Source organism: Alosa pseudoharengus, unplaced genomic scaffold (assembly GCF_046254945.1).
Source record: "Alosa pseudoharengus isolate Yale_2024_CS ecotype anadromous, Long Island Sound unplaced genomic scaffold, YU_APseudo_1.1 YU_APseudo_1.1_scf_16, whole genome shotgun sequence".
Taxonomy (NCBI): Eukaryota; Metazoa; Chordata; class Actinopteri; order Clupeiformes; family Clupeidae; genus Alosa; species Alosa pseudoharengus.
Genome location: NW_027468630.1, coordinates 8,833,861 through 9,109,725, shown reverse-complemented (window position 1 = coordinate 9,109,725; position 275,865 = coordinate 8,833,861). Strand labels below are relative to the sequence as shown.

At 42.2% G+C, this 275,865-nt stretch overlaps 12 protein-coding genes across 15 annotated transcripts; 5 read left to right on the top strand and 7 right to left on the bottom strand.

The window, feature by feature from the left end:
* Nucleotides 1-12,612: 12,612 nt before the first annotated feature.
* LOC143126162 (chymotrypsin A-like) lies at nucleotides 12,613-15,145 on the bottom strand. Its single transcript, XM_076288070.1, has 7 exons — nucleotides 15,094-15,145; nucleotides 14,727-14,830; nucleotides 13,941-14,020; nucleotides 13,632-13,710; nucleotides 13,296-13,476; nucleotides 12,955-13,088; nucleotides 12,613-12,778 (listed from the first exon to the last, which is right to left on the bottom strand). The coding sequence occupies exons 1-7, from the start codon at nucleotides 15,143-15,145 to the stop codon at nucleotides 12,617-12,619; spliced, it is 792 nt and encodes a 263-aa protein (XP_076144185.1). The 3' UTR covers nucleotides 12,613-12,616.
* Nucleotides 15,146-26,982: 11,837 nt separating this feature from the next.
* On the bottom strand, nucleotides 26,983-30,062 carry LOC143126161 (chymotrypsin A-like). The gene is made up of 7 exons (XM_076288069.1): nucleotides 30,011-30,062; nucleotides 29,129-29,232; nucleotides 28,658-28,737; nucleotides 28,430-28,508; nucleotides 28,124-28,304; nucleotides 27,442-27,575; nucleotides 26,983-27,173 (listed from the first exon to the last, which is right to left on the bottom strand). Exons 1-7 carry the CDS (start codon nucleotides 30,060-30,062, stop codon nucleotides 27,012-27,014), a joined length of 792 nt encoding a protein of 263 aa, XP_076144184.1. The 3' UTR covers nucleotides 26,983-27,011.
* A 2,897-nt stretch (nucleotides 30,063-32,959) lies between these two features.
* ctrb.3 (chymotrypsinogen B, tandem duplicate 3) lies at nucleotides 32,960-35,831 on the top strand. Its single transcript, XM_076288068.1, has 7 exons — nucleotides 32,960-33,011; nucleotides 33,264-33,367; nucleotides 33,495-33,574; nucleotides 34,135-34,213; nucleotides 34,577-34,757; nucleotides 35,075-35,208; nucleotides 35,500-35,831. Exons 1-7 carry the CDS (start codon nucleotides 32,960-32,962, stop codon nucleotides 35,659-35,661), a joined length of 792 nt encoding a protein of 263 aa, XP_076144183.1. The 3' UTR covers nucleotides 35,662-35,831.
* A 6,278-nt stretch (nucleotides 35,832-42,109) lies between these two features.
* Nucleotides 42,110-52,769, top strand: galr1b (galanin receptor 1b). The gene is made up of 3 exons (XM_076288067.1): nucleotides 42,110-42,760; nucleotides 43,424-43,489; nucleotides 52,452-52,769. The coding sequence occupies exons 1-3, from the start codon at nucleotides 42,110-42,112 to the stop codon at nucleotides 52,767-52,769; spliced, it is 1,035 nt and encodes a 344-aa protein (XP_076144182.1).
* A 1,746-nt stretch (nucleotides 52,770-54,515) lies between these two features.
* On the bottom strand, nucleotides 54,516-56,484 carry ddx28 (DEAD (Asp-Glu-Ala-Asp) box polypeptide 28). Its single transcript, XM_076288066.1, has one exon. It carries the CDS (start codon nucleotides 56,304-56,306, stop codon nucleotides 54,633-54,635), a length of 1,674 nt encoding a protein of 557 aa, XP_076144181.1. The 5' UTR covers nucleotides 56,307-56,484; the 3' UTR covers nucleotides 54,516-54,632.
* A 32,324-nt stretch (nucleotides 56,485-88,808) lies between these two features.
* nfatc3a (nuclear factor of activated T cells 3a) lies at nucleotides 88,809-151,050 on the top strand. Its single transcript, XM_076286967.1, has 10 exons — nucleotides 88,809-89,215; nucleotides 101,188-102,382; nucleotides 107,599-107,761; nucleotides 120,238-120,437; nucleotides 120,893-121,065; nucleotides 121,868-122,008; nucleotides 128,445-128,500; nucleotides 129,441-129,567; nucleotides 132,391-133,524; nucleotides 147,505-151,050. Exons 1-10 carry the CDS (start codon nucleotides 89,125-89,127, stop codon nucleotides 147,582-147,584), a joined length of 3,360 nt encoding a protein of 1,119 aa, XP_076143082.1. The 5' UTR covers nucleotides 88,809-89,124; the 3' UTR covers nucleotides 147,585-151,050.
* Nucleotides 151,051-151,562: 512 nt separating this feature from the next.
* esrp2 (epithelial splicing regulatory protein 2) lies at nucleotides 151,563-172,387 on the bottom strand. Of its 3 annotated transcripts, XM_076286963.1 has the most exons (17): nucleotides 172,245-172,386; nucleotides 171,927-172,079; nucleotides 171,221-171,349; nucleotides 166,153-166,266; nucleotides 165,498-165,612; nucleotides 165,272-165,367; nucleotides 164,821-164,875; nucleotides 164,528-164,638; nucleotides 164,308-164,440; nucleotides 164,153-164,195; nucleotides 162,754-163,055; nucleotides 162,190-162,420; nucleotides 161,394-161,592; nucleotides 160,174-160,381; nucleotides 155,865-156,054; nucleotides 153,946-154,046; nucleotides 153,003-153,131 (listed from the first exon to the last, which is right to left on the bottom strand). In XM_076286963.1, exons 2-16 carry the CDS (start codon nucleotides 172,056-172,058, stop codon nucleotides 153,960-153,962), a joined length of 2,145 nt encoding a protein of 714 aa, XP_076143078.1. In that variant the 5' UTR covers nucleotides 172,059-172,079; nucleotides 172,245-172,386; the 3' UTR covers nucleotides 153,003-153,131; nucleotides 153,946-153,959. The 3 variants fall into 3 exon arrangements, with proteins under 3 accessions (XP_076143081.1, XP_076143078.1, XP_076143080.1); XM_076286965.1 differs by having other exon boundaries at nucleotides 164,528-164,635; nucleotides 171,927-172,386; XM_076286966.1 differs by lacking the exon at nucleotides 153,946-154,046 and having other exon boundaries at nucleotides 151,563-153,131; nucleotides 171,927-172,387.
* A 1,640-nt stretch (nucleotides 172,388-174,027) lies between these two features.
* Nucleotides 174,028-176,051, bottom strand: LOC143125465 (leukotriene B4 receptor 1). Its single transcript, XM_076286962.1, has one exon. It carries the CDS (start codon nucleotides 175,966-175,968, stop codon nucleotides 174,895-174,897), a length of 1,074 nt encoding a protein of 357 aa, XP_076143077.1. The 5' UTR covers nucleotides 175,969-176,051; the 3' UTR covers nucleotides 174,028-174,894.
* Nucleotides 176,052-177,974: 1,923 nt separating this feature from the next.
* On the bottom strand, nucleotides 177,975-179,402 carry LOC143126157 (leukotriene B4 receptor 1). The gene has a single exon (XM_076288065.1). The coding sequence runs from the start codon at nucleotides 179,315-179,317 to the stop codon at nucleotides 178,376-178,378; it is 942 nt and encodes a 313-aa protein (XP_076144180.1). The 5' UTR covers nucleotides 179,318-179,402; the 3' UTR covers nucleotides 177,975-178,375.
* Nucleotides 179,403-180,544: 1,142 nt separating this feature from the next.
* Nucleotides 180,545-193,755, top strand: amfrb (autocrine motility factor receptor b). Its single transcript, XM_076286959.1, has 13 exons — nucleotides 180,545-181,693; nucleotides 181,799-181,891; nucleotides 182,367-182,531; nucleotides 183,556-183,708; nucleotides 184,075-184,115; nucleotides 184,709-184,841; nucleotides 185,139-185,272; nucleotides 185,672-185,782; nucleotides 186,100-186,296; nucleotides 187,691-187,794; nucleotides 189,069-189,203; nucleotides 189,698-189,894; nucleotides 191,804-193,755. Exons 1-13 carry the CDS (start codon nucleotides 181,442-181,444, stop codon nucleotides 191,979-191,981), a joined length of 1,893 nt encoding a protein of 630 aa, XP_076143074.1. The 5' UTR covers nucleotides 180,545-181,441; the 3' UTR covers nucleotides 191,982-193,755.
* Nucleotides 193,743-228,453, top strand: dpep2 (dipeptidase 2). Of its 2 annotated transcripts, none has more exons than XM_076286960.1 (11): nucleotides 193,743-193,910; nucleotides 194,645-194,775; nucleotides 206,209-206,335; nucleotides 206,423-206,552; nucleotides 207,255-207,396; nucleotides 207,571-207,640; nucleotides 223,299-223,475; nucleotides 223,583-223,667; nucleotides 223,754-223,829; nucleotides 223,983-224,118; nucleotides 227,190-228,453. In XM_076286960.1, exons 1-11 carry the CDS (start codon nucleotides 193,839-193,841, stop codon nucleotides 227,391-227,393), a joined length of 1,350 nt encoding a protein of 449 aa, XP_076143075.1. In that variant the 5' UTR covers nucleotides 193,743-193,838; the 3' UTR covers nucleotides 227,394-228,453. The 2 variants fall into 2 exon arrangements, with proteins under 2 accessions (XP_076143075.1, XP_076143076.1); XM_076286961.1 differs by lacking the exon at nucleotides 193,743-193,910 and adding an exon at nucleotides 193,920-194,005.
* Nucleotides 228,454-228,612: 159 nt separating this feature from the next.
* slc12a4 (solute carrier family 12 member 4) lies at nucleotides 228,613-254,797 on the bottom strand. Its single transcript, XM_076286958.1, has 24 exons — nucleotides 254,584-254,797; nucleotides 244,850-244,947; nucleotides 243,029-243,160; nucleotides 240,633-240,779; nucleotides 239,845-239,899; nucleotides 239,577-239,707; nucleotides 239,224-239,465; nucleotides 238,727-238,944; nucleotides 238,212-238,376; nucleotides 237,955-238,053; nucleotides 235,580-235,637; nucleotides 234,777-234,951; nucleotides 234,423-234,541; nucleotides 234,015-234,113; nucleotides 233,337-233,456; nucleotides 233,112-233,216; nucleotides 232,385-232,553; nucleotides 232,060-232,255; nucleotides 231,505-231,674; nucleotides 231,117-231,248; nucleotides 230,874-230,981; nucleotides 230,542-230,729; nucleotides 230,175-230,308; nucleotides 228,613-229,642 (listed from the first exon to the last, which is right to left on the bottom strand). Exons 1-24 carry the CDS (start codon nucleotides 254,717-254,719, stop codon nucleotides 229,551-229,553), a joined length of 3,288 nt encoding a protein of 1,095 aa, XP_076143073.1. The 5' UTR covers nucleotides 254,720-254,797; the 3' UTR covers nucleotides 228,613-229,550.
* Between the last annotated feature and the right edge of the window lie 21,068 nt (nucleotides 254,798-275,865).

Below are 275,865 nucleotides of genomic sequence, written 5' to 3'. Positions count from 1 at the left end.
TCAGGATCAGTCACACACAATAGGAGGGCAGAAGGTAAGCAATGGATCACACACACACACACACAAACACACACACACATTCACATCCGTACTTACTTTTTTTTTTACACATATTTACGTATTTACACACAAACACACACATTCATTCACATAATATTATATACATATTTACTTTTTTTACACATATTTACGTATTTACACACAAACACACACATTCATTCACATAATATTATATACATATTTACTTTTTTTACACATATTTACGTATTTACACACAAACACACACATTCATTCACATAATATTATATACATATTTACTTTTTTTACACATATTTACGCACAATCAGACAAATGGTTAGTTCAAACGAAATGTTTTTAAAACACTTAGCTTGTGTTATTTTTTAAACCTTTTATGTGGTTTGTTGACAATAACCATATGTGTATGAAAACAGTTTGTGATATTTTTTGATAATGTAGTTTTTAATTGTATATGTAGTTTGAAGACTACAAAGTCAAGTGATTTTACCTATGTAATCCTACCATTATTTTCTGTCACTTTTATCCCTCTCACAGACTTCTCACCCGTTGAGGCCTGATTGAATTGAGATGCCAAACCTTGTTAAACACTGTTGGTGGATCCTTATTTTGATTCATCAGGCAATAGGGGCAGTCCGCACCAACCGTATGGAGGACTCTAACCCCAACCTGAGGATGATGGAGGCAGCTTTTCTGTCTAATTTAGGTTAGGAGTTTTACAGAGACCCTAAATTCAATACATCCTATTTTTTCTCTCTTTTTTATTTCTCTATAATATCTATCATTTAGATTATCAAAATGTTAGGTGGTATTCATTAGTCTAAATGAAATAGTGTATCAAGCAATGTAATTTCAGAAATATGCACATATCTTTTGGCACAAAGGTAAGGATGCCTTATCCAGAGTGGATCCTATAAATCTGGACATAGACTCAGTGGAAGATCAGCTGATGGATGAACCTGGATCATATGATGACGTAAGTACCATGGAGCAGCACTATAGCTCACCTCTGAACCCATAATGAATGAATTTACCATACCTTAGAATTGAACGCAACACATTAACCTTTTATTTATGTCCACATGAAGAAAATGGTACAGGGACACACATATTATGAATGCAGTACAATACATACGCAAACCCATGGACCAGTGGCATGCACCAGGTCTTCACAATATCACTTAACAAGCACAATACTCAGTTCTTAAGGGTATAAGTAGCAATGTGTATAATGTGGCGGCTGCCAATAATAGCTGAGATGGCACAGTACTTTGCAAGCTGTTTAGCCCTCCCTTTGGCCACCCCAAGTTGTTGCAGCCCTCTTACTACCAACCTGTGTAAGGCTACCAAATATGAAAACGAGTAGTCTGCACCTATAGCCTAGCTTTGAGATGGTGTTTAGGAGTGGTTTAATTACCTTGATGTAGAAAGCCTCCTCCATGCTAGAATCAAAGGGGCAGCCTACCTCCAAAATGTACACCTCACTGGACTCCTCTGGTGATCTGGTGTATTGGCAACCAGGTGTAAGAAAGTACTAGGGTTACTATTGCAGTGCTGAGACATGGATGGTTTTACCTGGGAATGTTTGTACATTCTTACTCAGGGTGGAAAATGGTTTGATATGTCTTTCACTATGAGGTCTACTATTGTCATGACGTGCTATGTACATTCTTTTGTAGGCATGGCAGCCATTTAGGATGTGTGACAGTGTTTCAGTGATATGTTCTGAGGTGTGATGCAAGCAATGAGGTACCTGAGTTGTGGGAAACCAGATAGAGAGGTTGAGTCTAGTAGGGAGGACTTGTAATCTGGCTTTAACTGTAAATGTGAGAATGTCCTCATTGAGTGCAGTGTTCTTGAGAAACGAGTGAGACACAGAGTGATCAACAAAGGGAAGACATGCAAGTTTTCCCTGAAGTTTCAGTTCAGTCCAGTGTTGTTGTTGATGATGTTGGTGTAAGTCCATAAGAGTTCACCGGCCACCTGCAGATCTAAGTAGATGGCTGTGACCACCATATGTGGCTGTTGCCTTGACGGCAGTGAGAGGGTCAGTTATAATGTCCTCTGAGACCATCACAGTCCCAGAGTCAGATCGCACCCACTCCAGTGACACTCTTGTTCGTAAGCAAACACACACACACACACACATGAGCTTCAGTGATACACAGCCCTAATGTCAAACCGTCTGTCTATCTTGAGAGTTCTGTGTCGATGCACTCCCTCCCTGTAGTTTCGACAGGACGCTCGCCAGGCTGTGCAGCTCCAGAGCAGGTCCACCAAGGCACCACGCCGCTGCATCCCGCACCAGCAGTCCTGCCTGGGGCACCACATCCCCTGCTGTGACGCCTGCGACACGTGCTACTGCCGCTTCTTCATGGCGTACTGCTACTGCCGCAACATGGACCCCACATGCACACACAGGCGTCCGTAGCACAGCCAGAGCCATGGATAGGACTGCACACATATGCACATAGACTCAGAGACAGATGGAGGTTCCATTATCAGTATGTCTATGTGATTTTGTTGTTATGATTCAATGATTAATTGTGGTTGGTTTTGTGCATGTGTGTCATGTCAGAATAAAGCTTACCAAACTATTTTTTGGTTTATTAATCTAGAATAATTTGGTATTTTTGGAAGCAAATGCTTGATTCCAGGGTGTAAATATTTGTTTTACCTGTTCAGGAGGTTTTTCCACTAATACATATCACTTATTTTCATGTGCCAAAACTGATACGAAGAGAGTCCTAGTTTGGACCACATTTGGAAATATTTGCACTCAAATAAGTTAAACTCTGTATTGTGTATGGTGATAATAAAGATCGCTAAAGACAGTGTCATAGATAGATAGATAGATAGATACTTTATTGATCCCTAAGGGAAATTCAAGTGTCATTGTATTTCAAAGGACCTAACGCATACTCCTGAACATTACAAGACCATTCGGATTTTTAATGAAATTCTTTCTCACAAAATGGTCTCATTTCTGATATTCGTTGTTGTTTTCTCTCTGTTTCTCCCTCTCTCTCTGTCTCTCTGTCTGTGTCTCTGACTGATATTCTCTCTCTCTCTCTTTTGTCACACACACACACACATACACACACAAAATATGACCTTAATAACAAGGACACTGTTGCTGAAAAATGGTGTTATATATTAAACACTGAGAAACACATAGTAACTTTCCATGAATTCCATGTGTCTCCAGTACTCAGAAAGTCTTGGCTTTAAGTTATTAAGTTTGACAATGTTTCAAGTGTTGGCAAATGATTGCCTCTTGATAAATCAACCTGCTACTGCTTCTTCAAAGCATACTGGCGCTGTTGAAATATGGACTTCTGCAGGCACGAGCACCTGCATGCACTGGGGGGATGGAACTGCACGGGTACACTCTGAAAGTTTGTATGATAATTACTGTTATGTTAGGCCTTTACACACTGCCAAAATCGCCACGATTTTATGTATCAGAATCGCGGAACGACGGTCCCTTTCAGATAGACCGAGGCGGAACGGTGGGACAAATTTACTACCAAGCCCCTTACACATTTTGCCGAGTTTTTTCGTTCCGGCACCAGTGTGAATGGGTCAAGGCGGAAAGGGGAATCTAGGCGGGAATTTCGATGCTATGTCCAGCCCACTTTTATTGCAAATAAATCAAAAGCAGCAATAGCAGAGACAGCAATTATGTCAATCTTTAAATTCACAAAGTCTCCAGTCATTTAATGCCTGCTAGAGTTGACGGTTGCCATAATAGGCTATCCTAAAATCCAGCGATAAAACAAAGCATGAACTCATGAGCGTCTGTCTGCCCTATATGTATATCCTCCTCTGATTGTAATGCTTACAGATATCTAGGCGATATTTGTAACATTTATTTTGTATTTGGCCTGTTATAAAATCATGTAGGCCTATTGAACAGTTTAAACACATTGTGAACCCCAGAGACATGCATATAGACATTTCTGCAAATTTAAAACCGGATTACTCTGGAATGGCTAACTGTACAGGGGAATGCTTTACACCTTTGTGTTCGGTAAGGTCTGCTGTTTATTCTGATGGTTTGTCATGTGTTGAGGGAAAGTTTGCGAAGTATTCCACCAAGATGAATGGGTAGGGAGACGGGAGCAGAAAATATGATTAAAGCATTACAGCAAGACTGTACAGAGTGGGAAGAGTTTATCCAGTCATCCAGGGACATAAGTGAACTCACAGACGTCGTCAGCTCATGGGTGACTTACTGCGTGGACACTGTCATCCCCACTAAAGTTGTCAAAACCTACCCCAATAATAAGCCCTGGTTTACCAGACATCTTAAAGCCTTGCTAAACAAGAAAAAGCAGGCGTTTAAGCAAAACAACATTCTTGCGCTAAAAAATATTCAAAAGGAAATCAAACAGGAATTATGGAAGGCGAAGCGGGACTATAAACACAAAGTAGAGCTTAAATTGGGCAACAACAGCCTGGGCTCAGCATGGGACTCTGTAAGAACCATGGTTGGGCTAAATGACAAAACACAGAAAAAAGTGACTCTGAAGGGGTTCTCATCAGACTCAGCCCTAGCACAGGAGCTAAACCTGTTTTTCTCAAGATTTGATAAATACAATTTTAAAAAAGAAATTTCATCCATGAAACAAAACTTGTTAGCCTCCACCCAGTCAGCAGTGTGTTTTTCTCTACACAGTGTGATAAGAACTTTCCGACACTGTAAAGCCAAAACAAGCCCTGGACCTGATAATATCTGTGGCCGACCGAGTGCTGTCCTGCTGTGCAGAGCAACTAGGCCCAATTTTTAAACACATTTTTAATATGTCATTGCAGCTCCAAATGGTTCCTGATCTATGGAAGCAGTCTACGATAGTTCCCATAGCCAAAAACACCCACCCAAAGTTGACTATAGGCCCATAGCCTTAACCTCACTAGTCATGAAGTCCTTTGAAAAACTAGTTAAAAAGGAAATTATTTTAAAGACTGATCGTCTCCTTGACCCCTTACAATTTGCATACCGATCCAATAGGGGGGTGCAGGATGCAACGATTACCCTGCTCAACTTCATTCTTAAACATCTTGAGGGCTCCAAGACTCATGCCAGGACACTGTTTGTGGACTTCTCATCAGCCTTCAACACCATACAGCCCCACCTACTGGTGCAGAAGTTACTTGATCGCTTTCAGCTGAACACCAGCATGTCTGGCTGGATCCTAGACTTCCTCACCAAAAGATCTCAGAGAGTACGAGTAAATGGCCACCAGTCTGGACTATCCTTTACATCCACAGGCTCTCCGCAGGGCTGTGTTCTTTCTCCTCTCCTCTACATCCTCTACACAGACGACTGTCGATCAGTAATGGACAGCCGTCATATTGTAAAGTTTGCAGATGACACAGTCATTGTGAGTCTGTTGAAGGACAATGAGACAACTCATGGCCCCATCATAGACTATTTTGTGAACTGGTGTCAGGAAGCCTTTCTGGAGCTAAATGTGACCCAGACTAAGGACATGTTAATCGATTTTAGACACAAAGACTGTAACCACACAAACACAAACATCAACGGGCAGGACATTGAGATAGTCCAGCAATACAAGTATCTGGGTTCCATTATTGACAACAAGCTAACTTTTACCCATAACACAGACATGTTGTGTAAAAAAGGTCAGCAGCGTCTATACTGTCTTAGGAAGCTGGCAAGGTTTAATGTAGAGAAATCCCTGATGACTCTCTTCTATAGATCTTTCATTGAGTCAATACTTACCTTCTCAGCCATCTGTTGGTATGCCCTGCTCAATGTGAAACAGAAAAATGCCATTTCTAAAGTCATTAAGGTGTGTAGTAGAGTCACTGGTGTCCAACAGAGGAGTATGTCAATGCTGTATGAGGAACAGGCAATTAAGAAGGCTGAATCCATCCTGTTAAATTATACCTACCCTCTGCACAGCGAATTTGAGATCTTACCCTCTGGTTGCCGTCTTAAATATCCATTAGCCCGAACCAACAGATACAAACACTCCTTCATACCATCTGCTGTTCAGTTACTGAACTCTAGGACATAGAGATAACCCTCTGCCCCATACACTTCTCTTTCTATTTATTATTTTTAATTCTGTGCTTCGACTTATTTTAATTCTGTGTTTTGACTTATCTTGTGGAAGCGTGTGTGTGTGTTTATGTGTGTGTGTGTAACCTTGCATGCTACCTCTGCAAAATAAATTGCCCTTCTGGGACAAATAAAGTGTTAGCCTACTACTTACTATACTTATCGCTTCAACATGCGAACAAGAAAGGAAAGAAAAAAGAAACCAATGAGCTTATGTCGTGAATTCCGATAGGCCCAGTCCTAGAGAAAAGACAGCTATGGTAACCTAATAATTATTTGCTTTGCCTACACTGCTGTTTGGTTGTCCCAAACTTTGAGACGATCCATACTCGCATTAACTGAATCTTATCAACCCGAACTGCGATGTTCCAAACAGAGTGACAGGATGCAATGCCTACTCTCACTGCCTTAGGCATAACTGCTAACAGTGCGCCTAGGCCTACTGTTAAACACCTGAAAAATATTAACCTGCTGTTTTCTTTTCATGACGAGCACTAGGCCTACGCTTGAATGATTTATGACTGCATGGAACCTTGCGTTTTTAAGCGCCAGAACTGCTTATCACGTCGTGTGACAAAGTTTACACCAATCATCATCTTCTTATGTATCCTTATGTTGAGATGTCCATTCTCTTTGCCCTAGGCTATCATTTGTGCGCGAAGCATGTTTCAATCAAGACAGTACACAAGCTATTTTTATTGTTGTAATATTGAATGATTTCATGAATAAATTGTACGCACAGTGCGTACAGGATTACGGCTGGCGGCGCCACTGACCAAGGCCACAGCCTGTGAACATCTGATTTTCAAAGGGGAATCACGGCCAAAGCAGGGGGCAACTCTTCTCTTCAATTTCCCTTCCAAATTACTTTTTATTGTCTGAAGACATCTATCGCAAGAATCTAACATTCTAAGCAACAGCAAAGCAAATGCAGTCGGTTCTCCCGCCATGGTTTTGGAAATCACACACCTGCTGCATCTGAAGGCCCACGCATAATAAGGCCTACGACTATCACTCTACACGCCCCCTGTTGCACGTCACATTTTAATTTGTTAGCTGATCCTGCCTCCTGGCTCCCCAAAATGCCGCATCATGTGAACAGATCAGCAGGCCGGCAAATTTTCACCTCGTTTTCAGACACACGTTGCGGCAAAAAGACGTCTCCTAATCCCACACATTTAGCGTGATCTCTGTGTGAAAAGGCATCAGGGGCGATTCTAGACCTAGAGCTTTGCTGGGGCACAGGCACCCAACCCCCAATACATAAAAAAAAACATTTAAATGTGCGCGCAATATGAAATAAATGGCTTTGACGTCTAGCCCACATCATGTCCTCATCCATTTCTTGCCTGTCTCTCTCCTCCTCCTCCTCCTCCTGTCTGGTACTGGACTGCCCAGCCTGTGCTCTTTCTCCCCTCTCTTCTCCTTCTTTTCGACGTTCTCCTTCTCCTCCAGCACTCTCTCCCTCAATTGTTGTAGCAGCCACTGCAGCAACATCATAGGCATGAGTAGGCCTAATGTATACTCACTGCATGAATTTAATAGGCTTTCCTACACAAGAGAAGCTTATTTTTGGTCAAAATTGAGATATACTTCCCTCCCAGGCAAGGGTCCTTCCTGGCAATACTGCAGTTCTTTGTAGCTTAAATAGCCTACTAAAGCCTTCATACTGACTTTTGGTGATAATTTGCAAATGTAGCCTAAGAGTCTGATTCTGTGTAGATTATTATAGGCTACATTTACAAATGCAGCAAACGTATTTATGTTTGCCATTAAACCATTGATCAAATTACAGCACTGGCTATTATTAGCATAAATGTTACCTTTAAAGGACAATTCCGGCGCAAAATGAACCTAGAGGTTAATAACACATGTGTACCGAGTTCGACCGTTCGCTGGGATTTGTTTTCAAGCTAGTCGAATGTGACCAGTTTTATTGCAAACCGATTATTAGCGTTTAACGCTAGCCTTCAGGGCACACGTACAGTAGAAAGAAATCGCTATTTCTATACCACTAACAAGGCTCAAAATAGCACCACACTTACACAGTAGCATAATGAGGGTCTCTACATGTAAACCGAAGCATTGAGAACTTTGTAAGTGTACAGGCAGTTTATTAAAAAGAAACACATTACCGTTCACGTCTGGTTCACATATACAGGCAGGCGATATGAACTAAAATCAATGTAATTTGCTCAATATAGGCCTATCAGAAATAATAGCTCCGATGTAACATAACTTGTATAGTGTACTTACTTAGTGGATCCATCTGGTCCCTCTGGTATGGATCGCCGCCGCCTGTGTGGTATTGACTACAGGTAGCTTCTAGCTCTCTCTCTCATAGCCCTTTCACGGAGCTCCCGCAGCTCTTCGTTGGTATATTCCAACTCGAAAAGATAAGGACGTCCAATAAGGGTTCATCCTCGATGTCTTCAAATTCGTTCAAATAACCTGCCATCTCTTATGTCTCCTGTTGCGTTCAGTGCTTCTCTTTTGCACAGTCCTTCTGCAACAACTTTTCACCCGAGATTCACTTCACATCCCAGAGTTGTTTAACCAAGGCGCCCGTCAACGGTAATATGTTTCTTTTTAATAAACTGCCTGTACACTTACAAAGTTCTCAATGCTTCGGTTTACATGTAGAGACCCTCATTATGCTACTGTGTAAGTGTGGTGCTATTTTGAGCCTTGTTAGTGGTATAGAAATAGCGATTTCTTTCTACTGTACGTGTGCCCCAAAGGCTAGCGTTAAACACTAATAAGCGGTTTTGCAATAAAACTGGTCACATTCGACTAGCATGAAAACAAATCCCAGCGAACGGTCGAACTCGGTACACATGTGTTATTAACCCCTAGGTTCATTTTGCGCCGGAATTGTCCTTTAATGTGGGCAATTATCATACCTCCCTCGTCCTCCTCACTGTTCCTTTCCCTCTGCCTCTGTTCAGGAAGAATTGTCTGATGTCCATCTCTGAATAGTTTATCAGAAGGCTATGTTTAGTTTTACAGTAGGACAGCTTCACAAACAGTATAGGCTACTTTTACAGGACTCTCTCTCCAGTAGGCTATACGTATAAATCATTATTAATTGTCCACATGTGTGCATGCAGCCTACACATGGTGAGTGTGTGTGTGAGGGAGAGAGCACAAGCTGGTAAACTGTTGCTAAATTTAGGCTACGACGCTAAGCATTGAAAAACAGATGCTAATTATGTGGGCAACATTCTCTAACAGCGATCAACTTTTTTTTCTGTCAAACAAGTTGTGAATTTGTTGTAACATTAAAACAGGGGACGACTTACTCTGTGCTCAAAGTGATATGACGAGCTCCAGCGGACGAAATATTCGGAAGAATCATGTGAACGATTTTCATTGGTTGTTGCATTCAATCTTACCCAGCTACAGAGGTGCTATTTCCTGATTGGCTATTATGGCCCCTTTCTTTTTTCCTTGTTTTTTTTATTGGCTGGTAAGTGACAGGCTCGAGTCATGACTAAGGCTACGTTTATACGGTGACGATGAAAAGAGAAGACGCAGAAGGGGCGTCTCGTCTTCATTTTTTTATTCGCGTTTAGACGAGCATTCTCAGGGGGAAATCTTAGTTTATATGAAGACGCAAGAGTATGTGATATTCGATTGGATATGCATTCCAGACCGCTGGGTGGTGGTGTGATAGAACCCCGGTACGTCACGCGCAGACATTCTAATTTGACAGTTTAGCCAGAGAGGTAATCAAGGATCTTTGGTTTAGCCGTTTAGACGGAGACGCAACCCGGGTCGTCTTCAAAACTCTACACTCTGGAAGGAGTCTTCAGATTTTTGCGTCTTCAAGCCCCGATGGCGGGGTCGCCGTGTAAACGAAAGGCACTTATGATAAAATATTTTATCGTCTTCCTTCGCAATCGTTCTCGTATAAAAGGCCCCTAAAGCAGGCACGGAGATGCGCTCATGAATGCCATTTCCAGCGAGAGCAGCGCTAGCATTGTACTGGGGCACTGGAGACTTTTACTAAGGCACGTGCCCCAGTGAATAAGGTCTAGTGACGCCCCTGAAAGGCATATTGGTTAACTGTGGTTCTCTTTCAGTCAAGTTCACTATACATTAACTAATGGGAAGTCGTTCTCAGATGACGTCATTGATCTAAGCTAATCTCCGGTCACTCGTCTCTGGGTTTTTTCCATGGGCCATAATATCGGCTATATAAGGCTGCACCATGGTAAAATCTTCTTCTCTTCATTCTTCAGCAACCATAGAAGCTCGAACTGCAAAGAACAAAGCCTCCACATACCAGCGTGTTTTCAAGCTCAACCACCTAGGACTCAAGTAGCCTACCCCGCCCGAGCCTCACCAGCTTTCCCCGTCGACACAGCTGTTGTTCCACTGCGCTGAGATGGAGCCCTGTACGCTGTACTCCCGCACCATAGTTAGCAAGTCCTCCCCAGCTCACAGCTGTTGCCACTAAGGTGGTCTCTCCCTTCACCCTCTTTGCGTGTGCGCTTGCTTTGGGCCCGGAAGCTAAGTCGACTGGGGTCCCAGTAGATAATGTCATGTCGGCAGGAGAAGTGGTGGTCCCCCCTTCGCCAGGGTAGGAAGCTGCGGATGGCCCCAGTGCCGACGACAGCCCCTGGGCTGACTCGCACTTCCTCCTGGAGCTCCATGGGGTGTTGGACCATGCCACTGTGATGCTCCATGGCGTGTTGGACCATGCCACTGTGATGCTCCATGGCGTGTTGGACCATGCCACTGTGATGCTCCACATCCCCTGACTGGAACTACTGCAGGTGGCTGAGACCATGATGGACGGCTGCTTTTTCAGGTGACGCCCCACTAAGCATGAAAGGCCATTACCTGTATTCACAGATTTCACCTACACACACACACACACACACACACACACACACATACACACACATACTTCATGACAAGGATATTGTTGCAGCAGCAAGCATTATTAAACTGAGACATTGCATACATATACACTGCCAGTAAGTTTCATCCGAGTGGAAGTATGAAGCAAAATATGAAATGGTCATCCTGTTGCTAAATCTAAGGTTGGGTAGCCTAGAAATCTAGACGCACCCTAGCGGCAGCAAATTACATTTGCTTCCAGGGCTAGTCTAGCAACTCTCCGTTGGCTTGTGAGCTCGAAAAAATTAAACTTCTATCAGGCCAATCAAATCGTGTATAGAGTCGTTAGGTGGGCTTAACATAATGATTGATGGCAGAGTTGCAACGGTTTGGCTTGAATTCCCTGCTACTTGAAAACAAAGAAGATGGATGTTGCTGTTGGCCAACAGTATGACACGAGTTAAGCTTGTTTTAAAATGGCAAAAGTTTGAACTACCCAAATAGCTCCGCTGGTGGGAAAACGCATGGGACTCAGCGCTGTCCTATTGCGTGCAGAGGGAATTTGAAAGACGGCCCCTCGGACTAAGCACTGCGAACGGTGGTGAGCGTTCTGGCACATAATGGCTGCCACGCATCACCCAGGTGCAACACATTGGCGGTGGTGAGGTTCCCCCTTCACTGAAAAAGCGCTCCGGGTGCCTTGAAAAGTGCTATATAAATGCAATTTTTTGCTGTTGTTGTAGTTATAAAAAGTGTGTTGTGAAAGCACACTTTATAAGTAACGTTTTGTTAAGGAAAACATGAGATCAGTGTCAATTTGGTTTATAGTAATTTAATCAGTTTTATGCTATGTTAAAGCTAAATATTTTGGAGGATTTATTCTTAAGTACCAATTTAGATTTGCTGGCACTTCTCAGTTCACTTCCAGAAATACAATGAGAGTAATATTAGTTTTACTGAGTGAAAGTGTGCAAATATGTGTTTCAAATGTGTCTCTCATATGTTTGAAAGGATTAGGCACTACTGTGTACCAGTCATGGAAACTGGGTCTAATTCCAGACTCTTTTCTTCAGTGGTTCCATGTTGGTGGAATGAATTGCCCAGTGCTCTCTGTTCCTGTGGTAGTTTTGGGTCGTTTAAGAGGGGTCTAAAGACATTCCTATTCAACATATACTTAGTTGTTTAAGCGCTTATGTGTTATGGTTTGTATAATGTTGTTTTATTTTAATTGGGCTGTTCATTAATTTGACATTATTGTTTATTATTGATATTCTCCTTAATGTAGTCTTAGCATGTCATTGTTTTTATATTATTGATTGAATGGACATTATTGTTTTATTATTGCCTTTCCCCTTTTTTTCATTGCTTTTTTATTAGGCTATTGATTGAATTGATATTATTGTTTATTATAACTATTCTCCTTATTATATTTGACCAACATTCTAATCTGTTCCCTGTTCAATTTTAAATATTATTATGTTGTTTTGTATTTATGTGTCGCTTTGGACAAAGGCGTCTGCTAAATCCATAACCATAACCATAAGTATTGAGGTTAAATAACAAGACAGAGTACATGTGATCTGATATCACAAGCTCTCTTTATTGGTCATAAAGATGAAACTCGACAGAGTCATGGCAGCTTTAGTTAGCGGCGAGGGTCTGGTCCACCCAGGAGCGGAGAGCGGTGACGCGGGCGTACACTCCGGGCATGGTGGGGGTGCAGGTGCCGCTGCCCCAGGACACGATACCAACCAGGGTCCAGGAGCCAGCCTTCTCACAGACCAGGGGGCCACCAGAGTCACCCTGCAGCACACACACACAGCAGAGGGACATTAGGGAAACGCTCACAGGGATAGTGGTTACAAATCAGCTAAGGGATCAAAGTAGTGAATAATAAAGAGAAGCTGGTTGATGTTAGTAAACTGTTTATATGTATTTGAGTCATATTTATTCAGAGGAGCATGAGGAGAGGAGGCTACCATGCAAGAGGAGGCACCGGAGGCACCAGCGCAGATCATGAGGTCGGAGATTTTGCTGCCCCAGTACTGCTTGCACTGAGTGTTGGTCAGGAGGGGCAGGGAGGCCTGCTGCAGGAGAGCGGGGGTATCAGCGGCTGAAAGGCAGAATAATATGACATGTGAGTGTATTACTAGTATATTCATTATTAGTTTAGCATAATTATGTTGTTTCTATCATTCGGTATTACACAAATTCATACACATTTTAAATGGGTTTCTACAAAAAGACTACTGGTAATCAAAGATTCTATAGCGCTCCGCTCTAGAATCTTTGCTGGTAATGGTGATCTGATTCAACTTACCATTGTGCTTGGTCAGACCCCATCCAGAGGTGACACACCTCATGCCACCGGCAAAGTTGTCGCTGGTCTCAGCCATGCACACAGGAGATACGCGGAGGCCCATCTGGGCGGGAGAAGCCAGCTTGATCAGGAGGATGTCGTTGTTGATGGTGTAGCTGTTGTATTTGGGGTGCTTGAAGACCTGATGTAGAAGAGGCAAAAAGGATCATGAACAGTTTGATGCAAACCATGCGACCACCAAACGACTCACTGAGGAGGACTCACAGCCTTGGGATGTATTGCTTGTTTGATATGTCTGCTTCAGATCACAATGACTGATTGACAGTTGATACGCACCTTGCCGACACTCATGACCTGGGTGTCCTCAGCATTAGAGGCACGGTCGTGCTCACCCAAGATGACACGGTGGGAGGTCCTGAAATCAACATTTAAACCTTTAATCAACGTTCACTGTCATTTAGGAGACTTGAGATTTTTGTGACGCTTCAATTTGGTGAATCAAAACCTACTGTATGTGTGTGCAAAACCCGTGTGTGCAAAAATGGAAGCAGTAAAATAATTTATATATATAAAATAAATTTTTTTGTCTTAGTGAGCAGTAATGTGTGTTTGCCTGAAGTGGTGAGTACATTAAAGCTCTCTCACCTCACGTTGCAGTGGGCAGCAGTCACAACCCAGTTCTCGTTGATCAGAGAACCACCGCAGAAATGGAAGCCAGTGTAGTCCTGAATTGCAGACATTTTGGAAAATTACGTTTTTTTTCTTCTATTTGTCAAATAAATCATATTTTCATAGCTTAGCAAAGGTGCTGTAAATGGTCCACTGTCACAGAACAATATTACTGAAGTATGTTCTAATGTAGACCTAATGATATTTATGTTTTCTTTTTTTTTTACTTTATGTTTATTGGGTAAAATTACACATTCATATACATCAATATGACATTTTCATTTTCAAATCCAAAGTTGTTTACCACATCTGGTAACCCAATATTAAACAGATATTTATGTTATTGAGTATGTAGTAAAATGTAATGATAAAGTGTATGTAATCAAAGGCAACACACCCTGAAAGGCATATAATTGAATAAGGGGGCACTTGGAAATGTAGAGTTAAAGTCATGGGCGGATTATGAACTTTCGGGCCCAGATGTATTAAGGGCCCCACACTAATTGTTATATATGTGGGAGGGGGGTTTGGGGGTCCTCCCCTAGAAAAAAATGAATTTGTTTGATGTGATTTCCTGTATTCTGGTGCATTTTGGGGATGGCCAATACTAAATTCAATAAGATTCATAGCCTACATCCTGATTTGTTGATACTGAGGCAATGATTCATGCAAAGGCTTGGGCTTCAGGGCCCCCTGACCCCTTGGGCCCCTGGGCCCGGTAGGCCCGTGCAGTAATCCATCCCTGGTTAAAGTGTGCGTTACCTGCAGAGACACCTGCCAGGGCCAGGAGTGGGGAACAGCCTCCTCACCGTTGACAATCCTGGAGTAGCCAGTGACAACGGGCTTGATGGCAGGAATGCCACAGCCTGAAAAAAAGTTGAGGAAATCACATTATTAGTCAAGAATTCGGCACTTTAAGAAAGCTAAAGCCTCCTAGACTGAAACCTATTGTAGTAGCAGCAGTAACACGTTTCATCACATAGTAGTAGCTATAAGCATTTAAACACTGAAAAAATACAGCCAACAATGCACTTCTTCTGACTGAGATCCAGCTCTGGCTATCCGCTGATTTTTTGGGCTCTGTGTAGGTGCTCTCTGGAGCACCAACACCTCTGGTGTTTCTCCTTACCGAAGGCTGAGCTCACGAAGGCGAGGCAGGAGATGATCCACAGGAAGGCCATGTCTACAACATGCTGAACAGACCACAGCCGAGACCTTTTATACGGTCGAGGGGAGCTCACATCAGCATATTGTATACCTTATCTCATCGTGGGACAGAACACACCTTGCATAGATGGGTTGAGGCTTGCAGGACCCCCCCACCCTGTCTTTGTAGCACGTGTTAGAGAATGGCCTGATTCTTTATGGCTGACCTTGGTAGCATTGTGCTTCAGACTGTACTGTAGGCCTACTACTCAGCAATTGTGTGCTTATGGTTTAAAATTCACTTGCACCCTTTTCTATAATCTTGTCGGCTCTGATAAATAATGGGTCCTATAAATGTTTTCTTTTAAGAGCCATTAAAATTATGTATTCACTTTCAATATCGTTCTATTCCATATGGCACCATACCATTTTACCACGGCACCAGCATTGCAAACACAATGCTACAACATGTGCACATTAACTGCATGTGACTGTACATTATTATATTGTAGCAATCATACAGTACATGCTTTGTTAATGTAATCCACAAAAATGTATGCACTAGTGACCTTCAAATATGCATTCTACACAGAACTTGGGGAAAGTGTAAGTGATAACTTATGTTCAATTTCTCACGGCCTTGCCTTGAGACATCTGCACCTGTTCTCAATGTACACTTTTTTTCTAAGACATGAGGGATAGGTGAGTGTGCAACACAAGCATAAAGCATATGGGCAATGTTTTTGACAATGCATTTTTATTGTGAATATATAATATGTCACTGTCAAATATACAGTAAATGCGATAGATAGATAGATAGATAGATATATACTTTATTGATTCCTAGGGTAAATTCAAGTATATGTAAGACACAAATGTTTGCAAATGATTTCATGTGTAATGGTAACTTCAAATCACAAATCACCAACATAAACAGCACATGGACCTTTAATGTGTAGTCCTACAGATATGCTATTAACTAGTGGCAATATACTGTATCTACCTGCATTAGCCAAAATACTTGTCTATTAGCATATAGTTGACTCAGTTGCTTCTCCATCCTTTTTCAGAGTTGTTGTTAAAATGTGTATGAATGAAATCAAACATGAAATGTGATTTTTTCCCATCAAAAACACTGTTTTTAGTGTCTATTCTTGAATTGAAACCTGCAGCTTAACCATAGCCCACAACAGTTACATACAAACTAATCAATTAATCAGTAAATTAACTGAAGATGGCTGATATTATGTTATACCCCAATTCTGGGATGTATTAATGTATCTTTGTTTAGATACAGTATTATACTGACAGATGAACGACTCAAAATGGAATAATTACAATTTCAAAAAATTTGACATATTTTGGTCACACCTGAAAGAGTCATTAAATGACAAGGGGTAGTAGTAGTAGTAGTAGTAGTAGTAGTAGTAGTAGTAGTAGTACCCTTTATTGTCACATAGTCACAAGTACCAGTGAAATTAACCATCAACCTGTCCATACATTACACAAACATACATACAATATGACAAGGGGGTAGACAGGACAGGTAGACAGGGGATTGGGGAAAAAAAGGACTGATAACATTTTATATTCCCAGGGAATAGACCTAAGTGTGACACTTTTTTTGTTTTTGTGTCACACTCCTGATTGACAGCCTCTGCTGTTATATTGTTTCATGCTGGGGTTATATATGTGAGAACAGATGTCATTAGTGATGTTAGGATAGGCAAAGGGGTCTGTGTGGCAGTCAGGCCTCCACTTTGGAACTACCAGCAGGACCCCAAGCTAAAGCAAGTGGTCAATAAACCTTTCCAGAAGTGAGAAATGTCAAATAGGAATACAAGCGTCCATCTTTCTGCTCAACCTGTGCAGTGCAAAATATCTCCTGATTTCATTTAGCAGGTACACGTCACATTCTATTAGATCATATTTACAAAAAAGAGAGCAAGAGATCTGCAAATAACCCTTTAGTGTCTCTGCCCTTACCTATGCACGTTTTCCATCCACTGACATTTCAAAAATATTTCCACACACATTATTTCACAAAATAAATTGAAATTGATTAAATTATTATTGTTCTCCTCTACTTTCTCCTTTGTTTTTTTTATTTTTATCAAACCCTACTGTACCGCCCCAAGGAAAATACAGTAGCTGGCTACTTTTCATCTCACAGAAATAAATCAATATTGGGAGATTACTGAATTTCTAGCTTGTGTCTAGCCCTTAGGAAGAAACAAAGAACAAACAAAGTGTTGCTACATGCAAAATATGTCATTATTAAGCCATTTTACCAGATAGAAAGGTACATTACTTTATTCATCCCCAAAGGGAAATTATGGTGTTATCGCCGCAATTACTAATATAAGATAAGATAAGATATGCTTTATTGCCACAATGTTAGTGGTAGCCTAATTGTTGGTACAGAGAAAAGGGAGAAAATAAAAAAAAAACGAAATAAAATAACACTAAATAAATCAATAAATAGTTCAGATCAGTTTTGTGTTCAGGAGTCTGAAGGTCAGAAGCGTCTGTAGTGTCTTCCAAAAGTTAGAAGCTAGAACAAGCTGGTGGTTTGGATGAGAGGGATGTCTTATTTTGGTAACTCGGTATGGTAGCCTCATCCATATATCACACACATATACACACAAGTGAAAATAAATAGAGTTTACGATATTCAATTCAATTTCAATTTATTGTGCTTATAGAGCGCCAAAACATTACACATGTATCATGGCGCTTTACAGAATGTAGGCAATCAGAGAAAAAGGAAAGAAAGGAAGAAAATAAAAGAAAGAGAGAGGCCCATGGGTAACAGGGGCGAGGAAAAACTCCCTAGAATTGGAGATACATATAGGAAGAAACCTCAAGCAGATCCACGACTCAAGGGCCTGACCCATCTGCCTAGGGTCAATACAGGACAGTAAGGTCTGTATACATGACAAATGCATATGATAGTCAGGTGTAGAGAATAAGACATGGTGTTAAAAAGCACTTGAGCAGAAAGTTACAAGAGGTGGGGTGATTACGTATCTGGTTTGATAATTCATTAATCCTGATTTAGTGACAGAAAGTTCAAATAGTCTAGCATCGGATTTGTCCAGGGGAAGGGAGTTGTCATGGGGCATGTGGTGGGTCGGCAGACAGGCCAGGAATCCGGGAAGAATTGCCATAGGCAGGTGATGGGTCGCTAGGCTGTACGGGCCAGGAATCCAGATAGAGGGACAGTAATAGGGCAGTCGAGGATGGGACTTCATGAGATGGGTGAGAGGAGGGCCAACACATGGATGGTTGATGACTGGTGATTATATACTGTACCTCACAGGTGAGGTACAGTAAGGGGAAAAAAAGAGAGATGTAGAGTGGGTTAGTATTACTGAAAATCAAAATGGTTAATGTCAATAAGTAATTAGTGGTACTATATATTGTTACAGTATATCATAGTGAGAATATGCAAGAGAGGGAGAGTTGAGAGAGAGAGAAGGGGAGAGAGGAGGGGGGGGGGTTGTACGGCATGACACATGAAAAGTCCATGACAGCACTATGCTATAGCAGCATAACTAAGGCATGGTGAGGGGTAGTCGGCACCAGCGCAGGTATGGTCAGTGACCACCATCGCACACGCGACTGGGGTGCCAGTCACACGAGGACTCAGCAGGGTGGTCAATTCCAAAAATCCCTGAGGTGGGTGAAGTTCCACACCGCACCATACCTAACTATGGGAGGCAGTAAAGAGGTATGTTTTAAGTCTAGACTTAAAAATAGGGAGGGTGTCTGCTAGTCGAATTGAGGAAGGAAGATTATTCCAGAGGAGGGGTGCGCGGTAACTGAAATCTCTGCCTCCTACTGTAGTTTTTGAGATTCTTGGAATTACAAGAAGGCCAGTATTCTGTGATCATAGTGGTCTAGGTGGGTTATATGGGACTAGGAGATCTTTAATATATTCTGGTGCCTGGCCATTAATGGCTTTGTATATTAGAAGTAATATTTTGAAGTCAATGCGACTTTTAACAGTGTAGAGATGCCAGGATAGGGGAAATATGTTCATATTTTTTAGTTCTAGTGAGTGTGCGAGCAGCTGCATTTTGTATAAGCTGTAGGCTCTTTAGACAGGTGTTATTGCAGCCAGCGTATAGAGCATTGCAATAATCAATCCTTGAGGTGACAAAAGCATGGATTAATTTCTCAGCGTCTGGTAAGGATAAAGACTTCCTTATCTTGGAAATGTTCCTTAAGTGATAAAATGAAGTTTTGGTAATCTGTTTTATGTGATTACTTAGTGAAAGGTCTTGGTCAATTGTAACTCCTAGATTTTAACAACTTGTGGATGAGGATAGTCGAAGATCAGTAAATGTAGCCTGTGATGAGGATAGGATATCCCTTGTCTTTTTAGGACCTAAAACCATGACTTCTGTTTTATCGGAGTTCAAAAGCAGGAAATCATTTGTCATCCATGTCTTTATATCTCTTATACATGTGTCAAGTTTGGCTAACGGGGTTAATTCGTCAGGTTTTATGGAAAGGTATAGTTGTGTATCGTCTGCATAAGAATGAAATTTAATGCCATGTTTCCTAATTTCTGAGCCTAGAGGAAGCATATAGAGAGAAAATAACAGGGGCCCTAGTACTGAGCCTTGAGGCATCCCATATTTTACCATAGTCTGGGTAGACGGTTTATTGTGAACCTGTACAAATTGTCTGCGGTTAGAAAGGTATGATCTAAACCAAGCGAGTGCTGAGTCTTTAATGCCTATCGAATGTTCAAGCCTGTGGAGTAGTATATTGTGGTCTATGGTGTCAAAGGCAGCACTGAGGTCCAGGAGGACCAATATTGATATATGTCCATTATCGGCAGCAATGAGGAGGTCATTAAAAACTTTAACTAAGGCTGATTCAGTACTGTGGTGAGCTCTGAAACCAGACTGATATATAATTCTTGGATTTTATTCATATGCAATGTTTTTGACAATGCATTTTTATTGTGAATATATAATATGTCACTGTCAAATATACAGTAAATGCTATAGATATATAGATAGATAGATAGATAGATAGATAGATAGATACTTTATTGATTCCTAGGGTAAATTCAAGTATATGTAAGACACAAATGTTTGCAAATTATTTCATGTCTAATGGTAACTTCAAATCACAAATCACCAACATAAACAGCACATGGACCTTTAATGTGTAGTCCTACATATATGCTATTAACTAGTGGCAATATACTGTATCTACCTGCATTAGCCAAAATACTTGTCTATTAGCATATAGTTGACTCAGTTGCTCCTCCATCCTTTTTCAGAGTTGTTGTTAAAATGTGTATGAATGAAATCAAACATGAAATGTGATTTTTTTCCCCCATCAAAAACACTGTTTTTAGTGTCTGTTCTTGAATTGAAACCTGCAGCTTAACCATAGCCCACAACACTTACATACAAACTAATCAATTAATCAGTAAATTAACTGAAGATGGCTGATATTATGTTATACCCCAATTCTGGGATGTATTAATGTATCTTTGTTTAGATACAGTATTATACTGACAGATGAACGACTCAAAATGGAATAATTACAATTTCAAAAAATTGGACATATTTTGGTCACCCCTGAAAGAGTCATTAAATGACAAGGGGTAGTAGTAGTAGTAGTAGTAGTACCCTTTATTGTCACATAGTCACAAGTACCAGTGAAATTAGCCATCAACCTGTCCATACATTACACAAACATACATACAATATGACAAGGGGGTAGACAGGACAGGTAGACAGGGGATTGGGGAAAAAAAGGACTGATAACATTTTATATTCCCAGGGAATAGACCTAAGTGTGACAATTTTTTTGTTTTTGTGTCACACTCCTGATTGACAGCCTCTGCTGTTATATTGTTTCATGCTGGGGTTATATATGTGAGAACAGATGTCATTAGTGATGTTAGGATAGGCAAAGGGGTCTGTGTGGCATTCAGGTCTCCACTTTGGAACTACCAGCAGGACCCCAAGCTAAAGCAAGTGGTCAATAAACCTTTCCAGAAGTGAGAAATGTCAAATAGGAATACAAGTGTCCATCTTTCTGCTCAACCTGTACAGTGCAAAATATCTCCTGATTTCATTTAGCAGGTACACGTCACATTCTATTAGATCATATTTACAAAAAAGAGAGCAAGAGATCTGCAAATAACCTTTCAGTGTCTCTGCCCTTACCTATGCACGTTTTCCATCCACTGACATTTCAAAAATATTTCCACACACATTATTTCACAAAATAAATTGAAATTGATTAAATTATTATTGTTCTCCTCTACTTTCTCCTTTGTTTTTTTTATTTTTATCAAACCCTATTGTACCACCCCAAGGAAAATACAGTAGCTGGCTACTTTTCATCTCACAGAAATAAATCAATATTGGGAGATTACTGAATTTCTAGCTTTTGTCTAGCCCTTAGGAAGAAACAAAGAACAAACAAAGAAAAGAGTGTTGCTACATGCAAAATATGTCATTATTAAGCCATTTTACCAGATAGAAAGGTACATTACTTTATTCATCCCCAAAGGGAAATTATGGTGTTATCGCCGCAATTACTAATATAAGATAAGATAAGATATGCTTTATTGCCACAATGTTAGTGGTAGCCTAATTGTTGGTACAGAGAAAAGGGAGAAAATAAAAAAATAACTAAACTAAATAAAATAACACTAAATAAATCAATAAATAGTTCAGATCAGTTTTGTGTTCAGGAGTCTGAAGGTCAGAAGCGTCTGTAATGTCTTCCAAAAGTTAGAAGCTAGAACAAGCTGGTGGTTTGGATGAGAGGGATGTCTTATTTTGGTAACTCGGTATGGTAGCCTCATCCATATATCACACACATATACACACAAGTGAAAATAAATAGAGTTTAGAGTTTCAATTTTAATTTATTGTGCTTATAGAGCGCCAAAACATTACACATGTATCATGGCGCTTTACAGAATGTAGGCAATCAGAGAAAAAGGAAAGAAAGGAAGAAAATAAAAGAAAGAGAGAGGCCCATGGGTAACAGGGGCGAGGAAAAACTCCCTAGAATTGGAGATACATATAGGAAGAAACCTCAAGCAGATCCACGACTCATGGGCCTGACCCATCTGCCTAGGGTCAATACAGGACAGTAAGGTCTGTCTACATGACAAATGCATATGATAGTCAGGTGTAGAGAATAAGACATGGTGTTAAAAAGCACTTGAGCAGAAAGTTACAAGAGGTGGGGTGATTACGTATCTGGTTTGATAATTCATTAATCCTGATTTAGTGACAGAAAGTTCAAATAGTCTAGCATTGGATTTGTCCAGGGGAAGGGAGTTGTCATGGGGCATGTGGTGGGTCGGCAGACAGGCCAGGAATCCGGGCAGAATTGCCATAGGCAGGTGATGGGTCGCTAGGCAGTACGGGCCAGGAATCCAGATAGAGGGACAGTAATAGGGCAGTCGAGGATGGGACTTCATGAGATGGGTGAGAGGAGGGCCAACACATGGATGGTTGATGACTGGTGATGATATACCTCATAAGTGAGGTACAGTAAGGGGAAAAAAAGAGAGATGTAGAGTGGGTTAGTATTACTGAAAATCAAAATGGTTAAGTGATAAAATTAAGTTTTGGTAATCTGTTTTATGTGATTACTTAGTGATAGGTCTTGGTCAATTGTAACTCCTAGATTTTTAACACTTGTGGATGAGGATAGTCGAAGATCAGTAAATGTAGCCTGTGATGAGGATAGGATATCCCTCGTCTTTTTAGGACCTAAAACCATGACTTCTGTTTTATCGGAGTTCAAAAGCAGGAAATTATTTGTCATCCATGTCTTTATGTCTCTTATACATGTGTCAAGTTTGGCTAACGGAGTTAATTCGTCAGGTTTTATGGCAAGGTATAGTTGTGTATCGTCTGCATAAGAATGACATTTAATGCCATGTTTCCTAATTTCTGATCCTAGAGGAAGCATATAGAGAGAAAATAACAGGGGCCCTAGTACTGAGCCTTGAGGCACCCCATATTTTACCATAGTCTGGGTAGACGGTTTATTGTGAACCTGTACAAATTGTCTGCGGTTAGAAAGGTATGATCTAAACCAAGCGAGTGCTGAGTCTTTAATGCCTATCGAATGTTCAAGCCTGTGGAGTAGTATATTGTGGTCTATGGTGTCAAAGGCAGCACTGAGGTCCAGGAGGACCAATATTGATATGTCCATTATCGGCAGCAATGAGGAGGTCATTAAAAACTTTAACTAAGGCTGATTCAGTACTGTGGTGAGCTCTGAAACCAGACTGATATAATTCTTGGATTTTATTCATATGCAAGAAGGTACCAATTTGTTTCGACACTATTTTTTCTAGTATTTTTGACAAAAAAGGGAGATTAGATATAGGCCTATAGTTGGCCAGGTTGTTAGGGTCAAGGGTAGGCTTTTTGAGGGATGGCTTAATAACAGATAACTTAAACGACTGTGGTACATGGCCTGATAGTAGTGAGTTATTTATAATCTGGAGCAGAGCATTGTCCAAGAAAGGGAGAGCAGTCTTCAGAAGATGGGTAGGAATAGGATCTAGTAAACTAGTTGTAGATTTTGATGAAGAGATTGTGGAAGTGAGGTCTAATATGTCGATAGGTGTAAATGAATTCAACGTTGTTCGTCTCATCTGTGATTCAATTATATTTTCGCTACCGTTCAGCAATGGAGTATGAATATTTGGTGAGACTGATTGATTATTAATCTTATCTCTAATTGTTTCAATTTTGTCATTGAAAAAGTTTATGAAGTCATTACTGTTTAGGCAAACAGGGATAGATTCGGTTACTTCGGTGTGGCTCATCGTCAGGCGGGAGATTGTGGTAAAGAGAAATTTTGTATTGTTTTTGTTTTCTTCGATCAGTGAGGAATAGTAGGTTGACTTAGCTTCGTTGAGTGCTTTTTTGTAGGTGATAAGGCTATCTTTCCATGCTTGGCGAAAAACTTAGTGGTACGCCATTTTTGTTCAGTTTACGCACTGTTTGTTTGAGTGTTTTTGTCTGTGTGGTATACCATGGAGCACGCCTTACTTGTTTTCTTATTCTCTTTTTGAGTGGTGCTACTGAGTCAAGGGTTGAGCGTAATGAGTTCATCACATTATCAGTTAACAAGTCGACCTCGGCTGGATTAAGGAAAGGGCCTTCTGATAGGCCTACCACATGAGTCCGGAATGGGGCAGGCGTAAGCTAATTTTTTTTTAGAAAGTCTGCATTAGTTTTTTCAGATAAGCCGCGGCTGTAGTATTCAGCTAAATTAGGTACTGCATGTTGTAATGTCATTGTAAAAGTAATTAGATGGTGGTCAGTTAAGGTCGGGTGCTCTATGCTTATGCCGTATGACAAGACTAGATCAATAGTATGGTTATCTCGGTGCGTGGGTGAATTAACATTTTGGCAGAACCCGACATGGTCAAATAGGGATTGAAATGCAATTGTGAGACAATCGTTCACATTATCCATATGAATATTAAAATCACCCAATATAAGTATTTTTCCTGTTTGGGTAGTTAAAGTAGAAAGGAAATCAGAAAATTCCTCTAAGAATTCAGTGTAGGGGCCAGGGGGTCTGTGCAATGTGACCACAGTTACAGGCTGATTAGTTTTCCAGTCTGGCGGTAAAAAATTGAGGACTAGAACTTCAAAAGATTTAAACTTGTGTGTGAGCTTGGGAGATGTGAGAAGACTAGATTGATAGATTGTAGCTACTCTACCTCCCCTGCCAGTGTGGCGTGGTACATGATAATTCAAATGGGAGGGAGGTGTAGACTCATTTAATGGAAGGTATTCATCTGGTTTAAGCCAGGTTTCAGTAAGGCACATAACATCTATATGATTGTCAGTAATAATTTCATTAACCAAGGCAGTTTTATTTGACAGTGATCAAATATTAAGTAAAGCAAGTGTAAGTTGCGTTTTTGGAGGAATTTGCTTAACCGAAGAAGTTTTAATCATAATAAGATTGCTACGAAAAATTCCTCTAGTGGGTCGAGTAAGAGTTGACAGTCTTGGTACAGACACCCTCTCTATTTGGCCTTGTATGCCCTGTATACCTGGGTGACTGTTAGGAGAGATCTGTGTAAGACATTATCTCTGCTTCCTGGATCTCTGGTTCGTCAGGAACTAGCCTCGGTTAGGTGACGGTCAATGTTCCTTGAAAGGAGGGCAGTACCCTTCCTTATGGGATGGATACCGTCTCTTTTCAACAGTCCAGGTTTCCCCCAGAAGGAGCTAAAGTTATATATAAAGTATCTGTCACGATATAAAGTATCTGTGCAATTGAATGTAAACTGTGAATTGTCTATCAGAATATGATTCTCCTCACCCAGGGGAGTCATTGTAAATTGTTAGCAGTGGACAGGAATGACTTTCTCTGACTGTCCTTATTGCAATGAAGTTGAAGCAGTCTCCAGCTGAAAGCACTCTGACCACTAGTTCACGTAGTAGATGTAACAGCTAACAGCTTTTGCAACATCCTTCTTTCAACAACCAACTCCAGTGGCTCAAGTGTACTTCCAAGCACAGAGCCAGCTCTTTTAATCAGCTTGTTTACTTTTTTGGTGTCATCGGCTCTAGTATAGTATAGTATATAGTATAGTAGTATAGTATATAGTATATAGTATAGTATAGTATAGTATAGTATAGTATAGTATATATACTCTTTTGATCCCGTTAGGGAAATTTGGTCTCTGCATTTATCCCAATCCGTGAATTAGTGAAACACACACACACACAGCACACAGTGTACACACAGTGAGGTGAAGCACACTAATCCTGGCGCAGTGAGCTGCCTGCATCAACAGCGGCACTCGGGGAGCAGTGAGGGGTTAGGTGCCTTGCTCAAGGGCACTTCAGCCGTGCCTACTGGTCGGGGTTCAAACCGGCAACCCTCCGGTTACAGGTCCGAAGTGCTAAACAGTAGGCCACGGCTGCCCCAAAAGATGCTCTGCAAAGAAAATTGCACTAGAAACAGGAGACTGGTAAAACATATTCAGCATTCTACTGCACACATTAAAAGACCTAAGCTTTCTCAAGCAGCATGTGCTCTGCCCCTTCCTGTAGACAGCCTTGGTGTTGCACTTTCAGTCCAGTTTGTTGTCCGTACACCCTGGTACCTGGAGCTTTGTACTACCTCCACCTCTTCCCAATGATGGAACAAATATTCAACTTGGTCTTATTTATTTATTTTACAATATGTATTATATTTATTTAACATATGTATTTTATTTAATGTTTAAATTGTATTTATCTTATTTAACAACTTTGGTAAATAATTAACATTATTTAAATTATTAATATTGATAATGGTTGGAGATGAACAGAAGATGCCTTGTGTACAGGTGAATTGAAAAATTCATATACAGTAATATGGTATTATTGAGTAATATTATTAATAGTATCATTACTTTAAGAGCCTGAAACATACAAATGACATACAATGGCTGTCAGAATGGAGATGGCACCCTACATAAATGAGAGCACACTAGCTAGCAACCTGCGCAGGTCAGATTGAAAATAGGCGAGACATTACATGTGACTACCCATCATATCAAGATGCGTAGGTTACATAGTGATGTAGTAGGAACCTTAAATATTTCAAATAATCAAACATTTAGAGTTATAGTCGCGGAGTAACAAGCTGAACCTTTTGATGGAATAATTTGGGATCTTTATGAATTTTTTGGCACATTTAGACAAAAAGAGTGAACAAAGATATTTTATTCAAAACCAAGGTAAAACTAGGAACAACAAGATTTCATTCAAAGTGCTGTTTTATTCAAAACCAAGGTAAAACTATGAACAACAAGATTTCATTCAAAGTGCTGTTTTATTCAAAACCAAGGTGAAACTAAAAACAATCATGGCAGCTTTAGTTAGCGGCGAGGGTCTGGTCCACCCAGGCGCGGAGAGCGGTGACGCGGGCGTACACTCCGGGCATGGTGGGGGTGCAGGTGCCGCTGCCCCAGGACACGATACCAACCAGGGTCCAGGCGCCAGCCTTCTCACAGACCAGGGGGCCACCAGAGTCACCCTGCAGCACACACACACAGCAGAGGGACATTAGGGACAGGAGAAAAACATCTGGCCAGTGTTCAGAGAGGATTTGATCATGGCTGAAACCCTTGGAAAGGTATGGATCCTTTTGTTTACGCTCATAAAGCAAATCAATACATAATGCCATTACCACCACAGTATTTAGAAGACTTCAACATACATAAACAGGAAGCTTTAAAGTAATGAACGTTCCAATGGGATTAAGTTGTAAATACAACAGTAACAGATAGCCTGAGGGCTCATACCATGCAAGAGGAGGCACCGGAGGCACCAGCGCAGATCATGAGGTCGGAGATTTTGCTGCCCCAGTACTGCTTGCACTGAGTGTTGGTCAGGAGGGGCAGGGAGGCCTGCTGCAGGAGAGCGGGGGTATCAGCGGCTGAAACAGAAAACAGAGTCTCTGTGAGCGAGGTCTGAGGAAAACCTTGAAGGAGGAGCTCCTTAAGAAAACGCCAAAATCAGAATGTGAAAACGTGATGTCAATTTGAAGTATCACATTTTAGCTCAACAACATACAGTATATCACAAAAAGATGACCTGTTATGTTGAGTGTGATCTTTTATACAGAGCAGATATATTCTATTAGTTACAAATCTATGGATCTATGAACTTCCTTATTACTGGTTTGTTCATGTTCATCTCAATCTAATGTCAGATTTATTATGAGCCTAAGTATTAATGATAGCAAGTGAATTCATTTAACATTAATTGTAGGTATTGCGCTTTATTTGATCCATAACTATAACAGAGCACCAGGAAGATTTCATTACCATTGTATTTGGTCAGACCCCATCCTGAGGTGTTTAATTATTAGTTTAGCATACTAATTATTTTGTCTCTTTCACTTTGTATTACACAAATTCATACACATTTTAAATGTGTTTCTACTCAAAGAATCCTTGGTAATGGTGATCTGATTCAACTTACCATTGTGCTTGGTCAGACCCCATCCGGAGGTGACACACCTCATGCCACCGGCGAAGTTGTCGCTGGTCTCAGCCAGACACACAGGAGACACGCGGGCACTCAGCTGGGCGGGAGTGGCCAGCTTGATCAGGAGGATGTCGTTGTTGATGGTGTAGCTGTTGTATTTGGGGTGCTTGAAGACCTGCAGCAGCACAGGAAAACATATTATCAGTGGCTTGAAGCAAACGTATGATGAGTTATATGATATGACGAGATAATATGAGTATATAATAGCATAGGTGGATAGATTTGATTTCAAAAACCCACCTTGGCGACACTCATGACCTGGATTCCCTCAGCGTTAGAGGAGCGGTCATGCTCACCCAGGATCACGCGGTGAGAGGTCCTGAAATCAACCAATACAGTATGTTTGGGGTTTGCTTTTTGAATATCGTAATGTTGGAATAAAATGGTTATGGAGAAGAAGTCTAGGACAGGTGGATGTCTTTTTTTAATTTGTTTTGTCGTGGAGTCAGCACATGAAAACACTCTCACCTCACGTTGCAGTGGGCAGCAGTCACAACCCAGTTCTCGTTGATCAGGGAACCACCGCAGAAGTGGAAGCCAGTGTAGTCCTGAATTGCAACAAAAAAATTAGTAAGTGAAACTTGGGTTAGGGAGTTGGTTCGCTGTTTGTATCTTTTACCTCTGGCAACATGCAATATCTTGTTGACTTACATGGTGCTTAAGTGTTAAGTGCACTACAACTATGAGGCTTGCTTTGTGATGTGAGGATGATATTTAATTTAAAAACACTTTTACCATCATAGGCTAGATGATATACAGATCATGACCATATAAACCTTAAAGAAACTAATTTCAAGAAGCAATCTAAATATGATCATTGCTGATACACATTGATTATTCTTCAATGGGGGGGTGGGGGTGCAGTTGAAAATCTACAGCTCATATGCACATTATACAATAAAAGGACACTTGGAAATGTAGAGTTAAAGTTTGCGTTACCTGCAGAGACACCTGCCAGGGCCAGGAGTGGGGAACAGCCTCCTCACCGTTGACAATCCTGGAGTAGCCAGTGACAACGGGCTTGATGGCAGGAACGCCACAGCCTGAAAGCACAGAGGAGATGTTACAGATGTTATCACTACTGAGTACCTCATTATTACATTGCATCCCAGAGAAGAGGAACATTCTAAATGAGATCTCTCCTTTGTCTACTTTATTTCTTAATTGAGACATGGCAGTGGGGCAGCCGTGGCCTACTGGTTAAGGCTTCGGACTTGTAACCGGAGGGTCGCCGGTTCGAACCCTGACCAGTAGGAACGGCTGAAGTGCCCTTGAGCAAGGTGCCTAACCCCTCACTACTCCCCGAGCACCACTGTAGCAGGCAGCTCACTGCGATGGGATTAGTGTGTGCTTCACCTCACTGAGTGTGTTTCACTAATTCACGGATTGGGATAAATGCAGAGACCAAATTTCCCTCACAGGATCAAAAGAGTATATATAAATAATTGAGCTCAATTTCACATCAATATGAGATGTGAAATGAGAAGAGATGGGAAATTGTAATCTTCTTGTCTGAGCTCAAGTCCACTGTTAAACTCAAGATCTCAAAATGCTTTCTTCTCAATCTATTCTTTTGCTCCTTATTTCTCCCGAGGGTGGTTTAGGAGAAACAGGTCAGATCTCAATGAGAGCTTATTTATTTCTTGTGTGTTTAGGAAATTCTCCTATGATAAACACTGCATGAGCTGCATTAAAACATCTTAAGATGTGGCACTGAAACTTAAAAAAAAAAAAAGCCAAATGGAAACAAAGTTGAAACCCACTCTGATATCACATTATGAATATGAGCAGCATTGTGAAAAATACAACTCATTGGCTTACCAAAGGCTGAGCTCACAAAAGCAAGACAGGAGAGGATCCAAAGGAAGGCCATGTTTCTAGCTTGAGACTGCCCTCTAAGGCACTGGCCCTTTTAAACACCATCCTGAGGTCTGGGCAGTCACTAGTTTTGGAAAAACTTCGCCCTCAACATCTGGTACACCTCTGATAAGACCTGTTAGATTCTCACCAGGATTCTAATTATATTGCAGCTGTTTGCATAGTAGATTTCAAGAGGAGGAATTGTGTTCAATGGAAAACAGAGACCCCCTGAGGTCATACAAATGACACAGTATCTTCAAATAGATGAAGCACACGATGCACACCTCTTCAACAGATTTGAGCAATCAAGGGGTCCCAAGTCAAATCAGTCAGGGTTCAGATTGATACAGAGGTAAATGTTTTAAGGACATAGACATGCATAGGTGTATATAGAGTACAGGACAGCTATAAGGGTAAATGTTTTAAGGACATAGACATGCATAGGTGCAAATATATAGTACATGACAGCTATAAGGGCACTTGGAGACCACTGGCCTCTATTAAGGCTTGTAATATCCTGCAACAGTAATGAAAATGAAGCTAAATTGGTTCAGTCAGAGACTTTCCACGTTTTCACTCTTCTAGTTGTATATTTCTACACAGCCCATGAGCCAGATCGGCTCAAAAATGTAATATGATTGTCTTTTGTTCATCCTACACCTTTCCATAAAGTTTACTTAACACAGTTGACAGTGACAGTTTTTCGGTAATCCTGTGCACAGACAAACCACAGTGAAAATGTTAACCTAATAATTAATGCACGTTACTTATAGTGACAGTAGCATATGAAGAGAATATAGTAGAAGGCTGTAAAGTTTCTATTTTGATGATATACAGTATGTCAACAACCTTAGATCAAGAACAACTAATTTATTAAGGATTTACCCAGATTAAGTCACCTATTCAGCAAGAATAAGAAATAGTCGAATAAATAAATATATAACGGTGCTTAACAGAGACATCATCAGAAACATGTGACATAGGCTACACACATACACACACACAGTTTGATGCAGCATCAGCATGAGGTCAACTCATCCTCCCAAGAAACTAAATAGTTACTATAAAAAAATAACAAATTAAGTCTTTATTTTCCACTTTATTCTGTTATACACTTTTTGAGTGTGTAGATTTCAATTACATCTTTACAGGACATTTTCTCCATTTTCTCAGTCCCCCCCCCCCCCCCCCCTCTCATATTTGGTGCCAGGAATTTCCACAGCAGTTGCACTTACACACACCAAACGTCCCAGTTTCATTCCTAGCTATATTCTTAAGATATTTGCAGAGGTGTATGTTCATATATCATTTATCGCCTGATATGTGTGTGTATATATATATATATATATTATGACTTAACATTATATCCCCTAAAACAAGGCAATTCTTTCTGACTAGGCCTATGTATGGAATGATGAAAAGAGATATCCATTACAATTTTTTTCAATGTTCCCATTTTTGATTTAGGAATATATGCACATTTGTATAAATTTCAGTAGATAAAGCTTCATTTACATATTTAAACATGACATTTAAAACACATTTGTGATACAAAAATATTTGTTTCTAATGTGAGTAAACAAGTGGGGAAGTTTTATGGTAATATCTATTGGTTATAAATGTTACCCTAATCGCCTGTAGTGTCTCACCTTAGAAAACCGGTTTTCTACAAGAGAATGGAACAGCTGCTCGTTTAGAAAGGTTATCATGTATTATTTTACTTCTGTTGGTCTAACAAATGAAATGACACCATTGCATTTTTGCCACCCTGACTATTACTAACATCTGGACTGGGCTATGGACTAAAATGTGTTGAGATGTTGATTCTATGATGTAGACAGACATGGTGTATTGTCAAAATTATAGACATGGGTAACATCTCACCCCAAATTAATTTTGACTACTGTTTCTAAAAGTAACAGACACATTCTCAGGCCCTTTTTCCAGAACACAGGCATTGCAAATAGGCTGAATTAAACAAATGTATAAAGACAACATTGTCATCTAATCAGCCTTGGTTTTGATAGTTCCTCAGTAATAATGCCCATTCCACTGTTCCAGATACATGTATGGTTATAAAAGTCATGATAAATACAATTTGCATGACCACTGTAGATAGAATGCAGTATAACTGCCACTCTGCAGAGGTTATTATATCAGAATATGTTCCTCATAGGGGACAACTAGACTTTGCTACCTTTTTTTTTTTTTGTCTGGGCTTATGGACTATTTTGTACTGTTTTGTTTTAGAAAAAAACATTAGAACTGTAATTGATATCATACTATCAATACATTTTCAGATTCCACAAGTACTGTAGCCATTATACAGTTTTTTTCCTGGGAGCGATTAAACCAATAAAACAGTATTTTGTTTTGAGATTCGCAATGACTGCTCTATTGATGTGTTTTTCCAAACCTTTTACCAACATGTCCCTGTCGTGTTGTGTATTTTGCACAGATGGACAGGTGGCATTTCATTTCAGGGCTTTCTTCTCATAGGAGTTTCATATTTTGGTTGCATAGGAAAACATTCACTGGATTGGTGATGATAGATCTGCGATCGATCGGAGATATGTAATAACCTCTGGGATCATATTCAGAGGAATCCTCAAGCAGGAGGTTTCCACATTTTCCAAATTTTCCAAATTTTTCAAGATTCTTTGAAGGTCAGGTTGAGATATGTCACTGCTCAAGTTCTATCCAATGAACCAGCACTGTACAACAAAAAAAAAATCCCTGAGAACTGTGCAACTGTTTTCCACTGATAACTAAATGTGGCAACTCTGAGAAATTAATCTTTTACCAGGATTGGCGATGCCTAGCTGTCCTTAAATGCTCCATTTGAGGTTTTATTGAAGTCTTACAGATATATAAGGCTACCTTGTCCACAGCTCTGTCATATCCTCAGAAATGGCTTTCCTGTGGTTGGTATCTTGCTTTGCTTTCATCAGCGCAGCCTACGGTGAGTGTGTGGGTTTTGTTTTGCTCTGAATGGCCTTTCCTGAATCACCATCGGGCATCGATCATTACCAAGCGATATTGTACCAGTGTTGCAGGACCATGAAATGTCTTTGAGTTAGATGATGTCCGAAAGAATAAGCTTTTGCATTGAGTCAATTCAATTAACAAATGTGACCTGTGTTGAATGTCAAACCATTTCTAGCCTTGTAAAAGGCACGTAAACATTTCCGCATCTCTTCCCCTTCATTTTCAGGCTGTGGCATTCCTGCCATCTCTCCCATTGTCAGCGGCTATGCCAAGATCGTCAACGGTGAGGAGGCTGTGCCCCACTCCTGGCCCTGGCAGGTGTCTCTGCAGGTTGGCGTCATGCGGCTATAGTCTCCTCTTTCTAGCATACTTCCTATCAAAAGCTTTGTATTTCTTGAATGAAACACACTTTTTTGAGTTTTATAGAGTAATACATCGCACGTTTTGAATGTTTCAGGATTGGAGTGGCTTCCACTTCTGCGGAGGCTCCCTGATTAACGAGAACTGGGTTGTTACTGCTGCCCACTGCAGCGTTAGGTAACTGTCACATCTGTTTCCAATCAGCATATCTGTGTTTAAGTTATGTTAAACACCGTAGAAATGCCGGTTAAGAACATATTTATTATATTTGCTTGGTTTATTTCACTCAGTGTCTAAGAATACAACCAATGATATACAGGGATGGAGGAGGACGATTGATTTGTGTAATTTGCTTTGGAGAAGTTAAAAAGGCTGTGAGCAACACTATCTACATCCTGCCAGCTTTGTAGGAGGCCTGCTGCATTCTATCTACAGTGGTCATGCAAACTATGTGGCAGACAGAGAGCTTTATTTTCTTTGCATGCTTTTTCAAAAGCCAAGAAGAGTCTTGGGGACATATTTTTCTTAGAGCATCTATATTTTTGTACTACCTTTCAAAAAGTAGGCCAGTAACCAGTAGAGCTGTAGAGCCATCTGACTTGAAAAGCCTGAACAAAATAGTTTACAGCACCCTCAAGATCCATGTTGTTGTACTATTTATGACATTTGTAAATGTTAACCTTGCCTCATCCTACCTGATCCAACTCCATACTGAAATGGCTCCTGTCTTGTTCCAGGACCAGCCACCGTGTGATCGTTGGAGAGCACAATAAGGGTGCCGCCGGTGAGGACATCCAGACCATGAAAGTGCAGAAGGTAGAACACCTGAGATTAAGCTCATGTTTATGTTTATGTTACAAAGGCGAGTTACAACATAGAATAGCAAGAAACATTACACTAGCATTAAAAACAGTTAAAGTAATATCAAATATGTTTATATCACGTTTAGAGATTATAGTGATTATAGATTAATGATACAATTAGATTGATGGGCAGAGGCCGAATGCATTTTCACTTCACACTGACTTACCAGCAGAGAGATATTATTCTTAATTCTCTTACCACCAAGCCAACTAAGTAAAACACATACCCTAATGCTTCTTGCACTGAAAAGAAGGTTTGATTACATTTATGGAAAAAAAAGTATAATGCCAGCCTGACGTTCACTTCCCTCTTCAGGTGTTCACCCACCCTCAGTGGAACGCCAACACCATCAACAACGACATCGCCCTCATCAAACTGGCCTCCCCAGTCAGCATGAACGCCCATGTGTCTCCTGTGTGCCTGGCTGAGACCAGCGATAACTTTGCCCCTGGAATGACCTGCGTGACCTCCGGCTGGGGTCTTCTGAGATCATCCGGTGAGATGCTTTTAGAATGTGTTATTCTGCAGGGATAACGGGACCACCCAATGTTCCAATGACTTTTAAAAGGTCTACTTTTAAAAAACTATAAAACTATATCAAGCACTCAAACACAGGTGCATCTTATAAAACTCTTACCTATTGACATTTGACTCAAACATAGAAAGCAGTCATGTTAAAAGTCCTCTGCTATTGACAACAGAGTTGATAACCTAAAATGCAGTTTGACAAAAAATATCTACTTTCACCTGAGATCTTTTGCGTGACCATCATTCTAACCCCCCCCTTCCAACCTCACCCTCTCCCTCCTCCAGCTATGTTCACCCCCAACGAGCTGCAGCAGGCTGCCTTGCCTCTGCTGTCCAGCGATCAGTGCAAACAGCACTGGGGAAGCAACATCTCCGACGTCATGATCTGCGCTGGTGCCAGCGGTGTCTCCTCCTGCATGGTGAGACATTCACTTACCATCCCATCCCTCAGCAAACATACAACGCTAGAATATCTATGGTGTCTGTTTGCATAGTCTTTTTCCTGCTGTGAACAAGCTCATGCTCAAGAGTTCATGCTCTTGCAAGATGTTTTGTTCAAATACATTTCTATGTACTATTTGCAAACTTATATCCTTACTACTACAAAATGTGAAGCAGCAAGGGGGTGTTATTCTTTCTGATGCACATGTTTTAATTAATGTTCACCTCTCACATCTTCTTCTTCTTGGTTCTCCTCTTTCCCCTTTCAGGGTGACTCTGGTGGCCCCCTGGTGTGCCAGAAGAACGACGTCTGGACCCTGGTGGGTATTGTGTCCTGGGGTAGCAGCACCTGCTCCACCTCCACCCCTGCCGTGTACGCCCGTGTCACCATGCTCCGTAGCTGGGTGGACCAGACCCTGGCTGCCAACTAAGTGGAAGTAACAGGTATAACTTAAAAGCCAACTAATGTCACACAGACGGCAATATCTCACTGCTGTATATGTGGGAAATCCCCTGTCAATAGCACAAGGAATTTAACACCTTTCCTGTGTGTGTCTGAAATGAACTCTCATTCATCACAATAAAAACAGTGACATTCCCAAAAGCATCCTATTTTGTTACGTGTTTCTTTCAAAGTGATGCTATGACATAATACTAGCACTAGAGGGTGATGATGATCCATGAAAAAAAACACATTAAAGGCAAAGTCAGCAATTTGTTTGTGTTTATAATTTAATTTATTAGCAGAGGCTTATGTCCAAAACAACATACATTATATTTCAATATAGGACTAAACAAAACACAAACAAAACACACCAGAGCGGTTGCTCACCCCTTTCTTCAGTATTCCCAGAGAAACCCCACACATTGTTTTGTTTTTGTTTAAGGGGCAGATTGCTCACAATTTCTTTGTTTCCAGTTTACGAAGCCTTGGATACCTACAGGGAACAGATTTGTTACAGTGTACTCACAAATCGTGAGGAGATGTTGGCTGAATGTGCCAATTTATATGGCGTACGGTCGCTGACTGTACCTTTAATGAGCTTTAAAGTAAATATTATTTTATGGGCTGATTGGTAGGCTATTTGAACAAACCACATCATATGCATCACTGTGACCAAATGACACATACACCTTCTTTTTCTTTTTCTTGTTTTTAAGAAGACATAACAAATATGTTAGTTTTGAGTCAATATTTCTCCAGTATTCTTGCCAGAGAATCATGATCTCAGTATGACAACTGAGTATCAGGTGTTTCCATGACAACACCATGGATGACAAAATACATCTTTAGAGAAAATCAAAGCAAAAGTCACAACAATTTCAAACTGAAGCACAAAGCTAAAAGCTGATATGCAACTCTGACTCATACTCACTTTTTTCACTGTGATTCTTTCTTTTTCCCTTTCTCCTTTTTGTGTTTGTCTTATCTTTCTTTCTTTTATTTCTCAACCTGAAGCACTCAAGACCTTGTATGAGTCCCAACAGAGCTCTAGACACAGTGCTAGTGACAAATAAGAACACTATTCCGTTTCAAGGTTTCATACTGTAAGCCATGAGTTCTGAAGACCTCAAACAGCTAGTCTCAGCGGGGACACGGACGGATGGATGGATGGATGGATGGGGGATGCTGAAAAAAAAACAAGTCAACAAAATCACAGCAATCACCCCCATCAACACACATTTCTGTGGAAAGAGAGAGTAATGCTTGTGTGTGCTCCCATACACAGCAGCAGTGCAGATTCTATTGCACTGCAGGAACAACCAAAAGAGCTAAAGAGAAACAAATTGGACGCATAATGTTCGATTTGCCCCTGTAATTTACATAGACATACAGTAGGAGACAAAGCTGTGATAAAATACATGTCAATGCAGTCACACATCTAAAACCAGACTGAAAATCTGATATTTTGATCTGCTGTGTGCTGAATTGTACCACACAGCAGTGTGCTCTAAATAGAATGTAGACGTTACCCAAAACCACACAAGTCTCAACAGAAGACTCTATTCTTAAATGCAGCTTCACTGACTGACTGCTCTGTTATTGATTGAATCTTCATCTTGAACAGTTCAAGTTCATACCTTAGAATGCAGCTATTATACCTGCACGATGCCTGAGCACATTCTGGGTGAGTCTGTTATGACAGTGGCAAAATAATTGTATCCCTTTGTATACTGCGTACACTCAGTGCTTATGTTAAATATGAGGGATGTGTTTGCGTGCCTGACATCTTTTTCCATGAGGAGAGTTGTTTCAAACACACTCAAGGTAAGTCTTTACATCAAAGGATAATATGTCCCAGTGTGATAAACAAGCAAACAACTATTCAGGCATATGTCATCCTTTTTAACAGCAACATAACATAGGATATGTCTTGTTGAAACCTCAACTCCTTATTTAGGACTTGAATGTTCAAAGCACAGTGACATCTGCATGCGTGGAAATGTATTCAAAATGACAAGAGAGATTAATCAGAAACAGAACCGGAGTCCTCAGTGCGTGACCCTGACGGGGTCGACGAGAGCTCTCCGCTGTAATCAGCACGTCTCTCCCCACACTCCTCTTTCATGAGGCCAAAGCTTGTGAGGGGGGAACATCACTCATCACATCTCTGAAGCACATCAATCTCATTTACACACAGTGGGACACAAGGGGATTATGCAGACCCGTGAGGACACAAGCAGCAGTCGCTCGCCGAAGAGACGATCCTTTAATATCACCTCACTGGGTGCTCTCAGTGAGGTCTTCGTGGGCAAGGGCTTCCTGAACTGATGTCGTGGTGAATTAGACATACTAGGACATTAGCTGTGACATTGGGTAAACATATGAAATTCAAAGCTATCAAGTGCTTTCATGCTGTCTTCATTTCTAAGTATTTTTTTTCCTTGGTCTAAAAGGAACTTTCATATTCTGGAACTATTTACATTGACATTTAAATGGTAGCTTATGTAACTGAATTGCTTTGCATGAAGATTAAACTGTATAGGTTTGTTCCATCATTCAAGCACTACCATTTCCCTCAGCGAATAAAACATCTATTCAAACCACTCCTCTGCAGATGTGCAGATTTGAATATCAGCAACTAAGCAGCTGATCACACATGACCCACCACTTGAGAATATGACATATTTAATACTTACCTTCTTGTGTGCTAAATTAAGCAGCCAGCCTTGATTATGTTTGAAGGAAACATCAGATCACTGGAGGCAGAAAGGTTCACTGCCGTCCTAGTGGAGATAACAGAACTTATATGGTAATAAGCTGTGCAGACGGTCACCCCTGCCCTCTTTACAAACACCCTGTGCCAGTGTGCCACTGTGCCCGTGTGAAGAGATCTGTTAATGTGCCGTTCACAGCAAAAACACCCAGTAAACACACTACCTCTAAGAAAAATGAACTAAATGCATATCCAAACATAATGAGCTGTCAGTGTGGCAGTGATATCTATAATTATAATCAGGTTATAATAAAATTGAAGTCATTTTCATGCCTCAGGAGATATTCACTTTAGGATATTTCTGATCTTACAATCAGCAGATGTTTCCCTCGCCCACGTCTGAGAAACTTGTTGGAGTCCCAAGACGATATCAAATGAAGAAACCTCCTTTTTCCATCAGACCTGATTTATTGTCCACCCCCTCATCTGTCATGTTCCCTGCGGTCAATGTGTGTGGTTTTTTTTCCGGACATGTATTTGCACAGCAGCACTAAATTACATTAGTTATAGCATGCTTTAGAGCTTTCATGCTAAAAGCTCTGACGAGGTGTCCTATTTATGATCCACATACATGTATTTATGATCCAAAAGTCCACACCACAAGTACTGTGATATACGGGTATCTACTTAGAAGTTTTGTGTAGGCGTATCACCCCTCAAATTCTTTATGCTTTGTCTCACATCTTCAAATTTCAAACACAGCTTGGGATTTGGATTCTTTGTTCTCTTGACTGAGCACAACCAAAGTAGTGTTGAAATTTTCAACACTCATCAACTCTCTCTCCTTCCTACTGTTCTCTCCTCTCTACAGCATCACTAATTGCCTTTATTATGGGTGAGGAGGGACTTCACTCTCAAGTGTCTATGCAGGGTGAGCCCAGGCCAGTATGAATCAGATTGTGAAATGAGAAGATGCTCTACTCAAATTAAGATGATCTGAACGGAAGATGATCTGTCAAATTGAATAGCCAAACTAAACCATTACATTGAACAGGCATCAGGCAATCCTCAGCTTTTTAACATCCTGGCTTAGAAGAGAAAATGCACCAGAGTAACCTAGTCAGGAGTGTGGAGAATATTTTTGTTTTTTCTTTCAATCAGTAATGATCCTCTGAGCATTAGGAGTCCCCAAAAGCTGCATAATTTGCAGGCATGGCTTAGAAACCTAAAGCTCTTCATGTCAGTGAGAACAAAAACAGGCTATTTTTTTATCAGACACAATTGTAGAACATCAATAGCGAGCATGCCCGATGGACACAGTACTGCTCATAAGATTAAGAGCCTGGCTGAGTCAGAAAGCCTATGCAACCCTGAACATCCTTGGGAATTTGAGCAGTGAGGTTGTTGCATTGAGAAAGGACAGGAATTTAGATTATGTTTTATGGTTTGTCAATATCTTACTACATGTTCAAACGGGCAGCTCTGAACTAATTCAACTTTTAGCAATACCTGACATGATTGCTTTTGCCAGATAACAGATTTCAATCAACAGGATTTTACTGAAACTTTAATTTTCCTATGAGCACATCATTGTGAATATATATCACCAGGATTTTACTGAAGTGACTTTTCACTTCCTATGAGCACAGCACACATTTGTAAACTGTTACTAAAGATAGGCCTTCATGTTGAAACTGTACTGCTTCTTTTGACATATGCAAGCCTCACTAGACTGATGTAAGGACCCTGAATCTAAGACGAATACATTCTTGTGTTGGAGGATGACATGGCGGTAATCATTACGCACGGCCTTCCAGAACTCAGTTCAACTTGACCTTGAGCACAGACCAGAACATTCAGACCCACAGCCATTAGTTAAATAAGCTTTAAAACCATAAACACCGGTCTCTTTTGATATAGGCAACACCCACAGGGTTCAATGTGCCTGGTTTAACTTGAACCTCAGATAAATATCAGATTAAGAAAATAAAATGCTCATGTAGGCCTATTCAATACAAGAGCAGTAGGCTACAATAAACAAGCAATCTTCAGTCCTTGGTTGCCATGGATATATACTGCTGTCTGTTTACCTATAATCCCCTGAGAAATCATGTCGAATGCAAGATATTTTTCACTCCTGTAACCATCTTTTTAGCCTTTTAGCCTATGGTGGTTTCTGCAGCTAATCTGATTTTCAGCTGTGTGTTTTGGGTAGTGAATAGTGAATAGGCCTATGTCTTGCTTCCAATCTCAGTTTTGAGTGTCTAGTCCAATCAAAGTAATTATATTAAACAATTTTGATATAATCAAGGAGGTGCCATAAAGGTTTGCATTTTTTTTACACAAATTCAGTCACAGTATCAAATGTATTGCACAAATAATGCATGAGCATCACTTATTTATCAGGCTATTAACAAGAGCAGACAGGTCAGTGCAAACCCTCATACATATAATTATTTGATCAGCAACGAGGGTGATACATAACTTGTATGAAAAACTGAAGTACATCGGACCGCACTTTTAACACCGAAAGAGATAGACAGACACACAGACATGGGCTGATTATGAACTTTCGGGCCCCTGGGCCCAGATGTATTCATCCACTAATTGTCATATATGTGGGAGGAGGGGTTTGGGGGTCCTCCCCCAGAATTTTTTTATTTGTTTGATGTGATTTCCTGTATTCTGGTGCATTTTGGGGATGGGCAATACTAAATTCAATCAGATTTATAGCCTACATCCTGATTTGTTGATATTGAGGCAATGATTCATGCAAAGGCTTGGGCTTCAGGGCCCCCTGACCCCTTGGGCCCCTGGGCCTGGGCCCGGTAGGCCCGTGCAGTAATCCATCCCTGCACACAGACCCGATTACTACCCTCCACTGGGGGTAAGGGTAGATAGCCTATACTGTAGCCTAGTCTATGTAAACTACTGGAGATCCTTAATGTGCAATCCAACACCTGCCCACTAGAGGGTACTAGTCCCATCTATGCCTGCCCTGTCTTGTTCGAATTCTTTAAGGCTATTTCCAATAGGCTGCTTTTTGCAAATTATCTTAACCGAAACGCGCCATATCAGGGTAGCCTTAGGAATATCGCTGGAGGCCCCATTAGGCTATCTTCTAAATAGATAATTATATAGCATATTAAATTATATTTTTTAGGCTTTTTTTATATTTTTTTAATACAAAATTAGTCTAAGTGATGTGGTTAGTGTTACAGTGAGTTAAATGCTGCAATTATATGCTAATTGAAGAACATTTCATTCGTTGGACGGACACGTTTAGGTCTTGCTACACTGAAGTAACAACATATAGGCTACATCTGTGAAACAGACGTAACACCGATTCCGATATTTCAAGTGAGTTTTCTTCCTTGCTCCTGTCCCTGTAAGCCATATACTATTCAATAGCCTACTGATAAGAGACGGTCTGATACCGCTCAGTTCACAGGCGACGCACGAGCTAGGTTGGTAGACTTTACAGTGCTTGACAGAAGCGGTATGGTCAGCGCGTTGTCAGCGCAGACTTTTCTTATGCTTGCAAAGGCAGACAGTAGCAGAAAACGTCTGTATTCTGGGAAGACATTCGAAATGACTCCATATGAATTATAAAACGTCCAACAATAAAATGGGCGACTGAACCCATTCTGAAGACAGAAAAGTTGGATCTATTTTCTTGGTGTTCGATGGGAACTTTGAGTTGATTAATAGAGCTGGAAAAATGTCACCTTCAAATGAGACAATTTGGACATGGGAAGAACCGGACAACCGAACGACAGGTGACTCATTCGGCCCTGAAGTGGTAATTGTGCCTGTCATATTTGGATGTATATTCCTCTTAGGCATTTTTGGCAACACATTAGTGATTATAGTCATTGGAAGAGTCAAGTCCAGGCGTTCTCGAAGTACCACGAACATTTTTATCCTAAATCTCAGCATAGCTGATTTGACTTTTTTATTAATTTGTGTCCCATTTCAAGCAACAATATACAGCCTGCCTGAGTGGATCTTCGGGGCTTTCTTGTGTAAATGTGTTCACTATTTCGTGACGGTGAGCATGCTTGTGAGCATTTTCACTCTGGTGGCTATGTCCATTGACAGATACATTGCTGTTGTCCACTCGAAGAAATCACCATGCATTCGCAATAGAAAGAATGCCCTCGTTGGAGTCTGTGTCATTTGGTTGCTTTCTTTCATCTTTGCCATACCAGTTGCTCAACATCAGATACTTACCGGCCATCCTGAGGCTCCCAACAGTTCGTTTTGTTGGGAAATATGGACCGAAATTGTGGCCAAACAGACCTACAAAGTGACTATTTTAGTAATTGGATATCTGTTACCACTGTGTTTGATCACGTGTTGTTATACCAAGGTAAGACCTAATAGCCTACACAAAAAGCTAAATGATTACACGTGTAACACTTGCCTTAAGAATTAATAGAATACATGAAACGGGCGTCAGGAAAGATATAATTCCGGTCTACGGTCTACTTTCCCCCCCCCTTTTTATTTATTTTTTTACAGTCGGTGACCTTTAGAACAAATCATAGGGGCTGGCGTGCTGCAATTGTGCTTGCGTGCAAAGTAACACGATCTATTGAAGTGTTATCAGAGGAAGTTGAAAGAATTCTTTGGTTAAAGGATTTTTCAGATAGCCTATGTTTGGACTGAAATAACTTATCATGGTTACTATAGCCTACATTGAACCAATTATTGTGGTGGCACACATTTATCATCTTATCGAAAAAACACGGCGTGATAAACGCATGATATTGCTGTATGCTCCTTGTGCAGTGAAATGTCTTATAACAGAGCAGTAAGGCGTTTGTTTTATTGCACATCATAATAAACTTTGTTCGAGCGGAAAGATTGGGCTTTCCTCTATCATAAAGGCATCTACAGATAACCTACCTTTTCAGAGTGCCAAGCAAGCTGCTTCACCTGTTGCCCCTATTTATTGCAGGCGTTTTAGTCATATGTAGGCTACATTGTTTTGTTTTCTTTTGAATTATGAACTTTAGTCACTCTGTTGTAGGTCCTGTATCATTTACACAAAAAGATGAAGAACATGACCAAGAAATCTGAGCGTTCAAAGAGAAAGGTAAGATACTCGACTTCTTATTCAGGAGCAGTGCCAGTTATAGGCTATGCTATATATCATAAATCCTGATATTGGAAAACAAATTGACACAAAGTAAATTACAATGTCACTATAAGAAAACAGTAGCCTATGTGAACTTGTGCTTTCAATGTCAAAATGAGTGAACAATGGAAAAAATAAGCATGACAGTGTCCTGTCTCAGGACGTGCCACAAACACGACAAGACAGATGCAGCGTTTCTAATCAGTGGGAAAGGTACTATGTGCAAATAACTTGGAAGAGAAAGTAATTATTATGATGAGGCAAAATTGGCTTCTAATGTGCCTGAGAGAGGATGCTTTTAGAGCATAATGATAACACTGACGCTGGTATCTATAGCAACAAATAACTGTCCCTGGTTGGGTTGGTGCCTCTCAGCATATAAAAGCAAGACCTATACAAAAAATACAGCCAGCCCACCACCATAAATGGGTGTAAAGATGTTACATCATAATATTGTTTTCTGTTTTGCATTTTCTGGTATTCACATAGATCAGAGGTGTCAAACTCATACAGGCAGTGGGCCGAATTTGTTGGAATGAGACCTCACGGGGGCCGTCATTGTCGTGGTCATTTTCATTTCTCTGCATTGGTATCAAGCAAACAAGTACAAATCATTTACTCGTCATATCCTGCTCTTTCTCTCTTGAAACACCCAATTTCCATGTCAGTTTTTTGGCCTCTTGCTTCCTGAGGATGATTTGTAGTGCTAGGTTTAATCAATTTATCACAGAAATTGCTTATTACAAATTGTGGATGTGAATATCTTTTCTTTCTAATTTTCCCTTCCCACCCAAAACTTCTTGGGGGCCGTATGAAACCTGCTGGCGGGCCTGATCTGGCCCCCGGGCCTTATGTTTGATACCCCTGGCATAGATCAAAGATCACAGTGTTTCCCACAGACATAAATTCTATTTGTGGTGGTAGTTTTGCAGAATTAACTTGAATGCAACAGTTTTTAACAAATTAGCGCAGTGTGGTTATGATGCTAACCAGATTTAAGCACAATGTAGTACAACCTAGAAAATCATTTTGTGGTGGTCAATGTTGATATTGTGGTGGGCCGCCACAAATAAGTCAATGTATGGGAAACACTGGATCAACAGGCCTAAATTACATGTCAGTTTGTTTAGTAAAATGTTGTTGTACAGGCCAATAGGTAAACAAGATTGAGGTCACAAAAGCAGATGCAGACCTTGGTAGGCCTTTGCTATATTTTTCTGTTATTGCAATAAGAATGGGACAGTTTTTTTCATACAGTGCCTGGAAGTGCATTATGAAATCAGAAATGAAAATAATTTATGTGTTTTAGGAATATATAGCTTCAATGATCTTACAGTATTCAGTTTGCAACAATTCTGTGCATAAAAGTCACACACCAGTTGTTGTTTTTCTTGAGGTGCTGATCAGCTGTTTTGAAAAACAGTTAACCAGCCAATGTTAGAGACTTACCACAATGATGATTTACAGGATATCAGTAACAAACTGCAAAGATAGCAGAAATAGCGTGTCTATGTATAACACGTTATACTCAGTCAAGACAATGACTAAGACCTAAATGTTGTTAAATGTAGACCTAAACTGATCCACATTAAGAGTAGAATGAATGCTCAAAATGTATTCTTGACATTAAGCTATGAAGTAGACGTGTGTTCAATGTGAGAAACTGTGCATTACATCAATTTGCAATGGCCAGTAATTATTTTAGGTCAGGACATGTGAGGAATGAGAGGAAAAGAGTGGTGTGCCTTTTGATCTTGAGCTAATGGTACACTTTCTGTAGATGCCACAGAAAAAACTACTCCAAATAAACCATTTTGTAATTTTGTATTTCAAAGGGTTTTTTTCACTGGTGCAATAACTCTCAACTTGGAATAGACAACAATGAATTAGTATGGAAATTGGTAAGAGATGATTAATAGAAGTGGCTGTCATTAAGCGATAAGAGTTTATGAAAGTGTCTTATTAATTAAGGATGCATTGTGCTCAATAGTGGGGCTTTCAAAGTGAAATAGAACAGCTTTTTAAATAAACAACAGTGCCAGTATGCATGAGTTGTGTCTATCTGCTCAGATCTATAGGCACTTCAGTTATTTGCTATTTCTTCAAATTACACAAAATTTTACACGCTGCTTGCAAAAGAGTCCTCCTTAATTGAATTATTCTATTGTATGTAGTTGGATCTGTCCTGTGTAACAGTACAGACACACATGTGTACAGTGTGTTTAACCCTTGAGTTGGGCCTATACCCAGGTTAACCATTTTTTGTTTAGCTTTCACTTATCAGCATTTTTTTAGCAGAAGAAAAAAACAGTCATATGGCAACATGTCCTTGTGAGTGGTAGCTGGGATGATCTCTTTCAGGTAAATATTTAGATTGTGTGGGCTATAAATAACATTCAGTGGAAGCATTCCTCTTCATCCCCAGGAAATGTTCAGTGTGATTCCTGGCTCTAAGTTGGGGCTGCAAAGAGGCAAGCTACAATGTAAACTATGATAGCATGGTCATAGCCTTAATTAGGTAAGTACATTATATTGCCATGCAAGGCTGAGATGGTGAGCACAGACACAGAGTTTCTCAGCATTATATTGGTGCCAATTACAGGGAGAAAGAGAGATAGCCAGATGTGCTTGTACATTTATGGCAACCAACATGTCCGTGTCCATGCACGGTATAATATCAAGGAGTAGCAGTAGTCTATCATTTAACTGAATTCAATTGTATTTGATATTTTTATTGTCTCCCGGCACTGTACAGAGCCCAGAGCCTGAACAGAGTCTTGATCTCAAACTCTTGGTCTGAAGACCCATAAAGCATTTGGAGCTCTGTAAATAGCTGTCTGCAAGTAGAAATTATGTTGATCAAGGAGGGCAAAAAAAAACATTACTGTAGTAATCAAATTGTTGCCAGATGGATAAGCTATCCAGCCATCACTTAATTTAATTGATCTGGCCTGGGTATGACCTGGGTGTGGGGGTTGAGTGATCTAGTTTGGGTCTTAGTTTTTGCCCTTTACTGATTCTCCTCCAAAGGACATATTTAACACCAGTAAAGAATCTAAGTAAAGTAAAAGTCTTCTGTGCAACCTTGTTAAATCGATTGAAAGTATCAGTCGCTATGTGCCTCATTATGGACAGGACAGTGCAGAAAGCCTGAAATGCATCTGCTCAAACAACATCTATATAATGAAAACAGATTGCGACACAAGCTGGCCCTGTATTTTTACTACCATCCCAGCCTCTCACCATCTGATGCCCAGAAATGGCTGGTGCCATGGTATTTTGACAGTGCCCATGCTGCCTGCCTTGACAGGCAGAACACAAGTTGGCTGAGATGCTGAAAAGGAACAGCTGTAAAGCACAGGAACAGGCTGTGGGCCCCTCACCAGATACATATGAGAGATTCCTAGTGTAAACAAGTGCTGTATCTGACAAGTATACGGCCCCCTCGGTGCTAATATCTATTTAGAGACCAGGGAAGGTCATAACTTCAGAGAGCTGCAATACAACCCAACTGATTTTTTGGGAGGCAACATAGTGCTTTCTAAAGGCTTTGAGACCTCTGTTTATTAGTGTCTGCTGGTTTTCTATTGCCTGTGTCTATGGCCCCTTGAAATATCACCCTGTGCTCCTCACGTACTTCCTTTGTTGAAGGAACAGTCACTGTTTAATCAATAGTGCCGAACTCCTGCAGAGGCTAAGGGAGAGGTGATGAAGTCCAGAGGCCGCACATTTTCATATTTTAAACATCTCACATCTGGTAACGATGGATCAGGTCACCACAGTTTTTGCAGGGAAATTATAATATGGCTATGTAACAGTAGCCAGAGGGTACTGCTGTGCAGTGTAGTGAGAAAATCTAAACACTCTAACACCTTAAAGGTGTCATGTGTGGGATTTATACTTTTAAATGTCAAAAATAGCTAGAAAAAGCAACAGTGTGTGAAGAAATAACCATTTTGACGTAATGTCAAAAAGGCCTCTGTGTTGTCCAGATTTCCACTAAAGTTAGCAGGTAATGTTAACTGCTAACTATCTTGTAGCACCTCGTACTGTACCTCAAGAGGCACTCTATTAAAAGGCATTCGAAGAGTGGTGTTGTGTACAGTGATTCTTTCAAGATAACCTTAATCCTACACATAGTCCTTTAAGAGACATGCTAGTGGTGACAGATACCACGCATGGGATTTTAGCCACTTTGCAAGTGCGCTCATCTTGTCTTGGTTTGAGGTCCAGTACCTGTTCTAGGCCTCTTATGTAATTTTTTTATGCCAATGGAAGTTTTGATTTCAGATTTTGAAATAAATGGCGGAGGCTTCTAGGTCAGACACTTCTTTGGTCTGCTTCATTCCGGTGACATCTAAGGTGACACAGAACTATTCATTTCTCCTTATTACTCCTCAGACTTAAGACATAATGCCTCCCTGGACCATCTGCTCAATTGTCTAGAAAATGATCAGGAAACAGTTTGAACACATCTTTGAGCAGATGTGTTCAAACTGTTTCCTGATCATTTCTAGATAATTGGTTTGGAAATATGTGTAAAAGCTCAGTAGTCATAGAGAGGTTGTTACTGATGTGTGATGAACAAATGTTTTCCAGTAAGGGATAACAGTATGATAATAGACTGCTGTCGTCCAGTTAACATTTAGTGCATTCTGGGAAGCACAAAGAGCTGTTTTCTCTGTCAACTGATGCAGGACGTAAGCCCAGACAAATCTGTTTCATTTGTTCGATTTGTTCTTCAAGAAACACTTATCACACACCACAACACTTATCACTGAGCAATCTTTTATTTAGCCATTTTTGTCTTTTAGCTTTAGAGTCATTCAACATTGAGTCTATATGAACATTCAAACAATGTTGATTTAAAATGCACTTATAATTAATCGTGTTAACACTGTGAGCACAGTGTGCGTCTCCCCTTCCTGGAAATCAGGTAGGAAACCTAATCAAAATATCGACCTACACAGCCATCACTGTGTAAGGGCCCAAGAGATGCCATGTCATCTGCATGCTTAAATGACATGACATTTGGCAGGAATATTCAGCTTTTGTGTTATCCGAGGAGATAATAATAACATTCATAACTTGGGAAGCTCCTGTTAATATTAGCTCTCCAGAGATTTTGACGTCACGAGCAAAGCTAATTTGCATTCAAGCCCAAGAAATATGTGCAAACAATCATTGTAACAACTGAACTAAAATCAGTAGGAAGGCTACAGGCATAGGTTATAGTTTGTTTAGTTATGTTGACCAATTGTGATCAATGTAATATGTGGCCAGTGTCAACAGCAGGGAAAAAAGATAAATCTGTCTGGTATGAGTGACACATTCCAAATCTATCAGTCACGTGACCTGAGCAGAACAATGCATGTGCTTTTTATCCGTCACAGAGATGTTAGGGCTCAGTGACCTTAATAATCATGTCATTTTTCATTAGCTGCAGCCTATCAAGCTAAAAGCTTAAAGAAAAAAAAGGCGTCACATCAGGGCCTGCTTGCTGCCCTCATCACCATTGATGGAAATGGAAGGGTGAGCCATGGGGGTCAGGAATAAAAGACCAAGAGCCAAGTCATTTCACCAGCCATACAAAGACATCATATTCATAATGAAATTGTGGGACAGAGTCAGTGTTTCCCTTTGTTCTGGTCTGAGTGGGGCAGAATGGAGTTGCAGTGCTGCACAGGAGGGTTTTTTTTTGTCTGTTTCAATTATGGTTGAAACAGTCTGAGAGCTACGTCGGCAGGGCAGCATTTTCTTGCTCAGTAATTGCCTAACATTGAGGGCCCCCTTCCAGGTTTGCTTCAATTTAGCGACTCGGGATTTGGACAAATTCATTTTTTGAAAGCATACTTAAATATCCATCATGCAAAATAGATTGACTAAAATATTGCACATTCATTATAATGTGTCTAGAGAGGCAGAAAAAAAATTGCTATGCAATAAATGTATAAGATGATTTGTAACTAGAGTATGTTCGATCTACTTGACTCAGTATTCTGCACACATTTTTACAAAAGGGACAACTGGATAAATTCAGGAATATTAACAATACATTAAGCAATACTCTAAAACAAATCCACAGTAAATTCTGTGATGATTGTTAATATAACACACTTTTTTTTCTTCTTACATGGGACTCATGTGTTATGTACCATATACTGTCTTTCATCTGAATGAATGTGATTCATCACTCTCATCAGCATTTTTCTCACAGATACATCACTCAGCTCTGGCTGATTTGTAATATCATAGGGACTATGGCGAGACTGTATCATACAATTGCTATTTGGGTATCAACATCTTAAATTACATCACATGCTAATTACATGAACTGGGGGAGCCACTGAAGCACATCTTCAATTTGAGTCTACGCCTTGGACAAGTTCCAACACTGGTGTAGACATCATGTCTCACCCCTGTCCCTGAGAAGTTACACCCTAGTGAGCTTAATGACTACAGACCTGTCGCTCTAACATCACATGTGATGAAGACAATGAAGCGACTGGTCTTAGGTATGCTCAGACCCCAGGTACGCCATGCACTAGATCCGTTACAGTTTGCATACCAGGAGAAAGTGGGCGTGGACGATGCCATCACTTATCTTCTACACAGGACACATTCTCACCTAGACAAGGGAAAAAGTGCTGTGAGAATCATGTTCTTTGATTTCTCAAGTGCTTTTAACACCATCCAACCCCTCAGACTGGGAGACAAGCTCTTGCAGATGGGTGTGGACGCTCACCTGGTAACCTGGATTACAGATTACCTGACCGAGCGACCACAGTTCGTCAGACTGAAGAACTGTCTCTCTGACACTGTGATCAGCAGCACCGGAGCGCCACAGGGAACTGTGCTCTCTCCAGTCCTGTTCACCCTGTACACATCTGACTTCTGCTACAACACCGAGTCATGCCACATGCAAAAGTTTTCTGACGATACTGCAATTGTGGGGTGTATCAGGAACGGGCAGGAGGAGGAGTACAGGAGCCTGGTGGAGGACTTTGTGCAATGGTGCAAACTCAATCATCTTTAACTCAACACTTCAAAGACCAAGGAGATGGTGGTGGATTTCCGCAGGTCTAAGCCCACTCTGCTACCAGTCCCCATTGATGGGGTCAATGTGGAGGTGGTAAGCACCTACAAGTATCTGGGTCTCCACCTGGACAATAAACTGGACTGGTCAGCCAATACTGACGCACTCTACAAGAAAGGGCAGAGCAGGCTGTACTTCCTGAGGAGGCTGCGGTCCTTCAATGTGTGCAGCAAGCTCCTCAGGATGTTCTACCAGTCTGTTGTTGCCAGCGTCCTCTTCTATGCAGTGATATGCTGGGGAGGAAGCACAAAGAAGAAGGATGCGGGGCGAATTGACAGGCTGGTAAGGAAAGCTGGCTCTGTAGTGGGAGCTGAACTGGAGTGCATCACTTCAATATCTGACAAAAGAACCCTGAACAAACTGATCAACATCTTGGACAATGAGGGTCCCCCACTCAGCAGCACTATTGTTAAGCAGAAGAGCCTGATCAGCTGGAGACTTCGCTTACTGCCTTGGACAACAGACAGACTGAGGAAGTCATTTGTCCTCAGGGCCATTGAACTGTTCAATGCTTCACTTAAGGGAAGAGGAGAGATAGACTTCTCTGCATAGTCTGTCTGCCTCTTCACCCCCTCCATGTTTGGATACTGCCTGTCCACTAGCCACTTTTTACCACTGTCTTTCTGCCTCACTGTTTGCGTGCTATATTAGCACATATGCATAACCCCTCCCTCCATGCCACAGCCGAACTGTAGCCACACTTATACCCTTTCTTAATATAGTTATATATATATATATATATAGATATATAGACTTTATTCTTGCACTGTTGCACTGTTGGACTTACTCATTTGCACTATCACCACGACACTCACTCACACAGAGCACCTTACCTTACCTTACTATGCACAGAAAATCACAGGCTCAGTCCCTGCCTCAGTCATTGCAAGCGCCTCTTGATTGATTAATCACCCACTATGTGGATACTGTTTTTAGAATTGATTTAGATTAAAGGTGCCATGTGTAATGTCCGCCAAAAAATCAACTCATACTCCACATTCCATAAAAGATGGGGGCAGTATACCTCCAGAAAGTGAGTTGGTCTTCCCTAGAGTAACAACCGAGAAACGTGTATTGCAGTTTGGCTGGCGGTTATGTTGCCCGCATACCGCTAACCATGGCCGAAACTGGTATTATGACACCTGTCGGGCTGTGGCTAGTAACTTAGCATGCTAATTCAGGTTGATATCTCTGCAAAACTATACCTTGTCATTTTTTTTATGACATCATCGCCCTTATTTCTTCTCATTCTTTTGATGCGTGTAGCTCATTTTTTGGATATTTTTACCTCAATTCTTACACATGGCACCTTTAAGTGTTAGTTAGTATAATGTGTATTTTAGTATTGCTTAGTTGTGTTTTTTATATTAAATACTTTTAATTACTTTTTCTGCTGTTAGTGAATGTGTGTGTGATGTCTGTATTCTACTGAGACCTTGAATTTCCCCTGGGGATCAATAAAGTATCTATCTATCTATCTATGTGCTTAGTCACCCTTTCGGTTGAGAGTTCATTCACAACATTTGAGAAACTAAGATGAAAGAAATGCATTGTTCTTGGAACACCGAACTGAGTTGGTTACGAAATGGAGATCCAGCTCTACCTGCTACTCAATGATGGGAGTGCATTTTTAATATAAAAGTATTTACGTTTGTACATGCAAAACACATACATGGTACAAGAATAATGCTGTTGTGGTGTGCTCCAGTCCTACAACAATGACCTGAGTTGGTAATTAAATGGAGATCAGTACCTGAGATGTAAACTACACTTGGTATGGTGCATCAATAACACTGTTGTGGTGTGTTCCTGTCTCTCCTCTAGACAGCCCAAACGGTACTTTTGGTGGTGGCCGCCTTCCTCATCTGCTGGATGCCTCACCACATCATTGCCATGTGGGTGGAGTTTGGCAGCTTCCCTCTGAACGACGCATCCTTCGCCTTCCGCATCATCTCCCACTGCCTGGCTTATGGCAACTCCTGCGTAAACCCCATCCTCTACGCGTTCCTCTCAGAGAACTTCCGCAAGGCCTGCCAACAGGTCTTCACCTGTTACTTATTCTACCCGCCGCCACCGGTGGAGAAGGTGGTACGCATCCGGATGGACACCTTCTCCAACACGCACTCCACAACCAACATATGAGGTGGCAAGACCGATATGTACTGTGTGTGAAAAAGTCACAGAGCCTTCTGTGTTAAATCCAGCTGTATACCATCTGTTATGAAGCTGAGGCAGAGAAATGGTACTCCAAGACGTTCAACTTTCTCTAAGTGGAAAGGGCCATAATTAGATGGAGGAAGTGGCATTTCAGTGCTGATTTTCCTGGTGCAGTTCATTTGATTATTGAAATCAATTTAACTTGGAGCAGAGTGCAGATTGAGCCGCTAATGTTTTCAGAAGCTTAAAGTATTCATTGTTTAAATAATTCATTTATTCATTATGGCGAAGTCTGGATTTTGGAAGGAGCTCTCTTGGAAAACACATAGAAAGGAGTATGACAACGAGAAATAAAAAGTAGATGCTGTCTTGTAAGACACAAACAATTGATATAGATGCCATGGTTTTCCATTATCTTTACTAACATGTGTTTATATTGAATTCAAACCATGAGAACAGTCGTTCTGTAAGTCTAAATGGATGCATCTGTGAATGTATAGTCTGTATGTCTGGACAATTTAAAGGTTGTTCATTATGATCAGAAGACATAATTACTCAATTCTGTAAAAACATGTGCAGGCCACAGGGAAGCTAAGCTGCATGTGCAGCATCCTGACTAAGTAACGACACAGAATTGATTCTGACCCGAGGTTTTTTCTTGACATGTATAAGTATAAGTATATATACTCTTTTGATCCCGTGAGGGAAATTTGGTCTCTGCATTTATCCCAATCCGTGAATTATTGAAACACACTCAGCACACAGTGAGGTGAAGCACACACTAATCCCGGCGCAGTGAGCTGCCTGCAACAACAGCGGCGCTTGGGGAGCAGTGAGGGGTTAGGTGCCTTGCTTAAGGTCACTTCAGCCGTGCCTACTGGTCGGGGTTCGAACCGGCAACCCTCCGGTTACAAGTCCAAAGCGCTAACCACAGTAGGCCACAGCTGCCCCACAAAATGTACTGTACATAAACACAATTAGGCCTACTACACCACCAAAACAGGCGAAAAACCTACTGAAATTATTTTGGAAGTTTTGAATTAAAGTGTAATGTGAGGTTTTAAGAGTTTACTGCTGAAATTGTTTAACTATACATTAGAAATGCCTATGATGTAAAAACTCTGTTCATTACATTGTGATGTGTTTGAAATAGTTACTACTGTGCTTGCAGTCTGTAATGTTTTGTAAATGTAAAATGAAAGCTTGTGTATTGTTTATTATGTTTTCTATGAGTAGGCATGCTGTACTGTAGGCTGTGTGCAGATTAGGATACTTTGATTGTTACACTAGTTTTGTGGTGCCTTCTGTCAATCATAAACATTACAGCAGAGGAAGTGTTCAAATAAGAAAAGAGGTTTCAGTATTAATCCGATCAGTAAAATATATATTATAATTGTACAAAAGAACCATGCAGAACACTGTGAAGTATTTTTAGAGCTGCCAAAACTCCTGTAAGAACATACCTTGAGAAAAATCTCTCAGGAAATATGACTGTCATAAAAAAAAATACTGTCACAAAAAAAAAATTGTACGAAGTAACTCCTCCAATCATTATAACCCCCTGGCTAGTTCAGTGTTTCCCACCATTAATTTCCTTAAAACGCAATGCACAGGTGCTAGATTTACATATAACTTATTAGAGCTGGTTCAGCATATTGTGCATAATGTTCAGTAACTGTTTCAGCTTCACTCAGATTTGTGCCAAGGTGAATCATATGACATACAACAAAGCATTTATACTTGTTTTTATATGATTATTTATCAATAATTCAGTTTACAATATCATGTCATGTGTTAAGACAACATATACACTGGAGATGCAATGAAATGGATGACATCACATGAAGGTCACAAGTTTTGATCTTCTTTGGGGCTAGGCTGGTGTATTTCAGATTCCATCCCAGGCAGACAGGTTCTTCTCCGGGCAGCTGTCTCAATCTTCTGCACCAGCTCCACATCCCACTTATGGGTGACGAAGCTCAGCACCTCTCCTTCAGCCTGGCCACCCGCTCGGCCCACCCGCCCTGCCCGGTGAATGTAGTCTGTGTGGCTCACAGGGAAGTCGTAGTTCACGATCAGTTTCACCCTCTGCGTGTCAAGGCCTCGGGAAGCAATGTCTGTGCAAACCAGCACGTCAACCAGGCCTTTCTGGAAGTTCCGGAAAATTCCCTCCCTCATGGCGGCTGGCATTGCACCTTGTAGACGCACGTGTCGGACACCCAAGTCATCCAAGGCAAATCCCAGCCAATTCACAGTGGATGCAGAGTTACAGAAGACCAGTACACCAGCCCCATCCTGCTCCACCTTCTTCAGTGCGTGATTCAGCTCCAGCAGTTTGTCAGCACCTATCATTTTCACAAAAGTCTGCTTTACATGAGGCATTAGGTGGTGGAGCCTTTGGCTTTTGATGGTCAAGATGCTCCCAAGGTCTGTCACCTTGCTGACCACCTCTCCCACACCCTCCGGAAACGTGGCCCCCACTAAAACCAATTGAGCTTTTGGTTGCAGGCCGCGGGTCTCAGACACTGTGGAGGCCACATTCGTGTTTAGCAAGATTTTCTCGAGCATGTCTGAGAAGCTGGGATCAAACATGGTGTCAGCCTCATCCACGACAATAAATCTAAGTTGGTTCAAGTCCACATAATTCCTCCACGTGGCTTTAAGAAGAGCACCAGGAGTGGTCACTAAAACATCTGATTGACCATGGGTGAAGGCTGCTTTGATGTTGCCAATACCCCTGCCGCCTCCAAGCACCTTTACCTTCAAGTTCAACTCCTGGCTAAGCATTCGCGTCACAACCGCTACTTGCTCGGCCAGCTCTCGCGAAGGCACCAGAACAACAGCATGAGTATTTGTGTCAGTATTTCTTTCTTTTTTCTCCAGCAGGTCATGAATAATTGGCAGCAAGTAAGTAAGCGTTTTGCCGCTACCGGTCTCAGCTGCGCACAGGACGTTATGACCACGCAGCAGCTTCGGAATTACCTTCCTCTGCACTGATGTGGGATGGATTATATTCTGGCGACGCAAAATCTCCACCAATTCCTGACGAATATGAAATGTATTAAACGTAGTAGACTTGTCTGGGTCCAAGTCGCTCTGTTCACATTCAGTGATAAATGGTGGCACAGTCTGGATGCTGTTTATGGTAAAATAGTCACCACATGATTTATGATGTTTCCACCCTTTGGAGCATAAGCGTGTCTCCTCGAATTTACCGAATGTATATCCTGCTGACTGGTTTAGTTGTGGATTCTTGCTTTTAATTAACAGTCTGCCAGGTTTGATGAGAGGAACCTTCTCCGTTCTCCGTTTGATCTGTCTCGTTTTTTCAATACGATCCAGCGTAGGTTTGGGGATACGAATGACCACTGGTTCCGTAGACGTCGTGGACATAGATCCACTGCCTGAAGATGTCACAAGCGTACAGTCACTGATGTACATAGGCAACGCGGAATGCTTGGTTTCCGAAAGTCGTTTGCATGTATAGAAAACAGTTCGTCCGACCCTGACAGCGGCCAGCATTTTCGGCTTTTGTATTGGTCAAATAAATATATATTTATATAAAAACTATCACCCACCACGATGGATAGAGTCACATACGTCCAACCTGTCCATACACGTTTTTTTCTGGAACAGAAAAGTGAATATGAACGAAATGATTAAACTGTCATGTTTAGGTAGTCACGTTTCGGCTTGTTATCGTGAACGTCTCATAATAATGACGTAATAGAATGCTGTCGCATGAGAAATTACGAGGGTCTTCTTAAAGGAACCGCATACTTAATAGTGTTGAACAGTTTCTGACATTCAACCCGAGTCTGTCTTAATGCATTTAATCTCAACATCAGTCCTTAAGTACAACATAACCTATATTTAATTAACTGAGACTTGAGGACTGTTCTCCACTGATATTATAATAGTTATAATATCAGTGGAGAACAGTCCTCAAGTCTCAGTTAATTAAATATGGGTTATGTTGTCTGCACTGAGGTGTCTTAGTTAGATCAGATGGGGTGTTTGCATGCCATAGCAACAGGATCAAGAGTGCATGCAATATCATGTTAGTTATACATATCCATGTAGCCTAACTGTGGCTGTGCAACGATCAGGAAATAAGGGGAGTGTTTACTTAGCAGAAACTAGAGGTTTTCAGTGTAATAGGGCCAAAGAGCCAACAGTGATGATGGGTATAAAACAGTTTACCCTGGTGCCGTGAACCAAGTTGTGCGGGGATGAGTGTCACTGAAAACAGTGGGTATGTGAGATATGAGTTATGTGCAGTGCAAACTCCCACTCAGACACTATTTGAAGATGACTGTACTATAGCTGTCATGCTGGGGAACACCATTAGCAAAATACTTAAATGTGTTCAGCGCTATTCGCTTTTCTTGGTCCTTAGCAGTGGTCATAGCCTGTGGGTGAATTCTCTCTCAGAGAGCTCTGTCTCTGATAGGTTTGCTCCTGAAAAACAAGAACAGCACGTTCCTCTGCGTCTGTAACAACTTAACATGCTAGTGAGTGAGTATACACTAGGCCTACCCAAAACTGAACTGCCAATATTTTAAGTAAAACATAAAAAGTAAAGTAAAACATGAAGGCATAAAGTAATACATCTGCATTTTGATTAATAGGTGCACAAGGACAGTGTGTTTCTTTAGATTTAGTACTGCAGAGCAATCTCTTTTCAAAATTATGTTGTGTTGTTAAGCCTCCTCTACCCCTTTCACCACTGTGTGATAGGCCTAAAAAATTGAAAAAAATTCAATTTCCAACAACACAAGCTCATGCTGGATGTTGCCATAAATAAATATTTTCCCATGAAGTCCCTGTTGAGAAGAATCACATTTGGCAAAATGCAAAGATGCTGATACTCCATTTTCATTCAAAGTTTCCATTTAAGTTGTTCGAATAGGATTTTGTGTGACAGAACATATAATATTATTCTCCAGAGCAATTCATTGTGAGAAGAATGTGCTACATCTCTGGGGTGTTCTGAGAGCCCCTGGAACTATTCATTAGCATTAATTATTAAGTGCCTGTTGTGCTTTGTTCTTGGCACAAAGCAATTTTGGATACAATTTTCTGGAGAACTATGTTTTGATATGGAAAGAAAATAGCTGACAGTTGCAAGGGACTGGTTCTTTGGCATTTTCAATGATTCTGCAGTGCTTGCATAATGTTGATGTTTTGGTAATTTTCAGTGATATCTTCAACTTTGTATTGATTTTCATAAACAGGGGGTGGGGGGCTGTAGGGGGCAAGACAGCTATGAAATATACAAGCATACACATGACCATATAAAGATGAGAGGAAACTAATAATAAAAAAAGAACAAAAGGGGAAAAAAAACACTCAACAGCAAGTACTGTAGCACAAATATTTGACAAAACAAAACAACTCATTGCACAGGGGGTATATTTTCAAGGATATATTCTGACTGACATGTATGTGGACCCTTCACAATGTAAAATGTCAGAATTCATCCTTGACCTTCAACCCCATGTCTTTGAGTACCAATCATGTTATGTAACGCTTATGATGAGTAAAAAAGTCAATGTAAGATTGTCATTGAGAAACCATGAATATATGTAGGAGATATATGCAGGATGGCAGGATGTGTTTGAGAAATATGTCATGTGACCTGTTACGGCCAGCTCGTTCACAGACCGGAACATAAAGGGAGATGACGACAAATGTTTAATCAAAAAGATAATTTATTGAAAATATAACAAAATTATAAGCAACGAATGTCTAGGGGAATAAAATGTGGTATGTAATGCTGTGCCTGCGTGGATGCAATGAATGCGTCAGTATGTTAAAAAATTGAGAGAACAAGAGAGAAAGAGAGTTAGTGAGATAAGGGGGAGAGAAAAGGGAGAAATGAAGCAATGTGCCTGTGTCGAAAGGAAATCAAGAAAAGAGCCAAAGAGTGCCTACAGAGAGAGAGAGAGAAACCCTTTTGTAGCCCCACCTCCAAATACAGGTGCACCTAATAATGCAATTAGCCTAACCAGGCCCAGCCCTGCCCGTGCACTGACAGGCCAGGACCTGAAGGGGGCACAAGGGGTCGTAACACACCTCATGTGACCTTTACCTTTAATCCTACAATCTTACTCCCAGCACATTGTGGAGCCAAGCACCAAGTTTTGTTTCCATCTTACACCCAACGCAGTGATGATATTTTCACCAAGCACTCGAGTTCACAAGTTTTCAAATGAACATTGCGCACCCACGGGTGTGTCACTGAAAAAAAATAGGTGTGGCAGGCGCATAATCAAAAATCGCTATTTTAACATCACTAAAAGTGATAACACCACTGACCAAGAAAAACCTGGTATAAAGTGAAAGGTGCACTGTCACGAAATGTAACAATTGGTGAGACAGCAACGAGTCTCAGGCAACACGACTGGTCTGCTTTAATGAATGTGCTTAAGATTTTTATTCAGTCATTCGAATATTAATATACAGTAAGTGTTGCTTTTTTTAGGCTATGTTTTCGATTGTAACCCCTTGTCAGTCAATAGTGAAAGTAAATAACTAAGTGGAAGACTTTGTTTTGTTATTGCCTAGTTCAACTAGGCGAGTGTGGATGCATGTAGGCTATACTCTGCTTGTCACACACACACACATATGTTTTATCAAAGCAAGCTTTAGTGTAATCCTTCTGGTGCATACACTTGTCTCGCATGGTATCAGAAATGCGCTCACTCGTCGTCAAAATACCAACACAGTGCTTGATTTTGCGCTCCTTACTCTTACAGGGAATGGCAGATGTCACTCTCAAAGGCCTAAAACACACCCATGACTAATTAAGAAACATAAGAACAACCCTTTTGAACTATATGCCTGGCACAGAGACAATTTTCACCTTCGTCAAGATAGCATTTTTATATTCAGACATGCTTTCCATGATCATGTACATCACGCTTCAGACTGTGCTTAGACTGTTAAAATAGAGCCCTTACTGGTAGTTTGAATAATCTATGGTCTTTTGGGCCCCCACCGCCGACTTCAAGGCAGTGCTGCCTGGAAGGCAGTTAGTCAAGAGTTAGGGTTAGGGTTTGAGTTAAGGTTAGGGCTAAGTGCCTTGAAGTCGACGATTGGGGCCCAAAAGACCATTAAGCAGTTTGACAGCTTGATCGCAAATATGGGCGGAAAGTTTGGTCGTCGGAACTACAGGTTGAGAGAAGTAGTTGTTGCATCGTTCATGCATATTTTGTGGTTGTGAACCAATTGCACTAGTTTGACTAAATTAACCATTCATTTGACTAAATTAACATTCATTCATCTTGAGTGCAGGGGTGAAACGATGGAGGTATGGTGTTCAGACATAGCTGGGTCCACAACATCCACTCATTCACACCTGCGTGTGAGCAGAGGCTGACATTAAGAAATACTGGGACATGACAGTAACATTTTCTTCCATTGATTATTAATTGGTTGTGCATTCTCTTGCATTTCTATGTATAATGTAGCTCTGTCAATGCTGTAGTATATGTGCAGGACTAATCATCTTATACAGTAGCCTGACGTCATTAACTGCAGTGTTTGAACTACAGAACAATCACCAAAGTGAACTTGCGTCATACCATGGTGGTTTGGCAACCACGCAGCTAACTAAGGATGAGTTTTACTTTGGGCACTATCACACTAAATCTGTGTGTGTGTGTGTGTGTGTGTGTGTGAACCCAGGTTATCAGGCTACATTTAGACTGCAGGCAAAAGTGGTCCAAATCTAATTTTTGGGGGGTCAAGTGACCAGGTCAGACTTCTTCAGAAGTAGCATGAACACTCAAATCTTGACCAGATCTGCTTTTTTCAGATTTAGACCACTTCCATATGTGGTCCCGAAGGTCTGTGGACCCAGGTCTGATTTTTTTTCAATGCGCCTGCAGTGTGAACAACCAAGGCGGATTTGATTCGACTTTTATGTCAATCTACATCGACATTTGTCACAATTATGTGCCGGCGGGAGTTAGCTGATGTCATTGTTATTGTTCTTTTGCGCATGCGGGTCAGTTTGGAACCGCACACAGTTCACACTGGAATCTGATATAGGCCACATTTTAAAAGGTAATGTGAACAGCCAAACAAAAAATGGGATCTGAGCAACAAATCCGAATTGAGCATTAAGACTTGCAAGGTGAACGTAGCTTTCAACAAGTTCTGTGTAAAATGCATATTATATGCATTTGCAAGTCACTACAGAATAAAGTTGAAATTTAAAGTGAAAGGCATGAGCATAACATGTATTAATATTGAAATATACATTATAACCATGACATGCATTAATACTATGAGATAGACAGTGCAGTTAATGTATGTGTTGAATTATTCCATTTGCTGACCAGTGTAAATTGCAATCATAGTCCTATATGGTATAACATAATATTGACCGTAAAAACACGTAATTTGAATGACTCTTAGGGCAACTGCTATTTCATGATGACAACTACATTGATGGTGGATATCATTAATGTAACATGGGGAAATAGCACAGGACTTTAACAGTTTCACACAGGCTATAGAATGTTTACGTAGCCTATTTATGTGCATATGTCCTGTATTAATGTATGTATTTGTGAATGCATGCAAGTACTAAGTATAAGTATATATACTCTTTTGATCCTGTGAGGGATCCATGTTATGTGGGCTCAGCTGTGCACATATTGTCCTTCTTTTGAGTTTTTTTTTTTAAAGTAATCTCAAGGGGAACATGACAAATGAGTATTTTGTGTCAGACATAAATTCCCATTATGACTGTTACTGGCAGCCCAGAGAGTTTGCCCTAATTATTGAGTCATCTCTTTCCCTGTCAAACTCTAATCTCTGTTATTTATGGCTTGTTTGCTTTAGCCATGGAAAGAAATCCTGTGTAGATGACCACGAATTAAGCTGACCTACTGTTATTGATGGCACCACTGGAGTAGTAATAAAACAAAACACGCTCAGCTGTCAGCAACAGGTATCCTTGAGAGACACCTGCACTGCAAATGTGAATTTGAAATGAGGACCATATTATGGCACTAGAAATATTTTATATTTACTGTAATATTTATGATAACCCAGGGAAATGTTTTGGCATTAATACATTAAGATCATTAAAACATTAAGGTTAATTTATTGTGTAAGTGGCTAATCTATTTGCATTATGTTGCATTTAATTAAATTGATCTCATAACTAAAGAAAACATTTAGCTTACATATATCAGTATTATAGCCATTGTCATAGTAAAATTATTGGATCCTAATTAATTGGTATGTGACCTAGTCTTTCTTAGCTACTTTTGACATTGATTACATGAGTTTACCTTTTTCCTACAGCTTTGCTAGTAAAGCTAGTGATAAATTACTAACTATAGGTAAATGTGCCTCATACTTTATTTCTCATTTACTTTTGCCAGTAAATACTCTGGTAATCCATTTAACGATTTTTCAGATGGGTTCTGTTAATTTCATTAACAACCGTGCTTACCGTTTCATTCACAACCGTGCAGTGTCTTGCTCTGTTTCACCAACCCTGTAAGTTATTTTTCTCATGATGACATTACAAACATCCATTACATGAATCATGGTTCATTAATTTGATGCTTATTTCAGTTCGGAAAAAATTTAAACAGATTAGTCCTTCAGAATTCATTTTTTTTCAGCATTAAAGCATTCACCTGGTTTCATGTAGTACATACTGTAAGGCCTGTAGTAGTGTGCAATTAAGAGTAGGTCGGTGATGCACTTTAAATTCTATTGAGGGTTATAAAAGCTTTTTAATAGGCTAATGTGCAGCTAATCAGGCACTTGCTTTTAACACTTTTTGTTTTGACCAAAAGCAATTATGGCCTAAATGTTATGTCCCCTGTGAGAGGCTGAGCCAGATGGCTCTCATAGCTCCCTCTGTAAAAATGTTGGCTGTTGTCGAGAAGATCTCCACTCAAACAGTTCCCGATCCCCCGGCAGTCTGAGAGAGAGGCTGAGATAAGAATCGAAGGTTTGCCTGGCTGCCCCTTAAAATTGACTGCCATTTCTTTCCTTGCCTGTGTTGTGCAAATGGCCAAATCAGCTTTTCTCCTGCAGACATGCTTTTGTATCCATTGAGGATTTGGCTTATCCGTGGTTCTTTTCTGTGTTTCTGGAAAACCCTTTCAACGCTACCTTTTTGAAAATAGCTCTCAAGGATATTGGAATCACCAGATTTTATGTGTAATTGAATAAGCTGGTGAACTCATCCACCCTCATTCCTCTGTCTTTTGTATCACTTGCCCCAGTTTTTGAGTTAGTAGGCCTATACAGCACCAACAGTGATGAAAAAAATCACCATCTGCTGGCTCCCTATAGTGTGCATCATCAGTTTTGGACTCACATTGAGGCAGTGTGACCTGTGTAAGTTTAGCTGGCACATGTACCCTGGTCCTCTGCCTTACCTGCACTCAGATGCAGGGTTCTCTGAGTAAGACACTCCAGAGCCCGGAGGTCAAACTCTTCCCAGCATGCACTAATGAGGCGGCGGCAGCGGCGAGGGTCTGAGTAGGTGTGTGTGAGGGGATGGGTGTGTGCTTGTTATTTCTGCGCTAGGTGACTGTGTGTCAGGGGACTTGCGGGGGTGTGCTTGTTATTTCTGCGCTAGCTGTACTCCTGGCTCCCACAGTGGAAGGGTGAGGGCAATAATACTCTGTCCAAACAAAAGACGAAGTGAGCGAGAGAGAAACAAATGCTCTCCGTCCAAACACTCGGTTAACCAAACCAAATTCCACAATTCTAAAGCTATGAGAGGACATAGAGGCTTTCTGTGGTATTTGTAGCTAAATTGTATTGATCTACATTTGCATTTACTTTGATTTATTCAGTGCTTTTTTGCAAATAGACTTGCAAAATTAGGTTTAACATTTATATTTCATTTATTAATTTAGCAGATGGTTTTATACTTTTAAAGTGACTTCTTCTTGCTCCTTTAGACTCCTAAGTGGAGCATAGGGCAGCAACCACACGCCTCCAACGGATTTGGTTTTGAGCAGTTTTCTTCAGCTGGGCCCACGTCTGCTCGGTTTTCTTGGCTTCGCTCTCAACTGATCTTCTCCAGGTCTGTTTTGGCCTCCCCACTTTCCTCCTCGCCTGTGGATTCCAGTCCAGTGCCTGCCTTGTGATGTTGTCTGCTGCTTTTCGTAAAATGTGTCCAATCCACATCCACTTTCTCTCCATCACATGGCTGTAGGATTCGGGTTTGTTATCTCCCACAGGTCCCACATCTTGTCAGGACACCTGATGTTCAAGATGTGTCTTAGGAACCTGTTGGTGAAGGTCTGGAGTGGTGTTGGTGATGGTGTCGGTCACTCTCAGGTCTCGGATCCATATAGGAGGACTGTCTTGATGCTGGTATTGAATATCCTGAATATCCTGATCTTGTTTTGGAGGGACAAAGCCTTGAAGTTCCAAATGGGTCGCAGTGTGTTATGTCTTGCCTTGTTTATTCGGCTCTTGATGTCCTGGGGTCCGTTGCACAAAAGCAGAATTAAGACATCCGGGATAAGTTACTGAGCTGCGCTCAATGAATCCAAAACAAGAGCGTACAGGCTTAATTGGTTGCACAACGAGCAAGCCAGGATGAGCAGACACGGATTCACCAAGCCAGGTGAAACCTATCCTGGATAAGTGCGCGCTCACAGCTCCCTCAAATAGACCCCGCCACCGATCACAGATTCACTGATTCACCATGGCAACTAGAGGGGCTTCATTGCTTCTTCTACGGTGTGAAGTAGGTAGCGATAGCCTTTTCACCACAGCAACAAACAGCAACACCTCTGTTTAGGAGAATATTGCAACTAGTGCCACGACCACCACGCGCAAAATGGTTAGGCACTCCCGTGACGTCACATTGTCGCATGACAGGTCGGGAATGGCGAGTATGTAAAAGTTATTTAATGATCACAAACGTTTAAATAATGACAGTGGGTCTAGGTATATGTGATAACAATGTGTAGTGGGCAGTGGAATAACTATTGGTTTCCGTTTGTGGTGACTGCTGACTGAGATAAGGGATGAGATTAAATAGATCCTGGAACTTAGCCTGGTCTGGAGCAGGCTAGCTCCACAGAATAAATCGCCATAGTAACTTATACCATAACATATCCTGCTGCCCCCTATCCCGCTTTTGTGCAACTGGATCGCGGATAAATTGAGCCAGGATAACCAAGATATCCCTTCTTAATCCCTTATCCTAGTTTTGTGCAATAGGCCCCTGGTCTGATCTGCCATTTTTACTGACTGTGCTTCCCAGATAGTATGTGAAGCAACTTACATAAGTCAATTATATCACAAGGGTCATTGTCTCCAGAGCTCAGGATTAAGTGCCTTGCTCAAGGGCTCAACAGTGGAAACCGGCTCTAGCCACTACGCTACCACCGAATAACATGCAAAGGAGATCTTTGATTATGATTATTGTGGACTAAATCAGGAAGTGAAATTTGCTTAGCCGAAGAACAACACTGCCTCAGTTGCACTGTGCATGAGGGCACTGCACATCTTTAATACCGTCTATGAAATTACCTTTTAACTATTACAGTATGTTTTTGTACGGGGGGGGAAATCATTTTTGAATTTTAGTTCCTAGCGCAGCTAATATAAACTCACCTGCACCACCAACCCCCTCTTCTAAATGTCTGAATTTACATCTGGCAATAAATCTTTTTCTGTTTCCCTTCCTGTCAGTGATGTTTATCGTGCTTGAGCACAAGAATTAATGAGGATTCCTGCAGGGAAAGCATCTGCTATAGGGAGACTCACAGGTGGAGATGTCAGTCAAGCTTTGCAGGAGACCCAGTGTTGAGACAGTTTACAGTGGGAGGAGTAGCATCCTAATTATATGTGAGCATCCTCAAACCAACGTATATGATGAAAAAGATGATCTTTGTTGACATGGTTCTATCTTCTCCCTGAACTACAAACACACACACACACAGTTTCGAAAAATGATTGCCTTAAATGTCAAGAACTGCATGGCATTTCCCCTAAGATTATATAATTCATTCTGCTCTCAAACCAGTTCTGTTCAGATGTAGTTTAATGTTTCAGGAAAAAGAACCCTCTCATTATAATAATAAAAAAAAAAACACTTACATTTTAGCCAAGCAGTGAATTCAACTTAAGCTGAGCTAGACAGGCATGCTGTATTTCACATTTATTTGGACTTATGTGGCAGATATTTGTTATCATTCGGCAGAAACGTACCGTATTCGGCGTTGAAAGTGTTGTGAATCAGCCTCATTTCTGTAAATGTACATACTGCGTACTTCTTATGGTCATCTGTGATTTTTGTACCCATGTGTACCCTGTGTGTGTCTTTGGTCTGTATGCAAGCATCCTTTGTTTTGCCTATCACCAGGTGTGAAATGTTAATGTTTGTAGAACAGCATGTGTCCAGGCCTCTGATGAACTTCCCAGGAAAGGGGGTAGTTTTAATTAAAAGACAATAGAAGCTGACCAGACCTGATGAAGCAGGGCTGCCAACTTTTCGAAAAACCTTGGAGTGAGATTTGGTGGGGCCAACCAAAATGTTGCTGCGGAAATTTTTGTTTGGCTCATTCAGCATTATACCGTACAGTAAAAAAAACGTACATCAGTGGTTCTCAGGTGTAGGGACCAGGCATGGACGGATTATGAACTTTCGGGCCCCTGGGCCCACATGTATTAAGGGCTCCCCACTAATTGTCGCATATGTGGAAGGGGGGTTTGGGGGTCCTCCCCCAGAATTTTTTTCATTTGTTTGATGTGATTTCCTGTATTCTGGTGCATTTTGGTAGCTTAGAAATCTAGACATACCCTAGCGGCAGCAAATTACATTTCCTTCCAGGGCTAGTCTAGCAACTCTCCGTTGGCTTGTGAGCTCGAGATGGCAAAAGTTTGAACTAGCCAACTAGCTCCGCTGGTGGGAAAACGCATGGGACTCAGTGCTGTCCTATTGCGTGCAGAGGGAATTTGAAAGACAACCGATTATCCCGCCCCTCGGACTGAGCACTGCGAACGGTGAGTGCCCAGACCTTACATTTTAATGTGGGTCTGGCTCGTCAGGTTAGCATTTTGGGGATGGCCAATACTAAATTCAATCAGATTCATAGCCTACATCCTGATGTGTTGATATTGAGGCAATGATTCCATGCAAAGGCTTGGGCTTCAGGGCCCCCTGACACCTTGGGCCCCTAGGTCTGGGCCCGGAAGGCCCGTGCAGTAATCCATCCCTGGGACCAGGGTCCCAGAGTTAAATGAACATTGATATCAAAGGGATCTAGCCTACTACTAGGACCATGGGCGTCGGAGGCATTGTGAAAGTGGGTGGGACATTTCAGAGGGGGGGGTATGGGGGTCCTCCCCCAGAAATTTCTTTTTGGACTAGATGCAATTTCCTGAATTCTGGTACATTTTAACAGGTTATTTAGATACTTCTATATAACAAAATAAAGCCAGCCTACGAAATTAATAAAAAGTAAATCATGCATAATTTACATAATTTAAATAACTCAATAGGCTACTTGGCTACGCAATAAGGTTTCCATTACAGCACCGCAGACGTTCAATGAATAAAAAACGCATAAAAGCGGATGGTTTGTTTGAAATCCCGACACTCTTTCAACTACATGGAACGTAATAGTGATCATCAAATACCTCCCCAGATTTCAGTGCCCATCCCCAACATTTAACAATTTAATCAAACAGTCCAAAAGTAAATTAAATATCAAACTAAACCGAAAATGTCATGCTTTTGAAGGCCTACCAGTATGCCGCTCCAAGAAATGCATGTCTCAAAATAAAACTCGCATAAGAAATAAAGGGCTGTCTCGAATACAATCCTGCCCCTAAAGGCCTGTACTTTGTCTTAAGACCCCGGCCATAATTTGAGGATTTACAGTATCTAAGTAGACAAACTGCCTTCAGATATCCAACAGAGTGAATAGAGATTGTGCAGTCTTAGCTGTGGTTAGTGACGTGATGCTGTTAATGGGGAGTTTTACATAGCCTAGCGTAAACCTATAGGTTATTATTTATTTGGCGTACCTATAAGGCTTTTTACCTTATCAAAAGTGAGGGGGATGACTGATCTCTTCAACACTGCGGGGGATTTGGCGCTTGTCACTGTGTGTGTGACATAAGAGGAATGGGAGAATGCGTGTAACAAAAAAAAAAAGTTTATGAGCGATTTACGCGCAAATAGGAGAATCCAATGAAAATGACAACGAAGCACTAAACAGATGCTGAAAACAGCACTGGTATTTCGCACGGCAAAAGTGTGTGTGTGGGGGTGGGGGGGGGGGGGGTGGGGGGGGTCCCAAACTAACAATTTTAAAAAGTGGGTGGGTGTTTTGTAAGAATTTAAGAAATGTTTGTATATTTTAACTTTTAAATGCATCAATCAGGTGCACTTTCAAAATAAATTCAGAGGTCAGACTTGCTTATTTTTATGGAAATATTTGTGCTGTAGCCTAAGCTATTTTGCACTTCAGAATTATAACCATGCACACACAGGTGGAATAGTTATGGTGATATTGCAATAAGTTCACAACCACAAAAACATATGCTACATTTCACAGTTCAGAAATGTTCAAAAATGTGTGTACATTTCAGCACTCCATGAAATTATGCAGAAGTGGTCACCTGTGTTATTCAGCTAGTTTATTTAAGATAATATATTGGTCATTGTAATGGCCATAGCCTATAGACTACATGCTATTACTTTTTCAGGATGTACCCATATCTGCATGATGTGAATATTTGCATATGGCTTATGTCAGGCTTTATATCAATATTTGTGTCTCGTTATTTGATTTTCTTCATATTTTTGCATTAATGTCACTAGGAAGCATGCCAATATAAATATATTCATTTATCTGTAATGGGATTGGCTGGAACCTGACAATATAAGAACCATGATAGTGGGATAATCGGCTGAGCAATTTACAAAAATGTATGTAGGCCTACTGACAAATAGTTTACATTAGAATACATTATAATTTCGCCCCAATGAGGCTATGTAGAAATGTGTTGCAATTTCAAAACCGGATTACTCAGGAACCACTTATTGCACAGAGGCATGCTTTATATCCTCGTATTCGGTAGGCTACGTTTTGCTGTTTATTGTGAAATTGCTTGCCACGTGTTAAGGGTTAGTGAAATATTAAACCGAGAGTAATGGGTGTGCACTGTGTGCAAAATGCAAATATGATTAGCCTAAAGTGCACCAAGTGCATCAATGTTAATTTTCTCGCGAACCATTTATCACAGCAACTTGGCGCTAATATCATTGGAAAGCTTAGATTCCACACGTTCACCTGATGTGTGATATCATATGTATAGGTTTAGTTTAGTTTAACCTCATCTGCCAGGTATTTCACCTACCAGGTTGACACTTCAGCGTGAAAAATACTCAATAATACTCAAAGCATACCTGCAGCCGGGGAAATGCGGGGGGAATGCGCCTGGGATGGCTTCTGAAGTAGCATCGCAAATGAGAAAATTTAGAAAATTCCACGGACAGGGGGTGCTCTTGTCATGTTTGATATTGTCGTAACGGCAAAACTAGAAAAGGACTGACTCCGACTGACTTAAAACCGCTAAGATTGGCACCCTACACTTAACATCTAGTTGACGGGAGTGTGCCACGATTCCAATCGATTCCACGATTCCCATGATTTCTGTCCGACTTTGGAAATTTAGTCGCCGACTGTGAAAACAGACCAAAATCGTACAATGTAAGGCCGAAGAATTTGCAGACTTCTTCAAAAACAAAGTAATTTCTATAAGGGAGGCTATTGGTAACATAGGTAATATGTTTGATAGTACACCCAAAAACAGCCCCCCAAAATTAAGGTTCTTTAGCACTATTACTCAATCTGAGCTTAGTAAAATTATAACTCAAACCGGCTCCTCAACATGTGCCTTGGATCCAATCCCTACTAGATTCCTCAAAAATGTATATGATAGCTTAGCTCCCTTTATTCTCAAGATAATAAATACCTCATTAGAAACAGGTATATTTCCAACTGCTTTTAAAACCGCTGTTGTGAAACCTTTACTTAAAAAGTCGAATCTTGACCATACTAATCTGAGCAACTACAGGCCTATATCAAACCTACTGTTCCTGAGCAAAGTACTTGAAAAAGTTGTTTGTAATCAGTTAAATACCTTCCTCAACGAAAACAGTATCCTTGAAAAATTCCAATCAGGTTTTAGATCAAATCACAGCACAGAAACAGCTCTAGTAAAAATAGTCAATGATCTTAGACTGGGTACTGACTTAAACAAAGTCTCAATCCTTATTCTTCTAGATTTGAGTGTGGCATTTGACACCATTGATCATAGCATCCTAATTCACCGCCTTGCGAAGTGAGTGGGTCTCTCTGATAATGTTCTAAACTGGTTTCAAACCTACATTACTGGCAGAGATTTTTATATCAGTCTAGGAGATCATGTGTCTGTAAAACATGACTTGCCTTTTGGTGTGGCCCAGGGGAGCTGCCTCGGTCCCCTGCTCTTTTCCCTACATATGCTTCCGTTGGGAAACATCATAAGTCAGCATAATGTAAACTTCCACAGCTACGCAGATGATACCCAATTGTATATTTCTGACCCAGATGGCCTTTGCTACCTCACTGCATGCATAACCTCCATTAATCAGTGGATGAGCAAAAATGTTCTGAAACTAAATGATGACAAAACAGAGGTACAGAGGTTGGACCAAAATCAAAGCGAGACATTGTTCTTAGTAATCTGGGGAACTTGGCGCACCAGGTCAAACCAAAAGTAACAAGCCTCGGTGTCATCTTAGATGCAGAGTTAAGTTTTAAAGAAGCCCTATGCAGGTCTGGTTATTCCTTCGCTGTTTCTGGGTTTTCACCTGATTTGAGCTTGCATTTTTCACGACATAGCTCCCCCTGCAGCTTCGGTAGCAAGACTGCTACGCTAAACCCCCACTAGCTAGCGAGCTAGCCATCAAGAAACCAAGATAAACACATACAGGGTAGAGATGCGCGGATGGGTTATTATTTCAACCGTAACCGCATAGCAAAACGTATCATCCATCCGCCATCCATCCGCACCAACGTTTTTTGACCAATTTTCAAAACCGCACCCGCCCGCCATCCGCTGGTTGTTTTAATGTATATGGGTGATGCGTTTGATTGGTTCAACCGCCACCCGCCCGAATTTAATTAAAATATTATATTTCTTCACGTCATCCGCCCGATCTGCGGTTTACCCGCGGAGTCCGCGGCTGTAACCGCGAACCGCGCATCTCTAATACAGGGCTCACAATAAAACAGTCGAGCAAACACATTGTTCAAGAGACTATCAAACCACATTACAAAAACGAAGTTCACCCAAGGGTAGACTACTTACAATTTCAACAGCAAGTCGGGGTCCGTTTTGCAGTCTTCTTAGAAACTACAATCTGACTACATTTTCGAGGCGAGAATGAATACTTCCGCTGAGTTACATCCGTATGTATTCGGACCGCGACCAGAAAGTTGCATATTCGTTTTTTCTGCGGAGAAGCACTAGGGGGAGACGAAGCACCCACCAAACGACCCAAAAAGTGTTGTATAACCATCAGAACGACTCTCAACCTGCATAATTAAGGTCATTTTTGCTAAAATTGTTGCATAGGGCTTCTTTAAGCCACATATCAGTGAAGTTACTCAGACAGCCTATTTCCACCTGAGAAACATTGCCAAAGTGCGGCCCTTTTTAACTCAACAAGATGCAGAAAAACAAATTAATGCCTTTATCACTAGCAGGTTGGACTACTGCAATGCACTTTTCACTGGTCTTCCCAAAAAACATCTAAAGAAATTGGCACTCATACAGAACTCTGCGGCTAGACTTTTAACTAAGACCAAGAAGAGAGAACACATCACCCCTGTGTTGGCTGAACTGCACTGGCTCCCTGTTTTCTATAGAATTGATTTTAAGGTTATGTTAATTACTTACAAAGCTCTGAATGGCATAGCACCTTCATATATCTCTGAGCTTTTAATATCTTATCAACCACAAAGGAAACTTAGATCATCCAATTCTAATCTTTTAATTGTACCCAAAGTGCTCCACAAGCAAAGTGGAGAAGCTGCTTTTATCCATTATGCCCCAAAACTATGGAACACCCTGCCTCTGTACATCAAGCAGGCGAGTTCAGTAAATATATATAAAAAAAAAAGATCTGACATACCTGTATAAGAAAGCCTTTAGTTAACTCATCTTATCCTGTAGACTACTTTTTCAGATTATTCTACATCTGCTGCCATTAGAGGGCGTAGCCAGCCAGAAGCAGATGGGCTCCCCCTATTAAAGGAGAATTCCGGTGTGATATTGACCTAAAGTGTGTTGAAACATGATACCGAGTGTGAACGTATGTCTCATAGCTCACCTCGGCTTGTCCCCTGCACTCATGTCTGTGTATAAAGTCAAATAATTGCGACGTATGCTAAGAACAAGCTAAGGCTGGTTGCTTGGAGTCCGCATCAACAGGGCCTATTTGTTAGCCTAGGCATTTGTCAGCAAAACCTTTATATATCCATAGTAGTATAATAGTATTTCTGATATGTTGCTGATTGGATCATAAACGGCCACAGCAACAAAGGGGAATGACTGACTCTTTATAACTCTAATAACTGTGTTACATGTTATTTTCTATATTTCTGATTGTCTGATTTCTCATAGACAATCCACGCCCGGAAGTTGGATGGATACGGAAGTTACGGAGGCGGGACTTATTCTGGAGAGGTCAATTAGGCCTTTATGACATCACAGCAATTAGAATCTTGTGCCAGGTGGCCAGGCCACCTGCATCAACTGTCAGTTTCTCAGGCTTTAAGCATACAGTCTCATTCTCTTAATATAAGACTACACATCCTGTTCAACTGTTTCAACTGTTCAGTCATTCCAACTATGTTAAACCTCATCTTCCTAGCAAATAATTTTACCATTTAAACTATCCACCTATATTAAACCTCATACCTAGCAAATAATTTAACCATTTAAACTATCCACCTATTTAACTGTTCAGTCATTCCAACTATATTAAACCTCATACCTAGCAAATAATTTAACCATTTAAACTATCCACCTATTTAACTGTTCAGTCATTCCAACTATATTAAACCTCATCTACCTACACTGTAAAAAATAACATTACATCTTACTGCAGTAACACAAGTATACTTTACTTACTATAGGCTGACCTAGTGTTCTTACTAGAGTAACATTAGTAATGTGCCGAACTTGCATCAATGGGGTCTAAAACTTGAGATACACGAGTAAGCTTCACAACTCAGACCTGAGTAAACTGGACTCACGCAGTGCACACGCGCACAGTCAGCAGAGGGAACATTCTGGATTCCACAGCCAACGGTCGGCAGTGTTAACGTTACGGTGTGGCTGACTTTTGGGATGGGAGTGTAACGCAGCTTCACCAGTGACTTGCTCTGTCCGGTAAGTTTACAGTATGTATTAATGTGTCAAATGTTTACAGTATAGGTTGAACTAACAGCATGTGTGCAAAACTGTACATTCGGTTTCATTAACAGCTGGGGTAATGTTAAGTTCAACTTGCTAAGTGGCCGATATATGCGCTAACGTTAGTTGCTAACAGTTTGCAGCTAACTGATAGCAGCTATGCGAGTTAACATTGCCTCAGACCATGCAGAGCAGAAAACAAATATTCTAGGTATTCAAGCCCTTTGATATTTTTTGTTATCGAAGTTATGAGGAAGTGGTGGCGCCTGGGGTCTAGAACTAGCAGCTAGGCTGTATAAATTTGCCAATAGCAGTTGTCTTCATGAGCTCTTAATGAAGTTTAGTTCTAACGTTTCTCATGAGAAACGCTTGCTAGCATGCTAAGTTGATTCAAAACATGTAAAGATTAAACTGTGTATGGTTTACGTCGATATTCCTACTGTATTGATAAAACAATTAGGATAATTGAACTCATAACCTTACTGACCGAGAAAGCCATGGTCTTTTATCTAAAATCTTTCGTTGTGATTTAGCAAGAGGACTTCGGTTGCAGTGTGTGGAATTTAAATGAAGGTGCAAAATGGCGTCATATAATTCCAACGTATGATTGACATTTTAAATTCTATTGTGATAAATGTACTAGGCCTGAAGCAATAGAGAAAATTCAGTTGCCAAATCATAATATTTTTAGCTTAACAGTATTAATTAGGTCTCTGGAGAAATAATTTAAATGAACATTTAAAGTGATACATTTAATCAGCTGTTTTAGTTAAACATGGCCAATAGATGCATATTGATAATAATTTTGCCCTCTTTTTCTTTTTGCAGTTGGAAAACTGAAAATGCAGAGCAATGAACTGGACATGTAAGTTGTGCTTGTTTGGATGTGAAGTCAGAGGTCAGTTGCTCAAACACTACAGATTGAAACATGGAGGTTACACCAGAATACGACCGAAAAAAACTGCAGAGGGTGGTGAAAACTGGCCAACGCATCACCGGTTCCTCACTCCCCTCCATCAAGGCCATCCAGGGCAAGTGATGCTTGCGTAAGGCGCGCAGCATCATCAAAGACTGTTCTCACCTCAACCACAGACTGTTCACCCCACTCCCCTCTGGGAGGCGTTACAGGTCTCTCTGCACCCGAACCAGCAGGTTCAGAGGAAGCTTCTTCCCTGCGGCTGTCACCCTACTGAACTCTAGCTCTGCATCCTGGTGACAACCAACCAACTAAGCCCCCGCCCGATGCCTCCTTGCTTGTGCCTGTTGAGGTGTCCACCATGACCATGGAAACCTTGACTGGGGAAACCCACCCCCGCAGACAATTGCACTACTCTATCCCACCCATAGTGTTCTATTTATTTACAAATGTACATACTGTAATTACACTTATACATGGCATTTTCTACTGCTCTTCATACTATTTATCCTGCACATACACATATTTTTACTACTGTTATGTTACTGTTTCTGCACTACAGTACTGTTACCACACTGCACATAGCTGTATACTGTACATATATGTCTATATGGTTCATACCGAATATCCATATTTATTCTGCTAATTCACTGCACATATTTATACCTAATTTATATTACTCTAAACCACCTTCTGTAAACCAACTGTATACTACTGTTTACACCGCATATTTCTTATCCTGTCTATGCACCACCTGTCTTTGTAAATCACATTGCATTTTTCTGCTTTTTTTGCACTTCTATTTAGACGCAAACTGCATTTTGTTGTCTTTGTACTTGTACTCTGCAAAAAGACAATAAAGTTATCTAATCTAATAGTGCCAACTATTTGTGTACATTCTGCAAGTAAACTTTACTATCCAACATAAAGTACCCTTTACAACTCAAAGTAAGGGTAACTCATTTAACAGTAGTAAATACAACTTTGTTTTTAAGTAAGCTTTACTCGAGGGCATGAAGTAAACTTTACTAGTTGGAAGTAAGTAACCAGAACTTTAAAGTCTTAAGTAAGGATAACTTCTTCTAAGTAAGCATTACTTGTAGACATCAAGTAAACATAACTTGGAAGAGAAAAGTTTTGTTTACTTAACTTATTTAAGGCAACGAGTTTCCACCCTTTTTTCAAGTAACCATTACTTATTATTTTTTACAGTGTAGCAAATAATTTAACCATTTAAGCTATCCACCTATTTAACTGTTCAGTCTTTCTAACTATATTAAACCTCATCTACCTAGCAACCAATATAGTTTGTTTTTACTCTATGATATTTTACATAATATTTTTTGCATTTTCATGCACTGTATTTCCTTCAGGAAATGCTTTTCTAGTTATTATTACAGTGAATGAAAATGCACTGTACTGTTCTTTCTAGGCTTCTTCTTCTTCTTCTTCTAACGCAATTAATGCAGCTTCAACCGTTTAACGTAGAAACTTCATTCAAACTATGTTACGTAGGTCTGACTTAGGACATCTGGCCTTTGTATTTTTCATCTTTGTAACTTTTATACTTTTTAAACTATTAATTTAAAACTACTCAAAATTTCCCCATAGACTTAACATTGGGCTGATGACATCACAATGGGCTAATTAACTTGATTTGCACCTGTATCAACTTCCAGCTGCTCAACTACAGTAGGCCCCATCAAAGAGCCAGTTAAACTGATTGCACCTGAATCAACTGTTTTCTGATGAACCAGGCCAACTCTCTCTGTGTCTCTCCATTCTACAAGGATATAAGACACATTCCATCCAACTTTCTATCCATTCATCCTCTTCAAACCATTCACTCATCCACCCATTAAACTATCCATCAACATCCATTAAACAATCTGCCTATCTACGTCCATTCAACTTTCTGTCTATCAACATCCATTACACTATCTACATTTAACTTTTAAACTATATACTCTGTCTCAGGCTTTAAGCATACAAACTGGCTCTCTTAAGACTATATATCCTGTTCAACTGTTTCTTCTGCCCACAACTGTTTGTCATTCCAATTATATTAAACCTCATCTAGCTCGCAAATAATTTAACCATTTAAACTATCCACCTATTTAACTGTTCAGTCATTCCAACTGCATTAAACCTCATCTACCTAGCAAATAATTTAACCATTTAAACTATCCACCTATTTAACTGTTCAGTCAGTCCAACTATATTAAACCTCATCTACCTAGTTCAGTCATTCCAACTATATTAAACCTCATCTACCTAGCAAATAAGTTAACCATTTAAACTATCCACCTATTTAACTGTTCAGTCATTCCAACTATATTAAACCTCATCTACCTAGCAAATAATGTAACTAGGGCTGTCAAAATAACTGATTAATTTAGATTAATTAATTTGAGAAAAAATAACTGATTAAAAAAATTAGTGCAGATTAATCGATTCCGTATGACCTTTGACCCCGAGCCATTCTAGTCAGTAAAAATTAGACTGTAAAATGAAGGAGAGAGAAGAAAACGTGCTGCCTGGATCATTGATTGGAACATTTACTTTTAAAAAATGGCCTGATGGTGTTGATAAAAAAATAAAGTGTTGAAAATAAAGTCCTCTGCAATGTCTGCAACAAGGAATTTGCATATCACCGGAGTTCATCAACTCTATAGTCGCACATCAATGCAAAGAAATAAGTGTTGACATTGAGGGGAGTGTTAATTAATTTTCATTGTGTCCCCTAGGTTATATCTGTGGCCTGAAATGCCTTGTATGTGAAAAAAAAAACTTCTTCCCGAAGCACATTTGAATTTATTTCCTCAGCATATTAGGTCATATCATAGATTATTATGGCAATTATTTGAACAGTGAAAATAATAATAAAAGAGTTTTTGAACTTTAATGTCACTAATGCTGATTATTCAATGATTCATTTGAATTTAAATATTTTAAATACTTTCACAGCAAAAATTATATATGTGATTAATTTAGATTAATTAATCACAGAGTATGTAATTAATTAGATACATTTTTTTAATCGATTGACAGCCCTAAATTTAACCTTTTAAACTATCCACCTATTTATCTGTTCAGTCATTTCAACTATATTAAACCTCATCTACCTAGTTCAGTCATTCCAACTATATTACTGTAAACCTCATCTACCTAGTTCAGTCATTCCAACTATATTAAACCTCATCATGTTGGTTGCCAATTAGCACATATTATTATTATTATTACAGTTTTTCTCAGTCGCTTTGGTGCTTTTTTCAGATCAGAATGAAAATTCTCATAACTATTAGTTCTACCTCCACAACATTTAGTCATTTTACTGTAGTTTTCAAATGGCTGTACAAGTACTGTATAGTGCTGTCTTGAGCATGTTCAGGTAGTGTCACCGAGTTCTGACCTTTTTTTGCATTGGAAAACACTGAGAGAACTGTCATAATGAAAACATGACAAAGCCATTTGACTATCTTGTTCATAAACGATGGTGTCAAGACTTCTCATTTTGATGACACTGACAGTTTCATTGACATGAATACCTGCTTTTGAGGAATGGACTATCCATTTTGAGCAAGTGACGTGCTTTTGCAAGTCATCCACTAGGTTTTGCAGTTTGCACTAATTGTTTTGAGAATTGCACTAACTGCTGTGCAAATGTTAATAGTGATGTGAGAAAAGCACCAAAGTGACTGAGAAAAACTGTATTATTATTATTACATTTGATGACAGAGTGACTGCTGCTGCTGTGGTGTAGGTGTATGTGTATTTAGGCCAAGGTGGAGAAAGAAGTACAGTTTCAAATTCTACTTCCCACTCTGTGCTAAGACACTAAGACTTCCAACTTATACCTGTTCCCATTAAATTTCAAGGGTGGCATCTACACCTTATTTCCAGGTCTGTGTACAGAGGCATTTCACATGGTGCATAGAATCCAAAGATATAGGTCAAGTAGGCAGGCAGATAAAAACAGGAAACTGCACTCAGAGGCTAAAGCCTAATGTATTAAAACAAGCCGAAACTCGACAGAGTGCACACTGGCCCTATACACTGCTTTATTTGAATACATTACTTAAGCATCAGTGTCTGTTTGCAGTTTCCTTTTTGTCACCTGCCTACTGTACTTGCCATGAGGTTTGCCATGATTCTTGTATTGGTTAGGGATAGATGAGAGGATGAGGCGACCTGGAGAGATGTATTTCTTTAGCATCATTCAGTGAATGTTGTATTGTATTAAAATAAGCAGAAGCCGTTTCCAACAGAGAAAGATCCTGAAAGCGATAGTGTTTTGCAAAATATAACTTGAGAATCTCAAGGGGCTCGCTTGTGTCCTGTTGACAGAGAGCTTCCAGAAAATGTCTTCTATATATATATATATATATATAAAAAAAACAATCTAAATTATAGGCTGTAAGGGGAAAGCTTCCCATCAATGCAGACAATAGGTTTAAAAGCACAGTACATGTCAGCTTGGTAGTAAAGGTGGATATTCACCTTGTCTTTTTGCAACCTCTTCTAGCCATAATAACATGCAATTTTAATTTAATATCACTTATAGCGCCAAACATTACACTTGTCTCATGGCTTTACAGAGTGTTAAATGACATGCAGATTGGCAGTCTTTTTGGTGTCTCTTTATCTTGTCGACTTGTTTTGGTTTGTTACAGCTTGTATGGCTTAATGTAGAAACATCTCTGGGAGGTATTGTCTGTCTGTGCCTGTTAGGCATTTAGGATGACAGCTCCACAATTCTGTATACTCTGTAAAAGTCTCAGAACTATGGGTTTTGGTTAAATAATGTTCTGTGATAACTTTTTAAATATTCTTAAGAGTAAAGAATATAATAAAATAGAATGGCTTTATTGTCACTGCACAGTTGTACAATACAATAGAGCATCTCCATTCAGAGTAAGAGTAAAAAAACAACAAACACACACAAATTTAAAAGAGCAATGGATGTACTGTAGGTTACACGCTAACTGTGCACCTAGATACGCACCAATACCCACACATAGACATATATCAAGAAGAATACAAAATAAATAGCAATAAATAGCAGGGTTCTGATAAGACAGTATATTGCACTGTCCCCATATATGCACAGGGTGCACTGAAATGCAGAAATCATTAAAGTAGGGGGAGTTGTGCCAAGCAGCAGTGCTTACTTATGAGACAGAGTTCAGTGTGTTCATTGCAGAGGTAAAAGCTTTTCATGAGTTTGGAAGTTCGAGCCTTGACAGGCCTATAGCGCCTTCCAGAGGGCATCAGAGGGAACAGGGTGAAATGAGGCCTTGATGAGAATGGCATAGCAGCTGCAGCAAACACTCCCCACACTGATACACCTTTGCTAAATCCTTTATTATATGATCATTTTACTGACGTGTTCAGTTACATTAACCTACAGTAACATTCTTGCTACCTAAATTAGCCTATCCACCTTGGAGGCTAAAATATCCATGCTGGTTTTAAACATCAATATTTTTGCACCAGTTAGCCTATTTTAAGCAAATACCTTCAAATGGAGTGAACTGAAGTCAATAGATATCATAGGCTACCTGAATAACTGCTCTAAATTAAAGGGATATTCCACCATTTGGGGAATTACACTAATTTTTCACCTCCCCTCGAGTTAAACAATTGATTTATACCTTTCTCCAGTTCATCCAGTCGTTCTCTGAGTCTGGCGATACCACTTTTAGCTCCAGCCTAGCATAGATCATTGAATCGGATTAGACCATTAGTAACTCGCCTGCTAGCATTACGCTTAAAAGTGACTAAGATTTCCAGTAATTTTCCTATTTAAAACTTGTCTCTTCTCAAGTTAGAAAGTGTAATTAGACTTACGGAAAATGAAACATGCCGATTTTCTAGGCTGATTTGAATATCATTCCGGCATAATAATCAAGGAACGTTGCGAATGTACCATGGGCACAGCAGCACAATGACAGCATCTGAAAAAAGTCCCCATAGGCTACTACCAGCAACAAGTTTGAGCTGCAGCAGATTATTATGCCCGAATGAGAGTATTGTTCCATGTCAAATCAGCCTAGAAAATCGCCATGTTTCATTTTCCATTATAGTCTTACACTTTCTAACTTGAGAAGAGACAAGTTTTAAATTGGAAAATTACCGGAAATCTAGTCACTTTTAAGCGTGATGCTAGCGGGCACTCTGTCTCCTGAAGCAGATATTTTGGAGAATAATATCCCAAGTCCATTAAAAAATGTTCCACACAGTAAGATATATGAGGTTTGTACAAGTAAACATACACAAGTCATACTTTAAAGGGTAATATGACACTGCAAGAAACTCACATACAGAAAGAGAAAAAGTGCACCACAACAAAATATAAGCCTAAGCCTTTTGCTTATTCCTGTCCTATAACTGCATGATTGTAATTGACAGTAACTGAGCCATCCTGTTAGAGTTTCTAATGGGTTTTATGTAAGAGTTGGACCGTTAATTTCTGCATAAAAATGTTCAATGTACTATGGAACTTGCATTTCTTTATTGGTCTCTAGTCTTCTTTATTATTTCAATGCTTTACTGATATTGTATGTCAACTCTCCCTTTAACTCTAATTCTGTATATTGGTGACAATTATTTTGCCCCATCGGTTTTCTGCCATATTGAAAGCCTGGATATGCAGATGCAGGCTTCTCTTTGTTGGATTGGGTGTATATCTCCCTTCTGATCTCTAATTTGGTGTGCTTTGTGGTGCGTGGCTGTGGTCGGACGGCTCTATTTCCTGCTGATTACCTGTCTCCCAATTACTCTGGGTGAGATTAGACGGCAACTCTCTGCCCGAGTGTCTCCACGCAGGGTTGCTTAGGTGATGGGAGTGGGGTCATTGTGACACGGCCATCACACACACACACACACACACACACACATACACACACACACACACACACACACACACACACAAACACACAGACAAACACAGACACACACACACACACACACACACACACACACACACACACACAGACTCTCTAACACTCAGAAATGGTTTATAGAATTAAAATTCAGTGTAGCATACAAGGTTCTAATCATGAATAGTTCTTGACTGTTATCTAATAATTAATAAATTGATAACAAATCGAATTAATCTAGAAATTCTTGACTGATTTGCTGAAGTTGTACAATTGTGGCACAGCTATTCTAATGGTATTCTGGGTCTTGCATTAGTTTATTAATTTCCTTTTTTCTGAATAGCAATGTAGGTAGGCAATAATTCATTAATATTGTATAATGTTGATGTATTGTCAAAATGAAATTTGGTTCCATCTTAGCTACTCTGTTGCTTAGCAGGAATCTTACAAACTGGGAACTAATTTAAATGATCTTCTTTATGCAGTCAGAATACTTTTCAAAGATCACTCCTGGGGCATCCCAGAATATTTTATTTACTTCCCTTTACACTGTGGTGGCAGGATTTATTTCTGATGAAATCATAAACCATTTATACATGAATAATTTCACACCCTACGGAGCGCTTTGGGTTGCACTCTGTGCACGTTAAATGCGCTATACAAATAAAACTGACTTGACTTGACCCTATAACTGGTTTGGAGAAAGAAGCTAGAGGAAGCACATTTTAAAGATGTGTGTGTGTGTGTGTGTGATTGAAAAAGACAAAGAAATCTTTCATTTGGATGTACAAAACAATCTGTAATTATTTGTATATAATGTGTGAAAAATGCATTTAAATAGAAGTTTCTGCATTTGAAAGAGGATGACACAATAGGGAGCCTGGGTAGCGTCAGCACTTGTGTGTTTGGTGCCTGACTGAGAGTATGCAGTGGGGACGTGAGGTGAAGACTGAAGTGCATGCCACACTAGGTTGCCAGGCTCCACTGTCAGGACTCTGATTATCTGGGGGAGGATGGTCACAACAGGGTGATATCCTCCCCCAGCGTGCAGACTGACAACCTGCTGGCACTGCTGCTCACATGTGCCTCGAGAGCAGACCAGCCGAGCTACTTCACAAATTCATAAATGTGAAATGGGGGCAGCAATGGCAAGAGCTATCCCACCACAGCTTGTTTGTCTATTGTGCATTGGCACACCTCACAAAGTGTGTGTGTGTGTAGGCTATGTGTGTGTATGTGTGTGTGTGTGTCTGTGTGGTGTGTGTGTGTTTCTCTGTATGTGTGTGTGTGTGTGGGGGAGTGAGGAGACATGATCTATAAACCATGTTTATCTATATAAACCAGTGTTTATTCCACTACAGTCTGGACTCAATTGTGTTTTGCGGTCAGTGGTTTGTGTTTGATGATAATGGGCACATAATAACGAAAGCATGTTGCATGTTGTCACGTGACCACACCAGACATGTGATCAGAGGGGTAGTGTCATCGATCCCTGAACAGCACTACAGAGCCACAGGCAACGGGCTAATGAGTCGGAGCCTGGGATCAATGCAGTCGCACACACAAAACAGGCACGCACACAGAGAGAGAGGCAGAGCCAGAAACTGAGTCAACTAGACAAAGAGGAAAATACCAGCTAAAAGTGGCTACAGCTACATACAAATGAAAATAATATGCCTCTTAAAGGTGGGAATATATTTTAATGTTGCATTCATCTGCTGGTCCATACTTTTCAACCCACCATTAAAGCAAAAAGGTAAATTAAAATTCCTTATGTGTGAACATTGGCCATTACTGTAAAGCTGATTCTGATTTGATTCTGACCAAAAAAACCCACCATGAGAACAGATGGAACTGATGAATATTAAAGCTACCAGCTTCTGGCATCTCTCCTCAATGATCCTCCAGTTAATGAGAGATTATTTGTATTGATCCCTTGGTAGCTGAGACCCATGCACTAAAAGATCCTCCAACTGATTTGATAAATGAGGTCTAAGAGGAGTGCTCTGCACACACTTACCACTTGTGCAGAAAAAGGGGCTCATTAGGGAGTGTAGGAGCATGGCTTTGTCTACAACACAGTCCCCTTACTATAGCTGTGGGCTATTTTGTAAAACTTTGCATGAGTTTCGAGTTATAGTTAATTGTTGCCTGTTGGCTTTGCAGCAGAGATAATTGGGATTTCAATATTTTCAATTGGTTAATTAAGGCCGGTTGTATGCTACCCAAGGGCATAACCTATGAGATCTTAAAGCGGTGAGCATATTGAGGAAGCCTACACTGCCCTGGAACTTTGCTTCCCCATTATGACATTGTCCTGTCTTGCTTTACTTGTGGGACCACACACACACACACACACACACACACACACACACACACACACACAAACACGTTGTGGTTCAGAAAGCCACTGTTTGATGCTGAATAGCTATCTAAATAGATATCTTTCTTTCTTGTGTGTCAGTGTTTAGGTCTACTTAAGTCTGCCATCTGCTGGCCATATTGCATCAACTGGAAACACAGATCACAATCCCAAACTGTATGTCCAATAACATCTGAGGTGTGGTGGTAATGGTCATTTAATATAAGGAATATGGACACTGAAAGTGTGGTTGTATATAGATTATCCTTACCAGTGCAGCAGATAATTAAAGAAAATAAGTCCTTTCCTGTCTGAGGCTGTTAGGCGGTGTTGAGACAGGATGGAATCATGTCAGTCTTATCAATGTAGAGTTTTGAGCCAAATTAGGCCATGCAATAAAGTTAAATCCATGAGTCAGGTCAATAAAGAATTGTGCCCAGATCTCAGATGCCGACTTCTTTCATGTTCAATCATTGCTATGCCAGCTTGCTATTTCAGATTGGAAAAGGTCATCAACCCGAATTAAACTGTTGCTTTTTCAATCATTTAGCTGTCAGGTGAGTGACCTTGCTCACCCTCTTTTATTCCTTTCGTTTGTGATACCTTTTTATTCTCATTCTCTGTCAAAGTGAACTTGAAATATCTAAATCAATCACTTTGTTTGTTTATTTGTTTGTTTATTTATTTAGCACACATTAACATCAAATGGTGCAAGGAGGGAACGAAGCCCAATGGGCTTGTACAGAGCTCCACCCCTTTAACTTCCGTAACTCCAGACATTAATCAAATTTATGACAGTGATACATACCTAATTCAGCTAAATGTGAGTTAGGCAAGTCTACAGGTAATGCTGTCAGCCCAGATTGTCTCTTCATTATCTTCTACATCCAGAATTGTTTCACCCTTCACATGACATGACAGTATCATGAGAGAGTACATGAATTATAAAAACAAACAAACAAACAAATCACTTAATGCTCTTAGAAGGAGCAGTCCCATCACTGGTCTAGAGGGGGCACCATCACCCTCAAAGTAAAATAAAAAAAAGTTTGATTCAATATCAGCACACTTACACTAATACCCAGGGGATTATGTGGAGGTTACTGTATGTGAAAAGCAAGTTCAAAACAGGGTTAAATGTGTGTGCCATACGGTACTCACCGAGTAGCCTGGTTAAAACCAGGCTCATTCAGGGGACTCACGATTAAGAAATATGTTTCCAACACTAGCATGGTGACGGACATAGACTTTAGGCTAGCCTACGTTATCTTTAGTGTTCCAGACTGACTAATCACATTTATCGGGGACTCCTTCCTACTTCGCCTAAACTTTACAAACTGACAATAAATAGCATCAGCAGTCAGGAAACAATGTAGCCTTGCTGTAAATAAAATGTACACATTCTACCGACTGCAATTTTTGACGTTTGCAGGCATTGCTGCTACCGTTTACCACAGCCACTCTAACTATAGCGTCATCCCCTCTCATCACTGATTGGCCGGCCCTTTTTTGAGGTCTGATAGAAACATAAGTGAATTATGATATTCCAGAATAATATCTTACTGAAAGGAAATCTAGCATGGCCAGGCTACAAGAAAGCACTTCTGCAGAAATTCACAAAGGTTTTTTATCCTCCACTTTTTCTACTTTTTTTGTCTCTTGATCAGTAACTTTGTCATCTGCCTCATCAAAACTTTCTTTTGTGATGGACAGGCATTGCATAGTGCATGCAGTTGATTTTTGTTTTAATTCACTTTAATCAGTTGAAAAAAAGGATAGGCCTATTGTGTTAGTGTTTTTACTGTTTTCACAATACCCTGGAAAACATTTTTACCATTGCCCAACTATCTGTGTGCACATTGCCTCCCTTCTCTCAGGAAGTAATTTTCCAGCAGTGGCTCGCATGCAAAATCTGATGAATTTTTCGGTAATTTAATGTAATTACAGATTTATCCCTTGATGTGCTTTGATTATAGTTTCAGTATCAAATTTAGAGATGATGTCAGTGAATGCTTGCATGTGGATGGATATTCATCCTTGCTTTCAGCCAAGTTAAATAAGGTTCCTGAAAAAAACATACAGTAGGCTAAGGATAAAATTATTCCCTGGCAAATATTGATTTAATGTTGATTTCCTCTTGACCAATATGTTTGTTCTGACTGAAGACACTGCCACATGCCAAAAGATTGTAAGATAATGTGGTAGAATCATGAAATCAAAACAAGAAGCGTTTTCATCTTTTTAATTTTTTTTAATGAAAAATGGCATGTTCAAATGTTTTCCCTTTTTGAATAATCAATGGAAACATCTTTATGTGCATTCACAGCTCTCAAAATACCTCTTATAATACCTACCAAGTCTCTCCATTTCTCCACTGATTCTAGACCGCACCTTTTTAACAGCAATCCGGGTTTTGAAGCAGGAACAATTATTTGCCATCACTCTGGCATTGAGGTCTGGACTCTGGCTGGACCACTCTAAAATGTTGATATTGTTCTCTGTTAACAATTTCTTGCCTTGTTGGGCTGTATGTTTTGGATCATTGTGGGGTTTAATGGTACAATGCTGTCTATTGGGATAGGTCTCCTGGCACACAGCCTGATCTTTTCAGTTTTTAAGTGTTACCACTTACTTTGAGAAGGCCACCAGGTCCCTTTGTCTAAAAAACACCCAGAACTAATACATTTCTATAGATATTCTCACTGTGGGGATGGTGTTTTGGTGGTTGACATTTTTACCCCATCCCAAAATGGACCACTTGGTCATCATGGATGCTGATTATGGATCACTCTTCTCCAAACATGCACAACTAAGCTTAACCTTTGTAAGGGCACATCTGGACAAAGAATTTAGATTTTTTGACCCATGGACATGGCCTGAGTTTGGCATAAAAAAGAAGCATTCAACCCCAATGACGCCATGTCCATTTCAAGTGTGGGGGTGAGAAATCTATTCTTTTGATAAGCAAACAAGATAAGACACAAAGAAAACGGAGGCAATTGAAGGCATTGAATCCCAGCCAAAAGTTTTGAGAATTGAATTGAAATAATAATTGAAAGCAAACATAATCTGGGAACAGTTTCGCTGCTTGGACCCCTAACCACAAGTCGTAGTTTCTCCACTAGAGACCAGCATTGTACAAGCTGATATATACAGGCATATTTCAAAGACTTACTCACACAACTTTTTCCTTTCTTATCACAAAATATTAGAACAAATAATGTGTTTTACATTTTTTTGAAATTTATATTAAAGGACATCATTAATTATCCACCTCTCATTGTAATCTATAATTCATATAATTATTTTACAATGTGGTACTTTACGGTAGTGATACTTTCTTCCACTGTAAGGGGATTTTTATCTGATTTTATCATGATCTGCATACTGTAAGCAAATGTACCCTACATCTGCAAATGAACCCTAGCAATGTAATTGTTTCAATATTTCATAAACATCAAAGAGTATGAAGTCAAATAGTATGAACATATGGAAATATGTGAACATGATTGACATATAAAACATGCAAATGAAAATGGAAAACATAATTACTGTGACGGTCTAAAACATATGACCAACTTCTTAACACAAAAAACACACAATCCTTGAAAGAACATTTTGTTTTGAGCAGGATAAACACAGAGGTTCATCTTTTTTCTTTCCCTCACAACTTCTTTACGAGAAGTAAATATCACAAACCACATCAATGCCCTCCCACACAATTCACAGATACTGTGTTCTTTATCTTCCCCTTCAAAGGTCATCAGTGCAGATAAGACACTCAGGTAATCTAAATGGTAAGCAACGAGCCTCAATACTTTACATTATACTACAGCAGTTGCATGGACAGCATAATGGAGGTTTGTGGTGTTTTTCTAACATTATAAATGAGAAAGACGCCGCTCCACTCTCGTGCACCCCTGGTCTGTGCAACACAGCAGTACATTTTGGCAGTACTCAAATGGCTGTAATAAAAACTGTAAATACTTTTTTGTTTGCTTGTTTTAAATTACACAACTTAAGTCTTTGTGACTTCCAGCAAGTCTGTGAACACTTAAATCAGGTTCTTGTTTTTATGGATATTACATATAGATAAGGTCCATTTGTTATGCAAATTAAATAACTGTATGTAGTGAGAGCTGATAATTGGTACACATTTATGTTCTTTTGACGTTCCTCACCTGACCAGTTATCATGGAGGTTAAGAAAGGTTTACAGATTAGATGATGATGATCCCAAGATGATAAAGCTTCTATTATTATTGTTATTATTATTATTATTATTATTATTATTATTATTATTATTATTATTAGTAGTAGTAGTAGTAGTAGTAGCAGCAGCAGCAGCAGCAATACACTTGAATATTGTGATGCAGTATTTTTAATCCTATCTTCCACATGTAACAACAATGTTATGCCAACAATTTCTAATAAATAACATGCACAGTCTCTTTATTTCTATTACATAGGGTTGTCTTCTGGGCCAGAGAGCAAAAGGTCAAACAAGTTTATTCTTGGCAACACCTCTTTGGCTCATAGCGTTAACCTAAATGTTCAAGCTTCCTGGACTTCATGATCTAAACAATTATAATCATAGGAACATAATACCTGCTTCTATCTTTCACACATAAGCTTCTTGGACAGGCACCCCAAGCAGCGCAACACAGCACAAAGCACACACACACACACACACACACACACACACACACACACACACACACACACACAAACACACACACACACACACACAATCAATGATAGCCTAATGCATGACCTAATCCAATGACAGATTGTGCATTTGTCATTCATGGACTTTCTTTTGAGTTTATTTGTCTACGATACTCTACAATATCATATGTGGGGACATGGAATCAACATTGTGTCAACTTTGTTCTGCAGATACAGCCACCCTACCTGCCTGTTATAATAATCTCAGGTGTGGCAAGAGGTTGCCACCATGATTAAATGGAGAATTAAAGATATTCATTAAATCTATACTATTTTCTATACATTATGGGCCTAAAAAACATATATAAGCATGCATAAAAGGAAAATCAATAGAAATCCTGAACGTGTAAAAAAGTAGAAATCAGTAAACATGAACACCTGGCTATCTCAAGATAGGGAAATAACCTGTGGGCATTTTGCAGATGTGAAAATACATAAATGTAGACTGAACATGTTCTACAGTTTGTGGTTAATGGTGAATGTTCCCTCCTAAAACTACAGCTCCCACAAGCCCTTTCCGCCTGTCTAACATGTGTGCGTTTTCTGTTGTCTACCGACTTTGCTGACGTCACCATTGGAACTGCCCTGTCACGCGCTGTTAGTAAAAGTTGGGATAGAGGCTCGAGTCAGAGACAGGCAAATTTACGGCAAGCCTATCGCCGTCGTGTTGACACTAAACATCGCCAACTCACCTCGGTACCTCGCCACGGGCGCTCAAGAGGTCATTTTGAAATCGGAAAGATATCAAGGACCCAAAACTCTGGAGACGTGGACAGTCTGGATTATTATAGTAACGTTAGCTGGCTAGGAAACGAAGACATTCATGAAAACTGACTCTGACCGGTAGAAAATTAACGTTACTGGCAAAACGTAAAGTTTTCTGTTTGTGTTAGTAAATGTTGTGACATAAAAAGTACTTCGTAAGAGTTGGTGTAGAAAGACGGGTGAACCCGAGTTGTCATACCCGATGACTACTGCAAACTGCACCGGGAATGAGGAGCTGGACTTCAGACTGATCTTCGGTGAGGACGGGCAACAGCAACCGCTAGGCCCCGCAGGTTAGTATTTTTTTCTGGATCCCGGCTCGGTCTTCTATCTAAAGTTTGTTAGCTAAACTTGTTTTCGTGAAAGCTCAGTATCCTACGCTCGCCGAACTTCTGACTTTACTCAAACATGCGTCCCCAGAATCCACTTCAGCCAACCCGTGCCTACACTAGTAGTTAACAGTTTGTAACAGTTGTAGGCACAAAATTAAATTTCATTGTACAAAGCGTGAGCTAGAACAGCGCCTGCTAGCACAATAGCGAATTTGGCTAATGTCAACGGCACAACGGGCTCGAATTTGACAGCTGTAGCCCTGTGCAATGGAGTAAGCGGTAGTTGATAACACAAAAGCAAAATTAGTGCTCCCTTGTCTCAGATAAACGTAAGGACGTTGTAGTACTAGTAACATCATAAACATTTAAGATTTGCAAAAACATAGCTTCTAGTAGGGCATATAGACTACAAACTGAGCTATAGGGACTTTATATTAAATACCGAAAACTGCATTCAGATGTTGGGTGGCTTGGTCGACGTTGTTGTTAATGTAACATTTTCAGTAACACAAGCCCTGGAGTGAACAACGATAACAGATTTAGTTAACTTCTAGCGTCTGCATTAAATTCGTCTAGTCACACACATTTAGCGGTTTAGGCCCCGTCTAAGGGTTTCTGAAGTGTTGACATTTTCCCAAGTTCTGTAGCCTACAAAGAAACATGTGCGAGGTGTGGGCTGTGTGGCTATTGTGCTCATTGCCTGTTAGACTACTCAAAAGTAGGATATTAATAGCCTACGACTTTTCCTGTAAAATTCTTGAGGTTTAGGCTAATTCATTTAATATTCATTCACCATAAATACATTTTCACACGTCTTCATGGTTAGGTTATGTGTTACAACCCCCGTAATGTACGTAATAACGTAAATGTTAGGCTATCTTTAAGCTATGTATCCCATGTCTTAATAATTGTATAAAATAGCCTAGCTTATGTGAGACACAGACCAGAACGTGTCAGCAAACTAAAACAGGAACCCATAAAAACGGCTATTCATTTTGGCGCATTTTTGTTTTCATGAATGTTTGTTGATTTTCTGCACTCTATATTTTTTGTTCCTCCTGTTGACTGGTTTCTCTAATGTAGCGTGTTTGGATCATTTCATGATTGTACCCACACCGCAATCAGCGGTAAATGTAAGAATCTTCTGTTGCAGAGATGGTAGGCTATACTGCAGATGTGACTGTGAGAAAAAATGTGCTTATCACCATCTGTCAGTGTAGCAAAGTGTATTGACTGAAAGGCAAGTTCAGAGGAAGGTTTGTTTTGCGAATATGCCACAATATTTATCTGTACTTGGTCCTCCAATATGCACCGCATCTGCCATTCTTTTCTTTGCACCTCTTTGTTTTAGGGAATGCCACTATTTTCTCTCTACACTGCCTTTATCTTCTCTCTGTCAGATGACCAATGTAGCCTAAATGTAAATAGTGTTTTATTGTATTTAGGACAAAAGCTTAATTTGCAGTTTGTGTCTGATGGGAGAATAAATAAAGGTTGGAGGTCAATTCTCGGGGATCATTTTCAGTATGTCTCACTGTAGCATCATTAGCCTACAGGGTGACATGCACTCTGTAGTCATTTCTTTTTTGTTGTTGATAGTTTCTCAAAGAATCATTTGGGAGTAAGATCTACATTATTGTCCCGGGTTGCCTATGAGCTATGACGTTAGTTTGGGTTAGTTTCATCAACAGAAATACCACAAATTAAAAATTAATTAATACAAGTACTAATTTGCTGCTACTGCTGCTACTCATCATAATAACATGATAATATAACTCCAATAACACCACATTTGATCAAAATCTTAACAGTTGTATTATATAGACAGATATAAGGATAAGTGTATGCATACGTAAGCCCCACTATACCAATTTAATTGTACTGAAGCAGAAAAGAATTTTGCAAGAGAGCATGAGAAAAAACTTTGAAAATAGTTTAGCCACTGAATCATGATTGACTTCACCAAGAAACATCAGGATTGTCTGTTGTGGTTTGTTGTGTGAGATATCAAGTGCAGCATATAAAAATGGCATTTCTTCATGCTACAGAAGAGGAGTTTACAAAACTTTGTTGTGTCAAGAAATGATTGTGATAAAATGGCTGCAAGTCTACAGGGCAGTGTGTCCGGACTTCTTAGAGCTCCAAGATCCACCTGTAGTGTGAGCAACGCTGAATGCTACTGTGTAGGGAAGGATACACAAACGCCACAGCTTTGGGGAAAACCTTATTTTGCATGCAGTGATTCAAAACACATTGCGTATTCTACAGTAGGCATGTGTGTGCATGCGCACCTGCTATGCGGTGTATTGACTGGAATTGCATAAACCTATTTAGTAGTTGCATTAGGGGAAAAATAGGGTGGTGTTTTGTTATTATTGTTTTGTGATGCATCTATTGTAATGAGAGCTTCTCTACACAACTCTGAATTGGTGTGGCCAGATTTCAGGATTTCACATACTAAGCAAAAGTTTTAGAAAATAGAATCTTGTGTTTGTCCTGTTCAGCTCACAGCAAGGTGCTGACCACACAGTTTACTTACACGTATTGTATAGCCTACACGTGTACACATGTACTTTACTTGCTTAAAATGTAAAAAATGCCATGAAGTGCCCAGAAATTGTAACATGGACATGCAACTTCTGTAGGCTTATTGCCTGAAAGTCCTTTATATCTTCCGTAAGTAACTTGAAATAGCGTAATTGTGGTAAATAAACTGAACATGACTATGCAAATTCACTTTTTCAGTTTGATAACTTTTCAGAAATCAGTAAAATGTGACCGTGTCTGCTTTTCGTCTACATAATGTTAGTTGTAAGTATGCTGTTGAAATCGTCTTGAAAGCTCTGCTTCCTTTTGACTAATACTGATAGGCATGCAAAGTAATTTACACAAGTTTACATTTAAGTAATTTGTGGAAAAATTAAGAAATGTCATTGTCAATTTCATCCAATGGGACAAGTTTTCTTGTACGATACACAAGTTGAAGGTTGAAGGTCACAGGGAAGAACAGGGCAGAAGAGCATGAGTAAGACTCTATTTTGAATAGAGTTTTGCCTGTTCGATGGCTTCATTCAGCCTTGAAATCACACATGTAAGAAAGCTAAAAGTGCGTCCTTTTGGCCTGTGCAGTAGGTGTGTGATGTGTCCTCCTTTGGCTTGAGCTGTGGCGTTAGAGAAAAGATGTGCCCTCTCTGGGCCAGTGAGAAGATATTGTAGAGGTGGCTGGCTGTTAGCCCAGGCATGCCATGTGGAGCTCAGATGGCAGTGGAATTTAAGGAGAGGGGAGTGGACTCTCCCTCTCTCTCTCTCTCTCTCTCTCTCTCTCTCTCTCTCTCTCTGTCTGTCTCTCTTTCCCTGCCATGAAGGGGACAAGAAAGAAAGTGTTCCCTCCCCCTATCTCTCTTGCTCTTTCGTTCGGTGCCACCTTCCCTTTCTTTTTCACTGGTCCTCTCTTTCACCTTTGTCAGAAGCCAGCCTGTTAAATTCATTTTTAATCGCTGTACTTCAAAGAGCTGTACCTCTTTTTTGTTGTTGCTGTCATTGTGTATTTTTGAGACAGAGGATTGCAGCAATTAGGGACGTCACACTGCTTTAATGACACACCCATATGTGAATGACTTTTGCGAGTGAGAAAAAAAAAATCTCAGCTGACCTTGTCTTCCAGGCCGTTCCGGGTAATTCTAAACATGCTTGTGATTTAACATATGCTTTAAGTGATACTACGGCTCTTCTGATAGGCTTCCAAGTGCTGTTTGAAAGTGTCCAAGTGTGTTGGGGGGGATGTGGAGAACTGAGGCAGGAGCACGAGCCGTGAAGTGGCAGACTGTTTACTGAAAAGCCCCCACTCTTCGAACGTTTTTGTCGAGCTGCATCTGGTCAACTGGCTGTCTGTCTCAGTCGTGGGAAAGACTGAAATTACATCGCTCTCATGGTGGACTATTTTGAGCTCCTGGAGAGAGTGGCAGAGGGCAGGCGACAGGTTCTAGAGTTTTGTTAGACCAGGAGTTCCCCCACGAAACACGTCTGAAGCTGTCCAGTCGAGCACCGTTTGAACGGAACGGGAGAGGAGAGGAACAATGCTGTGTGCTACTTCACCAGGTGAGCTCAAAGTCTGTCAGAAGCGCACACGATCCCTTCTTGATGAACGCCAAGACATGCTGCTATCTTTGGTAGATATATTTATATGGCCCTACAGTGGGGGTTTATGATCTGGAAAATGAAAAAAATAACAAGCTTGACTGTTTACCAGCAGGTTCAGACAAACAGAAAAAACATTGACAATGACAAAGTGTTTGTGGTAGGAATCCTTTGAAGATCGAGGTGAAATTGTGGTGTTTTAAAGCAGCTTTACCTCTCTTTGCATACGCACTCGTCCCGAACTCTCTACTTGAGTCAGACACGGTGAGAGTACGCCTGTAGTGCTTCGGTCTGCTCAGTGTTTCCTCCCAGGGACGTTCATTTTGGAGACTTGCTTTCGCTTGCCCTCATTTTTGCCAACATTTCACCCAAATGTGCGAACTGTCAAGACGTGTAAGTGCTTGACCACTGGGAACGTGGAAAGCCTGAAAGGCTAAGTGTGTCGCTGCCATTGGATCCACATGTGGGGCAGGGCAGCATGTGTCGACATACCCCCCCAATACACCATACACCTTAGCCTAGACTGTGTCTGAAGGGGCCTCAATGCAGTGGAGTGTTGAGAGAGACGTTTGTTTCCCGGGGAGAGGCACGAGCAGCTATGTGTGGCATTTGTCTAGTTTAAATATAGTGTAACTGAAGCTACTGCTGGCTGCACTATATCAACATGTTGGGGGTGTGTTACACCAGGGAGAAAGTCAGTGAACGTTTGCATTTAGGTCAGTTTTTTAGGTTTATTTAAGTATTGGGAAGGGCTAGGGGTGTGATGATCGAATGCATTTTTAATCATAGGGTTATTTAAAGAACCTTGCAAAGCTATCTGAAAAGATGGTATTCTGATATTCATTCTGGAATTAATTTGTGGCGTTAGTTGGCATTATACACAATCCTTGCTTTCCATTTACCCATTTAGCCGTCTAGCCATACCCCGGCAGGTAACAGAATAACCGTTTGTGGACTATAATTGGATATTCAAGTATCAAAGATGGTTTATATTCACTCCCCTAGAAGGGGCATGATGAGGAGGGGGTTGAATAGAAATGGTGCTCAAAGTTCAAATGAGATGTCATGCAAGGGTTCATACTGACTTTAACGCAGCCTTTTATAGAGAGCAGAGGAAGCAGAAAATGCTAAATCATGCTAAAACGTAATAGTGTTAGCAGATGGCTTCATAGGAAAAATGTCATGATCGATGTTACATATAGAGCATAGCTGATTACTTTGACAGGTGATCATTAATGTGGGTTTTCGATGCCTTCAGGAATGCATACGAACATTCTAAAATAAATGGGTATCGTGTTTATGGACCATGCAGATATAAAGCCTCTACTGTGAAGGTTCCAATGTTTTTTTGTCCCAAAGGAACTTTAATGGTCATATTTCGCTTTTTTGCTTTTTTGTGAGGGGAAACAAAATTCTGCTATTTTTTACAAGGGCGCTCCTAAATGTGGAAGTCTGTACAGGCGTTGACATGAAACAAGCTCGTCAGAGATCTTCCACCTGCTAGGCCGAGGCCGATGTCTCTGTAAGTGAAACGTTGCATCATGTCTCTTATTTTTGCGGTTAGGGACACAGGACTTCCTTCCTTCGTCACTGTGCCCGAGCCATGGTTGCAAAATTTACCCAGGGAAGGGTTGCGTAATACAGTGTATTAACACATGAATGAATGACTGAAGAGTTTGAGAGGTTGCTTCTGTGGCCCTTGTGGGATGCCACTCAACACAGTTAAAAAGAGATTAAAACAAAACATTTAGCACTCTTATCTGGCGAAAATCTCAGCGAAGGTAACCTGACCCGATCTAACAGAGGCTGCATGTTCTATTGTCAAACTGAGTTTCATCGTAGGAACACATTCACCACAGACAAACAAACATGATGACAATGACAGTGCTGTCGATGAAGATGATGTTCTTTCACTTTCATCCCAGACTGATGGCAGAGCAGTGATGAGAGTACAGTTCAATTCATGACCTGCGTCACACAAGCTGCTTTAACGAGTACACTATGGTACACTGTAAGTTGCAGACATTTGGTAGTCATTGTGTTTTTCCAAAGTAGTTTTGAGTAATGACCCACTGATGAGGTCATACAAGTGAACCAATGAAGGAGCAACATGCATCCTCCAAAGTGTCCCAGAATCCTTTGTAAAATGTTACTTGCTACATCCACAGGTTTGTAATTTTTTTTTCATGTGTCAATAAATAAATGTATTCTGCAACATACATTTGGCTAAATAAATGAATGAGAGATGAAAGCAGCAGGTTTGTGTTTTGGGGGGTCAGAGGAAACATTGCCACTAGCATGCTTTGGACTGCGAAAATGCTCTGCCTAAATATTTGTGACAAACCAGGGCTTTTGTGGGCAATTTATTTTGATACACAGGATAAAAAAAGTCTTATCACTCCACACATGACACTCTCTCTTTCTCCCCCTTCTCATTCACTGACAGCCTTGACAGATTGTTTAAATGTCATCCAGTGTGTGTGTGCAATAGCCACTGATGTTATCTGCAGCTCTAGGTTATTGCAGGCAGTTGGATTGGGTTCACATTGCTCTACAGCTTAGAGGACAGTCATTTAGTGTGCCGTGGGCTGGCTGCAGTCAGCATATTAACCTGTTAGCTAGTTGTCTAGCTAACTGCAATAAACCCATAGAGGAATGTCCATTAGTAGATCTTAATTGTACTTTTAATTATAACTTTTTATACTCTGTTTATACTGTTGTCACAATTAAATTGAGATTGGAAAGAATATGTGTTTGTTGTTAGTTTAATAACAGTAGTTTACTTTTGTTTTACAGTATTGGCTAAATATCGTTTTTTGTCTGCATTTTAGGAGACAGTGGGGCTTAGAGGATGCATCTGTGTACTCTGTCTGTTTATCCTCTAATGTTATCACGGCATGTGATTGTTAATCATGGGTCTTTATTTAGCAGCCAAACATACGTTAATATAGGCTTAGGCAGTGATTGCACCCTGGGTGTTCGTAGGTTGCCTGTGATGTAACAGGCTGCAGTGGCCGGGGATATTTTATTCCCCACTAATTACATAATGCTCTGTAACGCACAGAGGAGCAAGGAGATTCCTTCCCTGTCTTGTGTTGTTTGGAATGCTCTCATTCATGAAGGGACCACATTTGGCATTATTCAGATTTACACATTAACCAAAAGGCAATATCTGAGTCTTGCTGGGAGAATGTACTACATGTATTGCCTTAGATATTTAAAGTATAGTAACACATGGTATTTGTGAACACTAATTTGTACTGATAACATTTCCCTTATAAGGGTGAGCACATTCTCTCTCTTTTTCTATTTTCTGTATTTCTCCACCCCCCAGCATTATCACCTTGCTGAAAGAGATGGAAGAGAATAACACTTATAGCACAAAATAAAGACCATTAATTGTAGCTATTTTAAAACCATAGATATGTAACACAATAAATATCTGTGAAGGATATGATTAATGTATTTGGATAGATAAAAGATTTTGATGATTTAGAATCCTAAAATGGTAGCCTTAGTTGCAAACGTCTTTTCCTCGGTTTGAGTGAGCGTCAGTGTCAGAGTGAGGTCAGAGTGAGGTCAGAGTGTCCTGCGATGTAGGCTGCAGACTTGACCGGAGCCGTCTCCGCCTACTGTAACTGCCGTGGCCCCAGCAGAGAATCCCCGTGTGACGTCATACCAGCGTCCGCATGGGCCTGTGATGTGGGGCCGGTGCCGAAGTCACGCTGGCGGACCGGGCAGGGGGCACTGAACACCGTTGAACACCACGCAGCGATTTCCAGTTATTATTAGCTTAGGAACAGCAAAGCCTCTTAGAGCTCTTTATTTAACTGGATCGGCAGTCTGATGTGTGGGTCCTTGGGTTGGGAATAATGCATTCTGCCTCGGAACGCATAGCTGGACCTTTGCATTTGAATGATTTTGCAGAGCAGTGGCCTCTATTGAGCGCTTACAGATCATATCCGAAGTCTCTCTCTCACTGATTGAACTACAGACTGAGCACCAGGCATCAGATTAGACCTCAGATGCATCCATCCCAATCTAAGAGTAGTTGGTAGTGGTAAATAAAAATGAAACCAAGCATCCATTCCTGGTTCGATAACTGCAGCTTTTTTTGATATAAAGTAGAAAATACATTTCTCTCTAACTGGCTTTTTCAAATGATCTCAATAATAAGGAAAGTATCTCCATTTAGGCAGGGTGAAGTGGAGAGCAGGTTGTGAATATGTTCCCTTTACCATAGTTGCAGTATCTTTTGGTGATGATTCCTCCGTTGGGCTCCATTATTAATTCGCACCATATGCAGAATTTATCCCCAGAACCTTTTAATGACACGATCACACGTTTAAAGAATTGGGTTAATTCCCAACCAGCTATGCCTGGGGGCAACTGCACTGTGTCTCTTCTGACGGAGTACAGTGGGGCAAATCCTCACTGGTGCAGTAACACACCCACAATGTAGTTCAGCAGCTCCTCTAGGCTTGTCTGCCTCAAATGTGGCATGCACGGCCCCTGTAGCGCCCTGTTGTCATCCCTCTTGGCCTGTTTTTTGGAGCAGGTGGTCCTGATCTGGCTCTGACAGGGTTCTTTCCCGCTTGGCTGCGAGCTGAGACCACGCACCCTGCTGCCGCTATCGGGTGGCAGGCACATGAGGGGCCTTCTGGAGGGGACAGGGGGGAGCAGGGTGGAGAGGGTGGGGGATGGTGGGGATGGGGAAGGCAAGAGCGATGTGGCTAGGGGATGATGGTCCTTCCTGCGGCTTGCTCAGACTACAGCAGATCCTTTTCGCAAAAGAGCCTTGGGATTAGTGTCGGCCGAGTTATTTCAGATGTGCCAGCTGAGGAGCTGGCGTTCTTGCCGTCCTTAGTGTGTCACAGACGGTAGACTAGACACCATAGACGATAATACTCAAAGCTTTACAGAATACCACATACATTAGCATTTGTTATGAGTTTTTTGAATGATATACTGTAAATGTAAAGAGAGTGGAGGTAAAATGGAAATATTGATGAATGAATTAATATTTGTTTCTTTATGAAATGTTCCTTTTTCTCAGAATGCTTCCTTTCAAGGTTGGATTTTTCCTCATTGTTTTCAATAATCCAAAAGATTATTTTTACACCTGTTTTTAGTCACTTTAACAAAGGTGCCAATAATTCTGGAGGGCACTGTACCTTCCTTGGCATGTTTGCTAACATGTCCTTGAGATGAAGACCTTCACGATGCCTCTTGTCCCTCACTCTTGCTATTTTCATTTGCTCGGCGGCCCAAATGAATTGGCAGCAATGGTGGGGTAATTAATTGACCTCTTGTCTGCCTCACAAATGAGAAATATACTGTATTGAGGCTTTCTCAAAATGGAGGGATTGTATTCTGTATGAAATTTGATGGCTACTGCACCTGCCTCCATAGAATCCCTCTGTGTGAGCTCTCTGTAATTAAAAGGTGGACATTTACCGGTAAACAAATGTTGCAGTTACAAATCTATTGCCATTGTAACATGAGAAAGACAAGGCAAGCTCTGAACAGTTCCATCTAACAAGAGGTTCAGGACATACTATACCCAGGTAAATCTTAATCTCCTCTGACATCACCTGGTAATTCAAGTCCTGTGGTTTGAATGTTGGGATTAATTATTTGAAAACATGTTTTTTGTTTTTGTTTTGAGAATTGTTATATATAACATACATTGGTGCTAAGCCCAGTGCGTCGAAAACTGACGAAAAAGGGTCAGGGTCCTCTATGGAACAGCATAGACATAGTGCAGGACCAGGCAACGGCAGCACTGTGGGTATTGAAGATACTGTTTTGCTCTCGAAAAGACAACGACATGTGCTATAAAGGTGTTATACTCAAAGGAGATACCTGTTGTCATTGCAGTGTACTACATCTGTAGGCTCTCTGTTCACAACGCTGCCCTTAATAAGCGTACAGTATTCTTTCTACACAGTGAGAGGGACACTTTTTTGTTTGAACCGTTGCATGGCCGAGACAAAGGAACAGGGAAAAGGCTTTGCTGTGTGTGTGTGTGTGTGTGTGTGTGTGTGTGTGTGTGTGTGTGTGTGTGTGTGTGTGTGTGTGTGTGTGTGTGTGTGTGTGTGTGTGTGTGTGTGTGTGTGTGTGTGTTGCGTGTGTTGCGTGTGTGCGCGTGTGCGAGCGAGTGCCTGCCCTGTGTCTCCTTCCCCTGTCTCAAACAGAGGGGTAGGGTGACAGGTCGCGCGCAGCGCGGCGGAGTCCTGTGACGTGCACTCCACTTGTCCTTTTCCCTCCTGTCACTCAAGTCCTGTCGTCAGAGGATGCGCGTGTCTTGTGACAGCCCAGGCCCTGTGTGGCCCATCTATAAATAAAGCCCCGAGCTGCCTCTGTCTCTGCCTCTGTCTTTGCTGCTGCTGTTATTGTTGCTGCTTGATGCCTGTTGTTACTGGAATCCAGAGAGCCCCCCCCCCCCCCTCTCTCCTTTGAGCTTTTCAGCCAAGTGTTAAGGGCATTAATTCAGATAAGACAGGGAGATGCTTTAAGTGCATCTGCTCTGCTCGCCTTTTGAAAATCATATCCCTGTGCTCAGGGTGATCTGCGTTGGTGCGCTAGATAATTGCCAGCCGATTGATCACGGCAGAGCATGGCAGGGGCCGCTGAACCTGGGTGCGTGTGCCATCTCATCTCATCTCCTCTCATCCCACTCTCATCGCCCGCAGTGTCATGTTCGTGCATCGGGCAGACACGTGACGGCCTGGCATGCCGCCCGGGTGCTGTGCCATGTTTTTTGCCTGCTGCGGTCGACCAGCGCGAGGCCGAGAGACTGATGCTAGGCCGCCTGGCCTTGTCTGCCCCCACTCTGCGCAATCACTGGGAGTTCATCAATAACCCCTAATAGAGCAGCATAGGACAATAGTGCGCTTGTATGCGAGCGAGCAGGCCAGGTCCCTGCCTCTGGAGTGTGTGTGTGTGTGTGTGTGTGTGTGTGTGTGTGTGTGTGTGTGTGTGTGTGTGTGTGTGTGTGTGTGTGTGTGTGTGTGTGTGTGTGTGTGTGTGTGTGTGTGTGTGTGTGTGTGTGTGTGTGTGTGTGTGTGTGTGTGTGTGTGTGTGTGGGCAGACTGCGGCTCCATAGCCCGGGTATATTAATAGGGTGCTGGGGCCCTGGTGCTGACAGCTCGGAGCACACGCCGCTGTGTGTGAATTTGTTTCCTGAGTAGCGATGTTGGGTCGGTTATTCCCCTGCTGGATTGGATCCTGTCGGCTGCCTCCCTGTCTAACCCCCAACCCCCGCTCCCACCAACCAACTAGCTTCATCATCCACTTGGCCTCTCCTCTCTCCCTATCTATCTCTTCTCTCTGTCTTTTTGTCACTTTTCCCTCTCTCTGCCCTGTACTCCTGTCGCTCATCTCTCGTTCGCAGCCCCTTCTCTCTTATTTAAGTTTCCGTTTGTCTGGTACTGTAACATCACCTCTTTGGACCCCATAGTGTTGTCATAGTGACACAGTCTTTGGTCTGTGACTCCCTTGTGATTTGATTGTTAGGTGATAACGCTCATTCCTTTGTAGACAGGGCAAACTGAGAAGTGTACCAAAAACAGGCACTAGATAACTTACCCTAGATTGTTTTGCAACCTCTTATCTCTCCTCCTGGCTCAAGGGACCTTGAAAGGAGAGAAGCGAATAAGCTGAAAAGGTTTCTCTTTTTTTTTTAAAGATGCCAATTGAGATCTGTCACTCCAGTGGCTACTCTCATTCATCAGTGAACCAAACTCTCACCATCCTGACCCTGTTTTCTTTCCTTCTTCCTCCTCTCTCTGTAGACCTGGAACCTGATGACAACACGTCGTTCTACATCCTCAACGTGGGCCAGCCCCAGTCGGTGGTCAATCAGTCCATCGGCATCCCCCGACATGGCATGCAGTCACACTCACACTCACACTCACACTCACACTCGCAGGTCATCTCGACCTCGCCGCGGCTTCAGTCGCACAAAGTGTTCGACCCCGGGTACGAGCTGCAGCAGGACTCCAACAAGTGCAGCCAGCCACCTGGCAGCGGTCAGCCGCCCAAGGCCTTCGAGTGCCCGAGCATCCAGATCACCTCCATCTCGCCCAGCTGCCCACAGGAGATGGACGCCAACGACGACGACAAGGGGCACGACAGGGACTACCACCACGACCGGCCCATGTCGCGGGACCACCTGTACCTCCCCCTAGACCACTCCTACAGGGATTCCTCGCTCAGTCCAAGCCCCTGCAGCAGCCTGTCGTCCAGGAGCTGGTTCTCAGACGCGTCATCTTGCGAGTCCTTCTCGCACGTGTACGACGACGTGGACTCGGAGCTGAACGAGGCGGCGGCGCGCTTCACACTGGGCTCGCCGCTCACGTCGCCCGGCTGCTCGCCCCAGGCTGGCGGCCTGGACGAACCCTGGCAGCACCAGCAGCAGCAGCAGCAGCAGCAGCAGCAGCAGCACCACCACTCGGCCTTCGCCCACTCGCACTCGCTCTCGCCGCGCCAGTCGCCCTGCCACTCGCCGCGTACCAGCGTCACCGACGAGAACTGGCTGAGCCCGCGGCCGCCCTCCAGGCCCTCGTCCCGGCCCACCTCGCCCTGCGGCAAGCGCCGCCACTCCAGCGCCGACATCTGCTACCCGGGCTCCGTGTCCCCGCACCACTCCCCGTCGCCCACGCCGGGGCCCTCCCCGAGGGGAAGCGTGACGGAGGACACCTGGATCGGAAGCCCTTCAATGGGGATGTCCCCGTTCCAGTGCTGTCCGTCCGAGGCCGACATCCCCTCTAAGACCCGCAAGACCTCGCAGGACCGCACGCCGCCGCACCAGCCCGGCAAGGGTGACCTGGGGCTGGACGATTCAGGAAACGTGTCTCCGCTGTTGGACTCCCCTGCCGAGGAGGCCCTGCTCGGTCTGAAGAAGGACGGTCCGGGAGAGCAGTTTCTCTCCGTGCCCTCCCACTTCACCTGGAACAAGCCCAAGCCGGGACACACGCCCATTTTCAGGTACGTCAACGCTGCCTTTCTGCCTTTGCCAGCTGCCGCCCTCTTTGTAGATACCCTTATCAGTGACCAAAGTTAATAACTATACTGCTTGTGTTATACTTGTATTATTGGGGCGAGGTAAGGAAAGGGTCTCATAAATTTCCAAATTAGGTGTTACTCAGTAAGTAGGGCCAGCTCATGGCCTACTAGTTAGGGCTTCGGGCTTGGAACCAAAGGGTTGCCGGTTTGATCCCTGACCAGTGGGAACGGCTGAAGTGCCCCTTGAGCAAGACACCTAACCCCTCACTGCTCCCCGAGCGCCGCTGTAGCAAGGCAGCTCACTGCTCCGGGTTAGTGTGTGCTTCACCTCACTGTGTGTTCACTGTGTGCTCTGTGTTTTCACTAATTCACGGATGGGATAAATGCAGAGACCAAATTCCTTGTATACACAAGTATACTTGGCCTAGAAACCTGATTTACATTTACATTTTACATTACTCTTGTCAAATCTTGTCAGATCTGGGTTCGTATTCTTAAGGCTAAAAGAAGGCTAGCTCCTAACAGGCGGATTTAGGAGAAAATCCTAAAAATAATGGATGTGTCAGTCGTAACTTCCTCATTTTTTTTCACAAAGCATTTTAGTGCTAAAAGTAGAAGTTAAAAGCAGTCGAGAGGACTGCTGAACTCACTAAGACCTATTCAGAAATAATCGTTAGCAACTGTTTGCAGCATTCCACTTCACAATGTTTTGAAATACACATCACTTACAGGAGATCTCAATCGCGAGGGAATAATTGTGCATTGTAAGGGATGCAATAACACCACCAATAACCAAAACCATTCAATGTCAAGATTTAACACCAAATTTAACGTTTCATTGTAATGAAATTAAATTGCTTATCGTCTATGCAAATGTGTATTCATACAGATTCATTTTTTTTTTTTTTTAAGTATATTTTTTGGGCTTTTTATGCCTTTAATCAGATAGGACAGTGGAGAACGACAGGAAGTGAGTGGGAGAGAGAGTCGGGGTGGGATCCGGAAAGGACCACGGGGCGGGAATCGAACCCGGGTCGCCGGCGTACGGTGCAGGTGCCCCAGCTAGTTGCGCCACAGCTGGGGCCCATACAGATTCATTTAAAAAATGTTGTGAAGACATTGCATCAATCTGTAGTACTGTATATTCCATTACAAGTCTATTTGCTTTGTAGCCTGTCGTCTTTATTTATTTATCTATCTATTTATTTATTTGTTTATCTCTTGTCCTTTGCGGTACTCGTGGACCCATGCCTTCTCACTAGCATAGACCTGTCACTCATCAATCATCAGCCAATCACGGTGGTCACTCCCATCAAGCTTGTGCATGAGAAATGACATCAACCATAGCAACAGAGCTCTTATCTTATCTTAGGAGATTTCATTTTTCCTTATTAAAAGTTTTATGAATAGGTTTTAAGAGAAAACTCGTATGATATAGTGCGATTTAAGAGTACTCTTAGCGGTAAGATAAAATATGAATACGGGCCCTGGTTGAGATTGTCAGAGTTCAGTCATAAAATGGATTATTACCTGTAATTCTCTCTTAAGTTTTGACTGATAACCACACAAAGGGCAGACAAGGTTATGTGTCAAGCTAATCAACACCTGCTTCGCTGTAAAGGATAACAAGCACAGCTGCATATTCACAGGTAGTTGGGCATATACTGTAGTATCATTAGTGAATATTAGTAGGGCAGGGAGTGTTTTTTTGGTTGTTCCAATGTGCAAAGCAGATGAAGTCACGGCCTTGTTTATGTTCTCTGGCCCCTGGCACCATAAATCAGGCAGGAGTGAATGTAGCTATGTGATCAACACATGGTCCCTGTGCTTCGCTTGTTCTACCTTTGACCCCAGGATGGTCAGAGCCCCACAGAGACACACACACACAAACGCACACACACACACACACACACACACACACACACCCACATACACACACACATACACACACTACATCAACACACAGACCAAACTGCTTGCACCCAGAACTGCAATCCAGAATAAATCTGGCATCAAAGTGGCTAGGGTTAGATTGGCAAGCACATGACTCAAGACATACACTAATATCTGCCTCTGGCATTAAACTTGACACTAGCACCTGAGCGCCCTGAAGTATGAGCAGTCGTAGTTCTCTTCTGATTACCTCTAACCCTTTTCCTCTGCCCCCTAACCCAACCCAACCCCACGGGGTCTACCTTACTAGATGGTTGGGGGCTTCCTGATTGTGGAACACTCTGGAAACTCCTCAAGTGGTTTGCATGAGTATGTGTGTGTTTATGTGTTTGTGATATTTTGGTGTGCGTGTGTGTGTGTGTGAGTGTGAGTGAGAGAATGCGTGGGTTGTGTTCAGCTGTTCCATTGCACATATAGACACTCATTAATATGTCTTGTTTGTAGTTCTATGTCTGGATGCACGCCTGGAGGTGTTTATGTGCATGAACCACACAACAGTCATACTAGGATTGTATAGCACCACTTAATTTTGTTAACACTTTTTTGAACAGTGTAACTGTGTGTGTGTGTGTGTGTGTGTGTGTGTGTGTGTGTGTGTGTGTGTGTGTGTGTGTGTGTGTGTGAGAGAGCATGGGCAGCCTACAGCTAGCATGTTTAAATATGTAGGCTAATGGCTATAAGACTGTGTGACTGGAGTAGCAGTCAGCCTCAGACACCGAGGGAAGGTTACGGCTTTTCAGGCCACGGGCAGCAGCCGCCAACTATCCCATTGGCCTCAGGTTTCCAGCATCTCCTCTTCCTGGTTGCCATGGCAGCGCTGCTCACACACTTCCTGGCTTATGTCATCCCACAGGAGAGACAGTGTGCTAAGTGTCGCTCCTATTGGGATGCCACACACACACACACACACACACACACATACACACTCACAAGCAAGCACAAGCAAGCACAAACAAAAACAACACAGACACTGTCCATAAAAAAAGGCTCCTTTTCCAGGAAAGAAATAAGTCAAATGCCTCCTCAGTCAGAGCTGCAGCAGTGTGCCTGAATTGAAACATGAGTGGTAAACTCTGGTCACAGTGAATAGGTGGCAGCACAATGCCCTCTTTGACCAAAATGCCAGAAACATATGGCCCACCCCACCCACTTACAGCCAGCCTCTCTCTTACCTCTCCCACTCCTCCACCCCCCCCAACCATTCCAAATGTCAGCCTCCTTTTCTTTCCTTTTCATCTGGCCCCTCTTAGAAGCGCCGTGTGTTTCGAGGGCGCAGTCCAACAAAAGCCGAGCCGCTAATTTCCGACCGGGGCACTGACTGATCCTGTCCGCGCACTGCTGCAGTTCGGCTCGCAGGTTTTCGGAAACTTGGAGAGTTAACGGATGCGTGACTCACTTTGCTTGTCAGGTCCTATCGAGTGCCTCTCTTGGTGGTGAACATGTGTGTGTGTGTGTGTGTGTGTGTGTGTGTGTTTTTTTTCCTTTTTTTTCTTTCCAGTGTCAAGCCTAGTCCAGCCGCTCAGGGATAGTGTGTTTGCACAGCGCTGTTGTTTTGGTGGAACAGTGGGTCCTGTGTGCTAGGTTCTATTCCTGTGTGCTAGGTTCTCTTCCTAGCGTGTTCTTCGAGCGCCGTTGATCTGAGACGGATGGCACAAAGGCACTCTTATGGGCCAACAGCGTAATGGCAGAGCCGCATTCACAGTCACAGTCCTGTCTGGCTACAGTGCAGGCAGCAAGGATGTGGCCAGCTCCTACTCATTTAGCCAGAATTAACCATAATGCGTGCGTGCCAACACAAACACACACACACACACCACATATGTATACACACACACACACACACCACATATGTATACACACACACACACACACACACAGACACAGACACACACACACACACACACACACACACACACACTCCCTAGTTATGGCATCCACCCACCTTCCTCCAGCACGTGTCCATATATACTAGCCATAGCGCTGGTGTTTTCACAGGGCTGTGGCGCACTGTGTTTACCTTTCTGTTCAGCGCTCTACATTACTCAGCCATCCCACCTGCTCTCTGCTACCCCACACACCTCTCCCCCACTGTGTGTGTGTGTGTGTGTGTGTGTTTGTGTGTTTGGGTGTGTGTGTGAGAGTGTGTGTGTGTGTGTCTACATGCTGGTAAAGAGAGAGAGAGAGAGAGAGTTTAGGAGGAGGAGGAGGAGGAGGAAGCCCTTTCACGCTCTAACTGTGAACAGATAGCGGCAAGACCGACCTCCAACACGTGGAGCGCAGACAAAGAGAGTGGCAGAGTGGAAGGAAAGGAGGAAGAGAAAAAAAACTGCTTTTTCTCACTGGAAACTGCCATAAAGAAAGAGGGGGGATAATTGCAGTGGCTGCATTTTATAGGGCAATGGGGGTGTGTATGTGTGTGTGTGTGTGTGTGTGTGTGGGGGGGGGGGGGTGTGTAGCTGTTCGTAGCACAAGAGTGGATGGGTGGCAGCCCAGGAAGAGAGAGGGACCGGGTGGCAGGCAGGGTGGGCACGAGAGAGGGGTGTTTATTTTCTGACAGCAGCTGTTCAAATAGGACTGTAGCTTGCATAGATTCCAAAAAAACATAACACACATCCACCATCAGTGAGTGTGTGTGTGTGTGTGTGTGTGTGTGTGTGTGTGTGTGTGTGTTTGTGTGTTTGTGTGTGTGTGTCTGTGTGTGTCTGTGTGTGTGTGTGTGTGTGTGTGTGTGTTTGTGTGTGTGTGTCTGTGTGTGTGTGTGTGTGTGTGTGTGTGTGTGTGTGTGTGTGTGTGTGTGTGTGTGTGTGTGTGTGTGTGTGTGCGCGCGCGCTGAAATATGACTGTAACTGTGAGTGTGTTTCTCTATTTAAAGCTAGATTTGTCCCAACAAGCAGAGGGACACTGTCTTGGCACCATCCATCTACCACTGACATTAACTTTCTGAATTCCCCCCAAGTGAATCACTTCTAGTTTGTCTCAACTTGACCTATGACAGTGTTGTTGTTCCGGCAACATAGTTGCAGTTACGGCTCAGAGGGGCCTACGGGCAGTATGATTCATGGTTAGTTTCTTCGCCCCTCAATCATCTACGCTTATGGGGAGTTTGAGAATAGTTCTCGGCAGTTGGCAGTCCTTAACTCTATTTTTGACAAAGCATCTGACTCTGCTTGGTTACTGCTGTCAACTTACTGTCATGTTCTTGTGTGTGTGTGTGTGTGTGTGTGTGTGTGTGTGTGTGGCAACAGAACATCATCACTGCCTCCGCTGGACTGGCCCTTACCGAACCAGTTCGGACAGTACGAGCTGAAGATCGAGGTCCATCCCAAGGCTCACCACCGGGCGCACTACGAGACTGAGGGCAGCAGAGGTGCGGTGAAGGCAGCGTCTGGGGGACACCCTGTGGTGAAGGTGAGTCAGACGATCAGCGCTGACCCAGGTCAGTGGCCTCTCCTCCGGTCCCTCTCCTGTCTCCTCTGCTGTAATACTGACACCTAATCAGCTCAGAGATGGAAGGACTCTGATTATGCCTGCTGGCCACAACCGGCGTGTTGTGGTTGGTGCTGTGTGTCCTTTTGGGTGTTGTGCTTTCCCCAGTTGGGTGCTGCTGTGTTGGGACACATGGGCGGTTTTATGGGTGTACATGTAACATTAGCAGCACGCTACGTCCATCACATATCCACAGGGCCGTAGAGGCAGCTCAGACTCAGGAAGTAGAACTTGAGATGTTTGACCACTAGAGAAGAGAGAGAGAAAGAGAGAGACAGAGAGAGAGAGAAAGAGAGAAAGAGAAAGCTAGTCAAACAAGTATATCCTGTCCCCCTGACCTCATTCGCTGTGAGAATCTTACGAAAGAGGGGTCAGCCTACAATCTGACCCCTCTTCCTCCTTAATACATCAAAACCAACAATAAACGTTGACAACTAGTACGCGCACCAACACAACAGACACTTTTCTGTGCTGCGGCTGTCCGCATTGCTACGTGTTGCCAGGGCTACGTGTTGAAGCGGGCGCTGGGCGTATAAAGTGGAGCCCAATTAGTTTTTTGTTGTCATCTGATCCATCAGATTGGCCGACTAATCTTTCAGCCATTCTCTCCGTAGCGCACTACTCCGGCGGGCCGTGCGGTGCGGCCCCTGCCAGGGCTGCCCGGGACGCTGAATATTTTATGGCCGAGGGGAAGGCAGCCTATTGTGCTTGTGATGGTATCAGGACATGAATGCAGGGCCCTGGCCACGCTTGTGTAACCGGCCAGCGGCGTGGCCAATGAAGGCCGCCGGGGGAGGGCGGGGGTGCGGGGGCATCTCAAGTGTACACCTGTGGTTTTCAATGGTCCACTGAGTTACTATAGTATATAGGATCCTGCTGGATTTCTGTTAGTAAGGGGTGAACTTAGAGTACTTTTGCAATCGCACTCTGCAGAGCAGGTTCTTCTTTTACAATCTTGGTTGTTTTGAAAGGCGTTCTAGCTATAATGTATAAGTTATTTGCTTAATGTTTTTGACTACATGGGATTTTACAAAACATATTGGTTACGTGTGTTTTCAGTAAAACCTAAGTCACCCAAAAGCGTAGTATAGAGTTGCAGAGTCCTTAGCAGGTCTCATGGTCAGTATGAATGGTTGAGTAGAAGCAGTTTCCCCCTCTCGGCAGAGTAATTTTTAACCATTTAAACTGTTGGCCCAGACAACAACTCGCCATGTGTGAGGATGCATAATTAAGGTGTCAGAAGGCGCATCTAACGAACGCAACTTCCTCTCCTGCTTTCCCTCATTTCACTCTCCGCAAACACACACACACACACACCTACACACACACACACACACACACACACACACACACACACACACACACACATATGCATACACACACACACGCGCACACACACACACATACACACACACATAGGCTCGCAAGCACACACACACACAGACACACACACACATGCATACGCACACACACATATGCATGCACACACACATGCACACACACATGCATACACACACGTATACACACACGCACACGCACAAACACACACACACACACACACACACACACACACACACACACACACACACACACACACACACACACACACACACTTGTCCAGTTTTATTTGCACCCCTATCTTCACCATCTCCAAGATCCCTTTTGAAATTTCATATAAGGTGGAGGCAGGCATTTTTGCAGCCTTCGCCTAAATAGGGCGTCTCTGTTTACTCAACTGGTCTGTTTACTGTCTCTGGAAGTGAACGTTGCATTTTGATGACTAGATCATATTGTATATAGCCACAAGCAATTCACAGAAAAACAGAGGTGACGTTACCAAATGGACCACTTGTTTCTGGAAACAATTTTGCTCAAATATATTTGTGATCATAAATCTGATTCCCGTTTATATACTGGTTTTACGGGTAAGAATTTTTTTTTTTTTTTTCCGTTCTTCCGTCGACCCCAGTTTGTGGTGCACTGCACACACAGAGTCTCTCGCCGTGCTATACATGCGCAGGCTCAGCGCTGTGGGTAACATTGCCATGTCATTGCCGCTTGGGCCCTGTCCATGTCTGCCCCCGTGGGCGTGCGGTGTGTGTGTGTGTGTGGGGGGGGGGGGTGGGAGAGCAGCAGCCTGGTTAGAAACGTGCGGCCGTCCCTCCACGCGGCTCTCGGCCCCAGCAGGCGCCCGAGGCGTCGGCCTCAGCGGGCCGTGATGTCATCGCGTGACGCCACAGCTGCCATCTGGCCCTGGTGTGGGCTTCCTTTGTGACTGGCACCCAGATGAAGGCACCACACACACAGCCGCTCTGTCAACAGGAAACCGGTGCCATGAGACCAGGAAGGGAGCCATTGGCTCTGTGTTATAGGTGTAAGATAACAGTATAATACAGTGTGTGTTTGCGCACGTGTGTAAGTGTAAGTGTGTGTGTGTGTGTGTGTGTGTGTGTGTGTGTGTGTGTGTGTGTGTGTGTGTGTGTGTGTGTACAGTATTGTGCGCAGGGTGTGTGTGTGTGTGTGTGTGTGTGTGTGTGTGTGTGTGTGTGTGTGTGTTTGTGTGTGTGTGTGTGTACAGTATTGTGCGCAGGGTGTGTGTGTGTGTGTGTGTGTGTGTGTGTGTGTGTGTGTGTGTGTACAGTATTGTGCGCAGGGTGTGGACACATTTGACACAGATCCATCTCTCCCCCACTGTCTGCCGCCTGCTTTATCAGTAGGCTTTTGCTATTTTCTGACGAAGGTGCATTTTCCTTGTCTAGTCTGCGAAACGTGGGATGGAGTGTAAATAATCCGTTGAAAGGGCCGCTCCACCAGACAGTTGGCTGAGTTCTGAGAAGTCTGGCCGGTTTGTGTCCCCGTCACCACCGTCAAGTTTTCACATTCTTCTTCCACCTTGTTCTGACATGTTTTTTGACAATAGAGCATTGCTGCTGTTACAACAGCGGTTACAGAATCCTCTCCTCTCTCTTGGTCTTTGCCTGAAAGGAATCTGTTAAAACTCAGAGTTCAGGACTAAAGTTTGTTGAATACTGATTATTTATTTTTCTGTTCATGGCTGAAGGCTGGTTAAAGCTACAGTATGTGCAGCCTAACGGCTGTGTTAGAAATGAGTGCTTGGACACTCGCCTCACTCGTTAGCATTATCTCGTGTGAGATGTCATTTACTTAAGCCAGTGACCATTTGGTTAGCTGTCAGTCTGCCAGTTAGTCACGTTCGAGGTTGTCAGCGAAAGGGAATCTGGCTCAAGACCTGCGACAAAACAGCGAGCAGACGTATGCAGGCTCTGTGCAGGGGTAGCAAGCAGATGCTAGTAATCTAAGAATACTTAACCTTTCTAACACCTTTTTCTAGGAAGCCCTTTGTAGGATTGTGAGGTGGCCTTTTTCTACGAAGGCTTTTGAAGGTAAAGGAGAGGTTGATATTAGAGACTGTGTATGAAAAGGTCCTTAAAGCGATGGTTAAAGCAATTAAAGAGTTGTACTACTGTAGAAGTTTCGTACCATTCAGGGCATTATTAGTGGGGTAATTTACGAGATAAAAGTTGGTTCCATTACGACTGCAGAACGTCATTCGTTTCTGACAGCGCTACTCGTCCAGGGTTCGACCAAGGGAAAAAAGGTTCTGGGAAGGTGTTTGGCTCGGGGTCATGGTGCAAAGGACCCTAGGGTGAAATTACTCCGAACCATCGCTTTAAGAAATGTTTGAGAAAGTACACACACTAACCCAATATGTTTAACATCATTATATGGACAAAGCTGAAAAAAAAGAAAAAATAGGCAGAGAAAAAGGTAGGGAGTGTAGCTGGATCAAAAAGCGATATGTCAAAATGCCATAACAGTAATCCCCTAACTATAACCTACAGTAGCCAGACAAACAAAAGGAAAACAATGTGACACTGTTTACATCTTGTGTTTGGACTGTGCTGATTCATGGGTGCAGGATCTGGGTGGAATGCTTCATATTACAATACAAACCTGGTCAGAGGCATGAGCTGTACGCCTCCTCTCCTTTTATACTTCTCTCTCTCTCTCTCTCTCTATTTTTCTCTCTCTCCCTTTCTCTCACTCTCACTCTCTCTCAATTGCTCACTCTCTCTTAGCCACTCTCAGTCTCTCTCCTCACGGTTCTCTCATAGACTTATGCTTACATTGTGTTGGGGCTGTAGCGGGACGTGGGGTGGGGGTGGAGTGCAGACCATAATCATCACACCTGTTGCTAGGAGACGTGTAAGTCCAGAGCCCATCTGGCTGAGGCTTCCTTGTGTGTATTTAACCGGCTTAATTGTGTGTACTGTCACAAAGGGAGCATGGCGAGCAAGGCCAGAGGAGGACCATGTGTCCTCGTCACGCCTGTCCAGCGCAGCCCGCGTCAGCTGGAGCGTCATCCAGAAAAACGCTACTTTCCGAAAAAGATTCGGTGCGCTGAGTTGAGTTTGGGATGCGTGTTTTCGACTGTGCTGCGCTGCTCGCTGAGCCTCCCTGTAGCACGTCACTGGTGTTGGTGTGAAAGAGGCTGCGGGTGTCCGGTGACAGGGATATGAAACAGAAGACGGCCGCCATGGATGAGCGCCGCATTGGATCACCAGCGTTGCATGCGTTTCACCCTGAAACCCTCATCAGTGATACATCGATGAAACCGCAGACCCCATGCAGCGTAGCCAAACACTCAGTTTTACAGTAATGTACCGTCATCAGGTATGGCACCCAAACCTATTCAGATCATCAACAATTAATGGTTTTCTCTGACTTTCACCCCAGAGTTCCTGACCCTTGTACTGTAAAACAGCACGTCAGCCTGAGGGCTTGTTTGATGTGCAGATAATGCTTTAAAGCTATAGAGTGTGCTGAGGGCAGATAATGCTTTAAAGCTATAGAGTGTGCTGGGGGCAGATAATGCTTTAAAGCTATAGAGTGTGCTGAGGGCTTGTGTGATGTGCAGATAATGCTTTAAAGCTATAGAGTGTGCTGAGGGCTTGTTTGATGTGCAGATAATGCTTTAAAGCTATAGAGTGTGCTGAGGGCTTGTTTGATGTGCAGATAATGCTTTAAAGCTATAGAGTGTGCTGATGTGCAGATAATGCTTTAAAGCTATAGAGTGTGCTGAGGGCTTGTTTGATGTGCAGATAATGCTTTAAAGCTATAGAGTGTGCTGAGGGCAGATAATGCTTTAAAGCTATAGAGTGTGCTGAGGGCTTGTTTGATGTGCAGATAATGCTTTAAAGCTATAGAGTGTGCTGAGGGCAGATAATGCTTTAAAGCTATAGAGTGTGCTGAGGGCAGATAATGCTTTAAAGCTATAGAGTGTGCTGAGGGCAGATAATGCTTTAAAGCTATAGAGTGTGCTGGGGGCAGAGGCACCACGGACAGAAGCCTCTGCTAACCAGAAACAGACAGACAGGTCCATATACAGACACGGCATACAGTACAGTAAACGTGTGTGTGTGTGTGTGTGTGTGTGTGTGTGTGTGTGTGTGTGGGCGCGTGTGTGTCTGTGTTTGTGTATGTGTGTGTTTGGGTCTGTGTGTGTGTGTGTGTGTGTGTGTGTGTGGGGGGGGGGGGGCGCATGTGTGTCTGTGTGTGTGTGTGTGTGTGTGTGTGCGTGTGTGCGTGTGTGCGTGTGTGCGTGTGTGCGTGCGTGTGTGTGTGTGTGTGTGTGTGTGTGTGTGCGTGTGTGTGATCGCGCGTGTGTGTATTGACCTTGTTTAAACAAACGGCTGCCCAGCCCCCCCTGGGCTGTGTGTGCCCTCGCATGCTGGATAAACACTGGGCCAAAAGTGAACAGCGCTCCCAGTGTGTGTGCAGGGACCCAGGGGCCGTGTCAGTGCAGGGCCACTCACCCGGCTCACCAGGGGCCAGGGAGGACCAAGGGCCAGTGGCTGACCTTGAGCCTCACTGCCCTCCGCACTGCACCCACACAAATATACACAGACGCAGGCTGCATTACACACACACACACACACACACACACACACACACACACACACACGTACACACGAGCACACATACACACACTGACACACCGGCTGGTTCTCGCCATGGCAACAGCAGAGAAACACAGGGAAACAAGTTGGCAGCGATGGGTGCCTGTGTGAGAAAGTGTCATGTTACTAGAGAGAGAGAGGGAGGGAGAGAGGGAGGGAGGGAGAGTGAGAGAGAGAAAGAGAGGGGAGGGGAAGAGGGTGGGGGAGCATGCGGGGATGGAGGTGGGTTCAGGCATGATGAAACATGCCGCTCACACACTGAAGTGTGGCTCCAGCTCAGTCCTATCAAAACACAGGGCTACGCTACGCTACACTGCATTACTTTACCTTGCACCAAAGCCACACCACGTCACCCTCCCATTGGCCACCAGCTCTGAGTTATTCACTGACCTACCCATTCACCTCTCTTCATGTCCTGATGCTTTGTTATGTTTTTTTGTAAATCATTCATATGTGTTTCTGTGTTTGTGTTTGAGTGTATGGGGTGAGATGGTATTGGTGGTGTGGGCTGCTTCGTCTTGTGCATGTCACTCATGGGTTCCAGAGCCAGGGCTTGTTTTCTCCCTTCTATTACTGGATCAGTGGAACAGATGCACACTGAAATAAGATGGCTTAATTTAGCCCCTGCACCTCAATATGTAATGCTATCCAGCGGTTTTATTTAGGGGGCAAGTTTGCCATGTCCAGAATTGTCGTGTGTGTGTGTGTGTGTGTGTGTGTGTGTGTGTGTGTGTGTGTGTGTGTGTGTGTGTGTGTGTGTGTGTGTGTGTAAAAGGGGGAGAAAACATGTGACTGGTATTAATGTCACCAGTTTAATATAACCTCCGATCCAGCAGGCCCCATTGACCAGCTGGTGGGGGCGGATTTGCAGAGGTTACGAAAGTGCAGTGACCACCTCACTGCGGTATTTCACACCGGACTCGTGTTTTGGTTGAAGGCTGTTGCCTTGGAATGTCAAGTAATAAGCTGCTGAAAATGGACTTGTTGCCTCTTTGCATTTTTGTGTTTGGGTGTGTGCATGTGTACATGTATGGTTGAATTATGTGCTTGTGTGGATGTGGGTGTGTGTGTGTGTACATGTTTGTGTACGTGTGTGTGTGCATGTATGGTTGAATGTAGTTGTGTGCTTGTGTGTGTATAGGGGTGCGTGGGTGTGTACATGTGTGTACATGTGTGTACGTGTGTGTGTGCATGTGTGCATGTATGGTTGAATGTAGTTGTGTGCTTTTGTGGGTCTGGGGGCGTATGGGTGTGTAGTGTACATGTGTGGTTGAATGTGCTTGTGTGGATATGGGGATGCGTGGGTGTGTGGTTGAGTGGAGGTGTGTATAGGGGTGTGAGTGTACAATTTGTGTCTGTGGGTATAGATTGGGTTTAACTCTGTGTAGTTAGATAAATGCATAATGGGACAATTACTGCCTTCAGTTTGTTCCTTCTTGGTGCGCTGACAGTGTTTAACTGCTTGTCGACCTGAAAACACTTTTATGCTTGGTCACTGGCCATTGTCAACTCGCATTCATAATGTTGCACTTTTTTCATAGGCAGAAATTGCATTCATGTGAATGTTGAACTGATTGAATATCAGAAAGCACAGTGTTAGCTTTTATTTGGTAAACCTACTGTAGGTCTGTGAAGAGTGCTGTCTGGAGATGGGTTTTAATCTGAGGGGTATTAAAGTTCTCGTGATTTCATTCTCTTTTACCCTGGCTCTTGTCCAAATGTTCAGCTGACGTAACATTGACACAAACATAGACAGGTGCAGCTGCAGTGAAAGTTTTATTTTTATTTTTATGTAAAATCGCACAAAACTATTTCTGTGTAATAGTCAGTACAAATGATGGAAGGCTTACCTTTCAAGGTACATGCGGTCAAGGGATACTCTAAGGATCATAATTGAGCATTTGAATGAATTGAATGATTTGTTCATATGTGTATGTTTGTTTATGTGGTGTCTGTTTAGGGTTTACCCTAATGCACGCACACTATGGAGCCATGCTGAAAGCCACCACACAACCCCCAGTTAGCTCTCATAGCAATCTGTAAACATTGCCCAACCGGCACCTGCCAATTTTAGCATATATATATATATATATACACAGTATATATATTTGCAATATTTGCAAGCACATCTTATATGTTATGGCAATCATTGTGTGATAGGAGATGCTCCTAATGCTGCTACCATTTGCTTTCTTACTCTTCTAAGCTAACAACAGGGATGTGCTCCCACTGTTTGGGTCATATAGCTCAATGCAAGGGTCACCCAGTCATTTCAGGTGTTTCACAGAGATAATGTAGGTGACATTAAATGCGAGGCAGGGGACGAGTGAGGATGGACCTACGGCCGTAATGAGTCTCCGCAGGTTTCTCTTTTTCAGCGCTGAGAAGTGAGCGGCTATTAGCCGTCCCCTGCTCCAGATCCCTGAAGAGCCCTAATCCCCTGGCCAGCGTGTTTGTGGACTCTAGCAGCTTAGCGTGACACAGCGGCAGCAGTGGGGGCGAGAGTGTGGACTTGTCAGACTTCCTCTTTTCATGCCCAACAATGAGGCACAACGGCAACCAGACAGAGACAAAGTGGTAATTTGGCCGGAAGGGCAATAAGTGACAAATAGCACTATGAAGTGTCTGTGTGTGTGTGTGTGTGTGTGTGTGTGTGTTGTCTGTGGGTCTCTGGTGGAGTCCTCGGCCAGACTAAGAAAGCCTATTTGCCTGTGCTCTGGGTCACGGAGGGGTCAGAGACAGCGGAGCCAGTAGCGGCAGGCTTTACGCAGAGCAGAGGCAAAACAGACTTTCGCTTCTGGGAAACGCTGCCGCTTTCTCCCAAAAGCACCTGTTAAACAACAATGGATTCGAGGGCTCTAGTGTGGATGGTTCTTGTGCGCATTTGACCAAGCCTGTGTTTTGGAAGACATAGACATGCTAATAGACTTGCTTGTGGCCAGCAGTTAGTACCATTTTTACAATGGCAGCACCTCATACATTTGTAGTGATTCTCTTGAAAAACACAGAGAGCAGCTGTCTTGACATTTTTGTGGTTGACTTGCTTTGAACAATGTTTGCAATGGTACTGGTGCTGTCACTTTGTGGTCTTTTGAGTGAAGAAGTCTTCTGTAATAGGCAAACCATAAGACGCACATTACATTGAGTCTCACTCACCCTGCTACCAAAAAGCCCTGAGTTGGGCCCAAGTCAAACAGAACCGGATCCGCTCTGAGCCGCCAGGTTTGGATCCAGTCAGTGTTCATTCGTCATACCTCTAGAAAAATAAACATTGCTTGCGGCTGACCTCTTTGAACCTTCCGGTGCACTTGGCCACGCGGGCAAGCTTGTTTATTTTTCCCCCGTACACACCCATAGGATTAATTGGTGCAGGAGCGGCCGGCACTGTTACCAGGGGTCCCATCTCCGAAATAAATCACCCTGTCGACCTCCAAACATGACCTGCTATCCCCCCAACCCCCTCCACTCCAACAAGGGCTGCCAGCAGGGAGGTGGTGGGGTGGGGGGGATGGGGGGGTCGGAGGTCAGCTTTTGGACCGAGAAGAGCTCTGAGTGTAAACAAGCTGTGTGAGATTGGGCACCTTGCTAACCAGCTGCCCCTTCCACACCTCACCTCGCCTGGCCTTGCCCGTGCTGCTAAAACTGGCCGTCGGCTAACAGGCTTTGCACAGGCATTGGAGTGGTCACCTCTACCCCCACCAGAGGTTTTGATTACAGTGTGTGTGTGTGTGTGTGTGTGTTGTCGTGACCCCTCTCTCTCTCTCTCTCTCTCTCTCTCTCTCTCTCTCTCTCTCTCTCTCTCTCTCTCACTCCCTGGCTGAGGTGGATGTCAACTAGCTTGTATTTGCTATGTGCTTGAGACTGAAAACAAGCTCTCTCTCTGGACCGAAGATGAATGAATCTGTCAAACCTTTGCTCTTACAAGACCATGGAGTCAAGAAAACTCTTCTACTCTACCTCAGTTTCTCTCTCTCTCTCTCGCTCTCTCTCTCTCTTTCTCTCACTCACACACACACACACACGTACACTCTGTTGGTTTGAGAAATGAAAAGCAGCCTTTAGGGTAATTGCTCTGAAAGAGTCAATATTTTGAATCCAAGCATGCCTTTTTTCCTCAGCTACACGTGTTTCCAGTGGTAATTAGACCAAACTGACTGCCGTAACGCACGGAACCAGCGCTTGCCCCGCCCCCTCGTCCCTGCAGTCCTCTTCCTCGCCTCCGTCTCTTCCGTCTCCTCCGTCTCTTCCGTCTCCTCCGTCTTCGTCTTGTTGGTGAAATATACCAAAGTGAGACACGATATCCAGTCACAATAGAAGTACAATCAAGATGCGAGTTTCATTTGGCTGTATACAGGAGAGAGGTACACACAAAGCAGGCTTGTGCAAAATTCCAGAATTGAATTGAAATTGGCTCTTGAATTCCAATTCAATTCTTGAATTTCACTTGCATTTCAATTGAGGTAGCAAACAGGAAGCAGAATTGCAATTCGAATTGTGCACAACCCTGAAACAAAGCACAAGGCACTCCAGAATATGCATCTCTGACTTGACACAGAATTATCCAGGGTTTAAGTACACAGCAGCAAAGGATAGATAATCATACAGTAATCAGACAGTAAACAGTGGCAGAGTCAGGAGACATCCAGACTACCCTAATCAATGATGCCAATGGCATTTGACGCAAAACAAACAACAAGAAGTCATATCAACCCTGAAGTGATATCAACCCTGGCGCCTTAACATTATCCAAGGTTGGGACCGATATCATGCAGGGTCATGAAGTAGGAACATACTTTTAGTGTCATAGTGACCTACTAATGAGAAATGCAGAACATTAAACCACATATTGGAATATTGGGCATAATGCTCTATTCCACTTTCTGTTAGTGTCCATCTCCATCCCTCCTCTCACATCTGGAGAGGCCAACTGTCAACATCTTCAACATTTCTGACTATAAGTAAATGTGTGAGAAAGCCAGAAAAAAAGTGCTCTCTCTCTCTCTTTCTCTCTCTCTGTCACTCTCTCTTGCTAACTCTTTTCCCTCCCCCCCTCTTAAATTCACACACACACACACACACACACACACACACACACACACACACACACACACTTGTTCACTCACTCTACCTCTCTTTCCTCTCCTCCTTTCTCAATCTCTCCACCCGTCTCCCTCGCTTTTGGACTGGGATTGGGGGTTTACCACCCTGCAACAGCAGTGGCAGCAGCAACAGCAGCCGTGGCAGTGGCTCCCTGTGCCAACCATAACATTCCAACAGTGGCAGGATTGTGTGCCGTGTGGAAAAGCGCTCCTCCGTCCTCCCCTCCCAACTCCTCCCCTCTCCTCTCCACTCCTCCCTGGGCGAGTACCTCACCTGTCTGGCAGGCATTGGGCAGGCCAGTAAATGCCCACGGCCTCAGAGAGAGCACAGACGCAGCCAGGGCACTGGCCAGGCTGGTGAGCTGGCTAAGCTAAAGGGAGCTGGCATTTACGCTGGCAGCAAATGTTACAGGCCTGCACTGTAGCGGCCGAAGCTGGCGATGGAAAGAAAGGTGCTTTTTATAAGGTGATGGTGCGGACCTCACAGAATGGTGGTTTATGATCACTGCCGAAACGTATTTATCGTTTCCCTCAGTGTAGTTGGCATGGGAGGATCGCGTGGGCTTTTTTTTTTTTCACCTTTACAGTAGCAGACTGAGGAAAGCTCCACTGCGATTTTGAATTTTCCCAACCCCTCCTTTTCCCTCTTTTCCCTTCTTTTCCTCTCTCTCTCTCTCTCTCTCTCTCTCTCCCTCTCTCTCTCTCTCTCTCTCTCTCTCTCTCTCTCTCTCTCTCTCTCCCTCTCTCTCTCTCTCTCTCTCTCTCTCCCTCTCTCTCTCTCTCTCTCTCTCTTTGTCCTTCTTTGTTTCCATGTTTCTTTCGCTCGTGTTTGAAAACGTGCCTTTTCCTCTTGGCTGCAGCTATTTGGTAGCTACGAATTGTTTTGGATTTGTCTAGGAAAGAGCTGGGTAATGTCTGAGATTATGGCTCACAGAAAGGCTTTAGGGAGATAATTGCCTACATGCAGGAGTCGTGCTAAGGAACATGTGGGGGAAAATATGATAGCGATATTAAGGGGGAACATCAGCGATGACCTGGTCAAGGGCCAGCCGGCCAGATGACTCTCCGTTAATCCTGCCAGAAATAGCTGGTGTTTCGAACATCAGCAGTTCAGCTTGACATTCAGATTAACGTAAAACTGAGAGTGGAAAGAACAGTAAAACAATGTATTTCAAATGCAATGGAAATGTACAGAATGTATGTGTATGTATGCACATAATATGCACATCTCTAGATCTCTATCTCTTTCTCTCTCTCACTTTCACACCCTCCTGTCTCTCTCTCTCTCTCTGTCTGTCTCTCTCTCTCTGGTTTCCAGCTCCTGGGCTACAGTGAGAAGCCTGTCAATCTGCAGATGTTCATTGGGACGGCGGACGACCGCTACCTGAGGCCGCATGCCTTCTACCAGGTGCACCGGATCACGGGGAAAACGGTCGCCACTGCAAGCCAGGAAATCATAATCACCAGCACAAAGGTTCTCGAAATACCTCTCCTTCCCGAAAACAATATGTCTGCCAGGTACTTGTCATAACCATTTCGCTTTTACATTACTCACCCCCTCCACTTCATGCCACTGTGTGTGTGCTTTGCATGAGTTGAAGAAAGACCCAGATTTATGATTATAGGGAATTGTAATGCCTTCCAATTTGGAGCAGGTTTATAGGTTTCAAACACTAACCACTAGCAGATGTAGTTGAAAATGTGAGGCCTTTTCGACAAGAGATTAGCATTGACCTTTGTCGCTCATTCCGCACAGAACGTCTGTTTAATGATATTTTAAAAGTGCAGGTTTATTGTTTCTGAAACACATCTCAACGTGCTTTTTGCCATGTCCGTCTACAGTTTTCTTTTTGGGGAGGGCCATTATAAACAGACGGCTAGTCCCTTATTTGCTGCTATCACTCCATTATGAGCCCTTTGTGCGATTCCCACATTCCCACATTCTCACAACAAGTTCTTTCCATGTGTGGCAGCATTGACTGTGCAGGGATCCTGAAGCTAAGGAACTCGGACATCGAGCTGAGAAAAGGCGAAACAGACATCGGGCGGAAGAACACGCGTGTGCGGGTGGTGTTTCGAGTGCACATCCCACAACCCAACGGGAAGGTGCTGTCTCTGCAAGCGGCGTCCATCCCTATAGAGTGCTGTGAGTTTCATCTCCTTTTCATTTAGTGCACATGCTCACACACACACACACACACACACACACACACACACACACACACACACACACACACACACACACACACACACCCCCACACGTACAGAAGCACACATGACCTCTGCATAGCTTAATATCCACTCAAAGTGATTACTTTCATAGAACATGTTACATGGATCAGAACCAGAATGAAATTCGAGTTTGGCTGGCCAGACTGACACATACAATTTGGCTCCAGTTGTTGGTGGCCCTGAAGACAATATGAAAGCTATGCACAGACAATGTATGACATGGCAGTGTATATTAATGCATTTAACACAGATATTGATAGGACAGACAAAATACACTCAGTTTGGAAAGATAATCTTTATTGGACAGTTAATCAGATTTTCTTATTATCTGTCTCTTTGTAGTGAATTGTTGTTTTACTTTTATGTCTTCTATGTCTATTTTTATGTCCTCTTATATGTTAATTCCACAATTCTGTTAAACATATATATATATATTTTTTTTTTTTCCCTCTTTACCTCTTATGTGTACATGTAATTGAGCTTTGGCAATAATGTTCATGCAACGTTCATGCCAATAAAGCTTTCTTGAATTGAATTGAATTTAATTGAACTATCTGCGTGTGTGGACCTGTGTGTGTGTGTGTGTGTGTGTGTGTGTGTGTGTATGGTCCAGAGCGGGTGCGTGTGTGTGTACGCACAGACACTGTCACATTTTATAACCATTTCTGGTCTCTCTCCCATCTCCCCCACTCCACCCCACCTGTCTCTGTTCACAGCCCAGCGCTCGGCTCAGGAGCTCCCGCAGGTGGAGAAGTGCAGCCTGTCCAGCTGCGTGGTCAGTGGGGGGGAGGAGATGGTCATCAGCGGCTCCAACTTCTTCCCGGAGTCCAAGGTCATCTTCCTGGAAAAGGGCCCCGGTAAGATCTGCTGCCCGTCAGCGTTTCGCTTGCCGTTTGCCGCTCGCATGGGGAGCCGAACAGACTGCCCACCTGGCCCTCCCGAAACCAACACAGCACACTCAGCTGCTAGGCACGCAGAGAGAGAGAGAGAGAGAGAGAGGGAGGGGAGGGGAGGGGAGGGGAGGGGGGAGAGATGGTGGGATGGAAAGAGTGAGAGAAAGAGAGACCGAGGGAGGGAGGAGGCTGTGTTTACAGAGTTTTATTGTAGAACCCCTACTGCCTCAGGTGGAGTGAGTGTGGAACACCTGACTGTCAGGGCTCTTAGCAAACCACCTCTGAAACAGCGGTGGGGCCTGTCCATGTGAAAAGAGCGTAACCTGGAAATTGTTTCAGCTAATTCATAACCAATGTCTGTCAGCTTATGGTATCTTCCAGAAATGTGTCATGTCTGTCATCACAGACCCCGATATCTGAAACAGGTTAGGAGTGAAGAGGAATGGATGTCAATGTAATGTCAGTTTGAATGGAATCGGGCTGGAGTGCGAGGAGTGTTATTGCTGAAGCCAGATCTTCTAGCTAACACCCTTATTTTGGACCTATTTAGAGAGAAGCATGCTGTCTTCGCCTGCACCTCTTACCTGTAGCTTTTTCCCTCGCTGAACCCAAACAGGTTGTGACTTGGGATTTGGTGAGGGCCACGTCAGGGCAAACCCTGCCTCTCTCCCCGAGGCACTGGAGGAGCACCTGGGATATGAGTAATCGCTGGCCCACCTAACATTACACGTCTCCTCTACCCCATGGACCTGCGCTCCTCGCCGCCAAACCTCCCTCCCATTCGCCGCCCCCGACAGCTGTGCGGTGCTGTGCTTATTAACGCCCCGTCGTCCTCCTCCCCCACTGACCTGCTATCGGTGTGAAACACGGGGAGTTAAGGCCTGTTTATGTGCCTTCGTTTGTCACCCGTGGTTGGAATTTCATGATGTCTCGAGAAAGGGGGCAGCGCGTATTAACCCCCGCCTAGCAGATCTGTTTCACAACCGTCCTCAACACCCGACGGACTCCACCAGGGCCCCCCTTGCGCACGGCTCGCGAATGCTCTCTAACAAGTTCGCTGGCCACGGGAGATTTATGGCAAACGCAGTGTCGCTTCCTGCTCGGCGCGACGAGGGAGCGTTTCACGAGGGACCTACGCAACCGTGTGTGTGTGATCCACACTACCACTGCTGCTAGGGGATGCCTCAGGAGGACTGACTTGCGATGTGTCTGCAGCAGCCTCCGCTCAGGTCCCAGGTTTCACACTGTTCTCTCACTGAGGAGAAGTAACTCTACAAATCCCACTGAAGAGGCCCCCTTCTGTGTTTATGTCATATCTCCTCAACACCAAAACCTCAGATCTTATTTTCGTTTGGTTTTATTTTAGTGAACATCTGTTTCTTTTCTGGCCCCATTCACCATTGAGTTATACACCAGTGCTGTTAAATGTTAAATTCACTGTCTGTGTGTAACCTAGTGCACCCCCCCCCCCCCACACACACACCAACACGCCTTTCTTGTGTCTATTTCTGTCAGTGTTATTTGGATAGGAGGACCGGAGGCAGCATCTCTTCCCTTTGAAATGGCTTTGGACTGTCATAGCTCGCTGGCTACTTTCTCTACTGTGTTGGAAAAATGTTGTTCGGTCTCAAAGCCATGTCGAGCTCCAGTGGTAACAGCATTCTGGGTGGCGAAGACTGAGCATTTTATGAATGACTCACAGTGAATAATGCCAGTCTGCTGTTGTTGTTGTTGCGTGTTTTTTTTCTTCCCAGTAATTGTTCAGCCGTGCCATGAAGGCACCTTCTGTCTCTGTGTCTTTCCTCTGTACTCTCCCACTTCTGGCTTTTCCATCTCCCTGAGGGAGCCACGCACTATGCAACAGTGAAACACAAGTATAGACGAGCCTCAGGTGGAAACACTGAATCGGTGGCATTTGGGGAGCCAGTCTGTGCCTGCCTGAGGTGCTCACTTAAAAAAAAAAAAAAAAAAAAAAAAAAAAAAAACCAAAAGCATTGAGGCTGAAGTGTACAGAGGAGCTCTGCTCGTGGCTTTTGTAGTCGTGATGGCGGTGGTGAGGCCTCTCCAGAGTCTTGAAGAATGCACGTTCTATTTAAAAAAAAAAAAAAAAAAGCTAGACGATCTGCTTGATGTTATGCATAAAGGAAACAAAGGAGACAAAGACCGTCGAGCAAAACTGGAAATATCTGAGGGGTTAGCAGAGGCGTGGTGGAAATTTTGCCACTAATTAACATGTGGTCTCGTTTGATGTGGGGAAGCTAATGAGTTTTTTGCCCATTGCTTCTCTGGGCAATGTAACAGGAGCTGCTAGGATTTGAGTAGATTGTAGACTGAAGCAAGGCCCGTTAGGGCAATGACCATTGGCTCGATTATTAGACTTTTTCCAATATCCCAGTACAAGGGCTTAACTCTTTTTTTTGTTGTAGTGGGAGAGCAAGTGATTGACTGTGTTGTGGATTAAAGGCCAGATGGGAACTGATATGATATTTACAATCCCCCTTTCTGAGCACATGTGACTTGGCCTTGGCCCTTGGAGGGAGGGATGGAGGACTTCAGAATTTCCTCTGTCAAAAATTTTCCTGTGTCAAAACGGAGGGAAAAATTAAACAGGCTTGGATCAGAAAGGCCCCCGTGCGAACCGCTTAGGAGCATGTGCGTCTGACAACAGCTAATCACCTCAAGATGTGCTGCTGAGCCCGACACACCGCACCGCTCTGCTCTTGTCCAGGCGGTGCGTCGACACGTGCGCCTGTGGTCGGAGGCTTGCCCGCCACCGGCGGCCACGTGGCACGGTCGGCGATGGGCGCCAGGGGAGTTTGTGAGTAATGGGGCTCTTGGACTCATTGAGACGGGGCGAGACCCGATCGCTGGCCTGTTTCAGATCCAGCAGTTAAGACTGTTTGGTTAACTTATCAGAGACGCTACTGTTCCAGAGCCAGGCCGACTCCCGAAGGCTAGAAGGCAGCGCTCCCTCCACTAGTTTGCGTCGGTTCTTTTATAGTGTAAATGAGAGCAAATGGGCCTGTTAGGGGGAAAATACCCCTAAATTACTGATTTGATAGATTTCATTTGTCTTTGAGTTAATTTCTCTACCACGTGCACACAGAGGGAGAGAGAGAGAATGAGATGGAGAGAGAATGAGAGAGAGGGAATGAGATGGAGAGAGAATGAGAGAGAGAAGGAATGAGAGAGAGAGGGGAAAACTGGCCTCCGTGTGCAGGGACGGAGCTGGCCAACAGTAGTTGGCCGTAATGACCGAGGAAGTTTTCACAAGGGGAGTGTGTGGTGTGGAGAGCCCTGTGGTGAGAGCTTTAGCATTATTCAGTTGTTCTCAGCCCAATCAGCAGCAGCACCGAGTGTTGCTGCTAATTATAGGCCAATTGCTGTTTTGTCAGGTCTCTAGGTATTTTATTTTTCCTTTTTCTTGTTTTTTTTTCCCCTCACACACACACACACACACACACACACACACACACACACACACACACACACACACACACACACACACATACACACACACACACACACATACACACACACACACACACACACACACACACACACACACACACACATACACACACACACACACACACACACACACACACATACACACACACACATACACACACACATACACACACACACACACACACACACACACACACATACACACACACACACACACACACACACACACACACACACACACACACACACACACACACACACACACACACACACACACACACACGACGTGCAGAGTAGGTTTGGGATGGTGTGCCTGCCTGTCACTGAGGCAGGGTGTAGGATTCCTGTTTGAACTTGCTCTCGCTCAGCACATGTGGGCCCCCCTCTCCCTGGTGTGTTAAATGTCAACATGTGCTACAGAAATGCATTGTGCTGAAGTCAGAGGCGTCCAAGGTCGTTCGGCCCGTGCTAAAAGCTCCTGCTTCGCTCTTTCTCCGACAGCGCGGCGACACACGGCTCCTAAACAAAGGATCCTCTGGAACAAAAAAAAAGAACTGAAAAAGAACTGTTTGTTGAATCGTCATGGATCAAGAGATTAATGAAACCATTCACCAAAGTATTTGCTCATAATGAAAATGTCTGGGAAGGTATTTTGAAAATGCCTCTGGGCACTAATAACAGCCTCGAGAGGTTTTTAAAAAACTTGCAGTGATAATGGCAGCTGTAATGACTCAGAGGTGTCTTTTGGGGGAAAACAGACTTTCTGACCTCTTTCTGCACAGCCTGAGTGCTACACACTGAAGGGGGGGGGGGGGTTAACTTGTTGGGACGGGGGAGGGGATTACTGAGGTGTTTTGGGGAAACTCTCTAGGCAGTAAAGTTGAGCAGGTGCAGATTTACATCAGAGCATCACCGGAGTCCTCTTTGTGGTGCACACACACCTGTGTGTTTGTTGCAGCTGAGGAGAATGACGAGAAAAGGAAACCAAGGCAGGAGGGTAATGCCTTTGAGAAGTGAGCAGTCTTGGCAGTTTGCGTGTTTGTCTTTGTGTATGTGCGTGTGTGTGTGTGTGTGTGTATGTGTGTTTGTGTCTGTATATGCGTGTACTGTGTGTGTGTGTGTATGTGTGTTTGTGTCTGTGTATGCGTGTATGTGTGTGTGTATGTGTGTTTGTGTCTGTGTATGCGTGTGTGTGTGTGTGTGTGTGTGTTTGCTTGTGTGTGTGTGTGTTTGTGTTTGTGTCTGTGTATGCGTGTGTGTTTGTGTTTGTGTGTGTGTGTTTGCTTGTGTGTGTGTGTGTGTGTGTGTGTGTGTGTGTGTGTGTGTTTGTGTCTGTGTATGCGTGTATGTGTGTTTGTGTCTGTGTATGCGTGTATGTGTGTTTGTGTGTGTACAGTATGTGTGTTTGTGTGTGTGTGTTTGTGTCTGTGTATGCGTGTATGTGTGTTTGTTTGTGTGTGTTTGCTTGTGTGTGTGTATGCGTGTATGTGTGTTTGTGTGTTTGCTTCTGTGTGTGTCTGCTTGTGTGTGTGTGTGTGTGTTTGTGTCTGTGTATGTGTGTACAGTATGTGTGTTTGTGTCTGTGTATGTGTGTGTTTGTGTGTGTGTGTTTGCTTGTGTTTGTGTGTGTGTGTTTGCTTGTGTGTGTGTGTGTTTGTGTCTGTGTATGCGTGTATGTGTGTTTGTGTCTGTGTATGCGTGTACTGTATGTGTGTTTGTGTGTATGCGTGTATGTGTGCTTGTGTGTGTGTGTTTGCTTGTGTGTGTGTGTGTGTTTGTGTCTGTGTATGCGTGTATGTGTTGTTGTGTGTGTGTTTGCTTGTGTGTGTGTGGCTGATACGAGTGGCAAGGGTTGAAGGTCCTCCCTTCACAGGAGCCCAGAAGTGTTTCCCCAGCACCAGCCCCCTCCGCCTGAAGTGCCATCCCTGATTGGCTGCGCTGGCCGTCTGGCCAGTTAATTAGAACTGTACTAGGAAAACTGGAAACGACTGGAGGTTTCCTGGCCAGCACTCTCTTGCACACACGCAGGCATTTTAAAACAAATAGAGTTATTCCACCCGTCTCTCCATAATTTCAACCAGGCAAGGCAAACAGCAGGATATTTGGACTTTGATGACTTTTTAATGGTTGTGAAAATATTCTCTGCAGGCCGTGGAGCGCCTATAAAAATGACATCATTAGATGTTTCAGATCCCCGAGAACAAATTGAAATCCCTTGCTTTCGGAAGCCTTTGTGGCTTCCCAAGTTCCTGGCCCATTGAGTTAAATAGAATGACTGACATAACTATGAAGTAAATAGACCCCAGAGAAATGCAGCGTCGTTGTAGGAAATGACTTCCATAAGTTTGCCCCCCACCCCTCGCTGTAGTTCCATTGTTATTCCACTTTGCATTGTGCAAGTAACATCTCAGGGTGTGGAGATCTAGCCCTTCGCACTCTCTGAATCTTCAGAATTTCATGATTGCATCTCTTGTGTCCCTCACGTCTCTGGACACACGAATGTCTTTACTGATCATCTCCGTTGGCTCCACACGCCTCCACAAATATGCGCTGCCTTGTGGTCACGCTCAGTTTAGGGTCACAGGAGTGGGATTCCCTCACTGTTTGAACCGTCTCCAGGCGCGGAATTGTAACGTCGTAACTCCTCAAAGAGTTCGACCGGATTAGTGACAGATGTTGCTGGACGATGGAGCTGTCGGGGCTGATGTGAAAGGCAGCTGGTGAGCGTGCTTCTCTGTCCTCTCAGGATCTCAACGATCGAGTGTCCCCCCATCTCTAGTCTACACACACACACACACACAAACACACACACACACACACACACACACACACACACACACACACACACACTGTCAGTTGAGGGCTAACAGGTTTTTGTTTCTCTCTGTGAAAGCAAAGCCTCATGTGATCTCCCCTCTTCCTTTTTCAGATGGACGACCCCAGTGGGAAGTGGAGGGGAAAATTGTCCGTGAAAAGAGTCAGGGGGTGAGTTTTTAATTTCTAATCCGTCCTAACGCAACACTGTGCTGTGCGCTGTTGCTCTGCTCCTCTGCCTCGCCTCGCTGCCGTTCTCCAGGGGCGGCAGACTGAAGTAACAACAAGTCAGCTGTCTCGTGTCATCTGTAATTGCTCCTTGGAAACCACTATTCACAGAATAAATAAAGCAACTTCTGTCATTCAGTCCATAGACTTGCTCTGTGATTGGATTTTGATTGAAAAGGGATGTTTGAGTGTGTTCACAGTATACGTTACTTAGAAAGAGCTTCAAATGATTAAACAATACTCTTTATAACTTTATAAGCTATTGTAAACTACCTTACTTTCTCAACTCATAAAGGATATTTGAAATGAAATAAAAAAAACATGAGTTCTATAGTAGTTAGTTGTAGTCAACTTTTAAGACATACTTAAAGAGGAGGAAACCTATTTTTAACACTTCATGCAGTTTTTACATTTTAGTTTTAATCTTTTTATTTATTGTACATTTTAATTATAATTTTAATATTCATTTTGACCTCAAAATATGGCATTTTTAATGGCCTTATAACATTTGTACAATTACAGTTTGAGTAAAATATTATTTGAAATTCTGATTATTTGACATTCTGCAGTAAAAAAAACATTGCTCATTCCACCAGACCATTAGTGTTGTTAGTGTGTAAATACTTTGTATTTTATCTGTTTTATTTTATCAATTCCTTTTACAGTATCTAGCAAGGTTATGTTTTGGTGCAATACAATGGAGATGCTGTGTGATTGCTGTCATATTAATGTTTTAAATATAATCCATTTAGTTATTTATAATGCATTACATTAGTGGTGTTATTGTGCAAATTAATTTCTCATTATTGCTAAAGAGCTATTATTTTGTGTACCCCTGTTCTGTGATGAGACTTGACTTGCGTACATTCTCTGCTCGGTGCAGTCGAGTCTGGTGGTGGAGGTTCCCCCATACCACAGCAAGACGGTGACCTCCACAGTCCAGGTGCAGTTCTACGTGTGCAATGGGAAGAGGAAACGGAGCCAATCCCAACGTTTCACTTACCTGTCAGGTACTGCATTTGCTTAACAGTTCTGAACGATCCTGCCTCTCTGAAACATCACACACACACACACACACACACACAAACACACACACACACACACACACACACATACACACACACACACACACACACACACACACACACACACACACACAGATGTTTTTCTCAAGTCATGCACTTTCCTCAGTCGTTGTTTTCGTTGTGTTGTATTATGTTAAGTAGGCTAAGTTGTTGATCAGCCGCAGTGGGAAGTCCCCAACCAATAGCACAAGGAAGGAATCTTTTCCTGTGTATTGTAACACTCACTGATCTATAAAGAACACTTTATAGATCAGTGGTAACACTCAACTACTCATTGCGTCTTATTCTCAGGGATGTTCAGTAAATGTGAAAACTTTTGAAGAGAGTTTCATACAGCATAATGATAACAATGGGAATAGACATCTGTAATTATAAAAGTATTGTAATATTACATAATGATACTACATATAATGAATAATACATTTGCAATTTTTAGAAATAATTTACAAAGAGTGTGCATCTTGCTCTAATATAACACCATGACAAGAATGCATTTGTGCTGTATGCTCCTGACTTGTGTGAAGGTTTTGCTCAGTGCCTTTTGGAGAACTTTCCCCCTTTGCAGTTTGCACTGGTGTGGTTTAGGAGGAGCCACCTGACAGTTAGATATGCACCTGTTAACCGTTCATGTAAAATAATCTTAAGCCCTGTTGCAGACTGTTTCTGTCGTGTATTTGCATACAGAAGGCCTAGGTATGCAAATATCCCATTGTCCAGGAATCACTGTCATTGTGTTCCCAAAATATGCATGAGGCGTATGCATATCTAAATAAAAAGATTTTACATGTTGTCATATCAGAGATGACAGATAGCGTTCCAATATGTTATTACACACTTTGTGTTTGTATTTACTTTCTCGAGATTAGTCAAACCGAGAAACGCGTTGGCGGAATGCGATGTGTGTGTGTGTGTTCTTCCTCTCTTCCACTGAACACACGAGTGAGAGAGAGAAGAGAGTGAATGCGGCTGAGCTCGGCCCGGCCCCTCCGCCCACCCTCTCTCTCTCTCTCTCTCTCTCTCTTTCTCTTTCTCTCTCTCTCTCTCTCTCTCTCTCTCTCTTTCTCTGCTCCGCGCCGGGCGGCGCCCACTCAACCAGGGTTTCCTGTTTATCCCACGAACCCCACAGGGGGGCCCAGCCAATCAGACACGTGCTCAGGAAGCGCAAAAAGCCTCACCGCTACCAGTGTAGCGAGGAGGTCACGGTTGCTCCGGTTGCCATGGGAGCCGCCGGCCTGCGAAGCACCACGACCGGGGTCACCGGGGAGACTTGCTCGCGCGCTCGCTCGCTCGTGCGGCTGGGGCTTCTGCGAGTAGTGGTGGAGAGGATTTTTATAACGTGTGTGGGCACTGTGTCACAAGTTGCCAGCGACTATTATAGAGTGCCGTCTCTGTTTTATGGTCTCGTCTCATCTCTCTCTTTCTCTCTCTCTCATTTCCTTGTTTTCTCTTTTTCTCTTACTCAATCGCACTCTATGTTTATCAGTTTGTCGCGCCCTGTACTTTTCTGCCTTTCTCACCACTTTTTTCATCATCGGGTAGGAGGTGTGTGTGCGTGTGTGTGTGTGTGTGTGTGTGTGTGTGTGTGTTACTCTCGTATCAACCTGTGTCGTTTCATTTATGAAAGCCCCATTACTGCTCAACCATTGCGACAACTAAAAAAGCACCTTTTGTCAATGCCTGACCCTTATATATTCCTCTCTCACCACCACCAACCCCCCATGCAGTCTGTGTGGGCTCTTTGGTGTGGTTGAGTGTATGAGGAGCAGGATAGGGTCTGTGAACTGGTTTCTCTTCCCCCGGCTTTGGAACAGCGCTGCGGGCCATTCTGCCTCTCCCATAAAACTCTTTACATGGCACCAAAAACAGGCAGCATATGCTGCCTCGGATTCAAAGCTGGATAAAAATATCTCCCATCAACGTGTGTTTGGGAAGTGCCAGATTGGGAAATGGGTTACAGTTTGATGCATTGTACAGCATCCTATCTTTGTGCCCCCCATAGCAGCTATGTCCTACTTCAGTTAAAGGACAGATTCTTATTTTCTGATAGTACATCAGAAGTATAAAGACCCCCTTATCCTTAAACGACACTTCTCCTTAAGTGATTTATGTTCAGCTCTTACTGTGTTTTTATTGCGACCAAGGAACGATTTATAGGTGACACAAGTTCATTAGTTCTATAATGGTAGGTCGTGTTTTTTAAAAGCATTGCAAAGCAAGTAATGTCTGCCATTCAGCATTTTTTCTACACATAGACCCATTAGCAGCTGCTCGTATCATCTCTAAAGCAGAAAAAATGTGTGGCCCTAAAGTGGCACAGTAAGATGAATCGACAAAATCTCTGACATGAATAGCTTTTCAGGTGGCCTGCCCTGGGATTTACAGTATGTGGTTGTCTTTGCATTCCGGTTGTGTTGAGTCATTCGGTGTGTGCAGTGAGCGTTTTTTTATCCCATAGCCTGGTCAGTGGAGCCTGTTGTATTGCACTGTGGGCTGCTACGCATACCTGAGCGCCTTCACGCTAGTCTTTGTAGGTTTTGGGTGTTATGTGTCTTACTCAAAGGACTGTGTGGTTTCATCATTCAGTTTGCATTTTATATGTGCTTGCTGTATTTTGTTTCCTTTTGAAGGCAAGTGAAATGAAAAGTGACATCTCTGTTTACTGCGTGTGTGACTGCGTGTGTGACTGCGTGTGTGACTGCATGTGTGTTTGTTGATTTTTCTTCCGCCTCTGCTTTGTCTCTCCTCCAGTGTTGGTGAAGCAGGAGCACAGAGACGATCTGGACGCGTCCGCTGTGGCGTCCATGCCCCTGCCCCTCGCTCACGCTGGCGGCGGCCTGGTCCGGACCCAGATGCCCTCCCCCGAGCCAGGCCACCCGCAGGACGGCCTTCTGTCCAGCTCCCCCCGCGGCCTGGCCCCGGGCCTGCACCCCCTGCAGCCCCCCTGCGGCCCCCCCATGGGCTCCCCCACCTTCCCCCACCTGCCTCACCTGCAGGGCCACGGGCTCCACGCGGGCCCCGATTGTCAGATGGCGTTCCACGCGGGGCCCCATCCGCACCCCCACCCACACCCACACCCACACCCCTCCCGGCCTCCCTACCAGCCTATGCAGCACGGGCACGGCCTGCCCTTCAATGGCCAGCCCAGTCTTCCCATGAGCACCGGCGTGGCGGGCTCCCCGCAGGCCTTTGAGCGGATGCCGTACCAGAGCGAGCCTGCGGCGTGCCACTCCCATGCCCTGGGCCTGGGCATGGTGTACCACTCGGCCTCCTCAGTCCCCAACTCAGGGCACTCCCCCACCAGCCCCCTACCGATAGTCACCGCCGCCTCTGGCACCCCCGGTGGCCAGCCTATGGCCCACTCCTCCCCACACCTGCACTCGCTGGGGTACCACTGCCCCAACCCTGCCCAGGTGTCTTCGCCCACCCACTCCATGGGGCAGCAGCAGCAGCAGCAGCAGCAGCAGTCTGCGCCTCCGATGCAGCGGCCCATGGGGGGCTACCACCCCGCCGGCCAGCGCTCCGCCTCCTGCCCGTCGCCCTCCAGCATCCCCCAGCAGCAGCAGCAGCAGCAGCGCATGGTGCCCTCCCCCCATTCAGGGCCCTCGTCCCCCCAGCTCCACTCCCTGCCCTACCAGTCCCCCACCTCGCCATCCCCGACCGCGGGCAGCCCGCTGGGGCCGATGTCCCACTCCAGCCAGCCTTCCCCCCAAGCCAGCAGCCCGGTGCTGGGCAGCCTGCCCTCGGCCGCGCCCATGGTGCACCCGCTGGGTCCCCAGGCGCCCTTTTCAGCAGACGGGGAGCGGCTGAACATCAAGCAGGAGCCGGAGGAGCGGGAGCCCACCTTCAGATCCATCGGCCTGCAGGACATCACGTTGGATGATGGTGAGCCCTGTCCAGCAGCCTCCCTATTATCATTGTTTCTTTTTTTTTTTTTCTTTCATTGTCTGCAAGTAACAGCACAATGCAGTATAAAGTATATATAATATTTTGGTCTCTGCATTTATCCCAATCCGTGAATTAGTGAAACACACACAGCACACAGTGAACACACAGTGAGGTGAAGCACACACTAATCCCGACGCAGTGAGCTGCCTGCTACAGCGGCGTTTGGGGAGCAGTGAGGGGTTAGGTGCCTTGCTCAAGGGCACTTCAGCCATTCCTACTGGTCGGGGTTCGAACCGGCAACCCTCCGGTCGAAGCGCTAACCAGTAGGCCACGGCTGCCCCATAAATGCAACCCTTTATGCCCCAGTGTTTGTACTGTACTGTAGATACTGTACTGATATGTTGTCGACATAAATTACATAACACTTTTTACTCAGCGCTTTCACAACCCACTTTCAAAATAGAATCACATAGCAAAATATTGCGCCATTGGTACTGTAAGCACTGTATGAATACAATTCATTTTTTCTTGTTGGTGTAATCGAGGAGGCGGTGGAGTGTTTGGGCTGTGCGTGACCCACAGTGTCTGCACTCCAGACACGTTTGTGCAAAGGAGTGAGCTTAGTGTCATTATCAGCCACTATCAGATTAATCACATTTAACATTCAGCTCCTCAGCACCGGAAGGCTTACTGCAGGGAGGTACGTCAGGGAGAATATGCAGACTGAACACTTAAAGTCACACCTTATCAGAACTGACCAATGCCTTCTCACAGATTTATTTAATTTGTGAGTGTGTATCTGTACACGTGTATGTGTTAGTTTTGTTTATTTTGTATGTGTGTCTAAGTGTGTGTGTGTGTGTGTGTGTGTTTATATGTATTCAACTCCTTATGCCTGCTGGAGTAGACTGTTTTGTGGGTATTTACACAAAATGCGAACACACATACATACACACAAACACTCATTTAAACTCTGCCCAGAGGCTAAAACACTGCTTCCCCTTCAGGGACTCCTGCTTTCTGAGCGAGCCCGCCGTGTGTTTACACGGGCTGTCAAATAGCCTCGGATTAATAAGCAGCCAGAATGGCCGCGGCATTAGGGCCTTCTGTATTCTGAGTAAGCAGCAACAGGCCAACCTAATTAAAACAGACCATTCTCGGCCAAGCCATGTGTGAAAAGCTACCTCAAACGTCATGTGTCGACAACCCTAATTACACACACTCATACTCACACACACACACACACACAGACACACACACACACACACACACACACACACACACACACACACACACACACACACACCCTCATGTTCTCTCTTTCTCTCTCTCTCTCTCTCTTTCTCTCTCTTGCTTGCTCGATCATAATAATACACGCACACACAACCATAGTCACACATAGACAGTTTACACACATGCTGTGCAATCAATGCTTTATATATAAGTAACTGGTGTAGCATATGGCTATATATCCTGGTTGTCGGGGAGACATGCTCAGTATTCCTGACGCGATGCGTAGGGGAGAGACAGGGGAGGGGTTTGGGGAGTTTGAAGAGAGAAATTTTGGGTTAATGTATTCCCCCCGGAATTGTAAACTCCCCAAAGCCGAGGCTATAAATAGCTTCCGTAAGAGTCTAATGGCGAGTTGCGTCCCATGAAGCTGTTCGGCGTGCTAAGTTTTTAAAGAGGTCAGCCCTGTAAATAGACCACAACTCAGTTCACATGCCCCAGAGTACAGCTCTCCCTATCTGCCTCTTGAATCCGGGCTTGCATCCACACATTCAGTACACACACGCACGCACGCACAAAGCCACAATCTCGTATGGTAATCACATATAGCGTGAGCACCCTATATCCTTTGCATTTGTATGACCCACAAAGCTAATTTTAAGATTTTAACTGTGTCATTATTTTGATGTTGTGACAAGTCGGTGGTCGTCATTTTCAGTAGCAGTAAGGTTCTTATTTAGAAACTCACAGAGACAATAACAGCATGAACACACACACACACACACACACACACACACACACACACACACACACACACACACACACACACACACACACACACACACACACACACACACAGTTGGCAGAGTGGGCTTGAAACGTGAGCGTATGCGGGTAGGGAGAGTGGCGCGTCACAGGCCGCAGCGTGAGGAGAGCGGAGCGGAGAAGGAAAGTGCTGCCATAAGACGGCAGATGGTGCAGGTGACGTCAGGGCGAGGGCCCGGGCGGAGGTGGCCAGGGAAGGGCCACAGACTGACTGACAGATGGACAGACGGGTCCAGAGCTCCCACTGCCTGACCCTCCCATGCCAACCCCCCGCAGGAGCTGGCCCCTGTGCAGCAATAAAACACTCAATACCAAACACCCAATACTCACGTGCAGTACGTGTCTCATTAGACTTTTTCTCTTTTGATAAATAAAAGAATTTAATCTTATAAATAATTTAATATCATAGCTACATTATGAACCTTGGCTTTTGACTTAAAAAAAAAAAAACACATGAATAATTAATACAGTATTATGTCGGCAAAGCATGTTTCCTGTAATGGATATGAAGTGCTCTGGGTTGTTGTAGGCAGCTGGGTGGAGCAGTAGCGTTACAGTGTAATGCCCTGGTTTTGGTGAGCTGTAAAGGGTGCTGTATGAGAGCATATGTCACATGCAGTGTGTGACAGCCAGAAGGTCTGCACCGTGCAGTCTGTCCATATTTGCAGAAATGAGTTGGACTCGAGCCCCTATACAGCTAGCAGAAGGAGTTCATGTTGTGTATCCTCTTCTCTTCTCTTCTCTTCTCTTCTCTTCTCTTCTCTTCTCTTCCCTGCCCTTCTATTCCCTGCTCTTCTGTTCTCTTCCCTGCTCTTCTGTTCTCTTTTTTTTCTTCTCTTCTCTTCTCTCTCCTGCTCTGTTCTTCTCTTCTCTTCTGTGCTCTGCTCCTCTCTTCTCTTTTCTTCTCTTTTCCTATCTCCCTTCTTTTCCCTCCCTCCCTTTTCTTTTCTTCTGTTCTTTTCACTTCTGGTTGTATCTGTTCTTCTCGTCATGTCTCTTGTCAGCTGTACTCTTTCCTCTCCTCTTCCTTTCTTTCCTCTCCTCCTCTCCCTCCTCAGTGTCCTCTCTCCCTTTCTCTCTCTCCATCATTCTCTGGTGGTTCCCATTCTATTCTTTTGCCTCTTGTCCTCTCACTCTGTCCATACCTGTCATTCTTCTCTATCAGTTCCTCTTCTTTTCTTCACCTCTCTCATTCCCTCTCTCTCTCTCTCTCTCTCTCTCTCTCTGTGTCGTGGTTAACTCTCCTGTGAGGCTGATTATGGCCGTCATGGCGACAGACTTTGAGGGCCCTTGTGGTGTCGACCTGTGTGTTTATCTAATTAATCACCTCACACTGGCTGCTGTTTGTGTTGCCAGCACAGATAGAGCCTCTTACGTGTGTGTGTGCGTGTGCGTACGTTTGTGTGTGTGTGTGTGTGTGTGTGTGTGTGTGTGTGTGTGTGTGTGTATGTGCGCGTGTGTGTGCGCATGTGTGCTTTTGTATTTGTCATGATGAGTCTACGTGTATGTTCTTGTGTACTCACACTTTAATGCATACATGTACAGTATGCAAGCGTTTGTGTTGTATCTGTTGTAGTGATTGTGTGTGTGTTTGTGTGTGTGTGTGTGTGTGTGTGTGTGTGTGTGTGTGTGTGTGTGTGTGTGTGTGTGTGTGTGTGTCAGCGCGTATGTGGCACTCCTGTGTCTTTGTTTGCTCTCCAGCCCGGGAGCGCAGCTGCCTCCGCCGTGAGAGTGTGGTGATCTAGGTTAATAATAGGCAGAGCCTGCTGCTCCACTGCCCTGCAAAAAATAAATAAAAATACACACAGGCACACACACACACACACACACATAGATCCACATGGGCTCTATGACCACAAATTATCTCAGCAATGTAATATCCGATGTACTCTGAAATTGCACTTAGAAGAGTAAATGAGCACCAAAGTTCCTTTAAAGATTTTTGAGTAATAACTATTTTAGAAACATGGAAGATGAAGTGCTTTGCTGTCTTCCAGGCTTGCATGGGTCTCCACCGGAAACCCATCAACCCAGTGTTTAACTTTGAGCAGTCAGGAGTAAATAAACAAAAGGCCAGCAGTAAACTTACTAATCTCCATGGTGGGTCTTGAAGCCGAACTAGGATGGATGGCACCTTAGGCTACATTGACGTTGTGCTATTTTTAGCTATACATTTTCAACCATAATCTGAACCATACCAGTTACAGGGGGATGACAAAGAAATCAATATGATGTAACTGACATAACCGCTGACGAATGGTTATAATGTTGGCTGCATTGTAGCAAGTGGTTATAAGGTTTCTATCTTGATTGCTAAGATATTGTCAAAATGACAGTTAGTCTCAGTCTCAGCAGGCAGGAGATACAGTGTCTTCGACTGCGAGGAGACTGATCCAACCACACCGACGGTACATGATTTATGTTGGTTTGGCTTAGGGTATTTCTAGTATTGTGCTGTGTGTTTGTCATGTGCTACATTACATGCAGATCTTGTGGTTTCCAGAATTCACGTAGCTTACACCACATTCAAGAGTACGAGTGTATCCAACACACAAATTTATCTGAAAGTTCAGTTAAATTAATTTTCGGAAGTGAGCATAAGATTTTTTCAGCAGTGCACGGAATTTGCCGACGAAAAGCATTTTAATTAAAATCTACCGAAACATTGCACAGCAATGTGTACTACAGTAATACATCCCAGTTTTTTTTTTTTGTATTGACTATTCATGATGATTGCTTCCCTGTGGCCTCCAGATTGCTTTTGGCTGGTCTCTACTCATTACTGACTGGCTGGTGTGGTCTGTGGAGGGAGATGCAGAGAGGTTTGCAGCAGCCTGTGCCTTTGGGCATGAGCAGTTTAGTGGTCCATCTACTCAGAACAGGAGTAGAAATGAGGACAGAGGCATCTCACTGCAAATTAATATGACTGTATTCTGTTAGACCATACTGGATGGCTGCTTAGTTTCCCATTTATAATATGATCGACTAGTCTGTTAATGTTATAGATTTAGAAAGGTTATGTCCATTAATGATGAGCCATATAGATGAAGGCATATATAGCTATAGAAAGATAGTGCATTATTGATTTACAAGGTGTAACACTAAATTGATTTTGGTTCTGTGGTTGCAGATTTCATTAGTTTTCAAAGGAATGATTTGGTTTTGGCTATATTAACCCAAATTTAACCTTGCACCAAAACAGTCAGAATTGACTGCCAAGAGTTCTCGATGACACACAATGAGTTGCTTTAACTGTTGGAGTGGGGAAAACCCCTATTTGAATTTGAGGGAAGGAGCGAAGCATTTTTGTTTTGAGATGTCTTTTAACACAGGCGTGATTCATTTCCCTGGTCCCTGGCCCTGACTGCCTTTCAACTTTTAATAAAAAATTAAGATCATGTTAGTTTAGTTAGCAATTTATTTTTTTACTTGACATCATAAAACAGGAGTATGTATTTGAAACATACCAAATATATCATCAAATTCCATTCTCATCACTTCTGGCAGTAAATGGAAGATATAAATTGGTAGTGATAAACGCTTTAGTCAAATTAGTTAAAAAATGACTAAATCAAATTCAATTGGCAAAAATGTTACACTGTTACTATGTTTTCTATATATATGAAAAAAGCATTTCAATATTTAAAATATACACTCAAGTGATCAAAAGTGATTATATTGTTTGACCTATGATTTTGCTATACCTATATTTTTGTTTTGTAACTTTAATTTGATACTACAGTCTCATACATGTGTATGAAGGAAGAGAGAAGTCGCAAATGAATAGCAAACACCCCAGCAGGAGTCTCATCAGAAAAGCACTCAGGGCATATGGGTATAATGCACTCCCAGCATTACTGATAGCAGTTTTGCATGCATATGGACACACACTTACGCACACACACACACACACACACACACACACACACACACACACACACACACACACACACACACACACACACACACACACACACACACACATATGCGCGCACACACACACACACACACACACACACACACACACACACACACACACACACACACACACACACACACACACGTATGCACACACACACATATGCACGCACACACACACACACATACAGTATACACACACACACACACACACATATGCGCACACACACACACACACACACACACATACAGTACACACACACACACACACATGTACACACATGCACACACACGTGTGTATTTGTCATGTTTTTACATATTGTGAGTTGAGTAGACACATGCAAAACTCTCAGGGCAACCGCCCACACGTGTTCTTGCTCATGCTCTTACCGTATGCGCCCTCTCACCAAGAAACTCACTGCAGCCAAATAATGACACAGGCATCACTCGTGACTGCCACGCTTGGTGAGAAACCTGTTCGTCTACAAGGCATCACCACAGCTGTCACTCAGTAGAGACCTACTTTCACTGATGGCATTTTACAACCATCAAGTTAATTGTAAATACTACATGTTAAGAGGAAAATTATGGTCATTCTAATCTGACTTGGTTCTTGTTCTTGCCCCTGTCTGGCATATTTTGAAACCGTGACGATTCAGATTCTTTGGTTCTATAGAGATCAGTACGTGCAATTTAATTTTCCACACTTCTGGCATAAGTCTGTTTCAACAAACAATAAAACCAATTCTCTTTTGATTTGTATACAGGAAAGCAGTGGGACAAACTTAGTGTTTTTATGCATTTTGGATTTGTACATGAACATTGGCGATTGAGTGCGCATGTGTAACTGTGTGTGTAACTGTGTGTGTGTGTGTGTGTGTGTGTGCGTGTGCGTGCGTGTGCGTGTGTGTATATGCATGCCCTTGTGTGTGTGTGTGTGTGTGTGTGTGTGTGTGCTCTCGTGTGTGTATGTGTGTGTGTGTGTGTGTGTGTATGCATACCCTTGTGTGTGTGTGCGCTCGTGCGCGTGTGTGTGTGCGTGCTATGGACGTATCCCACTCCTTGGCTGGAGATTGTTCCTGGGGCTGGCGTTTGTTGTGGAGCCTCGCTGGTCTGCAGACAGAGATGGAAACTCCTTCTCGTAGCCCCCAGTCCTGCCTACGGTCTGCGGCCGAGGGCCGAGAGCGGCCGTGTCAAATTAATAACACAACTCCATATTCATCCCAGGGAAAAATCAACAGCGGTAGGAAAATGCAGCCCTGGACCAAAGGCAGCTCATTAAGTCGAATCACAAACATGCGGCGGGGCCCTTGGAACCAGTGGAAACGGACTCGATGTGTCACCTTTCCATACAGTTAAGGGCCTGAGCAACACAATGCAGAGATGGTGGTCAGCCCGAGTTTGCATTTCTGCAGCGACTTTGCAGATGACGGGCCGGAGTGATCGGCCAAGAGAGGTCCCTGGAAGCTGACATGACACATGCCAGTCATATGCCAAAAACGTGAAGAGGTTTTCCTTTTTTTTTTCTCATTGAAACCTTAGAGCTGTTTTCGGTGAAGATGAAATCTGTTTTTTTTTCCCTCCACACTGGAAAATGCCTGAACGTTTAACCTGTTATTTGACATGTCTTTTTTTCCCCTTGGAAAAATGTGCGGTTGGCTGGGTCAACGACAATGACAATGCCTGGCTCATTTATGAGAATGAAAAACCATGTGATTAATAAAATCATGCTGTTCATATAACAGTCTACGCAGGTAGCTACAGTTAAAAATATCTGTGATTACTCATATCACCTAATGGTAATTGAAATATTCTGTAAATGAACACTGCTCACACATACACCTCACAATACCCCCTTTAACATTACGTCAAGCATCGGAAATGTCTCCCTGGTCATTTCATATTAGTGAGACAGAAATTAAAAAAGTGCAATGCTAGGGTTTGGCTTTGCATGGATTTCTGGTTTTACAGTTAAGTTCTTGAAGTCCTCAGGAGCGGTCGTTCAGGTCACAGGGTTTTTATTGGGCTCGAAGCGATGCAGTGTGGTCATTTAGCCGCTTTCCACACGAAGCAGACATTTTGTGGCACGGATCAAAGACAGAGGCTCCTCTGAATCACTGCCGGTGACTTGAGCTGGGAAATCCACCGATGATTCACAGAGATGACTGACTGCGCCGTTAAAACTACACCACCTCGGCCTATCCAAAGCAGTCCTTAATTGACTCCGTAGGCGGCCTTATCGGCCAGTGTTAATGGTGCTGAAATGGCAATGGCCATAACACTCATGTATTCAAACACCCATAAAACAGAAAACTTTTTTGCGGGTGGAACTTTTTTTATGCTGAAAAGAGTTAGTTTCAGGCCATTTATTTCCAGTAATGTGACTCGAGGGATTTATGGCTGCAACTTCTCAGTCATTGTTTCACATTTTAAGGCTCTTTCTCTTGTGTGTGTGTCTGTGTGTGTGTGTGTGTGTGTGTGTGTGTGTGTGTGTGTGTGTGTGTGTGTGTGTGTGTGTGTGTGTGTGTGTGTGTGTGTGTGTGTGTGTGTGTGTGTGTGTGTGTGTGTGTGTGTGTGTGAAGGATGTGTGCATGTCGTCGTGTGGACTGTAAATGGAAACAAATGTTCCTCCTCGTGCCTTTGCCTCTGCAGAAAAGCTGAACCTTGCATCTGCTATGCACTAGAGTTTTCCACTCGAGTTGTCTTTTCTTTTTTCTTTGATACTTTAGGACATGAATGCCATTTTTCATACTGTTTTAGACAAGTATTTCTCTTGCACCATTACGGTACATATTTTTTTGAAAATTAAGCTTTTAGAAGGTGAAAATATGAAATATGCTTCTAATATTCTCCTTAATGTAGTCTTAGCATGTCATTGTTTTTATATTATTGATTGAATGGACATTATTGTTCTATTATTGCCTTTCCCCTTTTTTTCCATTGCTTTTTATTAGGCTATTGATTGAATTGATATTATTGTGTATTATAACTATTCTCCTTATTATATTTGACCTACATTCTAATCTGTTCCCTGTTCAATTTTTAAATATTATTATGTTGTTTTGTATTTATGTGTCGCTTTGGACAAAGGCGTCTGCTAAATCCATAACCATAACCATAACCATAATAGCCATCCTGTTTGAATGTTTTGTTTTGTCTTTCAAATATATCAACAGTTTTAAACGAAATATAGTCATCAATTTTATTATTATTATTATTATTATTATTATTATTATTATTATTATTATTGTTATTATTATTCCTGGCCTGCTTTCATGCTGTGTTAGTCAGGAATTTCTCTTGCACGGTTACCGTAGTCTTTTTGAAACTTATGTCATTAGCAGGTAAAAAAATTCACCAGGCATATTTGGGGACATTTTTTTAAATAGACCATCAGCTTTTCAGCTCAACACGAGTTAATCAGTAACGGTATGATGCTTTGTGATTTGTATAAAGTAATGCAGTAGTTCAAAATGTGAACAGACAGACACACCTTGTTTAGTACAGTGGGAGTGAGGCACTAACAAAATTCCCCTCTGTGTTAGTAAATTATGTGTCACTGTCTAAACCCCTCGCCCCACTGCCCCCTCTGAGCGCACATTTTCAACCTTTTACACCCCTATGGACTTTACATACTCGATTGTAGAGTCTCCCCTCACCAACACACACACACACACACACACACACACACACACACACTTCAAATTAATTTCTCTTGAATATTCTTTTGCATGCATTCCCACACACACGCACTTGTATGACACATCCACCCACCCAAATGCTATGGACTCTCACTACTGTCCCTACACTACTGAGCGCTAGTTCCCACGAACGCTAAGCTAAGTGTGTGGGAGGAAGTAAGGTCAGTGTCCAGACGTACTTAAGCATGGCGGCACACTCGTGGGCTAAGTGTCCAGACGGACAGAGAGACTAAGACAGAGATTTTGAACATCGAGGGGTTGTCCCTGTCTAGTCATGTAGTCAGGATCCCCTTCAAGCGACTGAGTGAAAACCAGAAAGCAACACAATCACATCAAGTGAATCATATGTTTTCTGAAGACGAGGTTGAAGCATTGGAGTTTATGTCAGATCAGTGAGACCTGAAGAGCATCGAAACCTAACGACTTCCCGCCTTTGTTCTTTACGCGTAGCATCGGCGTTGTCTATTCCAACAACAAAGAGTTTTTATCAGCTATTTCTGTGTGTGTGTGTGTGTTTGTGTTTGTGTGTGTGTGTACAGACTTGCCTCATGCTTGAATACGTATAATTAACCACAATTTGCAGACAAATTCTGAAATTGAGATTGCTCTGCAAAGCGTCCCGGGAGTCTAACTTGTATGTGTTCTAATATTCTTTGGGAACGTGTGTGTGTGTGTGTGTGTGTGTGTGTGTGTGTGTGTGTGTGTGTGTGTGTGTGTGTGTGTGTGTGTGTGTGTGTGTGTGTGTGTGTGTGTGTGTGTGTGTGTGTGTGTGTGAGAGAGTGATGGAGAGTGTGCGTGAGGACGAGGCCCTGTGAGAGGGGCTGTGACAGACAAAGATGGTGCATTTCTGATGGCATGCAATGCAAACCTCGCCCAAAATAAAATCAAATGCCACGGGGTCCAAATTTACCCTGTACCCTGTCCAACTGTAGCACTTCACTCACACAGCAATAACAATTGCAGCTCAACCCTGCAATTTATTAACTAGAAACTCAAATAAACACAAGTTGATGTGCCTGCTGGGCAGAGCAAGTGAATCCACCTACAGTTAGTGGAAAGTTTATATTATGAATTTTGCCCTCAAAAAACTGAGTTGATGCTTGGAGAAACATTTATGTGTATTTAGTTGAGGCCAGTTCCACCTCTTATACCAGTATGATTGCTACCAGCATTTTCAAGTATGTTATTTTTAAACTCTTGTTTTTAGGCTTTTACATAATAAGTCAATGAAGGTACTGGGTTATATTTAAAGTTCTTCTTCTTCTAAAAGCTTTTAGTTGCCAAGGTCTAAATCAGTAAGGCCAAATGGCACTAGGAGGGTGAACTGAGAATGGTCAAGGTCTCTGACATTGACACACCATAAGGCATGGAACTGTCAATGGGCTCGCTCTCTTTGGTTTTGCTCACAGCAGCATTGCATGAGCAATCGGTACAATTACAGATAGGCCAATCTGAAACCTTCAGTAATTGTGTTGTGAGCTTCAATAAGACATAAAGGAAGAGCAATCTGTTCATGGTACATTGAGTCTCTTTGGGTATAAGAATGCAAAGATGCCAACTTGCCAAGTTAGTAAAATTGTGTGAAGAATTATGTGCTTCCGACTTATAAAGGGCACCTATTGCGAGTGTCTCAGCTCAGTCTCAGCCAGAGAGGCAGAGAGCCTCTCTCTCTCTCTCTCTCTCTTTCTCTCTCTCTCTCTCTCTCTCTCTCTTTCTCTTTCTATTTCTCTGGCAGAGTTGTACGTGTGAAGTGTGCTGATACGAGAGGAAGAGCCTCCCACACGAACAGGATGATCTGTGACAGGTGGCCAGACTCGCAAAAAACAACAACCAACACAAAAAAAAGTGCTGATCACTTTAAAAAACCTCTGTTTATATGTACACAATGAGTGGAATTGGGAGGGTTTTCATTTCTAGATATCTACACACCTCGTGGTAACTTTTACTTCTCAAAGGCCATTTGGTGTATACATTCAAAATGATCAAACTACCACGACCAAAAAAACATTTACAGTTTGAGTGATAATATTCAAAATATGAGCTTATGTGCTAACATCCTTAGCTCTGTCATATCTATCTAAAACAAACAGTCTTGTCCGGTGATTGTCAATATGGGCTCATTGATAAAATATTGATCTTTATTAACTATTTAGGTCACTGAGCTTTGATCGGCCATGCTGAGTGCTCACAGAAAAAAAAAAAATGTAACCTCTCCCCTCTTCGAGAGTGGAGAATTTCACCTATTTCAGTCATGCCCTCTTTCATCAGATGAAGTTGCACAACAGGACGGCTACAGCCCTGAGAGAGAGAGAGAGAGGAATGCAGTAAGCAGAACTACTGTTGCCGTCATGTAGAGACAGGCCTCCATCGTTCCTCATAGTAGACTTTTCCAGGAGTTGGTTTTATGCCCTCCTGTCGTGTACCTGAGGGATGTGGGTAGTCAGCCCTCCTCCCCACCCTGGCCCTCCCATCGCGTTACAGACGCGCTTTTTAGCCGTTGCTGTACTTGTTGTTAGGAAACCGTGGCAACTGCACACACTTTGTGATTGAGAGCTGATTTGACTGTTGGGAAAACTTCTGATCACTTTTTCCACAAATACCAGGAAACAAGTGTGCGTCCTGTCTTTCTTCCTTTCTTTCTTTCTTTCTTTCTTTCTTTCTTTCTTTCTCTCTCCCTCGCTCTTTCACTCTTTCTGTCGGCCTCCCTCTCTCTCTCCTTCCATCTGCCTGCTCATCAAGTCCCATTGCGTGTTTTTTTTTATGTAATAAAGTCAAAGAGTCACTGCTCATCTGTCAAGGTGCAGGGTTGGTAGGTAACTTATAAAGGATAGAAGAAAAATCCGCACACTCCAGTGTGGGCAAAAAAAAGTAAAAAAAAAAAAAAAGATTTAATGATGTGGAAGTACTTTACAGCCGCAGTTTTATTCTTTCTTTGTAACGGGGCGCCCCGTGGGGCTGTGCTGTGAGCTGACCAGTGGGAGACCGGTGCAGACCCAACGGCCTCGTCACCGCAGCAACAATCGGCTCTCTGTTGGAGGCCCTCTCTCACCCCAACTGACGGGGGCCTTGGCTGCGCTGCGGAGCTCCGACGCCACAGAGCTGCGGCGCTGCCCCTCAGCCCTATTTATTTAACCCTTAAAGGAGTACCGTCACACTGGTGTGACGGGAATGTTGGGAAATTAACATTCTAAAGAATATCTGGGTTCATTGAATTCAACCTATTTTTTACAGTCTATGAATTCAACATAGAATTTTAGAACCTTCAATTGTTGCGGAACTTAGAATGTTCAAAAACCTACACCTTTAAGGGTTAATAAGAGACTTCCAGGCAGCCAGAGCGGGTAATTACGGCCCTCGCCTCAGCGCCTCTCCGCCACGGAGGAACATGTGTTTTAACAATGCATTACTTTTTCTGTGCTCTCTCTCGCCCCGCGCGCTTACTCACTAAACCCTGGGCAGAGGCTGGGGGAAATATTTATTTATATGTTTATTTGTGAAGAAGCGACGGACAGCGTGCATGGCGGCTGGAGCCATCAAATGAAGGTGGAGGTGTTTCATTGAGGGGTTATGTGTTGTGGTAACCCTCAATAAGACAAGACACTGTGTGCAGAGTTTACGCCTTCACACACCCTTTCAATCTCTTTGACTCTCTCGAACTCTCTCTCAAACCCACACACACACACACACACACACACACACACACACACACACACGCAAACACACACACACACACACACACAGTATGTGAGAGAGAGAGAAAAATAGTCTGTTCCCGGATGACATGCCACACCACTGATGCCACTGAGTGGAAGAGTTTTTCTTTTCTTTCCACTTGTCGTATGTGCGTTTCATACCAAGTCTTTTTTTTTTTTCATTTTCCACGAGCTCTTCACCATCCGTCACTGGTATTGTTGAGCTGCGCTTCGCCGACAGCTGGGCAACACTGCCACCTACTGGTATTCTGCAGAACCTCTCCTGAATGAGGACCGGACCAAATATTGGCATATCCATATTAGATATAACATTAATTTGCTGTTTAAAAGTGTATGTTTCACTTATGCTCCTCAAATTGATATGAAACATAAAAATATGCTTAGGTCTGACGTATAACACACGTATAACCCACCCATGGAATTCTATTGTTAACAATAGATGGACATTAAACGGGTGACTTAAAAATGCTTCAAATAGTTTAGGTGTGAATTGTCCCCTTGTGGACTGTTGACAATATTGGATGATAGTAGATTGCTATATACCAATACCAATTGTGTGTTTGTGTTTGTGTTTGTGTCCTCTAATGCAGTAAACGAGATCATCGGCAGAGACATGTCCCAGTCTCCAGGGTCTCACCACGCGGCCCCCCCACCCCACAGCCAGTCCTAGCGCAGCCAGCGCAGCGCCACAGCAGCAGCAGCAGCAGGCCAGCCCCATGGTCATGCCCAGTAGCCCTCGGCCCTAACGGCTGCAGCAGCGGCCCCTCTGCAGCCACACTCTGCCTTTCTCCTCTTCATCATCATCGTCATCATCATCATCGTCATCGCCATCACTCATCCTCAGATCTACTGCGCCCTGCCCTTTCGCACACACAAACACACACATATGCACATGCACAAGCACGTAATACTCTCCCATTTACACCATTACTCACCTATAACATCTGCGTCTGCAATAGCACAGAAAAAAAAATAGCTTACATGTGCTTGCTCAAACATACACACACATGCTCACATACAGACACTCACACACCTCAGATTTGTGATTTTAACAAAGAGGTATGCTTCACAGAACATTAGACTCACTAATCCAGCTGCCAGCTAGCAAAGCAGTAAAATCAGATAAATCTATGCAATATGAGGCCACTGCAGTGCCCATCTGTCTGCGCTAACGAAGAGAGCCATGCTTAATCTGCTTACCCTGGGTTTTTCTAATGGCCAACCTGTGTGTTAGGGAATCTTTGGGAGATAGCTGGAAAACAAGGGTCTACCACATTCATACAGGTGCAGTATCCACTCACACAAACACACACACACACACAGAGTGATGCTTGTCTGACCAGCAATCCCCACCCCTCCCCCGTCTGTTTCGGTACAGGAGTACTAGAAATGCGTCCGATGCTCTCCTGGGTTCGGCAATATGCAACATTCCACACTTCTAGTGACCTTTCAGCATTGTAGATAGTCTGTTTTATTGTACTCCTCTCCCCCACCTTTTCTTCAGGTTTAACAAATGCCTTATTAAAGTCTAGCAGCTTTGAATGACAGAAGATGCTTTAAAATATATAAAGTTACTTTTTCTTGCACAGTTGACCTTTGTGCTGATGACGTGGTTGAAGCCTAAAAAAACGTATTATTTTAGAATTAGCTGTAGTGTTAGATAGCATTAGAGTTGCAATTTTTTGGATTGCTAGTGTGTTGGTCAAGTGTTACTTTGTTTCAATACAGTGGTTTCTTGCAATGAGTGATTGTGGACAAATATTTAATTTTTTGTTTGTCAAAAGTCAAAGACTGAAATGAGCAGATACGAACTGTGTGTTTATGCTAGAGTAGGAAGCGCATGTCAACCCTACTGTATTAGGAATATAGAAGGGAAGGGACAATCGAGACGGAATTTGGTTGATAGCTGGGGGTTCAGCCTCGGTCATGATATACTATGAGATGAGGAGGGAATTATATGTGCCTTTGACTTTCCACTTTTCTAAGCAGCCGTGTGTAGATGAAACCTAGCTACCGTTCAGAATAAACCCCAACCTGTTTATGCTGAATTTGACGTCAGTAGACAGACCACAATTAAGTGGTTGTATTTTAATTTTATTTATTTTTGTGTGTGTGTGTGTATGTGTGTGTGTGTATGTGAGTTTGTGTCACACAAACACACACACACACACACACACATAATTTCCAAATCAACCCTGTCCCAGAGCGGATATGGTTTTTATTCACAGAAATGTTGCATCCTGACAATCAAAGACTAGTTCAAATTGCAGTGTGGTCACAAAATTGCACTATTTGGACATAGCAGAGACACACAAAAATATCCCATTGGCAAAAAGAAACTGTAGAGCACTGTCCATTTTCACAAGCATAGTTTGTATGTTAATCAGGATGGTAGTCCCAACATTGCAACAGGAGGGCATTTCAAGGGTTGGTTTGGCAAATGTACAAAAACCAAACAAATAAACAAACAAACAAATACAGTGACCGCTTATAGCATGTAGCTTTGAAATGAAATGGTTCTTATTCGCAACTTCTCTGAGCAAGTGTTCTGTCGGATAGTGGGCAGGGAATTCCAACTTTGGGAAATACCCCTGTGATTCATGAAGACAATAACACAAATTTACAACAATCTGTGGGACAAGGGACAATTTTCAAATAGAATTTGAGAGCAGACTTGCATGAAGACTGACTTTATGATGAATGGTGTTGAGAGCTCAATAATGTAGTCACGAGGTGCAGTTCATCTTTAAAACTACAGATTTTTTGGCGAACGAGGTTAGAAGTTTCATACAAACAAATCTATGAAGAATTGTAACAGCTCCTTGCCTTAATTTTTTTTTCTAAATTGACAGTGATGTTGCATGTATATTTTTGTATTCTGAGGGAAAAAAAAGGTACAGTCACTTCATAGTTTTTTTTTAAGTTTGTAAAACTATAGCTATATTGACAACTGTTAATTTTTGTCCAAGAGAAAATGAAAAAAGAGACAAATCTGCTATGCACTAAGAACCTGCCTGATGCCTTTTGAGAAAAGAAAATCATAACAAAAAAAAAGACAACCTTGATGCCTCTAGGTGTAGCAGCTCCTGAGATGCTTTCTGTTAGACTAGCATGCCACATGTCCTATTCCCACAAGAGAGGTTTGGAGGGGTTTGCTTTACTGCCTTGGTTTAAAAAAAAAGAATGAAAATGACAAAAAACAGTGCAAGCGTCTTAACAGATTGTGTGTGTGTGTGTGTTTGTGTGTATGCGTGTTTGCATGTGTGTGTGTGTTTGCGTGAGTGTGTGTGTGTGTGTGTATGTGTGAGTGTGTGTGACGGTGTGTAAATTGTGTTCTTGAGTGTTTCTATTCAGTAGACTGTAGATATGATTTTTTTTTCCACTTTTTTGGATTTCAATATTGAGAAAGCACACAAATCCATGAGGCTATGCAAAATGAAAATCTGCAACTTGATTTTGGTGATATCCAGCATCAGGTAAAAATGGGACAGTAAATTATGATTTTCCTCTGCATTTAACCGGTTGTATGTAAACCATTACATATAGCAATTGAGGATCATGATGCCACTCTTTGAGTTATTTAATTTAATCTATCAAACATAATGTAGGAAAGCCTTAACTTGTGTTTGAAGTACAGATTACTGATTTGGGTGTGAACCTTTGGGATTAATTTAGGACTGGGTTTGATCTGTTGAGGCAGGATGTCACTGGGGCTGGTTCCAAGGGTCCTTACTAGTAAGCCCTCAATGTCTAAGACAAGACCAGTCCTCACAGTAACTCCTTTTCTATAGGAAACCAAAGACCGAACATGTTCCCATTTTACATGCAGGTAACAACAGACTTTAGAACTCTATTTTTGATACTTTAAAGTGGATGTCATTCCTAAAGGTTGGTGATATATACATATATATGCATATATATTATATATCTATATATAAAATGTTTTGTAAATTAAAAGGGAAATACAGGTTAGCAAATGTTTACGGAGCCTTGTATTGTCATTTCATGTACATTTTGTATTTTAACATTTTGTAATTTTTAAGACTGCAGTGCTTTTTGAAATTATTCAAAGGGAATACCTTGCATTGTAGGCTCTTCTATGGTAATGTATCAATAAAAAGGAAAACCCCCAGTTATTACTTTTTGTCTTTTTTTGTCAGATCAAATGTCACATTTACAAATGATTGAGTTACACATGATACTTCCCCACTGGTCTCCAAAGGATTTGTTTTTTTTTATGTTTTAGGATAACTCTCTCATCATACTGTCCATTTCATTCTAAAGATGCATAATTATTTGCTACACTGTTAAAAACAGTCAGTTTAAATATTCTTTTGCATAATGCATCTAATGGACTAAAGCTAGGTCACATTGTAGGCCACAGCACCATCTTGAGGATTTCAGAGGAATTGCACACTGGGAAATGTCACATGCCCAGATACACATGTATTGTTTTATTATATTGTATTTTCTCTTAAATAACAAGTATTGGAAATATTTCTATTTGAGTAGAACCTCAAGCTCTCTTTGAAATGATCGGTACCAGAAAGCCTCTCCACTAATTAATAAGACCCACATAAAGGGATGCACCATGCGTCAAGGACCAAGGAAATATGTACTGGCATAGCAAGGAATAATTGAATCAGGGTCAAGGAGCATTTTTGATTTATTGTCAACATACAGGAGTCACAAGAGAGAGCATTTCTAAACTCAAACAAGTTTCAAACTTGTTTACAGGGGAGGAAAAAAAACAAACATGCACTGCTGTTGCAGGCCCACTCATCCCTTAACACTGCCCCCTGAATGATGCTGGCATGGCAAAATCAAGAAAGAGAAACTGTCCCAGTTGCCTCGTCACAGTCTTGAAGGAACAGGACGTAGCAGGACGTTGCTGGTTTAAAAAAACAAACCTAAGGTAAGGGAGTGGATTGGGGACTGGGGAGGGCACTTTAAGTGTTTTTGACAAATTACATCCTCGAAGAATCAACTCAACAAAAGAAAAGCCTCTTTGATAATCTACTGATGACAATGAAAAGCATGCAAAACAGACAAAAAATATTCAGCTCCTGCTTCAATAAAATAACGGGGTTTTTTTTAAGGGGATTGGATGGATTAAACTATTAAATCACATTTACGAGACATGCAAGTCTAAAGAGTACACAGTTAGAGGCACATTTGGTCTATACTTGATTATAGCATCTGATACAAAGTATAAAAAGCTTTTCGAGTTCTACAGTGCTTTGACACTTTCTATAGAATAACATAACATCTTTTTCTTCTTACTGCAACAAAAAAGCACAGACACATTTGGCTTTGATTTTTTTTTTTTTTTTTTCGCTTCTGCACACAGTGGCTTGGACTAGACTGACCATCTAGTCAAGACAGTCATCAGTAGTGCTTTGGCTTTCCCTTTGCCCTCCAGTGTGCACTGCAAGGCTAAGTGATCAACAGCATATGGCTTTAATATTATATTGCAACAGCCTTGGCATGTCAGTTTTACAGTTACGGGGGAAAATCAAACATCATCCAAGGGACAAGCAAAGACATGAGTTTTAAATAGGAAGAGCTTTCCTTGTCGTAATGCAGCACTTTGTTCGGCAAAATAAACATCCCGTCAAACTTTGAGGGACTTCAATGCCTTTATGAATATTTTTTTTTCTTTTTTTATCGTCTCCACCACTAGAGAATGGTGTTAGTACAGTGTAGGGCCAGAAGAATCCATGCTCACAAGTCCACACACGCACTCTCTCATGCACACACTGACGCACACAGCACAGGCACTTTGAGCGAGACTTCTAGAGACACGTTTGTATATATAAATACAATATGTACATAAGAGTTTATACATGTAGCATGTTGGCTGTCCTCCAGTGGGAGTAGAAGAGGAGAGGAGAGGAGAGAAGGAAGGGAGGGAGGGAGGTGCTGGTCTGGTTCTCACAGAAAAACAAAGCAGTCGGTGTCAGGAGTGAAGTGGTGAAGTGCAGTCCTCTCTTTTGCATTTTTTTTTGTTTTCTTTTTTCCCCCCCCCTTCCCCCTTTCCATCCTCCCATCCTGGTCACTTGCAGCAAAGCAGGCGCACGGAGTGACCGTAGAGGTTCTGGTTGGAGCGCTCGGCCACGGCCCGCCTGGCCGCCTCCTCGCTGGGAAAGGTCACCAAGGCCTCGCCACTGCGCTGGCCACTCAGGTTGTACAGCACCAGGATGGCGTCGGCACTCAGCTGTAGCAGGAACCGGTCGGACACACACACACACACACACACAAACAAACACACAAACACACACACACACGCACAAACACACAAGGAGAAACAGAAAAATCTAAATTAGATATGCAAACGTTTGAATATTCTTATGCAGCTAAAACTGATCCCTTCTCAAATCCAAACTTCAGGGGAACCATTATACAAAAAGGAGAATGGACAGACAAACATAACATGCCAAGGTTGAGTCCGCAATTTCAGTAACACCCCAATACAAACATCTTATTACACCTTGCACAGATGATTAAGGTAAATGGGCATTATAAGAACAGATAACAGCTAGATGTCTTACTAAGAGCCCAAATAATAAATCAGTTTGCTATGCCATCACCTACGCCTCCAAACAAACACCCCAGGCAATGCTGCTTTTTTTTTTTTAAGGAATCCCACAAGCGAGAAAGTTCGCTCAAGAAAGAGTTCCATGTTAAACAAAACAGAGAACCAAGTAGCAGAAAAACTACTAAGAACAAAATTTTCACCACCCAAGAGAGATGGATATGGGAGAGGGAGTAGGGAGAGAGATGTTGAAAGGGAGGGAGTAGGAGAGAAAGAAAGGGAGGGAGTAGGAGAGAAAGAAACAAACACAGAGAGAGAGAGAGAGAGAGAGAGAGAGAGAGAGAGAGAGAGAGAGAGAGAGAGAGAGAGAGAGACATGTTAGAGGAGTGTTAGCGAGACGGGTGAAGAGGGTCATCGGAGCACGTTTCTGATTAGAGGTTAGGAGCTTGAGACCAGAGGTCTAAGGTGGTTGTTAGCAGCCATGCCGGGTCCTTACCTTGTGGGTCTCCCTTACAGGCAGAGCCACTCTTTTGGCTGGATCAGACTCCGTGCCTGATCGCTCATCTGAACCATGCTGCTGTACTCATCGGGAGCGTACTACAGTCACAAGTGGGTTTACAGTCAGCACTAGGGCCTTAGGATTCATTCATGCACACATACTGCTCATTCATTCGCTCATACTATACATTCATACATTCTCTTGTTCATACATTCATACACCAACAAGTTTCTAATGGTATCTACAGTATAACACTCAAAATTCACACAAATGCCTACAACTACAAGACCCATGAGACCCTAATTGTGACCCACAGACCAAACACACAAACATTGGTGACAAGAAAATAATAATAATAAAAAAACAAAAACATGGTCTACACACACGCGCACACACACACACGACACACTTCCACCCCCTACAAAGAATCACCTGCAAACAGCACATAGAATCCAAGAGGATGGAATCCACTAGCAAGACCTAAAGCAGTACAGGTACATCTAGACTAGATGAGCCAAAAGTCAAACTTACATTTTACAGTCTCATTCAAATACACACTGACTCTCTCATGTTGCTCTGCAACAAAAGGAGTTTGGCTGTTGAGTGTCAACAACAGCATAACCCACCTTTCCCTCAGGACACACACACACACACACACACACACACACACACACACACACACACACACACACACACACACACACACACATTAAATGACTTTTGGCCATTCTGAATGAGAGTGAGGACAAACAAAGGACCCAAGCCCAGTTCAACACAATAGAATGCACAGCACCCATCCCCCCTTCTGAAAACCCCTCAGCACTGCTTGTTAGAGCTCATACCGTCCTCTGAAGACTCCGCCTACTCAGGTGTCAGCCCACAAGGGAGAAAAAAGGTGGAGGAGGAGGTGGAGTGGAGAGGGGAGGGGAGGAGGTGGAGTGGAGAGGGGAGGGGAGGGGAGGGAAGGGAAGGGAAGGGAAGAGGAGAAAAAAGGTGGAGTGGAGAGGGGAGGGGAGGGAAGGGAAGGGAAGGGGAGAGGAGAAAAAATGCACAAGGGAGGTTCAACAACGTACAGGCAGGCTGAACCCTGTTGCTTTGGTTACATGGGAAGAGAACTTGGGCAGCCGCATAAGCGGTGTGGGGTGGAATTTCTGTCATGACACAATCAGCTCTGAAAACTGAAGCGCTTGTACTTATGGTAGCTTGCCAGATTCTTTACATTCAGTGCCAACAAGAGGCATCTTCACAAAAGAAACACCAGATATACTGTATCTATATACAGATATATAGTACATTCTAAAGTACTCTGGGGAAAAAGCTCCTTCAGTGTGAGACATGGCCAGACGTGTGTGTGTATGTGTGTGTGTGTGTGTGTGTGTGTGTGTGTGTGTGTGTTGGCCGTAAGTGGAGAGGGGAATTACGTGCCTGTGAGCGGTCTTTAATGTGGTCACTGTGGTGTCTGCTTTTCAACCAGACGACAGCAGGAACAATACAGAATGCTCATGTTGCTACTCCCTAGCTCAGGCTGCTGTCCATCTCCTTCACTGGAGGGAGGCGGGGGGGGGGGGGGGGGGGGGGCTGTACACGATGGGGACTGGGGCAAAAGGAAGAGTAGGGAAATGAAAGCTCTGTGGCCTAACGCTTGAGTCACCCTGACTGACACACAGCTACTGTGTATTATAATGAGTCAGCGCCGGGTCGGCTTTGACACCAGTCACTAAATGCAGGGTGGACCAAATCCCATTCACAACAAGAGCTGGATAACAGCACTGGGGGGAATGCAGGAAAAAAAAAAAAGTGATCTATTTCAATGACCGGTCACCTGGAAGTCTTGCTAAAACAAGGCTAAAGCTGAACGCAGACTTCAGAGATGCTTACGATTCTTATAAAGCGCAGTAAAGAGATCAAAAGCTCACCTGGTAGCCCTGGAAGAAGCTGAGGATGTCCTTGACGCCGGCGTTGTAAGGCAGGCCCTGCATGCGCACCAGCGCCCCGTGCTGCGCTCCGTGTTGGAGCATGGCAGGGCTGGGCTGGGCAGCGACGGCCGCCGCCACAGAGCCCGGGGGGGCCGCGAAGTAGCTCACCGTGGAAGGGGACACGGGCGGACTGAGGGGCCAGGGGGGAGGACACACACACCAAAGATTAGTGTGAAACTGAGGAAATGGTGGACAGTGGATAATCACGTCGATACTAGATTCCTTCCTCTATCTGAAACTAAGAGGACTCCTTTCTTTCCTCCCTGAAACTAGCTAATGGCTAGACAAGTTTACGTTCATTTTTTTTTTTTTTTATTACATATTACGGCTATAGATTTGCTCACTCGTTTCATAGGTCAAAACATAACTTGCAAAATATTTTTTTCTTCATTTGGAATAAACAATAGACTTTGCTGACTCTGAACAGTGACATTTATTTGATCTCCTATGAATAATAGAGGGAGAGCAGATAGCTAACAAACGTTCAGAAAAAGTCCTGTTGGCAAATTTGAGGAAAAGTCGGTAAAGGGGCTATTTCACACAATTATTTGTTATGTTGTAGGACAGGACAGGAATTACCCCAATGACTCAAGTAGCAAATGAAAATAAGCTAAAATTAAAATATAAATTGAAATAATAGCTAAAATTCAGTATGACGGTTAGAAGCAAAATAGATTCCTTGATAATAAATTGATAGAATAGTAGGTGACTGCTCATTTTTCTGTAGAAAGTACTTTGTCACTAACTATTATGAAGAGTTGTCAGTTCTACAGAGGATTTACACTGTATTTTATTTTACTGTAAGGGTGACTGTGCTTGCCTAGTTAAAACATCTCACTGGTGCTCTTTCCTATCATTCAAATTCCAGCCATGCAAAAAAATGGAAGAGTGTGCATATTTGAGGGTTGCTGAAGAGTGCTATGGAGATTGCATTATTTGCAAAGAAATTAGACAAAATATCCTTTATAGTGCAACAAAAAGAAACATTCTCCAGTGCATCATTACTGCATATGACTCTGAAAGGGAAGTGGACCTAGGACAAATCCTCAGCTATGAACTGATTAATGTCCCTGTACTGTAGCTATTGCAGATAGCGATGGTTATTTGTGAAGTGGAAATAAGTCTATCCTCACTCAAGTGCTGTCTAGCAATGTGGAATGTCCAGTAGTGATCACTGCAAAAACTGCTCATTCAACACTGGTAATAGATGCTCAAGATCTAGTTATGTCTTTAGCAGGGCCCTAGTCACCATAGACATTGAGGGGGACGTGTCCCCCCCCCAATATTCAAATATGACCAAAATGTCCCCCCCAATATATGGACATAGAAAAATAAATAAATAAAATCTACAGGAAACCAACAACCACCATCATCTGAAATGTAATCAAACATAAATAACGCACAAATTAGTGACCTAGTGATGGTTCCAGAGTAGCCTACACCCCTGAGTGGTTTGACCTGGTGGTTTTCCGTTTTTCTAGGGTGACTCTCTCTCTCTTTTCAGTTTGTGAAAAAGAGGACATAAGAGAAAACACTGCCTCAAAAGGCTATTTTGAACTTATTTGTGAACGACAGAGGAAAAACGCAATGCAATTTCGCTGTAAACACGTTTGAGGCTCTAGAATAACAAAATTCTGGACGATTTGTAAGGTCTCAAAGAGGACATGTCCTGGAAAAATCTGGTCACCCTAGTTTTTCGTTAGTGGCGTGCGCTATCAAAAGCTTCCATTTGCTGCACCCTACCAAAGATCCTTGATTACTGTACTAGCTCCGCTTTAACCCTCTCTGATCCTACTGCGGTGAGGTAGGGCTGGCAACGATATCGCAAAAGCTCACAATTCTCACAAAACTTGTTGGAAAGGTGTAGCACAGGGTAAGGAAATCCCATACATTTTTGGAGCCGATCAGACTCAAAGGGAACTTTGAAACATTTTCCATATTGTAACCTATTCTCGCAATGATAGCGAAAGTGAAAAGTTTTATTTTAAATGAATGAATGAATTTGTGAAAGCCTGTGTGATTCATTTCTTTCACATGTCTTACACCATAAATAATGCATTCATATGCTAGTACTAATGCCAGGAATTACCCTGTTTATAGGCCTCTTAGAAATGGTTGTTGGATCTTGCATATTATTTAGATGCGCACTCGATCGCGCATCCATGCAGGCAAAACGTAGGAATCAAATGTGGCGACGGCACACAAGTTGGAAAAAATGTCGTAACAACTTGTTTGTGATTTTTAATAATATTTTGTGCATGGCCCTCAGACCCCACCACAGATTTGGTCCCCCCCCCCAATGTTGACATCATGACTACGGCCTTGGTCTTTAGGACACCCATCTGACTGCAGCACATGTATGCAGTATGTATGCAAAGTATGCAGGAAAGGTTGTAAGAAACATTTGTATTGTTAATTGGTATTTGTTATGTGGTAGCAAATAATGTTGACTATCAAAGAAATAGACCTAATGTAGGAATGCACACAGATATTGCAACAGATACACTCAGGCCAATCCAAACTTTTCTCATCTGTTGTTCCTCATTGGTGGAACACACTGCCAGTTCCTACAAGGGCAGGGTCATCCCTCTCCATTTTCAAAAAACTCCTCAAGACCCATAGAAAACATCTCCTTTCATAGCACCACTTACAACAAGTCTTGCTGATGCTAGCACTTACCAGCCGTCTTGAACTGACACTCAACCGTTTAAAAACAGCACTCACTGATGCACTTATTCGTACTCTATCGTTTTTAAATTGTCCTAAAATTGTTGAGAGAATTGCTTTAAAACTTAACTGTTACCATGTTGTTAGTCGCTTTGGTTAAAAATGCGTCAGCCAAATGTAATGTAATGTAATGTAATGTAATAATGGTGTAGGCCTATCTGATTAAGACCCAAAGAGTGGTTGAAAAGTACTTATTAAATAACACTGGGAGCACAGAACTACAGAAAAGACTATCTTTACTTTTTTCCCTTTGCAACTGTCAAAGAAATCCCATAAACACAGGAAGGCCTAGGGTATCCTACATCAGATGACCTAAAGATTAAGCTCTTCTGCATAGCATTAAGTGATTGGTATGCAGTAATTTGAACACTGACCTTGATCTAGCCTACTTTGTCTATTTAAAGGTAATTTATTGCCAAAACATCACACAATATAAATGAGCTATAACGAACAATAAAGGACTTAATCACACACAAACTACTATTTTACTGACTACAAAAATAATAATTATGTAGGAAGTTTAGAACTCCTCTCCTTTGGTCAACCCAGAATTGACCAAAAGTGCACCAAATTCAACACCAATGACTCAATAATTCACTTGGAGGAGGCCTGCTTCCTTTCTTTTTCCAGATATTTTAGGATTTGGATATCGTTTCAGTATTGAGTATCAAGATATTTATGGCAGGTATTGTATCGAAGTCATAATTTTGGTATCGTGACAACACTATGACAGAGCCACTCTGTTTTCTAGATGTCGAGGATCGGAGGCTCTACCACCAACAAGTGATGCTGCTCAATGGCATATTAGAAGAGCACATTATCAAGCTCTAGTATGGAGGCAAGCACACATACCAAATCCAGTGTTACTAGAAGTAAAATGTTTTTTACTTGCCGGTTGTTGCTGATGGTAGATGCAGTTCTGCATTAGGCTTATTCCCGCTATATAAGTTCATATGTACTGTAGGATATATTCTGAGTTGAAGGTTATCTGTGCAATTTGTTATTGTGATGAAATGCATTAAACACCACGAGTGACTCACTATGTTAGCAATAAAAATATGGTTGTGTTTTGATTAGAATTTCCGAGTTTATCACATGTTAACTGTAATCATGTTCCCATTAAATATGTTAATAAACTATAGTATGGCTTCTTTAATGCTCAAACATGTATTTAGAGAACACTTTTATTTGGTTTTAGTGATTTACTTTTGAAATCAACCCAATTTAGGGAAAAATAAGCAAAAATAATCGCTATTGTATGTTAAAATGCTGATTATGCGGCTTAGAACTCAGAATTGAGCTTGGTAAAGACAATATTCAGAATCAGCACCCTCAAATTAGGTAAGAAGGGTGGTTTACCGACTTTTCCTCAAATTTGCCGTCAGAAGTTCTCTTCTGTGAAGCTGCTCTCCCTCTATAAATGACTACTGGCATTTGAAAACGGTTTGACTTCATTCACAGTGAATAAGACCTTGATGACACACACCACACACACAGACACACAGCAAATTTGGATAGTTACCTGGGGTAGTAGGCTGTGTAGTTCATGTTCATATTCATGTAGAGCTGGGCGTGTGGCTGCGGGGGATAGTAGGCCAGGGTTGGGGCGGCCGTATGCGTTGGCTGGGGAGTTCTCGGCGTGGCCAGCAGGGGGGTTTGGTAGAGGGCCGCCTCAGTGGGGAGGAGGCCTGCAGGGCTGGTGAAGGCAGCGTACGTCGGGGGAGAGAGACCTGTGCACAGGACGTGGAGACGTCATCAACACCAGAGCACGGTTATTCAGTCACAAAGCAAGGCTCAACTGTATGCAGAGAACAGACAGCCTACATGAAGTGAGCAGGGCCTTCATTAAGCCTTTAAGAAATGGCCAGGTAATGTAAACATCCAACACTATGTGCAGGAGAGGACTGGGCAAAGCACTCATGTTCTGGTGGCAAGGACACAGGGAGGGAAAGAGACTAAACGTCCTTGGGGAGATTTGGGTTAAGTGCAAACACACACACACCCCCACAGAGAGAGCGAAAGCGAGAAGGAGCAAGAGAGAGAACAAATCGCACCTCCCCAGATATTTACACACAAACAGGCTGAGCAGGGCTATGCGGGAGCCTATGCATTCTCCCTCATCAACACTCTGGCTGCAAAGACAAAGGACTCTCCTCCCCTCACCCACTGACCCTGCATACGACTGACCCCAGGTTGTACTGCCCCTACAAAGCCCACTGTAGACCCAGTAACTCTTGCTAATCATTACACACTAATGATTACAGCAAGGTCACTAAGCCAAAAGGAGATCTCTCTGGCCAGTACATGGTCTGGCCCGACCGCTGCTGACACAGGATGTTTGACATTGTGTGGTTTCATAAAGGGTGACTGCAGTTGCACCAGGCCGGGCCATTTCTTCCTTGAAGATAAATTGGAATCTTATCTCCAAACGGCTATACTGATATGAATGGCAAATACACCGGCAGGGCACTGGGCACAACCCTGCTTCACTCAGTCAGCAGTCTGCTACTGTCCTAGCTACTCTGGACCATCAAACCCCAAGTGCCACAGCACATGACAATCTATAGGTTATTGTTCCATTGGGGGAACTAGGTGAGGGTAAGAGATAATTAGCATTCAAAGGCCTTAGCATTTCAGTCAAATTGACGTATATTAATCGACTGAATAGAAGCCGGGTCGATTGCCAAGCGGCAATGCCAACCACTACACCAGGTCTACCGATGTGTGAACAGGAGGACTTACAGGGTAGTTTGCAGGGTGGAGGGGAGAGGCCACTGCGGTTGAGGGTACCCCCCATCAGCACGTAGCTCATTTCCTCGGTGGAGCACTGGAACACCTCGACGTATCGGTCCTTCATCATCTTCTTGTGGCACTTCTGCGCCACCATGAAGGCCCGGTCAGCAGACTTCATCTGTATGAAGGCATCGCCAGATGGGCGCCCCTATTGGGTGGCAAGATGGATTGAGAAGAGTTTTACTTGGACTCCTACCTGGAAAATCTCATCAGTAAAAAGCCTGGCAAGTGTTTGAACACTCCGGCACAGCAGGATGATGAGTCTACACAGAAAAAATGGACTTAGTCTGCAATTGGCTTTCAGTCTGGAAAAAGTCTGCAGAAAACTACACTGCTGTTGCACACTGCGATTGTGCTGCATAGTATTACTCGTAAAGTCAGGCAAAGATGAACTGTACTGCAGTTCATGTACAGTTTATGTCAATTGTCTACTCTAAGATCTCTAAGAAGTACTTTAAGCTTGTACAAGCCATTCATGCCAATAGTTGGAGTTTTTTTTATGCATTCCACGTGTTAATATGTATTAGATTGATGTTATTGTTCCTTGAATTTCCCCTTGGGGATCAATAAAGTATCCATCTATCTATCCATCCATCCATCTAATGAAGTGTGCGTACTTGTACAAGAGTCAGATGCTTGCTGAGTCACAGCAAATTTATTTGTTCTGAAGAAGCTTATGAAATGGACAAGCTTGTACAAGAGGAGTCACATTAATTCGGTTGAGCGAGCTGGCAGAGTCAGTCACCTGCTGGTTGAGCACCATGTGAACCCCGTGGGGCTTGATGTCGATGGTGTGCTCTCCCATGAACTCCAGGATGTCTTCGATGGCGGCGGTGTAGGGCAAGCCCCGGAGCCTGACACAATCCCGCGTGGTGCCTGTTGCCAGGAAGGGCGGGGTGGCCAGTACAGGAACCGGCACCATGGGAGGAGGTGGCAGGGTGGAGATTAGAGGAGTGGACATGTAGCGGTTCAGCACCTGAGAATACAGGGAAGTGAGAATGCCAATGTTGAACAACGGAATTGTTAGCTGATTAAAAACAATGCAGCGTGAACATTATGCTTCCAGAGTGCAGCGTTTTCACACATAGCTAGCTATGTGTGAATACAACGACTGAAGAGAAAAGTGACAGTAGAGCTATATAACGTCCTTAAAAGCTGTTTACTAGTCTGCTACAATTTGTACTTCACCAGCATATAATCAACGGCAACATATTGAAAACAGAAAAGTTATTCTAGCTTAGTAGATTTGACCACATGAAAGTTGGAATTCTTTAGGAGAAAGTAGTATTCGTTTTGCGGACCAACATACCTGCTGCACCTCAGCGGCCGTGCTGCGGAACAGCTCGATGTATCTCTTGCCGAGGATCTGCTTGTGCTTCTTCAGGGCGTTCTGGGCGTACTCCTCGCAGGCAAACAGCACAAAGGCGTCGCCCGTCGGCCGCCCGTCTGGGTACTTGACAAACAGGAGCCCGTCGGTGCCGTCAGTCACTGGGCTCTCGGGGCCCAGGAAGCCCAGTGCATCCTGGGGGGTGGAGGTGAAGGGCAGGCCACGCATCCGGATGATCACCTGGTTCTCTTTGGACAGGAACTGAGCCACCTCGTTGGATGTGCCTACGGTAAACAGTTTGGAGAGGTGAACGTCAATATCTCGTAGGACACACTGAAATGCCAAGCAACAAACACTTGCACATCAACTTAAGACATTTCTGGCCAAAATCCCTGAACATGAAAATGTATGATGTGAGCACAATCAAAGTTGGCTTGTGCAGACTCGCAATGTACGCAATGAAGTTCCAAATAAAATGTACTGCAGGTATTTTCTTGTACTCTATATTACGTGAATGATTGTCACACGTATTAAGGTTTTGTTTTCTGGGGGGGAAATGTCTGGCTACACAATTATGGTGGGAGATACTAGTCAAACATTATTGATCTGTTGGTGTCTGAGCAAAGTCCTGCAGCGTATGTGTACGTTTATCAGGGTTTATCTGCCGAGTGAATCTGCCTTTGCTCCTTCCTCCCCCAAACACACTAATATCGGCCCGCCCTTTGTGTCTTTACACCCCCTTTGTGTGGTGTCAGAGCCGGGCTTTTCACCGGCCGCCTGCCCCCCTCTCTCCCCTGGGTATCGGCGCTCTCTGCGCGGCCCTGGCAGGGGGCTGCCGCACACAGGTGAGCACAGGTGAGCCGCTGTTGGACGGGAGTAGAGTTTCCAGCAGCTGGCCACAGAGAGGCAGGTCCAGGAGCGTGCTCACAAAGGCCCTTTCATTCCCACAGGATAAGCCTCTGAGAATGAGCCCTGGGGAAGAGCGTGTGTGTGTGTGCGCATGTACATAGTGTGTGTGAGTCCGCATGTACGTAGTGTGTGTGTAGTGTGTGTGTGTGGATGTACATAGTGTGTATGTAGTGTGTGTGTGTGTGAGTGTGTGCGTGCATGCATGTACGTAGTGTGTGTGTAGTGTGTGTGTGTGTGGATGTACGTAGTGTGTATGTAGTGTGTATGTGAGTGGGTGGATGTACATAGTGTGTATGTAGTGTGTGTGTCGCTGGTGTCACAGGACGAGCCTGACTGCACAAGCTCTCACTATAGAGTAGCCTGTCTGTGGATGCGTGGCATTAAGGTCCTGCACGCATGCAGCAGGTAGGGGGGGGGGGGAAGGAAATCTGGGCAGATTGAATTTAATGTGAGCTGGCACACAAAGTCTCACCTCCAGCAATCTTCAGGAACTCCTCACCACTGGCCTTGTAGACCTGCAAAGATAAAAGACAGACTGGATCAACAAAGGAACAGCAACAACCAACCAGACAGAACCTCAAAATGTTCCCTACTCACAAGACCTTAGGTGTGCAGTGCGAGTCTCACCTCTATGTAGCGGCTGCCCATGTGGTGTTTGTGACGCTCCAGTGCCATGTCTCTGTGCTCAGAGTTGATGAAACGCACCAGGGCCTCGCCATTCCTCCTTCCCTGAGCATTCAGACACAGAGCAACACCACCCCTGCCACACACACACGTTAGACATCTTTTTTCATACACCAAAAAAAATGAATGGTCAAAATGACATAAAAGATGTTGCATTACTTACTTTGCAATGTTGAGGCCCTTGAAAAAGCGTGCAATGTCCTGGTCGGAGGACTGCCATGGCAACCCCCTGGCCCGGATGACCGTCTCACTGTCCACTGCTTCAGTTTTGCTGCTGTGCCACAAGCAGTCATTTACTACAAATGCTATTTGGATTGGTCTAAGCACATAAGCACATTCCCACATACAGTACACACACGCAGGTCCATATTCAGGCACTGAATTAACAATTATGTGGATAATTGGTAATATGACAAGCTGTGAAATGCAAGCTGGAAAATCCAATTTTGCACTTACCATGCTCCTGATTCAAACTTGTACTTGACAGCTTCAAAACCTGTGAACTTGTGACCTGCAAATGGTATGACAATTTTGGTTATTTGTGAAGCAAAGGCTCCCTGATATGATCATAAATGACCTACATCTAAATTTCTAAACTTTCAGGCCAGTTTTCTGGTCTGTTTTTTGTTTTGTTTTTACAGCCAACATGCTCTTGCTTTTCACAAAAAGGGCAGGGAGACCCCATTGTCAGTAGCTGAATTCTTGACTTCTGCCAGTGCGTTCAAACATGAATCATCTGCATGTCTCGGACAAGCAACAATTTGAACCCAGTCACTCGGGCTGCACTTGGTACAGGTCCACACAGGCTGGCAAACTGCCTCATCTTATCCCAGCATTCCAAGCCACAATTAATACACGTGGAGACTGGTGGTCTGAGTGGGTGGATGGGTGGCTGTGGTTTACTCACTGTAAGGCTCAGCCAGGATGTGTAGTGTGACCTGGACCATGTTCTCCACCTCTGTTGCCCCCGCCATTTGATCCGTAACGGGAGGTATACATACATCTGCATTCATACGGTTAAAGGAAATGCGGACAAAGGCTTGAACAACTTTGAACAGTTCAAATAAATATGCTCTTCAGCACAAACAGTCATGGAGGCGTTAGCACTCCTATTGTGGGAGATGAAAGGATACAGTCCAGCATGGATGGCAGGGTGAGGTCTTTGGCGGGGCCTGCGTTGGGACAGCATTTGTAAAACTCTTTCTTCAAGTCCACAAAGGAGTAAAAACACTCGGGCAGGACCAAATTCTGGAAAACAGCCGACAGTCAAGTGTCACCTCAAAACAGCACGAGTAGAATTTCTTTACTTTGAACACAACAACTCTATGGGAACTTCAAAATGGTATTGAATACAAAGATTGAGGACAAGTCAGAATCGGTCAAGACTGGCAGGTGTCTAGCATATGCTACAAAATCTCAGACTCTGACAAATAAACCTACACGTGTGGGCCGATTATGAAATGTGAGCATTACACAAAATACTGCCAAGAATGGCCACATCACAGTCACAGAGGAGCACATGATTTCAACATCATGCGCTAGTCACTAGCATGTGCAAGGCCAATAAAGACATTGGGGTTGCAACATCCCACTGACAAATATCTGGACACCTCATTGTCTGTAGGACCGTATTTCCATTATCAGTTACATTTACATTACATTTAAATTCACAGGATGCAAACTACACATTGTGCAGCGTGCAGTGCATTCAAATCCATCAGGGGACAACGTCAGTGGTTTACATGTGGCGTGTGCAGTGCTGGCGTGTGGTGGAGCCACCAGCTTTACCTTTTTGGAAGCTTCTGGGTGGAGAACCTGTCGAATTATCAAAGGGCCATCAACGCACAGCGTGTAAGAACTTCTGCCAAGGGCTTTCACTTCTGCAGACACCGACTGCTGGAACTACAGAGTGGGGAGTGTGGATAGGAAGGAGGAAAAAGAAAAGAAAATAACCAAAAAAAAAAAGAGGTTACTTGGAGATAATATGGCTGACACATAGGCCTTTTAGCCTAAGCCATGTGCATGCTTGCTTAGGTTTCCATGACAAAAACGATTCAACAACATTATAGAAGTATTGTTTTAACAACACCAGAGAGACCAATTGTCACAGAATAGATGTTTGTAAAGCATCTAAAAAGCACCTTGGGGCTTTTGTTGTAGTTTTCAGCAAACAAAAACAGTGTTTATATTGGAGTTTGACTCATTTCTCAAGTCATTAAATCTGCTGTAAAGACATCTTAGGCAATACATTGTGTACAGGCTGTTCTCTGCTTGGTAGGTGTGGGCTTTACTGTGCAGGTGTGGGCTGGTTGGACAGGTTTCACATTTGGCACACAGAGGTTGCCATCTAGCTATCACTAGAAGATCAAGGATTTCAATGAACAAGTGAAACGATAACTTGGGCTCCTCAGAAACAACAGCCAGCACAGTTCTTGCCATTATACACACAATACCTTTGTTTAGTCACAAACACCACCTTTATTTGAGTCAAATGCACTTGTTTTGTAAACTTCTTCCTGATTGCTGTGTTAGGTCACCAACAACCCCCATCACCCAATTGAGAACAAAACGAAAAGGGAAAGCCCTCCAACTCTGATCCAAAACAAACATTTTTCTAAGTGCATAAAAATGATTTCTTGTCAGGTATATAAGCACAGGCTGCTTGCTTAATTAATGTTAAACCATCATGAAGACATACCAACAAGACACCTGGGGTAAAAAAAAAAAAAAAAATATATATATATATATATATATAATAATAATAATAATAATAATAATAATAATAAAAAATATATATATAAAAAAAAAAAACACTGCAGACATCTTTTGTGTTGGTGTAAGCAAAATAATTAATTTATGAGCAGAATTCTTTCCCTTTTAGTGTTGTCAGTACCGGCATGTACTTAATCACCCCACCCAAGTGAAAACAAAACAAAGCACCTTCAAAATTTGACCCAGAAAACAATCATTTGCCTTTCATAGGAAGCTACTAATGTGGAACCGCCCCACTCTGCCTCTCTTTCAAGCTCACGTAAGAGCAGCCAATCAAATTTCTACTTTTTGGACACAGCCTTTGGCTATTAACGACAGGTCTCAGACTGAGTGATTTGAAGCACTGTCGTGCCTCAGCATGCTGTTCTATGAGAGAGCAAGGGAGGGAGAGAGAGAGCAAGCAAGAGAGAGAAGATAAGTCTGACTCTGGCGGTTAGCTGTGGTCATTCAGTTACAGAAACTGCTGCTTCTGAACAGAGGTCATCAACCTGGTTTACGTTATTCTCTTTGATCATATTTAGGGGCTTAACTGTGTTTCACCAAATTTAGTAGACCTGAACATGACCTAGCAGAGCATGTGCGTTTCTGTGAGTGTGAATATTAGTAACGTCATTCATTTAATGTCCCAATCGTTTCCAACCAAAGTCCAATAGTGGCTGACAATTAAGACAAAGTGAAAGAATGTTTGTGACCCTTCCCAATGCCATATGTGCTATGACGTTGGATAATGGCACTTGTGAGAAGGTTGTAGCATTCTGACTGCCAACAAGAGTTAGATCACAGGTTACTGATTGATGAGCCATCCCAGCATGCACGGAGGAAGACAGCCACTCCTATTGTGGCCTACTCCACATTTCATAATGGCTAGTGATAACATCTGGCTCAAGCCTGATACACCAGCCACACAACCAGTGACTTCAGATACCAGAGGACAGCTAGGAAATATAAACCCCAGTAGCAACCATAAAAAAAGGCATCCACATAATCATCTCAACCACATTCAAGTTGTATCAGGCACTACTACTACACCACCCTATGTCAAGCTGAGGGTCCATCATAGCTGCATAAAGCAATTAAGTCATTAAATCTTGTAAACATAGATTAAGCAGGTAGTTAGAGCTTTTAACAACAGACAGACAGAGGCATGATTAGAGAGGGTGGGGTGAGTGCGGGTTCAGATTGTCAGGGCGTAATAATCTCATTCAGCCACATTCTTCAAGGTTCTTCTGTAGACACACCCGACGCTGTTCCATCTAGTCAAACAGGACTAAGAGACCAAGCTCACCAAAACCGATGCCAAGGCTGATTACCACAGTGCAGCACAAAATGGCAGCCATGTCTGGAGACCAACCCATGTATCAACACAATAAGTAAATACCAGCGCTGTAATCCTGACCCGCGTCCTGTTCTGCAATGCAGGGACATAAGGGGTTGGCACAATAACACCCCCGCATGACACCCAGTCACACTGTTTACTCACGGCTGTTTTCACAGCTATGCGGTCCCACCTTGCGCAAATCAGCCCTGGGGATTAGCAAGTGCAACACAAATGGTTTAAGGTATAATTGACACACCTCAGGCCTCACCCTTTCTGCCATTAGAGCTAAGTCTCAAATGAGAGCAGAGACGGGTGCAGGTAAACGTGTTTTAGGTGCTCTTCTTTCTGCCTGGGGGCAAACAACAGCCTACATAATGGGTCAGAGTGGAGCGAAAATGCAAAAAAACAACTTCCTGCTGTAATAACAGCAGTAAAGAAAATGACTCAAAAAGCCAACTATAAAAGATGGGATGGAATTCAAAAGGGATCAGGCACCAGTTTCATTTTCTCATCTGAAATGATAGCTGGACATTGTGGCGGTGCAGTCAGTGAAAGTGACACAGTTGATCTTTAGCACCCATGCTATTGATCAACTCTTCTCGGACGAGGGATGTTTGCTCTGTGGCAAGGCTGACGTGTTTGTACACTGTGGCCCAGGCCAACACACAGAAACACAGAAGGGGGGGGGGGTTGCAAGATAAGGCACCAGGAAGTGCCAGGACAGCTGGGGCATTAAAGGCACAGTAACCTGGAGACTTCACAAACTAGACCGACAAAATCTGAACTCCCATTCACTCCCATTGAGTCGAATCTGACATTTACCATCAAATGCCACTACAAGATATTTTGATGTTCACACACGTTGCCCAATGTCTGAGCATGTACACGATTTATCCACACAAATCGTTCAACTACAGTAACGTACAGCACAGGAAAGACACACTTATGTCAGTGCGTGAACTCCTTAATGAAATTCATGACCTTGATGCTACTAGCACCTGGCTCTACCGGTTCAGCCACATGAACGTAACATGGATGGATTTGCATTTTAGATCTGCTGTCCATCCCTGCTAGTCTAAAAAGCCTGGGAGCCTCGTGCTTCCTGTAGTGAGGCGAGGCGAGGAGAGGAGAGGAGAGGCGAGGCGAGGCAGGTCTCACAGGCTCTGGCTTGCTCCCTGCCAGGCTCTAGCTAGGGCTTGCCGGATCAGCTCTGGCTAATTCGCACAGGTGAAGCAACGTCACTCCTTTCCCACAGATAGTGTTCTTCAGCAGGTGCAGAGAGCAAGATACACAAGATAAGGTGCCAGGGGCCGTAAAACTACCTCTAGCTCTATCCCTCCTCTCCAAACGAGTGTCTTCCCCTCACTCACATATTAAATCTTTCAAGTGCTGGTGAAAAAGCCAAAACTCAAGTGAAGCAAGTTATGGCTATGTGTGGACCTGTGACAAATTGGCTACTATCAAATTATGCAAATGATTTACAGTGGGTGAATAAAAGTTTTAATGAAAACATAAATAAATGAAAACACACATCTATCTATAAATCACTATGATTATGTGTAGCTCAATAGTTAGTTAGTGGGGGGCAAATCAAGCAAAAGTGGGAAGTTAGAATTACATGTGCTTAAAAGCGGTCATTTATAATAACAAAATAACCCTTCTCCTTATTTACTTTTCCTAAAGACTTGCCACTGCAGCCGAACTGTTCAAATCAATATGGCAACATAAATAATCTTGATCACTTGAAAGAACACATTTCACAATTAAGTGAATGAGTGCAATTGATTTTACTGGTTAATATTTACGTACAAGAAAACACTGCAGCTACATTTGCGAAAAGGGGCCAATCAGTGGGAGCCTCATCTTAAATAAAAACATCAACTTCATTACACTGAGCTCTAGTATCAACGATTGCTGGGAGGCAACACAGGCTAATCTCTAACCGTATAGAGACCGTAACCTTTTGAAGGGAGGACAAAACAATTAGGGGTTAGTATACGAAATAATGGAGGGCAGGGATGAGTTTTCAAACTGCAAACACATTCTCTCAGCACAGAGGTGGAGAAACACGTTTGGCAACATGCGCTTTTGACAAAACATACCGGCACAGGTTATGAGGAACCTAAAACTCATTCACATCCTGGTCATGAAAGACCCACCTGAGTCTTAACAGGGCCAAAAGAAAACACCTCATCCACACCGTCAGTGGACCAACAGGTTGTGTTGGTTTCTACCCTCACTCTCTATACCCCCCACTCTCTCTCCAAAAACAAATCACCCCAATTTCTCATTCCCACCCTTGGCCAGCTTCTCATGCCTCCGTCTCGTTCCTACCTGTGAGAGGGCTGACATTTAGAGGAGGGTGGTGCACTCCCAGGTAAACATTCCGCCTTCCAGATGTCTGTGGAGTGCCTCAGCCTTAAAACAAGACCGGACCTGCTGCGCTCTCTCCCCCTTCCAAGCCTCTGGCACTGCCCTGCCCATCTTCCCACAGCAACTTCTAGACCTACCAGCAGTGGAGATAGTGACTTTCTAAAGCTTACTAAATATGATTTGGCACTCAAGGATAGGCCTACCTTCAGACATAGGCAACATGCTATAGGCTATTATGCTAGGACCTGATTATATTTAATTCGGTATGAAATATATGTGATAATACATTCTTTTAAAAAAATCTTGAACCACAAAGCACTAAGGAAGCGCCACACCACCTGAAGTCTATTTCTACATCGAGCACAGCAGGTCATCAGTTGAAATTCAGCTCACCTGTTGAAGAACGCTGTCCAGTGGTTCGGCCTTCAAAAGTTCGTCCACGGTCAGGCCGGTCTCCTCTTTACATTGTTCTGTTAAATCCAATGAGTCCGGCTTTACTAGACGTCTCTGAAGTTTCCCCACCTGTTAATGAGACCCAGGAGTTCACAGCATGTTGCTTTTTTGCAACATTGAGGTTCATACACCACGCACCGAAGGCCTACCACAGAAATACTAGTTATGCCTGATCAAAGCTTACGGTCTCCCTCTCAAACACACCAAGAGAAGCCATGTGCAAAACACTGCAATATAACCGCAAGATATTTTTATTATTATTAACAATGTAGTGGCAAAGCAGTTAGAACTAATTCGTCACCGGTAGCCTATACGCTAATAACAGGCTATGGCTCTGACATATTCTTAAAAAGGTACGTTTCTCTCACCCTTATTTTCAGTCTGGGTTAACTTAGTGTTAGATTTCTATAAAACACCATGCAAGCCAATTTACATCCAAGGCCGACACAAAGAGTGTTGTGAAACTTTGTGATGGTCGCCCGTTTGTTTGTCAAACAATTTAACCCCGCTTTACAAAACGTCTATAAACGTACCTCGTTAACAAATATGTCAGCTGTCAAGGTAGTATTTTAATTATGGGCTACTTGTATGGCATTAAATAGTGAACCACGTTTAGACACCTTTCAACGGGTCAGAAGGTCCGTACCTTTTTCTCATGTAGATCCACAATTTGCCACACCAAGAGAATTAATTCCCTCTCATCCGAACCCAGTTTACCCCCATTTGCACCAGCTGTTGCCCCAAAGAACACCACCAGAGTATCACTGTGCGAAGCCATCAGGGACCACAAGGGTAAAAACTACAATTAAAAGCAAAGACCAAAAAAAATAACACGAGGGTTCACCTTCCTCCAAGTGATAAGAGAAGCAAACAAAAGAGCTGGAAATTCAATTGCAGTAAACGAAGAAGAAAAGGAGATTATTTTCGAAGAGAGGACGAAAGAGTTTGCGACCACAGACTCTACCTGATCCGGTACTTGTGTGCTCTATCCAGAGTTACTGGTTTAACTGGTAAAGAAGGTTGGAAAAAAATCGTGGTTTCTTTCACTCTAACCCCATAACAAGCCCTAAGGGTTTTTTCTCCTCCTCGCTATTTTTTTCTTAGTTACCTGCGCTTGGTTCTGCCTCTCTTCTTGTAGTCAATCTCCCAAGGGAGCTGGTCTATTGGCTGTTTCCAAAAGGTGAGGGAGGGACGCGATAGCACCAATACTATGTAACCCAACCTGATTGGTCTATTATGTTGAAAGGAAGTTACCACATTCGAGAATCCATTTTTCCCTTCGCGCTCACCTTTGCAATTATAGGTGCGCCTCTGTCTCGGTGACATTGTGCGCCACCTATATGCAGCCCTATTAGCCTACTAAAATGTTCTTTCAGACCAGTTCTACTTTTGGCATAGTTATATTTTGTTTGTTATGGTTGTCATACTTCACAATGGCTAATGATAGATGTGCTAACGCCAAGGTAGATGGTAGAACGTTTGGACATGTAGCCTACCATTGCTCAGTGTATTTTTTGGCTATGTGTTGCTATGCAGGCAATATGTAAAATAATGATACAATTGCTAAAAATCCATGATTGTTAACCCTTAAAGGAGTACCGTCACACCGGTGTGACGGGAATGTTGGGAAATGAACGTTCTAACGAATATCTGAGTTCATTGAATTCAACATAGAATGTTAGAACCTTCAATTGTTGCGGAACTTAGAATGTTCAAAAACCTACACCTTTAGACAATATGACAGTTTCTCTCATATTGTCCCGCCACCCTGCTTGATTACAGCACTTTGCTTCACTGACATCAGTAACTAAAATACTTTTGCCCATTTGCCCTGCAGTGAAACCAAAAGCTGGGTATCATCAAATCATTGAGATCAGAAAGGTACAGTAGTGTTCCCTAACATTCATTTGTAGATTGAGGTCATAATGTGCTCATCAACCATACATCCCAGCCACCCCTTCTATCTAAACAAGATCATGAGTCAGTATAGTTTTCAATGTCACATAGACTTATATTTCATTATATGTGATGTCTTTGTCTTTCTTATCATGACATTTTGGATTTGCAAATAACTTTGAATGAATCCAAATGAAAGAGTATATGACTTTGTATCTGAGGAATACTCATATTGTTACCTTTCTCTCTCTTGAAAATTAACATGAACAGCCAGGCAGGACACACTCTCTCTCTCTCTCTCTCTCTCTCTCTCTCTCTCTCTCTCTCTCTTTCTCTCTCGCTCTTTCTCTCTTACACACACACACTGTCTTCCCTCTCTCTCTCTTTCTCTCTCTCTCTGTCTCTCTGTATTATAGCTGTCACCTCTCTCTCTTTAAGTGAAACTAATACAGGCGGGGCTTATGTATGGCCAGACGGAGCACTCTTGAGCCTCTTTAGGTCACCTCTCTCTCTCTCTCTCTCTCTCTGTCTCTATTTCTCTCTCTCTCTCCCTCTCTCTCTCTGTCTCTCTCTCTCTCCCCCCTCTCTCTCTCTCTCTCTCTCTCTCTCTCTCTCTCTGCCTCATGTCTGTTTGTTTTTTCACTCTCTCTCTTCAAATGATCAACTGAAACCTAGCTGGAGCAGATTGATAGCAAGTGTGGCCAGACAGTAGCCTAGAAATCTAGCCAGACAGGGCACTCTCAAGTCTCTTTGGGATTTATGTGTGTGTGTTGACAGACTATGTATATGCTGAAAATATATTGAAAATGCATACTTGCAAATATACATTCAAGGAAAACAAGAGAAAAACATAGTAGAAAAAATATTTAATGCATTTGTTTTAAGGCTTTCTCATTTTTACCTTGCAGGATAACAGTATACTATAGTAACAACACATGGATGTTGTAAAATTATTATAAAAACAAAAATAAAAGGTAGCTTAAATTACACAATATTCCTAATGAACTCTCATTTGTTTTAGCAACTCTTAACAAAAACAGTGCGTCTGGAGGAGCCATTTCCTCTTTTCACACACATGTGCACGCAACAGTAGTTGTGAAATCCACAGAACTTCAGAACAGAACACGCAAGTAGCGTGCATAAAAAGCTTGCACCACTGCACATTTAAAAACCCTGTGTCAGCTGTTCATGGTATCAACCATGGTTGAATCTTCAGTGTTCTCACAACTATTTCTACTACCTGTTGTTGTTGAAATTACTCAAAAGGACCATATGCCTTTCTAAAAAAGACTAAATCGTCAGATTCAAAATCACGAACATTCAAAAAGATCTCAATTTTAAGTGCTTAATTTGTTGATACAGTATAATTTGGTGATTTAATAGTCCTAACATTTCAAATGTAAGTGTTATAATTTTAGGATGATTTATAATATGAATATGAAGGTTTAAGGTAATTTATACACCTGTGTACTTCTGTTTTTCTTGTAATGAGTTATTATGACTTATGGATTCATTATATGTTGGTTTGTAAAAATACAAAACAGTAAGCTAAAAAAAAGTAAAAATAAAAAAAATACAAAAATACAATACATTATTTTCCAAATTTGCATTAAAATGCATTATAATCAATTCCATAACAGCACATAAATGATACTTTCCTATGCGTAAATGTTATAAATTCTCAATAAAAACTTTTACAAATGCACAACAGTAAAATCTCATAAAGTTGAGGCCTGGTGACAGATGTCCGGGAGGTCTATTTGAGTTTTTGATTCTGTACAACACTGTGAAGACTGGGTGTGAGAGCTCTGCCTCTTGGATGTGAAACATAAGTCTTTATTCCCCTCACCAGTAGCTGTACTGGAGATATGGCGGAAAAGCTTCTGTATCCCCGTGTCGCGCAGTGAACTTCGAAATGACCGCGCAGCAAAGACATACAGCACTGGGTTAATAGTGCTGCTGACAAATGCCAAGGCCGCCGCAAAAAACATCATGGTCTGTCTAACCTCCTCCAAACGTTCGGCCGCCTCTTCATGAGATTCTTGGATCCCAATGTAAATCAGGGAGAGGATGTTGCCAATGTGATGAGGGGTCCAACAGATGACAAACGTGACAACCACCGCTGCAATGAGACCTGTTGACTTTCGCTTGGATTTGAAGTTCATCTGCGCAATGCGGCTATACAGACAGCCATAACAAACCACCAAAACGGTAAGTGGAGCGACGAAGCCCACAATGGTCTCCAGCAGCACATATATAATTTCTTCAGTGTCGGAAGTGTACTCCCTAAATGTACAAAGCTGTTGGCCTGTTTGCTCACCCAGCGCTTGCGTGGGAATCACCGGAATGCTGAAGAGAAAGGCCGCCACCCAGACACCAAACAGTAGCTTATGAAGCGCTTGTTTTCTTCTCCAGCCAGCTGAGGCAAAGGGGTAACGAACAGCCACAAAGCGCTCCACACTCATAATAGTAATGAAAAACACACTGCTGTACATGCAAGCATAGACAAGATAGACCACGGCCTTACATGTGACCAGCCCAAAGATCCAGGAGTGGGCGAAGGAGTAGATCCACAGGGGCAGGGTGATGAGCACCATGAGATCCGCAACGGCCAGATGGAGGATGAGAATGACCGTGTGAGAGCGCTGCTTGATGTGCTTCAGGATGGTCCAGATCACAAACAGATTCCCAGGAGCGCCGACCAGAAAAGAAAGACCTAAGATAACAGAAGCCACCACCAGCCCAGTCTCTGGACTGGACTGAGGCTGACTATCCATACCCACACTCGCCATGGTCACAGCAAGGTTTGTCGAGACTGTGCACCCTTGGAAAATGCTGTGGCAGAAGACACAGTTTTAAAGACAGCCTTCACTTCCTTCTTTTGAAAAACAGAAAGTAAGAAATTATGAACAGGGAAGATGCTAAAAAACAGCTTTGGTCAATGCTGTGACAAAAAAAGCAGACATTCATGTTGAGAAATTATATATGATTTCATCATTCCATGGGTTTCTCATAGTTTCCCCAGACAAACAGATATAAAGAGTATCTAATTAATAACAAAAAAATAACAATGCTTTACCAACAAATATTTAACTTGATTTGTTGAGTTAGAAGCATGCATTTAATTTGACACACAATGTAACAATTTACATAAGAAATAAAAAAAAAACTTTTAAGACATAATTAAACACACTTCTACAGCTTCAGTCAACCAAATTAATTTATGGTTTCTTGTTGTGTTTGGCTGGACGTGAGAACATATCTGTGTGCACATGATACGGGAGAGCTTATGTCACTCAACTACGTTGAAAATGGCTTAAGTCTATACTCATGGACAAAAAGTGTGATTTGTTGTTTTTTTGGCTTTTACAAAATGTACTGGTTCTTATATTCTTATTCTTATATTTGTATGGAAATATATAATTAGATCATATTACTGGTTACCTACATATAAGAATTTCAGTGAATTAAATATATTTTATAAGTACCCATGAACAATTACTGTGACTGAAAACAAACCAGCATATGCCTTAAAATCTTCTGTTACTTTGTTTTCAAAGGTCCGCTATTATTTAACTGACTTTGCACAAAAGGCCACCAGGTAAACTTTTTTATGCCAGAGGTAACATTAATACTCTGTCTTTGCATCTGCAATAAGATAAGATTTTACTGCACAGAAACAGTGAATAGTGAAAGCAATACTGATGCACTAACGGCACTCTTTGTGGTAACATTCTGGGCCTGGTTTCGTCCTTTCTCACGATGGTGTATTGAGCCAAGGCAAAAATAATATGAACCACAATATTGCAGTTTAGGTTATCATGGTTAAAATGTTTGGTTAATTTGCTCAACAGAATGTACAAAGTGATACAACATCATGTCCACTTCCTGAGTTTGGTTCCAAAACTCTGTATCCGCCATTTTAATGAATTTTCATAAATATTTATTTACATTTCGCAAGTAAGTTCAGTAGAACTGCTATTGGGTATTGTTATTTGATTTACCTTTACTCAATCAAAACAACAAAACAGCCATTTGATTGCTAATACCTGAAATACACAATTAAATAACATGACTTTTTAATGTTTTTTAAAAATGGAGATATAGCGTTTTGGAACCAAATCTTCACATATTCACATATTCCTCTACACTACTCTGGAAAAGCATTAAATGCAAGCATTACATATCATTTTCAACACAGGCCTACAAGATCAACACTAGAGTGGTTCTGAACCTTCTAAACATCTGTAGCTTTGTCTTTGTCTGATTAACTTGAATACTGTAGATTCATTTCTCATTCTAATAAAGTATTTTTTTTTTTTCAATTTCAAAAATTTAGAACAATCTCAATGTTTCTTTATTTTTTGGTCAAATCATCTCAGTCATTGATGCATTAACATTATGTGTTGCATGTATTTTCCTAACATTACAGTGCATGAGTATGATAAGTATGATGAGCCTTTGAGTATAATGAGTCTGTGCGTGGAACCATAATGTGACACTTACTGGTAGGAATCACTAGGAAATTGCTTTTCTACAGACCTGCAAGATCAACAGTACAAGTGGTTCTGAACCTTTTTTAAATGCACATTTGTAGCTTTGTCTTTGTCTGATTGACTTGAATAGATTATGTTTACTCTTAAATGCTCATTCTAATGAAGCTTGTCTACATTCAATTTCAAAAAGAGCTTAGCAAAACCACACAGCGCCTTCCTCATTCTGATGAAATGATCTGATAAAATGGAACAGTCAGTAATGGACTAATGAGAACAATGTTAATGTTTGTTTATTTTTGGTCAAATCAGCTCAGTCATTGATTCAGTCATTAACATTCCCACTAAACATTATACATCATTAGACGTCTGGACATGCAGATCATGTCTTTATTGTGTCCGTCTGTCCAAGACCAATTCTGGAAGACTGCAGGATGTGCAAACTATAGGTCTATTTTGATGTCTAACCATGACCCCATGCATTTGGACTTCAATAGGACTATGTAACCTATTTTGGACCTTATACAGAGGTTCTGTGGATGTCAATACTGGACGTCGGGAAAAAAGACGTCATCTGGCGTTACAATCTGCACCTGAAGTTGGACGTCCAAAATAGGTATTTTTGCACAGTGGGAAACATCAGGAAGTATGTGTGGGGAAGGCAGAGGAGGGAGGGACCTATCCCTCCTGTAACCTGTTATATATCTTATACTTCAGTTTGTGCTGTGCAATCTTGAACCTTTGAATTCTCTTTGGCTTTTAAAGAATTGGAGGCTATGTCAAGGAACAGTTTCACAAAGCCAGACCTCCTAAGTCCACCCTGGAAATTTCGTGCCGCAAAAGCATACAGCACAGGGTTCACAGAACTGCTGATAAAGGCCAGGGCGCCTGCAATGAGCACAAAATTATCTCTGTAGTCTGGTGTAGAGTCAGAGTTCTCCGTGGACAGGATGATAACGTCGATGACATTGAGGATGTGATGAGGAAGCCAGAGAAGGGCAAAGGCCACCACCACACTGCTGATCAGAACAGTTGACCTCTGTTTGGTGGCGGAGTGTAGCTGCTTTAGCTGTGTGGCCACCTGACAATAGCTGATGGCCAAAATGGAAAATGGAATCACAAAGCCAACAGAGGATTCTAGGCAGAGGCAAAACAGCTCTTGTTTCACAGAGGTATAATTTTTGAAAATGCACTGAAGAGTACCATCATCAGACTCATCCACGTAATGGATCAGGATCACTGGAATTCCCAATAGAAAAGACACAAACCACATGACTCCCAAACATTTGTACAGCATATCCAAACCTTTCCAGCCACGCATTTTGAAAGGGTAGTGGATGGCCACGTAGCGCTCTATACTCATAATGCTGATGAGAAACACACTGCTGTACATGCAAGCGTTAATGATGTAGGTTATGGCTTTGCAAGTAGCGTTCCCAAAGATCCAGGAGTTTGCCAGGGAGTAGATCCACAGGGGCAGGGTGAACAGCACCAGAAGATCCGCGACAGCCAGATGGAGGATGAGCACCACTGTGTGGGAACGCAGCTTGATGTGCTTCAGGATGGTCCAAATCACCAGTAGATTCCCGGGAGCCCCTACCAGGAAGGACAGACTCAGAATCATGCAAGCCACAGATGTACTTGCCATAGACCACTCATCCAATGCTGTGCTATTGAGGTTGGAAGGTCCGGAGGCATTCGTGTTGCGTGCTCTAAATCAAATCAATGTTCACTGGTCACACAAACCATTGTCTACATTAGTTCCTTTTGAATTGTTCTTACTCAGCAACCCTTACTTGTGATTCACTTCTGCAAAACAGGGTGTGTGTCTACTTATGTCACAGCAGTGTCAGGAAATACCCTACTTATTAGATGCATATTCTGTTCTTGACATAATTTATTATCAAGTTATTTTTGTTCATATAATGTGGTCTGTCTCTTAACCAGCAAATGCAAGTTATGTCTGGAATCTGGATGGTGTCAAAATAGGCTTATACAACTTCATTTAATTACCAGGGATATCCAAACAAGGGCAATAGCCTAGATCAGAGGTTGCCAAACTGCAGGGACCCCTTTTGTGGGAGAACATTCCCCTTCCCCTTTTTTTTACAGTGTACTCAAGGAATGGGCAGCTAGCAGTCATGAGATGACTGCTGAATGTGACAACTATTTTGGATGGCATAATTTGATGATGTGAACTGACACGCATTTCTAAGCAGCTAGAGATGGTTTATTCATTGAAGTGAAGTGAGTAATTCAAGTGATTCATGAAACATTGATGTGATCTGTCACAAACATATGAGTTATTGTTAATATGGGTGGGAACAATGGACACCGTTTGCTAGTTTTATTGGTGCAAATGGTCATCATCTATAGATATGCATTTTTGAAATTATAAAGCAAAACTTTAACTTAGTCTTGAACATTATTTCACTGACCCCCTGTCTATGGGTTAAAGATTTATTTTAAATTGAGCTCAGACATTCAAAAAAATAAAGTGTTAATTTAATTAAATTCAGTTAGATCAAATCGAAGTTCAATTAAATCAATTAAATTAATTATATTCAGTAGTGAAGTATGCATATAATAGGCCTATAGGGGCTTATGTGGCTAACAGCTTGGTCTGATGAGAGTGATGCATGTAGCCTAACAAGAAAGTTGTAGTGTGCTCATCAACTTTGGTCAATGTGAACACACACAGTATAATATTAAATAAAATTACCAAGACTAATTTGTGGCTTGACTGTCATTATGAATGAAGTTAGGTTTGATTTCTATTAGTTTGATACATATTAGTCTTGGTGGCATTATGTACTCAATCCAGTAGGTGGCAGCATAGATACCACTTTCCACTTTGGAATTGTGTCTAGTCTTCTCGCACGAAGCACTCTCTAGGTCTGTGGTATAGTCGTCGGAGAAGAATAATGTTTTTGGGACTATGCTGGGATAAGCCACCTGAGTCAAACATATCGGACAGTGAGATTGACATACTCAAGGAACGCATTTGGTAGATGCAACCCTAAAGCTAGATTCTTGTAATGCGCCGTTTCAAACTCTGACGTACATATCTACGCGTATCTGTCATGGTATCCTGGAACCGAAGCTGCTAAGTTTGCTAGCCAGGTCAGGTGAGCCTTAGGTTGATCATTCATGTGATAGCTGGTAACGCAAATATATGTTTTTCATATATTCAACTGCTGTCCATAGTCGTGATACATCTGTCGCGGTGGTTAATCTTGTTCAAAATCTAACGAGAAATAGTTGTCCCATAGGAGAGCTAGAAACAGCTAAACGCGGAGGTTAGCTGAAAAGTGATAGTTTGTGGAAAGCTAGCTTAGGGTTACCTAACGTTAGCGATACATTTGCCAATTGTGGTTTGCTGGCGCTGCCCATCTCATAACATAATTTTGTGAGGCCAATTTCCTGAATTTAGAGATCTAGGCAGGCCCTAGCAAAAACATTTCATTACAGCCTTAGTATATTAGTCTAACCTTAACTCATTTTATTGTGTTGGAACTTTCAGCGATGATTAGCCTCGAATTAACCTAGTTAATAGCTAGCTAGCTCGCCCGCTAGCTTAATATTAGTTATCCAGCTGTCTGGTCCACGCAGCTGACTGTCTGACTGAACGTGTTGACAAGTAAAGTTTTTCCGCGCAGTTGGCTAACTTATTTACATTGGCAGACGAACTTGTTTGGAGCTTCAAGGATCTAAACTCTGTAAGACTGTGAGGATTTGGACATTATTTATTCCCCACACGCTTTAAGTTGCAATGCCACTGATGTTTTTGGAGAGATTGCCATGGCCCAGTTTGCAAACCTACATAGCGCTCAGCGTAGTCCTGTTGACAGGAAGTATCTACAGCGCTTACAGCACCCTGACAGATTTTAGGCTGAAGTCGTCATCTTTGGATGAAGCCCCTGGCTCTGTTGACACTCTCCAGCACCCTGATCAAGATGTGGACAGTGAAGTTGTGTTGTCCACAGTCCTGTGGTACCTTGTTAATGACAGTGTTTATGTTTGGGTAAGCTTCATATGAACAGTATTTTGTCCGTAAATGCACATTCAAATAAGATGGATATGCTGTCGTGGCTCATTTATACAAACTTAATTTTGATTTTACCCTAAGGTGCTTGTCAACACCGCTTGTTGCACTCTTATGGTCATTGCCAAAATGATCCAATGGATGATTTTTGGAGCCCTCAGAGTCAGTGAAAAGCAGGTATGATTATTAATTCAATTCATGCTCCAGTCAGCCATAATACATCAAAAAAGAGGCATTTAATAAGGGAATGATTTAAATACACATGAGTAGAAAAACTGCTGCTCTATGATGCTGAGTAACTATGAGAATGCAGGCTTCTTGCATGGGACTGGTAGGCTACTACTTTTCTAGTGTGAGGTCAGCTATATTAGGAGCGAGCCCCTTCTGTAAAGTTTACTAGGTGTAGAAGTGTTAAAGTTGTGGTGGTTACCTCTCCCTCTAGTCTCGAGACCAAAAAATGAAGACTCGTGTGTACCAAGTTATGAACTTGTGTTGTTAGTATTACTTGTTGTGCCTTCCACCTCAGGTGGTCTTTAGATGCCATACTGCTGTCCACTGTTTTATCTCAGACCAGGGCGACATCTGTTCGCTTGGATAACCTTTGCCATAAGTTTCTAGTTTTCTGACTCTGTTCTTGTCCTGATCTGTCTAGCACTTGAAAGACAAGTTTTGGAACTTCATCTTCTACAAGTTCATCTTTATTTTTGGAGTCCTGAACGTGCAGACCGTGGAAGAGGTGGTCATGTGGTGCCTCTGGTTCGCTGCTCTCATCTTCCTCCACCTCATGGTTCAGTTATGCAAGGACCGCTTTGAATATGTGAGTTAAATTGGGCACTTGTTGCTCTCTAGTGTAAACACAAAAGGGAGTTTGCATTCTAATGTACTAACAGGTGTGGTGAAACCGAAGGGAGTTTTGGGGGCTTGGGGATGCCATGAGTCGTGTAAATGTAGGAAGAACATCTGCTCATCTGCTCTTTCTTAGTCTTGCTCCGAGCCTGTCTTTACACTTTCTTACTTGCATAGCCACAACACAACACAACACATTGCATTTGTATAGTGCTTTTCAAGGCACCCAAAACACTTCACAGTGAAGGGGCTAACGCTGAAACACTACAATAATACAGTATAAACTGTTACAAATTGCTGTGCTATGAGACAGTAAATCTTTTTAAATGAGTGACAACGGTAGGCCATATCTTTTTCAGGTCTGCCTCTATTAATAGTATCTGGCTAAAGCATGTGAGGCCTAGAGTGTTGGTCATGCAAGGGGCTGCTCATGTTGTGCATCTGAGAAGCTAGGTCTCCAGGGACTTGTTTTTATTTGTTGTCAGGTTATGATTGCAGGTTATGGACATGTTACATGTAGGTCAATGTTAAAATGGCATATTCTTTGCTTTTAGATTTTAGGTCGTACCAGACATTGTCCTACCTACTGCCGTTAAGCATTAGGCTATAGTTGGCTGAAGTGATCTATCCTCCTAATATAGGCTCGTTTCCATACAGGTGTTCGGGGTAAAACCTAAGGAGGTGGGAACTTGTCCAGGAACCTGCTCTCACTAGGTCCTCTCAGTCCTTGTGTTTCCATTAAAATTGAAGGACTTTGGTCAAACTCGCCAGCCTCTGGAAGCTTGTTACAGGACATGCCCATATGCGGCTTTTGTTGCACGATCGCGACACTAATTAGATTAACTAAAATTGCATAGCAGATCACACAATCTGACATAACAGGCCGATCTGTGTTTGAGAAGGGGTCTGTTGGGTTCCCGTGTTTTAACTTGTGTGTTTGTGTTTGTGTGTGTGTGTGTGTGTGTGTGTGTGTGTGTGTGTGTTTTGTCCCAAAGCTCTCCTTCTCCCCGACCACCCCTCTGAGCAGTCACATGCGGGTGATGTCCCTGCTGACGGGTCTGCTCCTCTCCTGCTGTGGCCTAGGAGTGCTGTGTGGCCTGTGGGGGCCGGCCCATGGCATGCACACGCTGGCCTTCATGGCTGCTGAGGTGAAATATGTAACATGGCAATCACCCATGAGCTCACCCATGTATTTTTCTCTTTTGCGTAAATACATAGGCCTAGGTGTTCTATTCAAAAGCCTTTGCAAATGTTTGTCAGCAATATGTTGCTCTAAAATTAGCCTGGTTTCAAATGACCCGATGGATGACAGGATGTGTATTTTGGATAGGTGTTATTAATTATAAATTTGGTCTAGCCATCCTACAGTTGATGTGTTCAGCAGTGTTTTGTTTCCTGCGACACATGTGCTCCACAAATACATTCCCTTGTGACAATACAAGGATGTTGTCTAGTTGCAGTGTACAGCTTCTGAATATTTGTTTCAATGTATTTTTTTTCTCTTCTCTCTGTAGTGTATGTTGGTGACCGTGCGCACTGGCCATGTCATTATGCGGTAAGCCTCAGAACACCCAAAGATAATGATCTAATTTCTTGCTTTGGCACCTGGACTTAGTCGCCTCCTGCTTGTTTGAGAGAAATTCCTTTCTCCTTGTTCACCCAGAGCTCGCGTCAGCTGAAATGGCAGCTTTGTGTGGCAAAGGGAAAGGGAGATTAGGGCAAGCTTTATTTAGTTAGCAGACTCATTAATTAAAGGATTATATTTCAGCTTACAAACTGTAGGCTAGTCAAATTAGCATTCTAGTGTCTAAATGAACCTTAGGGCTATGTTTATTAAAGACTGATGTGCACAGAGATGTAAAATCATTCAGCTGTGTTGCTTTTCAGTGTATGTTGACTTTTCAGCAGACCAGTTTAAAATCCTCATGAATGGAAGAAGCACATGTTTTACCGCTAGTGCATGACCTATCATCTCATTTGTCAGTATCCTGGACAGCACACCTGTAGAAATAAACACTGCATGTCCACATTAGGCCGCATTCTCTCAAAGTTCAACAAGTTTAAGCTTTAAAACATAACATTTCACCAGAGGCACACTACAGGTGTGTGGTTGTGGTCACTGAATCACTATCCCCCTCATTCTTTTAGCTACTCCATTCACCTGTGGGATCTGAACCACGAGGGCACCTGGGAGGGCAAAGGTAGCCACATCTACTACACTGACTTTGTTATGGAGATGGTCATGCTGTCGTTGGACCTAATGCATCACATCCACATGTTGGTGAGTGGGGGAGTGGGGCTGGTTTCTGTTCTAACTCACAACGAGGCTTATAGTACTCCAGTCATGGTTGCATGTGTGATGCTAAATTACTAGGGAGAACTATCAAAAGTGTTCACCTGACTATGTATGTAGGCATAGAGATAAAGGATCTTGAATGCCACTCAAATGAGCTATGAAGAGAAATATCCCAGTAGTAGTGATAAATACATGATCACCCTTTCTTCGATCTGTCTCTGTTCCTACCTCTCTCTCCCTCACGGCATCTCACATTATCTCTCTCTCTCACACACTCTCCAGCTCTTTGGGAACATCTGGTTGTCCATGGCCAGCCTGGTGATCTTCATGCAGCTGCGCTACTTGTTCCACGAGGTGCAGCGTCGCCTGCGTCGCCACAAGAACTACCTCCGCGTCATCGACAACATGGAGGCCAGGTCTGCTGCCTTTAGTTGTAGTTAGTTGCTCATGACACCGGCCCCTACTCCTCTGTCATGGCTAGGGATTTACTGCTGGCCTGGTTGTGTAATGTCCAAGCCTTAGGCACAGATTTAGTGCGCCGGTAATCCTTGGCCAGGTTTTGAGTAAATGAGAGGTCTTGAGAATCACCTGGGAGAGTGGGGTGGACTGTGGTCGTAATGCTGATAATCTTTGGTTGGTTGGGGTGTGTGTCTGTGTGTGTGTGTCTGTCTGTCTGTGTGTCTCTGTGTGTGTCTCTGTGTGTGTCTCTGTGTGTGTGTCTGTGTCTGTGTCTGTGTCTGTGTCTGTGTCTGTGTGTGTGTGTGTGAGTGAGTGAAAGAGTTGGTTTTGGCTTACTCCACTGTCTGTTTTCATAGATTTGCAGTGGCCACTGCAGAGGAGTTAGAAGCCAACAACGATGACTGTGCTATCTGCTGGGATACCATGCATACTGCACGCAAGCTGCCCTGTGGGCACCTCTTCCACAAGTGAGTTGTATATTGCTCTGCTGCAGAACCACTATGAGCAAGAGGATTGCTAACATTTGTTTCCTTTTTTCTGGCTTCAAAACATGTTTTTTTTTTTTTATTCCCTCAGAATGCCATGTATAGGTCATATCCTTAGTGACCAGCATAGGCCATATCATTTGTGATCTGACACACCGTGATATGCAACACTGAGTATACCTAGGGAGTTGGCCACTGTTGCCGCTGTTATTTGATCTGTGCTTGCGTGTGCCAGTGTGTTGTGCACATGCATGAATAGGCTTCGGCTTTGTAATGTTTACTGTGTCGTTTCCTCTCAGCTCCTGTTTGCGCTCCTGGCTGGAGCAGGACACCTCGTGCCCGACCTGCCGGCTGCCCCTGAACATCAGCGGCGAGGGGGGCCATGCCCGGGATCCCCCGCAGAGGGGGGCCCTGGAGGGCAACCTGGCCCCTGGGGGCCCCGCCGCAGACGCCCGACCCCACATCAACCAGCACAATCACTTTTTCCACTTTGATGGTAAAAGCCCATGCAGGATCTCAGATGTGACCTTAGATAACTGCAGGCTTTTATTATGCCAGATGAACTGTGCATTGTTTGCTTTACTTGGCCCCACCTCAACCTGCGTGTTGCAGCCTCTTTGAAGTGAAGAGTAGTGTTTTGTGTATTCACCAATACTAGGGCTGGGATAAACGATTATTTTTTAAACGATTAATCTAGCGATTATTTTTTCGATGCATCGATTAATCTAACGATTCATTTTTTCAGTCCGATTCAATTTCGATTCGATTATCGATTATCTCCTCATTAATTGGCTAATAGCAACTTATACATGTTTAATTACATATCTGAATGAATTAAACATGAATTCTTTAACATTGCAATATATGTTTATTGCTCTTAAGATTCCAAAATAAAAGACTATACAAGTGCAAAGTAATGCATTCTTAGTCAGAGGTAGCATTCAATAAAGTTCAGTAGTGTATAGGTCTAATTGAGTGCCTGTCACTTTAAGACGTCTTGCAATTAACATTAACACAGTTAAAAGGCTGCTGATGTGTTTATGCAATTCATAACGTAGTTAGTTCAAATAAGATTCGTACTTCCTTGGGACAAGCACTTTTGAGTCTTGGAGAACACCTTTCCATTTACATCCGGATTTTGCAAACATTCAGAGTCAATAAAATGAGCCCTGCATGAGTAACGAAATACAAGCAGCTGTAAGTAAGCATGCTAAACTTGACATCCAAACAGTATTCTAACATTAGCTTTGAGATACTGCTTGATTGCATACTGTAACTTAACTTAGTTTAGTCTCCTCAATGTACTATGTTGTGATAAGACCTTAGCAGAGTTTACTTTAACTTTAATGCAGCAGTTTTGAACAAATTTGCGCTGCATGGTCACGATGCTAAGCGAATTTAATAGCAATTTAGCCCACTGTGTTCTATGCAGTGCTTCTATGTGGCAACAACAATCATTCAACAATCGTGAATATTTTGTTAAATGCACATGCAGAGGAGGAGCAGCGGGCTCGTTACGAGAGAAAGCGGGCGGGGCGAGGAAAGGCTGTGTGAGTAAAAAGTGCAGCTCAATGAAATTATTTTATCTTATCTTTAATTTAAATAGTACAACATCAATGTGTGCTGGCCGGTTTTGATAAAAATATTAAGCAGCACACGTTATGCTTGACGAATCGACGCGCATATTTTGCGTCGACGTCATCGATTACGTCGACGCGTTGTCCCAGCCCTAACCAATACTGCTGGTGTTTGGATTATGTAGTTGGATCTTTATTTTTTGCAATATCTAGAATAAGTTTGAATCTTGTGTGAAATGATAATGATAGTATTCACATTGTGGGCATTGCTAATGGGTACATGTTTGACTTCCCACGGTGTTGTGGTTTGCAGGATCTCGCATTGCCAGCTGGCTGCCCAGCTTCTCAGTGGAAGTCATGCACACCACCAACATGCTGAGTATTGCACAGGCTAACAACTCCCAGCTCAATGCTATGGTGAGACACTTAATGATTTTTTGTTGTTTTGGGAAGTGAGAGCAAAATATTAAAGGGACACCAGACAAGCTTGATGCTTTTTCTCTACGAAACTCCCCCTCGCTCGGTCTGAAGCTTTTTTTCCTTTTCTTTGCATCTTCCGTCAAGGGTTTTCGCTGCTTCTTCACTGGCTCTGCCATTATACACACGTTTGCAACAATCGCTAGAGTTTCGTTAGCCTGCCTCTGTGCTGTATGCAGGATGTAAACTGATCCTGCTTCGGTCGGCGGGTAGGATACACCGAACTTGCAAGTGGGATATTCTTCTTACAGGCAGTAGGGGCGGGCGAGAGAGTCTTCATTCGCCCTGTAATGAGTCATTTAACCATATACCAACTTACGAAGATGATTAATTAACACGAAAACGTTGCCTGGTGTCCCTTTAAAGTATAAAATGAATACACGTTACTTTATCACTACGAGTTGGAGATTCAGGAAGAAGTTGCTGGAGCCTATTGTGAATGGAGCTAATCAGTGTAAAGCTCACTCAATTATTCCTAATAACGCCTTGAGGGGGCGCTATATATCTGCTTAAACGGGCCATTTTATTCCCCAGCCTACCCTAATTACAGGGTTGTAAATGGGCTTGTAAAATAGCATCTGAACATTGTTTTTTAAAAGACCATAGTTGCATACAGTACCTTTAATGTTAGCACCAGAAAACATAAATATCTTCATCATTCTATGTCATCTTATTTTGCATATATCAATCTTTTTAGCACAGAAGCGTTTTGGCACAGTGCTACCTTCAATGTGCTCTGCACACGGCCTTTTCTCCTTTTTTGGTTACTTATAAGTTTGGCCCAGCACTCTTAAAGACAAAAAAAGAGAATGAGTGAAGCCAGATCCTACCGTTGTATTCTCAAACTCAGCAGAGAGTTGGTTTCACTCTACTTTTCTAGAGAACTTGCCTGAAGGGTTTCACTTTAGAGTTTCACTCTACTTTTCTAGAGAACTTGCCTGAAGGGTTTCACTTTAGAGTTTCACTCTACTTTCCTAGAGAACTTGCCTGAAGGGTTTCACTTTAGAGTTTCACTCCAACCCTACAGGCAAGTTCTCTAGAAAGCCAGTGCATCATTTGGTAGACAGGCCCAACCTTAGTATGATAAACACCAATAATTCCAGTAGTATGATAAACACACCAATAATTCCAGTCAGTCTCTGTTCCTTAGTTTGCCGTTTCGCAGACAGACTGCAGCCAGATGGGTGGTAACACCTTGTCCCCTTCTCTCTCAGGCCCATCAGATCCAGGAGATGTTCCCTCAGGTGCCTTACAACCTCCTGCTCCAGGACTTGCAGCTCACACGCTCAGTGGAGGTCACCACCGATAACATCCTGGAGGGACGCATCCAGGTGCCTTTCCCTACTCAGGTGATTTCTGCTTCCCTGACCTTTCTGTTGGGAGTCATTAGTAGGCAGCCAGTAGGCCATTTGACTCTTTCAGTTCTAAACACATGGAAGACCATATCACTACAGTAATTTCCAGTGTATTAGCCGCATTGTGTATAAACCGCAGGACAGTGTTGTATGCAAGTTAAAAGAAACAAAACCATATTAATACCATATTAACTGCCCCCCTTGTATTAACCTCATAGCTGAAGAAATTTTGCAAAATCAATATATAGGCCGCTGCTAATAGTTGGGAAATTACGGGTATACCAAGCGTGGTATTCAAAATCCAGAATAAGAGGACAAAATAAGGGACATAAAAGCTACTAGATTAGAGAAAGAGGTAAGATTCGTTGACAGCCTGAGAGTCTTGTAGATGATGCAGTGGCAATGATAAAGCAGCAATGTACAATGTACACAGCATCAGGCAGAGTTACTCTTAACCCCTGTTATACATGGTGTGTGTGTGATGGCAGACGGTGGAGCGGGTCCCTCTCCAGATGGGCGCGCCCCCTGAGGATCTGGCGGCGGGGAGCAGCGCCTCGGGCGGGGACGCCGCGTCTGCGGAGCCAGAGAGTGTGGAGGTGCGGGGCAGCCGCTTCTCCAAGTCGGCTGAGGAGCGCCAGAAGATGCTTCTGCAGAGGAAGGAGGAACTACTCCAGCAAGCGCGCAGGTACACAACAGCACTGCAGGGCCGAGCATATTTTTCATTGTTGGTTGTATGGTTAGTTTTGTTTCGTTTGTGATTTTGTAGTGTATTGAGACCATGTTACATGGTGATACTGCACTATGAACAATAAATGTATTGATTGATTGGTTAACAATTTTAAACAGAAATGTTGCCATTTGTTACATGGCACCAGAGTTAGCATTGGACTAATTCACATCTGTCCTGAGATATGCTTTTGATTGTGTTTTAAAGGAACTTGAAAGATCGCAGGTAATATCTCATATGTGATCTCATTACCATAGCATATGCACTTTTTGATATTTTTCTTTATCATAAAGGCTAAATTGTTGTGGAGTGTCATGTAAGATTAGGCATAGGTTGTGAAAAAATATTTAATGTCCTCTGTGATTATCAGATTTTAAGTTCCATATATCAAAGAAACTTTGTGAAAGCTTTAAATGATGTTTAAAAAGACAGATAAGAAGACAGATAGTCCTGGTGTATGAGTTTAGATTAGATCTCAGCATAGAGTTTAGTTTCTGAGCTTAGATTAGATTAGATCTAAACTGTGTAGGCATTATAATGATCACGTGAAAACATTCTCACACTTAAAAGACCTTATATAGGACTGTACTGGTTGTCCTGAAGAAAACACAATGTCAAAACTCCAATGTGTCTCCAATGTGCCAAAACTCCAGTCGCCTCAGTTGCCTCAGTGTTTTCTCTAGTGCAGTGGTCTCAAACTCCCAGCCCACAGGCCACATCCGGCCGACAGGACAGTTTCTCGAGGTCCCTTGGTAATGAGATTCAACCCTGCAAATCAATTTTGTGTTTCATTTTCCTTCTTTCGTTTTGTTTCTTCTTTGTTGCTTCTTGAGAATAGACCCTTTCAAGAGAGTTCCATTATCAGCATCATAGTTGGCCCCACAAGGCTTCCGTTTTAACATTCCATATATTATCTTAATGTAGAGGAAGTAGATTGAGAACCAAATAGAACTTTCAAGCATTGTTTTTGTTTTTATTGTTGAAAGGGTCTATATTTAACTGTCTTATGTAGGCCTGCTCGACTAACGTTAGCTTTGGGACCGCAGTTTCATAGACTAACATCATAGACTCACCACAAGGGAACCAGCAAAACTATTCCCTGAAAATAACAAAAGGTATTTCTGAAAAAAAGGAAATGTTGACCAGAAGCATTGGCAGTTTCAAGAAAAGTAGCCTAGACAATATGACTAATTATTATGAAGCAACAATCTGTCTTTTGCCCTAGGACAAAAAGAACCTTGGAAATGAGTAGCCTATGAGAGGAAAAATGACTAGCATAACTTCGGAGAAACGTCTTTTCGTAGAACCAAGGGCCAGAAAGGACATTGATGCAGCCAAAGGCAAAGTTATTTAATAAGTACTGTTTCTGAAGTTAACGGTTATGCTGCATTTTGTGAATATCGTCTGCCCAGATAATGATATTTAGAAAGTAAATACAAATACAGTCTCATATGCAATGGCAGAACGTTAAAACATGATGTACAGGTGTGCACTAAACCAAGAGGTGCGAATATCCACTCACTTGATAAAAACACAGACATGTGCTAATGTCAAATGACAATGCTCAACTAGCTATTTATCAGGGGTTGGAATGACTGTTTTTATATGACAGAGGATTTTCCCCTAATTCCCTATTGCACTAACCCACCCCCCAGCACCTCCAGACTATTTCAATGGTTATTGGCACTGTACAAATGGTTGTATTGAAATTGAAAACACTCTCACACACGCACACAACCAGACGGAAATGAAATCTACCCCGCACAGCCCGTGAAATCACACTGCATAGAGGAGTCTGCTGTCTGAGGTTAGTGTATTGTGTACAGGCTATTAATATCTGTGTATGTTCCTTCCTTCCTTCTCATAGGAGGTTCATGAATAGAAGCCCGGGAGAGGAAGAGGAGTATGAAGACGAGGATGAGGACGAAGATCTGCCGTCTCTGGAGGAAGCTGAGCCCAGCTCAAACCCAGCACTGAGGAAGCGACACACTTTGGCAGCCGCTGCCGAGCGCCGCATGCACAGGCAGCCATACCCTACGGAGTGAGCCAGGACACTGAGGACCCTTGAGCAACACACATACACACACACACACACACACACACACACACACACACACACACACAGATACACTCACCAGTAAACAAAGCAGAACCAGTTCAAGCAGCCTACGCTCTCTCTCACACACAGCCTTCTCTTAAAACAGTAGTTAAAAGTACCTACAGAGAACCAGACGAGACAAAGCGGAGAACTGCTGCTTCGAGGGTTGCCTTAGCCAGATCTGATCGGTCGGAGGAGTCTGTCTTCCTACTCCAGATAGCTACTAGGAGCTTTCTTGAAGAGCGTTGGCATGGCGTTGAAGCTTTCAGTGTTGCAAAGGACGATAGACGATGGCTGGTGGTAGCATGCAAGTTTGAGATGGCTGCTGCATGGTGTGTGTTCAGAAATTGTGTGTTGCAGAGTCACAACAAGCAACAGAGTTGGTTGCTACTCTTTTTTTTCCCCCTTATTTTTGTCGGGTCCGAAGAAGACGTTTATAGCTGTGGTTTAACCTGGGATGTCAGTGTTGTTTGTGTACGGGATACTCATGTTGCATCTCTCTCTCTTTTTCTTTCTTTTTTTCTTTCTTTCTTTCGCTCTGTCTCTCTCTTTCTTTCTTTCTTTCTTTCTTTCTATCTTTTCCTTGTATTGCTCTTGAGCCAGAATCTACCACCGGAGTGTTCTAATTGGATCTAGCAGTCGAGCGGAGACAAACTGTACTACATAGATAGACTTTGCTCCCACATCACCCTTATTACTACTGCTTAAGGCTACATATCAGACATCCATATCATTGTCTTCCTGATGAGACTGTCAGTTTGTCATTTTATCCAGCCTCATTGTTGATTACAGCATGGAACTTTTGTCTATGTGTTACTAACCCATGCCCCCATTTTATTTTTCTAATGTAGGTGGATGGCAACATAGCCACTTGTTATTCTACTCCACACAATCTGCCCAACTTTTAAAAAAGCACTACTTACTTTTTAAAGTTAGCCTTTTGTTAGTATCAAAGACTGCTAAGGACATTTTTACCTTTAAATGATCAATATATTCAGAATGTATGGGTTACTTTCTTACAGTCTTAAAGGGACACATATCCCCTGTTGCACATGGTGTTCAAACAAAAGCAGAAAAGGCTGTGATGTAAAACATTGACACACACATTGACACATAGATAAGAAGTTGTTTTTTTGTCTACTGTATGGGGGCTCATGTAGAGGTTACATAAAATGTTCCTGTTTGCGTTTCTTTGCCTACTTGAGTGAGGTGGGCTAATATCTCCCATTAACAGTAACCGTTTACATTTAGCTAACAACCGGAGAGGTGCTGTTGCAGTGCCTGGCCATAAAGCTACCATGTGTTATCTGTCGAGTAACACTCCGGCGAAGGTATTACATTTGATTTTCTTTATGTCCTTGACCACCAGCAGAGAGAAACTAACATGCCCGGTTATGCCACCATGTGAGATGTGCAATGGGAGATTTTATTTTATTTTAGGTTGCTGGACATTCAGCTGTTTGCCCTATGCACACATTTTTTTGTCAAGTATATTTTATTTCTGAAGTCTATTTTGTTTCTCAATATTTTTCCCCAACATTTTAGATGATGGTCTGAAATGTTTTCTCAATGAGAGATTGGCTTTAGGGCCTACTGATAGAGCTTTATTAAATTATTGTGCCTAAATTGGAGAGTAGTGTCAGTGCTGAATGAATTAGTTTTTATATGTATTATAATTGTACCATTATGAATATATCTGCTAATTAAAGTTTTTAAATTAAGCTTTAATCTACTGTTCTTTGTTTATATGAACATCCGTAATTTAGTCAGTAGAGGGCGATGATGAGACTAAAATCTCCGACAAATGTATGATTTAGTCTGGTTCATAAAGTTCAACATTACAGCGTCATGGGTGGGGTGTACCGACATGGACATGGTATGTAGCCGAACGCATATTTCTCTCTGACAACTACGACAGTGTTAGAACAGTAAGTTATGCGTCTTAGCCAGAGGTACTCTGGAAAATTAACAGTAAGTTTGCCATTGGCAGTTTGTATTCTATATAGTTCCATTTAACTATAGCGTAGCCTATAGCAATTAAATAAATGCATTTTAAATAGACAATACGATTAATACTTTGATGAAACATATCAGTTCATCTTACGGGAATGTATCTTTAAAGACCACGTAAACAAACAAATAAACGCCTGTGTGGCAGTTCGTTTTTTATCACGCTGACATGCACCGAAATGTTCTAACTAAGCCGTGCATAGGCTATTTATTGTTTAGCCCATATTTGTATGCGACCTTTCTTCCAAATGTACTTATAGCATCTTTCTGCGAATGTCAGTCACATTCACGCCACATGCTCTTTAAAGTTTTACATTTCTGTGAGTGATTTTTATGTATGTAAGAGATGTGTGTGTGTGTGTTTGTTGTGTTATGGCTGTATTGTATAAGCTACTGGATGCCTAAAATTTCTCTCGGGATGAATAAAGTATCTAACTATCCATCCATCATTAGGCTACACGCTTAGCTACTGAACAAAATGCTCCAATGTCAATGTATCAGTTGCATTTTAACCGGAACGTTAAGTCGGTTTTGGCTACTGACATGTATTTCTTGACTCGCGAATGTTTGCGCGCACAAACATATGTTGATGTATCACAGGAAATGCTGCCGCACACTGTCTGGATATTCTTAGCATGGTGTGTCCTCTTGGTCCAGTGTGATGTTAACTCTGGGTCAAGCTTGGGAAAACAAACGGTGGACCTTATGTTAAAATATCCATTAATAGACGGGTAAGTCTTTATATGGTTGAGTTTTTGTTGTTGATGGAGTTTAGTTTTTCCTCAAGTGTGTTAGTTTGTTGGCTTTTGATCTAACCCGGGGGATATTCCATCAACCTCGCTAATGAAGTCGGCGCTTAAAAGAAATAGCCTGGCTTGAACTAGCGTAGACTTTCACTTGGGGCTGAAGCCGTTCCATTAACTCAAGTTAGCGGCGTCTTGGCCTCGTTTATTCAAGCGAGGTTTAGTTCAGCTTCATCTCTGCTCGTGCACGAGGTAGAAAAGTAGACCAAAACAGTAGATTGCAGTGTTGCCAACTCTCGCGAGACAAATAAGCAACTCTCACCTCAAAAAGAAGCCCAATGCCGCTTTAACCTGTCACAGCCTTAACAGCGCCTATTTGTATAATGAGTGAAACAATTACTTTCCAAAGCCAAAACTATCATTTATTTCACTTTGTATTAAAACATTTGCCCCCAAAAAATGAGGCTAAATTAAACTCATTGCAAATTAAACTCATTGCAAACAACATAGGCTACACATACGCACACGTGTGTGTGTGTGAGAGAGGTGTGTATTCCTTCCTGTGTGGTTTATTACGAATATGAATCAAACCGTAATAAAAAAAAAATCAACAATAAAAAAGTGGACCAATAGGCCTAGCCCACATGGCAATTATTACCCTGGCCTTTATTTGTTCGAATAAACGATGCCCCTGGCTATTATCAGAGGCCTGGCTATAGAGAATATAATCTCGGCCATAATTTGAGGATTTACTGTATGGCCATAGGATCTGCTGAGTATTCAGGGTATAACCTACATTGAAGACAGGTATTTTCTACTCCTGCATTTGTGAAAATAATTCCGTTCACACTGATGATGAAAATAGCCATAGACCTGAACTCATTGATCAGACAGGTGACCAAATTCCAAACCAACAAGGGAACAGCGTGAAGCAATGCAAAACGCCGCAAAAGCCTTGGACAGCTGTAGCGATAGTCTGGAAAAAGAATAATAGTTTTAGATGTGCAAACTGTTACACGGGAAGTATATAGGCCTACGCAAATTTTCATTCAGCTTTGCGCAAGAAAGGCTGGTGAAACACGGAGTCGCATTCTCAGGTCTCGCCTGTTTTCTCGCATTGTCCTGACCCTTGTTCTGACTTAGACCTACCCTTAAAGGGAAACTTGGCAGGATTTCCCCCTCTGCTGGAGAAATTGTGCTTTATGCTATTTCAAACTGTGGGAAAAGGTAATGATAAAGCACATGGATTTGTTTACAAGCTAGCGAACGGTTAGCATAAGTTTGGCAGAACTATGTGGATGTTACAAGGTAAGAAACACAATTTAAAACTAGTTTCTTGTTTCTCACTTCTCTTTCCGGGACGGTAGTCTCAATGTTGCAAGGTTGGTTTTCCGCCTGAGGACGCTAGGCGCAGCGGGGAAAGTCACCATTTTCACCGGAACAGGTCATTTAACCATCCAAATGATTTCTAAACGGGTTTATTACGTTGAAATAGTTGCCAAGTTCTCCTTTAAATTGATTATTGTGACTTAATTTGAGCAAAGTAAGAGTCTGCAAATGGCACCCTCAAATATCATGCTAGAAAAGTTCCATCAGCGCTGGCGCTCGTTTGGCATGGTTGATGCGCGCAAAGGTTTGGCCCGACCGGCATTTCAGAATGTCATTTCAAGACAGCTCGTTTACCTGGAAAAGTCGGAATACTATGACGTCTTTTGCCGGGATGGAGAACAACTCCAGTCCACGCAGAGCAGAACAAGGATGTGCCTACATATATGTTTTATAAGAACTCTTATTAGCCCGCGCTGCCATTCTTAGACTGACCGGCTGTGCGCAATGTACAGCCAATTGCATGGGCAGCCCCTTTGACAGCACGTCAGTCCATAATTCTTTGAATTCGCCTTACTGTCGCTTAATGTCACGATGTAGGCAAACGACCATGCATGGAAATAAATAGGTTAGACAGTCCAACAGGTTGTTCAAATGAAATGTTTAGGCTATGGTATATGGGCGATTGATTAGGATAGGCCTATGCGCAAATCGGAATAGCTGTTAATTTAACCTATGAAGCGTTTTACCAATAAAAAATAAAACATCCAGAAACAGATTTTCTATTAACTCTGCGCTCATGATGAGTATGATAGAAATTTCATACAAACTAAATTGGAGTCGTTTAAGCAAAGTTATTGCAGAGTTAAGGACATCATTGGCAGTGAAGCACAACACGATGATGAAACGTCTCGAAAATCGCCTCTGATTATCACACACATCACAGTCTACCCTGATAGCATAGGCCATATAGGCAAAATCTTAGGTGAATGAGGGATATAGGCTAGTCGGCGCAGCAGGCTGCATTGTCTCACTGGATTCGCTCACACAGGCTCAGACGAAACATGCGTCGTCCTCTCCCGACCCATCAGTTCGCGCGTTGTAGGCCTATGTGCAATCTGGAAGTCAGGGAGAGGACCAAGCAAACAGCTTCGAAAACCTCACAAACAATGCCTGGAATTAATGTTCCAGTCAAGTGAAATGTAAAAAAACCGAGTCGCGTATTATTTTTTATTTTTAAGCAACCACGTTTTCAAAAGCAAGCCCAAAAAACCGCAACCCGCGACTCCACATTTTTCCAAGCGACTTTCTGTAAAAACAAGCCCAAAGTCGCGTATTATAAGCGGACTTGGCAACTATTGTAGATTGACGAAAAGATGATAGGCTATATGGGCCCGTCCCAATACCTCCCCTACCCCTAGATTTTTGCCCTAACCCTCGTTTTTGCGCGTGCATGTGTAGGGCTAGGGTGTCCCATTACTTTAGGGAGCAAGGGGAAGTGCTATTTTCCCCTTAAAATCAACCCTTAAAATTAGAGATGTCCGATAATATCGGCCCACCGATATTATCGGCCCGATATTAGCATAAAAATGTAATATCTGTTAATATCGTTATCGGATTTTTTTGCCTTAAAACCGATAAAATAATGCTTGCGTTACACCCAAATAGTGCCTATGCGCTCCTGAAGCGTTTACCGGTGCACAGATGATGACCTCATCAAGCTGCGTCTTGAAGCATACAAACAAGCGTGGATGGCTCATAGACAGTAAAAGAAAGGGATGGCTGCAGTAACAAACTTGCTCGCTCTGATTCAACATTATGTCTGTGGTTTGGAATTGGCCATGGCCGTCGTAGCCCCTTAAGTTGGCCGTGACGCCCCTTTGAAAATCAGAGGTTTTACAGGCCACGGTGGCCTTGGTGCCCCCTTCTTTAAATATTCTGCTTTGCGTCCTACTAATAGCAATATATATTAAGCCTATGGTCAAATTACGCAGTGGAGAAAGTGACAGCGCAAGAAAGTGCGTCCAAATTAACCCATTCTTCTCAGTTGAACTACTCGCGAAGTAGCCTACTCATCACACAGACATCACAAGTATCACATGAAAGAGCTTTTTCTCAGCTTTTAAACGATGTTAGCCGCTAATTGCTGTGGTGAACGGTTCGCGAGAAAAGTAAATAATATTCAATCATAAATTCTACTGAAGGTTTTGCGTCCATCTCCCTACCCATTCATCTCGGTGGAATACTTCAGAACCCTTCGATTAACATATGACAAACCATATATCAGAATAAACAGCAGACCTTACCGAACAGAAAGGTGTAAATCAGTCCCCTGTACAGTTAGCCGTTCCAGACTAATCCCGTTTTGAATTTGCAGTACATTTCAACATACATGGATGTTTCCAAATTTGGGATTTAAGTTTTACACTGTGTTTACACTGTGAAATATAGCCTTAATGATCACAAAATGCTAAGCATGCATCTAGGCTATTTGAGTTTCTTAAAGCTGAGCTGTGCTTAAATTGTTCAATACATGATTTCATAACAGGCCAAATATAAAATAAATTTAAATATAGCCTAGATATCTGAAAATATTAGATGATCAGATGATTTGGTTATATGTAATATGTCATGTTTTATGTTTTTGTATACAGTGATGCAGGTCTACTGCAGTGAATACAACTTTGATAATTTTTATAGCCTACTACTGTATAGTTAACTTTGGCCTTGGTGCCCTGACATGTGGCCTTTGTGCCCCCCACCAAATATGCCCAACTGAAGGCCAAGTGGCCTTGGCCCTAAAATGGTGAAATTCCAAGCCTGATTGTGGGTATGGCCCGTTATGTACTTCACCTCAAGCCTGAAGTATTTTTTGTAGCTCAAACAAATGTTTTCAAAATTGTGCAGTATAGTTGCTTGCCACATTGTAATTGACTCATATCTATGCATTCATTCAATTAAGGTGATTGAGTTTTAGTTAAAGAAACAGTTCATGAAGCATCCTACAAATGCAGGCTCATTTAACACAGAAAAAGGGTAGCCTGTCATACACTATGCCTGTTATTTTAGTTGGCTTTACATTCTGCTATGTTGCACATAGTTGTTCAGGTACAATGTTTTATCATTTGTGAAGAAGTCAAATTTGCCCTATTTGTTGTGGGCATTGTCAAGATTATCTCAGGGAGAGTGTAATCCAAACTGTTGTTTGAGACAATTAAAAAATAAAAAATAAACATGGCACTTTTTCCCTAAATTAAGTTGAAGTATTTTTCTTATTTTGCACAGACAATGTTAACATTTGGAAAGCCTTGTTGCATTCAAGAATGCATCCAGTGGGGCATCACAATAACATTAAGCATGTTGTGTTAATTCCACAACAGGAGATATGTGATGTTACCTAAATTAGTTTTGAGGAAAAATAACCCACATATCGACATCGGTATCGGCTGATATCGGAATCGAAATTTGAGAGTTGGACAATATCGGCATATCGGATATCGGCAAAAAAGCCAATATCGGACATCCCTACTTAAAATATAGCCAGGACGGATGCAGGCTTAAAACGAAGGGGGAGATGAAATTACCCAGGATACCGTGCAAGCTCAGCGAGCCGGCCAAAATTGTCATATATTTTCGCAAATAAGCATATTAAAATTTCAAAATATGTTGGAATATGGACATCTGATGGACTGTTGAGTTTTTAACACTAATGTTAGAAAATATCTCACGAAGCTATCTGACGATGTTCATGATATCTGCTGAGTGCTTTGAGAGAGTCAGTCTGCCCATCAAATAACGTTATATATCTGATCTGAGTAGTTTCGTCAATATTTAGGATCTGTGTTCTGGCGTTCACATGAACAGGAATATCTTTGTTGATTAACCAGACGTAGATAAACCAGCACAGCCAACAGAACAACGACCACTGGAACGGGCATGTTCCTGAATGAAAATTAGGGGTTTGCACCAAAGATTCTAGAGCGCTCCGCTCTAGAATCTTTGGTTTGCACGGACGTCACGTTCTGGCCGTTAACTATGGTAACCCAGCACGCGCGGCCATATTGGCGGTACTCAGTGAATGAAGTACAATGAAGTATTATGCACTTTGGATATCTTACGTGATTGTAGCCGTGTCTAAACAACAGAAAAGCTCATCAAAATGCGTGTAAGATGCAAAGGCATATAGGGCAGGACTTGGACCACAAGAAAAGGCGCGATATTTCGAGAAATTACGGTTTATTGGCAGCGCAGATCCATATGAGTTGGGTGAGGGAGACGAAGTACCAAGTTCAACCACAAGCGCCCCCCTTCCTCTGATAACTTCTGTCATTATTCTCCTTTCTCCCTGGTTTTATAATAACTTGTGGGAGTCGATACCTACACCAGATGTTTTTCTCAGTCTGACCTATTGGTACAACCTAAAACACGGCAATAATTAACCATTTTTCTTGACGATCTTAGGGATTTACTTCAGTGCCTAATGCTTTCTAATGAGGCGAGTATCTCCAATATGGCGACGTCCAGATCTGATGACACGCCGTGCAAACCCCTAATAGTAGCAGGCTACTACCGGTAGACACGTTGGCGCTGCGCGTGACGTAGGTGAGCATGTTCGCTACGCTAATTTGCATATAGTTGTAAGATCTTCACCCCCACTTCCTTTGTCGAGGGGGCTTTAATGTTGAGGGTAATCAAAACCAAGTGGAAGTTTTAAGGGGGGAGAAATGGGACGGACCCTATATGTCGTAAAATTAAGACAATACTAGACTATTTATGTTCGATAGGCAAGCGCCATCTACAGGATTTTCATCGAAAGTCATCAAATTTAAAGGAGAATTCCGGTGTGATATTGACCTAAAGTGTGTTGAAACATGATACCGAGTGTGAACGTATGTCTCATAGCCCATCTCGGCTTGTCCCCTGCAATCCAAAATCTGGCACTAGTTAGCCGATGCTACCAACAGCTTTTTCAATGGTGGTGCTTCGGCATAGGGCTAGCCATGCAAATAAATCACTGTTTTACACCATTTACGACGCTCAATGTATCTCCACACTTCATTGGTAGACTTCCGAGGGCCCTGACATTTAAAACGAGACATTGAGAACTTTGAAAAAGCACTGGTCATTTACTTACAAGACGATTTATACAGACAGTATCTTCGCGAAGTTTAGCGTTTGCAGCCATCTTGAATTTAGTCACGATAAGTCGAGCGACGAGTAAGAATGAACAGGTATGATAAGGGATCAGATTCCAAAAATAATTCTGTGGAAATGCATGAATTCCAGTTGCTGCTACTGGAAGAAACTGGAATCCATGCATTTCCACTGAATTATACAGAAATTGGAGAATAATGAAAGCATACATTTAAAATAACAATGCTAATGGTTTGAAATCAATTGCGAGTTTGATTGGCTTCACTCTTGAACACATAGACTACAGTCTATGCTTGAACAAAACGAGTGAATGAATACATAGTATAAAGTCAAAAACAACTTTGGCATACAGCGGGGAAAATAAGTATTGGACACGTCAACATTTTTTTCAGTAAGTATACTTCCAATGAGGCTATTTGCATGAAATTTTCACCAGACATTAGTATTAACTCAGATAACCCACTCATATAAAAAAATCCAAACATTAAAGTCCATAGGTAGAGTTATGTGTAATAAAGTGGAATGACACAGGAAAAAAGTATTGAACACGCCTGCTGAAATTTCTTAAATACTTTGTGGAAAAGCCTTTATTCGTAATGACAGCTTCAAGGCATTTCCTGTATGACGAAACTAATCAGTCACACAGTATTCTGGTGTGAGTTTGGCCCATTCTTTTAAACAGATAGTCCTTTAATATTGAAGATTTCAGGGATCCCTCTCGTGATTCCTGATCTTTAGTTAACTTCCAAAACTGTTCAATTGAATTGAAGTCAGGGCCTTGATTTCCTTTCTCTAAAACCAATTGAGAGCTTCCTTTGCTGAATGGTTTGGATCATTGTCCTGCTGCAAGGTCTAGCCATGTCTCATCCTCATCATCCTGGTTGATGTAAAGATTCTCCCAGAACAAAATGACTCCATTCATCATTCCTTCAACTGTATGAAGTCTGCTAGTAGCCTACCATGAGATGCAAAACAGCCCACACCATGATGCCACCACCTCCAAACCTGTTGGTATGGTATTTTTAGGGTGATGCACAGTGCCATTTCTCCTCCAAATATGGTGTGTAGTATGACATCAGAAAAGTTAAATTTTGCTCTTGCCTGACCAGAAAACATTCTCTCAGTATTTCATGGGATTGTTCAAATGTTGTGTAGCAAACTTTCAACGAGCTTTGACATGTTTTTCTTCAGCAATAGAGTCATGCGGGATGAGCGTGCATAGAGCCATGGCGGTGGAGTGCATTACCTATGATTTTCTCTGTAACAATTGTACCTGCTGCCTCCAAATCTTTCTGGAGCTTTCTCAGAGTGGTCCTTGGCTCTTCTGACTATCCTTCTGACTTCCTGGTCAGAAATCTTGCAAGGAGATCCTGTGCATGGCCAGTTGATGATGCAGTGATGTTTCTTCCACTTGCAGATAATGGCTCCAATACTGCTTGCTGGATGATTCTGAAGTTTTTAAGTGCATCTGTAACCAGTTCCATTGATATGTTTTGCAACAATAAGTTTGCAAAGTTCTTGGGAGAGCTCTTTGCCTTTACCCATCATGAAATGTTTCTTGTGTGACACCTTGGTAACAAAAACCTTTTTATAGCCCACCAGTATGTACTAACCCAGCTTATATCAATTTGCACAGACAGGAGGGATAATTTCTCTAACTACTTATAGATTCCAGTTTGTTCCTTGTCATTCCTTGCCTTTGTGTACTGCTTTTTCTTAGCGTGTTCAATACTTTTCCCCTGTGCCATTCCACTTTTTTACTCATAACACTACTTTTAGACATTAATGTTTGGATTTTTATATATATGTGGATTACCTAAGTTAATACTAATGTCCGGTGAAAATTTCATCCGAATAGGCTCACTGGAAGTATACTTACTGAAAAAAATGTTGACGTGTTCAATACTTATTTTCCCCGCTGTATATTCAAAACTATCTCTACATTCTTATATTAAAAGAGTTCACTCCAAATTATTGTCTAGGTGTAGGTGGTCATAAAATAAATTATTATCAATAGCCTATTGTCTCCCATAAGTCCCAAAGTGTTTGAAATAAAATTAACTGAAATGCAATGGCTTTCAATTCAATTTATGCCTAGTATTTAATCTGTGTAGCACACAGTTGATTTGACATTCATGAACAATCGTCGACACATGAAGCAGTTTTAATTATTAGCTGCCTAGGCTACAGAATAATTATCCTTTGGCTTGCATCAGATATAATATTGCCCACTTGCAAACGTGTCACTGGACAGCCTACCAAATGTGCATGACCCTTTATCAGCAGTAGACATATGTCTTTCATCAAAGATTATAACTAAAAATGCTATTATCAAGGTGATAAACAATGTAGCCTTAATACTTCGTATGGGAAGCGAACCTGCGAACATGCCGTCTCGTTGCACGTTACACCACCACCGAACGTAATTAGAGTAGCACGATTCCTAGAACCACACGCATGTGAAGTTAAAACATTTTTAATCGTATAATCTTCATCAGGGTGTCCGCGGGGTTGTAAAAAGTATTAAAAGGTAGTAAATGAAATTAGCCAAATTTAAGGCCATTTAAAAGTATTAAAAAGTAATAAACGTCATCTGATGAGGTATTACATTTTCGAACCACTAACTATGATGTTTTCCATTTGTGTTAAGTGCAGGCCTATCTCCTTAAATTCGCGTGAATTTATTTATATTATATTAATTATATGTGCGAGTAGGACCTGAGCGATATGTCAGTGTGTGTTCGCGGTAAAAACTTTAAGCGCCCCCTCAAACTCTATGCTCAAACTGGATATACGGCTGGCTTACTGCCTAAACTTGTTGCCAAAAGTTCGCTACCATTGACGATGTCATGGGAAATTTAATTTTTTCGGACATTTGGTTAGAGGACTCGAGATTCAAAGACTGGCTTAGGCTAGTTGGCAACAGCCAAGAGGCGTATTACCACGTCTGTAAAAAGACATAAATGCCCCTGGATGGGAGTGAATGCAGTCAGGTCACATATGGAGTCTACCAGAGACGTTTTTCTACCGCTCTGGAGTCTACTAGCCAGCAAACAAGAATGGGCGGACGTAATCAGAGGTGGAAGAGTCGACTGCCTGGCTCATCGGCCACGTAGGGCTACTGTCTCCACATAAATATGCGTCATTGAAGCTATCAGTAAGTCTACGCTACCAGCTGTCATTGTCATCCAAAAAAGTAATCATTTGCGCCATCGCGTTTTCAATGACACAGGCTGTAAGAGCAGCAGACATAGCCTAAACTAGGCCTACATACAGTATCACAATAACCCATTTTCAAATTAAAAGTCCCCATAAAGGCAGAAGGTCTTTTCATTCAAACAAATATATAATTAAATGAAAGGGGAAAAAAACAAGAATATAACATGTAAACATATGCACATGTTATAAGGGGTTATTTGCAATGAGCTACCCCTACCTTGACTACAGAATAGAGGTTAAATATAGGCCTGACAGTGTTGCTTTGTTTAGGCTATAAGATAAGGTTTAGGCTATAAGATTTAACATTTTCTACCCTCAGTAAATGTCATGTTAAGGTCAGTTTAACAGGTGTTACCTTTACATTATTCAAAGCTTGCTCAGGAGCTATAGGGTTACTTCCTTGATGTAGTATGTGATGAGATCAAAGTCCCAATAGTCTTGCAATTAGTTGAATATAAGAACCTGTGTAGGTTTGTATAGGCTGTATAGTAATATGCTATCAATATATTATAATATAATATATTTTAAGTCAATTTGTCAATTAGTTTCCACAAAATTCCCCAGAAGTCACCATTTAAGGGGTTATTTTTCAAAATCTTCGTCACAGGCAGCATGCAGGCCCAAAAGTATTTTATCACATGGGGCCGGCCCACATTCTCCAGCAGCACCCAATTAATAATTAGTATTTTTGTAAAATGTGACAGCCTATTTTTGAATGTGATACCTTGACTGGCAAATGATATGAGACAGCAAGGGTGTGTGTGTGTGTGTACTGCGTATGGTCGTGGGCCTTTTTAGAAGAAAGTCCAGTATACCTTTTCTTATATTCATTTGTCATTTTGTCTTGATTGAGATAGAATGATAGTGAAAGAAAGAGTGTAGTGCTGGAGAAGTGGTGTGTGTGCTCTTCCTACACATACAGTAACAATGAAATAACTTTTTTTTATCTTGGGTTAGGATTAAATAACAAATAATTGTGTATAGGCCAGTGTTTTTATTGAAGCAAAAAAGGAACAAAGTATCCAGTAACTGTAATAATAGATACTTGATTTGAATTGTAAGCATTGCTACACTTTCTTACTCAGAAAGTTAAGTAACAAAAATTACAGTAATCTGTTACTTTATAATTAGTCACCCCCAACACTGAATTTCGAAAGGTTGCCGCTAGTTGCAGCTCGAAGTCGTGTTGGTATTAAACAATATTGTGAAGGTTTTAAAAAGGTATTAAAAGGTATTAAATTCAACTTAAGAATTTCTGTATATACCCTGTTCATACATTCTTTGGAGCTAGTGAATGTGTAAATCCATGCTTGATGCACTGTCGGAAAAAAAACATGTCTATAGGCCTACTTCTATTTTTGAAGTTGGCTACAGGTGACGAGAGCACAGGTTGAAGGAACCATCTTTTTGGACTCGTTTTCCGACAGATTGGGTTTTTTTGCAACACAGCTTAATTTAGCTTTAAAGTTAACCTGCTACGGAGCAGGTTAGTTCTGTGGCATAAATTCCCATGGTTACCAAACTGGGATTCACGTTAACCTCATTAATGGAACGGAATTCTCACTAGAAGCGAGACTTATCGAAATAAGCCAGGTTTGGCCTTTAGCGAGGTTGATGGAATACCCCCCATATCTGTTTGGTTATCCTACTCCTTTCATTGATCACAATTTACTTTGCAGGTGTGTTCAATATTTGCACTTGAAATAATTTGTCTCCCTTTAGACACAATGATCTTGCACTACAGCTGAGGATCAGGCATAAAAATAAACTAAGTCAGATTGACCCATACAAGATTCCACAAGTTGCCACAGACATAAATCGCCTTAAAACTGGTTATGTTGGAGCGCTGGTAATGTGACTCTCTACTTACAAATATTTTTACTCTCATCCAGTGATATCTTAGATGATAATTTCTGTTTGTCTTCTGTCTCTGCAGGTGTTTGCTGCGTATGTGATGTGCACTGCCCAAGACAAAGATGCTGTGCGACTGGCCCTTGAGCAAATTGATGTGATTCTCCGGCTGTGTAGTGAATGGCCAGATTTTGAGATGGTCAATTCATCCGAAGGTACTGTAAATACTAAGAGGCTTATCTGTAGAGGAAAAAAGATCTGCACACCACACATTTATCTCCCATTTATAATGTTTTTTTTTATTATTGTGTGACGTTTTCAACTCTTGGCTCTTCCTCAGACTTAGTAAGTCTGGCCACAGAAGTCACACAACAGAAAAAGATTAGAATGGGAACTAAATGGAATGCGGATAACTTTTCCTCTTGTGATACATTCATGCTGGATCCTGCATCTGTCCAATTTTTGGCCTGGGATGTGTGTGGTCTTACGTTTCTACTAAACAGACTTTGTTGTTGTAAAAATCAACCTCTTCCCTGTCATTGTCTCCCCTCAGCATTCTTTCCCCACTTCAGTTTGATTGAATGGAATATTTCTCATTGTCGTGAGAGGAAACTCATTCAGATGTAATTATGTGACGGTACTAATGTCTGTAATAGCATCAGAAAACTTAATGATGTCCTTGGGCTTTTTCCTTAATTATGTGCAATTTCTGAGGGTTGCCCAATTTGTTGTTTGTGTACGGCGACTGCCCAGTTGTCAGGGCTATTATCCAGACAAAGCATCGCTTAACATTTCCACTTTTCACATGGATATAGAAGAAGTGGAAAATCCAACTGCTTATATCCTGTGTAGCTTGTCAGTTGTAACATTTGCCATTAAATCTGGATTATGTGTTTTTGTGGGTTCTGTCACTTAAGGGCTGAGGAATACTAAGAAAATGGCATGTATACTGAGCCTTGAGGGTGGACACATTGTAGACAGCTCCCTTCCTGCGCTACGCATGTTCTACAGACTAGGAGTGCGCTCAATGGCTCTGACGCACACATGCAACACACCCTGGTAAATAACCAATGTCTTTTATTTATAGATCTCTGTGTAACTGTGTCTACACTTGTAATGGCAGAGTACAAGATGAGTATCCACCTTAAAAGACTGATGTATGCAACCACTCATGATGAATAGAGCTGCAGAAATCCTCACTCTATTAGTAACGGATACTGTTGTTCTTTTAAGGGCTGAATCATCATCAAACCTTTATACAATGTATAAAAAGAAGAACAGCAGTTTATCAGAATTTGGAAAGGTAGGATCTTGAAGGTAAACATATCAATTAAACTGATAAATGGAATGATTCATAATGGTCATATACTGTAGCTGAGTAAAGAAAGATAAAACTAAAGTCGAATGTTTTCAAATCGAATTGATTGCAAGTCTGCAATGACATGCCTGGACTGCCATGGCATGAACTGTTTCAGGAGAATAACCAAGAAATTGAGAGAAGAACATTATGTTTTGCCTATACGTGCATAAGACTGAGACGCCTGTTTATTTTGTTTTAAGTGCGTGCAGGGTGTGAGAGGGGAATCGATGTGATTTGATTTAGCTTGGTAGTTGTAGTCTGTGAAATTAAAAAGCACGTGTGTGTGAAGTATCCAAACAATGACACCTTCATTTTATTATGGCTGCTTTAGCAACACACCTTAAGCTACTGTGTAGTGGGTCCCATTTAGAAGTGGCTACTTCATTCGCGCTTTCCTTGACTCATGGAGCTGCGTGAATTTTATTACAACTTTTCGCCACGATATGGCAATTTAAGTCCGCTTGATACTGTAAGGCGTAAGCCATTCGTTTCCAAAGGAGATTTTATTTGTGTCGCCAGCATAGCCTATTGACAATTTATGTTGTAAATAGGCCTACCTTATAAGCCTACCTGTAGCTTAGGGAAGCTAACAGCTTTCTATTAGGATCTAGTTTGTTAGTTACAGTTTTGTCATAACTCCCTGATGCATTTTTGCATTTAGAATAGCCAGAGCGTGGATATCTCAATCGCAAAATTAAACAATATTGGGTGCCTATGGACTAGGCTGGGTGAACCCAGCCTGATCTGCATGCTATTTATTTTTTGATTTCTTAAAAGATTGAGCTTGGTCTGGTGAAAGCCAGACTAGCCATGGACCTCAGTTACACAATGCAAGGGAACATGAATCAGCCTATATTTGCACGAACAATAACGGACAACAGCTCTTCAACTTTGGCCCGTTAAAATGTGTATGAACAGTCTAGCGACGCATTTCATCAAGGCCCATTTGGACATATCAGTTATTTGCACCACTGGTTAGATGTAAAACAGCATTTCGTTTCAGACTACTGTTACTTAATTTGTGCATTAACAATAACGTTTCAGACTACTGTTACTTAATTTGTGCATTGACAATAAAGTATTACATGAACTAAAGATGACTAAAATCTTATGTAGAAGAAGAAACATTCACAAAAAATCCATCCATCCAAAAATGACCTTTGTTTTTGATAGCTGTTGAAAACGGCATGGAACTGACAGAGATTTTTTTGTTTATAAATAAATAAACAAATAAATAATTAAATAACATTATGCTGATACCTTTTGCTTTTCCCAAATACAATGTAGCCTACAGGTGTAAGTGACCTTTCATCAATCCAGTTGCAATGGATGAACTGTGATGAACTGCCCTACTTGTGATTGTTTAGAGATTTTAAAGGTTTTATATATATAAACTTTATTACAGGCTCAAGGCCCACAGAAGACAATACTGTACACAGATCAATAAAACATCACACATTCATATATACACATTCTATACAGCAACAACAGAAGAATAGAGCTAATGAAGGCACAGATACCAGTGTTCCCATATTTTTGACATGTACCTCACAGAGCTACGACTTGGATCTACTATCTGAACAATAAGCTCATTCATGGATCGGTCCAGCCTGTTCATAAACTTGAAAGTGAGATTTCTCACCAAAGCCATGAAAGTAGTTAAACCCAGCCTACAGAACAGCTGGCTTGCCCCGGTACTTCTTGGTTTCTTCAAGAGAATCCTGAGGTAGTCATTATAGGCTACTTTTAGCTTAAGCAGGCTCTCCTTCTTATATCTAACCCAGAGAGGAGCTGTGTAACAATGCTACATCTTCTTTGGCTATTCTACAATCTGTTCACCTTTTCAGCACCAGTAGGCTACTTTCTGTGCAGCCGCACACACACACTCAGGCATGCCAAACAAGCATACACAAAAGTTTCAAGAGTGGGGGATGGAGTAAAATATGGAGACAAATTGAAGTGTGATTTTCGCGGAACGGATGTACAGGACTGAGCGGCGGTCATATTTTGTACCGCTATGCGGTACATCTAGTTTTATTTTTGACTCTTCCCGTCACCGTTGCAAGCTCTGAGCGCTCATTCTCCAAGTTAAAGATCATTAAAAACCACCATAGAGAATGAGAGAACAAAGAAAATGGACATACACAGAGCATCGTGGACGAGTTCGCGGAGCACAAGGCTCGTCCTATGCCCTTCAAATAGTGCTGCGTATTATTGTTTTTTTATTATTAGGGGTCATGTAGCCTAATGTTTTTGTTGTTGTTCTCTTGGTTACACTTCATGTACGTTCGATGGACTTCAAAATTACATAGTTGCTCTCCGTGGCGCTGACGCTTGTAAGACCCGCTGTTGCGGGCATGTGTAGCCTATGTTGTAAAATTATGTTATGATGAGTTTAATAAAGGGCCCGGTCATGTGCCCCGCCCCCGGCCCGGCTCTGACTTGTTCCGCCACTGATTCTAACACAATGGGTGAAATCCTTAACGTCATCTTAATTAAAAGGTTTACAGTTCTTGACAAGTCTCTGCAGATATGCAGAGGCATATTTTAAAAAAGGGAAGCATTTAGTCTTCTCAGAGGGAAGGAAATGTGACCTTTTCAAAGAATCTGCTGTGTTTAGTACTATTATGCTGTTGCCATTGTTCCCTCTTAGGTGTAGTATGCACAATGCCCTGTTGCATATCAATAGCGTGCAGCAGATAATGGAGTGTTCTTAGCAATGAGGCTGCTTTGAATATGTACATTCAACCATTCCTCACAGCTCCCACACAGTTGCGTGTGTTGCAGTCACTTTACATGGGCTCTCGTCATCCGTTGCCGAACTGAATTGTGGGTCCATTGCGTCGCGTTGCTCCCGTCGCTCACGTTGAGTTCAAGTTCAACTTTTGCTGCACCGACGGACGGCACCAGCCAATCAAATTACGAACAAGCGAACAACAGACGGCACCAGCCAATCAAACAATAGACGGCAACAGCCAATCAAATTAAAGTTATACATGAAGTCATTTGCATAGCTACCGTCGGGAACACCCACACAGCAGCTGAACTTCTCAACGCGAGCGACGGGAGCAAAGCGACGCAACGGACCCACAATTCAGTTCGGCAACGGATGACGTAAGCCCATGTAAAGTGAACGGGATTGCGTCTCCAGCACTGCAACGCACGCAACTGTGTGTGGGAGCCATAACGCCGGTGATACATTAGCATGCGATGCGAACTCCGTGACGCAGTATCACTATTAATTTCTATGAGAAGCGAATTCCGCACCCGCATAGGATTCTGGGTATGCGGTGCGACGAAAGCTGTGGCTGCGATGCGTCCAAAAGTTCAGCAATCCCCAACTTTATGAAAATGAATCCATCCATCGCGAGGCGAGTATCCAATAGCAGAGCAATACGCAGGGGATCTCCATCATCACGTAGCCTAAACAAAACCTAATTTTCCGGTAGTGTGGTTACCGCCAAAACAACGTACAGAAACATGGCAGACGAAAAATTAATCATAGCAGTGTCTACATTTCCGTGTTTGTATGATGTGTCTTCATGCGAAATGAAGCGTGGAGGAAAGTTGGTGAGATTGTTAATGTAGCATTTAGGCTAATATAAGAACGGCCAATTGTTTATCAGTTACCATGGGAATGACAAGTTTGGGGGTGTTGAGGTTTCGGTGTGGAGGAGATCTCGTTGTTGTAAGTTGTGGTGAACCGCCATTAAACAGAGAGCCATTGTCTCATCCAAAGATATATACGTATCAGTGTATGTTCTTAAGTGACCTCGGACGCTACATTAATATAGATGGTGAGTGTTATGAAGTTATGAAGTTTATTGGTTGGTTGTTTACTAGGCTACCTGCTCTTGCCCTGCCGTTTCCACCCATCTACAAAAGGGAACGCCCATCAAAGCGTCTTCATGGAGGGTAGCGTCGCGATTTGGTACTGCGTTGCGGAGTTCGCATCGCATGCTACAGCGCTGATCCACTAGCACGACACGACATACGCATGGTGTCGCGCTGCCTCCCCTCGTTCAGTCGTGTGTGGGCGTTTCATTTAAAATGTCAGTTAGCAGCTCATATTCAGTTTGTTTTATTTATCTTAAGTGTTTTTCCACAAATGGACCACAATAGGCATGTACTTATAAGATAGATAGATAGATAGATAGATAGATACTTTATTGATCCCCAAGGGGAAATTCAACTTAACAGTATTCAACACATTAATAGCCTATACAAATTATGCAAGCCATTTCGAAATCTTGTTTTATTTAAACTACTCAATGCAATCTCAAATCCTCACCAGAAACACCGTCAATGTATTCCTCCAAATCCTAGTTTCGTTTGGTTTATGGACTATTAGGTGGTCGTGGAAGAGACGTTAAAACATGAATTTGTCTTATAAGTGGAACCAAAGTTTCACAGGCACTGTTGTGGTACAACCTCGTGCTTTCATTGGATAGTCGCGTCGCATTCAACGGATTCATTTGCATAAAGATGGGCATCAGCCTTTTTGACACGCTACATTTTTTCAAATGCAGTGCTGCCTTCCCGGAATGGAATGCGACACAAGTACAAAAGTAATGTAATTACTGTAATATATTGCTGATTGCGGTAACGTGGTAATGTAAGGCATTGCAAAAAAAAATTGGGTAATATTTTACTCGGTACAAACTTCAGTAACGTGCGTTACAATGCATTTAACCCGAAATTAAGTGGTTTTTTGTTTTGATACATATTTGCAAACACCACGCGAGAACAACAGAGGAGAAAAAATCCGCGCAAAATAGTAGAACGTTATCTCCTGATACTGGTTGAAGATGACTGTGGCTGCAGCAGACTCGCAGGCGGACTCGATTTGCGGGATGGACATAAGCCTACGCTCATTTTTTTCAGCTTGTCAGAGACAAGGCTATGAAGAACACTAGTGCACTACACTTAGTGCACTTTGTGTGCGAAACCGAAAGATCTTTCTATGCCTCGCGAAATAGTAAAAAGTAAATTAATGAAACATCTAAAGTAGTGCCACGCTAATCTTTTTGATTCTTGATAAAACACAAACTATGCTGTTGTGTATGTCAGCTTTGTGCTGTGAACTTGAATTAAAGAGAATAAAGGGATAGAAATGCAGAAAAAGATTGTGTAGCCTGGCAGTGCCACCGTTCCCACCGCACGCGCATCACGCACTTTGCGTTGGGCACCAAAGGACAGAGGGGGCACCCAAATGTAAGCAATGAATAGTAGCTTTACTGCAAACTGCGTTTAACTCTTCATCAATAATGTTTACAATGTCAAAATGTACTAACACGATGTAACATGCAAGTTTGATACCTGGTATGAAGCAACATATCATTGCATACCTCCATTTCCAAAGCAATGAAGGCTGCTTAAAACAACTTAACATTGTGCATATTATTGTTAATATTGTGCTATCAATGTAACTCAAACAAATAAGGCTTGTAAACAAGAGCTGGCAAAAGGGCATTATGACAACGTAAAGATCACTGCTCTTAAAGTGACAGTGCACCATTTATAAGTAAAACAGCATTTCTTCAGAAATGAATGGTCTGTAAATAATAGGCCTTTTATTTTACTTTAGGTGTTTGAGTTATCATTTAAATGTCACTCACTCAAAGCCACTCACTTAGGGCACCGAAATGGCCAGCAGGCCACCATCTTGACATGTCTTTATTAAAGGAACCGTATGTAAAAAATGTATTTCAATTAATAAAATTGCCCTGATGTCACTAGACATTAAGAAATCATGTTCATTTCAAATACTTATATCACTGACAACAGTAGTCTGGCCGGGATATTGTCATTTAAAAAGTAAAGTTGCAGCCCTCAACTGATGATTATGTTGTCATTTTGTGTTTTGGCCTAATGCGCCACCCTCCACCTATTTACTAATCACAAAGTCAGTAGTGTTTCGGCATCCAGTTGCCAACACTGCCAGTCAGAGGGGAAGGGGATACACCGCTCTACTAGCCTGACGAACCAGACCCACATTAAAATGTAGGGTCTGGGCACTCACCGTTCGCAGTGCTCAGTCCGAGGGGCGGGATAATCGGTTGTCTTTCAAATTTCCTCTGCACGCAATAGGACAGAGCTAGAACGAGTCCCATGCGTTTTCCCACCAGCGGAGCTAGTTGGCTAGTTCTAACTTTTGCCAACTTAAAAAAAGCTTAACTCGTGTCAAGCTGTTCACCAACAGCAAGATCGATCCATCTTCTTTGTTTTCAAGTAGCAGGGAATTCAAGCCAAACCGCTGCAACTCTGCCATCAATCATTATGTTAAGCCCGCCTAACGATTTGATTGGCCTGATAGAAGTTAAATTTTTGCAGCTCACAAGCCAACGGAGAGTTGCTAGACTAGCCCTGGCAGCTGCCGCTAGGGTGCGTCTAGATTTCTAGGCTACCACTCTACAGTAATTTGAAAGTGATTGTAGTACCAGTTTTAGCCACAATTTTACATACGGTTCCTTTAAGCTTTGATTTACAATATAGTAGGCTCTATTGATTTTAATGAGTAGGCCTAGGCCTTAAAGTTACAGTATTTCTATCACAATTTACCAGACTTTGACCTTTTGTCGGTTTTTAACAAAATTCTGACTATGATTGTTCCATGTATTGCATCATGAGCACTGCGCCTATTGCATTCTACTGTTGTTAGCCTTAAGCCTAGCTCAGTCATTATGCTATACCACATCTCCCTCCATTGGAAGAACAAGCTGCATTAAGCGTAATAAACTGCATTTAGAATGGCAAATCCATATTTCTAGATATTTTGGTGAAAGTAACTTAAAAGTAATGCAATAGTAGTGTAATGCCTTACAATTCAGAGACAGTAATATTATAATGTAACAAATTACTTTGAAATGACAGTAATAAGTAATACACAATACATTACGATTTTGAAGTAACTTGCCCAACACTGCTGGAGACGTAAAGCATATGTACAAAATATTCCACTTATATCCAACCCACAGTTTCTGAGCTGAATGTCTTTCTGTGTTATGTAATAGAAAGGGGTAATGTTACCCCCTTTTGATGTCCGAATGAAAAAAAATGTATATTTACAGTGCATGAAAATGCACTGTTCTGTTATCCAAAGTCGTCGTCTTATTATTACAGTGCATGAAAATGCACTGTTCTGTTATCCAAAGTCGTCGTCTTATTATTACAGTGGATGAAAATGCACTGTTGTGTTATCCAAAGTCGTCATCGTCTTCTTCTTCTTCTTCTTCTTCTTCTCCTAACCAAAATGTATGCGTCTAATTCAGCTTCAACCGTTTAATGTAGAAACTTTGTAACGTCTTGAAAAGGACACTTGAGCAATGTATTTTTCATTTACTGGATTCGGTCCTCTCCCGTCGATGCGCTAGATGTGACCCGCAGTAGCGCGGAGGTACATTTGTTTTCAATGTATTTTTCATCTTTGTAAACTTTATACTTGTTGAAATACAAGAAAGCAAGCTTATTGTTCCCCATATACGTTGCATTGGCACTATGACATCATAAAGGGCTAATTCAACTGATTTGCACCTGTATCAACTGCCAGCTGCTCATCTAGGCCCCCACAAAGACCCAATTAAACTGATTGCACCTGTATCAACTCAACTAACTAGGCCAACTCTCTGTCTCCCTCCATTCTACAACGATATAAGGCACATTTCATCTAACTTTCTATCTATCCATCTTCTTCAAACCATTCACTCAACAATCTGCCTATCAAAATCCATTCAACTTTCTATCTATCAACATCCATTACACTACATCAACTTATCTTACTTGTATCTACTTGTCTCTAGCCTGGGTGCCATTCCGAACTTAGTCCCACCCACAACATTTGAGGTCGGGAAGTTCGGTCTGGCATAGATCGGGCGGACCAATGAAATCGGGCTTTACGATGATGGACAGGTGAGCAACAGCGCCTGGTCTATCACGTCATCTGAGCATGCTTAGATTAGGCTTATGTTTGAAACAAAAACGCTGTACCAGAAGGATACATGGCTTTTAAGACCCCATATGGAAAATGCATATTATTTAATGAGGTTTTATCATTGAAAACGATTATTTCTGAAAACTTTGGCCAAAGTTGAGAAAACTCGTGGTTTCACTTTCATCAAGGGAAAGCAGCGCTGTTGTATTGCGACATGTTCCCTCGTTCGTTTGAAATCTCTGATTGACCACCTGTTCGAGGGATTTGCGACAGCCTTTCCCAGCTGTTTAACATGTTTGTAGCATATCAATGTTCAACAGAATTGGGTCATTCCACGTCAGTTCAACCAGGGCCCACGCACTTAGGTCTCAAAAAATTCTGAAAAAATTACCAGGTGTACCTATGTTACTCAGGAGACACACTGTAAAATGACTCTTATGTAAGATCAATACTTTCCAAGATACAGCCAGTTTTACAGGGGGAGGGGGGTGTCGATTTTGTTCGGCCTCTTTTTTTTGTCAAAGTTCACAAGCCCACAGCGCAAGAACTAAACCATGTAGGAGGCTCAAATTTTGCATGCTGGTACATAAATAGGAATAGTATGTAGCAAAATCGTCACGTTTGGTCTGGATAATCCTGCATGGTCATAGCTGTCCCTCAAAGTTGATAAAAATTGTATTGGAGTTTTTGGCTGGGCTCTGTTTAAGCCTTCAGAAGACATATTTGTACTCAACATAGGCTCTTGATTTATTTTCCTTACTGAGATAAGTAGAAACACTCTCACAAAAAGCAATGAACAGAAAACAAATCCCTTCAGGGTCTGAACAGCAGACCTCACAAGTCTGAAAAATCATTTTGGTTATCATTTTCAGAGCACCCAAACACCTTGTGGGAATATACAAAGATTTTTTAAATATGTTTTTATTTTTTCTCCATGATCACTTCTTTTTGAAAACACCAATTTGACTTGTCTTATGCAAATCTTTCTTTTTTATTTTCCACCCTGAACATGGGCAAAATGCCACATTGACATCAATATGTTTTATATAGTCACCACACTGCCACCTGTGGTTGTATAAAGTAACCTGTGGTAGCAGCAAGCAATTATTTTTAAAAACTGAGGGGATATAGGCTATCAGTTTTTTCCTAATAGCCTACCCTACTACGTATCTCTTAGATTTCACTAATGAGTGTTGTAGGCTAGGAGTTATTGACGGCAGTAACTTTTACAAAAGACCAGAAAACAATGTTAAGGCATTTGTGGAGAATAAGGATGGTTAGTGTGTTTTCTTCCTACAACTCACGGTAAGCTATTTTGTTGCTCTGATTGGTTAGGTCTATCCAATTGAGTGCAGAGGCATTCCCCCCCTGTATCGGTTGAAACACGCCCCATAATTATGTCCCAATGGAGCAGTATCAGACTCATATTCTGACTAGAATTGAGTATGACTACGTCAGGCTAACTTGTCTCAGGCTTTAAGCATACAATCTGGCTCTCTTAAGACTACAGATCCTATTCAACCGTTTCCTCTTCCCACCACTGTTTCAAAATAAAAGTCCTCACTACAATAATTCACTATTAAATAATTTAACTATTTAAACTATCCGACTATTTAACTGTTCAGCCATTCCAACTGATCAGTTGTCATGTGTCATGAGCAGTATCAGACTCATATTCTGACTAGAATTGAGTATGACTACGTCAGGCTAACTTGTCTCAGGCTTTAAGCATACAATCTGGCTCTCTTAAAACTACAGATCCTATTCAACCGTTTCCTCTTCCCACAACTGTTTCAAAATAAAAGTCCTCACTACAATAATTCACTATTAAATAATTTAACTATTTAAACTGTTCAGCCATTCCAACTGATCAGTTGTCATGTGTAATCGTACCAAAATAGTTGAAGACCGATCAGCATCAGCCCTTTTCCTAATATTGCGGTCTGTGTATGTTCCCATAGCAACTCACACACACATTGAGCTTGCAATGTTATGGTTGTGTTGATCAGTTACAGTTTAAACAGTTACAATTAATGGTGTTGAAGTGGTAAGTAGGCTAAGCAATAAAAAGTAGGCCTAGTTGAATTATTTGTGGTTGACCTGGAAATTTGGACTTGGTGATCAAAAAGTTAGAACTATGGATTTGATGTTGGCCGCGAATTCAGAGCATTAACGTATGTTAACGTTAGCCTATGTTGTGTCAGTGTAACATAGGCTAGTGCTACTCTTACAAATATTACAAATATTTGGCTAACAGACATCTGCTCTGTTTTGTCTTGTGACAAAGTCTCCTGGTTCGATTGTTTCCAGTTTCATAGAAACGAGGGTGTTAAATTTGCAGTAACTACAAAATCCAACCTAATAATATTAGGCCTACCAAGGCATCATGTTTCTCCACTTCTTGTTCTCTTCCGTAGCCTATCTGGCTAGCTAATCCAAGTAGTGAAAAGGGGTGGCTACCCGTTCAAAAGGATGCCTTAGGGTACGTTCAGACTTATACGGAAGCGTATTGCATTCATGACAAATAAAATAAAAATGAACCCTGTTTGTCTGAATTAATGACTTGGCACATCCTGTTTTTCTGAATTGTTAAGTTAACTATCACATCAATACAGAAAAACAGCCCTGTTTCTCTGAATTAACAAGTTATTCTGATTTTCTGAATTAACGAGAAAATTATCTCGTTAATTCAGAAAAACAGAGCTGTGACTTGCATGAGGTAAGCTTATAGATACCTGGACTAGGTGTTTTAATGTTTGTTTTAGGTGTTTGGTTTGGCTGTCAAACCCTCCACAGCAAACTGAAAAAGTCCGATTTAACTTGGGTTTTATCAAAGAATGTCTGTGTAGATGCATAAATATAGAACACTGCTAGATTCTAAATCGCATTCAGTATTTTGCGTTTTAGCTAGCAGCTAGCAGTAGCTAGTTATGGATGTTGGCTGTGATGCCTAGACTACAATGCAGCCTGCATAGGCTACCGATCATTTTGATCATCACCTCTGTTGCTGTTTGCTTGGCCGTCTTTACAACTGTTTTTCTGAATTAACGAGATAATTTTCTCGTTAATTCAGAAAATCAGAATAACTCATTAATTCAGAGAAACAGGGCTGTTTTTCTGTATTGATGAGATAGTTAACTCAACAATTCAGAAAAACAGGATGTGCTAAGTCATTAATTCAAACAAACAGGGTGCATTTTTTTTTATTGCATGAATGCAATGCGCTTCTGTAGCGTCTTTTTCTGACAAAAGAAGTTATGCAGACCGCTTTTTCAGTTTTTAAAAAAAAAAATCTGCCAGCGTTCTTGTTCCAAAAAGCAGCCGGAAGCGTCTTTTTGCGATAGACAAAGTGACTAACGTTACGTGTGGGTACCAAATGTCGTGGAAGAGAAAACTCACGTTGGCTATTGCTTTTGGTATGTTATGGTAAAGTTGTGAAGTCATGTCAAACAATTCCCTATGCTCAGACACTAAAACGAGTCTCTCGTCCGGTGTTCTGTCACCTTCTCCATTTTTTACTTGTTGTCATGGGCCATATGTCAACAAAGTCATGCTCATGACCTCCGGAAGCAGAACGACTCGAGCTTGTAAATAGCGGAGATTGCTCCCGGTTCAGTCTCCTACCTTGAGCGCCTCAGGATGGTCCGAGCGACAAGGATAGTGACGGTCATCCCTCGGTCTCACAGATCCATAGTTACATGCGTAACTCACAATCTGTTTTGACCTCACTCTGACCGTCACTACGGTCTAAAAAAGGGATGACACATACCAAAAAAGTCACGAGGAGCTCTAAGCTAACCATTAAAACCTTGCATGGTCACGGACATGAGGGCAGCGTCGCCAACCGGAGCTGGGCGAGTGACGTCCACCCTATAAAACCTGGTAAAAGTGCAAGGCGTCGCCCATGAAGCCGCTGCACAGATATCGCTCGCTGGTACCCCCTTAAGGGCAGCCCAAGACGTAACCATACTCCTGGTGGAGTGAGCCCTTGTACCCGAAGGGACTGGCATTCCCCGAGCCCGGTAGGCATGGGAAATAACCTCAACCAGCCAATGTGACAGCCGCTGTTTGGAAGCGGTAGCCCCTGCTTCGCCGCTCCATAACAGACAAAAAGTTGAGTGTGTTCCCTCCTCAACGACTGTGTACGGGCCAGATAAGCTCTCAAAGCCCTGACTGGGCACAGAGTGAGCAATTTAACGCGCTCTACCTGTGAGGCAGCAGACGGCTGGAATTGGGTCAGCTCCAGAACCTGGTTGATAGACTGCTGATTTAGAACCTCAGGCAGGAAGGCTGGATTAGGCCAAAGTGACACGCCAGTGCCCCCTGCCTGCCACCTTAGGCAGTCTTCGCTGACGGAGAGGGCGCACAGCTCCCCGACGCGCTTGGCCGAACAAAGAGCCAGGAGAAAGCAAGTTTTAAGAGACAAAGATCGCAGATCTGCATCTAAAATGGGCTCATACGGGCCTTCAGTAAGTGACATTAAAACAGTGGGCAAATCCCAGTTTGGTGCCCGCAAAGTGCGAACTGGACGCAACCAGCAGGCCCCTTTTAAAAACGGACCAATCAGTGGATGCCTACCCAAGGGTCTGTTATCCGCACCCTGGTGAAAGGCTGAAATGGCCGAGGCATAAACCTTCACAGTACTGACTGCCTTGCCTTGAACCAAATAGGACTGCAAGAAGCGCAAAACTTGTGGCACAGGGCAAACCGCTGGCTCAAGACCCAAGCTGGCACACCAATCCGAAAAGATCCTCCACCTGAGTGCATAGCAAGCTCTAGTAGAAGGAGCCCTGGCGTTGTTCAGAGTCTCCTGCACAGACTCAGCTAGCTGTTCAATGACGGACTCTGCAGGGGCCAAACCCACAGGCGCAGGGCACCTGGGTTCGGATGCCAGATCTGCCCGTCTGCTTGGGACAGAAGATCCGCCCGGCAGGGTAACTGCCATGGCTGACCCTGCAGGAGCCGGAGAAGGTCTGGGAACCAAGGCTTCGCCGGCCACCGTGGAGCAACCAGCAGAACTGTGTGTTGGCCCTCCCTGATCCTCCGCAGGACCTGAGGTACAAGAGGGGATTGAGGAAAAGCGTACATCAAGCCTGTCGGCCAGTCTTGTGACAGAGCATCCAGGCCCAAACTGCCCTCACTGAAGCCAGACGCGGCCATGCCCATGACAGCAACTCCTCCGCCACCTGGTGATTGACATGATACACCGCCAAGGTGCTGTCTGACCTCACCAGAACATGTTGGCTTCGCAACCCTGGCAGGAACCTGCAGGGCGAGATGGATGGCCTTCAGCTCGAGGACGTTGATGTGCTCTGACGTCCAGGAGGGAGGCCACACGCCCCTCGCTGACAGCCCTTCACAGACAGCTCCCCAGCCTGTCAGAGAAGCGTCTGATGAGATGGCTTGCCTCTTGTGAGGAAGGCCCCCCAGTGGAATCCCCTGGAGTAAGAACCTCCTGTCCCTCCAAGGACGCAGGGCTCGGATGCAAGCAGGAGACACCCGCAACTTCACATGCCTGTCGTCCCTCGGGTGGAGCTGAAAGGCATTGAACCAACACTGCAGGGGGCGTGCCTTCAGCAGGCCCAATGGCAGTACCGCAGCTGCCGTGGCCATTAAGCCCGACAGCCTCTGGACTTTGTGGGCGGTGACCAGTCTGCCCAGCCGAAAGCCTGTCAGAGCCTCGGTCAAGCTGTCTGCCCTCCGTGGAGTGAGAGACGCCGTCATGCTGACCGAGTCGAGGAGGACACCAAGGAAATCCGCCTGCTGGTGGGGCTGCAAGTTGCTCTTTTTCCAGTTGACCGTGAAACCCAGGGCCTGGATATGGGTCAGAACTGCGTCGGTGTCGTGCACCACCTGCACCTGAGATGGGGCACAAATTAGCCAGTCGTCCAGGTACGGTAGGATCTTTAGGCCCCGGACCTGGAGGGGGGCTAGCGCGGCTGCCACCACGCGAGTAAAAATTCTGGGGGCCAGCGAAAGGCCAAATGGGAGGACCTGAAACTGGAACACCCTGCCTTGGAAGGCGAAGCGGAGGAAGGACCTGTGTGCTGTGCAGATAGGGACGTGGAAGTACGCGTCTTTTAGATCCAGAGACGTAAACCACTCCCCTGAACGTACCCTAAAGTTGTTTTATATTTAGGATCGCTGACCGTTATGTAGAGGGCAAGAAATTATCAGGTCACTTGCTCATAATTTGCAGGTAGCAACTTACAAATGAGGTAGCCTATTGCTTGCCATAATGGTGATGAAAAATATATTACTAGTAGTAAAATATTCAAATATTTAGTGTTAACCTTACTCAGCACTGAAACCTGTCAAACTTCTTTCAAAGTCCTTCATCACATGAATTACGATTAAAATAATTTAATTTCTGAGCACCACAAAGTCCGCACCTCAGCACCTTTTTTTAATGTAAGATCGTTCTTAGGTCACATACCAATTTAAAATCACAACATTAAAACTGCAATGGTGTCTTTAAAACCATGTGTAGTAGGCCTAAGTGTAAGTGTGTGTGTCTAAAGGTATTTCTGTCCCTCACAAACTGCATTGAAATGGTATGTTTAGCAGCCAGAATTTCAGAATCTGGCTCTCTTAAGACTGTAGATCCTGTTCAACCGTTTCCTCTGCTCTCAACTGTTTCAAAATAAAAGTCATCACTACAATAATTCATTATTAAATAATTTAACAATTTAAACTATTTAACTGTTCAACTCAACTATTTAACTGTTCAGCCATTCCAACTGTCAGTTATCATCAACTATGCCTCCAGCCAACTATATTTAACCACCACCTGTAGCCACCAACATAGCACCCATTGAAATAAAGCATCTATCAGTCAGTTTTCATACCAACCAACATGATTACCCTATCAACCATCATAGAAACAGCTTTATTTAGCATTGCAACAACCATGTCTACCTAACCAAAACCATTGTAACTATCTATATATGATCTGTTTTAACACTATATATTTTACATAATATGTATAATATTGCATTTTCATGCACTGGTAATTCCTCAAAATTACATTTTCTAGTTTACATTTAAATCATATTGGCTTATACACATATAGCTGGGGAAATAACTATTGAGCGCTTTAACATTTTATTCAGTAAGTACAGTACAGTACAGCTCACCTCGCACGACTCTATTGCTGAAGAAAAACATGTCGAAGCTTCTTTAAAGTTTACTACACAACATTTGGACAAGCCTATGAAATACAGAGAGAACCCCTGGAATCTTCAAGATTATTTAGACTGTTATATAATCTGTTTAGAACAACGGGCCAAAATCACATTTGAATACTGCGTCTGATTAGTTTCGTCATACAGGAAATGTCTTGAAGCTGCCATTACAAATAAAGGCTTTTCCAAAAAAGCCTATTTAAGAGTATACTTACTTAAGAGTATTTAAGAAATTTCAGTAGGCACGTTCAACACCTTTTTTCCTGTGTCATTCCACTTTATAACTCTACTTTTGGACTTTAATGTTTGGATTATCTAAGTTAATACTAATGTCTGGTGAAAAATTCATGTAAATAGCCTCACTGGAAGTATACTTACTGAAAAAAAAAAAAGATTTGTTCAATACTTATTTCCCTCGCTGTACATGCTGAATGTGTAGTACTGTTATTGCCGATGTGACGTGTGTCTGCGCTGTTCCTCTCTCTAGGCTGTGGTGGATGAGATGAACAGACTGGGGATGATTGTGGACCTCTCGCACTCCTCCTGGGCCACTGCATGGGCAGTGCTGAACGTCTCCAAGGCCCCGGTCATCTTCAGCCACTCCTCGGCCTTTGCTATGTGCAGCCACCACCGTAACATTCCAGACAACCTGCTGGACGCGCTGGTTAGCCTCAGCACACACAAAATGTGTATCACAGGGTATCATTACCTTCTCTCAGTCTCAGGCTCACAGTGTGGAATGGCATTCTTGTGTTTTGTATCAATTTTTAGAAAGACAACAAGGGGCTCATCATGGTCAATTTTTACTCTGAGTTTGTTGGCTGCGGACCCAAAGCAAACATCTCCATTGTTGCTGGTGAGAAATCATTCATGTCAACTGCTATACTGAATGCTCTCCCTCAATCAAGTAAATGATACATTGAAGTGCTCTTCTTTTTTTAGACCATTTTGACCACATCAAGAGCCAAATTGGGGCTGACAGTATTGGGATTGGTGGGGACTTTGATGGTGCCTCTAAGTGAGTATCTCCAAATGCAATGAGTATATCTGCATGCATGGTTCCATGGCAACAGCACATGTGACAGATTCATTACTCACCCTGTTCCATGTGGTTTCCTGTACCTCAGCTGCGTCAGAGTGTTTATGATAATGCAGCATCACTGTTCCGTAGTTTCCCAGAGGGCTTGGAGGATGTGTCCAAATACCCGTCACTGATCCAGGAGCTTCTGCGTAGGAACTGGACCGAGGCCGAGTTGGCAGGAGTGCTCAGGCTCAACTTCATCAGGGTGTTCGAGGATGTCGAGAGAGTGAGTTGGGCTCAAGATGTTATCTGATATGATAGCTAATAATAATCTTATAATGGAGTATCTATCTAGTGGGTCAAACACTAATCCACAAACTATGCTATTTTTAAGATTTTTCCTTTAATGACTTATTGAGCCTATCTCTACGACGGAGTATTAGGGCCACACATGAAGAAAAAAAATATTTTTGCCATGGTCGACATGTCGACATTAAACTCAACATTTCGAGAATAAAGTTGAAATATCATATCTACTTTAATCTCGACGTGTCAACTTTAAAGTCGACATGCCGACATTAAACTCGAAATACAGTTTAAACATAGCCTACAGTTTAAGCTATGTAGCCTACACTAACACACAATATGTGACATGAATAATAGGCCTCGGCCTACTTCAAATAGGTGTTATTTCAGATAGATTGCTAGATTGCAGATATTCAGATAGATTGCGTCTTCTGTTAACTCATTGCCGTCATCGTGAAGCGCTGTATCTCGCGGTTATACCATGCACTAGTATATAGCTAGAATAATACATGTTTCCAATGATATAATGTTTTTATAGTGTTATTTCACTCTGTTTTACGTCGGTAAGGCCACCGCACATCCAAATAACTGCCCTTCATGACCCACAGGCCGTCACTCTCCATAGGTTAACATGGTAAAACTCATTTTTCTAAAACTGCTTTTCCATGTCTCATCTGCAATACATATAGGAGGCTATAAACACAGATATGTATAAGTATATAGGCCTATACTCTTTTGATCCTGTGAGGGAATATGTGTGCGTTTACTTAGAATACATGGGGTTGCCTGGTCGGGAGGACAGCTTCATTCGTCCCTCCATAGACATTCAGCAATAATACGTTTATAATAATAAGTTTATTTTATATAGCGCCTTTCTCAAACCCAAGGTCGCTTTACATAGTAGGAAGGCAGGGAAACACAATAACAAACAAACAAACAATACAACAGAGACAAAGGCAGGGAAATACAATAACAAACAAACAAAACAATACAACAAAGACAAGTTATCTGTAGGAACTATGTGTTGGGTGTGTGGAGGAGAAGTGATCATTAAACAGAAAGGTCTTGATGTGCTTTGAAGAAAGGAAGAGAAGGACAGGCACGAAGGGGTTGGGGGAGGGAGTTCCAGAGTTTGGAGGCCAAGGCACTGAAGGACCTGCCACCCAGGGTGGAGAGTCTGGAGCGGGGGATAGCCAAGAGGTTTTGGTCATAGGATCTATATCTTGATACGGTTCCAGGGAAGACGGAGGAAAAAAAGATCGGTTTGGTACGTGTGGACTAGGCCTCAGTGAGCGGGAAGGAGTGTAAGGGGGTCGCAGATGTAGGGGGGAGCAAGGTTGTGGAGGGCTTTGAAGGTGAGTAGTAGTACTTTGTATTTGATCCGGGACGGAAGTGGTAGCCAATGGAGTTGATGGAGAATGGGGGTGATGTGTGCTGATCGTCTGGTATGGGTGAGGAGCCTAGCTGCAGAATTTTGAATATATTGTAGTCTTTGAAGGGTTTTAGTGGGGAGACCAAGGAAAAGTGAGTTGCAGTAATCTAAACGGGACATAATGAAAGAGTGAACCAAAGTCTGTGATCACTAGCAGAGAGGAAGGGTCGGAGGCGTGCAATGTTATGGAGGTGAAAAAAAGCAATCTTAGTGAGTGATTTGATATGAGGATCAAAGCTAAGGGTGGAGTCAAGCTGAATGCCAAGGTTTTTAACAACAGGGGTGGAGTGGACAGAGCCATCAATGTTGAGAGTGAGATGGGGAGATTTGGTGAGGATGCTTTTAGTGCCAATCAGCAGATTTTCGGTTTTGTCTGTGTTGAGCTTGAGAAAATTGTTTTGCCTCCATAATTTTAAGTCAGAGAGGCATTCAGTGCCAGCAATAGGCTGTTTTGCATCCATTACAAACAAACATGCAATGTGAAAGTCTGGGATTGGGGAGAGCACTTAGTATACCTATTCTAGTGCATAAGCATGAAGTTGAACCTTTAGATGAAAACACTCTTTAATAATAGGCCTACAATAAATAAATAAACCCCTAATGACATTTACTTTTGACCATCGCATTTATCGCCTGTAACTCCGTGATAACAGGAAAGTATTTGGCTGAGCAACGGAGGTTAATATGTTCTATGTTTTGTCCACATGATGTAGGCCTATGTCTAATCAATGTTGCACTCGAAGAAAACTGCAATGTTTCATTCGTCCTCCCTTTCAATTGTCCCGAGCGGTCATTCTCTCTCCAAACTAACTTTATTCTCAAAATGTTGAGTTTAATGTTGACACGTCGAGATTAAAGTCGACATGATATTTCAACTTTATTCTCGAAATGTCGAGTTTAATGTCGACATGCCGACTTCAAAGTCGACATGTCGAGTTTAATCTCGCCATGGCAAAAAATATTTTGTTCTTCATGTGTGGCCCTAATATATTGTCTGCCAATCATTATCGGACACAACAGAAGTTTCGAGTGCTGCGTGGCAATTGTATTACTTTTTTGAGCACTTTGGTCAACCACAGGTTGTTTTAAATTGTGCTATATAATTAAACTTGACTATGACTATTACTTGCTGACTTTCACTTTCATTGAAGTTCCATTGCGATAAGCAAACCAACTATTCGCGGAATTGTATGACAGACGTGAATCAGAAGCACAAAACCCGTTGCCATTGACAGCGGTCATTATACAGATTTAACAGATCTCCGAACGTTGGGAAGGCCCATTCAAGTAAATGGAACTTTCTGCAGAACTCTGAAGAGCCGTATAATAAGCATTAATAAACAACCTTTAATGATATGTTTTAATTAATATAATTTGGTGATTATACATTTGCACTGTTTTTGTATTGTTCTCTCACTGTTTATTTTTTTGGTGACTAAAAAATATCCTACCCACGGACACTACATTTCTGCCAATTAGGGACTTTATTTTTAGTTTTGGATTATTTGATTCTTTTTTTATTTTGTAAAGTGCATTGAGACCGTGCTACATGGTGATTTTGTGTTCTAAATAAATCTATGGACTGATTGAATGAATCTTATTTGGGTTCACTTTCCCAGGTACGAGACACGTTGAAAGGCACCCATCCAAGCGAGATGGAGATCCCACTGAAGGAGGTTGATGGTGCTTGCCGCCTGGATCTGAGGCCTCCCACGCCAACCAAGAAATCCATCCGGCTGGCAACTGTCAAGAGTGAGAGCAATTTCCTGTCGGGTGGAGCTCTCATATGGATGCTACTCCTGATCTGTTTACTCCTTCAGTAGAACATGCAAGGACCTCTCCTCTGGGTTTAGACGGACAGCTAGAAGCTCAGATGTAGCACTTTATTTCAGGGCTGTGAAACTATGAATGATTATTTTCACAGTTGATTGTTTTATCAATTGATCAATCAGTTGTTTGGTCTATAAAATGTCAGAACATTCAAAAATGTTAATCAGCATTTCCCAAAGCTCAAGCTGACGTCCTCAAATGCCTCATTTTGTCCACGCGTCAAAGATGTTCAGGTTACTGTCAGTACTACAGTTTACATAGAGGAGTAAGTAAATTACAGGTTACTGAAGTTTAAGTAGCTTCAATCAGAGAACTTTCCTTACAAATAACTAAAATTGATTAATTGATAACCAAAATAGTTGGCAAATTGTTTAATAGTTGACAACTAATCCCTTTATCAACTAATTGTTGCATTCCTACTTCATTTATATACAGAAAGGAAATAGAGTAAAGTAACTGAGAAATGTGTCGGAAAACGTCTAAATGCTGATTACCAAACATGCCTCTTACTGTGAGTGAGTGAGCTCACAACATTATATGAAAATGTTATTCTTTTGAGTATTTCTTTTGATATTAACACTATGTGGTAGCATACTGTACTGTGTTTTGTTGCTATGCATTGGAACTGTAAAATATAGTCTAACTTGTAACTTTCAGATTACCATTTATTGGAATATTTAAGTGTCAGACGAATGTGGCATGTCTAGTAAGTTGTTGAGTATGGAAAATGTAACCTTCCAGACATATCAAACAAAGGGTTTGAATATCCTATGGCAGCAAACCTGGAGTGTTCCGGAATACTTGGAGTCTTGGAAAACTAATCACCTCAGCTGTTTTGCATCAGTGTTTTTATGTCCACGGAGTTTCTATTTTTAGCTTCATTTATCGATCATTTTACATTTACACTTGAATGTATTTGATATAAATACATATTGTGTTTAATGTAATCATAACCATATATAATGCAAGATTATATTGTGCTTTTCATTTAAAGTGGTTTATGTCATTTTTGCATGATGATATCTTATTTGTCAAATAAAATAAGTGCACTAATCAGTGTAATATATGAATTGATTTTTTAATGTACTTTATTATCTTCACTGCTGAGTGGCAGACAAAGGATCTAAGTAAAATGGTCATATGTATTTTTTTATCTTTTTTTGTCTTTATTCAGTGTTTATTATTTAAACATCAGACTTCATAGCTGAATAATGTTTTTGTTTCTACAAGCAAAATACTTTATTTTATAAATAGTATTATTTATAGTATAATATTTTGGCGCATGTCCTATTGAGTATTGTACATGAATTTACAAACTATCTCATAGGATTATCAGTACACATTTACAGACTGAAAAGCGTTCATTCAGAAATACAAAGCAAATATAATGTACAAAAGTCATAAATTACTTGCTCTTTCAAATGTTCCATTACTCTATTACAAATTCCTGCATTTACAATTTTCAACGGCAATCCAAGCAGCGAACCCCACTTCAGTTAACTATCTACAACCTAATACTTGATCCCAATGGGGGTGTTACAAAACAAAATAAATAAGAAAATAAATTATTTTTCCAAACTCGAAGACAAACCAACGTTTGGCACTTTTGTTTGCAAAGGCAGTGTAACATGCTCAACACTCGAAACCTAGAGGAATGTTAGCTGGACGTGAGCCTTCACATGGATATTGCTTCTATAGGGCCACAATCATATCAAACATTTGCTAATTTGTTGTCTAACATTTGACTAAGTGTCTTAGTCAGCAGGTTTCACGACTTTTTCATCATGCTCAATGCACCATGTTTGTTCCAAATGTTGATTCAAAAGCAACAAAAAAGACTTCCTGATAATAATAGTCCGATAACAGTCCTGACAGTTATTCCAATGACTGTTCAGTGGTGGGACGTGGGAGTATATACAGTTCTGTTATGGCACTGTCAAAGGTTTTGGCAAAGGTTTTGGAGCAGTCCCAACTTGACATGCTGCTGAAAAATGTTGCAAGATTATATAAGCATCCTATTTGGGGGAAATACATTCTGTCAAAGTGCCAAGCCCATGTTTTTCTGTGTGTTTACACAGAGCATCAGCCAAACTGAACCAGTCGCTGCGTTTATTGTGTCTGGGTGTTGGAGTAGATCCAACCATGATCCATCATGAGTAGATAGTGATGACCTCTCGACCCCCTCCTCTCACCAACAGAACTCTTTCGAGACCCTCCGTCAAGACTTCCAGGAACTCCATGTCTGAGGAGCAGTTAAGGACACATAATGCAAAACAGGAAGTCTGGCATAAGAACCATATGGTGTCTGTCCATGTGCCAATGCTATTCCCAAAAAAGTACCATATGCTAGTCACTCAGGCATATAAGCACAAGCTGAACCTCTTCTTTACTGGTTCCAACTCTGTAATGTAAATCAGGTTTCTAGGCCAAGTATACTTGCATATACAAGAATTTGCTCTCTACATTTATCCCATCTGTGAATAAGTGAACACACAGTGAGGTGAAGCACACACTAACCCGGAGCAGTGAGCTGCCTTGCTACAGTGGCGCTCGGGGAGCAGTGAGGGGTTAGGTGCCTTGCTCAAGGGCACTTCAGCCGTTCCCACTGGTCGGGGATCGAACCGGCAACCCTTCGGTTCCAAGCCCGAAGCCCTAACCAGTAGGGCACGACTGCCCTAACTACAACACTCAACCAGATTAAAGGTTTTCTGCCATTCAGATACATGTTAACTATGACAGTGATGACATATTTCTCCCATGTGAGTAAAGGATACAGTTTTCATCCCCGTCTGTGTTGCGAGGAGGACCAGGCATGTTGAGCAACACCAGCCTTGCATCATGTGATCTGTTTACGATGACTTCATTGAGCTTAACAGCTGTGTGCATTCTTCGTACATTAGACTGATCCCTAAAAAATGCAAATAAACTCAAGTCAACACAAATGCATCTAAGACACCATCGGTGTTAATTTCAGTTGTCTTCAATAAACAGCAACAGCAGCAACATGCTTGCAGGCTGACTTACAGACCGACCCACTCTCTGCTTGCACAACAGCAAAAACAGAGTGAGAGAAAGCATTAGAGCGACAAGGTTAAAAGAGATGTGTCTGAGATGCCTGAAGTTACGGCTCGTTGTACATACGGTTTGATACTGATGAGCTCTCTGAAGTTCTCTGGAGCATTGGTCCGGTTCCTCCTCTCGGCCTCACACTTCTCCATCGTCCAGGTCATCTGGATTTTATCAGGGACGGGCTCCGGCACGTCCTCCTCCTCGTCTGAGTACAGGCTGCCCATGCGGATCATGGAGTGCCGGTCCTTCACCAGCTGGGCCTGGGAGAATGTTTCACAGACATGCAGTGAGGTCTGAACATTTTCTACAAGGCTGTCATAAAATATTTTCAGAGCTGCAAATGGAAACCCTTGTTATATTCGAAAGGCCAATAGGTAATTGCGGATTATCCTGGAGGCATTTACCTCTCTCTCTCTCTCTGTGTTGGACAACCTCATCTGTCTCAACATCTGAGACCTCTGCTCCATCATCAGAGTCCGCTCATACGTGTACGCAGAGATATCACTGTCGTGCTGGGGAGGGGTGAGGAGTGGGGTTTATACATGATAATCACAAGATGTTACTTTGAAGAATTCACATTAAGGATGTTTAAGGAAATATATCTATTAGCATTAGTACACAGAGATGGGGTGGATACTGGAGCCTACCATTTCCACCACCTCTACTTCAGCCTCTATCCTTAGCTGGTAGAGGAAGGTGGCCAGGTCTTTCTTCATCTGAATGCTGTTGTCGTCCATCTGGGCCACTGTGAAGATGCGCATTTTACACTTCCGCCAAACCTTTACAGTAAGTGAGAGTAAATGAGAGGTGTTATTATTGACTTAATCAGTCTGTGTCTAGAGATTCCTTGATTTTCAAGGTTCTATGATCATTTTGATCATTTTGACACCGCACATGGATAATTGAAAATAAAAAATTTCCAAAGTTAACTGAATTTATAGGAATGACAATGGTACAAATCCTGCATATTGTCACTTTAGTTATCTTAGATGCTTTACCATAGACAGTGATTATAAGAAGACAACACCCTCTCACCTTGTGCTGTTTAAGGAGGAAGGGAAGCAACATGAGCATGCCACCGTCATGGACAATCCACCAGACGTCAATATGGCCATCAATGAAGCGCTCGTGGTTGCTGGGGTAGAAGGACACATTCTTTGGCACCATGAGGGCCAGGTGAGCCGCTGTTATGCACCTGACCGTATCTGCAATGACCACAAGCCAAACTCATCAGAGATGCAGTGTACCAAACTATAAACAGTGACTTTTGGAAGCTCTCCTTTTGTATCATTACGGCATGAATATATCAACAGACATCAAAACACAGACACACACACACACACACACACACACACACACACACACACACACACACACACACACACACACACACACACACAAAGAGCATACAGAAGGAATGGGAATAGCTTGTTTGTAATAACAAGTAATAATGTAATCCATCAATGTTTGTATAATGTAATCTATCAAATATTTTATTGTTTGTTGCTTCAGATGTTTAGGTGCTTTACTATACATGTGTCACCAATCATCATCATCATCGTTACTAATAATTTTGCAGACTGCACTCACTGATGAAGGTCTTCCAGGCCCGAGGGTCCTCACTCTGTCTCCAGCCGTATGGCCAGCCCATAACCACAGTGTTGTGCTTCATCCCGCCCAGACCACACGACTGGATGAGATGAGCAATGCCCTCTCGTACTTTTGACGTCACCACGGCCTGACAGAAACCTTTCACCCTCTCAATCTCCATCATGTTTTTAATCGCCTGAAGAAAAAAAAAACAAGTTATGTGAAATTTACAATTTCAGTTTGTAGTTAAAACTGTAGCATGTGCATTGAAGAATATAACTATGGGTCACTCTGAGACCAAAAATATGACTTCTAGTAGTGGTACCTGTTCAGCTGCTTGTGTTTCACCATAGCTGTCAAGGAAGTTGCCCTGAATGACAGACCCAACTATGGTCAAGCCTTTCCCAGCCTTCAGCTGGGAGGCGAAGGTCAGCAGTCTGGGATACTTCACGTGTAGGTCCTCATCTAACTTCAAGAGCACCAGCAGCTGAGGCCTGAGGGAATTGAACGATAAAAAAATATCTAAAATTAGAAATATTTCATGTATGCTTTGGCAGAACACTGTTGTTGCTTTCACTGCTTGAACCCTTACAGTACTATTTGATAACCCTAGTGAAATGCTCTCATAGCCTGCTCTGTTTGAGAGGTTTTTTTGGCCACAAAGGTTGCTTTTTGTTGGTGATTTTGTTTTTGACAGTAAATAGGCTTATTGATTTGCCGCTGTGTGAATTCCTTACCTCTAGCACTAGGAATTGAATCTCACATCTCTCCTGTGTATATTTGAAACTCCTGCCCACCCAAGGAGGTTATGTTTTCACTTTGCACTTTGTTCGTTGGTTTTGTGCAGGATTACTATTACAACTACAGGCCCGATTTTCAAGAAAGATAAGAACACTCTGAGCAACTCTGAAGGCTTGGCAAATTTAGTTTGACTTTTACATGACAAGATACAGCATTTGGCAGTGGTCCGTGCTTTCTGGGAGGCCTTGCTGTTTTTGTTTTGGTTTGTTTTGTTTCGTAGGTCTGTTTTCGGCAGTCTAGAGGATACCGACCTCCAGTTTTTGGTATGAGGTGGTCCTGCCTCAAGGCGTAGGAGGGCGTAGCGAGCAGCACTCAAAGATAATCCCCTTATTCCATCCCCCCACTCCTTCTCAGCTCTTAGAAAGAGAGAGAAAGAGAGAGAGAGAGAGAAAGAGAGAGGTTTTATACAACACACTCCTTTAATCAAAATAGCATAAATCATGCATGTAAACAACAAGATAAGAATCTGAACTCACCCTTGATACTCAATGTACTTGTATATCATTCCAGCTATTCCCATAGCCACAATGGCGTAGTACCAGGAAGAGATGAACATCAAAGCCAAACACATGCTCATCCCCAGAAAAGAGAGAGCCCTAAAAGCAGAACACGCTCAGAACATTACTCTTAAAAGACCATTACTCTTCCAATAATAGGGTTCATTACAGTTTGGCATAATGTCTATATCCATATATTTATTTTTTATATTATTGATTGAATTGACATTATTGTTTTATTATTGCCTTTCCCCTTTTTTACATTGCTTTTTTATTAGGCTATTGATTGAATTGATACTATTGTGTACTACAACTATTCTCCTTACTATATTTGACCTACATTTTAATCTGTTCCCTGTTCAATTTTAAATATTATTATGTTGATTTGTATTTATGTGTCGTTTTGGACAAAGGCGTCTGCTAAATCCATAACCATAACCATAACCATATCCCTATATTCTATGATGTCATAATGTTTATCTACGGTGTACTTTTCCAAGTAATTTAACAGGTAGTGTCTCTGCCTTAGATTTCCTTGGAAAGGACACTTAGGTAATAGTAGGATTGACATTAAAAAATATAAATTCGCTGACAGGACACACCTATCGCAGGCAGGGTAATTATAACTAACTAGCAGGGACTAATCTGATGACTCACCAGTGGTAATATTTGAACCTTGGCCTCCAGTTTGGAGTTCGGAGTAGTGTTTGCACTGCACAGGCTAAGTTCACAAACAGGTAACACATCAGGAAGAACCTGTTGGGAAAATTAAAACATTAACATTGTACACATGTGTACCTTTTATGGGTAAACTCACCCCTATACAATGTTACTTCTAGTTTCAGCATTTCAACATCTTGTGAAATTAGGGTGAAAGAGACTGGTTGCAAATGGAGTGTACCACCCAAAAGCTGAAATGTGTTCCAATAATTAGTCTGATTTCTGATAAATTCATTCCAGATAACTGCCATAAGCAAGATGCCAGTACCATTAAAGAACCTTCCATGAGGGAGTGTACTTAATGAGTTGTAAGCCACATATGTACGGGTTCGACTGTGGTCTCACATTGAGAGAATAGGCGCCACCATATCCAACGAGGCGATGAGAATACCCAGTTCAGCAATGAGGCCAGTCAACAGCAGGGCCCACGTGGGTTCCCCATTGGCCTTGCTGTGTCCAAACACCTAAGAGGAAACCACAAAACGTGTTGACTGAGCATTGCCATAACGTTTATTCTCAGCCAAACTTTGCATGTGGAAATGCAAATGCAACCATGCTTATCTGATGTACTGCTGTTTTTTTTTTTTTTACATTTACATTGCACGCAATTTGCTTATTGTTGACCAGTTAGGACTTTCCCAGCATGGCCAAGGCGGAATTAAAAACTAGATCTACTTGTAGCAGGTTACAGAACCCTACCCTGAGAAAAGGGATGATGTTGTCCTTAGCAATGGCCTGCAGCAGCCGAGGAGCCCCGGTCAGGGACTGCAGCCCAGCTCCCACCGTGGAGAAGAAGGATCCGACCACAATGACCCAGGGCGAGGGCCAGGAGAGGGTGCCCACCACCAGGTTCTTACTGACAGCGTCCCCAAACCTGCAGCGTTCAGTTCAACTCAGTGACTGGAACACAATCAGGAAACTGTACAACAACCACACTGACTAGGAAATAAATAGTAAATAAATAAATAAATAAATAAATAACCAATTACTGGCCAGGATCTGTCCTAGACTAAAAGCTTTTTCCATGGAGAATGAAGTTTTCTTTTAGTCTAGGATGAGGCTTAATCTGTAAGATATGCTTGAAATCCGACCCTATAGTAGCCATTCAAAGCATTTAAAAGCATTGTAATTTGAGCTAATGATCAGGGATGGATTACTGCACGGGCCTACCGGGCCCAGGCCGAGGGGCCCAAGGGGTCAGGGGGCCCTGAAGCCCAAGCCTTTGCATGGAATCATTGCCTCAATATCAACAAATCAGGATGTAGGCTATGAATCTGATTGAATTTAGTATTGGCCATCCCCAAAATGCACCAGAATACAGGAAATCACATCAAACAAATGTTAAACATTCTGGGGGAGGACCCCCAAACCCCCCCTCCCACATATACGACAATTAGTGGGGGGCCCTTAATACATCTGGGCCCAGGGGCCCGAAAGTTTATAATCCGCCCATGCTAATGATGCATTGCACTGTGCTGAGATGACATCCACGGTCTCCTTACTTGTCTCTTAGGACCGCACCCTCTATACACCCACCAAACAAGACCACCGAAGTCATATCTGTGGAACCAACAGTTAAGGGTAATATTTCAAATCAATACATTATCATTTCAACATCAAACTGGCTTTCACCAAAGTGAAACACAAAACTTCAGCTGCAGCTGTAGAGACTTGGCTTATGCTGCTTCAGGAACTAGATGTACCGTATAGCATTACATGATATGACAAACTGCTAAAATCCAAAAAAATTGAGCACTTTTCAACTTCTATCCATCCCCTGCTTCTGCAACTCCTGGTAAACCGGCACTCTTATTTAAATGCCCTCCCATTGATTGCTCAATAATTGTTGAAATCTGGTTGAATAATTGTTGAATCAGCTACTTGCTTATGTATATATGTTCATTTCACAAAATGTTCAAATTTTATACAAAAATATATGTGTTCTAAAGCCACACTCATCATTTTATTCTCTGCCAGGTCTCTGCATTTTCCTTAAAAATTGATGATAAACAATTAACAAATAAACAATTACTAAAATAGTTGCCGATTAATGTAATAGTTGAATAGATTAGATAAGATAATTGAGTCATGGGGGCGCTGTGGCGCAGCAGGCTACAGCACCCGTACCATATACGGGTCCGAGTGCCCACAGGGACCCAGGTTCAAATCCGACCTGTGGTCATTTCCCGATCCCACCCCATCTCTCCCTCCCACTTGCTTCCTGTCACTCTCTAAGGTCCTGTCCAAATAACGGCAAAAAAGCACAAATAATAATAATTAAGTCAGCCCTAGTGTGTGTGTATTTTTATAAATATATGTGTTCTAAAGCCACACTCATTGTTGTATTATCTGCCAGGTCACAAACTTGTGTCACTATACCTCACTTAAAATGTAAGTGCATTACCTCACTAAAATATCTGTTTGTGCATGCATGTGTGTGTGTGTGTGTGTGCGTGTGGGTGGAAATATCTGCCCATGATGCTGCTCTGAAATTGATTCAATGTACAGATACACATGCTCACACTCAGAAACTGCGATGATAGGGGTCTGAGCAGCTATTGAATTATGCCAGTTATAGCACCCCCTAATGGACAGTGTGTGTGTCCATTGTGCTCAAAATTTGGCATTCAAAGATTGAATGAAACGCTTCTATTCCTTATCAGCCTAGTGTGGCCCACCAAGTTTCATGTGCTCAAGGCAGGCGCGCCTGCAGGTGTACGTCCGTACGCACTGTGCGTACCATCAGGCTCAACAACGAGAGAAAATTTCCCTTGTGTGTGTGTGTAATGTGTATTCACACCAAATTGGCCCACCTTCCCAACTATGCACAGTATCACTTTAGCTGCCATCAGGCTATTTACAATTTTCTATTACGTAACTTAGCGAACACTTATCAAAATTAACGCGCACACATTTTGTTTGAGCAGGAGACACAATACGCATGCAGGCACGTAGGCTACTTGTTGTTTTCTTTTACTCGGCTATCTATCTATATATGGTTATCAGCACACAATGTTGAGCTAATTCACTAATTCAATACTCATGATGGATATCACACGTTTAAACAACAGAAAATATGGAGGCAGCAAAGCTAGAGGAGTTATTCCAGATGGGCAAGAACAAAGTAGGCAATTGGTGTGCTTGTCAGAACGTTAGACTGCACAGCTGTTTAAAGCCAGACGTCAAGAACAAAACAAGGTAACTTTAGCCTGTATAGGGCTGTATCAAGTTGTCCAAATGAATAGGTCATAGTAGACGTTGTTGTTGTATTATTGCATGTGGATGTTGTTATGCTATGTAGGCTAATTTTTTGCTGACCAATGCACGGGGCTAAAACCGGGAAACGGACAAATATTGTCCACGCGTATTTTATTATTTTTTTGAGGGGGGGGGGGGGGGGGGGCGATGGGTCGGGTGTGCGTACCATAGCCTAGCATTAATTCCTGCAGGCGCCCCTGGCTCAAGGAACCATAATAAACACTACAAATATTGTTTGCAAATATCAAACCTTATACTGATGGCAAAAAAACAAAATTTCTTAAATGCCCAATGTCCAACAAACATTGGAAGTACACATAAGAATTGTTAATGACCAGATATAATTTTTTCAATGGATGTACACTCTTAAAATGAATGTATTGAAAATAACATGACTTGTGTTGTATTTAACACATCTCGTTCAGATAGGGACAGTCCAGTTTGTGTTGTTTCTAACACATTAGTTGTAAGAGTGTAGATTAAACAAAAAAACCTTGGCCTTGTGAAACGGAATGCTTAGGCCTACCCTGATTGTGTCCACTGATGTTAACTTTGGCATTATACCAGAATTCCATAGTAGGTCACTCACTAAAAAAATAAGGGACTTATTGAAGGATACAGACAAGGGATGTGGTTGCTATTGCCAGAATGGTTCCCACTGGTATGGACCTTTGTGCATCTTTGAGATCTCCAGATCTGTTGGAGCCTGCCATAATACCTGCAGCACAAATAATGATTCATGAATGACATGGGAATGTGGAACATTTTAGCACCCCCATAATAATGTTCCACAGTAACGTCAAAATTATGCATAACAGGGCATAAACTTAATCTTGAACAGATGGACGACGTGGTTGTGGAAAGTTGTCTTTTTACCAGTGGATGATGGGAAGAATATCCCCACTAGGAGGGTGAATGAGGTGGCTATATCAGCAGACACATACAGGCCAAAGTTCTCCATGGAGCCGTGCACATCCACCGAGGCCAGACCAACTTTCTCCAGGATCTGCCCCTTATCAAGGTAGTTAGACCACATGTTGTCTATCGGAAAGGCAGAGCAAAAATACCAAACAATTATTGGAGCAATTCTATCAACACAGTATTTTGCCACATACCAGGACAGCCGTGGCCTACTGGTTAGGGCTTCAGGCTTGTACCCGAATGGTTGCCGGTTTGGTTGAGCACTGGTGAAGTGCCCTTGAGCAAGGCACCTAACCCCTCACTGCTCCCTAATTCATGGATTGGGATAAATGCAGAGACCAAACTTCCCACACGGGATCAAAAGAGTATATATACTTACATATATATATAAAAGTAACATATCACATTTTAAAAATACATGTGGCATTGCACCAATTACAGTACTCTATCCACAACTGAATGATTCTTACCGCTAATTACACCACTGGACAAGCCAGGAATTCCCTGTATTTCAGTAACGTTGTTCTGGTTGAAGTACTCATCGTCACAGTGGAGGCTAGTAGCATTTCCTGAGCCGCAGAACATTCTCCACAGTTGGCTTGGTACGGTGTTGTTGCCCTCCACAACGGTCTTCCCGCACGTGTCAAAGAGATCCCTCACCAGTGTCCGGTTTCCCAGCATACAAATCCTGCATGTTAAGTGTTAGAGTAAACAGGAAAAGGCCAATGACGACCAATGTCCTGACCACTGTCAAGCACAAGCACAAACAAGGCCAGAGAAAATACATGAATGCCATCATGAATGCCCTCTGGAATATTAATGTGAGGAAATGATATAGTGGACTGGAATCATTGTAGTGGTGTGTCGTGTCTTCCATTCTACCCATAATTAATGAATGAACCTGAAAAGAAATAAATGATGTTGTTCTTTTGTGGACTGCTGCCCTTTACTCTCTGTCTTAACTTACGAAAAGTCTGGTGGGTGGAAGCTGGACATCACAGCTCCAACATAGATGGACACGATGGAGATGAGCACGCAGGCCAGGAAGAGGGAGGCCAGCTTGTTGACGTACTTAACCCCCACAAATACGACAAGTGCCATCATACTGAGGCATATAGTGCCATAGACCCGCATGTTGTTGAGCATGGCCCCATCTGCTCCGTGCATATCGGTAGAGTGAAATATTGCTGACTGCGGTACCAGGTATTTCTATGGAACAGGAACACAATACAAGTACATTATGCGACATACATGGAAAACAAAGGGTTAAATGAAATTATTAAAAATCAGTAGCCTAGTAAAACATCACTACTGACTTACCAGAAATATTTCAATTGCTCCTAATATGTACATGGCTGCTGCAAATGTCGTTCCCAGGTAAAAACAGAGTCCCACAGCACCTCCAAACTCTGGGCCCAGAGAGCGGGAAATCATAAAATATGCCCCACCAGCTAGAAGAACAAAGCAACAGGCAGGTCTATATCATGAGAAGGGTGAAGAACCACTCCAGCTTCTCCAGACACCGAACTGTATAGTGGTCAGTACAACTGACAGATTCTTAAAAGGGAGTTTTAACCCTTAAGCTTACCTGGCACAACTCCATTAGTAGCAATTGCGCTCATAGATATAGCAGTGAGCATTGTCTGTAAGATGAAAAAACAAACAAACAAACATTAAAATAACAGGCCTGTAGCTGATAGACATGGAATAATAATAATAAAAACATTTATCATATCTTTAGCCTACTTAAATAAGTATTATAATGGCATTTTGTGTTGGGCTACAATTCAAACTTCCTGGATAGCTAAGGGAAATGGTATAGGTAAAGAGAAAGGTGAGGAAGCTGTGTCTGTCAGTTGTCACAGATCATCCCATGGGCTATTGAAGCACTGAAAAGAGTCGGCCTGTTGTGTCCACTCCTGTTCATAAGGCCTAAACCATCATTCGTCAATAAAATTGTATGCTTTTTTTTCATATGCACGACAAGTTATCTATCTGCAACTATTTTGCTGTCTGGGAAGTCAATTGCTTAAGTCTGTGCCATTTCCTGCCATCAAGTGTAGGCTAGGGGACTTGCTACTGTGAGAGAGGATGTTTTTCTCAGGCTGATGTAGATGCCAATGTAACACCCTAAAAAGAAGATATATTTTCGTAAATAGCTTAACTGCAGCTTTAATTATTTATGTCCGTCAGTATCATGTTTGTTGACAAACATAAGACATGTGTACAGAGTATTTGTGTTTTTATTCTAGAAACAGATTTACTGACGTTAATGGTCTCATGAGGACAGTGACGTGTTGAAATTGATTTAGCAACACAAATGTCCTCGGAGTTCCAGTAATAGGAGAAATCAATTCGCTACTTGAATAGACTTACACATGCACAGCACATGAGAACTATGAGGAAGGACTGTACAACTCCAGCCATGCCCACAATCCAGGTGAGTCGGAGGAAGAGGATGACACCAAAGATGTTTTGTAGACAGGGCAGGTAGACACCCATCAGCGTGCCCATATTTGGTGACTAAAGACACAGGAATAAAACAGTCATGTCACTAGGCCTATGCTAATGCACTGACACACTGTAGAGCCCAATAATACAAACCATCCAATATAGAAAACCATCCAATAATAACTGACTTGCAAAACTGAAGGGAAATGCTACATGTGAAGCACATTCACACCATGTAAGCCACTGTATTCCTCTACCAAGGCAGTGTTTCCCATACATTGACTTATTTGTGGCGGCCCACCACAATATCAACATTGACCACCACACAATGATTTTCCAGGTTGTACTAAATTGTGCTTAAATCTGGTTAGCATCATAACCACGCTGTGCTAATTTGTTAAAAACTGTTGCATTCAAGTTAATTCTGCAAACCAGCCACCACAAATGGAATTCAATTCTCTGGAAAACACTGCAAGGAGATTTGCAATTGTATTAGTCTTGTATGTAATCTTTTTTATGTAAAAAAAAACAACTTAGAGGTTGGTTGAGGCTTGCACCACAGATGGCTCCATGAGTGTGTGCCATTGATCAGGAGCATTGATTAGTGGCATCTGGGTCATTCATGCTTAGAGAGAACTGACCCCAATGGAAGCATTAGTTACTTGCAAATGTAGGGCATGATCACTTGTGTACTGATGTCTAACTAGGGTCGTAGCTAGATACATAACTCTGAATTCTTAAATGCATGCATGGAATGTGCTATACAGTATGTGATACATTTTTTAACTTCCCTTGCTCAACCCTTTACAAACCCTGACTCAAGTCAACTAGAAATCAGCCATGAATAATTTCAGACTTACTTTAGCCAGACCCACAGCAGGCCGGATAGCTTACTTGTTAATCACTTGTTAATCATCTACAGTCAGGTCTTACCTCTGTCTCATCCTTGCTTACTGCTTTCCTGTCTCTGATTCGTTCAAATAACTTTCTGATGTCTGTTCATAGGAGTTAATGTTTAAGGCAAATCAAAATTACCATTAAGTAACCACTTTTTAATATATATATATATATATATATATATACAGCGGGAAAAATAAGTATTGAACACGTCAACATTTTTTTCAGTAAGTATACTTCCAGTGTGGCTATTCACATGACATTTTCTCCAGACATAAGTATTAACTTAGATAATCCACACATATTAAAAAATCCAAACATTAATGTCCATAAGTAGAGTTATGAGCAAAAAAGTGGAATGGCACAGGGAAGAAGTATTGAACACGCTAAAAAAAAGCAGTGCACAAAGGCAAGGAATGGCCAGGAATGAGCTGGAATCTATACGCAGTTAGAGAGTAATTATCCCTCATATCTGTGCAAATTAATATAAGATGGATTAGTACATATTAATGAGCTATAAAAGGTTTTTCATTACCAAGGTGTCACACAAGAAACATTTCATAATGGGTAAAAGCAAAGAGCTCTTCCAAGACCTTTGCAACATTATTGTTGCAAAACATATCAGTGGAACTGGTTACAGATGCATTTCAAAACTTAAGAATCATCCAGTAAGCAGTATTGGAGCCATTATCTGCAAGTGGAAGGAACATCACTGCATCATCAATCGGCCATGCACAGGATCTCCTCACAAGATTTCTGACCAGGAAGTAAGAAGGATAGTCAGAAGTGTAGCCTGAAGTAGAAGAGCCAAGGACCACTTGGAGAAAGCTCCAGAAAGACTTGGAGGCAGCAGGTTCAATTGTTACAGAGAAAATCATAGGTAATGCACTCCACCGCCATGGCCTCTATGCACGCTCACCCCGCATGATTCTATTACTGAAGAAAAACATGTCGAAACTCGTTGAAAGTTTGCTACACAACAAAAAAGTATTTAAGAAATTTCAGTAGGCATGTTCAATACTTTTTACCTGTGGCATTCCACTTTTTTACTCATAACTCTACTTATGGACATTAATGTTTGGATTTTTTTATATGTGTGGATTACCTAAGTTAATACTAATGTCTGGTGAAAATTTCATGCAAATAGCCTCACTGGAAGTATACTTACTGAAAGAAATGTTGACATGTTCAATACTTATTTTCCCCGCTGTATATATATCAATAAGGATTTGATTGACCAGTTCATACATTACTTAAGTGACTATTCTACAATTTTGGTCAGAAAGGTTGTTGCTTGATGTTAATAGAGAAGAATAGATTTTTTATTATTATTATTATTATTATTATTATTATTATTATTATCATAGATTAATAAATTGTAAGGTTCTTGTGACTATGGTTCGCCTATCTCTGATGATCTTAACCTTTGGGATATTTCTTCTGGATGCATCTGCGTTTTCAGCCTCCTCATGTTCTTTGGCCCCCTGGGTCACGTTGGTGTAGTTGACCAGTCGGCTGAGGAGATGGGACACCTTGGGCCTGATGTCCAGCTCCTCCTGCAGGACACAAGAGGTACCAAGTTTTATGCAGGCTCAGATAGTTAATAATAACTAGATGTACCGCAGAGCGGTACAAAATATGACCGCCGCCCAGTCCAGCACATTTTTTCCACAAAAATAAATCACGGCCTATTTGATTCTAACTGTCTCACTAAATTGCATTATCCACACTCAATTCTCACTGGTATCTGCTAGACAACAAGTACCAAAACATGATTAGTTCATAGATTTCACATGTAAAATTCATTTTATACAACCCTACCCGCATCTTGCCTGTTCATAATTCTGAGAAATTCTTGAATTGTGTGCATGTGTGCGTGTACACGTTTATCTTTATGTGTGTGGGTGTGTGTGTGTGTGTGTGTGCGTGCTTGTGTGTTTGCCTGCGTATGTGTGTTTGTGCATGTGCATGCATGCGTACATATGTCTACTGTGTGAGTATGTGTCATACATACGTATGATTACTGTGAATGTATGTGTGTGCGTGTGTATCTGTTTATGCACATATATGCACATGGAATGGGTTAACATGACCCCTGGAGGCAAACATACGGAAAAAATTGGTCATCCTAGGCCCTACAGTTCTCAAGATATTCACAGAAAACTGTGTCTGCCCTACCCTCCTTTCGGTGGGTCCAGTACAGCCGGGGGGCTACAGATCAAAATGAAAAACGATGGTTCCATGCTATCCATGTGGGGTTACATGCCCACCAAGTTTCGTGTACCCCGGTCTTTCAGTGTCCCGGGAATCCTTGTTGATGTACGGTCACTAAATGTACACATAAATTATTTTATTGTAAGGCCCCCCATGAACAAAAGTTCACAAAACTTGGCATGCATTCGGAGGGTGTCATAATGATCCTACACTTTCAATTTCGTGCAGTTTTGACCATGTCAGCGAGAGATATTGTGATGAAAACACCAAATGTTTTGCTTTTTAATTTTTAACTAGGTGGCGCTATACATGAAATAAGTGGTAATGGGATGGGTTGACATGCCCCCTTAAGACCAACATACAAAAAAAAGGTGGACCTCCTAGGCCCTACGGTTCTCAAGATATTCACAGAAAACTGTCTCCAGCCACCTACAGGCCAGTTGGTGTATAGTAACATAAATTAATTTATTGTGTGGCCCCCCATGAACGGAATTCCACGAAACTTGGCGTGCATTCAGAGGGTGTCATAATGATCCTACACTTCCAATTTCGTGTCCCTTGAGATCAACATACAAAAAAAAATGGTCCTCCTAAACCTTACGGTTCTCGAGATATTCACAGAAAACTGTGTCTGCCCTACCCTCCTTTCGGGGGGTTCAGTCCAGCGGGGGGGCTACAGATCAAAACGAAAAACGATGGTTCCATGCTATCCATATAGGGTTACATGCCCACCAAGTTTTGTCTACCCCGGTCTTTCAGTGTCCCGGGAATCCTTGACGGAAATTTGGACATGCGAAAAAAAAAAAAAAAAAAAAATCTGACTAAACCTATATGACCGCTGCTTCTCTGCGCGGCGGTCATAATAATAAACAGGCTATTCACATGAGTACACCACTTTGATGCCACTGCTTTTTCAGTAAATACTAAGTGAGAAGGGTATAATGTTAGAGACAAATAGTCAAGAAGCTGCCAGAAGTGGTTATTTGCTTGAAAGGACACAGAGTAGAATGGTGGCTTAAAGGTGCTCTCACCTCAAACAAAGCCAGATTTTTGTCATAGTAATCATTCTTCTTTGATGTTGACTCATTGCTGCTGAGAAAGGGGCTGTCCTCTTTATGATTTCCATGGCCTGGAATAGAGCAGAGGAAACACAGTGAGTTAAACACAGTATGGATGCAACAGATGCTTCAGAACTTATTTTTGTTCAGGGTGAATCACGCAATCCATGCTGTTTGTCCTTTTTTGGGGATGGGCCGCTTTCAAAACCTAGTAGGGCCTTTTTGCATTTGCACTGAGGCAGTCTCATGGTTAGCTACATGATATGTTTGGAAACACTGAACAGAGTTAGTAGCCTATATCAACAGAGTGCTCTTTACAACTGCATTACCTACACCACAGCAATGACCAAAGCATTTAATTATTTCCTGTGAAAGTGTGAGTCTACATACAATGTTCCACGTGTTTCATAGTGAACTGATGTTATTGCGTAAACAGACCATTTTCATTGGAATCATAAGTGCACACCACCGCATTCTTTTCATTGGAATCGTAACTATACCACAAGAAGTGCAACACCCACCAAAGCTTTATGGCAGACAATAGCACAAACAAAACCACCAAAAAAAACAGGCTGCTTATGCTGCGCAGAATATAATGTCATCTTCTGCTGGGTGGTGTTTAATTGTGTAATTGGCTTTTGTAAGGTTTCAGCAGTCCCTTGCAATTCAGCATTAATAATAGATTGGGCTGATAACAATCTAGCTCTTGGATGAAAACTACCATTGATTTTCCTCCACTTTGTGCCTCAGCATGAGTAGTACAGTACAATCTCTGTGAGATGAATATTGGTGTCTCGTCTTGTTTAGTTCACACAGAAACAACCAAATTCATGTCTGTTTTGTGTACTATTTCCAGTGCCCTTAAATGACTAAAGTAATGATTATTATGAAGAATATGGGGAGGCTGTGTCCTCACAATCAGGGAGCTAATTCCCCATCCCTGTAAATGTCCCAGTGTAGTGTGGAAGAGACTAACTGTCATGTGGCCTTGGGTCCTCTCCGCTACCCTGAGCCAATCAGAGTGAATCAATTTTTTTCTGTCTCTGCCGTCCTGTGTGTGCAATTGGTGTGCGAGAGTGTGTGTGCATGTGCACACACACACACACACACACACACACACACACACACACACTCTCACTGTAACTACAATCTTATCCCAGGTCACTGAGTCTGAAGACCTGTAATTGTTTTCTTATTCTGACATTCTCATTGACCACTGAAGCGTTAAAATGAAACACCAAGGACAAAGGCTTCTACGCAAGAACAAATAAGAGCAAATGAACTCTTTCAGATTGGACTTCAGCTGTGGCATCAACAATTAGTCTAGTGTTTATACTGGCCTGATTGTTTGCCATGCTTCCAAGCAAAATCCAAATTGTTTTTTATCAACAACACTTTCATCAATACAGATGTTAGTGTGTATGCAGTGTAGTTGTGACCGTGGCATTGCTTAAATTCTTCCTCTCATTTTTCTTGTAACTGTATGCATCCCATATTATACTTTAGTTACATACACTGAAGTACAGCCAGAGGTGGACAGAGTACACAGCTTCATTACTTGAGTAAAAGTACAGATACCCCTTGCTAAATTTTACTCAAGTACAAGTAAAAGTACAACAGTCAAGAGTACAAGAGTACATTTTCTAAATATTGCATTACTACTGCCACAGTGCTTACATTTATGTACAGAAACGTCCTACATGGAGTTATGAAAAATGTTAATGTTAATACCTTGGAGAATGTAAAAGGAATTGAAAGTAAAATCAAGTCATTTCCATCTTTTTACCATGTTTCCAGGGATGGGCAGTATTTCTAATACATGTATTTAAAATACGTATTTCAAATACAAAATACTATTTTGTAATTGAAACACTTGAAGCGAAACCTATCATTGTAACTTGTTCAGCAAATTGAAATAGTCTGGTGAGGTGGGGCCACGGGTTGGCACATTCCCGGCATCCAGAAACCTGCTGTGTCTTCATCCATTGTTTCGTCCATGGTTTCGTCTCTTATCTAAATCTGACCATGGAGTTGACTTTGGCGGAAAGCTGAAGGTGATTGCTAATAGGCTGTCCCAATCAGTGGCATCTGCACAATCCAATCACATTTGAGAGGGAAACAACAAATTGAGGGTTTCCTACATTTCTCTTTTTTTTAGAAGAAGTAAAGGGTACTCACGGTTAAGGATAGAAATGTAGTGGAGTAAAGAGTACAATATTTGCCTCTCAAATGTTCTTGAGTAAAGTCATGAGTACCTACTCCCCAAAAATGATACTCGAGTAAAGTACAGATCCCTCAAAATTGTACTCGAGTACTGTACTCAAGTAAATGTACTCCGTTACTGTCCGGCTCTGAGTACAGCATTAAAACTTTAGGTCTGGTCAAGTGTATGGATCAGTCAATACACTAATTAGTACAACTAAAAAGAAGTTAACATGCATGTCTTCAGACTTTACTCAAGAACTGCAACAAACCTCAATGGTTTAGCATGACGTCCTTAGTCCCTTTCACCAGCAAATGCATGCTCTGACATCCTGACATAACCTTTGGTCCATCACACAACATACCAGTTTGCAATGCTGAATCCTCCTCAAACAAATCATGTCATGGCAAATACCTTTAGCTCTGTGCCCTTTTGAAACGCGTCTGCACGGTGACTAATAATTCCTCATGGCGAGAAAAAAAAAACAGCTGGGCAGGTTAAAAAAAGTGAAAGGTGTGCGACCAGGTGAGTTACCCCACACAATCAGCCCTCTTCTGCCCAAGCTGGGCAGCTGGAGGTGCCTCACTCACCTGTGTCTACCATTGCACTGCCATTGCTGCTGGTGTGGTGGGTCGGCATGCTTCCTCTGTGGAATGCAGTGGTTTGTGCTCAGAGCATAGCAGCCCCACAACAAGCAAGGCAAAATCCAGGGCACACTATCACTCAGTCAGCTGTAGCAGGGTAGGGGTGGGGGGTATACTGATCCTGCACACCAGGGGACACAGCACAAACTAGATACACACACACACACACAGATACACACACACAGTGGAGGCTGTGGTGTGTGAATAATCTCCCATCATCCACATGCATTAGGATAAAGAGAGTACAACTCAACCAGTTATAATGATTTTAGCGTGGGTGAAGTCAAAACATGACAGTAAGCTTCAGTAAAAAAATGATTCAGAGGGTATTTCACATACCCATTAGCTGTTTTTTTTTTAAAAATACTATGGCACCTTAGTCAGATGAACAGAAGCCACAAGGACTTGTCTCTATGTGTGGGAGGATGAAAGAATGGTCTGTGATTGTGCCTATCAGGCGAATATTTTGTGGAAAATGTAGAAAGGCTGAAGTCAGGCCAGTATTGACGTCAGCACACCGGATGGATAACAACTTAGATTGTTGTGTATGCTGCTCTCTAGTGTTTGCCAATGGTATTTCTCCTGTTCTAATTTTGAGCCATTACCATATCTTCCTTTGGTTTGTGTTTTTTTAAGTGTGCGTCAGTGTACTGTCAATATTGATCTCAGCAATTTTCACTTGTCCTTAGAGAGAATGAAGGTCTGTAGAGTATGAGAGTGAAATGATGGGACATTATGAGAAGAAATGTCAGATTATGCTTTGGTTTGACAGTCTCATTTTAACTCTGCTGGCTCCCGTCTTATTAAAGAAATGCTGGCTGTTTCCCTTTGACCACATGCTGGACATCTCATTAAAGAGATTACAGGTTTCACGGAAATATCAAGCACACTCTAATGCCCTGCTGGGCTGAGCTTATAAAGAAAAGTTCTGACTTTATGATGGCAAGCCTGGACAAGTCAACAGAGCCTCTAGAAGAATGCCTCACAGTTCATGACATCGAGGAATGGCAACAAAGCAAAACTCACAATCTCCAAAAAAAAAGAAAAGATGGAGAAGCATTTGCTTTGTTGAGCTTTTACTACACTCCTGAGAGTACTAGTAGTTTGCGTGCAGTTTTCAGGTTTGCTGTTGTTACTCAATCTGTAGTATGTCCATAGTTTACACCATGTGATGTTGGCTACTTGTAAATAACTAAACTGAGGGCATTTGAGGGTTTACGTCTAAGCATACTGGCTTATTTAATGAATTGCTCTGTCGGTGCTCCTGTGATAAAATGTTCATAGGGTGCTTGAAGAGCCAGTCATTTATGGGCATGTGGACAGGATGTGACATAAACATTTTTCTCTGGCCATAGACTTGTGGTTTCTGCTGTTGTTGATGAACAATGGTTGGAAGGAAACTGATGAGTTGTACTGTAGCAGACATGATAAGTCTTACAGTACTTGCTGTGCCAGCATTAGTATAAGATCTTGTCCACAGACTGACTCTGTGTGTGTCTGTTTGTGTGTCTCTGTGTGTCCATTTGTGTATGTGTGTATGTGTGTGAGAGAGAGAGAGTGAGAGAGAAAACAATGTGCGCGTGTATTTGTTTCACTTTTAGCAGTGAATGTTTTCCTATCACTAGGGGGAGGCCAGGCTGTGCTCTGTGAAATGCGTGCTCTAAATCCGATTAGCCATCCAAAACAATTTACCACCTTATTAGCCTCTTAGGCATGAAGGCTTATCACTGAAAATTCTCATTTAATGCACATTTATGGAGTTCATTAAGACAAAAGCCACATGGCTTAGGCCGCTTTGCTTCGTGTTGTGCCTTGGCAAAGTGTTGTGTTATGGTGGCATACCTGACGGTTTCATTCATGTCCTGGCTCAAAGAGTGCTTTTGAGCCACATGAGTTTGTGTGGGTCTGATGTGTGTGTACTTCAAAGGGGTGTGTTTAGGAGTGGTCATTAGATGGCAAGGAGCCCAAACATTTATATAAGGTCTGTTTTTGACTTGCATCAGGTGTTGATCCCAAGGAGTTGCTGCCATCACATCAGTCTCCTAACCCTCTCTGACTCTTAACCTCCACACAGGAAAGCAGCAGAAGCTCTGGGTATCAGTCATCCAGACCCAGTACAGGTGCGATAGAACACATTTATCTGTATAGCAGATTGAGATCGATATAGATAGATACCTGGTTCATTCCAGGAGACATTTTGGATATTTGAATGTTGTTCATGTGTCATTTTACAGCTTATTTAAGTCTGGGTCTTATGTAGGGGAAAGGGCTGTTTTATTTGTTTATATATGACATGTTGAGGAATATTGAACTTCTGCAGTCTTTGTATTTACTGTAAGCTTTGTTATGGTAGTCACAAGAGAAGGATGAAATTCATCACTCTGTTGGGTTTCTGTTACCTTCGAAGATGTTGAGAACTTCAAAAAGTAAAACATTTGTGTTCTATAATAGAGCACAAACAAATTTGCATGACTCAAATTTGATTAAGAGTGTACTGGTTTCAGATCAGTCGAAGCAGAATATGATTAGAAGATCACATGCAAGTGATTTGCCTAAACTGTAGTGATGTACACAGGAACTAATCAAATTGGCTGTAGAGGCTCTTGTGACGTTGTTTTATTGATGTGCATAACCAAATGTAGTTCTTTCTTACACTTAGGGACTGCCTCTAACTACAGTCCTTTCCTTTCCCAACTGTAACTCACAAGCCAGGTATGGATGCAAATTATATGCCTTTTTTAGTTTTTATCTATGAAACCACGCCATGTTCTAATCTGCTTAGTGTGACGTCTTGTACATTCATTTGATTTCATTTGTGGAAGTGGGAGGTCAATCTGATTACCTACAGTAGGTGTTCTTGTTTTGTGATGATAATTTCCCCCTCAAATAGATGGAGCAGATTATGAAGATGGTGCTGTTATTAACATAATTCATTATTCATTATTATAACATTATTCCCACCATTGTTTTTCAGCAGGGAAAAAAAGCAAATTTTTCTGAAGCAGCCGCCTGTCAATCATTATTCATAATAGGCCTGTCATAAAAGTAGAAAGGAGAGCAACTGTAGTGGAATAAAGAGGAGGAATGCTAAGCGCCTGCATCTGGCCTTTGTGCTAGGGCTTTGATGTGTGCTAACGATGAGGAATGAATGAGGAGGCGGTGGTGGAGGTGGGTGATGTGCTGAGATGAGGAGAACTTGCCTGTACCACACTCTTTTCTTGAGCCTGCTTTTCTCTGGGACAGACATGTTAATCCACAGACAAATCTGTTCCTTGAGTTTCTTAGAATGTGCTTTGTCATGGATGATATACATTACTGCTGCATTACACTCTTGAAATTGATTTGTTCAGCAAAACATGTGCTGCTCTGTTGGGCTCTGTGGCATTGAAAGAGCTCTTTTATGCCGGCCACCTGGTCTGGTGCCAGTTCGCAATGCCAGTCAGGGCAAGTTAATTCGGCAGACGGGTTGGTCACCAACTGCTGTGTGTGTTGGTCTCTTTGAGCTCGGACTAATACCCCACTTAGGGAGACACATTGTAGTCAGAGCAGGAGGATGTAGAGAGCTCAGCTATTCTCTGTTGCACAGGATTGCAGGCCCTCGGGTCAAAAATAGAACTGAGTTGTTTTCATATGTTTCGAATAACTTCTCCCTCAGGGTTAACAACTGCTGTTTGTGTGTGTGTGTGTGTGTGTGTGTGTGTGGTGAAAGAGTCTGTGTTACAGAACTGAAAGTAGGAGTCTGTTTGAGATATTTTTTCTAAATTTCAGCAGATAGAGATGAAGTCTGTCTTGTTAAAAGGACTAGAACTAGAACACTCTGATAACAAACTTGATAAACAGATAGGTGTTGATACCACCTCAGACCCAGAGCCGTGTATATATACCTTTATATGCCTCTGCTCAGGCCAACATAATTGTTGTACTCATACCCCCCAACTCTGTCTACCCTCGTCTGATCTCCTGCGTGTGGGTTTACAGCAGTAGCCCAGCTGTCAGTGGGCCACCTCACCTCCCCCCAGACACACCCCAGACTCAGCTGTCTGTGAGGCCCTGTGTCTGCTGCTCCCACTGCGTAACCCCTCCGTGTTTATCTTCCACCAGCTAATGTCATCTCAGATATGCGGGCCACCGAAAAACTAGGACTAGGACTAGTAATAGTGTTCACCCATACAAGGCCACAGGAAGTGAACGCATGAGCGGCACATTGTTGAGGATAGTGTTTGTCTGACTCTGCTGCGTCATGGCGATATGCTGAAGATGCGTGACATGCTCATTCACAAACGCGCTCCTTGAGTCGCACACAAGACGTGGCCTTGTTGCCACGGCGTTAATGGAATTATGGGGTGGACCACTTGAGCCTGCTTTCTGTCTCTCTCTCTCTTTTTCTGTGCGGCTCAGCTGGAGTGCTGGTCCTGGGCACAATGGTCACAGTGTGCAGTCCAGTGCTGAAACGGAGCAGAGTTCACCAGCTGGAACAAAGTTAGCTCTGTGGCCGTCTTCACTCTGCTCTGGTTCCAGCAGCCCCCCCCCCCCCCCCTCCTCTGGTTGCTCAGTGCTGCCGGTACCCCCCCCCCCTCCTCCAAAGTGTCCCTCCTCCCCCCTCTCCTCCTCCAAAGCGCCCCCCCCCCTCTCCTCCTCCAAAGCGTCCCTCCCCAGAGTAAGAAGTAGGTCTCCTCTGCCTGGCTGGCCTCCCTCTCTCTCCAGCTACACAGGGGCCTCTGAGGAGAGGGGGCTCATGCCAGGTCGCTGCTCACACTCTCACTCTCTTCTCTTCTCACTCTCTTCTCTTCTCACTTCTTTATGTCTCCATTTCTCTCACAGTCCCCTGGGTTGGTCATTATTTTTCTCACAGTCCACTCTTACGCTTTACTATTTCTCTCAAGGCTGTCTCTCTCTTGTCTCAGTATTTCTCTCACAGCTCCTTGTCTTGTCTTGGTATTTGTCTCACAGCTCCTTGTCTCTCTCTCTCTAGTCTCTCTATCAACCTCAGCTCCTTTTTAGACCCTCTTAATTAGGATAACAGACAGTGAGGTTCAAGATGAGCTCTGGTGTTGATGTCATTGCCAGACTGACCTCTGCTAAGACAATATATATGAGAGGAAATGTGTGTGGGAGCATTTGAGGTCAGATCCTTCTACAACTGTTGAAGTAGGGTTATACACAAGTATCAAAAGGACAAAATGAGGACACAAATAGGAATTGCTTACAACAAAGAGTGATAGTAGGATAATAAATAATGTGGAACACCAAAAGGTAGCAGATGAATCGAATGAGACGAGCGGAATTCAGCGCACACTTTGAAGTGGAGTTTGAATCAGCATTTTCCATCTATCCCTCTTTCAAAGCTCCTCCCCTCTCTGCTTCAGTCTCCAGTAGTTTTGAATTCAGATCCAAATTTAAAGGAACCATATGTAAGAAATGTACTTCAATTAATCATAAAATGGCCCTGATATGTCACTAGACATTAAGAAATCATGTTCATTTCAAATACTTATATCACTGACAACAGTAGTCTGGCCAGGATATTGTCATTTAAAAAGTTAAAAACTGATGTTGATGTTGTGTTTTGTCATGTCATGTTGTGTTTTGGCCTGATGCGCCACCCTCCACCTATCTACTAATCACAAAGTCAGTAGTGTAAGGGCATCGGGTTGGCAACCTCGAGTCAGGGGGGAGGGGGAGGGGATACACCGTTCTACAGTAATTTGAAAGTGATTGCAGTACCAGTTTTGGCCACAATCTTACATATGGTTCCTTACAAAACAGTTTCGATGCACAAAGCAAGATGGAAATGCTTATTAAAAAAGAGCAACTATCCTTCAACTCAGCAATGGTGCCATGCTGGCGAGGTGTTTATGTAGGTCATAGTATCTCATTCTCTCTTTGCCGAGTTTGCTACATTAACTGAACTCCTGCGCACAGCCTGTTTGGAGAGGTTGGGTAGAAGGCCCAGACCATAATAAACCCAGGGCAGGGCAGTTGTGTGGTTTCTACGGTTACTTCCTTTTTGGAAAGTCTGCCGTCATGTTCGAATGAGAAGCTAGCTCAAAACTGCGCACCACTGCTCCTCGCCTCTCCTCTCTTCTGCTCGCATTAGATCCCGTCCCCCCACAGCTAGCAACTCCGTCATTTGTTTTGCCTTTCTTTGCCACCCTTGTTCTCGCGCCTCTCTCCATTCAGGTCGAGGAGTGGCCCTCTTTTTATTGGCTCCCGGGGGGGAAGTGGGAGCGAGGGAAAGCTCAGCACACCAGCTGCTCTCTGGGGGGGAAAGAAAGAGAAGCAGCCCAGGCCACCGAGGCCCATCTTTTGTGTGGTGGGAAGAACACTCCAGGCCTGTCTTATTAGAGAGAAACCCAACTATCCCCCCTCCCCTCCTCTTCTACTCTTCAGCCTGCCCCACGCCTCTCCTTGTCTATCCAATTGTTTTTCTTCCCTTTTGTCACCACCACAGTCTATGCCAGGCCCTTGGAGTGGGTTTGCAAGAATGTTTTGTCTCAGTTCGGGACTCCAATCCTCTGCGGATCCCCCCAAAATCCCCCAAAGTGCACACACTAATGGCTGACGAGTCCTTTTCAGAAGCCCCGGGAAAAGAAAAAAAAACTGAACTGTCAGAGAGGCCGCAACTGCTGGTTGGAGAATTGCCATGGTTACCGGACCGCTGTAGGGTGGAACACACAGCTGAGCGGAGTAGGCTGAGTTTTCATCAGAGTCACAGACTTGTAACTTTGAAAAGAAATTAGAAGCAAACCAAAAAACAACCAAAAGACACATTTTTCTTCCCTCCTACCATGCTTTTTGTTCACACATACACGAGAGCAAGAAAGTCTGTTGCGCAGAACTTTGTCTGGTCCTAAACTTACCATCAGAGCTGACAGTGTCCCCATGCCCAGGGTATCCTTGTCCCGTGTCCTGGTAATCCACCCAGTTTATCCCCTCTAGGCTGTCATAAGCTGACGGAGCGCTGTCTTCCACGGGCACCACTGTGAAATGGGGCATGTTTTCCTCCGTTCACAGCACTTTAAAGTCCCCTCAGTCAAAATGCCGCTCAGTCAGCCCGCGTCTGTCTCCCCTCAGCCTGACTCGACTCCCACTAATCTCGACGCATTCCAGTACCCTTCGGTCACTTCCTCCTCTCACAATTACCATACTCTCCTCCCACCAGCCGGCCTCCTGGGCTCTGGGGGGGAAAGGGGCTGCTTTGACACTGTCATGCCTCAGTGTGTTCTTGCGAGGACACCTCGGATGAATCAGGGAAAGGGATGGGATTTGGGAACAATGAGAGAGAGGATGCCTTTTCTCTGCGCTCACTGGGTCCATACACAGTAACATGGGGAAGACTTGTCACCCACCCATCACCTATAGACTTTCCCCTCACAATATGAGGATGATATTTTTGGCATAGTTTGCTGTTATTAATGAATCAAACAACTCTTCCCTTTTCTAAACCATACTTAACATAACTATTTCTAACAGAGGGGGAGGTTTCTATGTAGTCCAAACAGGCTATTCTGAGCAGTGCAAATACGCCCAGATACAGACTGACATGGGCAATTTTCTGCCAAGCTTTAAAGACAGTTTTTAGTTTTTGTCTCTTAACTTTGTTTAAACAAGTCTCTTACTCAGAGGGATTACTCTATGCTGCCGATGGTGGAACTGTCATGTTCTGTCATGTTAGAAGTGTTATATAAATGTGCCATTAAAACAAGCCCAGTAAGAGTAAGCCATCCCAAAGTATTCAGTGTATCCAGTAGTACGTTTTGTGAAGAGTAAAGTGAAGTTTTTCAACAAGGAATACGGTCCTGTAATTTCTGGGAGTCTACAACAGCTTTCAAAACTACAAAGACAGCCTTAAGTAAACCAAAAGAGTGTTTTTGTTAGACGTTTCCCTTTGCCTCAAGACAGTCATATATCTTCCTCTTGGGCAAATGGATGCTTACTCTACGTGATACAGATGGGAAACCCTTTGAAAAGTCCTGTAATTACTCTGAACTGGTCTGGAACTCTCTGCTCCTACTCTGAACCTGGAAGTCATTCCAGGTCATGTCTACATCTGTCTATGTGTGTTCGTATCTGTGAGGGACGGTGAGATAGGGGGAGTGAGAGTGAGTGGAGAGAGGGAGACACAGTAACCTGGTGAGGGCTAAAGTCTACTCTAATATTGGTTCACTGTGAGAGAGGTGGAAAGAAGCACCAGCTTGATTTCTTGCTTTTGTCATTAGCACGGTTTGCGTGCTGGCTTTAGTAATATTCCCTCTGATTCATTTTGGTAGCTGACGTCAGAGTGACTGATGCACTCCAAGAATTGCCTAAGCTTCTCCGTCATCTTGTTTTTTGGCTCTTCTTTGTTTTCATGGATACAGTAACTACAGACCCTTCTTGTACTGTATAAAAGAAAACACCTTCAGTGCTAAGTTGTGTGCAGACACTCTTCACCAACAATGACACACAACACAGACACTCATTCCAGACACTCCTCCTCATGGTTTTTCGTGTTGTACACCATTTATGTTTTCTACTTCTCTGAGTGGTTTGAAAAGCTACAAAGTGTAGAAGCCCCATAGTTTAAAGCAGCAAAAGCAAAACAAACAGAGCAAGACACTCCTGCAACTGCGACCAGACAGCATTTGGGGCTGTGAATGTCTTGCCCTAAAGCAGTTTATAGTGCTGTCATTGGGCAGTAATTATCACACAGACGTCATTGCGCACCCAAGGAAAGTTCCCACCCTGGTGCTGTTTGTGGTCAGTGCGGGTCAGTAAGCAGCTGGCCCCTGTGCTTCGCTCTGCCCTGTTCAGTCTCTGCTCCCACTTGCAGTGACTCAGTCATGAGGAACAAAAGTAAGGACAGGGGGCGGCTTCCTGGAAAGGCTGGGAGGCCCCGTGAGGCCAGGTTGTTTTGTACCAGCACATGGACTCAGGAAACTTCCAGACAAGCTGGCAAGCGCATTTCTAAGACCACTAGGTATCACCCGCCTTTGTGTGTGGGTCGGTCGGCATTTTCTTTAGGGGTTAGCCATTCCTGAGCATTTGAAAGATTTTTGTTCAGTTTGTGTATTATGTTGTGGCTCATTGGATACTTCAATATTTCAGTGTGTATGAATATTTCATAATGTTGTATGCAGTAATGTTTCTGTTTTTTTATTATGATGTACGAATGTACAGTTAAAGCTGCAGTTGGCAAGATTTGTTTTATCATACAGTATTCACTGAAACCGACACTATGCTCCGACAGAACAACATAAATCAGCCGGTTTTAGAAAAAAAACTTGCACTTCTACCTCCACCTAGAGCCTGTTATGTGTTTTGCAAAAAATCCACAGCTCCTGGTTCTTCTGGTCCAATCAGAGCAGGGCTGTGTGAGATCTGACTGTCAATCACAGTCCGGTGCAGTTTGGTGTCCACTGACGAGCACAAACTTGATGAGAGGGTACTCGATAGTAGTGGGGGAGGGGCATGAGAGTTGTAAACATTAAACATTTTGGCTAAGTCCCCTTAATCTGTCAGACTTGCCAACTGCAGCTTTAAGAACAAAATTATTCATACCCAGGGCCGGAGTGGGGCCACTTTTCAGTCCGGGAGTTTCAGGCCCAAGACCGGCCCACGTTTTCCATAGTGGTGGAAATTGGATAAATGAAGCAACATTTCAGCTCTTACTATCCTGTAGTTTTTATTATGACCGCCGCGCAGCGAAGCGGCGGTCATATAGGTTTAGTCAGATTTTTTTTTTTTTTTTCTTTTTCGCATGCCCAAATTTCTGTCAATGAGTCCCGGGACACTGAAAGACTGGGGTAGACGAAACTTGGTGGGCATGTAACCCCATATGGATAGCATGGAACCATCGTTTTTCGTTTTGATCTGTAGCCCCCCCGCTGGACTGCACCCCCCGAAAGGAGGGTAGGGCAGACACAGTTTTCTGTGAATATCTCGAGAACCGTAAGGTTTAGGAGGACCATTTTTTTTTGGTAAGTTGATCTCAAGTGGCCATGTCAACCCATTCCATAACCACTCATTTCATGTATAGCGCCACCTAGTTAAACCCAAAAAAGTAAAAATGAGGTGTTGTAATCGCAGGTATCTGTGACCTAACATAGTCAAAACTGCACGAAATTGGAACTGTAGGATCATTATGACACCCTCTGAATGCACGCCAAGTTTCGTGGAATTCCGTTCATGGAGGGCCACACAATAAATTAATTTATGTTACTATACACCAACTGGCCTGTAGGTGGCCGGAGACAGTTTTCTGTGAATATCTTGAGAACCGTAGGGCCTAGGAGGTCCACCTTTTTTTTGTATGTTGATCTCAAGGGGCCATGTCAACCCATCCCATTACCACTTATTTCATGTATAGCGCCACCTAGTTAAAAATTAAAAAGCAAAAATGTAGGTGTTTTCATCACAATATCTCTGGCTGACATGGTCAAAACTGCACGAAATTGAAAGTGTAAGATCATTATGACACCCTCCGAATGCATGCCAAGTTTTGTGTACTTTCGTTCATGGGGGGCCTTACAATAAAATAATTTATGTGTACATTTAGTGACGTACACCAACAAGGATTCCCGGGACACTGAAAGACCGGGGTACACAAAACTTGGTGGGCATGTACCCCCACATGGATAGCATGGAACCGTCATTTTTCGCTTTGATCTGTAGCCCCCCCGCTGGACTGGACCCCCCGAAAGGAGGGTAGGCCAGACACAGTTCTCTGTGAATATCTTGAGAACTGTAGGGCCTAGGATGACCATTTTTTTTCCGTATATTTGCCTCCAGGGGTCATGTTAACCCATTTCATGTGCACACATGTGCACAAACAGATACACACGCACACACACACATTCACAGTAATCATACGTATGACATATACTCACACAGTAGACATATGTACGCTTCCATGCACAGGCACATACGCAGGCACACACACAAGCACGCACACACACACACACACACACTCACACACACACACACCCACACACATAACATAAACATAACACAAACAATCAAGAATTTCTCAGAATTATGAACAGGCAAGATGGAGGTGGGGTTGTATAAAATGAATTTTACATGTGAAATCTATGAACTAATCATGTTTTGGGACTTGTTGTCTAGCAGATACCAGTGAGAATTGAGTGTGGATAATGCAATTTAGTGAGACAGTTAGAATCATATAGGCCTTTCAGCGTGATTTCTTTTTGTGGAAAAAATGTGCTGGACTGGGCGGCGGTCATATTTTGTACCGCTCTGCGGTACATCTAGTTAGTACAATGGTTCAACAAATGTGTAAAGGTTATATAATAATTCACTTCAACTGAGAAGTTAACAAAAACAGAAAGAAAGAAAGAAAGAAAGAAAGAAAGAAAGAAAGCCTTTGAAATATAGCCTATATCCCACGTTTCCACAAAGAGGCATATTGAACTAATGTTTAGGCTACATGTTTTTTGCATGGGTAGGCTATATTGTTGTTTGGTGATTTAGGCTACTCCTTTACTACACCCACTTCTGAGCAAAGTTTTGTTATCAATATTTGCATACTATAGTCTATGAATGAAAGTCTACAAAAGGCTAATTATGACTGCCGCGCAGCGAAGCGGCGGTCATATAGGTTTAGTCAGATTTTTTTAAAAATTTTTTTCAATTGTCCAAATTTCCGTCAATGATTCCCGGGACACTGAAAGACCGGGGTAGACGAAACTTGGTGGGCATGTAACCCCACATGGATAGCATGGAACCATCGTTTTTCGTTTTGATCTGTAGCCCCCCCGCTGGACTGGACCCCCCGAAAGGAGGGTAGGCCAGACACAGTTCTCTGTGAATATCTTGAGAACTGTAGGGCCTAGGATGACCATTTTTTTTCCGTATATTTGCCTCCAGGGGTCATGTTAACCCATTTCATGTGCACACATGTGCACAAACAGATACACACGCACACACACACATTCACAGTAATCATACGTATGACATATACTCACACAGTAGACATATGTACGCTTCCATGCACAGGCACATACGCAGGCACACACACAAGCACGCACACACACACACACACACACTCACACACACACACACCCACACACATAACATAAACATAACACAAACAATCAAGAATTTCTCAGAATTATGAACAGGCAAGATGGAGGTGGGGTTGTATAAAATGAATTTTACATGTGAAATCTATGAACTAATCATGTTTTGGGACTTGTTGTCTAGCAGATACCAGTGAGAATTGAGTGTGGATAATGCAATTTAGTGAGACAGTTAGAATCATATAGGCCTTTCAGCGTGATTTCTTTTTGTGGAAAAAATGTGCTGGACTGGGCGGCGGTCATATTTTGTACCGCTCTGCGGTACATCTAGTTAGTACAATGGTTCAACAAATGTGTAAAGGTTATATAATAATTCACTTCAACTGAGAAGTTAACAAAAACAGAAAGAAAGAAAGAAAGAAAGAAAGAAAGAAAGCCTTTGAAATATAGCCTATATCCCACGTTTCCACAAAGAGGCATATTGAACTAATGTTTAGGCTACATGTTTTTTGCATGGGTAGGCTATATTGTTGTTTGGTGATTTAGGCTACTCCTTTACTACACCCACTTCTGAGCAAAGTTTTGTTATCAATATTTGCATACTATAGTCTATGAATGAAAGTCTACAAAAGGCTAATTATGACTGCCGCGCAGCGACGCTGGACTGCACCCCCCGAAAGGAGGGTAGGGCAGACACAGTTTTCTGTGAATATCAAAGTCAAAGTCAAAGTCAGCTTTATTGTCAATTTCTTCACATGTTCCAGACATACAAACACCAAACACCAAATTTTGGTTCTCGAGAACCGTAAGGTTTAGGAGGACCATTTTTTTTTTGTATGTTGATCTCAAGGGGCCATGTCAACCCATTCCATAACCACTCATTTCATGTATAGCGCCACCTAGTTAAACACAAAAAAGTAAAAATGAGGTGTTGTAATCGCAGGTATCTGTGACCTAACATAGTCAAAACTGCACAAAATTGGAAGTGTAGGATCATTATGACACCCTCTGAATGCACGCCTAGTTTCGTGGAATTCCGTTCATGGGGGGCCACACAATAAATTAATTTATGTTACTATACACCAACTGGCCTGTAGGTGGCCGGAGACAGTTTTCTGTGAATATCTCGAGAACCGTAGGGCCTAGGAGGACCACCTTTTTTTTGTATGTTGATCTCAAGGGGCCATGTCAACCCATCCCATTACCACTTATTTCATGTATAGCGCCACCTAGTTAAAAATTAAAAAGCAAAAAATTTGGTGTTTTCATCAGAATATCTCTGGCTGACATGGTCAAAACTGCACGAAATTGAAAGTGTAGGATCATTCTGACACCCTCCGAATGCATGCCAAGTTTTGTGTACTTTCGTTCATGGGGGGCTTTACAATAAAACAATTTATGTGTACATTTAGTGACGTACACCAACAAGGATTCCCGGGACACTGAAAGACCGGGGTACACAAAACTTGGTGGGCACGTACCCCCAGATGGATAGCATGGAACTGTGATTTTTCGTTTTGATCTGTAGCCCCCCCGCTGGACTGGACCCCCCGAAAGGAGGGTAGGCCAGACACAGTTCTCTGTGAATATCTTGAGAACTGTAGGGCCTAGGATGACCATTTTTTTTCCGTATATTTGCCTCCAGGGGTCATGTTAACCCAGTTCATGTGCACACATGTGCACAAACAGATACACACACACACACACACATTCACAGTAATCATGACACATACTCACACAGTAGACATATGTACGCTTCCATGCACAGGCACATACGCAGGCACACACACAAGCACGCACACACACACACACACTCACACACACACACACCCACACAGCCACACACATAACATAAACATAACACAAACAATCAAGAATTTCTCATAATTATGAACAGGCAAGATGGAGGTGGGGTTGTATAAAATGAATTTTACATGTGAAATCTATGAACTAATCATGTTTTGGTACTTGTTGTCTAGCAGATACCAGTGAGAATTGAGTGTGGATAATGCAATTTAGTGAGACAGTTAGAATCATATAGGCCTTTCAGCGTGATTTCTTTTTGTGGAAAAAATGTGCTGGACTGGGCGGCGGTCATATTTTGTACCGCTCTGCGGTACATCTAGTATTTTAAGTAATTTAATATGTTGCTTGTGAATAGCTTGACAACGCTACAACATCCAATATTAGCCCAATAATGACATTGCTAGTAATCATTGCCTATAGGCTATCTCTCTTTAACAGTTTCCTTTTGTCTGTCCTCTTAAAAAAAAAAAAAAAATCTGGAAGCTTGGCACATTTGGCAGCATTTTACCTGGCCGTTTCAGTCCCTCCTTGCCTCTTTCTACCATCCATCCTTCCTGAGGCTTATGGCTAGTAGGGCCGGCCCGGCTATCCGTATCTGAGAAAACTTTTTGGAAAAGACGGGCTATATGGACCCAACCAACTCTTTTTGGGAGGAGAGAACTCCCTCACATGGTAGGCTACAACCCATGCAGAGGCAACGGTGTCATGCACAGAATGCGGAACGTGTAGCCTAAGGTAGACTAACGTGACAAATGTCAATATTTTCTGCCTCGACCGCCCCAAAAGTGAAGCGGCCCATCGGGAATTCTCCCGATTCTCCCAATTACCCATGGCCTGTTCATACCCCTGACAAATAATGATTTAATGTTGATTTTCTCTTGACCAATATGTTAGTTCTGACCGAAAATGACACTGCCACATGCCAAAAGGTTTAGACCTCACCTTTTTAGCAGCAATCTGGGTTTTGAGGCAGGAACGATTATTTGCCATCACTCTGGTCTTGTGCTCACTTTTTGACGGATTGAGGTCTGGACTCTGGCTGGGCCACTCTAAAATGATATTGTTCTCTGTTAACCATTTCTTGCCTTCTTTGGCTGTTTAGGATCACTGGCGTGTGGCAGTTGCTGGAAGTTAGCCTACAGGGACTATTTTCAGGTGCTGCATGATATCATTGTGCTGCTGTGCCCATGGTGTTCCTTGATTATTACGCTAATCCAAATGGTGGAATATCCCTTTAAATCAATATTTGCCAGGGGTATGAATAATTTTTTTACTGTATATTATTAATACATATACATATATTGTAGCCTACTCTAAAGTACATCCACTCTAATAGACTAGACTATGTCAAATTCCACGGGTAACTGTATTACACTGCAGAAAAATTGGTAGGCTACCATGAAATATTACCAATGGAAGAGTACAATAACTATGTAATTTCATTAGATCTTCCACACATGTCATGATTTTCCCAATCTGGATTTTGTCAGTGTCATGAATAGGGCTGGAAAATAGAATTTTAAAGTTCCATGACTTGTTTGTGGAAAGTGGGAACCTTTCGATCTTGAGTGTTGTGTGAAAAGAGTACATGTATTATGCCTGCAGTTTGTCTGAAAACTTCCTCAAACTATGCACAGAGAGCATGCTGTGGTCTTAATGGAAGAAGCATGCCCTGGCATACTGTCACACACAGAGGCCATATATAACACAAAGAAGATAAGAGAATTGGTGGCATAAAGAGAAATGTTGGTGCAAGGTAGATATGGCGCACCATGACATTTTAAACTAAACCTGATAGTAAAGCCTCAAGCACTGAAAGGCACGATAGTTTTGGGTTTCTTTTGTTTCCAGTAAAAACAAACTAATCTATCTAATCCTGTTGTTGAAGTTGTGGTGTGAGTTTGTCTTTCACACTTAAGCTGGGTGGTGTCAGGGGAAAACTGCAATGTCCAATGTAACCAGCTACTGCATTGTTTGACATGATGTGATCCAGCCGCAGATTCTTTCCACCATGGAATTTGGCAGATTTGTTTGTATTCAGAAATAGACTGTCGGTATTCAGTATTAGAGTTAGACTGTATTAAACACATAGATTGTCGGTATTCTGTAGTACATTGCAATAAATGTGTTTCACAATAACTTCTTTCCATGTCAATATTTTCACCAACAAATTATTGTAGCAAATGCAATATTACACTACTGAAATTATTTGGCAGTGTGTAAAATGGGCATGCTCTCAAATATGCAGGAAGTTGCTTTCGGAAGCTTGACTTGATCTCGGCAACCTTTACTGTACAGATTAAAATCTCCATATCCACAACTTTTGTAGTATTTTATCATTGAGAGCTATGTAATATTTATCTTTATTAATACACAAATGAATTTCATGCTGACTACTGGCTGATTACTTCAGTGTAGTGCAGCAGAACAGTATGGGACTGCAAACTCAAGAAGAAATCCAGTACTCAAGGAATCACATTGATTATTGCCATTATATTAATATTTGTACTCAGCTGTCAGAAAATAAAATATGCCACCTGACCTTTGTTTTTCTCTTGTATGACTTAGTGAAGGTGTATATTAACTAACCCGGAAGGGGGGGGGGGTTGTAGTTACAAATGAAGGAGGTCATTAACGATCGTTAACATGATTGATGAGATGTTCGGATGATTAACATTTAAAGCAAGTGCATTTTTACATTTATGGTATATGGTAAGATGCAGTCCACAGAAAATATATAGACTAATTTTCATGTTATTATTAAATGCACTATGTGTAAGAAAGGACCACTAGCCTAGTGTTTAAAAAGGGTATTGCTGTCCAAAATTAAAACATTTGAGAGCATTAAAGCAACACCAAAGCACTCTTCCTCTGATGCACGCACGCTATCTGTTTATCCAGCACTGGCTTTGGAAATAACAATGTCCACTGGCAAGGTAGAGTATGTTGCATGATTTTATGAAAGTATGATGTATTGCGACATTAGAAGCAAGTCAAATTTGTCTTATGTCTCATTCCATCGAACTACAGATCCGCTACCGATCTGGCAAACTTGCATAGTGCGGTTATAGCCGATAGAGGGCCGCGAAGTGAATGTGAAGTTGATGTTACGAGTTGATGAACCACTGAAACGATTTTGGAAACATTATTTTAAGGTACAAAAAACTCTTTGGAGTTGTTTTAAAGTGATACTCCTGAGTAAAAACAACCTGGGGTCTATTTATGGTTGATAAGGTGAAGGAGAAATTTTGGATTACTAACATTTTTTTATATTCTGTATATGCTTTCTATACATTCAATACTGTGCATCAACTTTGCTTTGTCTGTCATTTGCTCTCTCCATGTCATGATATTCTAATAAAGGTCATGCGACCCCCTTTGTCACAAGGATATTCTGCCTGAGGCAGTAATATTAGGAATATCCCGACAGGAACTAGACTATGGCAAGAGAATGCTGAAGGATGTATATGTATTGTATTGACCAATTATCTACTTACTTGGAATAGCCCCATGACTTGCGTATGGTGCATGGATCACATGCTATTTCCAAGAAGTGTATATGTATTGTTGTATTTCTGCATGTATGAAAAAAGTAACTTTTGTAAAAAAGTATATATACTATATATATTTTTGGAAAAGACCATTGTACTCATGTGATTTGTATTACGAATGTAATTAACATGTATAAGATGGGGCTTCGCCCTAGAGAACTTTGAGTAGTGTTACTGGAACATGCTGTTGCTAGTGACCTGCTCCCGGAATCGTGAATAAACCTGCAGTGGTTCCTCACACCTGAGTGTTGCCTGGATATTTTTGACCACAAAGGGTTTTGTTAAGACTTTTGTTTACGTCAAACGAGCAAATTTACGTCAAACTTCGTTCAAATTTTGTAACGTAGGTCTTGAAAAGGACACTTGAGGAATGTATTTTTCACTTTCGTAAACTTTATACTTTTTGAGATATTAACAAAAAACAAGCTTATTTATCCCCATAGGCTTTACATTAGCACTATGACATCACAATAATTAACTTGATTTGCACCTGTATCAACTTCCAGCTGCTCAACTAGGACCCATTAAAGGGCCAGTTAAACTGATTGCACCTGTATCAACTGCTTTCTGCTTAACTAGGCCAACTCTCTGTGTCTCTCCATTCTACAAGGATATAAGGCACATTCCATCCAACTTTCTATCCATTCATCCTCTTCAAACCATTCACTCATCCACCCATTAAGCTATCTATCAACATCCATTAAACAATCTGCCTATCAACATCCATTCAACTTTCTGTCTATCAACATCCATTACACTATCTACATTCAACTTTTAAACTATATACTCTGTCTCAGGCTTTAAGCATACAATCTGGCTCTCTTAAGACTACTATTTCCTCTGCCCACAACTGTTTCAAAATAAATGTCCTCACTACAATAATTCACTATTAAATAATTTAACTATTTAAACTACTCAACTATTTAACTGTTCAGCCATTTCAACTGTCAGTTGTTATCAACTATGACTCCTGCCAACTGTTTCCAAATAAAAGTTTGTTTCGCATTTTATGTTAATATACAGTATGTTTATATTTTCATGCACTGGTAATTTCCTCGAAATTACATTTTCTAGTTAGGTATTAACAGTGCATAATAAGCAGTTAACAATTTGTTACTAACAGTTAATAACATTAATTAACGGTTAACATGCAGCTTTTTAAGTTACAAGCATACTTGTTAACAGTTAACATGCAGCTTGTTAATGCTTTTTAATGGTGTATAAGACAAAGAGGTGATAACTAATACGCTTATAAGACCTTTCTTACCTATTTGTAGTAAATTTTGCAGCCCCCCAAAGCGAGGACTATGAAGCCTATAGTTCTACCAGCCTAACCTTCTATCTCTATATATCTACTGTATCTATCTATCTAGCTCGGTTAAAGGAGAATTCCGGTGTGATATTGACCTGAAGTGTGTTGAAACATGATGCCGAGTGTGAACGTATGTCTCATAGCTCATCTTGGCTTTGCACTCAGAAATTTGGCGCTAGTTAGCCGACTACCGCTACCAACAGTTTTTCAATGGGGGTGACTCGGGCATCGGCCAAATAAATCACCATTTTACACCATTTACAAGGCTCAAAGTAGCTCTATACTTCATTGGTAGACTTCCGAGGGCCTTGCCATTTAAAACAAGACATTGAGAACTTTGAAAAAGCACTGGTAGTTTATTTACAAAACGATTTATAGCCTACAGACAGTACCTTCATAAAGTTTCTTCTTGAATTTAGTCACGATAAGTCGAGCGACGAGTACGAATGAACAGGTATGATAAGGGACCAGATTCCAAAAATAATTTGGAAATGCATGGATTCCAGTTGCTGCTACTGGAAGCAACCGGAATCCATGCATTTCCACTGAATTATTTTTGCGGTTCTCTGGCGGACATAGCCAGGGGCGGACCTGCCATTAGGCATGGTCAGGCAATTGCCTGGGGCCTCGGCCACCAGGGGGCCTCGTCATCCCCGTATCGTATTTCATTTTTTTTTTTTTTTAATAGATGATCACCGCATCCAAACAATATATTCTAATCCATAATAAAGATTGAAAAAATATTTTGATTGCTCATAAACTCATCATAAAATCAAATGACTGCAGGTCCGCTTTCTGTCACCATAGCAGCAACTAGCTATGAACGAGGTCTTGGTGAGGAGTGGAGTTGAGCGATTGACAGCAGCCATGAAACGTTTCCAGAGTGGAAGTGATTAAAGAAAAAGAAAAAGCGAGGAGGATGATTATGATGTTGATCTAAGTGAAACAGTCGTGAGGGATCACTGTCACTGCCGAAGTCCGCACTGGTGCTGTTGGTGCTGCTACGGACACCATTTCAGTAGCAGAAGCTTTGGGTGCAAACGAAACCAGTAGGCCTACGTGAGTAGCCCTACTAACACAATACTTACCACTAGGCTACAGTTATCAGTGACGACCCTGCGTTATGGCCAGACACCGTAGCCTAAGAAATGCAGAGCGAGTTGAAATCGTTAAAAAAAAGGCCCTGTGCAAATGCAGATAAACCACCCTGAAGATTCACGGTTGAACATTATTACATAACCATGAAAAATTGAGAAAAAATAAACAGAAAATGGCTAGTTTATTCGGTCAGTGCAGACGCTGTTTATTGTTTTGGATGTCGGCTTTTTGCAAGATCGAACACCTCAGTTTGCACGCACACACTCACTCTCACTCTCTCCCTCTCTTTTACACATGGGGGGGGGGGGGGGGGGGGGGGGGGGGGTTATCAGGCTATTTTTTGCCTTGGGCCTCAAAGTGTCCAGGTCCGCCACTGGACATAGCTTGCTGGTATTTTTCGGTTCTCTGGCGGTCAGCTGGCGGGTTGCAGACAAATTGCCCATATTTTGCCACTATTGGTCTAAAAGCTTTTTCATTTGTTCAGTTATACTCCATATATCATTTTATTAACTTGTCTTAATATTCATGACAAGTTAAATTCAAAGAGATGGTATTTCAACAGCGGACCACAAGTGGCCTACCACCAGTGGTCAGCTATCTGCCAATCTGATTTTGCTATCTGGGCCTCTCTGTTCACTTTAAAAGTTTTCAATATTTCGGTTTATCTATAGGATACCCATGGACACTTCCACTGAAGTGTAAGGCTATTTTGAGCATTATCAGTGGATTTAAATTAGTGATTTATTTTGATTTTGGCTGTATGTTTATTTTTACTCCGGAGTATCCCTTTAAGTAGGCTAATGCAATCCAAGGGTCGAAATGCTTCTAGCTATGTGATTGGTAAATTGGCGTAGGCTGGGCGCAGCAGGCCAAAATGCAAACTTAAAGGGACACCAGGCAACGTTTTCGTGTTAATTACTCATCTTCGTAAGTCGGTATATGGTTAAATGACTCATTACAGGGCGAATGAAGACTCTCTTGCCCGCCCCTACTGCCTGTAGGAAGAATATCCTGCTTGAGTTCAGTGTGTCGTACCCGCCGACCGAAGCAGGATCAGTTTACATCCTGCATCCACAGCACAGAGGCAGGCTAACGAAACGCCAAACGTGTGTATAATGGCAGAGCTGGCGAAGAAGCAGCAAAAACCCTTGACAAAAGAGCTTCAGACTAAGCGAGGGGGAGTTTCGTAGAGAAAAAGCATCAGGCTTGCCTGGTGTCCCTTTAAAACAGTGGTTCTCAACCTTTTTTGAGCAAACGCCCCCCTGACCTTACTTTGATCCTCTGGCGCCCCCCCCCCCCCACACACAAAAAAAAAAAAAAAAACTACACCCCCCCGGGTAGGCTATAGGTCACACTCATGCTATATTGCTTAAATAAAAAAAATGAGCCCATTTCTGCACTGTTTTGGTTTCTTCTGGAATTATAAGAAAATGTCCCTATGAGCCTATTTTATCATTAAGCAGATTTAGCCCACTGTTAGAAGCAATAGGAGACTGGTTGGGTAAAAAAAAAAAACACTACCACATCAGCATTGGTTGTAATTATTTTATTTTTTTTTAATCAATAGGAACATTAAATCTAGGCAACAAGACGTGTCATTTTATCATGGACAAAAATCAAGTGCACATCACGTGAACAACATATGCACAATCGCAACAATCCAACCAATCACAAAACAGAATCCGCGCGTGAGGCCTGTTTAGGCCTATACATATTTCGTACACGTTAGACCGGCACATCCGGGAACTTGACTCGTGACAAACGTTCCCGCCCCTTTCGGGGGGAAAACAAACAACCCCTCTCATTAACTCCAACGCAAATTAGGGTCAATAAACGTAATTCGTACAGAAATCGCAGGAGTAAATAATAACAAAAAATACCACAAATCAATATGACCACTCAATACATAACCACTTTGCCGGTCGTTGACCGTGAAAGATACCTACAAAAGCTTAATTCAATTAATATAAAAAACATGTCCCTTTAGTCTCCCGAGTAGGCTACGAAGTGGTGCAACAACCCCACTCAGTCATACCCGGACATTTACTCGTAGCCTATCTCATCGAGTCTCCAGGTAAGTAAGCTGGGACTAAATTGTTTTCCTGTATTTTTGCCTTCATATTTGAATTTTAATGTAGTTTAGTTAACTCACAGGCTCAGATGTAAAGTATGTTAGTTAGATAATTCCGAGATATGATAATTTCTGTCATAGCCGTTAAGTGTTAGCCTAGATTTCTGTTTCTTTGGTCTGATTCATTTTTGGTGTAACGTTAGTTGTTTGTCTTTTGAAGACTAACGAGCGATATTATAATTTCATAAAGATTTAATAACTAGGCTAATATTTATTTGCCAGCAAAGCTGTAGCCTAACCCACCTGCAACTTTTCGGCATGTCTACCGGTTCACTTTGGCTTGTTCTGAGGGAATGTTTTCCCCTCAAAAGGGGCATGGCGCAAACAACCTGCTCTGTGTGACGCGGGTCCGGTTGTAAGTATTTGATTAGCAACGGTCTTTTCGTAGAGACTACGCTCAGAGCAGCTGCAGAACAACAGCGAGCGGGGCTGGGGGATGTGAGTCCGGGCGTGTGCAGGCCCGAACTGCACTGTATGACCACTGAGCATAGATAAACAGTAAAATGTAGCTGGTACGGTAGAGGGGTTAGAAACCCATGAATGAAAATAGCCTATTTGTTTCAGGTAGCCTATTTTTGCACCAAAAATATGTGGAAACCATGAAAGTTTAAAATGTAAAAAAAAAAAAAAAAAAAAAAACCTCTCACGTTCCCAGCGCCCCCCTAGGTTGTACGAACGCCCCCCAGGGGGCGGTACCGCCCCCGTTGAGAAACCCTACTTTAAAACATAAACAGTATTTGCAGGCTGCAAATTTGAATTGTGAAATTTGACCATTGTTGTCAGTGAAGCCAGTATTTGAAAATAACATGTTTCTTTAATCTTTCATGGCATATCATTTTTTAATTTATTACAATACATGTCTCATTGCACCTTTAAAGGAACACGCCAACTTTTTGGGAATTGGCTTATTTGCCATCTACGAGTTAGAGAAGAGGATACATACCCTTCTCCTCTCTGCTCGTGCAATAACCCAGTTTGACACCATTAACCCAGTTTAGCATAATCATTGGACGTGGTTTAAACCAGTTAGCCTAATGCAAAAAGGAAGCTAGGCCTATAGGCTAACTGGTGTAACCCACTTCCAATGAATTATGCCAACAGGATATACGACTCTAATAACTGTGTTACATGTTATTTTCTATATTTCTGATATGTTGCTGATTGGATCATAAACGGCCACAGCAATGAAGAAGTCAAGTCAAGTCAAGCCACGTTTAAAGCACTTTATAAAGCAGATGACAAAATTGTCCCCACCAATATTGTAGCGAACTTATTTGTGCTGCTGATCATTCCGACAGCCAGCACAACAGTAGGCTACAAGAACGTCGTCATATAATTTGCTGAAAAACAGAGGGGGAGGGGGAAGGGTTATCTGACATGCACGCTACAGTAGGCCTACACGCACGGAGAGTGTCAGGCTACTGTAGGCCTACTTGTTAGTGGGTTTGATCCAGCAAGCCCACAGCATGGCTGAAAGCCATGCTGTGGGCTTGCGGAGCAAGCCCACTATTGTTCTTCTTAAGTTTTCTTATTAGTGGGTTTGATCCAGCAAGCCCACAGCATGGCAAAGCCATGCTGTGGGCTTGCGGAGCAAGCCCACTATTGTTCTTCTTAAGTTTACTTTATTTATTTATTATTCCTGTTCACCCACTTTTTGGCCGAACTACTGCTCCTAGACCGTTTGAGCTATCGACGCAGTTCGAACTCCAAAAATTCAGGCCCGAACCGGTGTAACTTGCTTGTTAATTTCGTGTCGCTGGCCCTTGTCGTTTTCGCGGTATTCCCGTTTTTCTGCGTTTTTTGGGCCCATTGAAATGAATGGCGGAATGTTCAGAATTCAAATTTCGATTGTGACATCACAGCTCTAATTGCTTAAGCTTGCACCTGGAAGAGTTCTAAGCCACCTGGCAGAGCTCTAATGGGCTGGGCTGGGCTGTCTGTGTATATGAAGGTGTGTGCATGTAACTTTTGACCAGTATGTCCGATTTTCATGAATGAGGTACCGTTGGAATCCTTGAATGAAGCCCAGTTCAATGCCTTGCCAGCACTAAGTGTAAAGGTAATGTAAAAAAAGATGAGACAGCGCGAAGCGCTGTCTCATCTTTTTTTAAAGCCAAACCATGTTGATACAGGTCATTAAAAAAAATATATATATATTTTCCAAATCCATTCAGCCCAGTTCAATGCCTTGCCAGCACTAAGTGTAAAGGTCATGTTCGCGCTGTCTCCTCTTTTTTTTTTAAAGCCAAACAATGTTCATATAGGTCATTAAAAAAATAAATAAATAAAGTATTTCACCAATCCATTCAGCCCAGTCCTTTACCCAGCTAGCTCCATTTGAACTTAGTCATGTGTACAGTTGTATAGATTATTACATTGAGAAACACACTTTCATACAGATATCATGCATATCCACGCAGCATTACTAATCAAGTTACTCATCGTTGCCCAGCAAGAAGTCCACAATCAATTCAATTGTCTTGCCACGATCTGTGGAGCTTACAGACAACGTTATATTACTGTAGGTTCTGTATGCTATTTAAAGCCGACCTAACGCTGAGTCCCTTCTAGACGGTGTGTTGCAATGCATTCTGGGTGCTGTGCTGTGATTCGACGGCTCGTCACCTGACCCACCAAACAACAACTCTCTGGGATGTGGCAAATATCGCGTAAAAGCCTTGTTGCCGGAACATCAGGGAAAAGGCAACAGGATAGCAGCACGAAAGATACACAGGATACACACGGAATTTTGATGGACGTCCTTATCAGTCTATGGTCTAACTTATAAACGTGTCGGGTCAACGTCAACGATAAGTAAGTTAGGCTAACGTAAACGTTAGCTATTTGCTGTTGTCATATGCTAGTGCTATATGCTTTAGGCTACGTGATGGCCATTTATCACACTAATTTTAGGTACTACTTTTACGAGGTCTGTAGTTCTGTCAAAATGTATCATATCGTTGAACAGACTACAAGGTTATCTTCCTTAGACTTCGTAGATGTAGTTACTACAATTTGGAAGCGAATTTCGAAGTGTAAATATGGTTTTAGTGTGTAAACAGACCAACCGCGATTTTGCAATGAAGTTAATGGAACCTTTTATGTAGGGCTTCTAGGCTACTTTCACGAAGTCTGTAGTTCTGTGAAAATGTATCTTATCTATGAACAGACTACATGATTATCTTCCTTAGACTTCGTAGATGTAGTTACTACAATTTGGAAGCGAATTTCGAATTGTAAATATGGTTTTAGTGTGTAAACAGACCAACCGCGATTTTGCAATGAAGTGAATATGGAGCCTTTTATGTAGGACTACTAGGCTACTTTCACGAAGTCTGTAGTTCTGTCAAAATTGATCTTATCTATGAACAGACTACATGGTTATCTTCTTTAGACTTTGTAGATGTAGTTATTACAGTTTGGAAGCGAAATTCGAAGTGCAAATATGGTTTAAATGTGTAAACAAGACGCCTGATGTTTAATATATGTTAATGAATGGGCACAGTATTATTGTGTACAGTAATGGGCTATCAGTAGTATGTAAACAGTTCATGTGTTATGTGATTTACATAAACTAACAACAGAAATGTTAAAAGCTGGTATTGTGTTTCCTGAATTCTTACATTCAGGCATTCAAATGAAATGTAATTAAATAGCATATCAATTATGCAACAATGCAAAAACAATGAAACTAGTGTAGGCCTAATTATATTTTACATTAGTAAAGCAGTACTCTGATGTGCATGCTTTCACAAACTTTTGTAAACAATCTTAGCACTTTAAACATTGACTGTTTTGAAGTGCATGTAGGCAATATAGTATAAAAATAATAATTGTGATATCATTACAATTTGATAGGGGTTGGGAGGAGGGGGTGGGTTCATGTAGGTGGGCCCTATGACCCCAAAGTATGCCTTGACTGGGCCTCAGGTCAAAGAAGTTTGAGAAATGCTGATGTAGACAACAAAGCAGCAAGGAGGCGTCGTGTGATCATTTAAACAAGTTTTATGACGAGGTCGATGAGGGTGGGAAAAATCGTACATTTCTGTGCAAACTTTGCCCGCACTTCAGTCACATTGTCTTTTAAGAAAATGCAGTCCTTTTTTCGGTTCCAGCAGCCAACAACCTCAGAACTGACCCTTCAGGCCTCTCAGGAGGCGCTGGCCTTTAACCGCAGCCAGAAGAGAGTCAGCAGAAATTTGATTGCCTTTAAAAAATCTTAAACTGGCTGCATTACGTGATTATTTCTGAGATTCTGATACGTTTTTAACCATGACCTATACACAGTTCTGGTTTGAAAATGTATCTCTTAAAATAATCACTTTATGCAGTCAGCTTAAGATGGCTTACTAGCAACTAACTAATTACCCTAGCAACAACCTAGAAACCACCCCTGTAATGTCAACCTAGCGACCACCATAGCAACCAGCATAGCAACCATGTTATTTATGCGTTTTAGCTTATTGGATGTTGCGTTAATGCAGACAACTTTTGATCCGTGTGCCCGATTTTCATAAATGAGGTACCGTTGGAATCCTTGGATGAGGCCGAGTTCCGTGCCACTGATCAAACCCACTCTTGCAGTTCCTCGGAACCGCAATTCTAGTTAGTGGGTTTGATCCAGCAAGCCCACAGCATGGCTTGCTGTGGGCTTGCGGAGCAAGCCCACTATTGTTCTTCTTAAGTTTACTTTATTTATTTATTAGTGGGTTTGATCCAGCAAGCCCACAGCATGGCAAAGCCATGCTGTGGGCTTGCGGAGCAAGCCCACTATTGTTCTTCTTAAGTTTACTTTATTAGTGGGTTTGATCCAGCAAGCCCACAGCATGGCAAAGCCATGCTGTGGGCTTGCGGAGCAAGCCCACTATTGTTCTTCTTAAGTTTACTTTATTTATTTATTATTCCTGTTCACCCACTTTTTGGCCGAACTACTGCTCCTAGACCGTTTGAGCTATCGACGCAGTTCGAACTCCAAAAATTCAGGCCCGAACCGGTGTAACTTGCTTGTTAATTTCGTGTCGCTGGCCCTTGTCGTTTTCGCGGTATTCCCGTTTTTCTGCGTTTTTTGGGCCCATTGAAATGAATGGCGGAATGTTCAGAATTCAAATTTCGATTGTGACATCACAGCTCTAATTGCTTAAGCTTGCACCTGGAAGAGTTCTAAGCCACCTGGCAGAGCTCTAATGGGCTGGGCTGGGCTGTCTGTGTATATGAAGGTGTGTGCATGTAACTTTTGACCAGTATGTCCGATTTTCATGAATGAGGTACCGTTGGAATCCTTGAATGAAGCCCAGTTCAATGCCTTGCCAGCACTAAGTGTAAAGGTAATGTAAAAAAAGATGAGACAGCGCGAAGCGCTGTCTCATCTTTTTTTAAAGCCAAACCATGTTGATACAGGTCATTAAAAAAAATATATATATATTTTCCAAATCCATTCAGCCCAGTTCAATGCCTTGCCAGCACTAAGTGTAAAGGTCATGTTCGCGCTGTCTCCTCTTTTTTTTTTAAAGCCAAACAATGTTCATATAGGTCATTAAAAAAATAAATAAATAAAGTATTTCACCAATCCATTCAGCCCAGTCCTTTACCCAGCTAGCTCCATTTGAACTTAGTCATGTGTACAGTTGTATAGATTATTACATTGAGAAACACACTTTCATACAGATATCATGCATATCCACGCAGCATTACTAATCAAGTTACTCATCGTTGCCCAGCAAGAAGTCCACAATCAATTCAATTGTCTTGCCACGATCTGTGGAGCTTACAGACAACGTTATATTACTGTAGGTTCTGTATGCTATTTAAAGCCGACCTAACGCTGAGTCCCTTCTAGACGGTGTGTTGCAATGCATTCTGGGTGCTGTGCTGTGATTCGACGGCTCGTCACCTGACCCACCAAACAACAACTCTCTGGGATGTGGCAAATATCGCGTAAAAGCCTTGTTGCCGGAACATCAGGGAAAAGGCAACAGGATAGCAGCACGAAAGATACACAGGATACACACGGAATTTTGATGGACGTCCTTATCAGTCTATGGTCTAACTTATAAACGTGTCGGGTCAACGTCAACGATAAGTAAGTTAGGCTAACGTAAACGTTAGCTATTTGCTGTTGTCATATGCTAGTGCTATATGCTTTAGGCTACGTGATGGCCATTTATCACACTAATTTTAGGTACTACTTTTACGAGGTCTGTAGTTCTGTCAAAATGTATCATATC

Excerpts from the sequence above, each read along its gene's own strand:
- LOC143125465 (XM_076286962.1), bottom strand. The coding sequence starts at position 175,968 with ATGGCGAGTGTGGGTATGGATAGTCAGCCTCAGTCCAGTCCAGAGACT.
- galr1b (XM_076288067.1), top strand. The coding sequence starts at position 42,110 with ATGTCACCTTCAAATGAGACAATTTGGACATGGGAAGAACCGGACAAC. Across the intron at positions 42,761-43,423 it reads TCACGTGTTGTTATACCAAG|GTCCTGTATCATTTACACAA; the intron begins GTAAGACCTAAT and ends ACTCTGTTGTAG. Across the intron at positions 43,490-52,451 it reads CTGAGCGTTCAAAGAGAAAG|ACAGCCCAAACGGTACTTTT; the intron begins GTAAGATACTCG and ends TCTCTCCTCTAG.
- ddx28 (XM_076288066.1), bottom strand. The coding sequence starts at position 56,306 with ATGCTGGCCGCTGTCAGGGTCGGACGAACTGTTTTCTATACATGCAAA.
- esrp2 (XM_076286966.1), bottom strand. The coding sequence starts at position 172,058 with ATGGCTTCGCACAGTGATACTCTGGTGGTGTTCTTTGGGGCAACAGCT. Across the intron at positions 165,613-166,152 it reads ACCCAGAAGCTTCCAAAAAG|AATTTGGTCCTGCCCGAGTG; the intron begins GTAAAGCTGGTG and ends GCTGTTTTCCAG. Across the intron at positions 161,593-162,189 it reads ACATGGTGCTCAACCAGCAG|GGGCGCCCATCTGGCGATGC; the intron begins GTGACTGACTCT and ends GCCACCCAATAG.
- LOC143126157 (XM_076288065.1), bottom strand. The coding sequence starts at position 179,317 with ATGGCAAGTACATCTGTGGCTTGCATGATTCTGAGTCTGTCCTTCCTG.
- ctrb.3 (XM_076288068.1), top strand. The coding sequence starts at position 32,960 with ATGGCTTTCCTGTGGTTGGTATCTTGCTTTGCTTTCATCAGCGCAGCC. Across the intron at positions 33,368-33,494 it reads CCTGGCAGGTGTCTCTGCAG|GATTGGAGTGGCTTCCACTT; the intron begins GTTGGCGTCATG and ends TGAATGTTTCAG. Across the intron at positions 34,214-34,576 it reads AGACCATGAAAGTGCAGAAG|GTGTTCACCCACCCTCAGTG; the intron begins GTAGAACACCTG and ends TTCCCTCTTCAG.
- LOC143126162 (XM_076288070.1), bottom strand. The coding sequence starts at position 15,145 with ATGGCCTTCCTGTGGATCATCTCCTGCCTCGCCTTCGTGAGCTCAGCC. Across the intron at positions 14,021-14,726 it reads CCTGGCAGGTGTCTCTGCAG|GACTACACTGGCTTCCATTT; the intron begins GTAACGCACACT and ends TCTGCAATTCAG. Across the intron at positions 13,089-13,295 it reads GGGTCTGACCAAGCACAATG|CCGCTGATACCCCCGCTCTC; the intron begins GTAAGTTGAATC and ends TCTGCCTTTCAG.
- dpep2 (XM_076286960.1), top strand. The coding sequence starts at position 193,839 with ATGTATGATTTAGTCTGGTTCATAAAGTTCAACATTACAGCGTCATGG. Across the intron at positions 207,641-223,298 it reads GTTTATCAGAATTTGGAAAG|GCTGTGGTGGATGAGATGAA; the intron begins GTAGGATCTTGA and ends TCCTCTCTCTAG. Across the intron at positions 223,476-223,582 it reads ACAACCTGCTGGACGCGCTG|AAAGACAACAAGGGGCTCAT; the intron begins GTTAGCCTCAGC and ends ATCAATTTTTAG.
- nfatc3a (XM_076286967.1), top strand. The coding sequence starts at position 89,125 with ATGACTACTGCAAACTGCACCGGGAATGAGGAGCTGGACTTCAGACTG. Across the intron at positions 120,438-120,892 it reads GAAAACAATATGTCTGCCAG|CATTGACTGTGCAGGGATCC; the intron begins GTACTTGTCATA and ends CATGTGTGGCAG. Across the intron at positions 121,066-121,867 it reads GTCCATCCCTATAGAGTGCT|CCCAGCGCTCGGCTCAGGAG; the intron begins GTGAGTTTCATC and ends CTCTGTTCACAG.
- amfrb (XM_076286959.1), top strand. The coding sequence starts at position 181,442 with ATGCCACTGATGTTTTTGGAGAGATTGCCATGGCCCAGTTTGCAAACC. Across the intron at positions 184,842-185,138 it reads TGCATCACATCCACATGTTG|CTCTTTGGGAACATCTGGTT; the intron begins GTGAGTGGGGGA and ends CACACTCTCCAG. Across the intron at positions 186,297-187,690 it reads TCACTTTTTCCACTTTGATG|GATCTCGCATTGCCAGCTGG; the intron begins GTAAAAGCCCAT and ends TGTGGTTTGCAG.
- slc12a4 (XM_076286958.1), bottom strand. The coding sequence starts at position 254,719 with ATGCCCCATTTCACAGTGGTGCCCGTGGAAGACAGCGCTCCGTCAGCT. Across the intron at positions 238,945-239,223 it reads TTCCACCCACCAGACTTTTC|GATTTGTATGCTGGGAAACC; the intron begins GTAAGTTAAGAC and ends CTTAACATGCAG. Across the intron at positions 238,377-238,726 it reads GTCCAGTGGTGTAATTAGCG|ACAACATGTGGTCTAACTAC; the intron begins GTAAGAATCATT and ends CCTTTCCGATAG.
- LOC143126161 (XM_076288069.1), bottom strand. The coding sequence starts at position 30,062 with ATGGCCTTCCTTTGGATCCTCTCCTGTCTTGCTTTTGTGAGCTCAGCC. Across the intron at positions 28,509-28,657 it reads GCTGCCCACTGCAACGTGAG|GACCTCTCACCGCGTGATCC; the intron begins GTGAGAGTGTTT and ends GGTTGATTTCAG. Across the intron at positions 27,576-28,123 it reads GGGTCTGACCAAGCACAATG|CCGCTGATACCCCCGCTCTC; the intron begins GTAAGTTGAATC and ends TTTCTGTTTCAG.